At 41.0% G+C, this 251,434-nt stretch overlaps 3 protein-coding genes across 3 annotated transcripts; all 3 read right to left on the bottom strand.

Moving 5' to 3' along the window:
• Positions 1 to 15,045: 15,045 nt before the first annotated feature.
• On the bottom strand, positions 15,046 to 20,266 carry DDO (D-aspartate oxidase). The gene is made up of 4 exons (XM_082481332.1): positions 19,896 to 20,266; positions 19,593 to 19,701; positions 18,602 to 18,778; positions 15,046 to 16,062 (listed from the first exon to the last, which is right to left on the bottom strand). The coding sequence occupies exons 1-4, from the start codon at positions 20,104 to 20,106 to the stop codon at positions 15,495 to 15,497; spliced, it is 1,065 nt and encodes a 354-aa protein (XP_082337458.1). The 5' UTR covers positions 20,107 to 20,266; the 3' UTR covers positions 15,046 to 15,494.
• Positions 20,267 to 33,565: 13,299 nt separating this feature from the next.
• SLC22A16 (solute carrier family 22 member 16) lies at positions 33,566 to 67,486 on the bottom strand (the record flags this gene model as incomplete). Its single annotated transcript, XM_082480829.1, has 8 exons — positions 33,566 to 33,781; positions 38,779 to 38,878; positions 39,372 to 39,481; positions 39,873 to 40,000; positions 41,909 to 42,458; positions 44,201 to 44,318; positions 47,144 to 47,620; positions 67,437 to 67,486. The coding sequence occupies 8 exons, from the start codon at positions 67,484 to 67,486 to the stop codon at positions 33,569 to 33,571; spliced, it is 1,746 nt and encodes a 581-aa protein (XP_082336955.1). The 3' UTR covers positions 33,566 to 33,568.
• Positions 67,487 to 105,904: 38,418 nt separating this feature from the next.
• CDK19 (cyclin dependent kinase 19) lies at positions 105,905 to 236,617 on the bottom strand. Its single transcript, XM_082480431.1, has 13 exons — positions 236,427 to 236,617; positions 217,828 to 217,903; positions 185,805 to 185,915; positions 173,817 to 173,957; positions 142,983 to 143,040; positions 141,400 to 141,531; positions 125,426 to 125,569; positions 125,079 to 125,148; positions 123,805 to 123,877; positions 118,752 to 118,849; positions 117,136 to 117,214; positions 112,904 to 113,170; positions 105,905 to 109,343 (listed from the first exon to the last, which is right to left on the bottom strand). Exons 1-13 carry the CDS (start codon positions 236,552 to 236,554, stop codon positions 109,212 to 109,214), a joined length of 1,509 nt encoding a protein of 502 aa, XP_082336557.1. The 5' UTR covers positions 236,555 to 236,617; the 3' UTR covers positions 105,905 to 109,211.
• Between the last annotated feature and the right edge of the window lie 14,817 nt (positions 236,618 to 251,434).

Here is a 251,434-nt window from a genome sequence, read left to right as displayed (position 1 = left end):
CCCCATCTTTCCTGTAAGCCCCCTTTAGGTACTGGAAAGCTGCTATATATTTTCCGAACCGCAGGTGGGGAGACGCATCAGTGACAGTAGAGTAATGACTGTGTTCACAGGTGGGATGTGCAAGACATGAACACACACCTAATCCCCATTTCTTTCACTGAGCTGGGGGGGGGGGGGGAAGGGGGAGGAGGTTGTGAGTCTCGTCCCATCCCTGCAGTACTGTGCTTCCAGCGCCTCCTCTGCTGGCAAGGGAGAGGCTTTCTGTGCTAAGCTCCTTCTACCTTCTTTCCACTGTCCTCTCCCCAGCAGCAGACCGCACTGCTCCTCTCTGACCTCTCACAGAATCACAGAATAATGGTCAGGGTTGGAAGGGCCCTTCAGAGATCATCTAGTCCAACCCCCATGCCAAAGCAGGTTCACCTACAGCAGGTTGCACAGGAACGCATCCAGGCGGGTTTTGAATATCTCCAGAGAAAGAGACTTCACAGCCTCTCTGGGCAGCCTGTTCCAGTGCTCTGCTACCCTCCAAGTAAAGAAGTTTTTCCTCATCTTGAGATGGAATTTCCTGTGTTCCAGTTTGTGCCCATTGCCCCTTGGCACCACCGAAAAGAGTCTGGCCCCATCCTCTTGACGTCCACCCTTTAGATATTTATAAGCGTAGATAAGATCCCCTCTCAGTCTTCTCCAGGCTAAACAGACCCAGGGGTCTCAGCCTTTCCTCAAAAGAGAGGTGCTCCACTCCCTTGATCATCTTTGTAGCCCTCCACCGGACCCTCTCCAGTAGTTCCCTGTCCTTTTTGAACTGGGGGGCCCAGAACTAGACACAGTACTCCAGATGCATCCTCACCAGGGCAGAGTAGATGGGGAGGATGACCTCCCTCTCCTGTCTGCTCACAGCCTGGGGCAGAGCCAGAGCTGGCTGCTGCTAGGGGAGCAGGTCAGAGAGGAGCACTGGGAGAAGAAAAGCCCACCAGCAGCCAAGCAACCAGACCTGCTGGCAGCAGGACAGAGGAGCTGCACGCAGGAGGATAAGGGAGGGAGAAGTGATCCATCTGCAAAAGAAGGATTTCAAGCGTGGCTCCAAGCACAGATGCACTGGCAGGCCAGGTGCATGCTCCCTGCTATTGCTGTCCTCTTTTGTTAGGTAAACTATTTTTCTAAAATAGGTTAAAGCAGTTTCATGGTTGTTTTAGACTGCCCTAAGTGCAGGCTTCTCTCGGAAGGGGGTAGGTGGCAGTCCTGCCTGCTATTCTTATAGCAGGAGGGGGCCTCCTTTGTCCTAAGCTAAGCCAAACCAGGGCAATAACCCAGATGAAAACTAACTCAAGAAAACCTCTTATCTGGAGCAGTTTCCTAATAGACCTGGACACCCTTTTCAGTACCATCCTGTCTTTTGATCAGCCTACAGCCAATGTGGGACAGCTTCTGGGTGGTTTATGCCTCTGGGGAAATGCAGTGCAGATCAGGGGGTTTCTCCCCCTGCCCCTGCTCAGGGGTACCCGTCCTGCCCTTGGACACTCTCTGGTGTTTTCCACAGGGAAGCAAGTTGTCTCTAGCAGCTGACCTGTTTGACAACCACACACTTTTGCACCCTCCTTAGGTGGCTCACGAGTGGATCAGAGAAGCCCTGGTGCTAGTGCAAGGGAGGAAGACATTTATGAGGGCAGAGGGAGAGTGGGACTGCAACAACCACGACTGGTATCAGCTTAAAAGACAGGCACCTGGCTCCATCCATGAGCATCGCCTGGAGTTCATCAGCAGACGATCGCCTGGGCTGGCATGGGGGTGCCTGTGCATCACTCTGCTCCTCCGAGTGAAATGGCATCGTTCATCTGGAGGACAGAAGTAATGCTGCTGCTCAGGGAAGCGAGGTTTAGACATACATCGAATACACTAAATGCAGGGATAAATGTGACAAGACACAAGAGTTGTAGTACTGCTAGCCAAAATCACTATATCAGAAAATTCATCACATCAGGGTTGTTTTAGAGTATCAGTATCTGGTCAATACATCATAACGGCGTGTGAGGGTCCTATTAAAATAAAAGTTTGTGTTTGTATGGTTATGGAGAAAATCTTAAAGGCAGGAATATAAAGGTCAAGCCTCAAAAAGTATAAAGTTCCCAAATACATTTTAAAACTCTCCCTTGAAGTTTAAACCTTGAGAAATTGAAGCTTTTCGAAAAGCTTGAACAATGTATATTCAGATAAAGAGGTCTGACTGAGCAGAATAAAAAACCACAAGGTCTTTCTCAGTTTTAGCATCACAGGTTCATTTGTTGTTCTTCTCTCATTGTATAGCTTCAACAGAAAGCTCAAATACTTGAATCCAGCCACTTTTCTTGTCAGCACTGAGCTGTAACTGTAAATGTCGACCTTGTATGAGACATTCCCTTTCTCAGAAAGCTGATCAGCCCCCATTTGTGAGCATGCTAAGAGTGAACCTGATAAAGAACAGTGCATGAATTTAACTCAGTGTTTTCATTTTGCTTCTGTATTGTAACAAACGATTGAGTTTCTCATACTTCTCCCCCATCTCTTTTGAATGTAAGTTTGTCTGTTTGAAACAGAACAGAGGGTTGCTAAAGATAGAGGAAAAGGAAACATTGGTAGAGAAGGATCTCAGGAAGTTTCAGGAACAGTGAGAAATCTTATCTGGATTAGCATGAGAATCAATGGCAATTAAGATGGTACCTTAAACATTTTCACGTCTCCAGCATCCTCTCAACAAGTGAATTGTAAACCAATTTCTTCCCCAAGGAATCTGCTGCAAAGACACCTGCATGTGAGCAATGCCTGTTACGAAGAAAAGCAAATTAAAATTGCATTATAACCCATGCAGCTCCAGTTCAACTGGAGGATGGGCCTTTGTGAGGTGGTTGCTGGGAAATACAGCTTCTGCAAAGTTTCACAGCTTCTGCAAAACATGCTTACTCCTTGAGTCAGACAGCAAGTAACCTCCCCTTCCTGTTGCACCCAAACCAAGATGGATAGTATTAGAGGAAAATATATCATGCCAGATCCAATAAAGCACAAAGTACTGCCCACGTAATGCAAGGAGTAACTAAAACAGCAACTCTGCATGTAAGCATGCAATTTCTACTGAGGGCAGCAATCATTATGCCCCCATAACCAAAATCAGACATTTATCCCAGTTTATCTACTTTCTCTGTAGGTGCCACAGATTTCTACAGCTTCCTTAATTTCTCTGGGAAAAGTCTTCAAAAACCTACAATTCCTCCCGCATTTACAGGTTTGTCTATGGTGAGAGCACAGTGCTAAACCTCTGGAAGGAAAAAGTTTAACATTGGTGGAAGTTTGTTGCTTCCATGCTGTCTTTGCGGCTTATAAATTACATCTTGCCTGGCATGTTGTTGGTAGCAAAATCTCTCCTTTGCAACAGTTATTTAATGTTGATCTCTCTTATGGCCATTTTCAGTTTGAACATCTTGCCTACCACCATCCATCTTCTGCCTCCACCCACTGTCAAGGCTTCTGTTTATCTTCTGGCTAGTCAAAATGTCTGCACAGATCTCTGGGCAAAATTAAACCCCAGGCAGGAAAAACACCACTGGGAATTCCTTGGATTCGACAAGGGCTGTTAATGGAAGCCAAGCATTCCTCCTATAAAATGGGTAAGTGAATAAAAATGCTCCTTTCGGCTCTGCTTAACAAGCCCGCTGGATTTGGTGTAAGCCACTTGCCAAAATCTCCAGCCAGAGCGAAGGAAGGCTTTTTTCCCCTCTCCTCCCTCCTGCACTCCTGGCTAATGCTTTGAAATCCAGAATGACATGAAAACAGAGAGGTTTTGTGTAGAAACTTGCACAAGGTCATTTTAAAAGTGGCTGCGTGAAGAGAAGCACGGTGTGTCTTTCCCCACAGAAGATGCGTGTGCCTCTGATCCTGGGTCTGCAGGAGTCGGACCTTTGGTCCAGACCTGGTTTATTGCCTTGCACATTTATGTGCCAAAGCTCTGCCATAGCCCTGAGGAACATGGGGTGAAATGTTTGAAATGTTTATAGCTCGCCGGGTGACTTCTCTGTGATGGCTTTGGTGCAAGCCTGGTCTTACTTCTGTTCCTTAAAACCACAGCTGGAAATCCTGGAAGTATTTCCCTATGCACCAAGTGACAGACCTCCCTGGAGCCTGCATGCAGCCAGCAGCTCTGCAAGGGAGGTACAGCCCATACTCCTCTCCATGCCTTAAATCCCACTGAAAACTCAGAGAAAGAATCTCTTTCTGTTATCTTTTAGATGTTAGCAACGGAGAAGTAAATTGTCCGCATTGGTCTATTACCCACTTACTGCTGCTGAGAAATACGTGTCTGAACAGCTGTCAAGGCTAAGGCTCAGCTGTGTGGATCATTAAAACCACTTCTCAGCTCGCCACTGCTACGTTTGAAGATAACAGCTAAAGAAAAAAATATGTTCGTGCAGTCTCCCATTAGCTCTCCTCAGGCTCGTGGGCTATTTAGGCAGCTTAACGCAAGATTGATCTTGCTGTTCGGCAGCTCAGCGCAAGGCACGGGCAGAAGCTCTCTTTTCCCTCCAGCTACAGAGAGACTCAAACAGCACAGCCTAGCTGTGCGCTCCGATTTTGATGAAAGAGATAGTTGATAATTAATGGCCTGGAGAGGGGATTATAGATCAAAATTTACCTCTGAGTCTCACTCTTGTGCGTTCGCTCACAGACATACCCGTACCTGTGCGCGTACATTCGCTGCAGGAATGAGAAGAGGAATGAGATGGCCCTTCACGTAGAAGATGCTCTGCAGCCCTTTGCTATCCCTGAGCCTTATCTTTATATATTTAACTCTAATGTTTGTGGTATCTACAAATGCGACTGTTGCCTCCAGCAGCAGTGTTTCACTCCTGGAGAGGAACAACAGTGATTTTACGGTCTGCCTTTTACTAAATTGTCCAATCATTCTGAATGAGCAAAACTGCCTGCTTTTTAAGGTAATCACTGGCAATTTTGTTGAAGAGGTACTAGTGTAAAAATCGGAAACATGTATCGCCATTTTTTGAAAAAGCCATTCCAGTTTACAGGAATTAAGCAGTGATATCTCATATGCCATTCATGTGCTATTGCACAAAGATTTTTGCTATATTAGTTTGTTGTCTCTATTTCCACTGTATCTGTACTGTAATCCCAGACAGATGTCCAGCTTTGCTTAAAAATTACCCTGAGTTTCTATTACAAACTCCTATTTTCTGTATGTTTTAAAGATTAGCTTGGTGTTACTCTGGGCTCAGCTTTCTCCCTTTTTTTGGATGCAATCAATTTTACTGGCATTTTTACACTTCTAAGCTCAAGGATGAATATCTTTCATTAAAAAATGTAATTTGGCAAAGGGATTAATCTATAATGCTCAGAATTCTGTGAAAACATCACAGCTGGAGTAGTAATTATGGCTTTAAGAAGTTATATAAGCCTTTTTATTACATGTTTTTAATAGGTTTACATAGTACAGTACAAATGGCAATGTATTTATACAGGGGATGGCAAAGGCACTGGAGTAATCTAGCAGATGTCACAATGTGATCACTGAGAGCAACTTTCATCTACAAGTGCTTGGGGAAGAGTTGTCTCCAAGGGGAGAGGAGATGCAAGCCAGAGCACCCGCGCCGCTAAGGACAGGAACAGTAGCAACAAGTTCCAGATAGCAGTTTCACAAACAAACAAAGACCCACAATTAATGCTCTGTGCACCTTTTCTACAGTCTGTCTTGCAATGTTTGATACACCGGCATGTATCTATACAGTCTATGCCTCATTAAAGGCGATAGGTTAAAATAAAAGCTTGAAGGAGCTGGCAGCATCCTTGATGGACCTGATGGGCGAAAAAACAGCTTTCATAGGATAGAAGGTGTGCAAAAATGTCCTGGACCAGTATGCAGGCCAATTTAATAATATGCATCCACCTTTAATAAAGGTCTCACCCACGTGTCTGAAAAGCGTCCCATCTTTGCAGGATACTAAATTCAGTATCACTGCTTTTATCTGTAACAAAAAGCTTGCTTTTCTGAATTGTTACCATGTGGTCAGTCAATCCTCTCCTCCAACTGGTTGCATTTTAAATGTCTTAAACAAAATCCTAATGAGGAGGAAAGAAATAGATTCGCCCTCAGAGGAAAAGATGCCACGGCTCCTCCGCAGCTGAGCAGCCTGGCCAGCACCAGACGGTGAGGATAAAACTCTCTGCTCTTCCCACAGGCTCCTTTCAAGGCAGTTTGCCCTCAATGCCATGTAGAGCAGCATCAGTGATGCAGAGATATCGGCATCAATTCAAAGTGGAATAGCCTCCTTAGCCAAGAGTTTGTATATAGGTTAGGCGTTACCGCAGGGGTCATCCTTTTGGCACACGTCTTCCTCCATCCTCAGCTGTGGACATGGAAAGCAGAGGCCAGCCAGACTCTTTGAAGATGCGCTGGGAAGGACGAAGTGGGTTTGTGAAGATGCAGGCACCCCTGCAGACCTCCAGGCAATGAACACTCAGCCAGGCTAATGCTTGTGATTGTGCCCCAGCTCCTGTCTTGCTTGAAGGCTCCTTGTTAAGAGGTGATCCCTTTGCCAGAATGCCTTGAATTTCTTCAGGAATAAAGTCATTTCTCTGTACTCTGGCAGGAGTTAAAGTACGTGTTTCTGAAATTGCAAAGACTCTTTGCAGAGCCTGCGTGGTTTCTGCAACTCTCCTGGTGGCAAGGCTGGAGGCAGAGCTGGTGGTTACAGAGCAAAGCCTGTCCTGCTGTCTCCCTGTGGTCCTGTCAGTGTAGCAGAGGTGGCACAGAGTAGGCTGGGATGTCTCAGAGGGCACTTACCACCCCCACAAGGCACAGGAGAAGCAACTACGCTAAGCCGTAGCTGGGTCAATGCCTGAAGCTGGGAGAGCGCAGGAACCTCCTGGCTGGCTGGAGCCCAGGGTACCGGCACAGGCAGGGAGGGACCCCAGTGCTGGGACCCACAGAGCAGCGGCTAGAAGAGGTAAATGTTCTCACTAATTTCTTACTCCTCCCTCAGGCTAATTGCAAAGGAAAGAAGATGATCACTGATGTACAGCGACAGGAGCTTTTAGGAATCGACGGCTTTTCGCTCAATCTTTGTGCTGAAGTGCTCAGCCTTACACTACAAAGACAAACAGCGGCAAGATTGCTCTCAGCAACCCAGACAAGAACATTTTAGTGCATAATTATGGATGAGATGCAAGAGGACGAAAAAAGAGGGAAAACATCTGTTCGCATAGAGTTTATTGCCGTTCACTTAAGAGGCCCATTAGATGCCAGAAAAAGCTATTTATCCTTCTGTTTGAGGCAATTATCCCGCTGCAAATCTCTGTGGCAATTCGCCCCGTGATTATTCCTGGAGTGCTGACACTGTGCAGATACAGTCACCACACGGAAAAAAGGCGTGTGGTGCCCACCAAGGCTTACAGAGGGATTTTCAGAAGCAGGGTAGCCAGTGCTTCTCAAGGTCTTATAACTTATGCTTTGACTGTGCTCAAGTGCTCTGTAGCACTGAACTGCTACAGAATGAGATAACAGAACCACTATAGAGTCACCTACCTCTTTCAAAAACTCATTTGCAGTGAAATATTACATTATCATTAACTGCTGTGGAGAAGCGGGTTGTTTCTTGCAGTCTTATCCTGGACTTTGGGTGCCTCAGGCCCTTTCTCTCAAAAATCAAAAGGAGCTTTTTTATTCAAAGTGGGATTGCTCTTGGTGTAGCCACTGTCTCAGCGATATGGGATGTGAGAAGCCCGGTTACTTGCATTCTCAAAGGAGACCAGCTCTCCCACCAACCAGGAGGCCGCTCGGCTCACCAAGCTGAATGGTGTGTGTGGAGGACACCCTCCACCTCCTTGAAGCTCGACCCTGCGCTGCTTTGGTGAGGAGGAAAGCAAGCGCAAGGCTCCCTCCATGGCTCTAGTGCATTCCATGAGGGAAGGGTTGTGTTCCAGACCTTCACTTTAGCCAAAAAGCCGACTGGAGGTGCATATGCAGGTGCTTCAGAAACACCTGCAGCTGGTTCAGTTGCTTAATTCTCCAATGGTACAGAAAATAACCAAGCCTCTCCTCCCCTGTTGGCTCATAACTGTAAGTAAAGGCTAATGTGAGGCTTGGATATCAGCTGGTCAACTGACATGTTGTAGAAGGTAAATAAAAAGGCAGCAGAGGTGACAGTGAGAGGAGCACGGCGTATGATGTACATAGTGCGCATGGTGCACATGTCTTAGAATGTAAGAAATATATTGTCCCCGTGGTAGGTAGTGGACATGAACAGAAACAGAGGAAGCAATGTGGGACAGTGGTCTCCTAATGCTGGCTGCTGTCAGTGGTGTGAGACAGCCTCAAAGGAGGAAAAACAAAACACAGGAAAAAGATTCCCTTGAAACTTCTTTTACGTTTGGAAACACCATTTTTAGGAAGTCGTTCACTTTCAGAAAAGTTTCTTTCCCCTTTATTTTCTCCTCAGCTGCTCCCTTTCCTCATAAGGCTGAGTTTCTACTCATGTCCACTTTTCCTTCTCCAAAATATGTAACTTTGACTCCTTCATTGAGAAAAACAGATGTGGGGGGAAAATTCCCGGAAAGAAAACAGACCATTTCAGACCAGCCTTAAACTAGTGATAGTTTCTAATACCTGACCACCCAGAGTGGTGTGTGGGCTTGGCGGGAGCCAAGCCGGGCAGCGGGAGACCCTGGTCTAGTGGCAGGTGTACCTGCCTATGGCAGGGGGGGTGGAACTTGATGATCTTCAAGTTCCTTTCCAATCCAAGCCATCCTATGATTCTATGATTCTATGATTCTATGATTCTATGATTCTATGATTCTATGATGTCTAGCCCAGGCACAGCTCGAGGGGCTGGAGGACCCCAAGTCCCCGCAACACGAGGAACCAAGGACACGGCTACCCAAGACAGTGGTTTTCCCTCCAGCCTTTTGGTGGGGGAAAAAATCTGGGACATGCTGCTATAGCAACAGCTTTGTCTAGGATTATAATCCCTTATTTTTATTAACAACAGGTTCTGGTGTGCTGCTACCTTCACATTTCTATTTCCTCAACATACTTTTTTTTAAGCATTTTACGGCCCTAATTGCTTCACGATTATATCTTCAGCCCTACTGCAGCACCCAAGCCCTCCAAGCCTTATAGGTATGTGGGAGCCTGACAGGCACCCACATTTCCACTGAGCTCAGCATCACTGCATTTGTTCCTTGAGATGGAGTGTGTGGGTTTCTTTCAGTAACTGCTTGATCCAACATCTCCCTCTTGTGGAAAACAGGGAATGAAGCAGGATAAAATAAAGCCTCGTACAACATACATGTTGATTTAAGATAGTTGTGAAAACAGTACAAATCTCGGTCTAGGCTATGATTTTCTCTACTACATTTATTCCAAATTAATTTGAATGTATCACATTGAAGTTTATCTCAAATAGTATTCGACTAGAAAAGAATTGTAATGAATGGTGAATGCCAATTTTCCTGTATTTTTTTCAGAAATGTGGCAAATTTGTTTTAAATATAGGCAAAAGCCTATATCAAGGCAATACATCTTCATGGCTTTGTTTCTATGAAGAAAGTCAACAATATTACCTGTTGCAGAAAACTATTATTTTGTGCTCAAGCTCTAAAATCCATCATATAGCCCATCTGCTCCTGGCAATTGCAAGGATTGATAGAAGTGTCTCAAAATATAATCGTTCCCTTTCTATGCCCTAATTACACCTTTGAAGTTCCCTGTGAGCGTTGACAGATCGGTTGCCATCTGCCAGGAGTGCCTATTCAATGTAGATCAGAAAGTGTGGATAAGAAGGGAATGCTCAAGTATGGTCTGGTTAACTTTTGCCCTGACATGCATGGGCTTAAGAAATGGCACAGGGATAAAATGCTTTGCACAGGTGACAGCTAAGTCTTTCTTTTAGGGCACCTTTCATCAGCATGGAAAGTTGCGGAGGTGTAATGACCTTCCACTGTTAACCTTCTCTCACAGGCACATATTTCCCTGACCCTTGGTCTGTGTTTCTAGACGAAGACTCCAGAGCCAATGCAACAGCACGGACAGATTTAGGATCAAAATGGAGTTTTTCAAATTCCTCAGCTGCCAGATCAGCTTCAGCTGGAGCTGGAGAGTTAACATGGGCCACATCTTTGCTTCAGCTCCCGGCAAGGCTCTTGGGTGAGGAGCAGAAACTTGGGGATGGCTGGTGAGATATTGCCAGAGACTGACACCTGGGGGTGCTGGGGCAGCTGAAGCAAGAAAGGACTCATCTCAACAGACTTCAGCAGGCCAAAAGCTAAGCAGTCAGTGCCAGTGCTGCCGGCTTGCAGGCATCAAAATGTTGTGACTCCCCTTTGTAGGTAGGTGTATAGTTGGGACAGGGCAGTGTCACTATGTATCTATGGATATATTTTAGAATATTTTTCCATGCCGAGAGAGAAAAATGAGGGAGGGATGTGCAATTATTATCAAAACATTAGGACATATTCTTGACAAATTGAAGGTTTCTGGAATAAAAAGCTGAGGTTCCTGAGTGGGATGCTCAGCCTTTGTGTGGTGTGACCTTAGCGGGGAAGAAAACCTCTGCGAGAAAGAGTAAGAATTAAAAAGGAATTTCAAGCTAGAGACTGGGGGGAAGCGAGCAGGCAGAGAGGAGCTGGGGTTCATGATGGCGTGTCCTTAAAGGTGCTATTTTGACATCTTTGTAACCACAAGTAAGCAGGAAATGGTAAGGCGCAATCTGGACAAATAAAGCCCCTTTCAACAGGGCACAGGAGAGGGAGCAATCAGGCAGAATGTACGTTTGTTTCTATTTGCTATAAGTCTAAAAATAAGATATAGGACTAAAATGCTTGATTTTTGTATAAGGGTATTGAAATATCAGAGACTTTCCAGAAGAAAGGTCATTACCGGCTCATTGTAATAGCATGATAAAAATTACATGGGAAAGAACTGAAACAGATCCCGTCCAAACGAGGAAATGGAAAAGGACATGAACTCTGTTAAATTAAAAGCAGAAACAGAGAGGCAGACTAAAAATATTTTGAGGAAATAACTCACTAATAGACAAAAAGCTTCCTCTACCCCAGCAGGAGCAAGGAGCCTGTTGGAGGGTTTGCAGGTGACCTGGGCATGCAGTCAGCAGATGATCAGGGTGGCAAAGGAGTTTGAGAGAAAACAAGCCCTAACACAATAGATTGCTTGTGTTGGCCTTCAGCACAGAAAAGTTTAGTGAAATTCCCACGGCAGAGCCATTTGTTAAAGGGATAATGCAGAGAAGCTGCCGCAGATTGAAGGGCCATTAGATGGAGGGTTTAAAACAAATAGATGGAACGGGTAGTAACAAATTCATGAGAAGCAGATGTTACTCGTCTGTGGGTTTTTAAGGAACGCTAATGGGAAATTGTTGCACTGTTAGGGCTGGTGTATAACCCTTTACTTACAACGTAAGAAAAAAAGAGGATGGCACGTGACACTGTTCTGAGTGCTGTGAGGGATCTGGAGAAATGCAAACCACTAAAGCTGACACCCATAGCAGGCAAATGCTAAAAGCCATGATAATAGAATAGTTGCAAGGACAGATATGGACCAAGAAGGAAGAATCAGCAGGGCTTTGCAGTGAGGAGCTATGAAGCTGTGCTTCACCATCCTCTTATGGCTTCAGAGGGAACAGTGAGGCTGCAGACTAGAGCGATCTGCTCAGTATGATCTGCTCAGCTTCTGGAAAGCCTCTTACAACATCTGTCACCAAGGTCTCATAAAGAAGCTAATCTGGCATGGGATAAGAGGGAAGATCCTCTCATCAGTCAGCAAGTGCATATAGGATAGAGAGAGGAGGTAAGGATAAATCATCTGGTTTTCACAAGGGAGAGAAGTCACCAATGATATCCGAGAGGGATCTGTAGTAGGGCCAGTGCTAATCCATGTAGCCATCAGTCAGGCAGTAAATAGTGAAGTGGCTTGGACTGCTGGTGGTACCAGCTTATTCAAGGTTGTAAAACAGAAACTGCCTGCAAGGAGCTGCAAAAAACATCTCATGAGCCTGGGCAATGAAATGGCAGGTGAAATTCAGCGTGGATAACAGCAGAGAAAAACATATGGCTGAGTTGGGAATCATAGAATCACAGAATCATAGAATAGTTTGGGTTGGAAGTGAACTTTAAAAGGTCATCTAGTCCACCGTCCCCTGCAATGAGCAGGGTTATCTTCAACTAGATCAGGTTGCTCAGAGCCTCGTCCAACCTGATCTTGAATGTTTCCAGGGATGGGGCATCTACCACCTCTCTGGGCAACCTGTTCCCGTGTTTCACCACCCTGGAAGAAGACCCCTCACTACCCAGTCTCAGTAATGGCCTCTGAACCACCTAGTACTGTTCAGGACAAATATCTTGGAGTTAGGTAGTTCTATTCAAATGACAGTTAAAAGCTCATTAGTGACTATAAAACTATTGGATATTAGAAATTACTAGGAAGGGAAGTGAGATGTCATTCATTAAATACAGGATTCACCCCCTACCATGAGTACAGTGTGCAGGTCTGGTCCCTCCATCTCAAAAAGGGTACGGTAGAGTGAGAAAGGTCATAAAGATGGGCAACGAGAAAGACCAAAGAGATGGGATGACTTTAATGTGGGTAGCAGCTATGTAAACCAAGATTCCTCAAGGTGGAAAAGAAGAGTCTGAGAGGGAGAATGGTACAGCTCTATAAATTCAAGAAGGGTCATGGAGAATAACTAGTCACCACTTCTCATAAGATGCAAGAAAGGGGCATCATCCAAATTCAAGAAGAACATGAAGGCAATCAGCTCTGCGCCTGGGTGAAGAAGTGTCTCCCACTATGGAACCTGTCATCACGAGATGTCGGAGACAACAAAAGCGCTGTACATGATTTCAGAAGCAATTTGAAAATGTGTGGAAGATGAGGGCCATGAAACACTAAGCTATCCCTCAGCTGAAAGGGCCAGGGTATGCTCTAGAAGTGGCCCTCTCCGCTGCTGGCCATGGCCAGAGCTAGGATGCCAGGTTGATGGGCCTTGCAACTGAACTCATTTTGCCATTTTTGTCAAGCAGACAACTTTCAGAAGTAAATTAGAAGAATCCTCTCAACCCTGCAGAGCAGAAGTGCACAACCAGACCTCTGGTTTCTCATGGGACTATGAACACCCCATTAGCATTAGTAGTGTTTCTTGCTCCAGAATAAGCTACACTGTTTGTTACTTTTTAAGATTAAAATCAGTATCAAGAAAAAATAGCCCATTTTCATGACTTTTCCATGTATTTTTTCTGTTCTGTGTTAGCAGAGGACAAAGCTGCAGTTTGACAAGCCCTACGCCAACACTGCTGCCAAAAGCAGCAGCTCTGCCCTCTTGTACTGCTGGAAAGGGCAAATGATGGGAGGGGGAGTGCAAAATTAGCCTCCGGAGCTGAAGAGAAGGTGGCAAGACTGCTGAAGGCAGGGCTAGCTTAGGCTGATCCCAGGCACTAATTGACCTGTAATTTAATTTGGTGACATTTCTTTCGACAGCTGTCCCTTGCGAAGGATAACTGTCCTCATCCCCCCTGAGAACAGCAGGACTTGGCAGCCATGTCTGAATGTGGCCTTTCTTGCCCCTGTCAGGCCATCCCAAAACCTCCCTTGTTTATGAAAGAAAACACTACAGAAGTGACCTTTGCTCTGTTATTAGAACTTTATTTATGGGTTCATTTTAATCGTGTGAATTCTTGAAGGATTTTGACTTGTAAGGACAAAATAAAATAGTCAAAACTGGATGCTAACATACTTGAATGAGCCATTTAAGATCTAATGAGTGGTTTAATCACTAACGGTCAGACCTGTACTTTGACAGTAAGCTCCAGTTTTGGGGAGTGACTATCTTGAGCCGTATCACAGGGCTTGAATTGCTGAGGGGAGTGTAAAGTCCAGCTCAGCCTCTGCCATGGAGTGAACGTCTGGGCATTGGTGGCTCAGCTTCTTTATGGCAGGGGAGCTCGCTCACATCCAGGTACAGACAAATTTGGCTTCAGAGTGTTTATCAAGTCTTAATTGGCTTTTCTCTCCCTTATGAAACTGAAGCCGGTGTTAAGATCCTTGTTGGTTTGTCACCAATTTATTCCTATCAGCTGTTGCAAGAAAGCAGCCAGTGCTGCTGGAAAGTAGAAAGATCCTTGCACTCCTAAGCCCACGCTGAAAAATCCTCTTCTGTAGAACACAGGCCATTTCAATGCTGCTATTGGGGTGAAAAAATCATCTGTATCTCAGAACAAAATCTGAGGGGCTCGGAGGTAAAAAAAAAAAAGAGAGATTTGCAAACAAGTGTGAGAAAAGATGCACATACATACGGGGCAACCTCCTCTCACGGGAATTTTGTGCTAAGTTCCCTGAGGTGTAATATGCAGCGATCAGTGTCACAGATCTACTCTTAAAATCACACTTGCCTGGTCACTGTGCTCTTGTAAGAGCTGACCCGGAGCACTGAGTGGTGTCGCTGTCGGGATGGCCAGACTTCCCTCCCATGTCCCCAGTGGCTCACCTACTACAGGTGTCTTCTTAAATATGATCCGGATCCATCAACAGCTCTGCCCGCTGTCTTCAGCTTCATGGGGCTCCATCCCCATGACTATTTCCAATCGTCTTCTTCCTTAGCATCACGTCGGGGTCACCATTTGTGGAGACTGAAATGTACGGACTCCAATATGCAGGATCGAAATCCAAATCCAAATCCAAATCCGCTTTATTAAGCAAGCGTGCTCTTTACATACTTTTCTACCAAGGCCAGTAATTTTCTACTTTACTTGTTTACACCATCACGTGCTCTAGAAGATCACGTTCCCGCCAAAAAGGGAATCTCTCTTCCCTGTGAGCAGCACCTCCTTATCTAGGGAGTAGCTTCACACAACTTCATCCTCTGCCAGAACAGTGCTGCAGCTGCTTATTCCTCCCTATTAGTTCTACCACACTTAACCCTTTTATTGCCTCAGTCCCCACAGAGTGGGGTTTTCTTTTCCTTGTAAATCACGTGGAAAATGGTAAAGTTTGTTAGCAAGATGGCAGAAGCAAGGGTAATACTAGATTAGATTTGGTAAAAGAGGAGAGAACTAGTTTTTACTGAATCTGAACCTACTGCATCTGATACCCTTTAGATGCAAATGCAGAAATAGTAAATTGATGTTGTTGATATTATACTGCAGCAATCTGATCCCTGTTATGTAAAGAATATTTACATATCTTGCCTTTTCCTTAACATGAGGCTAGGAGAAATGCCCAGAGCAGAAACAATGCCAGATGGAGGAGGACAGCTGGATTAATAGTTGGATCAACCCGTCATGCCTTTCCAAGGTGGCAGCTGGAAGCCAGGTGAGATACCACTGAGCAGCTGCAATGGCACAAGCTGTTGTCTTAGGTTCCTTCTACCCAGTAATGGAATAAAAGTCCAAAGCTGCTACTAGGAGATGCAACACTAGCCTGTCGTAAATGGAAAAGGAACCTCTGGGATTCAAAGTTTGGCCCTCCATGAGGAGCCTTGCAGGGCAGCTATGCACTCTCCCACCAGGCGAGCAGTCTCTTTGGCTGTGCCCCTGTGCACTGAAAAGCCACCTGCCCCATGCCCATAGTTGTGGACCACCGGGAGCTTAACTCCTCCTTGGCTCAAGACCTCTTTCTGCAGTCTCACAGACTGCCTGGATGGCCTCAAGCCCACCTTCACCTTGATATCCTGAGCTCCCCGCAGTGAGGGCTCAAGGGAGCAGCATCTGTCGAGGATGTCTTTGGTAGTGTCAGGATCAGGGGAGAGACTCCAGCTGTCCCTTTCCCTGGTTCCCCCTAGGGTTACCCTGTGTATCCCCGGGTAGACGTAAGTTAAGCCATCCCCATCACGGATGAAGTTTTTCACCCAGGGAGCATGAACCTTGAGTACTTGTCCCCTGACAGGGAAGAGCTTCTTGTCCCCCACCAGCTGGTGGGCTCCAATGCCCGTGCAGTTGACAACGATGTTATATTCGCTGTGCAGCTCCCACAGGTCTGCAACTTTTCTGGTGTACATCTGGACGCCAGTTGCTTTCAACCTGCAAAAAGACTCCAGAAGTGAGGCACAAAAGAAACCCCTAAACCCTCATGTAATTATTAAGCACGTTAAGTAAATGAGATAGATTGCCCTTAGCCTGCCACTCAAAACCAAACAACAGATGGGACAAAAAGCAAAGAAAATGCCATGGGGTTTCTGTTTGTGATTTGTCTGATGTGGTCGCATCAAATCTATTTTTTACCTTGTTTGGGCTGGAAAAGGTACAGCAAGTTGATCAATATTAGAGAAGGGTCTGGCATAAGACCCTAGGCAGACAGAAAGGCCCTCATGGTCTCATTGATTCATTTCTATAACCGTACCAGGCTTTTTAACAGCTCAAGCAAGCTGAAAAATGCCGGTTTTATTCACCAATGTACTTCTGCTAGTGACATCGCCATCATCCTACACCCCTTTTAATGTGCCTATTACACACCGTTACATTCATTCCCAACTCACCCGTGATACCAGGAGCCACTTAGTCATCTCGTGCCACGTGCGAAGCCCTGGCGTACCCAGGATGTCCCCACAGGCTGGGCAGATGTGGCACGGGACCCCCCGGAGACCCACACCCTTCTAGAGCAGCATCCAGGAGTCACCCAGGGCACCTCAGAGCACTATACACCCATGTCTGCTCTTCATTAAAATTCACCCCTTCTTGAGGTTCATCTTTGAGCTCAGTTTCAAGCCAAATTCCACCCTAAACTTGCCTGAAGCTTGATACCCTTCCCTGTGGAAAAATGGTGGCATGAGGTGGAGTCACCACATGCTGTCATCTGGATCCAGTCGCTGGGGTGGTTTTAGCACGAACGAGTGGCTGGGAATTTTAGCGTGAGCAGGAGACAGATCTGCGATGATGATGCACAAAGTGGGAAGTCCTGTCCTCTGCAATACTCTGGCAGAGAAACCACAAAGGCAGTGGTTTCCCACAAAGCAGCGAGTGAGCGGAGGATCCAGGGCACGGCGGGTGCTCTGGGGGCTGGGGTTTGGGTGCAGCAGGAGGCTGAGGCTGGTTGGGAAGAACTGGGCAGGTCTCATGCAGCAGCTCTGGCTGGCAACTTGCTGGGAGAGCTCTTAAGTGTTGTAATTGGGACTCTGCCATTGCAGCATAAAAAATGCACCAATAAAAAAAAAATGCTGAAAACTCCTGAATTCAGGCAAGCAAGCAGGAAAAAATTCCTGAAGTGCATTTTTGGACCAGCAAGGTGGGCATAAAAACAATTTTCCTCATGGATTGCCAAGAGAATGGTCTATAAATACTGCTCAGGTCATTAGGGGTTTGAGAATTAGTTACATGTTTAATATGCTCTCAATTCTCATCACCAGAGAGAAGAGAAAGAAAAGGAGCTTGATCATCTTACTAGGCTACATCCATTGAGAAATAAGGCGGCTATAGCAGGAATAAGGAGAGAGCAGAAATCACGTGGCAGATACTAATTGTGTGGAACAACTTAGTTGTGCTTCAGCAGAAATTTCGGATTCGGTTAAGCGATGAAACATGACAGTGCATGTGTACCAAGGAGGCAGCACAGACCTCACGTGGCACTGGTGCCACTGGAGTAATCCCAGCCTGGCTGGCTGCTAGAACAACAAATGGTTTTTCACATTTTGCAGCGAGACGAAAGGCATCCATGCAACTGGCTGAGTTGGCAATTTGTACCACGGTGACAGTATGTGTCTCTTTACTTCACCTCAAATCAGCTTGCGGCCTGTCACTTTCTCTCAAGCAGAGACAGCTATTTGCTCATTTTAGAGGTTCTTAAGTGGATTAAAAGCACACCCCAGGTGTCAGAACCTTTTTAGAGCTGCATCCCGACTCTCCTATGGTTCTCTGAAATCCATATATTTTGGGGAAATTTGGAAATTGCCCAATTTTCTAACTTTCATGCCAATCCAGGCATGAATTCTGAAGCCACGACTCCTCGGAGTGAGTGCATCACCCATCTTGTGCAGGCAAACATTTCCCAAAGATTTGTTACAAGATGATGCTATGTGACCTTTTTTTTTTTTCACCTGATGGGATTAAGAGATTACTCCAGTTGTTGACCGAATTTGAGATGAATCAGTCCAGTGCAAAGTCTTCAAAAATAAGACAACTTCCCAGACATGCATATTCTCCCAGGGGTTGGATTTATCTTCACGAACAGAGGGATGCATTTGGGAAGTTTGGCAAATGAGGAGCACCCACACGTTTTCTTAGGACAGGGCAGGTTCCCGCCGTGCTTTCAAGGCCTGGCTGGCCAAGCACGGCCCCTGGGGCTATGTTGGTCCTGTGCCCAGAGGCGCTCCCACTCTAAGCCCCACTGTACAACCACAGTGGTAGAAAGTGGACATTGCATAGATGGGGCCTTTCACATTTTGGAAAGACTGGGTATTTATTTCTCGTGCTTCTCCCCAAGCAAGAGCTTGCTGCATTTTCCCCAGTGAGAAACAGCCCTTTTCCAGTTTTGCTCAAACCCGAGGCTCTCAAGGAGTCCCCGGCTGCCCCCAAGTCCCTCTGCCTGCATTTCTCTCCGTTGTGACCATCCTGCAGCAAAACCAACCTTTTCTCCAGCCACAGCAGGTAGGGTGGACAGTCACATTTCAGTGTTGTAAAGGCTTGACCAAACTGGTGCTGTGGAAACTTTTGGAGTTCTGCTTTGGACATTGGTCGAAATCCCAGGACGACATCTGACCAGAAAGGTAACTCTTCCTTGGGAGTGTTTTTAAAGACCTGCCACCTAAGAGGACACAGAGAGAAAGCTCTAAAACGTAGCCACTATTGCTCTGCCATGTTATGTGTCACGACAATCTTAGCACAAACCCAGGAACTCAGGAGCCTGTTCCCCCTCATCAGTGCAGCTCTGGAAGGTTAACAGCAATGGGCAAACATCGCTGCCTGCTGCTGCAACACTCATCTTGGCAAACAGGCAGAGAGGGCTGCCACAGCCGAGCTTGAGGGTGACACACCAGGGTAAATAAACTTAAATAAAATAGTTCTTCCAGCTGCACAAGTACAAAGTCCCCTCACACAGTGTCCACACCACAGCTGCGGCCACCCTGGCTGGACCTTCATGTAGGGCCACTTGCACACTTGGTGACATTTTTTGGGGTATGCATAAAGCTATGGAGTGCCCAGCCTCAACACTCCCAAGAGGCGAATTTCTGTGTACGTAATAGATAGCATAAAGCACCCCCAACACACACACAAACCAACTGCATCCCTGTACCTAGTTGCTGAAGCTGGGAGATACTGCCGTCCCATCCCTATGGAGACCACGTCTGCTGCAAGCAATTGGTAGATGACAGTATTGAAAACATCAGTTATTAGAAGACATTTGGTGCTGGCCAGTCTTGAGTGGTTTCTCTCTAAACACCTGTGCATGAGTTTTGCTTGAAAATACATCGTATCTGAGCAGCTGCAATGCAGTTTCTTGGGAATATGGCCATAAGAGCTACTCCATGAAGGGAAAACGCCTGAACTCCAGCAAGGAAAGCCTCCCTGCCTGCTCCAGCACAAACGTACCAGAGGCTGCCCTGGGGGGATGTTCTTACCCAGAGACGAGGGAAATGCCAGCCTCTGATGCCTCGGCTGAGTTGCTGATGGCAAAAAGGTAAGTGAAGGTCTCTTTGAACCACTGCTTCTGTGTGTGGATCGGTATGCCTGCATGTGAACAAAACCAAACATGTGGAGAGGAATAATGCAAAGAGAAGTGTGCAAGCCAGTGTCGAGGAGACAGGACAGACAGGGAACACAGGTCATGGCACTTTTCTTCCTGAACCTCTGTGCCTCGCCGCACAGCTGGGCACACAGCCGCACGCGGTGCCATAGGCAATGCCACGCCGGGTTGCACGCACCTGGGTAGGTGTGAGGGATGAGCATCCCGGCTGCGACGTCACTCGTTGTGTTGGGGCTGAACTGGTCTGAAAGGACCGTCACAGAGCAGCTGGGGCAAGTCTCTGCGATGCACAGCGCTGTGGACAGGCCGACGACTCCGGCGCCAACCACTGCAACCGCGGGTGCTGCCATCTCCAGGAAGCACAGGAGGAGAGAGGTACCAACCTGCATTTAGAAATAACACCCCCCATGTCACCAATATCCCTGCCAGACACTCTCGTCAGGCTATGAAATATCCACACAAGACATAACATAACCCCCTAATTGATATAAATATGTGTGTATATATATTGAATAAAAACATAAAACCCTAATTGTGCTAATGGAGGACTAACCAACCCAGACTAAGGTGAGGATTAAAAAAAAAATCATCAGCCTTCAGTATGACAACAAATTTTTTAAAAGTATTTCAACAGCCACTACCCCATCCTCAGCACAAGAGCAAAGGGCAAGAGAGTGATCTGTACGTACAGCACTGGTGTTTGGGCTGTAGCAATCTGGCACAAGGCTTTTCCAATAAAACCTGAGGGAGAGAGGCACCCGTCAAGTTTTCCGACATGTCAGGGGCAAAGCTGGAGCTCTGGGGAAACTGACTTTTAGGCACCATGAGTAAAAAAAGGTTGTTTGAACATCAGGATCTCTAGCAATGAGGTCTGTCGCTGCCTGGGCAATGGGAGCAAATTTCACAGGAGGCAAATTGGTTAGGCAAAGTGTCCAGTGCACGGTGGAAGGTGTTTTTCTTAATGTGCATCTTAGTTCCTCTGCTGTGCAGGGCTCCCCCTCTGACCCCGAGGACTGGGCTACCCACTTACCTCTGTCCTAGAAAACGTGAATTTTAGCTATTAAACTGTGTTGTACAGTTTCACAGGGCACAGCCTGGCTGTTTACACTCCCACATCCAAAAGTTGTTTGGGCCACAATGCGAAAAGCGTGGGAAGAGAAGCTACGTGTACCCCGGGGGGAATTTGTGCCCCTAGTGACCTGAGGTCTCCAACCCATCCTTGGCCCCTGTACCTGCCAGCATGACCCACTGCCTTGGACAGATTCATGGGCATCCAAGGCTGCTGCACTCTCCCAGCAGCACACGGTGGTCCCCTGGAGCCTCACTGCCCCACAGCCTGTATATTTGCCTCTCTCTGCCTTGCTTTGTAACCTGCCTTATACCCCAGAGCAGCTCCACTCAACTCCTCAGCATCTTCAGCTGCTGATTGCTACTCCAGGAGGTGCGGCGTCTCTATTTTCCCTTGTCCTGGCCAAGTTTCGGAGCTTGGCACCTGCCGTGGCGAGTGCTGCACAGCTCCTTGGCTGATAATCACCTGGCTGCCCGTCCCAGTGACGTGCCAGCCTTCGTGCCTGGCCGTGGCCAGCGAACAGGGTTCACACTGGCGGAGGCACACAAGCACAACTGAACTTTGCAAATCAGCGCACCCTTCAAACTCCCCGAAGCCAGGGACGAAATGAGCCCAGAAGAGACTGGGTAATCTCAGAGGTGATAAATCCTTCTGCAGCTTTGAAACAGGCGAGCTGGGGTGCTCCCGCTGGCTCAGGCACTCCTTCGAGGGGTTACTGCCAAAAGCTGAGCAGGGAGGCAGGGGGAGAATCTCCTTGGCTTATGGCTCTTATGCTTTCCTGGAGCATCTACCAATGTTCCCTCCTGGAAAGGATGCTGAGTGATATGGACCTCTGGTCTTGCTCCCTTACGGTCTTGCTTTCTCCTACAGGACTTGCTCTTCCTTGACTGTAGAAATCCAGCCTCACTAATTGCTTTCTGAGAACATTTTCTGGAAAGCAGTGCCTGCAGTTACAAGGACGGGCTGATTTCCCATCTTCTTGTGGTTTTTGGCATCTTTGATGTAAGTTTAGGCAAGACAGACTGTGTGGGATTATGATAGGCCAGGTTTATTTAAGAGATAAATCCTTGCTCATAATCCTTCACACAGCTTCTCACTTACCCCTGAGGTTTTACCACTTAAAATTTGATGTCCCTACTATGTAGGAAGGGAGAAAGGAGCAGGCACTGTTGCCCGTCATTGCACTCCTTCTGCATCGCAGCCAAGGGTTGTTACAACCCCTCTTCTTCCTCTCAGGGAGATGCTTACATTTCTTCTTGTTAATTATTACACCTCCTTTCACAAGCCGACTATAAAAGTGCCCACACAGCAGAGAAAGAGGGACGCAGCGCAGAAGTAAAGATGAACCCTGAGCCAGAACTGCCGGCCCACACCGCTGCCACCCACAAACCCAATCTGAAAAAAAAACGCGGATTTGAATGGGAGCTGCACCCCGCAGCTCTACCATCGCCCCAGGCTGCCTCAGCCACCTGTACCGGGAACACCTGCGGAGGGTCAGAGCATGGACAGCCTATGCTTTCCTACCACAGCCTCCAGAATATTTTGTACTGGTAATTGTTGATAAAAAAAAACAAACAACCACAAACCACAGAAAAGAAAAAAAAAAGCAATTGAAAAAAAAAAGCTATTTAAAAAAAAAGAGAAATTAGGGGAGTTCTAATAATGCTGAAATTACTTCTGTTACGAAAATTGGTTCTGAGAAAGGTCTCTAAACACATTTTTATTAACAAACCTTCCTGCTCAGCGCTTGCAGCTGTGGAAATGGTGTGTGGCTATCAGCATGCCCAGTGAGGCTCCCGTGGACGACCCCAGTCCTGCTGGAACATATGTGCCGAGTACGTTATGCATCTGCCAGAGATGTGCTCTCGGCTGCCCCTCACCCCTCTCCTTTGCTGAAGCCCTTTGGACTGTGATGGAGATTGAATTTCCCGACTGACCTCCCCACCGCTGGGTTGAGCGGAGCGTTCAAGTTTCACAAGTCTTCCCAATTCGGACGGGATTTTTGCAGATAAGCCAGTTCGGTATCAACTGATCCCAGTGATGCAAAAGGCAGTGAGGGGGAGAAGGGGCTGCCGGCAGCACTGGAGCCTGTGGGAACAGCTCAGAAGGCCGTACCGGCCACGCATCGAACACGCTGTTTTCACGGCACTCACGGCTGCAATCCAGAAGCGCATCAAGGCTGAATGTGCTAATGAGCCAAAAATTAACCGGGTGCAAAGCAGAGGCGACACGTGCTCGTATGAGCAAGCGCAGGGCAGGCTTTGCTGAACCGCTGACCAGGCTGGGAGCGGGAGCAGGACGGGGAATGGGAGCGGGATGCTCATCTGTGGCTCTGCCCTGCCAGCGCAGCCTGCCCCGGCAGGGAGCCCCGCACCTTGCTGACAGGGCACAGGAGGAGGAACTACTGTTAGCCCAGCTTAATGCCATCGAGGGGATGACACTTCTCACCTCCTCGGGCTGGTTTGTGCGGAGAGTTTTGCAAAAAATCAGCATTTAAAAGGCAAATCGGTTGCAGTAACTGTTGGGAAGGGACAGGAAGGGTGGCAGGTGCCGTTTAGCTCTCCATCCTTTCTTAGTGCCAGAAGAATGGGACAGAAGCCAGACACAGCCACCTGGAGTTGTAATTCTCCAGCAAAGAGGACACTGGCTGCCTGATGTGGGCTTCATGCCCCTGCCACTCTCCTGCTGCTCTCAGGCCAGAATATTTTTAAAAATATTGCAATTAGGACAAGAGGTAATGGGCACAAACTTGAGCATAGGAAGTTCCATCTAAACATGAGGAGGAACTTCTTTACTTTGAGGGTGGCAGAGCACTGGAACAGGCTGCCCAGAGAGGTGGTAGAGTCTCCCACTCTGGAGACATTCAAAACCCGCCTGGACGCCATCCTGAGCAACCTGCTGCAGGTGACCCTGCTCTGGCGGGGGGGTTGGATCTCCAGAGGTCCCTTCCAACCCTGACCATTCTGTGATTCTGTGAATGTTTTGTGATATGACTCAATCTTCCAGCTCCCACAGCTGAGGAGACAACGTCAGCCTCATGTGATGTAAGGGGGTCCTTATTCTTACTTGCCTCACATAGCTGTGTATCACCACCGTGGGCCACTAACCTTCAGCCTTAACATCGTTCTAGCAGTGGATAATGTGATCAATATGGATAAATATACTGGTCCCCAGCACACATACATGCACACACTCACAAAGAGGAACATGCATACCCACTGCCAGCTGCAGCTGTAGCTTCTTGGCCATAGTCCCTCCAGGCTGCCCCTCAGGCTGTGACGGCCCTGGGAATCTGGCATCCCTCAGCTAGAAGAGCTGCACGAACGCTATTGCTTTGGCATCTTTGCGTTACAGGCACGGCCCCTCTCCATACCCTTTTTCCCCTATGGCCCAACTCCATGTGCCTGCCTCACTGGCAGGCTGGCCCTTTGTGTCGCAACCCGGCTGCCCTACCAAACTAAGCATATTTACATGCCCAAATGAACATTGAAAAAGCTCAGCTGTTCTGTTGACCAGAAAATGGATCAATAGGAAGTAAAAGAAAACCAAAACCTGTTACATTTGAAGTCCTGTGGGTATTTTCAAACTATCTCACCATATCAAAGTGCCAAAATATTTTTTTTTGATTGCCCGAAGCCTGCGGTACTGGGAAGCAAAGGCTTCAGCCTTTCTGAACTGCCGGAGGAGCTCTTTGTCCACCGGAGCGGCTGCACCCGCCATCCCCGTCCGTGCCTGACGTGGACAACTTTCTCCCTTCCTTTTTTTTGGCAGATCACTCTTTCGTTTATTCACTTCCCCAGCACTCTCGGTGTTGCTTCCCTTCGCCTGACCCCAGAGAGGGGTTTTGCCAGGCTCTTTGCTAAAGGTAGTTACAGACGCTCATGAAGCTTGATCCACTCTTGGGGGTTTGCTGAGGAGGGGGCCCTGATTTTGGCCTTTTTTTGACTCTGCCCTGGTCCCTTTTCTGTCATTTGGGCCACTCTGTGAGAGGTACATTCGGGACCTGCCAGAGGAGGAAGGCAAGGATGCTCTCCCTTCATGGAACAAGGAACTCTGGAGGCTTCTTGGAATCCCCTCAGCCTTTCTGCACATACAGCACCACTGCCAGAGAGCAGGTATATCTCAGAGCCATCATCACAGGAGACCCCAAGGCTACCAGGGAGGCCTCAGCTCCTCTTTTAAACAGCTGATTGCATATGTATGCATGGAAAATCCCTCCTAAAGGATGCTAGGTTATACCCACGCTATATGCTACCAACAATAGTAACCTCCACCAGCAGCACGTACATGCCAGGCGATGCTCTTGCCTTTCTCCAAACCCAGAGAGGTCAGCGCTGCCCGTTCCCCGCAGGTGGAGGGTTGTTGAGCCCACTGCCTCTCGGTGCGGGGAGAAGGGGGAATCAGGGAGAAGCAGGGCCTGACCTCCCTTTCCCCCTCCCCCTCCGCCCCCCCCGCCCCCCCCGGCCCCGGGGGAAGGAGGGATCTCACCCCCCACCACACAACCCGCCGGGACAGCCACCCTGCTTGGACTGCGCGGTCGCCTCCCTGTGTCGCCGAACCCCCCCTCCCTTACCTGGGCTTAAGGAGAGGGTTTGTGCCCCGCGGAAAGTCCCCGGGGCAGCGCCCGGTCCCCACGCAGCCCCCGCCCACCCCACCCCACCCCGGCCGTGGGCGCCTGTCCCGGCCCTCGGCAGCAAAAGGGGCTCTGTCATCTTAACGTTTCCCTCTTGGACTGGAAGTACGGTCGTCGTCCCCCCCCCCCCAAAAAAAAAAAAAAGAAAAACAACAAGCAAAGCCCCCGCAAGCGGGGAGAGAAGGCAATACCTGGCGAGAAGAAGGCCCCCGGTCCCTCCGGGGAAGCGGAGCGGGAGAGGAGGGAGCGCGCTGCCGGGGTAGGTGCAGGGGCTGCCGGCAGCTCTCCCTGCCCCGAGGCCGCTGCCCGAGCTGCCGCCCCCGCGTCCCTCCGCTAATGAAGGAGCTGTTTGTGCCGGGGCAAAGGCCGTCTCCAGCGCTGGCACCTCTCCCGGGAGAGCCCGGCAGCCGCCTTGGCGCGGCCGGAGCTGTGCCCTTCACCGCCGGCCGACAACATTTTTCCCTCTCTGATCTCCCCAGAGGAAGCTCAAGAGGCCCCGCTGTCCTGCACAGAGGATATTGCCTTTTTTTCCCTCTCTTACAAGCAATTAATTATGTTTTGGATGTTTCTGAAGCTGCCTTAAGATTGCCACAGCGCGTGAGCGATTGTGCCAGCAGTCAGGGTGGCAGAAGCACAGCGTGTCCGTGGGGATGGTCATTTCAGTCATCGCAGGTTGATGAAGAATGAGTCCTGCTAAACTGCAAAGATCACAGCCAGGTGGGACTGATTAACCTTTTTCAGCAGAAAAACAGAAGTTTGTCAAATACAAACCCATCCACAGGACCACTAGGATGAAACTGTCTATCAGGGTTTGTTGGCTTCAGGGCGTTCGCCGTTGGCAGGACATTTTGGCTAATATTTGACAGCCTGAGCATTCGTCCCTGACCAGGCTCAGCAGGACAGTGTTTGCAGGGCGTTCCCCTCCAGCCCTGTCAAGCAGCCTTTGCCATGGATCTTCCAAGCAGGTGCCTTTTCTTCGTAGCCATTTAAATACAGCAGCCATCCAAGGGGCATCTGCACATACAGCAGCTGTGCGAACAACACGCCACCAGCTGTTCTCGCCTCCCAGTCTAGCTCTGTTCTTCAGTGGTAAAACTAAAGACATGATATGTTACACATACGTAATCGCTGACCTTTTTAGATGCATAATTTTTAGTGTTTTTTCCTTCAATGGTGAAAGGAACAAGGAATAATTCTGCCAAAATCATAGTATAGCTGGATTTTCTGAATGTCTTGAGAAGATATGAAAACAGGGTATTGAATGAGACAGGGAAGGAGGCAGCGGAATGATGAAGGCTTGCTTGTTTAGAAATTAAGTTGTTGATGGGCTTGGTGTATTGATTGTAAAACATACAGTTTTAAGTTACTTAAGGATACCTGCAATAGCTTTAGAGAGGAGCTTTTCAGATATGGAAATTTCTCCTCCTTCAAATATAAACAGGTCGCAGCATCAGCTAAGATTGAAATTACCTGCTATTTCTCCTCTTGAGATTCTACTTCTTATTGCTTATAACTTTGCCAAATTTGAATGATTTGGATTGAAATTTTATGCAATGGATGTTTGTGCCAGGCTGAATGTTTTAGGGAATTCCCAGTGTGTCTTTTCCTGAGAATGAGACTCAGGAGATGCAAGCTGGTTTGGGATACCAACTCTTACACTAATTTCATTAAGAAACTCTTACTCTTCCATGGGCTATCACAGAGTTTGTCAGGAGTATTCTCAAAATACAAATAGGTGAATGTTGTCTTTTTGAACTAGCAAATAATTGGCTAAATAGTATTCCAAGTGCAACATTCACCTATTTGTATTTTGAGAATACTCCTGACAAACTCTGTGATAGCGGCTATCGTATCCTTTGACTGAGTGCAAGTCGTGATTTGGTCACTCAGGAAGGGAGTGCCTGCCTTCTGGCACAGAACAAACACAGCCCTGATCACACTTGGAACTGTTTCTGAACAGTGACCAGCAGTGGAAACCCAGCACACCACCAACCCAGCTTGAGCAACCCTTAAGAAGTGTTTCCTTTTACCTTAGCATTCCCTTTGGTTTGTGTACTCTCTTGAATAAAGCAGGAATGATAAGCAGAAACAACCTCTGCAAACACAGCAGTGCTGACCTGTTTCTGATCTTGTGAATGGCATGGATCACTTCTCTGCCACTTTTTTAACCAGTTCAAGGATCAAGTCAAGCATCAGTGTCCATGGCAAGTTACCGTTTCAGCAAAGAGTTTAAGCTGCTCCTCATTTTGCTGTTTTCCCGTGTTTTTTACTTACTTCTGGGGGAATTCTCTCAATATGAGGAAGATACCAGCAGTACTGACATTCCTATTGAAAAGCTTTGGGAAAATATTTACGAGAGATTGCCCATTTATCCCTGGTTCTTTTGCTCTGTTCATGATCCTCTCAGTGAAACCCACTTTTCGTTCTTATCACTGGCGATGAGACTGTGGAGAGAATCTGCACAAGGATCACCTGGTGCTGTTTTTTTCTTATTCCTGTGCAAGTCAGTTCATCTCCACACAGAACACTATGAGACAAGGTTAATAACCAGGTGCCTGTGAACACTCCATGGCTGGATCCTACTCATCTGCAACAAACACCCAAGTGGTATCCAAGCCTGTGTATCAGACAGCAATGCAGAGATAGAGTGGGTTTGTTACTAAATGAGATATTCCTCATTACTTGTGATTATTCAGAAACTTAGGCTAGTAGTTTCTTTGAAAGAGCTGGTTTTGTGTACAGACCTCTCTGTAATCATTTTTATATAGCAGTCATATTTAAAAATGCCTATTTGAAGTTTACCTATTTGAGGTACATGCTTTTTAGGCTTGATTTTTCTCAGCTTGACTGAACTCAGTGCTCTTGAAATCAGTATATCAGGGATGATTCAAATTTCTCAACTTTAGCAAACAAATATTTGAACCATTCACCATGGTTACTTTCAGGGAGGAACCTAAATCACCTGGCAAGGACATATAAAGCCATTAAAACACAAATAATGAAGCCAAGTGCTGGGTGTAACTTGATCAGAAAACATAAGATTAATAAAATATGCATGGAAAATTGAGTAATTTGCACTAATTAGAGATGTAAGGGAAGTGGAAAATAAATGGGCTTATGAGCAGGGCTAAGGGGAGAAATCACAAAAAATAAGACTATAAATTGCAGCAATTCTCATTCTCCTTGTACTGCCTGTCCACTCCAGATCCTGCATGAGGAAGTTACAGTTAGTTTTCACATCCACTGTACAACAAGTGGTTACAAGTTATATGTTTTTGTCATTCCTATAGTCACCTACTGTCTTTTCTGATCAACTCATACCCACCTACAATATCTGCAGCTATTTTTGTCACTACGGAATTTGTCTGAGGGACTACTGCCTCAGCCAGCTGATATAAATAAAGGCAAAAAAAGAATCATATTCTTCCTGCAACGGAAATGCAAAACATGTCATGTTTTTAATGCACATTTTGTCATAGTCACCACCTAACACATTACCCAGACCTTGGTTTACACCTGCAAACACAAACAGGGAAAAAACACATACATGATACTTGCCAGCCTAAACCATGGGATCTCCATGGAATGCCAAAGCACCAGCCCAGCTCCTTCCTACAGCAGTTACCAAACCAAAAGCTGGTGATTGGAGTTCATTAAATTTTGTAAAGGTGTAAAGATTAAATAATGTGTGTTTGATTTTATTCTTGCACATAATTGCAGATAATAAATACTCATTAAAAATCATTAACATATATTGTATTAAATCTACACATTCTGGGCAAACAAACTCCTTCCTATGAGTACCTACTTCTCCCATGTTACCAAAATGCACACTCCACCTGGTACAGAATCTTGTACAAAATTAGTAGGTTACCAGTACATAGATGTGCTTTAATCTTTCTTCATGAGAGTTGTAACAATGCAGATACTGCTTGACTGCATTTACTAGAATTTTTCCTAATAGAATAAACTTGTTCTTTTGCCAACACTTTTTTTTTTTTAATCTTTGAGTTTAATTTCTCTGCTGTGAATCTGTTCTGGGATTCAATCAAGCATCTTTAAGATGTTTATAAAGGGGATAGGATGAATCCAGACCCTCCTTTTTGCAGCCACAAATGCCTTTCTGGCATCATGCCTTCATGACGCAAGTGACCTCACTTTTTTGATAAGCCCTTGTGAAAGGCACTCACGGGCCTTGCATGTTGCTGAGCCCAATGCCGTGGAGGCTTCCTAAGTGACTGCACCTGAGGAGTTGGTAAAAATAAGCTGTGAAAGATACAGGAGATGATTGCCAATGAGTCCTTCACTCCATCCCAGAGCTGGGATGTCAGACCAACTTCTGTTTCCACAAAGCCGTTACACAAAAGCCCTCAGCCTTCAGGCGGGATTCACCCCCTTGTTCAGACATTCAGGGTACAATCCAAAGTATTTGACCGACTGCACATAGTTTGCATAACTTTTTTTTTTACATACTTGTTTAAACTATAGAAATTTGCACAAAGACATTGAAGTAAGCTGTTAAAGTAGAAAATACATTTTTTCACAGACTTTAAAAATACAGATTCACAATATCAAACACATTTACTTACTATTTTTCCTCAGTTATCATTAAACTAATGATAATTGCTCTCGTTCCTATATTTAACTCAGAAAGTATGTCCTTAACAAACTCCAAGACTGTCTAATGAAATATGATATCACATTTGATGATATCAGGGTAGGTTAATGGTTGGACTTGATGATCTTAAAGGTCCCTTCCAACCTCACTGATTCTATGATTCTATGATTTAGGACAAAAACATCTGTCATTGTGCAGAAGTGACCAGCAATTAAGACAGGTAAGAATTCTAATCCAGTATCTCAAAAAAACATTATGTAACTCCAAAGACATTGATCAGCACAATAAATTTGCACTAAGATAGAGATGGCAAATAGACACATAAAAGAACTTAAGAACTTGGATAAGAAACTATGAAAAGGAATTCTTTTTATGAGCAACGAGAGGAAAATATGCCCCACAGGAACAGAAGCATTTGTTCTCAAACTCAGTGCACCCTTGTGAGAGGATTTATATAATCTATGAATATTTAACAAAAAGAAATCAACTCACCCTGTCTATGCTACATTTATAATGCACGACTAATGTTAAACATATTTTTGTTCATATGGAAAAAACCAAGCAAACAGAAATGCTAGAGACATATAGAGACATGCTATTTCTTTTTTTACAGTAATGTGCTTCCTCAGGTTAAAGAACAGGATACCCCAAGGCATCCTCTATGCTATTCATGCATAAAATCTCAAAAGGTGTACCTGTAGATCAGTAAATTTTTTATTTCCAGGGAAAAAGGTAACATCATTAGTTCAAGGAAATTCAGGTCTCACTTGAATCAAAGCCCAAATACCAACTGACTTCAGTGACAGAAGGAACTGTATTTCAGGATCAAAGGCCATCAAGCTACATTGTTTTTCAGAATCATCATTAAGTTTTAGCCTGTAAGGATTGCTCACTGTCATTGTGCATTTAAGTTTTTGCTTTCTTTTTTTTCCTTCTTTACCTTATGTATACCAATTACAGATGACCAGGTCCTGAATCTCTCAAGTCAAAGGAACACATAACATGTATTGACTGTTCTTAGCAGGGTAACCCCCAAATCAGTTATTCAGCAGGTAAGAAAGTAGAAAAAATAATTTCAATTGTTCTGTAGTATCTTGTTAGAAATAGACTGTACTGTACCCAGCACTCAAGACTAAGGAGTTTAAGATAGGACCTTCTACTAATAAAAGAGGGAGTATCAGTGTGAAAGAACCCCACAATAATGCAATTACTTGGAGCTTTGAGGGAGGGAGGGTGGTTGCATTGTCAGACAGTATCAGTTTAATTCCTTGTTGGGTCTATTGCATGTTTTCTTTTTTAGCATGGTGAAACCCCTGTTTAAGGCAGGGCATGCAGGGTTAGGCAACAGATCTTGCAGATAAGGAGAGTTGTTCTGCTCTGGGAGGTGGAGTGGGATCTGAAAGCAGTGGAAGAATACCAGGTCTAACCTTCAGCAAAATAAAAAGCCACAGCATGTGAGTCATCCTGTCTTCAGTCATCAAAGTATGTATTCAAGTCGTTCTCTGAATAATGATGGGATTACTCACACGGGTAAGGTTAAGCACATGCCCTTGATGAACCAATATATGTGGACAGAAGCCACAGTATTCTATGCAGTTCCCTTCAAAGGTCTTCTCTGTAAATACTGGAACACCTACAGAATTGAGGGGAGCATAAAGATCCCTTTCTGCTTTCCATGTAATTGTCACACAGAACCTCCCTGAACTTAAACTTACTGATTTTTGCTTGGCTTTGAAGCATGTTAGTCCTCATATAGGATATGATTTTGTCCTAATACCAGGACCAAAGATAGAGATGGCACTCTAATTGACACTCTAGGACAGTACAGTGAGGAAAAAAATCTTTTATAAGATTATAATGGTTATAAACCATTATTCTGGTTTCAGAAGTCATTGAGACTAATATGACTGTGCAGATATAATTGAAAAATGTGACCATTAAACTCTACAGTATATAGAATATTTATCTACAGTAATATAGATGTCTTATTTTGGGGTAGATGGCAAAGAAGTAAACAAGGGAAGACTTGTTTTGATGAGGTCATACCAGCCAGCATGACAGTAAGTGCCTAAGATGAGAATAACTCTTATTTCAAACCATGGGGTGACAGGGTTCATGTAGGCCAGGCAAAAGAGGGTTGTCTGAACCCCAACACACAGAAGGTTCATGTGCCACCACCCTCAAACCAAGGGTGGCCAAGAGAAGAGAATACAGATCCTCAGGCAAGGAAGAAACCCCCAGGTCTAGAGGTAGACTGAAAAAGGTGAGGTGGGACAAAAAGCCATAAAAATAGCAGCCAGTACGATGCATTCCTATCTATCAGTTTTATGTGGTCCACAGTCATAAGGCACGACGACGATCACTGCACCGGCAAGTAAATGTTCATTACACATGAGGTATAACAATATTGGAACATTTACAGACACTTTGACTAAAACGACTAGAGTAACTGGTAACTCTTCTATTGATCAGCATCCTCCAGCTACCATTTTTTAAATTACATTTTTTCTAGTTGATTTTGTGTGGTATAAGGAAAAAATGAGCTGCAGACAGCTGGTCTATGAGAAAAATGGTGTGTCGATACGATGTCTAGTAAGCATTCATTAATAACCAGGTCCACCTCTGTGCAGAGAGCCTGAATAAGACCCATTTGCCAGTTATTCTGCTCCACTGAGGCCTGAGATGGAGGCATTTGGCAAAGTTGCTGGTGTAGCTCTTGAAAGTTATAAATAATCTGATGCTAGATCTGAGCTGAAATAACTGAAAAGGGGAGCACTGAAATAATGATCTGGAATGAATATGACTTTCAAAGGCATCAGGCATTTTAGTTTTACCTACATTAAAAAGAACTTACTAAGAAAGCAGTAGATCCAGTGAACAACTTTTTCTAAACCACTACTAAAAATACAGTTGCCATTCAACAGAATGAGTAGTACACAAACTATTTGCACATTTTGCAAATTTAGTATCACTTTTTCAGTCAGAAGCGATTCCACAAAATACTTTCCTTTTTTAGCAATGGTACCTTTTCTAGTAGAAAATTGGAAAAAAGAAAAGAGAATAAATTAGTTAGACTTTGAAATTATTGATACAACTTGATGCCATGTTAGGGCTTATCTCTTGCATTACACCTATTTGATTTTACCATGTTTTGAAGTCTCAAGACTGTAACTGCCAGCTGCAACAGAACGAGAGCAGACAAGGCACTTTGTGGTGGGTTTACAAATGTGAAGCAAAGAATTGGCATATTTTTAAAATATGTGTAATCAGGTAGGTTCCAACATTTAGAGTAATCATTCCAACTGGTCACAGCAAGTCAGACAGGTTTTCTAAAGGATCTAGAAATCCTATCAAATTTTCTGCAGTACCTCAGTCACATGGAAAAAATGTTATATACTTGCTCTGTTGAAAAGGCAAGACTAGATACAAATTAAAAGGCACAGTTACTATAGAATGCTCACATTTCTCAAATAAAAATATCTTGTAAATTATATAATGATTAAAATCGAGAACAGCCATTTTGCTGTTGCTTTATTTTTCAGTGCTGACTGTTTCTTGACCAAACATCTCTATCTTTTCTAATGCTGCACCACTGTGTGCTGGAGGAGTCTTTCCTGAAGAGCTTTTCTTTTTTCTTCCCATTTCTGTAGCTTCCGCCAAAGTATTAGTCAATGGTTTTCCCAGTGTTTCTGGAAGCATTATTGTTAATATTCCACTCAGAAGAGCCATAATTCCAACAATCAACTAGAAGAAATAAACAGTAGCTGTAAAAGTAGAAATGTCTTTCAAGTTATGCATATCTTCGATCTTGCTAGACAGTACATTTAAAATAAAGCACAAGGAACTATAATGTAAAGCAAAGATTGTAAGTCTTAAACATTGACTGTATAAAAGATCTGCCTATTTTTGTTGTATAAATGAAAGATTATTCAGCAGAACTAATGAAGAGCAAGTGAAGTGTTTTGTTCCACAAGGGAGCAATACAGTGGAAGCAAGAATAATTCTGTTTGAGAAAGCAATACATGTATCTTCATTCAGTATTTCTACTATCAGGTATATATTTAAGAACTGATTCTGGAGTTGCATACATTTTTACCTGTATGTTCTTAGAGCTACAATTTCCCTGCCACCTGTAATCTCAGTTTGCACCCTAGCTCCTGAACCTATTCCCCCTGTCTGCCTGTTCCTCCTGCACACAGCCAGACCAGAATTTCTCAGTACGGATCGCTGTTGGCCTGGAGCCACAGAAGTGCACTTCCCTGCTCAGGAGAGCACCTCAGCAGATAATGAATCTAGCTCTCGACAGGAATACTTTGCTAAACTGCAGTTTCAAAGATCTGTTAGAGGTGCAGGCATCTCCTGACATTTGCACTGGGATCACATCTTGGGTTTGTCCATGGTGTCCATGGTTCTGTAACGACAGCTTACTTCAGCACAAGTGGTGCAAGGATCAGGATCATGCGTGGTAGATGCAAAAGCACACACACACTCCAGGAATATCTGTTCCTTCCCTTCATTTCTGTACCTTGTTCAATAAGAACAATTCACACTTTCTTCCTTTGAAGTACAGAACAGCATTAAAACCCCAACATTCTTCCAAAGCCAGGTTATAAATGATCCAAACCTCTCTTGATAGAAATGCTTCCACAGAGTACATCATGCTTGGCCTCAGTGTTTTTCCATTTTATGACTGTGCACTTTGATACTGTATTATCCTTATCTTGCCCTATGCTGATTCTCGTGTCTGTCCTGTTTGTTTAATACTCTCTTTCCAAGTGTGAGAGAGAGCATTTGGAATTACTATGCCCATGTATCTCACACAGAGCTTGAGACAAGAACTGTCCAGCTACCATCTGCAGCTAAGCCAGACTTTCTCCTTCAGTCAGAAAGGTGCTTTAAAATTAGAATTCTCCATTGTAACCTTGAACAGTGCTATTTTCATCCAAATGCACTGTGCTCCTGTTGTGCCTTCCCTCCCCCAAAGAAGAGGACATCTTGTCTCAAGCACTCTTTTGAGAAGCAGAATTCACACTGTTGCATATACTCCTCTTTTTGCACTTGCATTATAGAGGCTGACAAAATAAAAAATTAAGCAAAATACTGTTGAATACTACAAACTACTGTGAAAATAAAATAGTCATGCTCTTACCATGAAAAATTAAAAAAATCCTAGCAGTAACAGGACCACAGGAAAAGGCGCTGAGTGACAAACTGAGGGAAATCCTTGTAGACATATATATATGGCAGGAGTGATACTTAAAAATATATTCCAAAATATTAAAGTCTCACCTCTGAGTGTTAAAACTCTTCTCCACTATTAAAACATGATTTTCTGCCATGGTAAGACAGGATGAATTAGCACATGGCAGCTATTCCACAGTAACCTGTCTCGTGCACATCCTTCAGGCTGTCATAAGTTTGAGGATGCCCAACAGAACAGAAGGTTAAAGCAACACTGTGTGCTTTGAGTATGTGTGTCTCCTCCTTTTCAGTTAGTCTTTCAGACACTTTGCATTCTTCTCATGTTTTCCTTCCTCATAAGCCTACCTCTTATTCCCCTGCAGACTCTCACTATTCTGTAAGCGTACACACCACCATCTTTCCTGCCTTTTCATTTCAGCTCTCTTAACTCTATTCCATCACATGCTAGTGTTCATTTTTTCAACGTGAAAGCTGCTGCATGCTGACTAAGTCAGTGTTTCCCTTCTCCCTAACCCAACAAAGCATTTTCTGAAAGACAGAATATGAAACAATTAAGTCACTGTATATTAACAAAAGGACTTCTCAAATGTCATCTACCTTTTCAGGGCCAGTAGCCACACTTATCAATGACGTTACTCGCATTTAGTCAAAGCAAGTCTTTCGCAGTCTTACCTCGGCGTACTTCGTAATACTTCTGACATAACTTAGCCTTTCGCTTGCTCATAACAAATGTGTACATTTTGTATGGATGTACAATTTTACATATATAATTCAGCATCAGAAAATGTTTTTCAGATATAGTCAATGAGTTAAATGCTTATGGATTAAAGTGTACTATTGTACAAAGTATTTAAGTAAGTTTAAGCTCCATTAAAGTTAATTTGACAGGAGTACCAGCTTAAATTCATTGCTTGTTCAGGGTCTTAATTTGAAACCTGACTTTCTGCTTAGTCAAACTCTCAAAGTATTCCCAACAGTTCAGTACAGCCAGAAGCTTCTAACAGCTACCATAAATAACTTCAAAAAAAGATTTACCACCATTTTTCATACGTCTTCCTCCCTACCTGGAGCAACAATTTTAATTTCACAGTGGTCTAAGACAGGACTTAATGTGTTTAGTCTAGAACATAAGATAATTTGAATTAAACATCCCTACAAAATAATAATTTTACTTCTAAGAACAGATGATTATTCTAGTCTGCTATTTATATTTATATCCACCTCTCATGGCCCTGAACCAATCTACGATGTGATCTTATTTACAAAATTCCTACTTCAATAAAAAAAGGTTAAATTTTGCCCTGAAATCCACTAGTATTAGGCACAGGATTTATACAACAAAATACATTTTGTTGTATATATACATATAAATACTGACTTCAGTGGAGGGTTGTTTTTTTTTTTTAATTTATAATTTATGGTTTATCTGAGAGAAAAATAAATCTGTTAAAGGGCTACTGTAACATAATTCTTAACAGTTGAGGAACACAAATAGGTTCTACATGAAGTAGTTGCTTTAAGTTTTCTAGAAAGTTGTCACATGAAAAACATACTTGGCAAGTTATTCAAGATTTATAGGCATTCAAATGAGATGCATTACTCACAGATGGCATAACTGTACATGAGGCAGACTGTCAATTAGCAGTAGTAACTGCTTGACAATGTGTGGTATATACAATAGATCAACATGATGTATATCAGTTTACTTACAAATGTAATCCATTTCATTTCATTTCCATTCCAAAACACTTATATTACCTGAGACTTGACATGCTATGGTCCAAGTCAAGACAAGCCTATTTAATAAACTGACAATGTTTTATAAAAGGAGCTAATAATGAAAACATATTCACTGTGAACTACTACACAACTCTACAAATACTCTGGATACTTTTTGTACACTGAGAGTTGCTCATAGCTGAAATAATTCCTCTGTTTATACTGCCATTTGCACTCTCTCCGGCATGTTTGAGCATTCCCCCTCTGTGGTTTAACTGCAGCACTTCTGCACAGATAAAGCTTATCTCAGCCAGTAAAGGCAAAACACTGACAAGAGAAAAAGAATGTTCTCCCACGACCACTCTGTTGTGCAAATGTTGCCTTGTCTTTTCTGGGATGGTATCTTGGTTTGTTTGGAGCCATTATTAAGAAAGAAAACATTTTTTAGGAGCTTGAGGGAATAAATTAATTTGTGGTCTGCTTCATCCTCTTAACTTTCATTCAAAATAACTGAAAATAATTAATTTAAATAATGAAACAAGTTCCCAAGAATTCTCTGAAACCAATCCCTAGCATCTATAATTGAAGAATTTATAGCTGCAAAATCAAAAGGGCACAATGCCACTTTTTCAGGAAATTCCAGTGTAGTAGACAAAATTAGAGTAAGAAACTAGGTGAAAGGCACATTTTCACCTCCTGACGTGTAATCTACATGTAACGTTGGTGTGCTAGTCACAGTGAATTCTAAGGGTTTTTGAAGAACTTAAACTATTTTTAAATCATTGGTAAACTCTTCTCTACTTAAAGCTTTAATATAAACTTTGTAATTCCTCCTGTTGTCACATACATGGGCATAAATTATCCTTCAGGAGTAAAAAAGGGATTGAATAGATGCAGGATTTCTAAGCAGCAAATGCCTAATAACATAAATGTAATGAAGTAATGGGATTCATTTGTGAGCAGGAACTACATAAAATATTTGGCCAAAATGGATTTGAAGCTACATAATGCAGACAAAATGCCCAAAGTCCACAAAGGAATGGTCCCACCTTTGTTTTCTTGGGGCAGCTGGAGGCAGAAGACAAAACCTAATGGTAGCATGACGTGGAGTCACCTACAAGTAGGATGTGCTTAATGTATCCAAGGTCCTGTTGCTTGTCAAAGTCACTGTGAACCTCATCAATATACCGTTTGCTTCTCTTTTTCTAGCTTATTAATTGTTTTGTTCAGTTCTTGTTAATAAAAAATGCAACAAAGGAGCTTTGGGACAGCTGTGAAGACCAAGTATAGTAAGCATAAGCCATTCTTGATCTTTTGGAAGGCTCTTTGAAAGATGCAATGTCCTGTGGAAGCCATTGAAAAGACTAGGGATTAATATTAAGAAAAAAAAAAGCTAACCATGGTGAATTCCAAGAATGGAAGAACTATGCCTTTGAAAAATGGTAAGAGTAAATCATGAGCATGGTCAAGAACTGCTAGGCCTGCAGAGTAGAGAAGTTCCTAAATGTTACATGGTAGATAAAGTATATTTTTATGGAAAATATTTTTATCAATTTTATACTTGGATTCAGTGCATATGTATATTTATACCTTCCATCATAAAAACTTTTTAGAATATTTCAGTGACTCAGAGTCTCCCTTTTGCTTTAGCTGCATATTCTTAACAATATGAAGTTACTTTGAGACTTAAAGTTTAGAACAAGAATGGTTCATTCAATTTCCTTTTCAAAATAAAAGTTCAGCTTTTGGTCCCCGAGAAAAGAAGTGACACATAGGCCTCTTCAAAACCAGAAATGTTGACCATTGAAATAAATACTTACAAGTGGCATGAAAATCCAAACACTTCTCAGATATACACAGAAAGGAGCAACCACACTTCCTACACGACACATCATGCTTCCGCTTCCAACAGCAAGCGATCTACACATAAAACAAAGACTTTGATAAGAATTCTGGCAGATAAAGCAAACAATTAGAAATGCACAGAAACCCAAAACATGAGTGGGATAATATGTGTCTTTATGCAATGGTACTAGGAAGCTATTGCTACACCAGTGTAAATTTATATTGTATGAAATGCAGCTGCTTCTATAATTAAGATTAAAAATGGAACAATAATTCAGCAGAGACCACAGGATGAACAACCAGGAATTTTAAGTCCTGTTTAAGAAAGTATTGCGTTTTCTTCTAGTTCCTCAGTGAAACCAAAGAATGCACATGGAAATGAAAAATAAATAAAAATTTATTATACAACCAAATACTAGAGAACTCTGAAGAAGTGGAGAAACTCATCCCATCCCAAGACTTTCGGACCACCACCATAAGAGCTGCTGGATCTGGCCCAGGAGCATAACAAAGAAAAGGAAATAACAGAAAAAAAAAAGAAAAATGTATGAGTGGTGAAAGTTCTTACCTTACAATTGTTGGGTACAGTTCTGCCGTGTAGAGATATATAAGGCCAAATGCCACACCTATTGAAAATTTTCCAGCCATATTTGCTAAGATAATTAATATACTGAAATCCTATTGAAAGAGAGCACAAATAAATAAATTGCCAAAAAATAACACTGTTCCAAAGTCAATTTAAATCCTTCAAAAGTTGTGACCCTTCTATAAATATTAAGCAATACTTATTGCTTTTTTAAAAATCAGTCTCAATAAGTAAGTAGTGTCCATATAACTTTTTACCAGTCCTGGTTCACTGAAGCCCTAGGAACATTTTACATGTGACTCCAGCAATGAAACTGTGAAACCTGTGCTGAAAATACATAAATATATCTTAGACTGGCAGCTGCATTTTAAAAACAGCCTTTAATCAACTATATGATTTAGAAAGAGCAGCTGCATCTACAGACTTAAAAGCCTTTAAAATCAATTTCTACTACAGGAACACTTTCAATGATACGTGACTAACCTGAGGTATGAACATAATTAAAACACAGATCAGTGCACTTAAAATAAGGAACGGAATGAGTGTGTTTCTCCTTCCCAGTTTGTCCATCCCAATGCAAGCAATGATATAGCAAGGCAACTCCACAGCACCTGTCAGTATGAAATTATTTCGTTTTAAGTCATGATTACACATATTCATGTTATACCTCTAACTTCCCCTTTATGGGGATTCATTTAATCTAGGGGGTAATAAATAAGATAATCTAGAGATAACCAGTGTGTTGGGCTAGTTCATTTGGTAACAGAAATGGCAACAGAAGGCAGAAAACATGGCCTAAAATACAGTAGTGGGAGATGGAGGACAAGGGAAATGGGTTTCACAGTGCAGAGCAGCTCCAGTTCCCTTCGGGGTGGAAAACTACAGAAAACCGCAAGGTTGTGGTGCTGCTTTTATGACACTGGCACTTTTGACTGAAAGCTCGCCATTTGCTGCTCTTTTGCTTCAGGTATTTTCACATCAACAGCTTAAGCATGCCCACAAGGAATATTGCTGGTGTCACACCAACACACCTCTCAGGATTTGCCAGTTTCCACCTGGACACAGAACTGAAGCCACAGGCGGCTCCCCCAGCTTCAGCCCCACATCAGCCCAGTGTAAAAGGCAAGCAAGGTCTCTCCAGGCCTGGTTTTCTGAGTCAGCTCCCCACATACAGAGTGTGGTTCCAGCTTCCTCTCTTCTCCATTAAAAGGGGGCAGCTACTTACAATATCCCACTCTTACTCAGGTCGTCTCTTCCTAATGTCTCTGTCCAGAGAAAAACTGCAGCTCTAAAGGAACTGGCATTTGGCTAGGACTGTTCACAAACCCTGCATAAACATGATTTGCCCCTAGAGAAATTATACTGAGCCTAAGCCAGTTCGGACATGCTTTAAACCAATTTGCTCATGAAGAATGCTACGATGTCCAATGTAAAATCGAGGAAGAACATAAGATACAGACCTGAACAAATACACTGCATGCATTTACTAAGCATGTATAGTATCTCAACACACTTACAGTGTCAGGAAACAATCTTTTGGGCCTCTGTTGGTAAAAGCAGGCTGCAATTATTCAGTGTATGTTGCTCTGCTAAAATATTTTTGAAGGAGGTGGATACAGTGATTTATGCACTGTACTCCATCGTAACATTTTTGTTTCTGTGCAATACTAGCATCCACTCTTCAATACGTCAGTCTACTAATACACTATAATACGTGACAACACAAACTGAATTTATGACTGCCCCAGTCTTTCTGTGTGCTTATGTACATGAACAGACACATTCACTTTACTGAGAGCACTCAGTCGCATAAAGCAAAGCACATGACTTAATTCTCTGCTGGCTCAGAGCTACGTGCCTGATCTAGAGTCTTCTGAAGTCAATGGAATATTTCCACTGATCTTAACAAACTTTGGATCAGGCCTTGAATGCACTGAGCCACCTTTGTAAACAACCTACATACCAGAGGAAGATTACAGCCAGACCGACAAAATTAAAAGAATACTACAACTGAACTAAAAATACACTTTTGAGGAAACTAAAATTCCTCTTGCTTCTGAGAATTATGAATCTATTTTCTACACAGACTGACTCAATATATCATGACTGTAAGTGATTAAAGCAGTAATTTTTTTCTCTCATTTTCCTAGTTTGTGCCCTTAACAGAGCCCTGTGAATTTTGGTCTGTTTCCCTCGGTGTTTCTGTGGAACTGCGATGTGCTTGCAGGGCAAAGAGGAGACAAGCAGAATGCAGTTTTACAATCACAAAGACAGACAGAGAAGAATTTTGTACACCTACAAATTTTAAATTATCTTTTTTTTTTCCAGAAACGCTGATATTTGGAATGAGTGATACTCCTCCTGTGTTAGTCAGCTTTATGAAGAGTTAGCAAGAAACTTTTTGAACAAGGTTCATAATTGAATCAACAAAGTTTAAAAATTGGCTGTCAAATCTCTAGACATTTCAAATTTTATGTTCTAGTGCTGTCATAAACAGAATAAAGTGCAAAAATATTTACCTATGAGAAAGAGATTTAAATATTCATTGCCTCCTAGACTGACGGAACTGAGGGAAAAGACGTAGTACCCCAAGCTCCCAGTGAACCAGATCAGCCAGACTGTGATGGTCCTTCTTGCAATGTGCCAATTACAAAACAGGTCTAAGATGTTGTGCTTCTTTGTTGAGGACGTGTCACTGTCACCCATTCCGCCACTGACTAGATCATCTTGTTGCACTGAGCACAGTTCAGAAACTTTGCAGGGAGTGCTTACTTTATTCCGTCTTGCCATTATATTAATTACTTTTTGTGCATCTTCATATCTTTCCTCTGACAGGAGCCAAAAAGGTGTTTCTGGGAGCATCCAGCAGCACAAGACAAAGGGAAGAGTTGCTATGGAGAGAAATATCTGATAGACCCACCAGGTCCGAACCAAAAATCCCACGAGTGCCACAACCATAACTCCCACAGCAAAGAAAGCATGGACATGCATAGAAGCCCAGGTTCGTGCTTTAATGCCAACAAATTCAGTCACATAAACAAAAGCCACAACCAGATAGCCACTTGAAACCTGAGGGGGTGGGAGAGAGAAAAAAAAAAAGAGTGAGGTTTGTATCTACTCTGCTTGTGCAACAGCAGTAAAAACAAACAGCTAACAGACTTCCACGTGTGTGTATGCTTAATTGTCACTGCACTGGCATGTCCCACACTGACAGAAAAAAGGCAACCCTGAAAAAAAAGCAGCTAGAGAAAAATCTCACTCAAACCTTCAGACTACCCAGACACTGTATTTAAAAATGTGAAGCAATTTTGGATGCTTCTCTGTAGTGGGGGAGAGCCAGCAAGAGACACCTGAAAAAGAGCTTAATTTGCTGATGTCACTCAGCCCTTCATCTCTTTACACTCTTGTAAATTATCTCATAAAATAACATTTTTACAATGTTGGAAAAGAATCTCATTTATCAGTCCTTGTACGCGATCTAGCCATATTAATCAAATGCAATTATTGGCATGTTCTGTATTACAGTATTTCTCCATTGAATATATATATTATTGAATATATATATATTTTAATTTCTCAAGTAACAGTCAAACTCTTGGTATCTCAAAACATTTCAAAACACAGCTAGAAAATCTAGACTAGGAAATATTCCAGTATATTTTTTTGATTAAACAAATTTCTGGTTAAAAAATATTCCAGTTAATAAACTCTTATTCTGAACCCACTGAAACTGATAGGAAAGCTGCACTGATCTCAGTGGCATGGGGCTAGAGGTTTAGAGCTTCATCTCACAAAGCAGTCCCAGTGGGCAGTTAAAACCTACAGCATCAATCTGGTCAGAGGTTTTTGTTTTTCTAAACTACCACAGCCCCTAGCGTCAACAGCCAAGGGAATCAGTGGAGGGACTCCTGTTGATCAAGGCTGAAATGTCCATGCAGATTTTCCTGCTAGAAAATCCTTCTGAGCTCTAATCAGGCAAAGGGAGCTCCAGGTGCAAGGTCCTGTCTTGACTAATGCACAGTCAGCAGGAATAAACTAAATTATGTGATTTTTTTCAAATTTCTAACCTCCTTTAAATAACTTACATAATTTTTCTTGTGATAGCTTTCTAATTTCTTCATGCATTATACAGTGAAAGCCTACAAATATTATCATTTTGGATGTAAAATTGTAATTTAAAATTGTTTACTATATATATAAAAACTGAATCAACATTAGATATTAGATATATATCATATATATATTTATATATATAAGTATGTGTATAGATATGCATAAACACATATACTGGAATACCCTTAAGTACATATAAACATGTAGGTGTTAAAACATACCTGCCTATGTATTTAGTATTTCAGATGTAGTTTAAAAGACCAAAGAGATGCATGGAAGAGAAAATGCGCATCTCTCCTCCATCTCTCAAAAGGGTAGAGATAAAAATCATACTTATTAGAGATTTGTTATTTTAAGAAAATTATACTCCATTTCTAAAAATGAAAAGAAATGCAATGGCAGCTGCGATGCAGAAACCACAGTTTGCTGCTCACACTTGGTATTTAATTACCAGTCCAGCAGAGGTTGGGATGGAGGAAGTACCAAACACTGCTTCATACAGACGCTTTCTATTAATTCAAAGAGGAAAAGTGCTGTGGTCCAAGAACATTCAGACTCCCTGCTCTGCTGAAATAAGTGCAACAGAGGGGGCTTTAGAATCAGGAAGTAGGGGAGGAAAGAATAACAAAAGGGAGTTTTTCCTGAGAAGGGGTAGGAAATGTCACATAAAAAGAGCCGCGGTGAACGTCCTTTCTTACCATAGCAAGGAGAAAGCGCACAATCACGAAACTGTAGTAGTCAAATGTGAAGGCCACTGCGATGCCAAATACAAACTGACCAGCACTTGTGAACCATATAACACGCTGTCTTCCCAGTCTGCAAACCACAGCAGTAATAAAATTATGAATAACCACAAACATTCTATTAAAATACACCTCCAACTCCAGAGAGCTTATCTGGAAGTCAGTCTGGAAATACTGTACTTAATGCTCGCACTCACCACAGAAACTCTGTTTTAGTTACCTGTATTAATTTTTCAGTAATTCCAACTAAACTCCAGTAAAAGGAAGCTTCTATGGACAGAACTTCCATTCCATAATTCTTGGCTGGAAGCAACACGCAGAAGTGGGCACTACATATGCCCATCTCCAGTTTCAAGTTCAACTTCTACATAACTAATCTGCAAATTTACTCTGTCTTATTTATGAGGAGATAAAGACTCACTTTTTCAGATATTTTATATTAAGTAATGTCTAGTTAACAATTTCTAAAAAAAGTTAGCTGTGATACCATATGCTATCTCTTGCCAAAGTAACAACCAATTTGGATAATAATGAAAAGTTTCTGTAACATATCTTTGTCCAGTTATTTAAAGTTGAATTCTCTAATAAATGACAATTACTTAGTTCCCCTGAATTTTGTGATTGCATCACAGCACTCATGCACACATGTACAGACACAGAAATCCAGGAAGCTAGTATATTAACAGGAAAAAAAATAATCTCAAATACTAGCCGCCCATCAACACCATGGTAATTTTCAGTCTAGAAGGAGGACATTTAGTAAAAAGGAACTTCTATTTATCTTCTTCCCATATCTCAGGGAGAAAGAGTCAGTTGTCCCTAAACAAGTTAGCACATGTTATCAATAAGAAGCTTATCTGAGGCAAAAAGCTAGAAATCTGCAGTAGATATACAACACTCGAGAGGATTCATTGTATTCTGCCTACGGATGTTCCGCAATACAAAATGCACAGAATCATTTTTCTTTCCTGATAATATTGTCTTAGGCTCTTATTCCCTACTACACTGCAAACAGGTTTTAACAGATGTGGATATTACGTTTAGCCAGAGAGTTTTACGACTTTCATGGCTGTGGGCTCATTTCACATTTTTTCTCTGTATTTGGTACATTAAAACAACCTTGGAAAGTGATGTTGTAAATAGGAGGTGTAGTCCAAACAGCCACACAGCATAGTTCTTTCCAGTGCCCTCCTATTTTTCTCCAACCTTGACCTGGAGTCCTGCACATTTGGTCTCTGATCCCTGCCAGAATAGATCCCAGTGAGTTCCAGCTGTCAGAGCTCTTCTGTTGGGAAATCTGTTAATTGGGAATGGGAGGAACCCACAAACTTACTTCCCACCAGTTGGGATGTGTCAGAAAATAATAACTTACAGCTGTGAAATCTACAGTTGCAAATCTGCAACTCAGAATGTGTGCATTATCTTAACTGGCTGTCCATGGCTTGAATTAATGGAAATGAGAACAACATGATCATAACCTTATAAATCATGCCTGAGTATTAATTAATAAAGCTATGAATGATTTAAAGGGATGCAGAACAAATGTTGGCATTATATTCTGGTTTTGTGCTAAATACAGTTTTACAAAGCCTTGGATTGGGAGGCAGGATTGATTCCATGTGTTCTAAAAGCCAAATTAAAACAAGATCATCTATACTTTTGCATTCCCATGTTGTAAGTGTCACACCGTAGCGTTGTGCTATTGAAGGAAAATCAGAGAATAACATGCCTGGTCTCCTTTTTCTGCTTATACCATTAGTTGTGGGATAAAACATCACCCTCCACCTAACAGAGCTGTTGGTCAACAAGTGCCTTTATAGAAGGAGATAAGTAACACTAAATCAGCCTTCAAATCAAAATACAGGTACATAAACTGCCTGAGACAAAACCAAGTACAACATAGCTTAGGTGTTTGACTCTCATATAGATAGTGGAGCACGGCTAGGCATTCTTCTGAGGTAGGAATACTTATGTTTGTGTTGAGAGAGAAGACCAAGATAAGCAGGAGGATACAGACGTACATCCTGGATCTCACTATTGCTTCTCAGTCCAGCTCTGATGGTGGATCTCAGTGCATGATCTGAGATAACATTCAGGGAGGAAGTGTCGGAGGGGAGTGGGCTGAGGGACAGCCTTGGCACCATGAGCAGGGGACTGATGGAACCTCCGTGGACTGACTCTCCTCATGCTCAGACAGCACTTTGTACATGCTGGTAAATAAGTGAAACTACAACACAGCTCACTGACAACCATTTTTCCTCCCATCTGGGCTAACCTTCAAGAGACTGAAGTTTAAGCTAACCATTCAGGGATAGCAAGGAAAAATAGTGTATGGATGTTTATTTTAAGAACGTGGGGCCTGATCAAATCCTCAAAGCCTTTGCATCAGCCCCACAGGGTTGTATACATGGCAGATATTAGGAAATTTGTGTTTTTGAAACACAGTAGCCCTTCAGCTGTTTATCATATCCACAAACAAAAATCTGTGTTTCCATGAGGAATCTCTCCTTGTGGAAAATGAGGTGAAAATCTACCCCTAGGTTTTACTGTTGCTATTACTACTAACCATTGCTATTTCTGTAAAAATAAAAATAATTAATCTAAGGGCAAATACTAGTTGCACAAGGCAATTTGAGGGATCAAGGCCTAGAACAATGGGTGATATAAAGTAGGAAGAAAATTCTAAAAGTAAATGATTTGTGAATACATTCTAAAATCAGTACTTGCTATTGGAAAAAGAAATAGAGTTAAACACATCTGTGAATAAAGCAATATCCAAACCTCCTGAATTGTGAATACATAATTATGAATACACAATGAATGAAAACAACAAAACAGGTAGATACACGTGGAGTTACTGCAGTCTGAAGCTACAATTTTCAGAGGATGGCACTTTACCTGTCAGCAATGTCACCAAAAATCACTGCTCCAATCAAGACTCCAAGCATGAATGTAGGCTGGATTAATTTTGCAAGCCATTCTCGGTCACAGACCAGATCCCACTGCGTAACAACAGTGCTCTTCCATTTTGTATCGTCATAGAGAAATCCATCAGAACAAGAAAATATGGACTTGTTGCCTTTGTAGTCATATGCCAGATCCAAACTCACTTCTCGTTTGGACCTGCTGCATTGATTAAGTTCCCAAACTTCTCCATTTTCCAGCTGGACTACAATGTAATTTTCTGTTGATGTCCATAGTGTCCAGATGTCCTCTAGACTTGATTCAGAGGAGTTGTAGAAGAGAACACTACTCACATTTCCAGGGATCCCACATACAAAGTTAGGAGTAACAGCCATGAACACAGACGCTAAGTAATGGATACCACATGACACAGCTTGAAAGACAGATGCAAAATAAACAAATGCTTGAAATCTGTAAAAGGAAAGAAAAAAGTTTACTGAAGAAAAGCCTTTTATACATGGAAAAAAATCAATTATTTTGCTAGGATCAGTAAATGTAGACAACATTAAAGTGTGTAGTGGTTTGCTATATTGTGCTGCTTCAATATTGGCTAAGCCCTGCAAAAGACCAAAGATGAGAAAAGATCCACAGCAGAAGTAATCTACTGTCAGGAAATAAATGCTGCTCTTAATCATGTGTTTAGCCATACACAGAGAAGACCATTTAAAAGAAAAGAATTTAAAAGCAACAAATCTGAACTTAAGCAGTTAGTTTGAAGCAACCTTCCACCCTCCAATTCTGTGTAGTACATCCCCTCAAAAGAAGGCCTTAGATTACTGGAATGGTTAGAAAAAGCAAAATGTTGCCACCTCAGGTTTGGAGGTTGCATTACGCCCTTCATTTCACTCAGTTGTTCGTATATACCTCTATTCCATCTATCTTCTATCTCTTTTTATTGCCTCTGAAAGAAAGAATACATGTAGACACGTGTAGAGGAAGATAGAATCTGAAGAGTATGAACGTTTTGTACCAAAACATAGCTGTAAACTGGGTTGGGTTTTGGCTTAAACAGTGTGTGCAGTTATGCATTAAAGATTGTATCATAAAGCAAACATGGTAAAAGAATGTTTTATGCATAGCCCGACTTTTATCATTTTAACAGCTTTTAAAACATGCTTGAGATGCAAGTAAATCTTTGCATATAAAATACACGTGTATTCTGAATGTCAAAAGACTTGCAATGAACTTTAGTATCACTGCAAATTCTAGACAGTTTCTGATAATCTAAGCATAAGGAGACTTTTCCTCAATTAAATGTTAAAATTATGCATAGAATTAGTACAACATCTGTTCAGAAAAAACAACATAGCTTTGGTTTTTCTGCCACTTTTTAGTTCCTGAAGGCCAATCAATTGCACTAATTTGAAGAAGCATTCAGTGAGCTTCTACATACACATCTTTACTACAGTATGTGCTGGGCCTTGATAGTATGAAATGAAAAACAGGGTTTTATAAATATCAGAGGCTATCTCTGCTGAAGTTATAGGAAATAATGCCTAAAAAACAATTGCCTTGACATGTTTTGTGTGAAAAGTCAGAGCAATTCCAACCCCCATAACAAATGCAACCTCTAGATCACTCCTCTCCAAAACATATCTAATCTAGGCTTGAAGTCTGGTAATGGTTAAAACATCTATTATCACAATTTCTAATGAGCTTCTAAACTATCTATAACCAAAGTATTTAAATAGAATTTGCTGAATACATTGTATTAATGTCCAATTAACCTTTCCAATTAAACAGTTCTCTTGTATAACCTAACTCCATTCACCATTCTCATTCTCCTCTCCTTTTCTCTTGTGATTCTTATTTCTTTCCTTAGTAAAAGTAAACCCAGTTGCCTATCCTGTCTTTCCAACGGCATTTCTGCTGTTCAGATGGAGTGCTTTTTATCCCGCTTTCTCTTGACAACAGCTCTATTGGCTTTTCCACAGCAGTCTGAGGAGAGGGCTAAATTACGAAAACCACTGTGGCAGCTCAAAAGCTGGCTCCACTTCCCTCTTGAACATGCTGCAAGGCATGCTCACGCAGGCACCCTGCTGCTCTTTCCCAACAAACCTTGTGAGAGTTATGGTCAAGAGAGACTGAACATAAACCACAGCATCCCTTAAGCCTATCAGTGCCCTCTCAAAAGAACAGCTTCTTGAGGACTACGTAGCTAGCCATAAATCAAAGCAAGGCTAAACCTGCTCTGCAAAGCTTTCGGACTATCTTGGACAAAAAAAAAAAAAGCAAAAATTATTCTGAAATGTAACCTTAGTCCCCCTATTAATGCAGACAAATATGGTCAGCAACATTTTTCAGTTCCTTTTCTCTAGTTTCATTTTAACTGTTCCCATCAGAAGACACAAACTCATTTTAAAAATAGCAGTGCACGACCAAATTCAACAACTTGGGCTATTGTTGCAGGACGCAGGATGACTGAAATGAGGACTAGAAGACCTCTAGCAAATTACCAAATTTAATCCCTAGCAGCTGTGCAGTTACATCTTCCACTAGCTATCAAAAAGTAGTATACAGTATACCTGGAAACAGGATCCCCAGTATTTGCAATATCTGTCATTATGCATCAGAAAATTGCAGTGTCAGATAGCCCAATTGGTATTTTCCAGACAAAGGAAGAATTAAATAATTTCAAACTCCCATACATTCATCTTGAGTTTCCTAATTAGCTCTCACAGTACAAGAAATATCATGTTCATCATTTCTTTTCTATCCAGTAAGAGTGAGTAGGAAAAATACCTTTATGCCCTTTCTTGTTGGAGAGGCTTGAAAGAAGATGACAACTTGTAAGGATACAGACTGAGAAGATGGCATGAACCAATGCATTACATTATTTTTAAAAAACCCAAATCCCAAGAGCATCACCAGGGCTATGGTTTTGACCAGGTCTAGCTAATCTCTGCACTAACTGCTCCCTTGAGAGTCTTATCTCTTTCTGAACACATCTTGTGATTGTACTTCAATAACCATTTTGAAAGACTGCTCCACTGTCAAATCTTTCTGTTGGAAAGTTTCTCATTAAATCTAATCTCGATGTCCCCTTTTTCAGTGTAAGACTATTAGCAGCTTATAAAACATCCTTGTGCAACCTTGAATAAATCTTTCTTGTCTTTTATCACTTTGTTGTACAGAATTATCAGTTATTTCCCTCTCTAGTTACTTTCTAAAACTATATAAATTACCGTCCCTTACACTTTCATCATTTTTCCTTTGTGTTCTATAGAATAGTTTCCACCTCTATAAAAAGCTATAAAAGATTCATTTTAAAGAAATATGTGTTATGCCACATTTCACCCATCTTTCAGGAGTTTAACTTAGAACTAGATATAACTGATTCTTGTAAAAACATTCTTCCATTTTCTATACTATGAAAATCTTACTCAGTTCCAATGAAGAAATACACTCTGTGGTATCATTATTTTTCTGACCTAATTTGCAGCACCTATGCTAAGCAAACACAAAAAGTCAAATAGAATGCCAGATATACTTTAATAGAAATAATTTGTGCTGTTTATGACTTAATTAAGAACAGGAAGATGTATTTTTACAGCAAAATGGCCATGTTGTTGCAGAATCCTGCAGGATAGATTGCACTGCAGTTTTTAACCTCTAACTGCTCAATAAAAAAAAACAAGGAGCGGGCAGGGGAAGCAGGACTAGGGAAGAATAAGGCCTGATGTGAAGCTAGAAAAGTGTTTGGCAGCCCCAGTGGCTGAAGGAATCCCACAGCCCTCCCATCACACCAATGGGCTGCTCCCCTGCCTGTAAAAACTACCTGCTGCTCTCTCCAGTAAAATTCCGCAATAGGCTGGCTAAGCCTCTCTCTATATATAGATAAATATTTATATAAAACTCATACACACACAAAAAAAACCCCAACCTGAAAGCCCTCTTTTGCTGTGAAGGCAAAATTCATTGCTGACTACAGTAGTGTTGTAACAGCACCCTCACCGATGCTAGACTGAAAAGCCCAACCTTATGAGCTGCTGAGAATCTCCTGTGAGTAGGAAGGGCTTTTCTTCTAGAAAGACCAATTGCGTAGAGCTCAGGAAATTCATTAACTTGCATAGTTACCAAAAGGAGTTTAATTAGGCCATTAGTGACAACATATAGAAAGCATGAAAAGTATGTAGGGAGGATGGGAGAAGCCTATAGATGCATTAAACTTTGCTTGCCAGAACAGCTGAAGGAACAGATAAAGACACATGCCCAGCCTCACGGTAGACACGCGTGCTAGAACAGAGGTTGGAGCAGCAGACAGTGCTGAGCAAGGAGGAACATAAAGCTGCCGTCTGCTCTATTGCTAGCCTGGGATCCCTCCCTTTGGACCATTGGGTGCATGAGTTTTATCTCAGCCCTCTTGCTGTGGCCATGTCAATGCTCTTCCCCAGTCTTGAAACCCTGGGGCTGCTTCTTGGCCAATGCTCGTGCAACAGCTGAGCAGCTTCTCCTCTTTGTGGGAGGACTTGGTGCCGGGGGAGCACAGCTGCTCCCGTCTCCGGAGCCTGGAGCAGCCCCTGAGGAAGGCTGTGCTGGGCAGGAGGTCACAGTGGAATGTATACAGGTCATACACTTCACTGACCCTGAGGCACAGGTTAAAGTCTATACTGTCCTTGCTACCTACTGTAAATTATTAACTTTTTTTTTGAATTCTTAATTTAAGAACACTGGACTGATAAGAAACTCCTCCATTACTAAGCTTCAATCTCTCTATTGCAGGCAAATATGTCATATAATCTTTTTAGTAAACTCACCAAACTCCATTTTAACAGTTGAATTTCCCTGAATAAAGAAATACTGCTGTTCATGCATCAAAATGTTAAGAAAAAAAACATTGCAGTAGCAATAGAGACTATTGAAATTCACCAAAAGAAAGAGAGGCTTCTTTCAGCAAAGTCTGTGATCTGTTTTCCTGGACTGATCTCAAAAAAGGCATTTTTTGGCAAGGGTATTTTATATGCCAGTTATCTTTATATACACACATCAGATTATGTAATACATATTGTTGCAAGTAGTAGTTTTCAATACCTCTTTTACAGATTTTTTTTTATTTTTAAAAAAGCACACTTTTTGCAATTTTTAAGATCTGTGAACATGATGACTATCTTAAAAGGTATGATAATCTCTCGCAGTGTTTTTCCATCTCTTCGGTGACTTGCCATGGGAGATAATTATTTGGCAAGTACATTTTGTCACTCTTGCCAGGAGTGTCAAATATAGAAGTCAAGAAGACTTTGTAGGTTACTGCTCCAGTATAGAGATGCTTAATGAATGCCAGAAGTCAAATGAGCATAAAACTGTCTTCACAAAAGCTTGAGCAAGACACAACATGAAAATGTTCCTGTCTTAAAATATTTCTGTGAAATTTCTCCCCAGTTATTCTTTTTTCAGTTTACAGCTTATAGTAAAAAAGACTTACATTTTCTGACTCCTACGCAGAAGTTTTAAGATGTCACCAGTAAGAAAAGCAACTGGCAATGTCATAATGCCAGTACCTGAACTGAAGAAATATTCTTCTATAAAGACAATGAACTAGATTTCAGACCACTGTCACTATGGCTGTAGTCTCATGACACAACATACCCTGTGGCACTGTCACTGTAAAATATTTCCTCCCTTCTCCTTTCCCACTGTTTATTCATCCCTTGAGACATAGTGCACTCTACCCTCAGTTGCAGTGGTACTTTTTATGGACTGGCTGTGGATTTTATCTGGGAAACTGATCTAACTTGAAAGAAAAAGTCAAAATAGATGATGTTAAAAAACCAAACAAGTCAGATCAGTTGCTTGATCCAATTTATATTGCATGCATGCAACAATCTGCACCAGTCTGTTTGAAAGGTGGCACATCTGGCATGCAAAAATATCAAAAGTGGGCATTGTTGCATATATGTTAGAGAATAAATCCCCAGCCTTGGAGTACTTTTACCATTGTCAGTTATTACAGCGTATAGCTGGAACAAAACTTGTTGTTAGACGCTAATTTTATGTTAAATAAAATATATTTCTGATAATATTTGTTTCCTTGTCTTTCCACCAAAGAAAGGAGAGGGTGAATTAATAGATACTACTCAAAAGCTAATATAAAACTTGAAAAACCCGTTCAGTGTAGGATAGAGTCACAAGGCTGTTCTGTGATTAGCAAAAGATCTGTACTATTCCACAGGTTTTACAAGAACTATTTTTACTGTTTCTTTTTTCAATCACCTTCTTAGCATGATGCTTAGTCAGAAAACACAGTATGTTTTTGTTGTGCAGCGTACACTCAACGGGATGGCTTCAGTGGAAAGAAATTTCCAGATATTTACTATTTCTGAAAGAATTTGTGTTCAGTAACCACTTTCTCCTCTGTATTCCATCCTGGTTTTTTTGTTTTTTTTTTTAATGTGAGAAAAGCCATTCAGCATTCTTTCCACTCTAAACCAAAAAGCTGTAATGTACTTACATATTTATTTTTTGGGAGGAAAGGAGCTGAATGAGACTCAGGAGCAGTATTTTTGCTATGGTGTAGAGATGCAGATTTGGAAGCAGCCTTAAATATTTAACAGACATGGCCTTATTTGACTTAGAGTGCCAAGAGTAAACTTCCTTTCCTGCTACGGGTGGTTTAAACTACACTAAGACTTGGTCTCAGCCCACATCAGCAAGACAGTTATTTCCAGTATTTGTTTTCAGAGGAATAAGATGCCATGTTGGATATCCAGTTTAAACGTAGATGAAGAAAGTCACAACAATGTACAAATCTAGAATTAGTGCTACAGAATTAAGGGCCATACTTTTAATTTTTATTCTTTCAATTAATGCAACAGTTCTTTGGTTTTGACTATCTAAATCAGGCAGATTAGGTTTCTGGCCTCACCTGTGACAAAATAATCCAGTTGATAAATATTGCTGGGTTTCAACAGTTTAGTAGCATAGCTTTCATCTATGGACAGATAGGCACAGTGGAAAGGGCAGCTACCATCAAAGATCCCCCAGTGTTTCTTGCTGCCAAGGATTACTGCCCCCAGGGGAGAGCCAGCCAAAAGGATGGTGGGTTCACGCTTCAGCCACTTCAGCACAATGCCCAACCTTCTGGTTCAACTGACAGTGGAACTGGACTACGTGCAAAGGCTCTGGATTTGCACTCAAGCAACCAAGCTACACACACATGTTCCACTCTTAACTTTACTGTGAAAGCAACTTCTGGTTGAGGTGGAACGCATCAGTGGGAGTGGGAACTTTTTAATTGCTGGGGCTAGATACACTAGCTTTCCTGCATGCATAAACTACAAGGATTCTGGAGAAGTCTACAATGGACTTAAACCAGTTTGGCAACGTTGAGGTAAGCACAGCTCTTGCACCATACTCTAGGGTCCTTAGTTGAACGGAAAATAAATGCTACGTAACCTGCCATGGAGGGACCCATCTACAGATGGATTATCTACTGAAAAGAGAGACCTTATCACGCTCTACAACTACCTGAAAGGAGGCTGTAGCAAGGTGGGTGTTGGTCTCTTCTTCCAAGTAACGAGTGATAGGACAAGAGGAAATGGCCTCAAATTGCACCAGGGGAGGTTTAGGATGGATATTAGGAAAAATTTCTTCACAGAAAGGGTTATCAAACATTCGAACAGGGTAGCAGTTGAATCACTATCCCTGTAAGTATTTAAAAGACAGGTAGACGTAGTGCTGAGGGACACGGCTTAGTGGTGGTTTTGGCAGTGTTAGGTTGATGGTTGGACTCGATGATCTTAAAGGTCCCTTCCAACCTGGCCAATTCTATGACTCTATGATTCTATCTACAAGACCTGCCTGGTAACAAATTCCAACCAAACATCTTGCTTGTTGTGAGAAGCAACTGGTTTTCTCCTTCACATATTTATAGTATCTACCTTATAACTAGTAGAAATAAAGCACTAAAAGGGAGGAAAAATGTGGAAATTTAAAACTTTCACTGAAAACAATGGTCAAACATGAAATGGTGCACATTAATTTCTAACCTTCTTCAGTTCAGCCTGAATCAAAATCAGTATGAAATACATTTTTATAATTCTGGTACATTTGCACCCATACAGGTACCAGTAAATCAGTCCTCAAACTTGAGGTCAGGGCTCCAAGTGGGGCTACAGCAGTTACCAGTGGAGTAGCAATCACAATGGGAACAGGGCTGGCAAGCAGGAATGGACTGCAGTTGCAATAGCAATTCCAACAACTTTAAATGGCAGAGCTGCAGTCAATCTATTTCATTCTAGTTATCCACTTGTCCTTTCTGCTTTACATGTGTCAAGGGTATGTACTGGGTAATTTAATTAAAAAAGAACATGACCATGCCATTTTTAAGTTGTTGAGGTTTGTTTTGGAATTATTTGGATCAGTGATAAACACAGCAGAGTGGTTATGCTTGTACAGTAGTAACACTTCAGGGTCTATACTTGGGGATGTTTCCATTCCAGGAACAGCATTTTTATAAACATCTATCATGTAGAAAATTAGCATGTACTCTATCTGCATGATCTATTACTAGCATTGCTTCTTACAGAGAAAACTCAATCCCAGTATCTTTGGTAACACTGTTTTCTTTTGGTCAGACTCTTTTTTGGGGACAAATCCAAATTAGGTATTTAATTCTCTTCCATACTGTAGCACTTCCATCAGCTTCTGTAAGCAAAACATTTTACATCATAATCTGTAAAGTATCTAATAGAATTTAAATGCTTTTATTGGGCTTCCATCTAATTATAAACATAGGCAGTACTATACATATAAACTGTTATATTTCCCTCTTCCTTCCCCACTCAGGAAATCAGATGTTTTCTGCTGTTTACCTTGATGACACAGTGCACTAACTTTGATAAAACTATGGAAATTTACATTTCTCTTACTTGATTTTGTTCTGTCTATAATCCTGAAATAAAACTCATCGATTTTCATATGAATTATGTTCTTACTTAGTTGTTAGTCTACTTACGTATTTCTATCGCAAAACTCAGAACCTGGTATAGTTGAAGGTACAATTACATGGATTGAACACCTACTTCACGGTAGTGAAAACTGCCAATTCTGAAGCAACTAGCAATCTATTCATCAAAGACTGTTTTATGTACATAAAGAAGCCCACAGAAATAGACAAAATCATCTTAATCATATTCTATTTTGCAAAACAGTCTTTGATGAATAGATTGCTAGTTGCTTCAGATTCAACTGAAAGCACTGTATCACCTGGATAATGGGCCATTTTACTCTCCCTGGCTCCATTTGCAACTCTTACAATGCTCTTTTGTTAATTCTGACTTTCACCACAGTGACTCTTCATCAAGAGCAGAACAGAAGAACTAAAGCAGACACCTTTGTCTTATTAGCTTTTTAGGAATATTTCACACACACACAAAAAAAGAGTCACTTACCGAGATGTTACATTTAGGGAACTGAATGTCAGGTAATACTGTGTCTTCTAAAAATTGAGACAAAGTCAACATATAAATCAAGGCGTCACTTTAGGAAAGGCAACTCAATTTCAACCAGAGATTCTTTGTTGCCAAAGAGAATACAGAAAGTTGCAATTTTGTACCTATGTGGATGGAATTCTACACTTGTAATTCTACAGTTCTACAACTTGAAGAAAGGGATTCGATTTAATGCACACACTGGTATTCTATTAAACTTGGTTTTGCTTATGTATGAAAAATAGCCTCCACACCAACAGCTTTTCCCTCTTTGTGTAATAGAGTAGCTTGTATCTTCTACAGCCTTTGCTAAAGCTCGGTTAGGACACCAAAAAGGAGTAAGTCATAGCTCCCTTCTTCCTCTCTTTTCAGGAGTCTACACTGATGATCCACCAATAGTTCATTAGCTCTTTGCAAGGGCTATGCAGAGGCTCTTGCAAGGTCAGCCAATCTGTCCTATGTTCTTGCTTGGCCAGGTTAGTATCTCCGACAGGCTATCTTCTCCAAGGCAAGACAGGTTACCTCTAAACCCACATAAAAGAAGGTTACTGAGTGCAAGAGGGCTTTCAGCTTCTTTTGCAGCTTTGTAGATCACCTTTCCTCCAAACTGCCCCACTTCAGTGCAAATGTATAGCTCACTTGTTGTCTCTTCAGAAGTCATCAACCTCTTCTCCCCAAATGGTCATGGAAATCTGCCTCATAATAAGACCTTCTTAAATAATTAATTCTCACCGGAGAGATTTTCAGTTTGTTTGTTTGTTTGTTTGTTTGTTTTATTAGCAGCCTGGTCTGATTTTTGTTTACTCATATCCTCTTCCAGTTTCAGTGCTGGATATTGGTTTGGCTAGCCAGTGTCTTCACAGGACAAGAAAAATATTTCTCCTTTCTCTCCTCTAAGAGGTTTACACATTGTAGAGTATATAAAATAATATGAAATGCCAAGAGTTGATTTAATAGATCTTGGATATTTGACATACTGCCTTTGATTTTAATTAGACAAAGAGCTTTTCTACAACTTGCCTAAAGAAGGCAAGTCAAAATCTTAACAGCATTATTGATCTTTCCAAAGAAAATATATTTTCATTAGTTTTATTGGTCATTTATCTCTTCAATGGCCAACAGACTGAGTTATTCTATATTGCTCTTGTTTTCTTAAAGGAAAGCAGGCAACCTTTTCATTTCCTGTCATTCAAGGAAGATGATTCTACTACGTTTCCCTTTAAACTGTTAAAATCAGACATAATTGAAATTAGAAACAAATAAATGCAAATTACAGATTTGACTGTTTCCAAGGCTAAGAATGCATGTTGACCTCTTATTAAATATATTCTGTACTACTCTTTTACCCAGTAATGCTTCCACAGTACTGTCAGGTTCTTTCCTTGAGTCTCTCTCTTATTGTAGCTCATACAAGGGAATGATCTGGAATAATGCTGTTTTCTAACTTTACATAAATATTTACAAGCAATATACAGATCTCATTCTCCACAAGAAACCAATACAGAAGCTGGACTTTGCTCAGACCTACCAGGATTCTTCTGCATGAATATATTTTTGTACTAACTGCCCCCTTTATTCTCAATGGATAAGTGAGACAGAACTGAGTTCAACTACACTGATCTACAAAGGACAACAGTTCTCCAAAGAGTCTAAAACACAAATGTAACCAAGATGAAGTCCCCGTTGCTCTGACCCTGGGACTAACAAGAATTATCTCTATCAGAAGGGTGGAGCTGTAACAAGTTTATGGTATTTCCCAGTTCTGTTGATCTAAACCAGTTTCATACAGCAAAAAATCCAACCAATAATTTCTTCTGGAATATGAGCCATGCATATGTTATGTAAATGAAATGTGGTGTCATCAGTATCATTTCACCATATATCCAATGGCTTTGTGTCAGAGAATGCTTTTGGTTATTGCTTATCTATTATTGCTTATTTTTCACCTTTTGTATTTGACTTTCTAGCACTAGACAGGCATTAAAATTAAATACTACATCACAGATATGATAATATTTATTTATGGAAAAAGGGCTAAATCACGGAATCACGGAGTTTCAGAGTTGGAAGGGACCTCTAGAGATCATCTAGTCCAACTCCCCTGCTAAAGCAGGATTGCCCAGAGCACATTACTCAGGACTGCATCCAGGCGGGTCTTGAAAATCTCCAGGGAAGGGGACTCCACAACCTCCCTGGGCAGCCTGTGCCAGTGCTCTGTCACCCTCACCGTAAAGAAGTTTTTCCGTGTATTTGAACGAAACTTCCTGTGTTCTAACTTGTGCCCATTGCCCCTCGTCACTGCCATTGAAAAGAGCCTGGCTCCATCCTCCTTCAACCCACCCTTTAGATACTTGTACGCCATAATAAGGTCTCCCCTCAGCCTTCTCTTCTCCAGGCTAAAGAGTCCCAGCTCTCTCAGCCTTTCCTCATAAGGAAGATGCTCCAATCCTTTAATCATCTTAGTTGCCCTTCGCTGGACTCGCTCCAGCAGTTCCCTGTCCCTCTTGAACTGGGGAGCCCAAAACCGGACACAGTATTCCAGTTGTGACCTCACGAGTGCAGAGTAGAGGGGGAGAATGACCTCCCTCGACCTACTGGCCACACTCTTCCCTATGCAGCCCAGGATTCCATCGGCCTTTTTGGCAACAAGGGCACATTGCTGGGTCATGGATAATTTACTGTCTACTAGGACCCCCAGATCCTTCTCCTCTGAGCTACTTCCCAGCAGGTCCACCCCTAACCTATACTGGTGCTTTGCATTCTTCCTCCCCAGGTGCAGGACCTTGCACTTGCTTTTCTTGAACCTTATTAGGTTCTTCTCTGCCCAGCTCTCCAGCCTGTCCAGGTCACGCTGGATGGCAGCACGGCCCTCTGGGGTGTCAGCCACCCCACCCAGTTTGGTATCATCAGCGAACTTGCTGAGGATACACTTTGTCCCCTCATCCAGGTCATTAATATATTGAACAAAATTGGACCGAGTATTGACCCCTGGGGGACGCCACTGGTTACAGGAATTAATATTATTAGTAATATTTTCTAATTTTCCATCGACACAAAGATCTACGCCTGCAATTTAAAGGCTAAAAAAATGTATTTTCGCCTACTTTATAAGTTCTAAATGAATGCATTAATCTTCCTTTTTCCTTCTCAGAAAGTCAGCTGCAGTTTTATTCCCTCACTTTCCACACCATTGGAATTTCCGTGTTTTCAGAACAGGCTTGATCTTTTATTTCTCTGATCTTAATGCTCTCGATTCACTAGTTGGCCTAAATCAATCTTTCTGGGAATTACCTGTAACCAAGGCACTGATTGATTGCTGATGGAAAGCCAACAATGTTGCAAGCATTGCAACAGTAGTATTGTTGCATACCTGACGGTTTTTCTGATGCCTGACATACACAGAGCACTGCAAGGATCTGGGTACCTGCTTCACATTGTCTTGACAGAAAGATGTTGGCTGATGCTGTGACACAGAAAGCGTCCCGCCAGAAGCATTTCTCACATCTCAACCTTCTAGTTAAGCCTTGAATAGCTAATTTATGTTGAAAGTAAAGAATCTGGATGTATACTGTATACTTGGATGCAATACACTGCATACAGTGTATTGCATATATACATCTATATATACAGTGTGCAATATGTATCTATACTATTTCTCTAGATGCCCTTTTCACTCAATGAGGAACCACAGACATATCTAGGCACACCAATTATCTTGACCTAAACCACTCATTAAAATAAGACAGACCGATCATGCCCTTAAAGGATCTAATTCTCCCCCTTGACAAGGTGACTAATGCAGATGTCTGAAGTTTATACTATAGGCCTGTAAAGTTAGTGAGATGAGCTCGCTAGTGCCTTGATTTGGATAGCTGATTTCCCCACACAGCTAGCATAGACTTATACAGATGTATCAGGTAGGAACTTAGATCCTTCCACATCTCTTTCACAACTTAGAGAAGAGAAGGAAGTCACAATATGGCTGGAAAAGTCCAGGCCATCATGGATACACACATTTAAATGGCACTGAGCTCCAGCCAAAGTGTGATGCTGACTGCTCTTTATAGAGCAGCTAGTTATTCCCAGTTTTTTGAAGCCCCCTTTTGACACTTCTTTTCTACTTCCTGCTGCCTTATCAGCCTTTTCCATCTATTCGCCAGGGCTTGTCCTGTATTCCTGCCTCAGCACCACTGCTGAGGCTGCACCTCTGATGCTGCTACATAATAGCAATGCCTCCAAATAATAGGAAGAGGAAACCCAACTTCACCTCTTAATGAAAACTTTTGCTTGAGGAAAGGGTTCAGTCTGTGATCCAATGCATGATGCTTCTAGATTCCTTAAACCACATTTTCATTGCATGTGATTTTCAGAGAACATCTGCTCTGAGTGAGGTGAGCATTGTAGTTTGGCTGACAATGTATGATATTAAGGTATACATTAGCTCTCTAGGTAATTTAAGTATTTCACAAAGACAGCTGGGATTTCTGTCCAAGTACATGGACAATCTGACATCAAACGTCATTATTAGTAATTGCAAATCTCTGTCTTGTACGGTTTGTCATCATACTTTTTCCAGTCTTGGCCTTGCAACAGAGACATAACTCAGTTGATATTTTCTCTGTCTTGCTATTTTTTCTGTATTTCTAAGAAGTTGAGAATCTCATGTTCTTGCTCAGCTGCTATAGCTTCATACCTCAAGCTAACTCAAATAAAATGTCAAGTATGTACATATCTCAGTTCCATTCTTGTTGTGTATAGCAACATGGTAGCACAGAATTTTTCATGGCATGTGCTGAAGGCTTCTGGGGCCCTTTATAAAACATTTCCTTCCAACTTTGAGATATCTTAATGCTGCTGAAAATCATGACTATTATGAGAAAACTATTGACAGAGCTTTTGCAGAAGTGCTATCCCAGTCCCAGGCATTGTATTACAAGGAACACACTGTGCAGTGCCTTCTGTATTTCATTTTCATTCATACCATAATATTTGGGGATGAAACAGTGGATCATCAGCTTCTTGATGTGTGATAATTGCCTTATGCTGCCATAACTATGTCCATGCTATAACTCTGTCTAGAAGCCACCCTGGGGGATTGCCAACATTTCAGAGGTGCAGTCTGAATCTCAGCAGCTGGTTTACAAATCATAATTGGTTTACTAGCTTTAAGTCTGTTGCTTGCTTTGCAGGTTTTAGCCTTAGAGAAGTAATGGATAGTACAAGTGCAATGTCTTTCTGCTTTTATTTAGTTATTTTTCTATTATCGTGATCGACTTTTTAATTTGCTTCTACTATTATAATCGGCTTTTTCCATCCAGAAACAGGCAGAGTGAGATTGCCAGCACATTCTAATGCAGCACAGTTTTGTCTATGCAGATCCTGCACTAGACTGCCTCCAGTATGACCTGGATCCCAGCAAAGACTGTCAGTACGTCTTGCCGACCAAACTGCTAGTGTGTTGTCACCACCATTCAGGAGCAGTTGCCAGCATCCAGCTTCGGTTCTGAGTCTGGAGAGTATTTCTACTTTTGCCTGGTCAGGCATAGATAATAAGATCTTTGTTTAAGCTGCTAGAGTCTGCCCTGTGAAAACACATGGCTTGTCTAACTTCTCCAGCCTATTATGATGCAATTCAACCAACGGGATCAAGTACTCTTTGCAAAATACCCGTACACATCCCACACACACAAAAAGGAGGGAAAAAAATTAAAGCAGCCAAGTCCACTTGTTTTATCCTATGAACGCCTGAGATGAGCACAGGCTGATTCAGATGTTATAATATAGCATAGTTATAAAGCTGAAGAACATTTATCAAGCATTTCTGTCAAACACCACCCCTGACTAGGAGCCAAAGGAGGACTTAGATTTTAGATTCTTCTGTCTGTCACATTCCAGTAAACACAAACAGCTGTTGACTGATACATTTTGAAAATTGAATGACAGGTATGTTGCGATAAACTTTCCCACTGCATAAAAGTAGACAGTATATGGGGGGAAAAAGTTTTTTTTTAAAACAATCTCCAGCCCACGGTATTTTGTTCATCTTCAGGAAACCACTCAAAGCTTAAGCAGAAATTCACATTATATTGTTTACAAATATTTTGTGTAGGATGTACTAAACACTAAATGTATTAGTATTTCAGAAATAGCCTGTGATGTTTCCATTTTCTAAGTAAAAGCTAATCATCTGTTCAAATGCTGAATATGATTGCCTGTTTCTCCATACTAACTTGCAAAAGGAAAACCAATTTCTTTGCATGTCTAGCAAGTACACTTGTCCCTTTGAAAAATGTATTTTTTGTTAGGAAAGAACCTTTAAAGACATCTGTAAAACATTTGAGTTTGAAAAATCATTGCTTGAGAGTATTCTTATTTTCTTTTTATGAAAAGAAATGGTGAGCATGTTCTTTAAGATACTCGGGACTCTTTGTTATTTGATACAAACCCAAGAATTCCTGTAAGTATCATGTACACGGCACAATTTGCAGAAGACGTAATGTGATCGCAACAAGAGCTGTGAGCTATGAAACGAGAGAGGATAAGGGCATCAGTATGAAAATAGGAGCCTGGAAAAGTTCTGAGATGTGAAAAGAAGACAGACTGTTTGGTGTAGGAATTTAGAATTGAACCAAGAGCCCTACAAAGTAGGCAGAAGAGAAATGGTGTTGGCACTGAGTGTTCAAATATTGCTACTATGGCACTGACTAGCAGGGTCTGCACTGTAGAAATCCATTGAAAGAATCTCTACATACCTCAAGCCAGTTTCTTTATGAGCTAAGCATAGTCTCTGATCTATTTATGAACACTAGAAAAGTTCCAATGAAATTAACAAAAAAAAGGCTGAAACTGTTGATAGGAGTAGCAATCTCTACTAAATTCCATGTTTGGCTGCAGCAGGTGAGCATCCTATCCAACAGGCAGCCTGTCCTGCTTCTATCCTCCTACTAGCAGCCATTCCTAATCCTTATATTGATTGCCTCTGAAGTCCAAACTGTATCAACTCCATTGACCGGGCAATAGCTTCATATAAGGCAACAATGTAAAGATGTTAAAAACTGAATAAATACACAAACATTTAAGTAAAGGGCAGTTATTGTTAATTTATTGAATAGTCTCACTGCTAGTAAAATCTATCATTTATAAAACCAACATTTGAAAATCTGGATAACTTACTCAATTTTGTAAGAGACAGAATACTTTGAAAGACAATCTATTAAAAGATTCTGGAAATACTTCATTACAAAACCTGGAAAGAGTGTCAGTGACACTCTATCTTCCCCTCTCTCCCTGACAATTTTCACCACCTGCTTTTAGCTAAAGTATAAGCCAAGATTTGAAAACTGTAAATCACAGGGAAAACTCTACATACCATGTAAACTGCATCTCATAGCTACCAGACGTTCCAGCTGGGAAATCAAATCCTTACTCTCATCCACACTTACGATAAAATGTACCTTACCAGATTTCTCTCTAGACAGCTCTTCCTGATTAGATCATGTCTCTGTTCAGCACTCTGTCATGGTGTAGATCAGAGCTGCAAAATACATAGCCTGTTTCTCACCAGCAACCAGATAAGTAAGTTCTGTGTCCTGCTGGTAAATTAAAGCCACTAAAGTTATTAAAAGCCCTTTAGTTTACCTGGGAACTAGGTGTGCAGGCAGCGTGAGCCAGCCAGCCAGGTCCTAAGGCACACCTCCCCACCAGCATATAGCCACAGGCTGTGCTACCAACCTTACACCCATCAGTCAGGTCTCCCCTTTCCCACTATGGGGGGCTGCCAGTGAGGGCAAGTGGCTGACTACATCCTCTTTACCTGACAGGCCCCTGGGTGGGTTTCTGCAGTTGGAGTGGGTGGGCAGAAAGGGGCTGGGGAAGGGGCAAGGGGCAGAATGGGAAAGCCCAAAGGCACAGCCTGGCAAGAGCTGCCTGGCATGGGAGAAGGGTGCAATTCAATGCAGGTATATTGGGAGCTTTAAGGCCTGGCAGCTCATTAGATGTGAGGCCATTTGAGGCAGACAGGACTATTTTTTCTCATTCACCTCTGCAATAGTGAGCAGTGATCCCACGCTCCAGAGACAGACTCAAGAACAATGTTTAAAACAACCTTCTTGAATTTATAGGCCACAGATGCTACCCATGACTGAATTCAAAGACAGGTACACAGTATTCCTTTAATGGCAAAGGAGACGGAAACCGTTGTTTTTATGGTTGTTCATGCGTGTCTCAAGACCCCAGTAAGAATGATAGCATCACTGAGACTTCTGAAGGAGAGTCCAAACGGAAAGCAAAATGTTGTCAGCATCCATGTGGATGTCAATTCTGCAAAATTCACAATCTTAATCAAAATGAAAGGTGTATATATTATCTGTATATGAATAATTTTTTAGCTCTCTATATTATATATATTACAAACATATAATGCATGCATACTCTCTCCATGTATATATTTATATACACATAAACAGCTGACCATTCTTTACTGCATCTGTCAGAGTTTAAGAAAATCAACAGTCTCAAAATACTAACAGTCACGCTTGGATTGCTCAGAATCTGACTGTGGCAAATCTACAGAACCTATATGTACTGCATAGGTTATATGGGCCTTAAAAGAATTGCTTGAATTGCAGAAATGATCCATTATCTGTCAGTGTCATGATGACACATAAATACAAACTAATCAGAATTAACTTCACAGTTACAGTTAAGAACAACTTTTTATACGAACTGTGATCATTTATCTAGCAGTATCAAGGGATTTAAAAGATTTTTTTACATTTTTTTAAATAGGTGCATCCAACATAAGCTACTATTATACTTGCTTTTAGCATGTGGCCTTTGAAATCTCAAACATGAGTCTAACATGACTGTGCAAATTTTGGTAGTCTACTGTTCATCTCAAAGGTCCTAAAGCTATAGCAACCCCTATTGAACTGCATCTTAAATAATCTGGCCCCTAGAAGTGAGGTTATCACTGTAGAATTGTTCTCCCTTTAATTGCAAGAAGTAGTTGTGAGAACTTTATCTAAAGTATTGATAAATGTTCTCAAGTGGGAAAACTACTTCAGTAGTTAGGAATAACTACTTTTGTGTTATTTCAGTATTCAGTGTCAAGTGCTTGCTTTCCGCAAAGAGCATGCGAGACAGAAGAGCAAGAGCAACAGCAAAATAAACTGATTGCTAGGATTTCTCTCCTAGTTCACATAGAATAAGGTATTTTTGTTGCTGACCCAAAACTGATAATGAATGAGATACTGTTCATATAGACATACATGTAAGTCACAACTTAGACAAACATGCAATTTACACATAAGTCACAGTTAAGGAAAGTCTTTCCATCCTGATCATCTGTAGAGGCTATTGATACCCACCACTACTGTTTACACATGATATTAACAGCCTATTCTGCTGTAGAGCGCAGGTATGTGCTTCTACCATTAAAAGGAGCTCCCAGGCTTTGTTCAAAGTGCCGCTCCTGCCTGCCCCCGATAGAGGGGAGATCAACACTGTGGGTTAGGCTAGCCCACTGGTGACCAAGCTAGAAAGCGCAACACTGCAATTCAACAGCTTGAACTTGTAGCCAAATTGTGACACATGGGTCTATTCCAGACATCTGCTCCGAGGACTATGTGCCTGCAAAATCCACGCTGATCAGCACATCGTGAAAGTACAGGACAACAGAACCCACTGCGAGGATGCACACGTCTTATTCTTACAATTCATACCCTCTAAAATTTCATTTCCTTGCCAAACGTTTCTTTTCCGTTACCTGCTATAAGCAGAGTCTCATATACCGGCCCTGCATCCGCAGCTAGAGAAGCATACACATACACGCACACCACATCTGTGTATCCCATCTAACAAACACAGGCCTGCATACACAAACATCACACCCACAAACCACATTGAGCAACATTTGCCACAACTCATCATACCATTTACCACACAGATAATCCCTTGTCGATAAATATATACACACATACTCCACATCCATGCATATCTATCACTTGCAACAAGCCCAACCTCAATAAAAACACGCCATCTATCGCACACAACAAGCCTGTGTCCCTACGCAGAAACAGCCCCTCTCCGTGTCACGCAACACTCCTATATATGTACTGCTTGTACCCTCGGGCTGTCGCAGGGCCTGGAGCTGTGTGTGTGTGTGTGTGTGTGTGTGTGTGTGTGTGTGTGCATGCGTGCGCATGCTCACATGTGCAAGACGTGTGAACCTTAGGCATCTAAAAGTGCATGTATGTGACTGCATGCATAGCGTACATGAATGCACATGGTGCCTACAGGTGTGTGAGCCTATGCGTGAGTGAGTAGCATGAGGGTGTGTATGTGACCACGGCATACATATAGGCACACACACATAGTGTGTGTGAGCATGCACATGGGTTATGGCATGTGTATAGAAGACTATATATGGAATATATAAATATATTCAAGTGCTGCGAATACATGCATCAGTGCCTGTCTGTATAGCACGTCTGTGTAGACTGGGATGCAGCGTGTGCCAGCGCGTGTGTGTCACTTCCCCTGTGTGTGTGTGTGCGCGTGTGTGTGTCAGTGCGTCACCCTGTGCGTGTGCGTGTGTGTGAATCCCCCCGCAGCAGATGCAGCGCCGTGAGGCACACGCGGCACACAGCGCTGTCTCCCCCTGTCAGCCCCTGCGTGGGGATGTGCGACCGCCAGTGTGACAGTCCCTCTGCCCGCCCGCGCCTGCCGCGCAGCCCCCCGGGACGGGACGGGACGCGACGGGACGAGACGGGACGGTGCGTGAGGTGCCCCCCCGGTACCTGCCGAAGTGTCCCAGGGAGTCGAAGAGCCGCTCGGAGCTGGGAGCCATGGCGGGGCGGCAGCAAGCCGGGAGCCTCCCCGCGGCTGTCCCGGCGCTGCGGAGGAGAGGCACCCTCCCCTCCCCTCTCGGCCCGGCCCAGCCCGGCCCCCGGCGGGGTACGGCGCCCCGCCCCGCGGCAAGGACAGCGCGCGCCGCCCGGGCCGCCTGCCTAACGGTCGCCGCCCCAACGGTCGCCGCCAACCGCCCCCCGCGCGGAGCCGGTCGCCGGCGGGGCCCCATTTGCCTCGGGGCAGCGGGAAAGCCGCCCGCAGAGCAGGGGGAGCCGGGCGGGCTTAGCCCGGCGGCGGCGGTGGAGAGGGGCTGGGGGGTCCGGCGTCCCGGCCTTAGGGCGTTCTGTCCCGAGAGAGGGCTTCGGCCTCGGGCAGGCTTCCTCTGAAGGCTGGGTCTCCGCCTGTCCCGCCGGGCAGCATCTGCAGCAGGCTCGGGGCTTTTTTTTTTCCCCCATTAAAATAATTAAATTAAAGGAGGCAATTATATGCTTACATCCTCCTGTGACAAACATTTATAATCTAATATATTTAGGCTCTAGTGTATTTCATATAGATGTTTTCAATTAAAGGAGGGTAAAAACATTTTTTTTTTCCCCAGGAAAATAAGAATCTAAAAATAAGAATCATTTTTAGTAGCCTTATAACCTGCTCTGTCACTTGGATATATCACATGGGTTTTTTAAATAGTTTTAGCACACAGTGTAAAATAGTATTCTAATTTAAAAAAGGTAAAATATGTCATGTGCCCCATATCTGCATGGCTGTCATTAGTACTCCCAATTTGTAATGAAGCCCCTTATTATATTTGCACTTATGTTTCTGTCTTGCCCAGAGTAGGCCAAGATAATCAATTTGAAATTGTTTGAGGATTAGCAAAGCAAGTTACAATAGGAGACCTTTGTAATTAACTTAGCAGTGGGTTTTGTTGGAACAGTTATGCCCTAGCAGCCCAGCTGCTCTGGGCTCCGACCATTAGGCAAGATACAGGAAAAACTGTTGCAGGTCCAGCTCTTGTATTTAAGGTTTTTCCTCCCCAGAACACTTGATTTCCCTTCTCGGGTAGATCCAAGTTCAAAGTTGTCCCTGCTCTGAGTCAGGAGATGGACTGGATGCCCTCCAAAGTCTCCATCCAACCTAAATTATTTTATGATTCCGTGATGAAAGACACATTTCCAGCAGATTGCATGAGATCTATTGAAAAACACAGGAGAAAAAAAAACCCAACCAACCAACCAACCCAAAGAGCCAAGTCAGTTTAATCTTAGTATATGCATACTTAATTTTTCAGGAAGGACAGAAAAAGGTGAGAAGTAAAGCCCTGTTAAATCCCTGGAAGTCAACCTTCCCTTTCCAAAACCTGACCCAAATACTTCTGCCACCATGCGAGCTGTCAGGCTCCACTGTTGAACAGGGAAATGTGCCTTTAAGAGACTCTGGCACCAAGCAAGCGCCGCAACTGTTCCTCTGCGCAGAGCAGATGTTGGGGCTTCGGGGTGACAATCTGTTCCAGCGTAGACCTGGAAAAAACAGATGTTTGTCAGGCTCCTTGGCTCCCAGTGACTCCTGACCCAACCAGCAAACTGAGCAAATATCGCATTACACAACTAGGAATCGGCATAAAAAGTTCAGCAGAGGAGCTCCTCACAGCTAGTCTGTTGTTAGGCCCCTCACCTCACCCAACAGTTTTGAAGGCCTTCCTACGTGCGACAAAGGTCCCGATATGTCTCTCTGCATCTGCAAAGGACTTTTTAAACACCTAGTCTAGTGTTTGTTGCAGTTACTTTCTTAGGATATGTAAACTAGTAAGTCTCAGGACAGATTTGTTTGCTTTCGGTAAGAATTTTTGAATTGCTTGGGTTTTACCTTGTAAATATCAGCAATAAATTTAATCGTCCTGGTTTGGTTTTTTTTTTTCATTTTTTTCTGGGGAATGTTTTTCAGGTTTGAAATGGTATGTGCTTGAATTCAGCACTGGTACTTTAACAAAACATTTCTTTCTCCAGAGAGCCACACTAGTTAAATAGTTATTTGCAAAAACAAACATCAATGAATAGTAAACATTCCAGCTAAATATTGCATTGCTGCTCATGTGCCTGTTTTTAGTGTCTTGCCTCCTACAACAAGTAAGTTGACTGTTTTTCTACAGCATTATGGTACAGGGAATATTTTTGGTGTAAAAGTCAAACAGGAAAGAAATAGCTAAACCCCTTTCAGCACCATTTTTTAAACCAAAAAAGATCCATAAATAGTTTTCTCTTTGTGGAATCTCTCATAGGCGTTCTTGCACACATTTCTTTCTATGCTTGCTTCTTTGATAATATCATGGCTTTAGTGCCCGTATCAGAATAAAGAAAGGAAATTTGCACTCGCTCCTATTAAAGTTAATAACAAACTCCCACATGTCTGCATTTCCAAAGGCTATTAATGTAATGTCTGCAATGTCTGCTCTCTTAAACACGTGGTGGTCACAGATTTGCCTTGTTTCTTTCAAGCCTGAGAAGATGCACAACATGCTTTAAGCCTGCCTTCCTCCTATCCTGTTACACCAATGCTACGTGAAGTAATAACTGTGCTTTTAGCCACCATTATTCCTCACTGAGTTGTTTTTCACCTGAGTCCGCCTAGAGATAGTCGTAGTACTGTTCACATACAGTCCTCGGCTCTCTTTCCAGAGAACTGTGCTGGGTGCTAAACTCTTGGGCTACAGAAAACACAAGGAACATCTAAAGAAGAAATGAAAGAGATATAATTAAAACATGTCAAGATGAGACCATCCACATCCAAGCTCTACTTACTTCAGAATTTTAGGAATTTTATTAGCAGAAGGAACAGAAGGGAGGTTGTGATCCCTTTCCTATAACATCTTTGGAAACCACCAGGATGGGAAGACTGAGGGTGTTCACAACAGACAACACTCCAGGGTATTCCAGGGGTTTAAAGTGTTGGTCTTCTGATCCCTCAAGGGGAGTATGCAACGGCTCATCACAAAAAAACCTTCAGTTACAGATTTAACCTAATTTCTGGCACTCACAAGCAAGTTGTTCAACAGAGCCACTCAATATTGCACAGTCTTTGAGGAAGAAGTAATCTTAACAACTTGTAACAGGAGAGGAGATGGCTTACAAAATAATCTCCTTCAGTTTGTCATTCCCACTAGGAAAAATCTGGCATGTACTGGTACAGGCTGTTCCTGGTCTCCCCTTTTTTAAGTCAAATTAACAGTGTCACCAAAATATGAGAGGCATAGGAGGAACATGCCTGGGATGTGGTTCTGATACATTCATACATGCACGCTGAGCTTCAAATTACAGCTGAACCCCAAACACCAAAGTGGTGTGGATGGCAGATGACAGGTAGTGTTGCCAACACCTTTCCATGGACACAGATAACAACTTCCTAAATGGAGCCAATTTCTGACCCATCTGTTTCCCCACTCCTTTTGACCAGGCTTGTAACCCACAGGTGAGGAGCACTGTTACAGGAAGTGCAGGAACTGCACCTGTGTCAAGCAAGAAACACAGATGGTCTAAATAATGCCTCCTGATCTAACTAATGCCACCAGCCCCCAAGCCAAGCACGTGGGTAGAGTCCATCCCTGAGTGGTCTCCAATGTCTACTTTTATCACACTAGTGAAAAATATCTCACTGAAATCAACCACAACACAGCTTGAATGTAACCTTCTCTTACCTCCTGTTTTGAAGTTACCAATTTCTGTTCTCTTCCAGGGTAAACCTGCAGGACCATTGCAAATGCATTTATCAATGAAAACACAATGGAAGCTTCTAGAGGGTAAGCCTAAAATGGCTCTTTGCTTGCATAAATGTCTGTCAGCCATTGAATTACTGGTGTTGGAAAAAGCTTGCAGAAGACTTGTCTTTACAAAAAGTAGGGAAGTAATGCAGATGTTACTTTTGTCTGCTGGCAAGTAAAATAAGGCATTATATGAGTTTGGTGGTTTGGGGGTTTTGCAATTAGATTGCAATAGCTTGTATGTCATTATACATTTAACAGACTTAAAAACATGGTTAGTAGTGTAGCAAGTAGGTTGACAACGTGGATCAGCACGTGCACCCAGCTATGCAAAAATCTTTGGGATTCTCCTGAACTCCAAAGAACAAACCCTGCAATTCCCTGTTTTCTCATGACATTCCAAGCATTTTCTCATCACCCTTAAAGAACCAGAGCCATAGCAAGCTTGATGGGAGAGTAGTTTGTTGGTAGCCACTACAAGACAAATATGCTCAATGTATCTTCCTCCCCCCACCCCCCACGCCCCCCCCCACTAATCAACAGCAGGCCAGGAAGGCACAAGGAAGTTGTAGGTTGTAGCAGCCCAAAGTAATTTGTTATGGCTTTTGATATATTTTTTTCTTACACTGTATCCTGGATGGGACTCTGGAATAATCACAAAAGACTCCTATAGGGAACTCAGGATTTATATTCAGGCCAATAAAGGCCCAGAAAGGATTTTGGAAGCCTAGTGAGTATCTCCAAGTTGTGCTGTGGACATCTGCAAGGATACATCTGTCCATGTTCAGTATGGACTACTTCAGTTTCATGTTTTCAAGAGCTCTTCATCCATAGTATCCATTTATCTGGAGTTATTCCAGCCATACAGATGATGAATGCATCCTAACATAGTACTTCATCATGGAAACTTTATTTACTGGTCCAATATGAATGAAAACCCTTCTTGAATAAACTAAAAATAATTCAGAAATTCAGAAAAGCAAGTTGAATGTGCAGGAAAACAATGAGAGCTTTATAAGTTATTCCTCCATCTAAACTCTTTGGGGTAACAGAAGCCCATTAGTCCATAAGGAAGATGGCAATGAGAATTTATCTGAGTATTGTTTCAGTTTTAGACTACACCTACAGGGTGTACATTTAGACTTTGCCTTCTAGGGAAAGCAGAAGCTAAACTCTGTGATAACTTTCCAGTAGAGCTCTTCAGGGATGCCTTATAAAAGTTAGAGAAATCCGATAGACATCTTAAAAATACCTTTTAGCAAAAGTTTAATCTACAGAGAAATTCAAAAGAGAGAGCTCTAATTAAACATAACACGGTACACTCAAAATCTCAAGTCTTTAATTTTGTTTCAATTATCATTCTTTTAATATGTTTCCTCCCTTCCTGTATGATCAGTGATCATACACTAGCCAGGACACAACATCAGAAAGCCTGCCAGGGGACACAGGGCTCAGTGGCAAAGTCTGGGCAATATTCTCTCAAGCTCTCTCTGCTCCAAGTTTTCCCACCCAACTTCCTCACCATTAACGTGACCAGGAAAGTGTCAGCGTGGTCTTGTGCACTCCCCAGAGCCCTCCTAAACCTGCAGCATGTAAAAAAACCCAAACAAAAATGTCAAAGAGGGGAAGGGAGCTCACAGCTTAATTTTGTAATCTCATTAGAAATAAAATTAAGAAGTTACTAGAATTTATGCTGCATTAGAACCTGAAGAAGAAAAAATTTACAGTTACCAAGTGGCCATATACACTAGCAGAGACAGAGATAATATAAGCCAAAAGCTGAAAGTTAAAGCCAGATTCATTGAAATGAGAAACAAGGTCTATGTCCATGGCAGAAAGTGTAGATAATTATTGGAACCATCAACCAAAAGAACTGCTGGATTCTCCACCCCTTGAAATTTTCTAAACATCATCGAATTAGCTTTTTTTCTCTTAGGTAGATAGATAGACAGACAGACAGATAGATATTCTCTTATATATTCTCATATATATATTTATCAAATAGGTTAATAATAAAACAAGTTGAAAGTTGTTGTTTTTTTTTTTTTTTTTTTTTTTTTTGTTGCAGCTGGTTAGTTAAACCACACTGGCAATGACTGAATTCCTTTTGCTGCTGCCATGCTGGTGATATATGAAGCTGTCTCTGAAAACTGGAGTTTCTTTGGGACCCCACAGACAAGTGTTGTGGCTTCTTAACAGTGCAGAAAAAAGCTGTTTAGCATGAATAACCAAGGACGCAGTCAAGAGAGATCTGACAGATTTAGATGAAGTGACTGAAGATGATACCAATACCAGCTGTCTGCTCCATGGCCCTCTGCTTGATGCTTCAGCAAATATATGGTCTGTGAAACAGGCTGGCTGAGGTACAGATTTCATACTATTTGGCCCTGTTTATGCTGGCAGAAAGGTGGGTTGGACCTGAGTGCCAGCAGTGTCTTAAACCACTGCATTTTGGACTCCCAGATCCTGTCTGTTGGTGGTCTCAGCAATGAGGAAGTGGCAGCAGAGATTTCAGGGCAGGAAGGATGCCAAGCACAAGCACCTCAGGGATCTGGAATACATACTGCGTGTGCTGTATACTGCAAAATAGCACCCTGGCTAATAAAGCAGACAAGCAGAAATTATACTGCATACATCAGTAGGAGTTACTTATTTCATAATGTAAGATGACTTTAACACAGGATGAAGAGTAGTGAAACAGAACTGAAATTTTTGAGAAAAATATTTCCTTCTTGTAAGAAATGTACTAAAAATGAGAGGCGTATTTTGTGTGTGTTTGTCAAAAACCAGACAGAGATTATACACAGATATGCAGCCAAGTAATGTCAGGTACTCATTGAAAAGTCTCATTCAAAGGCAAAAAATTTAGGCAACTTTGCCAACATATTCAAAAGCTATTGCTACACAAAATTATAGAATCATTCCTATCCTGCATACCAGTTGGGGGTACAAACTACCACAGGTGAATTTGCATTCACTGGACTGATTGTAATGAAGAGCTATGAAGAGCAAAAGAAAAAGAGGCTTGTTTAGCTGAGTTTCCAGAGGCACATTCGAGCATCCCTCACTTACAAAAGCTAATCTCAGGCTGACATTGGCTACATAAACAATTTAAAACTTCAACGATTACTGCAAAACTGAGTCAGATGAAACCCACAAGTGGCTAGAAAGCAAACCCAAACTCATTCTACAACCTTGTCCAAGCGCAACTCCATAGAAATCCTTGTACTAAGCCCTATTGCCACATCCATCATTTCTTAAGAGGTATGGAGCAGCCACTCATCAAGCAGTACTCTAGATGGGTTTTTCACACGGTAGTGCAAGGGAAGCAGGAGTAGATCAAGATAATGCCAAAGCCAAGTGGCACAGACAGCAAACACTACAGCAAGGACCTCCCAGAAATCCTACCCAGCAACAGTCTCGTCTCTCTTTGCAGAAATACCACTCCTAGACAGCAGAGGCAAGAAATTACACATTTTGGCAAAATTTGCTAGCAATTTTGGGTATTATGCTCTTAACTGTAACTTTTTAGTTTCCTGCACGGGATTATCCACGTCTGTGTAGAGAGTCCCTCAACAGGTTCCATTTTACACTCTCTAACACACCCCCTGCATCAAAAAACCTATGCATTTCCACTGTCTCCCTTCACTTCACAACAACCACCACTAGTTTAACACAGTGCCAGCTGAAGCTGTCCCTCTTCACTTCTGAAATTGGTATATGTGATTCTTCAAAATTTGTAGAGTCCTGTTCTTCTTTGGACAAATGTTGCTGTGAAAGTACAACATGAACTTCGATGACATGCTAGCAAACCAATATCCTTACAGCATTTCTGCTTCTTTGCCTTCCCTTTGATACCTTGGCTCTTAAATCTTATGGTGGAAATGGCCTGGATTAAATAAATTTAGGTGGGTTTTTTTTTGCAGTTGCTTTTCTCCCAGTTGTCCTAGTTTATCTTTTACTGGATGTGCTGATGCCTGCTATATGCTAAAAGACCACAGTGAGGCAGGTATGCTGAGTGAGTTCCTGCCAAGCCTTTGGGATTAGCAGTTTATTTAGTATTCCTCCTACAGCCTGTCACACTGGCCTATGTGAGATTTCAAGCAGAAAGCAGCGATTACTCAGAATGCTGCTCCTGTTACTTTTAAATTTGCTTGGCTGACTCAAGAGGGACTGAACTAAGTCTGCACGGGCTCAAGGACTTCCAGTTCTCTCTAGACAATTATTTTAAGGTACTAAATATTGTTCTTGTTCAGAAAAAATAACACAGGATACACAGCTGAATTTTCTGAAGGATATCATTAAAACCCGCAAGGCTTAACCTAAGCACTTGATTGCAGAACCAAACCAAACCACTCAGTATTTTGACAACTGGAATATCAGCAACTCAGGAAACTAGAGAAGTGATTTTGTGCACTTACTGTACATCTCGTACTTGTCTGAGATTCCCCAACATACAAACACAAACCATCCTGGAACAGTTCTGACATCAACTTTGGTAAAGGGCAAAATCAGGTCCCCCTCCTCTGTCACTGCTTCAGTTCAGGTGGAGAAAATGAGCAGAGTGTTGTGAAATGAAAGAAGTAAAATAATGGGGCACTGGATTTTCTTCCATTTATTTGAGAAACATCAAACTATGATTGATTTCACTCACACATGAAAAAGACAGAGGGGACAAAAAAAGCAAATTTGTGGCTTTGGATGTGCTACCAAAATGATTCTTCCAACAAGTTGTATCCCTTCCCTGGTGAAGGACCTTTCCTTTTGTGTGTCCACATAATTTCCTGATTATGCAAATACACAGCAAAAACAGTTCATCTGAAGATTAAAATCAAGACAAAACTGAAAACAACACAAAACTGAACCAGTACGTGAGTTTTTCGTGTCATCTGTCATTGCACAAGGGAGAGTTTTCTAGTCTGAGTTGAGGATGCCAATGTTTGAGCATGAGGGTGAGCAGAAGCTTGCACGGCCAAAGCAGGTGAAGTTCCAGCTTTCTCCTGCAGCCTTTTTCAGCCTGACACACTCATGCTGCACAGCTGACGTTTCTGTGAGATTCTCTGTGGGTTTCCCATGTTATACCAGGTTTTGTTATTCTAAAATTCTGGATTAAGCTGTAAACCATCTCAGATTTTTTCATAGACTTAGGCTACCCATGCACCATCGGGAAAGATGGCAACTAACTGGCTAAGGGAAAGCTTCCAGATGACAGCACCACTTTCAGAGACATGCTCCTCATTCCCAATATGCTTTTGAGCGACTTCTTCAGCTCTTCCTTCACACAGAGCTGCACTGAGCCGAGGTGCTCACTCAGACACTTTTTGATTCATTTGGAATGAACAAAATAAAAAGTCTTCCGACTCCTGTGCCAATCCATGAGGCACTTCTGTCTTGCACATGCATAGTTTTGTCCTCCCATCCCAAAATAGATGTACTAGAACCAGAGGTAAAATGAAAGCCAAGAGGGAGGAGAAAGTAATTTCCATGCAATGGGAAACTACATAAAGTAATACTTGGATGGATCCTCAGCCAAGAGATGTGATATGACAGAGGCCCATAAAACCAGGAACAGCACAGAGAAGATGGACAGGCAACAATTATTCACAATTTTTCATCACACACAAGTAGGGACATGGAATAAAACTACCAGGTTTGAAAACAAATTTATGGAAATATTTATTCATCTAATTAATTGCATTTTTAAAGTAAGAATACATTCCGATAATGAAACACTCCTGCAGCTGAAAATATAGAAGGGTTCAAAAGAAGTCATAGAATCATAGAATGGTTTAGGTTGGAAAGGACCTTGAAGATCATCGAGCTCCAACCCCCCTGCCATAGGCAGGGACACCTCCCACTAGACCAGGTTGCCCAAGGCCACATCCAGCCTGGCCTTGAACACTTCCAGGGATGGGGCCTCAACAACCTCTCTGGGCAACCTGTAAGGGTGCCGTACCACCCTTAAAGTGAAAAATTTCTTCCTAATGTTTAATCTGAACCTGCCCTCTTCCAGTTTAAAGCCATTCCCCCTCGTCCTATTGCTACATGCCCTAGTAAAAAGTCCTTCCCCAGCTCTCCTGTAGGCCCCCTTTAGGTACTGGAAGGCCACAATAAGATCTCCTCGGAGCCTTCTCTTCTCCAGGCTGATCAGCCCCAACTCTTTCAGCCTCTCCTCATAGAAGAGGTGCTCCAGCCCTCAGATCATCCTCGAGGCTCTCCTCTGGACACGCTCCAGCAGGTCCATGTCCTTCTTCTGTTGAGGACTCCAGAGCTGGATGCAGTACTCCAGGTGGGGTCTCACGAGAGTGGAGTAGAGGGGCAGAATCACCTCCTTTGACCTGCTGGCCACACTTCTGATGCAGGACACAGTTGGCCTTATTAAAATGCTGACCTCAGGGCCTTATTTACCGTTGTTTTTTTTTTAAATATCAAAAGCAAACACATCATTTCAGCTCTGAGCTCTGCTCTTCGGAGGAATACTCTGTTTTTTTTACCATGTGCAAGGAAAATAACAGCAATAACAAATGGTGCCAGTCCTGGTCACTCTCCCTCAGGCAGGAGAGGTGCTTGAGCCTATGGGTGCTACACCGTACCCACCCACACCAAGGTTAGAAGAGTCCTTCGAGGCACAGGTCTATGACAGCAGCTGGAGGACACGATGCATTTGGAAGTCATGAAGCTGACAACTGGGGACAGATGCTGGCGGTGCCCCTGGGTCTGAAGTCTGTCTGCTCCCCGGTGGGGACCTTCATGCACTGTAAGAAGGAGGCACATGCTCCAGTCTGCACCAGCCTGGTATGGGAGGGAATTTCCAGGCTTGGGTAGAACAGTCTCCACAAGCCTGCCTGAAGGTTTGTGTTTCAGCAGCTAGCGGTACATGAGAAAGAGAACAGCCTAGGTGAGAAGGGAACAGATACATGAGCTGCTAACTGGTGGGAAACAGGCTCTATTTTGAACTCTTAGCCTTCAGCGCTGCTAAAATGTACAGGTCTGATTTTTTTATACTTATTAGAAAACAGAAACTCTGAAATAATTACTTGTCTAGTGGCTGCCTGCTCACTTTGGGACTCAGTGGCCATAAATGCAAATCTCCACTTTGCCCTGTTAAACAGAGTACCCGAGAGTCTAATAACCCCCACTGTAGATAAATATTGGACTGAAAATCAGTGAGTGAATGATTTTGGCACAGTCGTGAGGGCACAGGGAGCAGATTTGCACCCCAGTCTCGGATCTGAGGAACACCCATACTGCATACAACGTCTCCAAGAGGAGAAAGACCAACTCGAGGATAACCAGGTGCCAATGACAGCCACAGAGATGTGGGAGACCAAGGCCTTGGTCCCAGCACCACATCAAGGATGCGTCCATGGAGATGTGCTTCAGGCTGGCAGAACCACACCAGCCTCTGCAGCACTGCCAAGCTTGAGGATGGTTGTAGGGCCTAAAGAGTAGAGTAAAGGCATCTGTTAGCCTCTGCAGGCACCAAAGCACCTCAAGTGTTTGAGTCTGAGGGAGATGGTACCTCTCTGCCTGCATGACAGCACTCTTTCCCAGTTCGATATCTGTTTCTCTGAGCAGTTACTGTGCTGTTTCTGCAATTATCCTCAGAAGGACTCGAATTCTCAAACTACAGCGTAGGTGAACAGTGTCATTCAATTTGTGCACTCAAGGAAGGTGTCCAAAGGTTTAAAATAGGATGAGAAGCAAAAGGTTACTTCACTTCAAGTGGAAAAGAGACGTCATTAAAGGAACTCAGAAGTGCCCTGTTGATATTAAAGCAAACTGTTCAAGCAGGGTCAGTCAGGCACTGAGAGCCTCTGCTGAGCGTGGCTTCTCTGGCCAGACCAGGAGATGTGTCTAGAAAGGGGCTTTTCTCCTTCACTTTCATAGCATTTAAATGGAGTGGTAGAAAATGAGCTGGCCAGAAAAAAAAAAATAAATCTGTTTGGAAAGAAAGTCTAGTCAATTTTAATCACTACCAGGATTATTAATTGCATGTAATTTGTGGTGTTTATAGTGATTTACAAGCCACCAAGAAACAGCGTTCCCATACATGGCTTGAAACAAAATCCTCTTCAGAATTTGTTTACACATTTGAAGGATCTGTCAAAATAACAGACACAATATTTGCATTTGATGACAAGATGTACCTCTTATGAAGAAAGGGTTAATGTGCCTATACGCAATTCTTATCCATCTTTTCAAATGCATTCTCTTTGTAGGAAATGCTGAGGACATCTGATAGGAAACATATTTGGTGGCTGAGCTAACCAGTTTTCCCAGCTCCAGTGAAGATGGTAACAAGTAACTGTAGAGGCAGTGAGTGTTGAAACAGTTCAGTAAAGTATTTCCTCACTAAAACTGGGTAACACCATTTTTCCTCTCTGTAAGAAAGATAGTGACACTGTCTCCAAGTTCTTGAGCAAATCTCTGTAAATCACATAAAAGGAAGGCTGTTTCTACCAAGTATCTAAAAAATCTGCAAGGAAATGCTGTGTAAGATAGCTCAGATCTTCTTACTCTTCTTAATTACACTGTATGGAACTAGATCCCACTTCAGAAATCAAGTACATAATTAGAACCTAAACTGTAGGAGGCTCATTTTTAATCCTAGCTACTTGATATAATGATATCAATGCTACTTACATGGATTTTACTAGTACAGTAATACGGAATAATTCCTCTGCTAACAGGGAAATAGTTTGGGTTTCTAACAGTGCCGCTGAGAACAAATCAGAGCCTCATATTTATTGAAGTTATTCATATCTAGTGCAGTCATTGACATCAGGCTAGCCATAAAACCTGGTGCTGTTGTTAACTGAATAAGCAAGCTTTCATATGCATTTCTATTCATAAAATTACAGCTGTTTCAGCTTTCCTGTTTCAAATAGATAAATATTTATTTAAGGATTACTGTAGCAGGATTATAGCATGTCTGAAGGTTTTCTTGCAGATGTAAATTTATTTAAATATCACATGAAATCCTGAAATACTTCTGCCAGAGTGTGATTTGTAGTTCGAATCTGGATTTAACCACTGACACGGCAGAAACATACTCTACGGTAGCTTTTCCAAGAGAACTTCAGTGTTTGGAGAAACAGCGTTGCATCAACATTTAATGAACCTGTAGGTCCTGGTAGCCTGGGTTCTTACCTCACTGAAGAGCTACCAAAAAGAGGCTTTTCCTGGATTCCACTACATGCACCAAGTGCAGTGGCACCACGTCTCCAAAACACCCCAAATATTCTTAGGGCTTGAAAGCTTTCGCAGGTCTTGCAATTATCCTTGTGTTGGGGACATTGCTTTGCAGTGAAAATAATACTTTGGTTAAACATAACAAGTCACAGTAACACCAGCCAGAACTCAATGGATGAACCCATGCCAGAAGGACACTCACAGAGTTGACACGCACAGTGTTGGGATCTCAGGTGAGACATGCTCTTGTACTCTGAAAAAGACATCGCAACAGCACTCTCCAGAGTACTATTCCTCCTCCATTTTGAAATTTTAAGAAAACCAAACAGATCAAATTAGGAATAATAAGTCCTGCAGGGCAGATGGTACTCTTTTAAGGTTGTTTTCACTATTAAACTATCAGAAGCTTTGGCTAAAAGCCACAGATCATAGTTTCAAAGTAAATCTTAACCAAGTGGTCATGCTCAACATGGAAGTGTTGATCAACTCATTCCTCTGGAAAGAGAGCAGAGGCAGCAAGGCACTGCTGACACTTCCCTCATAAGTATATACTGAGTTGTTAAAAACTCTGTATCAAAATAATTTCTAGCCTGCAACTCTCCTTAGCTGGCTTCCCGAAAGACAACATTTTCAGAAATGAGGTAAAATTCCAGCCAGTCACTTCCAAGTTATCCAGATGTGACAAAATGATCCTGTTCCTGTATTACATTTTTAGTTTCTTCCTTACTGCAAAAATTCAAATACTATTGTATTATCTTGGTTCCATTCTTCCCCAAATTCCTTTTGAATGTATGTATTCAGTAAAGATGCAACAGGAACAAAGTCCTGTTGCACGGACCTGTTGGATCTTGAGTTTCTTCGCTCAGCTTGTTCCAAGGACCCCAGGGATGTTCAGGGCTGGATGTAAAGCACCAAGTGCTTTACTGCTGCTGGGCAGCTCTAGAACCAAGCAACCGCATGACCTTTACACAGCTGATACAAAACCCACAGAGTTTGCATAGTAAAATCAATGCTTTCTCTTGGATTAGCTTCAAAATATATTGGCATCTAGATGAAGGGCTTGATCGTGCAACCTGTCCTCTTATGAGTGATCCTATTCAATGCCATGGTACTATTTACCTGGTGATAGGCAGTAAAATGGGGCTGCTGTGTACAGACACAAATGTCACTGAGCAAAGGGTCTCTAATTTGCTGTAAAATTAGGGATGTACTATAAAAACATGTTGGAAAAAATCCACCCCACGTCCAATCCTCACTGACAGGAGAAGAAAAAAAGGGACAACTCTGATGTAAAGCCACAAAGAAACCCAGTCTCTCTTAGATAAGGTAGTTCCGATAGATTTTTGCAGAAGCTAAAAAAAGGGTGTGAGGAATGTGTGTCCTGCTCAGGAAGTAATAATAAAAGAGCACCTTCACTTGCATCAGCAAATCCAAAATTTATTGCCAAGGAAAGCCCAAGCTTTCTCCCCAGTGATAGAGAGGACTCAGTTCCAACAGGCATCAGAAACAAAAATACAAAACCAAGAATACCAGGGCTGCCGGCATCCTGATTTCAGGAAGCAACTCTTTGAAAAGAATACCAAAAAAAAAGTAGTTGTCTGTGTGGAGGTATCAATGAACTAATGAAACAACTGGGTTTGTAGTGCGCATGATTCAGGGGCATGGAATATTTTTTAAGTGGTTGCCTCCATAAAAAGGTCTTGTATTTTGCTTTTGTAAACAAGCAGAAAAAAAGTTTTATTAATAAGGTGGTTTGAGTGTTGATCTGCTTGGCACAATCAAATGGGCAAATCCAAAATCCAAAATAGTCACTGCAAAATCTATTTTGGAACATATTTTCCCTCTGATCCAACATCAGTTGTTGCCAACAAAACAGTGAAAAATGGCTGAGGAACAAATTTTGATATTAAAAACATATTTTATTTCAGTTGTGGGGTATTTTCATAATACCCTGCTTAGAAGTTTATTTATGTGGTAGAACTCTTCAGAGAAGCATAGGATAACCACAGTGCACAAAATAATGCCTGATTTGCTGATACGCTTGAAAGATTTCTTTTTTTTTTCTTTAAAGAATTAGCCAAAATAAACTGCCACAACACTAGTATTGGAAAAAATAACAAAGCAAATGATCCATGGACATATCTCAAAAGTCACACTAGTATTCACTGTGCAGTCACTGGCATATTGAAGGACATTTTCAATACATAAGGACCACAAAGCTGAATCTAATTCTGTCTTATATCTCATGGTGGTATAGGAAAAAAATAGTAAAGACATTTAGCTCAAGCCTCAAGATCAGACATTACTCATTTGCCGTTCTCAATGTCTTAATTTGGCTCCAATGAAAATAAGACAAAGCAAAATAATCTGAGAACAACAAAAATCGTAATGGTTATAACAGCAATGACCTAGGAAAATGAACCTCTGTCCTCCTCTGCTTTCTTGGGAGAGGCAGGCGGCTGCTGCAGCTGCATTTGCAGTGGGGTAGGAAATGTTTTTCTGTGCTTTCCAGCCTGGGGGACAACCCCATTGCATGATATTTCCTTCTCTGTTGTCCCAGAAAGATGATTGCTTTGTATGCTGGACTGTTGTCCTCTTTCACTAGCTCCAAGCCACATTGCTTTTGTGTTATTATGTATACTGGCATGTAAGACCACTAAATTAAAAAGGGACACTTTCTTTCTTTTGCAAAACTAAGAGCCAGAAAATTATGAGAAACTAGATTTACAGTTGCCCCTGCATCCTTAGTCCTACTCCTTTATAAGTTTGCCCTGGGAAATGATTGTATAGCAGAATCATATACTTAAATGCTGTATCATAATGCATAGTGTGTGCTTGCAGGGGTTGCCTTTTTAAAATTAAAAATGGGGTTTTATTTTAATTTTAACACCCTTTACTCTTTTATGATATGTTACCCACAAGAGAAGCATAGAGAAAAATCAGCTGAAATATTTTTTTCATCGCAATTTGCCAATTCAGTTATGTTAAACATTTTGGGGTTTTGTGACTTTAACAAAGTTCCAGCAGAGCCCTTACATGTCCTAAATAATCTCTCAGCACTCTTCACTCGTTGCCTGACAAGGAGTCGTGCACCCAGCAACACAAGTTGCTATACTTTCAACTACTCAGGAGGCCACAGTCCCATGATTTCCAGGATCTGAGGCTTGCTGCCTTCCCCAGAGCCAAGGTGGCAGACTCTTTCATAGAAAACCTGATATATAGAATCATAGAATGGTTTACGTTGGAAGTTCCAAGCCCCCTGCCATGGCCAGGGACACCTTCCACTAGACCAGGTTGCTCAAAGCCCCATCCAGCCTGGCCTTGAACACTTCCAGGGATGGGGCATCCACAACTTCCCTGTCCAACCTGTTCCAGTGTCTCACCACCCTCACAGTGGTGGGGTTTTGTGGCTAGGTGGAAGAAACCCAAAATATTAAACAAACAAACCCACAGGCCCTGTGCCTGTGTCAGAGGAGGGCCCCAGCGCAACCTGCTTCCCCCTAACTAAGCAGTTGCTCCACCAACTGTTGGGCATTTGCAACCTGGTGTGAGCAACAGGCAGGGATGCAGGCTGTGGTTACTGTGGCACATTGCAAATGCCCAGAACAGTAAACTGAAGAGAGAAAAACGGCAGTGATGGCTCATCCCGTATTTTCTTTGAAACCCAGAGGTGTTCCTCTTTGGTTTTCGATGGCCTTTTGCAAACAGAGGAGAGAAGATGGTGCTTAAAGAGAAGTCATAATGTCTTCAGTAAGAAAAAGCATAAAACACCGAAAAGATGGGTTGAGTCTTAGTCCCTCTTCCCGCTGATTGCCTTTTAATGGGCAATCAAAAGCAAAGTCAAGATTTAGTAGAATCTGGTGGTGTCTGTCCTAGAAGTCCCCATGACGTATTTGGTGGGTGCTGGGGTTCTTAGGAATCTCTCTTATGAGTATTCAATGCAACAGGTCCAAGTAACCTGGGAAGAAGAGACAAATCTCCTGTGTACCCTTATTGACTATTGACACAAACATATGTGCAGCCTGTTTCTATCCTGCTGTCTCAGCAGAGACTGCGTCCACACTAAAACCTGGATGCTGGCACCCGCAGCAACTTGAAGCTCAGCCCAGGCTTCAAAACCCATCCAGCAAACAGGGAAAATGACTGTGTAGGGAATAAAGCTGTGTGCCAACATTGTACTGTAATCTCCAGGGTGGCTGCCACCTTGACATGCTCTGCACATAAACCAAAGGCCAGATTTTATCAGAAGGCCAAGTCACACAAGTATCTTGGGGACGCAGAACAAGAGCTGCTTTACTGAAGCACCCCGCCACCACCATGAAGTCCTTGGCTGTTCTGCTCTGTCAGTTCCCCATCTGCTTTCTGACACCCCTTCGCTCCATTTACTTCTATCACGTCCCTTGCTCCTCCACTCCATTTCCCTCAGACCCTGCAGGTGCTGGTGACCACTGGTCAAGGATGGGCTAGGACCTGCCTGCAGCCCCTTGGGGAATTTGTCCCAGCTGGGTGTGGGTAGTCCATTTCCCACTGCTGGTGGTCAGCTCCATGGCCTCTGCTCTCTCAGCTCAACCAAAGCATGCCCACACCACAGGGCCACCTCAGTGACGTTGCCTATACACTTGTCTCTCACTGCCTTCAGCAGATAGGACGTGGTAGCTATGGGTGCCCTTGAGCAAAGACATCCCATCCCCAGCACTGTTACTTCCATCACTGTCTCTAGCCATGCTCACCCACACCTTCACCTGCTAAGGGCTCTGCATGAGCTGTGGGTCCCCACACCTCCGCTGGGGGGTTTCTGGAGAGTACAAGCCATGCCATGGCTGTGCTTTCCCCCACTCTTCAAGCAAGGACAGCAGGAAAGTCACGGCCTGTGGAGCACCCTGCCTGTCAACAGGAGATGACCCCACCTCCTCCCTGTCCTCCAGGTCACTGCAGCTTGTCACGTCTCTGTCTGATCTCAACAACCCATCAACACGTGTGAATCAGAGCAGCAAATAGCATCTTCCTATCTTCACACACCCCTGCTCTGGGTTCACTGGTCACTTTGCTGCAAAGGGCATAGCAGAAACAGGATCTTTTCTGCACTTGACACCTGGCTGTGACAGCCTGGAAGCCTCCCAGCTGGCCGGAGCCCTTTGTGGCCCAGAGCCCTGAGCCCAGCTCTCTGCGGGGAAGGACTGGCTGCTTCCTTGGGTAGCATGGCTCACGGGCACAGCTTTTGCTTCCCATTTCCAGGCAACCAAGCCACAACTGCGCCAGCCTATAAAAGCGTCACCCTATACAGCACACAAACAATAAGCGAACAGTGCCAGGAGCATCACCGTTTCCTGCACACAAGACCGAAGAGCAGGTGCAACCACAGCAAAGGCGAGTCAGAAATACCCTGCCAGGCTTGAGCTGCTCTAACCCAGCCAAGGAGCCTTCTGGAGGGGGGACCCGCAGGGTGAGGCGGTGCAAAGCAGCCCTGTGAGCCACCTTCCCCTCCCTTGGAACAGGGCTCTCTGCAGCATCTCACACGGGTACTTGGCAAAAGCACAGCCAATTCTTTGACTTCATTACCTTCTAACATATTCTGCCGTTATCCTTTCAGCTGCCAGTAGATGGTGATACTTTATCTCCATCCAAGGGGCATGTGTATGCTGGAGAGCCAGAGAGGCAGCCTGACAGCCTGTTTGAGAAGACATTGAAACATAAAAAACATATATAATTCCAAAAGTCAGGCTCCAGACTACCTCCTGCCTGCGCAGACGCTGATTTTGGAGGTCTAATATCCCCAGCCTCACTGTGGGGTCCTGGCAAGATTTCCAGCGCTGCAAAAACTGCAACTTAGACTATCCTTGGCTTTCTGGTGTGGTCCTTTGTGTGTTTGAGTGAGCGCATGAGAGGAGGCCTGAAGGCACAGCTCTTCATGGAAGCTGCACAGTCTGCACACCAGAAAGATGAAGAAAATTTATTCATTGCTGAGAATGCAAATAACATCCTCACCATCTCTAACAAAGCAAAATCCTGGGGGTGTGTTTGGTGATCACATTCTCCTGAAAAGCTCCCTTTATTTTACAGACTTGTCTTCCTGCAGCAAGTGAAAAACAGTGTAAATTGCCAATCTGCACAGCAGTGTAAATTGCTGATCTACGCAGGCCCCTGTGGAAAAGGTACTCTCACACTTCCAGCTCAGAAAAATTGCCTTCAGAGATGCTGCTCTTGTGCAAGAACTAACTTGATCATAAGAAAAATTAGGCCAGATCTGGCTAAATACTGCCTGAAATTGCACTGGCAACATTTGTCATTCCTGATTTATTCATATATCATTTACTTTGGGGCAAGACTGGTGTGGTCATGAATGATGTGGTCTTAAGCACAGGCATAGGGTGGCAGGATAAGAAAGCCCTGCCTAATGCTGAACCACACGGCCGACTGCTTTGCAGGCGTGCTAGGAGTGACTGAAAAAACATGGACCACAGCAGGTCTTTCCCCTGTTATTGCTCCAATTACAGGCCTGATCTTCTTCTCCCAGAAACTCTGTGGGTTACATGCATGATCATTTTGTCTGTCCTAAAACCATTGCTAACACAAGCTCTCACCCATTCAGCTGGGAGCCATTTTTGGCAGGTGCGTTTCTTAGATGTTCCCATCTCCATTGCCTGGAGAAATTACTTTACAGCCTCACCAATTCATCCTTGTTTTGCCACGATCCACCTCCACAGGTGCTCCAGGTTGTGCCTTTGGTGTCACTAGCCCATACAAGCATTTCGCAGCTTAAGGTTTGTCCAGCTCATGGCCTACAAAGGGCAACAGCAGATGCCAAACCTGTGGACACCTCGTGGTAGGAAGGGCAGGACGCAACACAAGAGGCTGGGCTCAATCCAGTAGTTTTCACGGGGCATTAATATACTACCAATATGAGTCCGTAACATAATTATGAAAACAGGGATCTAAAATTAGTTCTCCCTCTTACATAAACAGTACACGTAGCCCAGCAAAATGGGCGTCTGAGAAGGAAGTGGCCTCAGTTAAACCTCCCCAGCTAGAGGATGGAGCTATCACTTGTGTTTCAGCCTTACCTACTGCACAGTTAGTAGCAGTTAGCAGTATGGTTTTTCCCTCAAAGTACAATTTCCAGACAACTAATTTGGACTCAAAATATCTCTCTCTCCTTAGGGTTTGTAAAAGGCAGAAGCGCAAATTAGAGAGGAACCATTCGGATTTAGCAAGAGGCTGTAAACATTTCACCCAACAAAGCGAATACGCGTCAGCCGATAATTTTAGAATCCCATAAAAGAGGCAAAAGCCACCCAGGCAGACCTCAGAGAAAGACCTCCAAAATGCACATACAGAAATAGGAGATAAAACCCTGAAAACAGCCTCAGAAGCTCCCACCCAGAGCAGTTAAGGCTGAGATTATGCTGGGCAGGCCCAGGAGGGAGAAAAAAGAGCAGTCGGGGCTCCGAAAGCACCCTGGTGAGGGAGTGGTGCCCATCAGCATCCCCAGCCCGTGCCTTTCTCACCTTCTGCGAAATGAAGTCCCGCTTTGAGCCTCTCCTGCACGTGTGGGGAATAGCTGACTGTGGCAGCTGGCAAATGGCTCTGGTGAGAACAGTAAAAGCCATCATTAAAATTAAAAAAAAAAAAAAAAAGAAAAAAGAAGAGTGAGCGTAACAGATACATTTGACAGAAAAATCACATCAGAAGCAGGTTATGGGGAAAAGCCTGTGGTGAAATTGCAGCTTCGGGCTAAAGAGGCACCTGCTGTGCCCACTGTTAATTAATTGCCACGGCATCAGATGCCACCAGAAATGCCTCTCCGTGGCTATGCAACATATCGTAATGTTACGAGGTGTGCCTTGCCTGTGAAAAACTTTTGCTCTGTGCATCCCTCCAAGCAGCTTGCTGGGGAATAAAACCCCTCAAGCCGTCTGGCAGGACAAACGCTCCCAGTTAGTCTGGATCCTGCAGTTCCGGGACAGGACCGGGGCAGGTGGAAGTTAAACAGCTTGGGCCAGGGAGGCTTCAAACCACCGTCGTCTTAAATTGGTGGTCTCAGCTCAGGCACATGAGGAGCTGCTCGTGGGAGGTGTTCCCCATGCAAACTGCTCCACACTGTTTTGATAATTTCTGCACCCCTTCTGTACAGAATGCATCACACAATGCCACGAGGGATGGCAGAGCTGGGCCAACTGGGAGCTGAGGCAGCATCTCCTCCCAGCTCTGTGCAAGGCTGTGGAAGAGAAATGTGAGTCCCCAGACCAGGCACTCGGACCCAGACCAGCTGCATCTGCTTCCCTACAGGCACAAGGGGGTTCCCCCTGCCAGCCAGCGGCTCCTGCCTTCCCTTCACGCTGTCCCCAGCCTGCCATCAGTGGGAGCTCAGCCCACCCTTCTGCTGGGTGAAGCCTCAGAGCTGTCAGGCTCCATCCCCTCTGCCTTCTCCCTGTCCCCCCGAGTCACTCGTCATCCCTGAGCCGTAGAGACCCCACTGCCCCCTGCCTCCATCCTTGCTCATGCTGGTCCCTATCCCACAAGCCCCATGTCCCCGCTGTCTCTGCCTGGAGGGGACCAGCTGTTTGCAAGGGGTGGAAAGCCTGGGCCAGCACTGCCAAAGGATGCTTGGTCCCAGTGCAATGTCAGGATCAGCATCAGGCCTGTAATACCTTCGTCCTCACTTCTCTCAGCGCCAGTTTTTTCATGACTTCCATGTTGCTCAACTCTCTTACCAGCCATCCCTTTTATCGCTTAATTTTAGCCACGAGACTCCCATGCCTATTTGTAAAATACTCTCAGGAATGTATCTGTTGTGAGAGCAGCTCCCTCCCTGAAGCCTCGCTGCATGCCAGGGATGCAGACAGCCCCAACGCCGTGGCATTTCAGCATCAGATTTATTATTAATTATTGGTGTCATTATTACACAGCACCTATGAGCCCTGGCCGTCTAGCAAAGCCCCGCACAGAATATTAAAATGCTAATTTCCCTCTGAGATGAGAACTTGCTGGTGTCTTTCTGCTCATTTGTTTGCAAATGTCGTTTTCCTGTTGAGGCTGTATTCCCAGCAGGCACAGCAAGGAAACGCTTGCATAAACAGCCCCTGTTTAAGAAACCATGTATCTCACACATTCGTGCATTATAGCCCTAATCAGGATTACTGTGACACCATAAGAAAACCATTTCGTTTTGTCTGATGCATTTTTAAGATCTTATTGTGCCTTCAGAACGCCTCGATGCAGCGACAGCTTTAGGATATATGATGGAGGACAAAATTTTCTTCTGCAAAGCGCGGCTTAGCTGGCTGTAATAAGTTATATTAAGGTGCAGCTCATTTTTGTGCCCCTGTGTAAGTCTCCAAATGGCGTGCTGGTGTGTGACTGCTGCAGCTGTCCCGGGTTTTGCCCTGGTATCGGGTTCTCGCTTGGAGAGCAGGCGGCAGCACAGCTCTTGGCAGCCACGGCTGTCCTGGGCTGACAGCCAGCAAATGCCGGAGTCGATGGGATCCTTCGCACCACCACCAAAGGGCTCAGGGGCTGAACTCCCAGGCAGCGACTCCCTCTCTATCGGCACAGGAGAGAAACCCCTCTATTTTTAACGGCAGCGGTTAATAGGGTATGGTTTTTAATGCTAGTGATAAGTAGGTGGAGAGGTGGCTCAGGGAAAGCCTAGTAAAAGGCTGCAGCTCTGCAAGCAAAGAAGAGCTGCTACTCCCTTCCCTCCTGCACCGAGTTTCCTTGGAGAGTTGCGTGTGAGGTGCCAACCCCCTGAGCATCATCTTCCCTTTTCACTGCTGAAGTATCTCCTGAAAACGCTTGGATTCTTTTCTCCAGCAGTTTTCTCTTTTCCAGCAGTTGATGATGCACGGGAATTGTTTTAGGCTATATTTTAAGGTAACTAAACCAGCATTCAGTTATATGGCAGAGGGAGCAAAAGAATTTGGCATCAACAAATGCAAATACAGCAGTTCAGCTTAAAACAAACAAGCAAATTAAACCAGGATCTCTCCCCACAGGTGTTTTTTTTTTTTGTAAGAGCCTGCCATTATTATCCCTCTGCCATTGAGCAAGCCTGGCAGCGTTATCTCAAGTTGTGAAACACCCCTAATGCTTAGAACTATTTCAACAGCTCTGAATCACGGGGGGTACAGAAAGTAGCTCAGAGAGAAAGATAGACCTTTTTTACAGCTTTACAGCAAATGTCACACACATACATAGTACAGGCTGTCTTATTAAACAGGGTCTTCCTTCTTTTTGCAGTTGCAGTACCCATCGCACTTACAAATACCTGCCTTACATTAAGGCCATGTGTCTGCCTCCAGGTGCTGTTAGGGAGCAGTTGCAGTGAGGTTTGCTGCTACCAGATGGGAACTCTACATGACCGGTAATAATCCTCTCCCCAGGTTAGGGATGCAATCGTGTTTGCAAGTGTTTAAAAGTTTATTACAAAAGACACATAGCTAGCACACCTGAGCGAAACAAGGGAGTCAAACAGACTGGGACAATTTGTGGATAAAAAAAATCAAAGTTAAGACGTAACAAAAAGCATCCCAGGTACTGGCTCCTGTAACACTCAGGGCTAAAGAAGTCACTGTCGCAGCAGTCAGAGTTGATACCCAAGGATGCCTGTCTCCTGGTAACAGAACTATTCCCCGCTTCATTTCTGACCTGCTCATACATAGGTTGAATTCAGAGGTCGTTCAAAATGTACAGAAGGGCCAGAGCAGACACACTGACTGGTTTTGCATGGGCAGATGCGCTAGAATGTCACCAACTTCCAGAAAAACTCACCAAAATCTGTCTTCCACAACTGCCACTGCTCACAAGCAGGGTCTGTCACTACTCCAGACTGTCCAGCCACAAAACTCAGCCTAATCTAGTCCTAGTGGGAAAAAAAAGGAAAAGAACAATAATTAAAAATCAGAACCATGGCCATGGTGGCCAGTGCTGAGCGGTTTATTCCAGCCCGGCTTTTCACAGAGGGGGAAGAAATCGTGAGCAGAGAGAAGCAAGACTGAGCCAACAGCACAACCAGTAGTGCTTTCTAGGGCAGGGGCTGGTTCTTACTCTCCTGCTGAAGCCATCCCTCTCCCTGTGCTGCCTGGGGCTGCCTGGTGTCCTCGCTGCCAGCAGGATGCTCTGACAAGCCTCTGCAGCAGAGGAGGTGAGTGTGGCACCGGAGGAGGGAAAGCCCAGCCGTCAGTGGGGAGCATGGAGCATCCCAGCTCAGCTACACGAGACCTGTGGCATGTGGGAAAATCTACTGTGCCTGCTGATGGTGCTTGACCTGGCAGGCTGGGCTCTTGGGGTGCCTTTGCTCTGCGCATTAACTTAGTCTCTGGTGTTATCTGACAACTCAGACATGAAGAAGCCAAAATATGTGCCCAGTAATCTGGAAAACAGGTTCCCTGTGCAAGCAGCAAGACTCAGGCAAAACACAGCTTATCTCCACGGCAGAGGCAGGGGGAGGGAGGCACTTGCTGTAAATCACAGCGTTGTCCTTTCTGCACCGGGAACACATACAGACCCTCTCTGCCTGGTTGCCCGGGCCCCAGACCACAAGAGCACTCTGGTATGTAAACAGATTCAGGCACTGCTGCCCAGAGGAGCAAAACTGCCAAGCCGGCCAGTCTGAACTCACTGACTTTTGCCCCATCGCACTGCTGAAGTGTCCAGCTGCCTGCTCCCCCCTCCCCCAGACAGACCTCGCAGCTCTGCCTGCCCCAGCCAGGCGCCTCGGCAGCTCCTTCCCAGCCTGCAGGAGATCAATGTCGGCTCTGGTGTTGGTCCCAGTGTGAGCAGGTGAGGGGCTCATCCCAGAGGCTGCTTCCCTTCGTGGCCTTGCCCTGTTGGCCCCACAACCAATGCTTCGCTCTGGGATCATCCTCATCTCATCCTCCTCCAGCCCCAGAGAAAAGGCACTGAGGACGCCTGCTTTGGCAAGGTAGCCCTGAATCCAGCACAACTCGGGGCTACAAAACTCTGCTGAGAACAGGCTCACCCTAGGGTGGTGGTCACTGTGGGATCTGGTGGAGGTGGGCGAATGTTGGACACTGAGTTGAGATGTCGGTGTCAGGATGTACGTGGATGCCAAGTAATGGCAGATCAGGCGTTTCAGGGCTTGGCTTTGCCAAGGCCACAACCCTCTGCAGCCTGGCCAGAGCGATGGGGTTATGGAAACAGGTTGGATGGTAATGCAGCCTTCAGCCTCGCCAGCTGGAAGCATCACTCTGATGGGCCCCCAGCCTCTGGTCCTACCAGAAAAACATAGTATCATCTCTGGCCAGAGCGATACCACCAAACCACAACAGCTTTCCTTTTCCAGCTCCCTCCTGGGCTCCATTCATCCCGTGGGATTTGCCAGCAGATGGCAGGCAACCCCTGGTAGAGGTCCTCGCCAGCCCTAGAGGTCCTGGTCAGCCGCGCTTGGCTACTGAGCTCCTTGGTCCCATGCAAACAGCAGAAAGGTCTTCTGCCAACTCTCTTGCCCCTTCCCCGGTCAGCCCCACACCTTCGCCCACACCAGGCGCAGCACTGGGCCCTGAGCGGGTGCAGAAACACGGAATCACAGAAACACTCAGCGGGACTTTGCAGCACTGTAAGGAGGTGGAGAAAGAAGAGCCGGTGTCGAGCTAAGGCTGCACAGAGGTGTTTGGTTCCAATCCCAGCAGTGCGGAGAAAAGAGCTGCACTCAGCGACCTGATGGCCATGTAGCCCAGAGAAACGCTTTTACATTAACATTTAGAAGAAAGAAAGAGCAAGCCTCTGACCCTGTGCAGGGTTATCTGTTCAGATCAACCTTTGATATTGAATTATTTTTTTGCATTTAAGGAAAAAGAGGCCCATTATCAAAGACACTGTGTCAACACCAAGGCGCAAACAGATACTGTACTGCAGACTTCAGATTCAGGGGCCCTGTACCTACTCACCCTGGTTGGGCATTGCCCAGGACACAGGCAGACAAAACCCACATTTACAAACCCCATCATGACACCATGGAGGCTGCTGGCAGAGAGACTTGCCAAGCAGAAAACGGCAACAGCTAGGGACAGACAGCTCATTTTCAAGCCTCAAGAAGCTGTTTGCAAAAGCAAAGTCAGACTGCAAGAGCTTTGCTCTGAAGCCTCCCAGTGAAACCAGTGACAAGTCTGCTCCGAAAGGCTCTAGGACAGAAATTGGCTCAGACCTGCGCTAAAATTGCTTGAGGTTTACGTGACAGAGAGCACTTAGCCAAAACTCCTGCCGAGAAATGTGAATTTGAACATTTGTATGTAGCTGTCTATTAAGAGGGGAAAACCCACAAAACAACCCCCTTCTTAACTGATAAACAGCACCAGCTTCCTAAAGAGCAACTCCTCTGTCGGCAGGGCTGCAAACCCCAGCTCTCCCTGGGTGCTCTTGGGTGCATTGGGAACCATGGCCGGTACCAGTGGGATGGCTCTGGCTCCATGGCCTTTTCAGCTCAGCTGAGCTGTCCCAGTTGTGCAGGCTGCTGGGCTGCACACCATGGCTTCATGGCTCTTCTCCCTCCTCCAGGTTGCACATACTCTCACCAGCTGCCAAAGGGTGTTGTACGTAGCCGGTACGTTATTCATGCTCTGGCACCTTCGACATGCAGGGCCTGGGTGCTCACAGCCCGAGGTGTTTCTCACTATGGATCTCCCCTTGCAGATGCATACGTAGCAGCTCTGAGGAGTTAAACATCTCTCCCAGGCTGTGGTTAACCAGCATGACCAGTGGGTTTTCTCTCTCCCATTGCCAGTGCCAGTGGCCAGCTGGTATCTGGGGGGACTGCTGACCACAGCATCACACCAGCCTGGCCACATCTGCCCTGTCCGCACACACACAACATGCAGGCTGGTGTGCTCCCCACACAGATGTAGGGCTGCTGTCTTCTCCAAGCATGATGGGAGCTACAGCCCAGCCCTCGAGGGGCACCGGGTGCATGCTGCCCCATGCCTCTCATCTTCTACACGTGTTCCCCCAAGGACTACAATGGTTCCTCCAAGCCAGGACAGCCACCCCCCTTGCAGCAGTACCTGCTGGGCACTCCTCCTCCAAGCAGAGCTGGGGTTTGGGACAGTGACAGCTCTACTGTTCTGATGCCTGAACTTGCTGCAGCCCAGCCCTTGGCCACCCTACACTGTGTCTCCACAGGATGGGCCTATGCCTTCAGGTTAGCAGTGACTCAGAGAGATTTCAGGCCCTTTGCTCCCAGGCTCACGTTGCTTTCGGAGCTTTCAACAACCCTCCTGAGGGGGGAGGTTTGCACTTCGCGATGAGCAGCTTCACAGAGCAGCTTCTGGTGAACACTGTCATATTACTGCTGTGAGCCATACCACCATCATCTCTCTTGGCCTGGGTGTGCCCCCAGCTGAGGTTGTTGTCTCATAGTGGTGCTCCCACTGTGAGGGGCCAGTTGTCTTTAATATCTTTATCAATGATCTGGATGAGGGGATTGAATGCACCCTCACTAAATTCACAGATGACACTAAGCTAGGTGGGCATGTTGATCTGCTTGAGGGTAGGATGGCTCTGCAGAGGGATCTGGACAGGCTGGATTGATGGGCCAAGGCCAATGGTATGAGGTTCAACAAGGCCAAGGGCCGGGTCCTGCACGTGGGTCACAACAACCCCATGCAGCGCTACAGGATTGGGGCAGAGTGGCTGGAAAGCTGCCCTGCAGAAAAGGACCTGGGGGTGTTGGTGGATTGCCGGCTGAATATGAGCTGGCAGTGTGCCCAGGTGGCCAAAAAGACCAATAGCACCCTAGCCTGTATCAGGAATAGTGTGGTGAGCAGGACTAGGGAAGCAACCCTCCCCCTGTACTCGGCACTGGTACCTTTTTTACCAAGTACCAAAGGTACTCGGACCTTTTTTACAGCTTTACAGCACCTCGAGTACTGCATTCAGTTTTGGGCCCCTCACTACAAGGACATTGAGGTGTTGGAGTGTGTCCAGAGAAGGGCTACGAAGCTGGTGAGGGGTCTGGAGCACAAGTTTTATGAGAAATGATTGAGGGAACTGGGGTTGTTTAGTCTGGAGGAGAGGAGGCTGAGGGGAGACCTTATCACTCTCTACAACTACCTGGAAGGAGGTTGTAGAGAGGTGGGGGCTGACCTCTTCTCCCTGGTGACAAGTGATAGGACGAGAGGAAATGGGTTCAAGTTATGTCAGGGGAGGTTTAGATTGGATATTAGGAAAAAATTTTTCACTGAAAGGATTATTAAACATTGGAATAGGCTGCCCAGGGAGGTGGTGGATTCGCCATCCCTGGAGGTATTTAAAAAAAGGGTAGATGTGGTACTTGGGGACATGCTTTAGAAGTGGTTTTGTCAGGGTAGGTTAATGGTTGGACTTGATGATCTTAAAGGTCCCTTCCAACCTCAGCAATTCTATGATTCTATGATTCCCCTAAACACAGTGGTGTGAGACAATAAACCTGTCTTCTGACTCCAAATCCTCCTCCAAGAGGCTGCTGCCCAACACAGCCCTGCTTACATGTAGCTAGATTTAGTTATACTCTTTATATTAAACAGGTCAGAACTGACTTACTGCTTTAGGCTTCACAATACAACAGGCAAGAAAATTTTAGTCCACATGTCTCTGGACAGTGGGTGGGAACCACGGGTCTGTGACGATCCCACCACCACTGAGGTCCAACAGCAGTGAGTGCTGCAGGCTCACACTGCCCAGCTATGCAGCAAGGAGAACAAGCATGCTGGTGTTCCCAGAGCCCAGCAGAGCAGTCAAAAAGGGGGTCCTCACCCCTTGCTGGAGAACCTTGTTTAAAAAACAGAAGCCAGGAGAAACTCCTTGCTTATGGTTCTATCATAGAATCACAAATTCATTTAGGTTGGAAAAGTCCTTTAAGATCATTGAGTGCAACTGTAAACCTAACACTGCCAAGTCCACCAAGCTGAGACAAAGTCAACCTAGCCTGTTCCCACCAGGCTCGCTGAGTCTTGCACGCACACACACATGCACACGTGCACACAAACATGTGGCTGTTAAAACATGTTCTGGTGACAGAGAAATGTGGGGTGATTCAAAAGAAAATAATGGAGCCGCTCCCACCTGCCCGTGTGAACGTGAATCATATGGGCTCAAACCCCAGCCAGATGCAAATCAACAGATCATAAATGAAATATAAAAGAGCACCCCCAGAGGCCTGGCAGCCTTCCCCACCTCTCTCCCCCCTCCCAGGATATCAGTCCCTCTAATAGACTCTGGAAGGGTTTGTTCACATCCTCCACAAATAACCCTGTGCTCATTCCCTGTCAGCACCTGCAAAGGGAAGCAAAAGTGCTCATTTTCAAGGGCTTTCTCAGAAAGGTCCAGCTCTTGCCATCTTCTTCCAGAGTGGGAAAGTCATTCTAGTCAGTGTAGGTTTTTTGCTGGTAGTCTTCCCCCAAAGCAGCTGCCACCTGGGACTTTGGGGTGGGCAGGTGGGGCTACAGAGGGAGGAGGCCAAGAAGATGATGCCAGTGGGGTGCTAAGGGTTCCTCTCTGCAGAGCACGAGGGGGAGCCAGGCCCCTCCTTCCTCTTTAGCATTATAGAATAGTTTTGGTTGGAAGAGATACTTAAGATCATAGAGTCCAACCGTAAATGTAACACTGCCAAGTTACCACTAAACCATGTCCCTCAGCACTACATCTACACATTTTAAATACCTTCAGGAATGGTGACTCAACCACTTCCCTGGGCAGCCTGTTCCAATGCCTGATAACCTTTTCAGTGAAGAATTTTTTCCTAATATCCAATCTAAACCTCCCCTGGCACAACTTGAGGCTGTTACCTCTCGTCCTATCACTTGTCACCAGGGAGAAGAGACCAACCCCCACCTCGCTACAACCTCCTTTCAGGTAGTTGTAGAGAGCCATAAGGGCTCCTCCCCTCAGCCTCCTTTTCTCCAGGCTAAACAACCCCAGTTCCCTCAGCTGCTCCTCATAAGACTTGTGCTTCAGACCCCTCACCAGCTTTGTTGCCCTTCTCTGGACATGCTCCAACACCTTAACATCCTTCTTGTAGTGAGGGGCCCAAAACTGAACACAGTACTTGAGGTATGGCCTCACCATTACCAAATGAGGGAGACATTCACTTCCCTAGTCCTGCTGGCCACACTATTCCTGATACAGGCCAGGATGCTATTGGTCTTTTTGGCCACCTGGGCACACTGCCAGCTTATATTCAGCTGGCTGTCCACCAACACCCCCAGGTCCTTTTCTGCAGGGCAGCTTTCCAGCCAATCTGCCCCAATCCTGTAGCGCTGCATGGGGTTGTTGTGACCCACGTGCAGGACCCGGCCCTTGGCCTTGTTGAACCTCATACCATTGGCCTCGGCCCATCAATCCAGCCTGTCCAGATCCCTCTGAGGCAGCAAGTCATCCTGCAGCCCTGCAACACATTACCGGAGACTCCCTTCTTGCTTCAGCCCCTCTGCTGCCTTCCCTCCCTCCCTTGGTGAGACAAGGCTGCCCACCCAGCAGGTGATTTACAGAGGCAGCAGCTTCCTGCTGGTGGGGGGCTTGCACAAACCACGCCTCACCTAATCCAGAGGGGCTGGTAGGAGCCCCGCATGAGCACGGCATTTGCAGACTTTCTTTTGCCTGGCCAAGGAGTCTGAGTTTCCACCAGTCTTTCTATTGGACTTGCAAGTCAACAAGATGCATTTTCTCTGCAAGACTCATGTCCACCAAACAGAAGATCCAGCTTCACAGCAGACGATGTCTGCCATACTGCTGAACTGGCTGGCTCTCTCCCATGTAGGACTTTTCTTTCCTTTCTAGCTTCCTCAGTAGTCTCCCACGAGGCGCCTGATGCTTCCATCCACAACAGTATAATATGTAAGAGAGTTTGAAGACAATAATCCCAAGAGGGTTCAGGCTGTGCTCTGAAACATGTGCTGTAAAGTTATATGTCCTGATGGACACCAGAGCTGTCAGACAGGTCCCCAGAACTGCCAGGACCCGAGCAGTACTGGCAGCAGAATATCCTCCCCGGCAGTAAAAGCAAAGTGAAACAAACCACCTAAGGGCTATCTGAATATACTCCTTTTTTTTAATGCATCTACCATTAGCCATAAAATGGTATTCCCAGGTGGAGGCTGCCAGGCATCTGGAGAAGAGGGTTTGTTAGGACCGGGCAAAGCTGAGCCATGGTATGAAGAGGGGCATTTTAGCCAAAGCTTACAGCAGTCCTAGGAGGTGAGAACAGGGCAGGGAAGAAGAGATCAAGGGGGATCAGACCTCCTCCAAATCCAGTGAACTGCCAGTTACTGTGTGACCCTTTTGCAGGACAGACCTTAAATGCAGCAAAATGAGGTCTGGAGCTGGGGCACTGCAGAGAAGTAGGAGGACACGCTTCAAAACACTTCCAAAAGTCCTACCCTCACCCATGCGTGGGACTCATCAGATCCTCTAAGAAACGTCAGGGCCTGAAACATGTTGGAAGATGGGTTCCGCAGGCCCACTCCACGGAGCTGTGGCAACTCAGTGCGTCACCTTTCTGCAGTCAGGAGTGAGCTGGTCCGCACGTGGCACCTTCCACCTCTGCCTCTCCTGCCCGGAGGCCCTTGGGAGAGGTGTGCGTGGGGAGGAGAGGCGGCGTGCAACATGCCCATCGCTGCACTGGCTGGCACCTCGCTTCTGGCTCAAAGGCTTTTTCACGCTTTCAGCTGCTTGTGCTCTAATTTGCAAAGGCAGGAATTGCAACCAGGCTCCGTGGCGGACGTCCAGAGAGTTTTTCTGAAGCACCACTTGTTTTTAAAGCACCTGAGAAAGCAGACCACCACCACCAGAGCCTCTCTGTCCCAGATAGGAGAGCAGCCCAGCAGCACTGCTACCCCTCTCCCTGCCTGCCCCAGGCACTTCTGGGACTTTCCCAAGACGCCCACTGCCTGCAACGTGTGCCGACAGCTTGCGTAAGGTGGGCCCGTTGCTCCTGGGGGCTGGAAAAATCTCCCTTCGCATCTCCGCACGTGGGCCTTGCAGTCGGAGCCGCCCAGCGATGGCGCGTTGTGTTCACCACCGCAGCTGCAACCCAAGAGGGGGACCTCTGCGCCGACCCCACTGCTTCCAGACCCTCTCAGAGGACCAACTTGCTCAGTAGTTTGCAAACATCCACAGTAGCAAACCTCCACATGAGACGGGTGCCGGGGTCCGTGCAGGGGCTGAGAAACCTGCCCGTGGCACAGATCACTGCCTCTTGCAGGAAGGATGGTTCTGGCTGGGAGGAGGTGGGTCTGGGCCAGGTAACTGCGTTCCCCACCAGCAGCGACGGGGCTGGGAGCTGGTCCCACACCCAGCTGAAGGAAGCAATCCTGTTACACGGTGGGGACGTCTGGCCCCGAACATCCAAAGCTGCGGTACTGGGTGTAAACCTGAAACCTGCTCTGTGAATGCTCAGCGCTGTTATATTTAGGATGCATAGCTATTCTGGCTGCACAGGGTATCCTGTTGTGTCACTGCACTTTTGGGAAACAAATTATTCCTTAGGTCCACATTTGGATATGTGCGCGAGAGGCGCAAGGCACAGGAAACTTGGTTAGTCTTTTTTCTTTTTAAATTTAAGAGGCGACAGATGACTATCAATATCAATGTGGTTTTATTAGCCATGCTGGCCTAAACAAACTTAGGACATATCATAATTTAAATGAGCATACTGCTGGAGTTCATCTGTCTAGCAAGATCCTGAAACCCAAAAGCAAAAGTGCATTTTGCTTTGAGATCCACATGTATTGTATCCAGAGACCATCCCTGATCCCACAGAAGTAGGGATCCTTCCCACTCTCTTCCCACGTCTCTTCCACAAGTATGCCATGTCACATGCACTGGGGTCTCAGTCCACACAAGGGCAAGACTGAATACTGCTATGATGCTCTTTTGATTTCATTTTCAAGGTAGTGTAGAGACTATCCAGAGTCACAGACCAGTGAAGTGCTGGTCTCCCCACAGTCATATGCAAAACATCACGAAGGAACTAGGTAGAATACAACTGGATTACCTCAGCTCTGATACATGAGAAGCTGCCGTGGTAATGCAGTCTTGGAATAGCACCACCACTGTGTATTAATAAAAGCATGACGCACTACGACTGATATATGAGTTTGGCACGTTAGGTGGGAAAGAACATGCCTGCTTCTGATCTAGCTGGCAGGTCGTTTCTTATGTCCTCCAGCACACATGATCCACTGACAAGTATTTTATAAGATTTACATTAACAAGCCACAGTTGGGCATTTCTCCACCGACAATATATGCAAATGTTATCGTGCAAGATTGAGTTCTTGGAGATGAAAGTGTACAGCCACTGCGCAAATATGATACACGTCACAATCTCAGATGACTCAAATACATTTAAACAGCTCTAATATCACTCTGGACGATAACAGAAGTTACTTCATTCCTGCTTCCCAGAACCGACTGTCTCAAAGTCACAGAGGACTTCCAGCTTTCATCCAGCAGCAGCAGCACGATGTAGAAGCAACTCTTTATAATCTCCATTGGGACATAGCCACCAGGGTGCGTTAGTAGATATCCCCATTGTTTCTTAAATGGGTAGGGATTTATTTCTATGCTTGTGGGATACTGCAAGCTTCAAGAAACTTTTAAACGTTTAAACAAAACAGGGGGAATATTTTGAAACCATAAACCATGCAGATTTTTATGCATTTATGGGTTGGTGAGACCAACGTCTATAAACTTGACATGATTGAGTCAGTCTGCTTGCTATGTGCAGGGAATTTTGTAAAGGTAACTCACTCCTGTCAACTTCACTAGGTATACCTTCTACCGTTGTGATGCTACACTTACAAGATAAACATTTCTCTTTCAAACTCAAATGTTTCCCAAGAACTGCAGTTACTACACAACACCGTGACATGATCTGCCTGCTTGAATTTCCTCTGATGCAGCGAAAGGAGGACACCAGCAAGGGAGAAACCTCATCTCCTTTGGTGGTTCTTTGTTAGCAAGTTAACCTTCTGAGTTTTACTGCCAAAACCAAACTATTGGAAACTGTCCTCCTTTCTTCTGTACCACTGCAAGAACGAGTCACACAATTAAAATAGGTTGAAAACAGAAAATCATAATTTCACAAACTACTCATTCTACATCATATTAGGTAACGGCAAGACCAACAACAGATGTTTTTGAACTGCACAGCCTAGCAATAATAATATGATCTGACCATTTACAATCATCTCATAGCACTGTCAAACTGGAGGACTACGGGAGCCTTTTACGGAGAGACTTTAAGCCTTTAATTTTGCAGTTCTCTGGCTCACCTTTCAGCCAAGGAAGTATGTTTTCTTTAAAAGCTGATTGCTTTTCCATAGACCTGCGTGACCTAAGCTTACAGGTTAAAGTTCAGCGTCCACTTGTGTAAAATTGTCTGCAAGACTCTGAACTGACAACCCTGCCCCTGCCCAGGCCAGGCATGCAGAGTTAGAGGTCATCTTTCCAGAGCAGGGCTGTGCCACATTGCCCAGATAAGGGCAGAAAGTATTTTTAACAATATAAATGTTAAAAATACACATTTAAGTGTATTTAAAAGTTCATCATATTCTGGAGAACTTTGGACACCTAGACTTGATAGAATTAAAAGTTTGCTACAAAATCAAAAGGCTGCACACTTCCAGTCCCCTCCCCCACCTTGTTTTTTCTTAACATCCCAAGGAGTTCCTATTTGTGGATGTGGGGAAGAAACCTACCAATGTAGGCTCAAATGCAGACTGTGGAAAGGACGTCTGAGCATGCATCATTCGGTAGGATCTGGTCCATAATTAAAACTTTGTCTGATGATGATAGGTAAGAAGAATTCCTTTCTTCAATGCTTTGCTTATTGTTTTTTTTTTTATTATTTAAGACACATGATTAGTCTTGTGGGATGGCAACTGCATAAAATGTATTATTGCTGGCTACCACGGCACATCCGAAACTCAGTAACAGATACCTGATCTTTTTTGTTCCTTATTTTAAAAAGTTGTATTAAAAAAAATAATGCAGATTCTCCTTTACTAATATATTTACAGCATTTACTGCTAGTGTAAGCAAAGCAAAACTCTACTCTGCTAATGGACTGGTATCCTTTCCGCAACGACTTCAAACACCAGTTGGAGATTTCACATAACATCTCACTAAACATCATCAACAGACATTTTAGCTAAAGGAGTGTATTGCTGAATATTTAATCCAGCCATGTGTTCAATGTATGCAATGTACACGTACCAGTTACACACACTCAAATTTTCTGTCCTCTTCAAGACACTTCGAAGAACAAATTACAAAATAATCACAGAAATGGCCTGTTACAGTCCCTCCAATACACTTACCAGTATGCTGGTATACAAAGCTGGAAAAACCGATCCCATAGCAGTATTCCAAGGCAAGCACGTTATAAAAAATTATTAGGTAGGTTGGCATTACTTTCAGACTTCAAATAATAACAATCATTATTTTTCTAAACACCTACTGTGGATTATCTTGGATATCTGTTACATAACAACTATGGTACTCCCACAGCAATTCCAGCAGCTCAGCTATGACTGTACACACATCTTTCATAACCTTGGTGGTGGTTTTAAATCTACCTCGAACAATTATTGTTCTAATAAATGTTTCTTGCAAATGAAAAAAATCAGCGTAGCAATCATGCAATAATATTTTTCTACATTACTACAAAAATACCAAAATAAACCAAAGCTTCTGTTTTTTCTGTGATCATAAACAAGGGCATGAAGTTCTCTGGAATGTAAAAAAGCAGTACCTGCCTGTTCAAAGAAAAAAAAACCCAAACAAACAAAAAACCATTACAGGTAAACCATCATTAACCTTTGCTGGCTGTCGGAACAATGCTTGCTCAAGTTCCATGCTTAGCCCGATCAAATTGATACTTGGCACCAATATGATGCTTTTTGTGTTCAAACAGCACACAGAAATTACTCATCACGCTACTACTGCATGTTGTCCAGTAGTAAACCCCCATGATATTACAGTGATTATTATTTGCTTTAGAGAGTCCCTGCAAGCGCCAGTGATGAAGCTACTGTATCAGGACAAAATGACTGTTCCTGTGTCAGGGAGCTTACAATGGGTGTACAGGCAGGTGACGGATGCAGATAGACTGGACAGTGTAATGAAACACTGGGACAATTTTTTGTTAACACAATCAGTGCAACTTATAGCCCACCTGTAGCTTAAAATACTAAACTTCTGTAGACATCAAAGCCAAAGGGTTTTACAGAGGGATGCAGAAGACACCCAAGGGAGAATTTTTAAGAAATTTATGCAATAGGTCTTCTGGAACAATGGGCAATTGGAAACACAGTATAAAAATGCTTATTTGGAAATCTAAAAGGGGGGGGGGTGGGGGGTGGGGGGGGTGGTGTAGAGGTTGACCCGATGGGATAATTAGACCAGGAGATAACTTAGATAACTTCTTGATTTGAGTAAGAGGGATGGGGTAACAGCAGGCTTTAGCAACGATGTGCAAGTGAAGAGAGCAGCTCTACATGTAATGCAACAGAGATGGCAGAGCCAGGGCAGTAACGCAAAGCAGAAAGCAACAAGTCGAAGCAAGAGCCTAATAAACAACCCAACAACCCACTCTGCAACAGTAAAAGAGATGACACCATAAGTCAGATCAATATGATGAGGCTGGATTAGGCTGTAAATTGCATGACCAGGTAGGAAAGAGTGAGAGAGGCTGTAGAAGAACAAAGATTGAGACAGAGCCAACATCAGAGGCTTTAAGGACAACAAACAGGACAGCAGAAGCAGAAAGGAAACTATGAGGGGTATAGAGCTGGGGATGCTCAGCTGCAATGAGGCTGAAGCAACAGCTCTTTATCCATGAGGTGTCAGAGGCACAAACTAAGCTTCTGTGCAAAAGGCTACTTCTTATTCTCACCCTTGTGCAAAAGGCACATCAGAAAACAAAGCCTCTTTCTTAATGCGACTGGTAGCGTTAAGTGAATCCCAACCATTCTTATGCATGCAACTGTTATGGAGAAGGCAGGTGGGGTTTTTGGAAGAAGTTAACTATCCATCTGTGAAACAATGTTTACATGGAACAGAAGTACACGGACCAGCAAAGCACGCAAAACCCCACTTTGAAAACCCACCAATATGCTCTAAAGCGTGCTTTCCATGTTGTCACCTGAAATACTTGAAATCCTCCAAGGTCCAGCAGGAGGAAGAAGTAAGAGGGCATTCAGCTTTCAAATGCAGTAAACCAGCTTTTTTTTTTTTTTTCTCTTCAGAAGACACATCTATAGTATTGTCACACAAATAATAATGAAACTCAACAAGTGACATCGGTGTGGCATGCCAGAATACTTTTAAGAAAAAGGCAAAACCTAAGAGAACCACCCCATCCATTCTGTTTTCCATTCTATTTTATTTAACATATTCTATGTTTTCTTCATTCTATTTTGATAGACACATACCCATGAATATCCTTGTGGGCAGTTCAAAAGCTGTAATTTCAACTCTGAGGTTTTGCAAGCTTTGTTTTGTGTGGTGTATGATATCATAAACATCCTGAATGTAATTACAACTGCAATTTTGTGGGCTATATTCTCCCTCTTGGTAGCCCCAAGCCAATGTTTACAAAAACTTTTCAGCACGCTTATTTGATTTGAACTTTTTATTATTATTACAAATGTATATTATTTTATTAAAAAAATTCACACTGAAGCAAAGTCAATTCCATTTCATTACAACCAAGAATATAAAATAAATGCAATGAACCCATAGTTTAGTTTTAACAGTCATTTCAAGAGTGACATCAGGACAACTTAAAAGCAGTAAACTCTCAACTCTAGAACGAGAAACAAGTATTTTGCTTTGTGGTTTTGCTAGCCCATTGGCACAGGCACTGCCGAATGTGGCCACCACAGATCTAGAGCGGCAAAGTTTTGTGGCAGCATGAGGCGCATACACAGTAATTTCTAATGAAAACTACAAAAATGAAAGATGCGTGCATGAAATTATTAGAAAAAAAAATAATTGAATAGAGACAGGCACACTTCCACAAATAGTAAACATGGGAAAATACAACTAAAACAATTTGAAAAGTTCCTACCTTACATATATAAAAAGTTCTTTAAATTGCTGTTAAAAAGGACATGTTCTGTCCAGATTTTGTGTAATACTTTTTAGTGTCTACACAAGACAAATTTTTAAAAAAATTAAATAGTATTAATTTACTACTAAATATTTAGGAGATAACAGTGCATTAAGGACTTTTTTTTTCATATAGTAATAGACATCGCTCCTGTCTGGCGACATTTTTAGAAGATTACGTATGGCCTTATGTACAATACATTTATTTAATCCTAAAACAATTCTTTGCTTAATGGTGTTAAAGTACCATTCCTGAAGATTATGAAGGGGAACTAAGCTTATTATGTTTATATAAAATATTATACATATTTGAACACTTCTAGCTTCCCGCCACCCCTCCCGCTACGAATGCTCTTCCCTCCCCCTCCCCAGATACAGTGTCACAGATACAGTGCAGGACTCGCAGCTTTCCCTATATTTTTCCTTCATTGTGCAGTTTGCGCTACATAAACTTCACCGACACGGACTACCAGGCTGCTCATCCCATTCAGTCCCCACACATTTGTTTCCTCTGAGCCACGATGGCAAGAGCTGTACTCAGCGGCCCGCTCTCCCACCAGGAGACCGGGATGGAGAAGACAGCTCTGCCGGTGTCACCTGCCTCTCGGTACTGGTGTGAAACACTTCGGTGAGGGTGTAAAGATTATGGGCAGAGACAGAGCTATTAGTACTACTGAAACTGCAAAGGCAAAAAGTAACATAAAAATAACGTGGTCCTGGCTTCCCACGACACACTGCACGATTCACTGCTGAAAGCGGAACATTTTTACCTGATGGGATGACCCCTGGAAAGCAAGGCTTCTTCCACTATGACGGCCACCCACCCCAGAAACGCACGCCGAGCTCCCAAGAAAAGGCAAATTATTTCATGCCCAGGAAGGAACTAGAAAAGTGCGCACAGCCTACATTTTGCAGCAAATGCTTTTGCTTTTATTCACTCTCCTCCCAGTTGTGAGTTTGAAGGCAACGGAAGAAGACAACTCTGCTTCACATGTGCACACAAAAGCTAGAGAGGAGTAGTGTGGGGTTGTCTCTCAGACCTAACCAAGGCAGAAACACCGGTTCAGCTTAGAGAGGTTGTGGCAGTTGCTCTAGAAGCTGGAAGCTTGCTCAATTAAAGCTCCTCACATTGCTGTGAGGTTTCACACTCTACATACAGATTAATCTACACCATGATTTTGCCTTATTGGCACAAAAGCCCACCTTAATTAACCGTGCGCTAAAATGTCTCCTCGCCACCTCCTGATGCTATATGAATTTTGATGATCAGCTGCAGGCCACAGTAGGAAGAAGAAATGTTAGATAACTATAATGGAAAAGACAAAAGGATTTTGAGAGAACAGAAGGGTGAAAAGAACAGGAGCAGACAAAAATTACTCTGCCAAAGGTTAGTTTCCAGAAATGTGACACTCAAGTCACAAAAATACAAAATAAATGTTACTTTATGGCATTGGCCAAATATCCATTAGCTCAAAGGTACCTCATTCTAACATCAGTAAGAGGTGAGACGGTCCAGTTACGGAAAGAATGTAACCTCAGACTCTTTGAAATAAAATAAATGAACAAGTAAAATCTGTTCTTTCAATCAGGCTACTAGGGTACATATAATATATAGCGTTTCACGGTTTACACATCGAAAGTATCCTTTGGGAGATTCTTTTTTCCCAGAAATAATTTTTTCCTTCAAATTGCTTCATTTAATTTTCACCACCTTCTTACCCATTTGATGACAAAGGCAGGTTTTAGTTGCTTTTCCAGAGAAGCTGGGTATTGTCAAAACCACATGATGGCAGATATGGCCAAAGCAAGCCAGCCGTTCACAAAAGGTATGAAAACAACACGTGTTTGAGGAAGAAGAGCGCACTTAAGGTGATCGGGAGATCAAATCCAATAGAAACATGTATGTGCCCAGCTGTGATGAAAAGCATTCTCCTCAGAGCAAACAGATTTACTCATCTTGCTAGGTCTCCTCACAACATCAGTGTGAATGCGTAAGGGTATATACCATTTTTTTGTACGGACACAGGACAGAAGAGAACACACTGCGGTATAGAAGCCTGTAACAATAACCATTTACGTATGAACTCTTGTCACTTCACCTCTTCTCCGGACACCAGTTGTAGAGGCTTGCTGCTGTTACATTGCTAGTAGCTTTCTAAATGCATTTTTCCAGGTTTTCTGCAACAAGACCCAGCCTGATTTCTGAAGGCTGAAGGAAAAAAACGAAACTGTCCCAAATTACATGTTGTGTCTCTCCGAATAACTGTGGTTGCAGAAGTTGGACAATGATCCTCTGATTATGCTTCTGAACTCTCGCTTATTTACTGGGGATTTTCTGCCAGCTACCCATCCACTTACAGCCCTTAGGCACAATCAAAACATGTTTGCTCTAGGGAAAAAGAAACATTTCAGTGCAATCAAGCGCATCTGGTGTAACTAATCTGGGTTAATCACAGCAATGTGAGGGACACAGAATATGCATTATAAACATGAAAAAGGAACAATTTTCAACATGCTTTTCAAACTGCACAAGAATTTCTCTTAATTATTAATTCTAACATAAAATGATTAAATGCATTTGTTTTTGCAAGTCTTAGTATTTCTGTCACCTTTATATTTAGAACACTGACTCAGGAATGTGAAAGAAAGCTAAATTTATAGAACTCTCACATACATTAATCAGCTGCTTAACAGAAAAACAAGCCCGTCATCCACATTCCTACTGAGACTTGAGGGCAGTAAATACATTTTCCTGACTATTTTGGTGTCCAGCCTGGGAAGACATTCCATTCTTCTGTTCCAACAGATCCTGAAAGCATCTCCTTTTTATGTGACTGTCCTGGTTTCATTTAAAATAATGCTTAATTTAAAACTAGTCAGAGCACGATCACTGTGATTTCAAGAATTCAATGTGAATGAGTTAAGAAATATCAGCAATCTGTTTGGCGTTCAGTCCAGTAGCATGAAGCATATTTGTCGCTGCAGAGACTTGGGTGGGTTTTTTTCTTTTTTCCTTTTCCTTTTTTTATTTTATTTTATTTTTTAAACTTTTTATTTTTAAGACCTCGCCTGAAAACTAGACTAATAAAAACAGAATAGTAAAATACTCTGGAACAGTAAAATTTTGCTGTTCTTGACATCCATGAGCAAAACAGTAATATCCTGTGAAAATAACATAGTGCTTTAAAAAGGTGCAATATACCTGTATAGCTAAACTGGTTTGCCTAGTATAAAACTAACTATATACAAGCTTGAAAGCCTGGGAGTTCAAGATTTTAAAACTTTAAAATCCCATCAAAGAGATTGAAAAGAGAGATTTATGGCAATCACTACAGCATAAGGAAGGTGCACCAGGAATCCTTCAAAATTCCAAAGGTTAAAGAAGTTAAGTGCTGGGTTCAGATCAGAAGGGTTCATTAGAGTAACCACAATGGAGCACATGCAAGGGCAGGGAGGAAGGAAAACTTCGAGAATCTCCTTTATGGCAATAAAGGGACAGGGGACAGGGCAGGGGAGGGAAGTCTTCAGTGAGCGAAGTTTTCCTTTTGTCATGGTGAATTTTAATTCTGCATCATAGTTTGTATTTTTGGTTCTTCTCATCGTTACGAACTTCATATTGCTGGAGTCTTCTGGCTTTTAGTCCATTCCTTTCCGAGTGCAGTCTGTTAGCCCTCTCAGTACCTGTGGGACTGATGAGATTGGTGATACTGGGAGCTCTGCTGAGACGACGTGGAATAGCCCATTGTACTCTGGGACTGAGAAGATCCCTGAATGTTGCTTTGGTAACTCAGGCGTGAGCTGGAGTGCTGCAGGAAAAGAGAGTGGGATCAGGGGAATGAAAACCAGCCTGTTAGGACTATGCAGTTCGGGAAACTTTTAACCTCTATGAAGCTCATTAAAATATGACTGTCTCAGACGCTGACCAAACAGTGTTACTGTTTAAGGTCCCATAAAACAAGTAATCAATCTGATCTGCAGTTAGCCTTAACACAGCACACAAAATACCCAAGGTCACTGGCAGACACCTAGAAGTACAGCATGTACACACTCATTTTTTGAAGGAAAAATACACAAGACAAGACAGAACAGACTCCATTTCAAAATTCAGCTGTTTCTTAAACATGTCTATCAATATTTTAAGTGCTATTAATGCAAAAACAAACTAAGCCACTAACACCCTTTTTGAGATAGGTAACACTAAACGTTACAGAGAAACTATTTATTCTGTTTTTGAAAAAAAGACAACCATGACCTAAGAGTTACTTAATTTATCTAAATGAAAAAATGTCCAGTAGGATAAAACAATACAATTTTAGGTGAGTCTTTCAACCTGCTGCCTCATCTACTGGAAGCAAGGACAACTGCTTAAAGATGTGCATGTGTATGTGCAATAACCTAACAATCATTTTCCTGAATGTTTGGTTTTTTTCCCCCTCCATTGTTTGGGATGTTAGCTCAACAAGCCAAATTCATGGATCAGACCTCCAGCCTGCTGAATTTGCCCGTTTATTACCACATCCATTTCCTGTCCAGAATTAATAATGAGCTGCAAAACCACTTTCCATGAAAAGTACTGCTCAATGAATAGAAGATTCTCTAGCAAGGTAACCCCCACCCCAATCCGCAAGAAAGAAGAATCTACAAAAAACCCCAAAACTATTTGCAGTCAGCCAACAGTTTGTTTCCAGCCAAGTTAAGTTCGGGGTCAGGCAGCCATTCAATAGAGTTCTGTTCACTGTCTAGTGGATGGTTCTACTTGGCTACATCCAAGAGTCAACAGCAATCATACAGGAAAAGTGTTAAGAACCTACATTCTGATTAAATATCCAGATTACGAGTTACAGAAAGCCTCTGGAAAAGTTTGAGTTCTGACTGGAAATCCCATGGAGACAGTGGATCTGTAAGAATACCACATCCTCCACAGGCCACGCATCTGCTCAGTGAAGGCAATACCCTGATCGGTGGTCTCATCTAACCATCAGATCCCAACCAGGAAAGCTGTGAAAGCCTCCTGACAACTTTTCAGCTGGATGATGAACAGCAGGAACCTACTGTACACACAGTGTAAAACACTTCTGCCCTTTGTTTCTGCACATAGCTTTATACCTTTAATTTTACATAAATTGTAAAACATACTAAACCCTAAACATATCACATTACTTTTTCTGTGTTCTGTCTAATGTAGGAATATGAAGGTTGCTTTCCAGGTGAAGCACAGTGAGGCTAGACAGAGAGGTAACAGTCCAATCTTGCAGACCTCTGTATCTCAATATAATATCAATATAACTTCATTTGTTTGTCAGGGTCAGTTTGGGAGGTAACAGCATGCTGGCTTTGGAAGAGATGTCTCCCAGCAGGCACAGATGCTGTTAATAACCAGATGATGCATGGCCTGCATGGTTAGATCGTTAAGAGAGTGTCTGAAACCTGGAATTTGTCTCAAAATTCTGAAAGTTTTTGCAACTTCTAACAGAAAAGAAAAAGAACTGTGATAATTGCTATGGCTTTATAGGAACTCGTTCTGGATGAAAAACATCAGTTTATCATGTTAAGCAAAAAACCCAAGGTCACATAAGGAAGGCTCAGTAAAATTCAACAAGGAATTTGCACTGTCATTTGTAGAAGCAGCATGTGTCGGGGTTGGAGAACTACAAAAAAAAAATTTCAACACAGACTTTAGATCAAAAGCTAAATGAAACTCAAAGCAAAGAGAATCTTCTTCCTACTTCTGAATAAGATATAATGGAATAAAATTAATGCCATAACACTACAAGAATGCATTAACTTGCCCATGCTTATTTTTGTTCCACAGAAGAAAATTTGTTTTTAACAAAGTCAGACTTGGACAAATTGCAGACATTCCTTTCTGGAACAGAAAGGGCAGATAGCCAAATGCAAGTGTAAAAATGGATAATCAGACCATACAATTTAGCGAGTGACATAAAGGAAACATACAGATCATTTTGATGCCTGTGCTGTTAAAGTCTAGAAGGAAGGAGCCATAGGGGGTAAAAAAAAAAAAAATAATCTCACTATCTAAAAAAATCAGATTTAGACTGCTAGCAACTTGTAAGGGGGAAGTTTGCCAACAATTCAGAGAGCTGTTTAAGAATTCTATAATGGATATCATCAAATGCAGCACACCAGTCTTCAAAATACAGACCAAAACAGGCCAGCCATAAATACTGTGTAGTCAGACAGCTGTAGTGATCTGTCCAGACCTCAAGCCTGTCTGGAACTTTTCAAAAAAGAAACCTAGTTGTCTTTACCCTTAAATTGCCCTCAATGCCTTCATGATCATTTGTAATTAAAAGAGTAAAACAGAAATGAGAGAAAAATGTCTGGCACTGAGAAATCAATTGTCTGTGGAGAAGGTCTGGAGGGCTAAGACAAGGCAACTCTGGAGCTGGGTTTTTTAAAAGCTGCTGATTCTAAGTTTAAAGCAGCCTGAAAAGACCCTTCTCCAAGGTGGGATCCTCTTAAAGGCTAGTACCAGACAGAATCTTTAAATCTAACTTTAATATCTACCTTTCTTATTCTGCTTTCAACTCATTACTGTCCCAGAAAGTACAAACTCACAAGTATTGAAGATCCTGATAAGTTCAATACTTTCTATATTTAGTGTAAGTCACTTTTTCAGTGGAAAATACAATTCTAGTAAGCAAAGAGAAGTATGCAGATCCAAAAATAATTCAGTGATGCTGCTTATACTTATGAATGCTACTGTACTGGAAAACTTGAAATCTATTCAACTTCAGTCACATTAGAAACAACGCCTGTCTTTGTGCCTTGATTGAGCATGAATCATACTGATGAACCAAGACATCATTTCTGTGCTAATATGCATTTTTTCTTTAACATCAGAAGACGACTTAGCAAGACACTAGAATAAACTACAGAGCCACTCCATGCATGTGATGTTATGAGGTAGAATGAAGCAGGAACCAAATGACAGCGCCTAGTTCTCACTTTGCTTCTGCTTCTCACACAGGATTTAATACTGCTAAGAGCTGAGTATCCTGAACTGGATCTAATGCAGCATTTAGTTCCACTGGCTTCAGTAAGATTACTCTCAAACTTAAAGCTAAGCAGATATTTAAGTGCTTTCCTGGACTGGACTGGTCCTCAACACTTTACAGGGTGCAGCAGATAGGACTCATAGTGGTATTCTACTGAAAATTACTAACCACAGAACAAAACCATTTTACTATAAACCTTTAAACCCATGTTTTTATCTAATATAAAGAGCCACTAGCTCAGGTTACATGAGAAATTCATTAAAATGTGATCTGTTCCTGCAGTGGGAAAGGGAGAAAACGACATTTTGGCCCTACAGTATCCAAAGCAGCAAAAATTGCAGAGGTACCTGATAATCTGAAGGCATGACAGGCCCGCCTGAGTTAGCGCCTGAAGGCCCTATGCGTGGTTTCTTGTTGGGAGGCACCTGGTTGAGGCTGGAGTCCTGGCTGTGCTGTAGTCCCGTGCCCGCGCCCCCTCCTCCGGCGCCAGTGCCCCCAGCTGTCCCGTTGGTCTGGGTGCTGTTCTGCTGCTGCGGCTGCGGCTGCTGCGGCGCTGCCTGCGGCTGCTGCTGAGGTGCTGTTTGCTGCTGATGTTGATTCTGCTGCTGCTGATTCTAGGGGAAGGAGCGACACAACACAGTCATCACTTGTTCTGAACGAGTTTGTGAGCTTTATGGAGTGGAGTCACTGACCCCGGTGGCACCGTGCCCGTGGAGATAGAGGCAGGTCCGCCTGCTCGAGGGGACAACACAGCAAGGATGTGTGTCTGGAGAAATGCATCCTCGTTATGCTCTCGCACTTTTATTTTTTCTTGTAGTTGTTTTGTTTTTGTAACAAAGCAAGCTAGACTAAAACAGAATGAACAGTCTAGTGACTCCTACAGCTAGCCAAGCACTCAGCGAGGAGGATGGAAGGAACCATTTATAAAGCAGTAATGGCCTAATGAACTGAATCAACCCCCCCCAAATTTCACTAGTGCTCAGTGGCAGATGTGGTGAACCACAGTAAATTATTTTAAGTGCTTCAACAGCCTTGTTCACTCAGAATCAAAACCACTTTTCAAACTTTCACAAATGACATGTTACAATAACCCAGAGGAGGTTGGCAGCATTACTGCCAGAAAGGTAAGCAAATTGAGACCAGAGAAATGATATAATTTCTTCCAGGTTACAAGAAAATTCTGTGGCAGAACCAGAAACGGATTTCATTACCGTTTTGCTCTCCTGTGCAAGTACCTTGTAAAAAGTGGTATGCTGGGAATACATGGTGTGCTGCATAGAGGGTCAGAAAATCTTACTGAAATAGCAGAAAAGTGAAAATTGACCAGAGACAAATAGCTGAAGACAAAAGCAGAGGAAACAGCTGAGGGAAGAATCTGGCAAGGCAAAGAGAGGACTAGCAAAGGAGGAGAAGGCAGGCAATTAAGATGACAACAGGACCTGGCAGGAAGAGAGATAAAGATAAAGGTGCAACAAAAGGGAGGGAAAAAAAAGTTAAGATGGGCAACAGGAGAGCAAAAGACATTGTACTCTTCTGGCTTCAGAGGGCTACAGACTAAAAAGAGTATTAAGGAACCGGAGGGAACTTTAGAAAACCAGCAGAGTGCAACTCTGCCCTCTGTGGTTAGACAGTTACAAGGAAAGACCACCCATCTGCCTGCTTTCAAGCACTGGGGATGAGTCTTCCATCAGAGCACTGAAGCACGTTAAGGGAACTGCAAAGAAAAGCAATTTTGCTCCAAATGCAAGATGTCACTTATTCATCATGGAAAAAACCTACAATTGTCATGGCTTGAATTAAAAAGCTTTACTGCCCTCCCTCCAATATACTGTATGGAACATTTCAGGATAGTATTTTTTTCCTAGGATATCTGCTTATGTAATTATCAGAGCTCCGGTATGGCAGCCTTTTATAAAAAACTCACATTATTAGTTTCTCAGAAATCACGACAACCAGTTACCACTAGCAGAAAATTCTTGATGCCCCAATCACCAAAAGGCATTTAGTTACCTCAGATAAATGACATAAAATTCTGCATCTATGCTATTCATCACAACAGCTTCCCAAGATACATTCAGATGAAATTTGCAGTGATGTATTCATTTAAGATTACAAAGAAGCCTTGTATCTTCAAGGACTTAAGGGTGAATTGCATTTTCATTTCACATTTAGCAAAGCCAATAATGTATCCTCCTGCTTGTAGTTCTCAAATCCCATCTTAGATTGTGTTTCCCGGGAGATTTAAACTTTAATAATTTTAGAAGTTAATCAAGCTAATGTGTAGGAAAAAAACCCTGTTAAGCAGCAATTTACCTTTTAGTAATGGTTTGAGCTTCACTTATACAAACAAGCATCAATAACTAAGGCATTATTTGTGGCAGAATTCTGAAATTTGTGTTTTCATAGGGGTGTTTGGGTGCAAGTGAGGTGGTTGCTACTGCAAGAGCTGAAAACCTGCAATTTTGGTACATGTAAACATAGCAGGAACTCTCACAATTAAAGACAACAGTTTGTCGTAGGTCCCATGTTTCGCTCTTTGGATATTAGCACAAAATTTACCCGACTAGTCTGAGCTTGCTCTCCTGTGCAGCTCCTACTGCTACTGCCCGGATAGAGGCTGAGGTCTACTCTGTCAGACTCTGGCTGGGGTTTAGCTGCACCACCTTAGCACACAAAAAACAGCTTAGGCCAGCAAAAACATCATCCTCAGGTCAGTCTATTTCATGGTGGTTCCTAAGTGAATAAACTTATAAAAGTCTGAAGTTAGCAATACATTACCACATGTCACCTCTCAAGCACAAATTACCAAAATGAAATTCTGGTCCTGCCTAGAAACCAACCGAGCAGAAACTTGCCTAACAGAATTTGAATGAGAAGAGAATCTTTTCACTTTGTTTTACAAACACTCATTTTAGCTTGGTAACGGATGTTTATGTTAAAGGTTATTCAATTCAGCTGCAAGTTTCAAATAAACAAACACAGGGAACTCCTCTAAGTTTCCAAAAGACTATACAGACATCTATGGTTTTAAAAACAAACAAGAAACTAACACTATTTAAAAACAAAACAAAACAAAACCAACAACCTCATAAAGAAACAAAACATGGCACAGATCCAACTTTCAGAATACCCTTTACCTTCAAATTTTCTACACTGTGAGAACACATTCAATGGGTAATTCGTGACTTAAATTACCTAAATGGTCTGAAAAAAGTTTAATTTGGAATGTGTGTAAATACATGACTGTCACCAGCAATCTCAAAGGCCATTTATATTAATGGCTGTTTTGAATATAAACATGCCATTGTTTTCCCCCCCAACACTCCCAGGAAAAAGATAGATATTTACTCTTAAATAGACTGGCCTAACAAAAGCCAGAGTCATTTTAATTCCTAAGGTTTGTTCTTGTTTTTGAAGGTGTGAGAGTTGACGCAAAGCTAGTAACTAAATTGCAATCAAATCAGTATAATGACTTTCTTTGTATTTTTGCTTAGGTGTCTGTTTCCTCTTTTTGAAAAAACTATCTGGACACAAAAATCCAGGACGTTACCACTTGTTCTCAGTACAGAAGAATCTACAATATCTGTTCCAAACCCAAAATTTACTGTCTGAAATATATTGTGATAGACAAACTCAGCTAATTTCTCATGTTATGCAGAAAATCTGAGAACAGAAGATGCATGTAGTCAAATAGTTTCTCCAAAAGATTAACAGTCCGTCTCATGTAGTCCTCAGATAATTACAGTTTAAGACTGTTTTTTCACATTTTGCTAGCTGTACATTACTGTTGGTGTCTCACTGTACAGTTTTAAGGGAAAATAACAATCCGTTTCATACACTATTGCAGTATTGTCCAGCCTTCACAGCATGACAGGACAACCACTGCAGTCACGTAGCACAGCTGAGCTACATGCACAAAGCAGGTCAGATTGTGTTGCAGACACACCAAAATTTACTATGCACACAAACAAGTTCTTGCCCACGTTTATGGAGCTATGGGAAACGGAGTATTAAGAGCAGATTGTTGCTACCAGAACAGTTCATGGTCCTTATTACCCCTTTGTCTGAGGGCCCTTAAAACACGATCAGGAAACTGTGTGCAGATGGATGAAATGTTCTGATGTAGTGCCAGAAGCAGGCTGCCACTATTTATCTGAGACCCTGACAGCCATCTACTTTCAAATGGCTGGATGGATGCCAGTCATACAATGGAAATGCCATTCTTTTCATGTGAGGACAATGTATTTTCATCATGCAGTGCAGGAGGAGGTAGCAAGGTCCTCTTGGAATGATGGCAGCTGAAAACAGGCGACTGCTGACAGAATAACCCATCCAGCTCATTTCCCACAGGTCAGGGCAAACCATGCTGGTGATACCACCTGAGACACCCCAGTCATCTGATACTTCTAATCTGTCTGGGATGCAGTGCTAACAGAGCTTTGCCTGGAAAACACCTTGTTGGTTAACTATTCACGTTTCATTAGTTTTCATTTGGTAGCACCATTACTCGTTCATACCGCATGCGTAAAAGAAAAAAAAGAAAAAAGAAAAAAGAAAAAAGAAAAAGAGTTTATTATACCTTATCCCCTTTCTCTTCAGGTTCATCTTCATTGAGGAATTCTCTTTTAGGATATGGAATCTGACAGCCAGCAAATACACTGAAACACAGTAACCAGTAAACACTCCACAAATATGTACATAAGACATAGATTTACTTAATGCTATACTAAAAACAAATTAATATAACACAATTTAATTTTTTGTATTTCACAAGTCCTCTTTCCATAAGTGAGTGGCACTGTGGGCACCAAGACAGCAGCAGATACCAGCAGCTAGGTGCTGATCGTAACATCAGATCTCTCTGGTGTTGGCATGAGGCCATCATTTAGAAATCACGGCATGGTTGAGCATGCTGGAATGCCAGAAACCACTTGATGATCCAGATGGCAAAATGAACAAATATGCTGTCAGAGGTTCCACAACACCTAGTTGGAACATGCATGGCTCACTGAATAAAGGGCCTGATCCAAAGAGTATTAATGTCTAGAGTATTAATGTCTTATGGGTCTGCCTTGCTAACAGTGGGCTTAAATATATTTGTCAATCACAACTGCAGAGTTACTTTCAATTAGCTTCTCAGGTCTTGCTTAGATAGAAAAAATAGCTTTTAAATTCATCTGGCTAATGGGATTTGGAACATTCCTTAATGCTTATGGCAGAGACTTTATCATAATGTTATCCTGTAATCCGCGGGGAGCTATAGCTTACATAGGACAGTATCAGATAAACACTAAATAGAAAATTACTGCTAGATTTTGACCAGTATCAGTTTTTTATATTTCTGTGCCAGCATTCAGAATACAATCAACGTGACACGATTTTTTTTTAAAGTGTGTTAACAGCTCCTAATCTAGCTGCTGTGTAGTGTTTTGCTTATCCAAACAGAAAGAAAGACAAAAAAAAATCTCAGCTAGACTCCTTTTGCACTCCAGTGGCTGTTCCCTCCATTTAGTGTTGCCTGCTAGCTGAGGAAGCAGTGAAAGCAAAGGTGGAAGTCTCTCTGCAGCCAGCTCCTACGGATCATAATGCTACAAAGCACCGTGCTTATAAAAACTGGGAAGAGAAACTGGAAGAGGAAAGTCTACCAGTAGGAGCTGAATATAAAATTTGGATTTTTCATGACAATAAAATATATAAAGGCATAAAATCTGTACTCTCAAGCCTTCTGAACAAGGGACCTGTGGGATTTTAAGCAGTCATTGATCTCCTCACTTTTCTCTCCTCATACTCTTACCCTGTGCAAGAGGGCATTGGAAGGGGCTGTAGGTCAGAACTCCCCTAGTGCTAGGGAGAGGCACAATGAAACCGGGCAATGGAGAACTTGGCTCTGTGAGGCTGCGTAAGGCAGAACAAGGTGCAGATTAATTCTCCAAATATTGCAATAATATTGTCACATCAGCATTGGTAGTACATTCAGAATTCCAACACTAGTGTGTTATTATTGTCTACGACCCCTCAGTTCTGGCACCAGCACTTCAGCGCTACGCTAATAGTTTCTACTAAGCATGCATGAGCTACTACTTCTTGTGGATATAGGTAGGTATCCATGAATTTTTCAGCTGTCATCTCATATCAGGGCTTAGCATTTAGCAGGAAGAAGACACCCCTGAAGAGCACACAAGAGGGAATACATACTCTGATGTAGGCAGAGGATCCTCTTGAAAGTAGGGGTCCTGCAAAGCCTGCTCTGAGGTAATTCTCTTTGTAGGGTCCATAGTAAGAAGCTTCTGAAGCTGCAAAGTATAACATTAAAAACAGCAAAAAGCTTATCAAACTATCATTTTTCAAACAATGATTTATATGTCTTGGACTGTGGATTGTTAAATTATTTGTGGCTTATCCAGACAAGCCTAAGTTGGCATTGCTTTTTCAGTAAAGTTCCCAAGAACTGGAATGCATATCTATCAAAACACTATGGCTGTGAAGCGCTTCTCACGCAAGAAATACAGTTAAACGTATCAGGCTTATTAATTGCTAAGGCTGAACCACTGTGCTGTAACAACACTAAATTCAGCTATTACAGGTTCATAAAGCACCATTTCTAAATAATGTTGTTTTGTTGTGGCACATGTATAGCTTTTATACTGTTCTGTACTGCTGACACATCAGGAAAAAAAGTGTCAGAAGAAACTGAACATGACCAGGACTCTCCGTATTGCTTTAAGACAGAAACGATAAATCTTCATCTCCTGCACTGGCAACATTCCACAGCCAGAGCACTCTGCCGCTCATGCAGCTCCCAATCCCACTCTAATTGCTATTGAAATGAGAAAGAGAAGGAGCAGACCCTCCTTTATTAGCTAGAATGCTGTTGACTGCAGCAGGATATAAAAGAGGATTACAATATATTAGTAGTATGAAACAGGAATTACAGGGATAGCATACCATTTCTAGTTATTTATTTATCACATTCTGAAAAACTCAGTAGGAAATTTGGGTGCTCAAATTACGTCACACAGTATCCTGCTCTCACACAATACTCTCTTAATTCAAGTCAGCAGTGAAAATAAAACTCCTTCTGCAAAGGGCATTGTAGCTCAAACTGTATCTTCCAGGCCTCCAACAAAAATTCCCTGGATATTCAGTAAAAGAATGTGATTTTTGGCATGCATATTTGGGGCTTTTTGTTCCAATAAATCAAAAATCTGACACACAATTCTATATTCTATATATATGGTACAGTAACCAGCCTCAGTAAAAGCACTCATCCTCATCAAGAAAGATAGTTCTCTGTATTTCCTTTCTCAGTAGTTGTATTTAATCCTGCTTCGTAGATGAGGTCTTATCAAATTCTCTGTACTTTTACTGCTTCCTTCCCACATCTCCTTGTTGCCATACTTTATGTGCCATAGACCCCAACAGACTGACAACACTGGGCTGTCTCTCCACCCATCAGTTCACTTGAAACCAGCTCCTGAATTGATTCCTGCTGCTTGTCCAGAAATATATCTCAAGATGGTCCTGCATTGCACACACCTGGAGAGTTTGCATGGCATAATTACTTACTGTGTTTTGTATTGTCAGATAACCCTTAATCCTATGTTTCCTGCATATCTTAACAAATTCAACTTCTAATGTGCTGTTGGCTCTTTACACAGTGACATTGGCTCTCTACACAGTGACTTCACATGATACAATGAATACAGACAACAGTTTTGGTATTCAGTATCTTTATTTCAAATCACCATCTCTCCCTCTGTGTAAAATTTTTGTTAGCTTTAGTGGCTTGTGACACCTTTATAGGTGATGCAACTTTCTCCTTCCCAGTTCCTCCACAGTGACCACAAGGACAAACACTCATGTTTTGTATAAGGTGACTCCTGGTCTTCAATACCAGATGTGGTCATTGGCAGAAGAGTACAAAACATCAGCCTCTGGCCCGTGGACTCCTTTCTCAGAACTGGTTGCTGCAGTACTACTCAAGAGAAAGCTCCTCCAGTTTTCTGACATATAGCAGTCTCATCACAAAGCTGCCTCCAAACATGACCTGTATTCTTCGTCATTCAAAGATAATGCTGCTGTACCACAGCAGAAGACCTAAAGATATCTTCAACCTTTTAGTGATCTGCTCATTCCCCTAGTAATCCCCCTCCATCCCAGCAAACATAATAATTTTGCCCATTCCGGGTGATACCACACATAACATCACTCGAAGTGAGATATCTTGCCTATCAGTGATGCTACTGTGAACCAACTTTCTTTGACAAAGTCTGGTTTTCTGTAGCTTCTGTTGCTCCTAGGAAAGTGAATTAAAAATGTCTGGACACAATTTGTTTTCAGGGTAGCAGCTGCTAACACAATATAGAAAGCCTGTGAGACTGGACTTCATCAACAGTCTCATACTACTCAGCAGCTCTCAAGATTGCCTGCTGTCAGGCTCTACTGGCCTGACACGACAGCTATAAATACTATGCTTGTAACTTTTCCAGGCCAGCAAGAACAGATGCCTCTTCCTGGATGGAAAACATTCTGCCCTTCTCGTAGATATTAACATTCAATGTCAATCAGCAGAGTGGCACAATAGCCTCCTCTTTGTCAAGAGTCACTAGCTATCCTGCACTGGTCTGCTTGATGTCGTATTTTCTCCACGTGCCACACTTGTTGTACACATTAGCACAAAGTCTTGACCAGTGAAGGTTACAAAGGTAACCTTGCAAGATGGAGGTTACCTCAAAAAAAAAAACCACAACCCAACATAACTACTCTGGATATGGACAAGGACTTTTAGGGAGTCTGTTTCAGAGTACATATACCTCCAAGCTCATTAGCAGACACATTTCTAACCTCTTGATTTGGGAGTGCAATGCATACCTTTACTTCAAAATCTGTTGGGTTTTTTTTAGGATCTTTCACAAGATAAGGCAGGTACTGAGCCTCTTTGCTGTAGCATAGCTGTGGCAGTTTAGGTATATGGACCTCCTCAGTGCAGCATCAGAATCATAGAATCATTTAGGTTGGAAAAGATCTTTAGGATCATGGAGTCCAAGCGTAAACGTAACACTGCCAAGTTACCACTAAACCACGACCCTCAGCACTACATCTACACATGTTTTAAATACCTCCAGAAATGGTGTCTCCACCACTTCCTTGGGCAGCCTGTTCCAATGCCTGATAACCCTTTGGGTGAAGAAATTTTTCTGAATATCCTCCCCTGGCGCAATTTGAGGCTGTTTCCTCTCGTCCTATCACTTGTTATTTGGGAGAAAAGACCAAGCCCCACTTTGCTACAACCTCCTTTCAGGCAGCTGTAGAGAGCCATAAGGGCTCCCCTCAGCCTCCTTTTCTCTATGCTAAACAACCCCAGTTCCCTCACCCGCTCCACACAGGACTTGTGCTCCAGACCCCTCACCAGCTTCATTGCCCTTCTCTGGACATGCTCCAGCACCTCAATGTCTTTCTTGTAGTGAGGGGCCCAAAAACACAGTATTTGAGGTATGGCCTCAGCAGTGCCGAGTACAGGTGGACAATCACTTCCCTAGTCCTGCTGGCCACACTATGTCTGATAGAAGCCAGGATGCTATTGGCCTTCTTGGCCACTTGGGCACACTGCTGGCTCATATTCAGCTAGCTGTCGTCCAACACCCCCAGGTCCTTTTCTACCAGGCAGTTAGGAAAGTTGTCCATGTTCCTGGCCATTCTTATGCAGAGCACTAGGAGACTGACCTATTTGAGACCAGCCTCCATCTCTATGGTTGATCACTAAACCACCTTTATTCATCCAGATTATGGACAGGGAGAAAAAATTGACTAAGAGAACCGACTTTGCTAAGCAAACTGTCTTCTTTATGATGTTCAGAAAGAGCTCTTACACTTTTAGAAATCTCTGTTCTCATTCTCACAATTATGTAGGGGAATAAACAGGTAGACACCTGTATATTTGTTCAGTCACCCTGTAATAACCTTGTCTCACTACTTCTCCATCATGAAAAGTTCCTTTGTTTATATATATATAAAAACATATATAATATGCCATAGGGTCACAAAATGCGTACATATATTTTGCCACCCTATAGTTAGTTGTGTGTTCTTAGGGATCTGGTTAATACTTCCCCCTGAAAAAGTAGCCTACCCACCCAAGATGGCTCTCAACTTCGTGTTCATAGCCATATAAGCTGATGAATTAGCCATATAAGCTTACAGCAACCTATTTGCTTTTTTGCCTTTCCACCAGACTTTCTAGTGGCTTCCACCAATAGTAGGAAAATGGGGAAATTCAGGTACTAACTAACGATGTCTCTTATAATTGCTGTCTTTTCACTTAGAGTCTTCCTCCAGACCATTCCAATGTGTGCCCAGTAAGTTGAGTTTAAAAAATGTCAATTATTTTTTCTTGAAAACTCAACACTTCCTATGTGAATGCTTCCCTTCCACCCACTTGGGATCAACTTATTCTGTTTCTACAACTGTGTGTGTCATCATCTAGCAGCTATGAGTCAAAAAGCAAATCTTTGCCAGGACCTAGAGAGAAGACTGCTATGCTGAATCTCTAACTAGTGATGAAAACAGACCACTAGAACTCAATCTACACTAACAGCCTCATTACAGAGACTCCCTGTTCACAGTACTAGCAAAGTGACTTTGAACTTTATTCCTAAATTTAGACAGCACTAAGTCATCACAGAGGCATCCAGAAATAATGCTGCATTAGAGCAACCCTGTAGCCACCTACAATGAATGACTCAATAAGGTAGCCAGCAAATACATGTTTAGGGATATTGTTTGGAATCACTCACAGAACAGAGGTGGACTATCATTAGAGGGAAGAAAATGAAGGGAAAAAAAAGAAAACTACTACAGGAAATAACTAAATTTCTCCTTTCTTCTTCCCTTTCTTCACGAGACTTTTTAACTCTTGGGAGCTCTTTAGGTCTTGAAACAACATGGAAGCAAGGGATATATAATAGTCACTACACTATTTGCACGGAAGACCTAAGGGTAAGTCTGGGTATATGACTGCCTTGCAGATCTTAATTAGATAAAACATTCAGAACTTCAATACCAGCAGTTTAAGCACACCCTCCGCATGAATGTATATGAAGAAAACACATCTCAAAAATGGCTAGTCAGTGATAAATAGCTTTCTTTAACGTTGTTGTTCATTAAAATGAGATAGAAGAACAGACACAGGTATTACCATTAGAAATGCATTTCATTTGTATCATCACAGTAATTTTCAAGTTGTACTTACCAAAAGAAAAACTTTGCTGTCAGGCTTGACTTTGTGTTTCTCCATGTATTTTATGAGGCTACTATTGGCATATCTGAAAAATACAGTTAAGCAAAGACATTTCTGAAATAATACAGCTTTAAGAATATGGAACTTTACCAAGTAATCACAAAAACATTTACCAGCCCTTAATAAGTAAACTGTAAAAAGAACCACTATCAGAAAACTTGTCAGATATTTATCTAGCAGTTGACACTCTAAGCATGCTTTTCACTAATAGCAGTAGTATCAGCTGTGTACAGACTATTTCCATGGAACATGCAAATTCTATAGCGTATGGATAAGCTGTTGACATGGGTATATGACAGAAGAACTCATTTTGAAGTTTATAATCTGGTTTTCTAAAGCAACTCTGCCACAGGAAGTGTAGAGCAGTTTGTAAGAGCACAAAAGCTAAGCTATTAAGTTCTTTCCAGTTGCAATTTGATAGAATAGTTAACCATTCTGTCTCCGCAGCCTCAACCTGCATCAAACCATACAGTCCTTAGTAGTTCCCAAGCTCAAAAATGCCACAAATATGTATGACCTGTGGCTTGCTTTTAATCTACAAATCCAGAGGTTATCTATCACCATTTTCAAAAGAAATAAGCTTCATGCACAGATAAGCCTTATATCTCATCTAAAGCCAGTGTAATGAATCCCCATCAGAGCTGGAAACAGAATCCAAAACTCCTTAATACACGTCCTTTGCCTTACAACAGAGTCTGTGTTGCTCCTTACACCCTCTGATCTATCACCACCACTTCACCAATTTAGATTAATTTAGCCAAAGCACCAGGGAACACTAAAAGTGGAAAATTCTTAGATCCCAGATTGGCTTTGCATCACAACCTTCCACAGAAATTTCTGTCCACTACTTTACTGTCTCCACATAACTGATGGCCAAAAGAACCAGGGAGGTGCTTCCCTATTCCTTCTCACACAAAATGAAGTTATCTTGAACAGCTAATACAACTGGTTTAAGCAAGCTCATTTGTCTGTGCCTGCCATAGATTAAATGGCACTTATGATGACCCCTTCTAGAGAAATGAGGAGGCCACTCAGCTGATCCTTTTAACAAGCAGCTGAGGGAGAGAACACCATTCAAGCAAAACCAGCTAATTCAAAGAGGACAGCTGTCACAGCATTAGAACTCAAACACTCCCAAATCCCCTCCCCAAAGACTCAAAGGATAGGAGCCAATTTCTGCCTATCTGCTACATTTGCTGGACTGTTGTTGTGTTATAATCACTTACGTTGTTCTCCTAAAATCTTTCTGAAGAGTTGGATATTCTGGCATCTTCCTTATGTCTTCCCAATCTTTATCTTCGGTGGGGGGGAAAAGGAGAAGCATTTACAATTCTGAAAGTGTAGATTAAGTAACACATACGAAGAAATAACTACAGCAGTTGTTTGACTTCATTTGTTGGCCAGTGCTATTGTTCTATAACTGTCAGCATTTCCAAATCCATCAAACTGACAGCTTGTTCATACCTATACAAATAACTAGTCATTTCCTTTAGGAAAAAGAAAAAAAAAAAAAAAAAAAAAAAAAAATCAACTCAGTAGCATTATGCCTGATGCTTTAATGAAAAAAAATTACCTGCAGGGAATCCCATTACACTGAAAATGCGGTCTAGCTGATCGTGATGAAAAGGATTACTTGTTTTGATGTCCTCCTGACGACAGTGAAATATAGGTTCCGAAGTCAATAGTTCAGCAAATATGCAGCCAATTGCCCAAATATCTAAGAAAGAAGGAGGATAATTCATGCAAACTTACTGTACTTCATCACTCTGTTTTTTGTTTCTGCACAATTTCTCAACAACCTGTATAACCACAGATAAAATGCCTCACAGTATAATTACCTACAGTACTTTAAAAATAATGCATTAATAGAATAAAAAAGGGTAAAATATGGAGATATAGTTTTTTTTCCAATCAAAATTAGAGTCTCCAAATTCTGTTTCAAGTTGTTCAGTGGCAGTCCAGCACTTACCTTATTCACAGTTATGGCAGAAACCTACACAATAAGCTGTGTCATCAGCAAATAAAGGGCATTCAACTGACCGTCAAACCCAAACCATAAATCCCCCATAAGATACATTGAAATAAAAGTTCTATCACATATTTCAGAACAATTCCAAAAAGACAACTGATAACCAAATAAATAGTAAGAAGGAAAAGACTAACAACTCTCATGTTTAGCCAAATAGTGCAAGCTAGTTAAAACAGAGAAAAAAAAAATCCTAATTTTAATCAACAGTAGAAGAGTGATTACCAAACTTTAAGAAAAAAAAAAGTCCTACTTGACGACTGACTCCCACTGGAACAATAGTGGAGCTGTCTCATCTACATCTCATGTATATACAGAGGACAACAGCATGATATATTGATGTTTTAATGAAAGAAAATAACCTCTATTTCATAAATCTCTCATTAATATGCTTTTCAAAATTAAATCTATTGTGGAAAAAAATATGAATTTAATTTACAGAAGGAGAAATTTCTAGATTACACATATTCATTCTAGTTACTCCTATCACCACCCATCTTAGTGTTCTGTATGACCTGGATGCATTATTATTAGAAGAACCTAATGAGGTTCAACAAAAGCAAGTGCAAGGTCCTGTACCTGGGGAGGAAGAATGCTAGGTACCAGTACAGGTTAGGGGCGGACCTGCTGGGAAGTAGCTCGGAGGAGAAGGATCTGGGGGTTGTGGTAGACAGTAAATTATCCATGGTCCAGCAATGTGCCCTTGTTGCCAAAAAGGCCAATGGAATCCTGGGCTGCATAGGGAAGAGTGTGGCCAGTAGGTCGAGGGAGGTAATTCTCCCCCTCTACTCTGCACTGGTGAGGCCACAACTGGAATGCTGTGTCCAGTTTTGGGCTCCCCAGTTCAAGAGGGACAGGGAACTGCTGGAGCGAGTCCAGCAAAGGGCAACTAAGATGATTAAGGGATTGGAGCATCTCTCTTATGAGGAAAGGCTGAGAGAGCTGGGACTCTTTAGCCTGGAGAAGGCTGAGGGGAGACCTTATTATGGCGTACAAGTATCTAAAGGGTGGGTTGAAGGAGGATGGAGCCAGGCTCTTTTCAATGGTTCCAAGTAACAGGATGAGGGGTAACGAGCACAAGTTAGTACACAGGAAGTTCCGTTCAAATACACGGAAAAACTTTTTTACGGTGAGGGTGACGGAGCACTGGAACTGGCTGCCCAGGGAGGTTGTGGAGTCCCCTTCTCTGGAGCTTTTCAAGACCCGCCTGGATGCAGTCCTGAGTAATGTGCTCTAGGCAATCCTGCTTTAGCAGGGGAGTTGGACTAGATGATCTCTAGAGGTCCCTTCCAACTCTGAAAATTCTGTGATTCTGTGATTATGCATCTTAAAATGAAAGTGTGAATTTGTCAGCGAGAACGTTACTAGCAGAAAAGAAATGAGTTTGCTACATTGACAAATATGTGTCTGGACTATAACTCTGGGAAAAGATGGAGATCAGATGAATAAGGCATAGATTCAGCATAGATTGCTGAATACAAGCGTGGAAACTTGCTTAGCAGTTGAGGTTAAACTAGATGACCCTGAGAAAACTTCTGTATTTTATCAAATTTAATAGCATAAATATAGAAAACAAGTTATCCCTATTTTATAGGTCTGAGAGATAAAAAAATTACCCAACTGGAGTTTGATCAGTTAGATTCAGACTTAAGAGAACACCAAGAGAAGTCTCTTGTTTGCTGCAACTAACCTGAGACTCAAAACCCCACCTGCTGTCAATGGTGGTGTTCGGCCCATGCTGCATGTGAGATACATGGCCTCCTGAAGAAAGAAAAAAGCACTGCTCTCTTTATGTAGGGAATGAAAAAAGAGCCATCACACTCTGTTTGCCAAAACAGATCTGCTCCATTTACATCATGTTACAGGTGTGGAGCTTGGGGTGCCCCAATTTATAAGCCTTTCTCCCTACTTCCTTTACAGGAAAGTCTGATAACATTTCATTCAGACTTTACAGTTTCAACAGGGTATAACTTGCTCTGTGCATTACATCACTTTCTCAGGGTTTTATCTTCCTTTGATTTTCTTATTAGCCTTATCTGCATGAAAACAAGATCTTTAGCTCTTGAGATTTTATCTGCTCAAGCAGCTAATGCAGCATATTAATCACAATTCCTGCCTGGGTAGTAGGCATAAATTACCTACTCCAGAATGGAAATTACTTACTATTTGAAGAATAGCATCTTCATTTAACAGTACCTATTCACTAATTTTCCTACTAGATAGCAAATCCTTTTGGAGATGGTTTATCTAGAGGACAGAGGAGTTGCAGCCCTCTTGGTTTTCATGGCTTTCTGCAGTGCCCGTTGTCCATCACATAGTGAGGGAGAGGCTGGGCCACTGCTCATAATCCTGTTCATTACTGTTCTATCCAGACTGACCTTTTCCTTTTAAAGAAAAAAAAAAATCTAGTATTCTTGTTGCCAGCAAAGCTGAACTGGGAAATCTCCCTGATGTGACACAGCAAACTTCAAAACTCTGTTCCTCCTTCATCAGCTGAACTGTATGAGAGCAGAGCCACTGTGGCAACGCGTTCCCACTGCCTGACTCTGTGACTAATGCAGAGAGCACATTTTAAACCCTTTGAGAATTCAGAAGGCAGACATTGTACCAACTAGAAGTTACATCTGAATAAACACTGGTAACTCCCAAGCTGCTGTTGTTTTTTCTATGGGATGGCATAACTGGACAAGTCAAGCATGAGAATACTTCAGCTCTGACCGGTCATTATAGTCTCTAGTAGTTCATAGTGCTGGGGGTCCACTCTTCAGGTCTCTTGCCAGATACTCTTCAGCTTCAAAGAACTAATATAAAGTAACACAAAATACTTAGTACAGAAAACATGAAGCTTTAATTTCCGTAAGTGAAGATTAAACAGCTGGAAAAGGCCTCATAGCCATGCAGCTCAAACAGGTCAGGGTCTTCCCTTCATGAATCTAACTTTTATGTAACCTGATCTCAAACACATCCTTGGCACATATTGAAACCATTCTCACAGTTAATGATTTTCTGCCCAGTTTGGCTAGTCCCTTTTTTTTTAAAATAACATTCATAATTTACAGTAATTATTTGCCACATGTGGCATTTTTCTAGCAGGAACACCTCATTAAATTCTGGCAAGTTTAAAAAGCTTCATCAATACAAGCAGTCCTAATAGGTATTTTATCTCCTACATTGTTCATATTGGCCAACCAAATACAAACTTCAGCTCTTAACTATGGAAAAATGTGTCAATAATTAGCAATTTCCCTATCCAGTGCCATTTCATATGTTTTCAGTTTGTGGTCCCTAAAAAGATTAATCATTATTACATCTATTCCAAATCTATTCCAAATAAAAAGTATTACCCCTCAGAAGTAGGCATTTATGGGGGCAAAGCTTCAAACACATAAGTGTTTTTCAGCTACAGCGCATTATTAATCTAGTGCACATCTGCCTTTAGCACAAGAACTTCTTATAATGCTGCATAACAATTTCATTAAAAATAACATTTCTGTTTAAAAGCAATTGCCAAAAATAAGAGACAAACTACAGATAGTATCCATTTTAACTTGTTATGTCCCAGAATCACTGAAAACAGGGCCATTCTGTGATTCTGTGATATAGGTCCTACAAGGTTGTACTGGATACTAAATGTTTTCCCATCTGATGTCCCGGAAGGATCCTAATAAATATACCACAGTAATACAGCCGTTCCTATAAGGATGGTTCTGTTTCCTACACTTTCCAATCATTAGGTTTCAGGAATGATCCGTGGTAAAAAGTTTTTACTGTTGTTTGGTTTTTTGTGGGTTTTGTGGTTTCTGGCCCCCCCCCCCCGCAAGACTTCCAGACTCCCCACTCTCCCCAAGTTTACACTGAACCTGAAAGCAAGCCAGTTTTGCTCCCTGGCTCTGGAAAGAGGGGGGGCAGTAAAGGTCTTTCTTAGCCCTTTCCCTACACTCCTCATTGAACACCTTGCTCAGGTCCCATTTAAACCTATTCACCAGTGAAATATCCTTCCACCGTAACAATGTTTCTCAAGTACTACACAACAATTCTATAAAAGGAGCAAAGAGTCTTTTAAAGATGGTCAATTGTGGATGGCAAACAGACTTTCCATAGGTATGCCTGGGTGCACAGATTATTAGAATATTTATACGGCTGTCCATGTCCCAGTTTCAAAACCTGCGACTCTAACATTTTTATAGGTCAGCTACTAAAGCTGAGAAAATCCTGTGTGTCCTGCTCTACTTTAGCACTGTAGCCAAGGAGCAAATACAAAAGGATGCTGACATAGCTGTTTTAATGATAGGCCTGATTAAGCAGACAAATGCTCATGTATTCTTTCCTTTCTATGGCACAATAATCTCATTTTTGTATTTGTTCCAATATTTTGGAAACATTCTTTAAAATTATTAGGACAATTTAAGACAATTTATTAAGCAATAGCCTTGATTCTCAAAATGAATTATCTCTTCCCATGCATATTAACTACAACACTTAACTGAAGACAGGACATAGTCAAGACAAAATACTTTACGCTTCTTAACTATATCCAAGAAAAGAAATACATAAACAAGCTCTTAGCCTCCCAGTGTTCTTTAAGACAATTCTGTTAAAGAAAGCAAGTTAAGAATGGGGAAACATCTATTTAGCTGCAATCGATCTGTGGAATTCATCATTAGTGAGTTTGGTCTAGCAGCTTCAACCAACCTGCTTTGTTTTGTTTCATTTTGAACACAAATTCTAAACTCTAGGACTTGTCTGAATGCTGCTAAAGGAAGCAGACAGTGGATGGGCGCCAGAATACAGCTTCTCTATGCCTGCCAAGGACTAATGCAACAACCAGGGTAACCAAAAGCTAGTTAGCATGGCCTTAGCCCAAACAAGGCAACCCAGATATCCTATAAAGAGCTACCCTGCTTATATAATATTCACCAAACCTTTCAAATCATAGAATCATTTAGAGAGTCTAACCATAAACCTAACACTGCCAAGTCCCACTAAACCATGTCTCTTGGCACCACATCTACACATCTTTTAAATACCTCCAGGGGTGACTAAACTACTTCCCTGGGCAGCCTGTTCCCATACTTGATAACCCCTTCAGTGAAGAAATTTTCCCTAATATCCAATCTAAACCTCCCCTGCTGCAAATCAAGGCAAGGACAACAAATACGCCAACATATTCGAAACCCCAAAAGTGGCTGTGCAAGCAAACATGTGCCTAACTTTTTCAAATAAATATCAATTGGTCCAATGAAAAGGTACAACCTCTTTATAAGAAAATCTTGTCTCATGCTGAGTAGAGCAGCAGATTCTAAACTTGTCTGGAACCTTTACACACAGTGACCTAAGAACATAGAGATACTATAGAAAAAGAGTTTATTAATTTTTTACACTGGATTCAAATACCTAGAAATTAGATTTAAATAATAATAAACCGTTAAAGGGGAATTTCTCATTTCTTCGGTCCAATAAGGTGACTAGAACATACCTGTTGCTATCACACACAGACACGAGGGAAAGGTCTTCCCTTTCATACCTTAAGGTCTCAATTTTTATATGTTTCATTTAAACTTTAGTTGGCAAAACAGAGGTCAAGGAAGAAGTGGTTACTAGCCTTTTAAATTTGATGCTTTCTATGAAGAACTGAGAATGGGGTCAAATATTTACATGTGACAGGCTTTTCAAGGGGAAGCAAAACGTGGCGTCAGTGGGCTAAGGGTCAGAAACTTGCTATCACTCATTGGTAAGTTAGGCAATGTTTACCGATCTTTAACAAACAGCATCTCAACAGAACTTGACTGAAGAACAGAAGTTTATACTGTAGAGCCACAAAGATGAATGTTCTGCAGACAGAAAAAATACCTCTCAGTAATCTGAAAGATGCTCACAGTCAGCCAAACACACGTCTAAGAGCAATGTTTTATTTCAAGACCGCGTCATCTCCTGTGCCATGATGTAGAGTCAAGATAATTCAAAACTTTTAAAGGCAAAACCATATTAATTCAAATCAGTTGTGAAATCTATTATCCTCCCACTTTTTTTAACCCTGTATGCCTCCGTCCTAGCCTTTTAAGCTAAGCTGCCCTTTTCTCACGTTTGTACTGTTTAATTGTTTGTGCAATTAATTTCAACTACGACACCTTAAAAATTTTGAAGCATCTTGACTGAAATTCCAAGTTCACCGAAATAAAATTTAATTTTCTACAGGGCTTTATTGAGCCAAGATTTCTTCATTCTCTCTAAACAGAATTATTTTAGGTTCTCTAATTATTTTTCCCCGTTAAATCTCTATTCCTCAGTATATCAGCATTAAATGAAGACCCTAGATCATATGATTTCAGACTTCTGCTGTGGATTAGACACATTATGTAGCTTGGAACATTACACTTAAATTACTGTGGCAAGCTTGACAACATAGGTATGATAGATTTAATATAGGGAGTGGCAAGAGGACCAGAGGCCTTAAGCAGCCCTCTCACACAGCAAAAATATGATTGCAAGCAAAGAAACCCTGTTGAAGAACTTAAATCTTTAATTTACAGAACTTCGCATCCAAAATTTTGGAAATTCCAGGTTTATGGTTCTATATGCAACCTTGTATTTTCCTTGCACAGCCTATGTACTGAATAAGACAGGAAACCTCAAGGCAGTGAAAATGCAATCTTATCAACAATTGTACTATAGAGCACGAGAATTAAACTTTTATCAACATTATACCACTTTTGTAAGGGTTTTCAGTGTTTGTCTTCCCAAGTACTCCCATTCACCTCCCCAAATCCTATATACCATGTTTTCATCAGCAATTCTTCAATTCTTCAGTTGCATCTCCAAGACTACTACTGTATAAACTACAGATTAACTACATTAGCTAGCAGTAGAGCAGGCTAACATCCTTGAGAGACAGAATAGCGATGGTTGCATGAATGCAGAACAGAGTGATGGTTCCACCTTCTTTCGTCTCTCAGTTCTTTTTCCAGAAACTGGGGTGGGCTCCAGCCTCGGGTGACGTTGCTTCAGGGCAGGGAATTAGGTCACTGGGACAAGCACTGAGTTCTGGCAAGAAAAGTGTGTTACAGCCTTGTTTTCTCCCTAATCCTAAGCCTTCAGATGCGTCAGAGACGGCAGAGGGCTATTATTTTTATGCCAACTCCAGTATCTCCAAGATGTAGTAAAGAACATACTGTTACTTTTGTTCCAGCAACAGCAGTGCTTATACCTCAGAGGGTCCAAGAGGTACTCTGGTGGGCTGCCAAAGCTTTTCACGGAAACAAAAGTAAAAAGAAAAATGTTCTTTCAGTGACAACTCATCAAAAGCACAAGGAATGTAATGGGTGACACAAAAGGCAGCTTTGTAGCCTCAGGGCTACTTCCCCCCACCAAATATCAAACAACTGCAGCAAGTAAAGGAAGTATGAAAGCTTCTCATTGCAAAGATCACAAGTCACTTTTATACTGCAAAGTATTAGGCAGGTCTAATATAGAAATTGTTACCATTTCCTCCTGTAATGATGAAAGAATTACGAAAAGCCAAGATATGCCACTGTTTGATTAAATAGTATTTACAAAGCTTTTCAGGGAACATCCACAGCTTTGCATTTTCACTTTATCATATGAAAAAAATGATTGCCATTATCCTGTGATCATAGGACCAGGAACTCCTGATGACTAATTATGGTGCTTTATCATTAATTTTCCCCCTCCTCCTCCATTTATTCCATCACTGCAGGTACGCGTCCAATATTGTACAAACTATATTGCACAAATAGCACAGCACGTTAGAGAATTGTTGCCATTTTCTGTGTTCTGAATTGTAGCAAATGAGAAGTGCGCAGTATATATTCTCTGAAAGGGAAATACATGGGTTTTGTTTCTAATTAAATGCAGAATACTTTAACAAAACAGCTTTCCTGTACACAATGGAGCTCTTCGGAGGTTAACTCTATGCTAAATGAAGAGGGACAATGAGTTTATAATCTGTTGTGTGCTCTCACTTGCCTTGTGTCATTAACTATTACAACTTTTTACTAGGTCAAACGTGTCAACACCTTCAGAGCTAAGATCAGGTGGGCAAAAGGCCTGCTATCTGGTAGATTAAGTTATAACAAGGAACATGTGTGAAGAGTGCTTTCCTGGCCTGTTCCAATTCACAAGCCATGACAGTCTTTTCGGGGAATTATTAAAGCTTTTGATGTCTACCTTATTTCAGTCAACAGAGAGGAATGCACACAGAGAAACTTTGCATCTTAGGACAGAGAGGCTTATTTGTCCTTCTATACAGAGTGCTTTACAACAGCTTAACATTTCTGTTACAAAGGGGTTCAGCCATACAACTATTACTAGTAAGGCATTGAGAGTAATTCCTACATACTTTTAAGCAAATCTGTTGGATAGGCAATGAAATAAACTACTGTGAAATGTAATTCTGCTGTCAGTCACAGCTATTGCCAAGAAGTCTACTTGTGAAGCAATCCCACCTGTCTTGAGAAAAAAGTCATTCTACTGAATCAATGCTGTAGTGCTGAATGCTTCAGCTGATATTGCTGAAATAATTGTGCCTGAAGATCAAACTGATGGACTAGCTAAAAAAATTCCTCTGCACCAGAAGTATGAACCTTCTTATGATAGCAGGTACTTGGTTTTCAACCATCATCATTAACTGATTGCATCTTCAGGACAATACCAGTAAGTAGCATCTCCACTTTATATATAATGAAACAATACATAGGATGGATTAAATGACATGTGGTAAACTACATACACCACTTGGGACTGAATCAGTATTTAAATTTAAGTCTCCTGAGACCCAGCTTACTGTTCTAAGAAATAAAACTTTATTGTCTGCCCCGCACTAGAGTACCTCCATTGGTTTTACAATAGCAGAGACAGGTCTGACCCACTGCACTGTTCACATTCTCCTGGCTATTAAACTAGTACACACTCCAACACACCTCTCAGACTCTTCAGAGTTGACAATGGCCACCAGCTTCACTAGGTAATTTCCAGACGTCAATATATTTAAGCAGCAAGAGCAACAGAGCAGTTAGAAAAAGGCAGGAACTAGTATGCAAATCTCAAAACAGTTAATGTTTTAAAGTGTATACCAATCCTGCGGACAATATTCCTTGAGTTGCTGTCAGCATCTCAAGTTTCCCAAAATACTAATTAATGTAGCTGTAAAATGTTCTATTTAAGCGACCTAATAATCCTTTATAAAACTTTACATTTCTTAGGTGATTGCAGTGATAAGGTTGTGGAGCGTAGCAAATGTTTCTTCTTTCAAAAAAAGTGCATGTATAGTATTTTAGAGATGACTGTCAAGCAAGAGGAAAAAACAGCAGTAAATCATCCAGCACCTGCAATAACTAGATAAGAAAGCAACAATTAATCTTTGGTATTAAAATATTTTGCCTCTCAGAAAAAGCATGAGAACAACTGTGATAATCAACATGAAGAAAGTTTACCACATGCCAAAATAAGTTTACCACAAAATATCATCTGAATCCAATTACTTCCCATGTCGTATAACATTGCCCAGGGCATGAACAAGGCTCCCTTCCCGGTGTAGCCTGAATTTTTCTTTTCAGAGTGCATAAATGAATATTTTCCAAACTTCTCTGCTTTTCTTTTCTAGTTTTTCCACAACCCCTTCCCCTCAAATCCAAATCTCTAACAAACAGGAATGTGGATCCCTATGCAGCAAACAGAAGCTGACTGACTATAGATTTGCTTTTCTTAACTCTCTCTCATGAATGTTTGAAAGCAGTCCCCATACTCCCATGACTCCACAGACCACAGGTGGGGAACCTCCCCTGTGCATCCTTCCTAAGGACTTTTCAATCTTTTGGTTAGCCCCATTTGTAATGTCTGGTTTACCATATTTTCCAGATAGTTCTTAATTTTTCCTCCTTCCCCCCATCCCTCCCAGAACAAGAGACCAGAAGAGCTTTAGGCATCCGTCCAAGATTTCCAGAGGCCCCACAGCCCGGCCAGTGTGCCAACAATCTGTGCGCGCACAGTAAGGACATCTGATGTACTCGGAACGTGTGGGACTCACTGCATAGGCAATATGGAACACATATGCACATATTTCCATCCTAAATCCAACATAATACACCCCAGATACTTCCCCCTCTTTTTTTCCTGCATAAAGTTGAACGGAGTTGCTGAAACTCTGACGGATCCCAGCATTCGTTATAAATTCATTCCCTTTGATACACCTAATATTTTCCTGTGACATTTGCTTTCAAAGGCGTTTTGGTATCTGCTTATACCTTTCACACATTTCCAGCTTCCATAACCATATGTTAGTCTGGAAATACAATGAGGTGACAGTGCACTGCCCAAACTTTAAATTACATTTTCTCTATACCTAAATCTTGTTCGGGTTGGTAAATGCAGTTGGCCACATGGCTGTTTCTGACATTCCTACTGACTTACAATCTAGACAAGTGAGGAAAGGTAACTAAGCAATAGAGATTTCTCGGGTTCTCAGATTTATTTTTTCACAATAAATAATCCCATCCTTTTTCAGTGCAGGACAGCGTTTTAGCCTTACTTATGGGGTGGTTGAACGATCAACCTAAAGAACTCTTTCACCAACAGAATCCAAACCATCTAAGATACTATAAGCCATCTGATGCCATTTATCAAATATACTACTTCATTAATTAAGGCAAGTGGCAAATAGAGGCAAGATAATATGTTCTTATTTGATAGCACTGCTAACTATACAAGCTGCAACTTGATAAAAACCAAGTATTAATTATGCTATTTCCTTGATTAACATCATGCCACAAGATGCCCCAGAATGAATCATAGTAGAGACTGCCAGACACTTCCTTAAAAACCTATGATGAAAAAGAGTTCTTACTACTTACTTTACTTACTAAAACTTTCTTTTCTATTTTGATGTTCCCAGAGTGAAAAAATAATCTGATTAATGTCTCCTTTCAAGCTGAAAGTCATCTTACCTTTTCCTTCATTTTGCCATAGTAATTTCCTTTACTTTCCTTAAAATTATACTGCACTAGTCTTTGCCCATCAGTGAAAGGAGCACTGTACCTTGCCACTTACTTCAACCTTGTTTCTTTAGTACTTTGAGTATAAAAGCATTTTCTGTTGTGCTGGAGACTTTCTATAAGTTCAGTAATTTTATTAACGTTTGCACAACCGCAAGCATTTTACATTTTTGCAGTTACTTGGTTTCACCTGAAGCTTGTTCAAGTTACTTTTATTTGCATATTTCACTTCTTTGATAGAGTATTAGGATCAATGAACACATGGGAACAGATTCTGCTTTTAAATTAGGTGCTGGAAATGTAGACGAACTTCTGCAGGCTACAGTAAATTTAGTACAGATTTGTATTGTGGTAACAGAACCAAAACTGACCATTGGCTTCTACAACACCATTTTCCCAATTTGTATTCATCTGGTAAGGTAGTTGCTTGTAACTATGGTAAGCGGATTATATAGGAAACTTTACTAACAAATAGGGCTTAGCTTGTAAACAAAATATTACTCCCCACAAAACCCTAACACGGGCTTTTTACTATCCTTTTAACACGTAGAAAGTTAAAGCTATTTCCATTTTTCAGCAACAGTATTTTCCTGACTCCTGTATCTCCTTAAAACATGATGTTATATACGTGATGAACAACTATTTGTTCTGCAAGCAAGTAAATGAAAAGTAGAATATTTCATTACTATGAAGGAACAAATTAAATAAAGGGGAAAATGCCACTGAAAAACCACCTCTAAAATAATGAAATATGCTTATATACTTTTTGTGTAATACATAGTTCTTTCTAAACAGACTGTATTTAGTCCAATTTTTCCTCAAAGTTAAACCCACAAAATATAACTAAGATCAGATCCAGAAAACAAAGACAAAAATCCTAAGTGAGACAAAAGTCAAATTCTAATTGCATTCTTTGATCATGTAGAAGAATTATTTACATGCAAGCAAGCACACCTTGCTTTATTACAAGAACAAGAAAAGACACTATAGTACACTATAGTAGACAATGTCCAGGTTATTATGATTACACTGTAAATAATTACCATTATATGTGAAGCTAAGATAAGGAAAAAAGTATTAGATACAGAATACAGAAAATATATTAAAAATAAAAAATAAAAGCAAGACTAAGCCAGTAAAAACCTAAGCAAACATCTGAAATATGTAGCAACTGTTGGACAATGTTCAGTGTGTTGCAGTAGAAAACTGATGACAATGCATTCCTAGTAAATTCAAACACAAATATTTCTCACAATGACAAAATTGGAAGAGAATAGACTAAAGCTGGCATGACATTGCTTTTAGCCTGACTTTATTGATATTTACTAATTATAAAAAATTATATATTGTATAAAAGGCTTAAGAAAATAGCTACAGAAAATAAGCAGCTATACCAAATAGCCTGTCATGTCCTCCTTCATAAATTGCTACATCTAATCACCTTTCTTCTAAACGATTATTTCCAACTGAAAAGCAGTTAAATGAGAATCTTATATAATTCATGAGTTATTATTAAAAGCAATACATTAGGGCTCCTGAGAATTATGTAATATTAAGAGATGTGAAAATTCTATTTCTTACACAGAGATTTAAGAGAGAGCTTTAAGAGTTGCATCCTTTGCCAAGAACATTAGCATTCAAGTTAAACTCTCACTAGTGTGCTTAGCTCATTAAGATTGCCTTTTTTTAAGTGCACATAATGCTAGAAGCAAAACACAAGTCTGGACTCATAAACTGCATGAACATCACCGCTGTCATTTTGTTAGCCGCTTCTTCCCTTTGCCTTAATTAAAGCTGCACACGGATCACCTCCAGGTACCTTTATTCTTTTCTCTTCTGTCAGTCACATCCTTCACTCAGCCTACAAATCTCACCTTGCAACTTTCCTTGTTTTCATTTTCATATTTTTTACTCTGCTGCCCAAACCGTTTTGAGTGCCCTGGGCACTCACGCTGCACGCCAGGTACTACAGGACCCATTCACACCCCTCCTGGGGATTCACCAGTGCGGGTCTGATACAAGAAATAAAAGCCTCAGAAATAATAAACTACCAGCAAAACCAGATCTCTCTGAAGCAGCACCGTCCTCTAAACTTTCATCGGGACTCCTTGTCTATGTTTTAGTATACACTACAGATCCCTCAGGGCAACAGCCAAGTAATTTATGACATAATTAAAAAAAAAAAAACAACACAACAGCATTATACTAATTCATTCTTCAAAGAGATATCCTGAGATAATGGTACATATCACTCACATAAATCTGCAAACAATATGCTATCTATCAAAAATAGGTAACTGTCAGTTAAGGCAACTTCCCAGTACCACGGAGGCAGGTCACTCAGTAATCTGGTCCACTCACATCCATGTTTCACAAATCAACAGTCAGGGCAGTTTAAGCATCTAATTTACAAGCATTTAAGGTAATCCTGTTGGTATTTTCTTTAAACACTTTCAGTAACTGTTCTCACCCACTACAGGGTGCAGCAAACAGACTTTACTAGTCAGCATCCCAGTTGCATGGTGGCAGATACAATGCAGGCCCTAAGAGTGCTTCAGACAACACAGGATTGTGCCACAACCATGGGGGAGGCACTACAAGGCTCCATCCCCAGCACCCACGGGAGAAGACACCCTGGGAAATCAGAGGCCTCAACCAAGACAGAGTTCCTGAGGGAGGGTGCTGCCTCCCAGGACTCAGGCTGCAGGGTGACATTGGCCTCACAGCGGGAGATGCACTCCGGTTGGGGCACTGCGTCACCAGCAAAAGGAGCTGTGGGAGAAGGTGAACAGACTCCATAGCATCATGGAGAATAAACAGGACATGAACAGGGTCGCCTCAGGGACCTTGCAAATGTTTCTGGAGGATATTGGGGTAAATTTCTTCATACAGATACTACATGTGTCATCTTTCAGAGCTGCTATTCAGCAGTAAGGAAGAACTGTTTGGGGATATGATAAACAATGGCAGCCTTGGCTGTAACAACCGTGAAGCTCTGGAGTAGTGAAGGCAAGTAGAACACAGGCTGTGGGCTTCAGGAAAAACTGGCTGGATCATCATGGTCTGAGGATGGTGGTTAATGGTTTATACTCTAACCTGGAGGCTGATTACAAGTGAAGTAACACAGAGGCCTATGAGACCTATCCAACTTAGTACCTTTACCAATGCCAAGGAGGAGGAGCTGGAACCACTCCCCATCAAGTCATGGATGAGGGAAAACTGGGGTAAGAGTTGATACGCTTGAGGGTAGAACTGCAATTCATGCAGAACCAGACAGACAGGAGGAATGGCCCACAGGAAACTCATGAAATTCAACGAGGACAAAATGGGTTGAGCACCCATAGTGGACTAACAGCCCACAATGGTTCAGGTAGGGGACTGACTGGCTGGAGAATACCTCTGCAGAAAAGGATGTGGGGTTTCCAGTGGACATCAGGTGAAACATGAGCCAGCCTGGTTAGCCTGCTGTAGACTAACAGCATCAGTATGATGTATTGGCTGTATCAACAGGAGCACATCAGTAGTCCTGAGAGAAGTGATTACTCCCCTTTACTTAGCACTTGTTGGACCACATCTGGGCCACTCTGGGGACCTGAATACAAGACAGACGTTGATAACCTGGAGCAAGTTCAGTGGAGAGCCATCAGAATAGTCAGAGGTTGGAGAACCTGCTCTGGGAGAGGAGGCTGAGGGACACCAGCTTGTTCAGATTGAAGAGGAACCTATGAGCAGCCCCCCCGGTACCTACAGAGAGGTGACTGAGATGATGGAGCCAGGCTCTTTATGGTGGTATACAACAGGAGAATGAGAGATTACAGGCATAAACTGAAACAAGAATCTCTGACTAGGTATGAGGAAAAAAAATGTTCACTATGAGGATGATTTAGGACTGGAACAGATCATTCAGAGAGGGTGTGGAATCTCTGTTCTAAATGGTTTTCAAGACCTGTCTGGACAAACCCCTCAGCAGCCTGGTCTGAAGTCAGAGTGGACCCTGCTTTGAACAGGAGGATGGACAAAAGACCTCCTAAGATCCCCTTCAATCCAATTGAATCTATCTGCAATTAGTATTTTGCCTTGGACCAGGAGTTTGCTTTTGAAATGCATCAGATAGTCCACACCTATGACACTTCAGCAAGCAGTGCAGAGTACCCTAGGAGAATGTGACTTTAACAGCAATAGCTCCTTCCCTTTTGAAGGTTTACAAATCACAAGATTTCTGAGCCCATATCAGAAAACCATATAAAACAACGCAAAGAATATTTTCAGTTTAGAAACAAAACAAAACAAGCACCACCTTTAAGATGTCTAACATTAACATTAACTCATTTTGAAAAATAAAAGCACAGTCCTCAAAGTTTCAATTTGGATTAATCTTTTATGGATTGGATCATACACCATCTGCTGCTACTTCAGGAAGAAAAACTTAGCTGGTCAGTTGATCATCATATCTAGTATAACACTACCCTCCTTTACAACACTTAGAGGTAAACCTCCTTCTTACACAGAACTTACCAATGGCCTTTGTGTAATGTCTGGCTCCTAGTAACAGCTCTGGAGCTCTATACCAGAATGTTACCACAACTGGATCCAAGTCTGCCAATGGCTTCAAAGGTGAGTTGAACAATCTTGCAAAACCCATATCAGCTGGGGGAGAAGGAAGGAGAAAAGAAGGAAAAGAAAACATTTAAAATTTTAATACAAACAAATCAGAATTTAACAGTATTGCCAAAAAAAAATTATAACAAAAGCTCAAAAGCATTAAAACTTACAAACCAAAATTTCTAAGAAGGCAACAAGTTAGTCATAACAATACTGGGCCAAATTTATTTAAGGCTAAATTCCATGTACTTCATTTATAAAACAATGAATGATGATGTTTGACTTTTAAGTGTTTTCCTCATCATATTGCAAAACTTTACATAACACAGATGCCTGTTTTTTTAAAATAGAACTGTAACAGAAACCTGGTTAACTAAAGTCAATAGTAGTAGGTCTCTAATGTACATTTTCTCTTTTATTTTTATATATGTTTACAAAACTGTGAGCCCTTGTGACTGCTATATATTTACCCAAAATGCAAAACCAAAATGACTGCAGTGTAGATTGTTTTGCACTATTTTTCAAAGTATGTGTCCTATTTGACTTGGATGAACAAACTCCAGAATCAGGAAAAAGTTTTTGACTGGAAATTACTGCAATCAGTGAGTCTACACTGTTACAGAGGTATATTTTAAATGTAAGCATTCATTTTACATAACTCAAAAATTCTCTCTAGAAACAACCTTGTAAGTAAAATTAAGAAATGCTAGTTGGGAAAGTACAAAATTTGGGTGTATATTCAAAACGACACATTTTAATCCAAGTCTGACAGTTATCTTTTACGCAACCTCACGTAAATCTTTCTGCTTCCGAAGTTATGAAATGCCAAGTATAATTTTCTTGCAGTTGCCCATACTAATACAAGCATGTGAATAAAAAATGGTTAGCTGAACATTTTCAAATACAACAAAAGTCGATGAATAGAAAAGAGGTGCCAGTATATTACTACTTTCTTGATGATTGCCACATGCCTTATTTAAAAAGAAGTTTATATCCACATGACTAAGGCTTATGATCTCCAACTGTAATAAGATTTTGGATAAAGAGCATCACAGTTACATGTGTTTCCCACCTTGATGTCGGATTGCCTTTTGCATAGCAAATCTTTGGACCTCTACAAACAAGTGCATTGATGTTATTTATATAAAAATAACTAAGAACAAATACAATTTATAAGTAACAATGTTATACTAACTACTCATAGTAGAAGTCAAAAGAACCCTGGCCATAGTCATTGTTCTATGTGCTTATTACTTTCTTGTTTCTTACAGATGCTTTTATCTCACCAAATATCCTTGGCAAGCTTTATAAATGTCTAATAATATGTTTGGAATCTCTTAAGCTTGTAAACTCAGTGAATAAGATTTAAAATTGAACTAGATGTTCTGTATATATACACTCAAAGAATAATGAAGATTTGTTTCTCTCTTACACTGAAGATGCAATTTTTTAAGTAATGCCTTAGCTGTGCAATTAAATTTTCTCAAAACGTTTACCTATTTTGACTCTTCCTCTTTCAGGACCTTCACCCATTACCAGAATGTTTGCTGGTTTCTGCAAAACAAAAAGCAGAATATTTAGTTCACCAGCCTTTGATGATTATCTTCAAGAATAATAAAAATATGTACATTTATTTTATAATGAAAACATTTCTATAAATACGCTTAGAAATGTAAAATTACCATACCTATATGTTTTCCTGACATTTAAGTTTTTATCCCTAGTTACCAATTTCACAATTAGAAAAATTGCAAAGTACTCTGACATTTCACAGTAAGAAATGCAATCTTTAATTAAATTTGCATTTCCATTTTTACCAGAATGATCATGTTCATTGGCGAGACCGTCTTCTACAGGAAAATTTTAGACCAGGCTAACATTTATGTTACACATAAATAATCTGGCAAGAACTACTTTTGCTAGTGTAAGTCACTGAAAATAATGCCAAATCTTGGTATGCAAATGCATAGATGAGAGTTGTTTTTGTTATCATCATCATATATAACTACATTTTTAGAGCTATGCTTGTTTTCAGTGTATGAATGATTAAAAAACCACACACTGGCAAAAGCATTTAGCATTTTTTTCCACAAAGTAAGTTGATTTCATGCTATGAGAATTCACTTAAAACAGGAGTATACACAGACAGCTACATCCACAAGCTTTTAACAGTGTAGTCTGCAGCTATACAAGTAGAACAAAACCTTTACAGGCATTTTATGGAATCTGCAGTTGTTCGTAATCAACTGCTTGTGAACACCGTATAAAATCTGCACATGACATCATGGCAATTGTTCTGCAATTAGGATCTAGGTTCTCTCAGATATCAATAGTCATTCCTTGGAAGCTTTTCCCTATTGTGTTAACAGCTGTAAAGAAGTAAACAAGACATTAAGCGATTTGAATCAAGAGATGCATAACAAAGTTTCAAAGCAGAATTTTTGGAAGGTTCATCTGAACATTAGTAATTTAAAATCCCTAATGCCTGAAGAGGTCTGCTCAAGCAGGATTTGTTCAAGAATCTGAAAGAGATATCCAGAAAGCCAACATCAGGATCTCACTTAATTTCTCAGTTCCTAACACATGACACTATTTACCCGAAATGAGACGCTCAAACTAGGATTACTAATTTGGTTCAAAATTGCAAATCCTTAGCTTTTTTGAAAAACCAACCAACCAACAAAAAAGCATTATTTCACCTGTCTTTCTCCTTTCCCCCAAGAAGCCGTCCTCTCTTCCCACCTCACTCCCAGTGCTAGATACTGCTTTTTCCCTGGCTCCAGCCACAGCTGCTCTTTCCAACCCTGCTCCTGATGCCACTGCCTCTTTTACTCCTCCTTTTCTAATTTCAGGATAATTCTGACTTCTCATCCCTGACTTCTCATTCCCCAACATATTTTTGGAACCCTTCAAGAGGGAATATGCACTTCCTTCTTGGAGAATGCAATAACTATTTTAATTGATCTTGAGAAAACACTCACCAGCAGATCTAGGAAAGATAAAGTTGATGCTTGCTCTTCGCTAATATTTAATGGTAATGAAATCAACACTTCAAGGTAACTGGTCAAACTCTGGTTTTACACTTATGTATTGCCCTGAGTTGAATATTCTGGAGAACAGATCAATCCCACTCTGCATATTCAGAAATCAGGCAGCAAGTGAAGCATACACGTTCGCACCACACTTTACCTCTTCTAGAAATCACATAGCTAAAATTATCCCAACCAAGACAGCAAAATTCCATTTTCCTTGTCGGAATTCTTCCCTAAAATCCTGCCTAGCAACCTTGATTGAAAGTTGAGTATGAATCAAAAACACTTTAATAGACCTTTAGAATCAGGATTGGATTTTAGGCACTACAAAATGCATTTATTTGTCACGTGAACAGAGCTGATAAAGATGTAGTTACTGCACTGATTTCTAGGTTAGTTTTTTTCTACAGAAGAATTATGTTGCGAGAGAAACTGCATAACACCAGGAATTGTACCAAGATAAAATTTAAAATCTAAGCAGATACAACATGATGCTCAAAACAAAACATCCCATAAGATTCATATTTTACTTTTAATATTACAAGATTCTTCAAGCAGCAATTTCTTCATGGAAAAAAGTACTATTTTATCTGCTGACATAAACCATAATATTCATAGAATAGTTCAGGCTGGAGAGGACCCCTGGAGTACAACCCCCCTGCTCAAAGCAGGGTCAACTACGGCAGATTGCTCAGGCCTGAGTCCAGTTGGGTTTTAAACATCCCCAGAGACGGAGACTCCACAGCCTCTCTGTGAAACCTCTTCCGGTGTTTGACCACCATCACAGTAAAAAAAAAAGGCTTCTTCATATGTTTAATTTATGCCCATTGCCTCTTGTCCTGTCACTGAACAGCACTAAGAAGAGTTTGGCTCAGTTTTCTTTACTCCCGCCTATCAGATCCCCCCCTCAGCCTTCTCTTCTTGAGGCTGGACAGTCCCTGTCCCTCAGCCTCAGAAATACACCCCCGAATCCCTAAGCAACTTAGTGGCCCTATACGTACAGGGGATACACTAGGAATTTGTCCATTTATGTATTTTTAAGCCAGAATATTTTGAAGATAAGTTTTTCCATTTAAAATTTAAATCTGTACTAATATTTAATCCACTGAGAATCAGAACCCTGCTCAGGCAGCCAGCAGAGAAGCATGCTGATTTATAAATTTACCAGATTACATATCCATTAGCTCTTGTGAATCTCTCTGAGGGAGTCATGGGGGGGGAAGAGAGGGAAAACAGAGAAGGAATAAAGCACAAACACAGGCTGGGCAGAGAATGGGTTGAGAACAGCGCTGAGGAGGAGGACTTGGGGGTGTTGGTTGATGAGAAGCTCAACATGGGGCGGCAATGTGCACTCGCAGCCCAGAAAGCCAACCACATCCCAGGCTGCATCAAAAGAAGAGTGGCCAACAGGGTCAAGCGAGGTGATTCTGCCCCTCTACTCTACTCTGGTGAGACCCCACCTAGAATACTGCATCCAGCTTTGGAGTCCTCCCCAGACCCTTCAGGATACACAAGCCATGCTGAGCGCAACCCAACCCTCACAGACCAGGGGGGCTTCCTCAGGGCTTTGCCTAAACGAGCTGCACCAAGGCAGAGTAGCAGAACTTCACATGTTTGGGTATGGAGGAAACTCTTTGAGTTATTTCAGAGGGATTAATTTGGCATCAGAGATCCTCAGGAAAGTAGGTAATGAACATTTCCATCATGAGGTAAGGGAGAGGACTGCTAAAGTGAATGCAAACAACTTCTGCTTTTTGGAGAAGGGAGAACGTGTTAGTCTAATCTCTGGGTATGTAGGATTTTAAGTATCAAAACATTTTACTCTGAGGTAGTCAATAGTCTACTATAGAATTACAGTCTAGTATGATATAGTTACTGGACAGATGCAAAAATCAGGTTTAAAAGGAGGGAATCGGAGAAATTAGAAATCCCTGTACCTCATGTATGTTCAGGCTACATGCAAGTTATAAACACCTGCCTAGTTCCTGAAAGAAATTTTACTGCTGTCCACGTGATGAAGAAAATGGGGTTTTAGGTGGAAGAAAATATGAAGGCCCAAGCAGGTAAGAGATCAAAACCTGACACAGAGTAAATCATGTCTCTTCCTGAGAGGACAGAATTTTATTCAAGAAAGTTTGAGAAGCCCTGCTTAAAATTATTAACTAACTCCTTAGTAAAGGGTGAGGTAACTCAACAAGGACTACACTTCTGAGCCAGTTACATCCCAATTAATACCCTCTCTATTTTCCTCAAACTGTCCCCTTGCTGAGAACACAAAACACCAGCTGGGAAGCAAAGCGATGCTGCTGAGTCTCCACCTATCTAGTTGCTATAGAAACAACAGTAACAGTAAGAATTAGGAGTCTCACATTGAATATCAGCGATAAAAACGAACAGAGAAATCCCTGCTGAGAAATGTAGTTGAGGTTTGACTGTCTAAAGAATATTTGTAAAAAAGAGCAAGGTCAACAGCAACAAACAACTGGAGCAAAAACCTGAAATATCTGCAAAAAGGGATGTAGATGGCAATAATTTCATGGGTTCTTTACAAGTAATAAGCATAGATAATGTATTTACTTTTCTACATCAGTGGGAGAGTGGGGAAGAAAGCAATTAAGAGATCCTGGTGGGAGAGAAATGAAAACGTTAGGCTAACAAGTATGTTTTCAAAAATAACAGCAGTATCATGAATGAGACTCATATGGACATCCATGTTATCTTAATCAATATGCTTCCTATTTAAATATTTAGACAGTAGATTAGAATAAAGGTTGAAGGAAAATAAAACATCTATGGTTTTGAAAGAGCATAACGGGTCAAAACAGGAACAACAGCCTAACAATAGATGGCAATACTTTTATTTTTAATGGTTATTGTTGTTATCTCCTCAATTACAGTGGTGACACAATTCTTAAGAGATTTGGTGCAGAATTACATTCCTGTGAGAAAATGTCCATAGGGACATACCACTTTCCATACACCATTCTTTATTGTTTATATCCAAACAAACGTGTTTCCCTTTTGGAATGTATCACTGAACAAAGAATAATCTGAAATTAAGAGGCTTCTATTGTAAAAGCTATTGCAAGTCTTTTAGATAAAAGCTCTCCCCATAATTAAAGAAACTGGCTTGTGATGAGGTCAAGTCTCAATTATGTAAAAAAGCAACTGTAAACACCACAGTGTCGATACATAGATGCGCTTGCAATTCACAGGCCAAAAACAAGAGTGGTGGTGATTTCATCTTAGCTTTTAGCACACTGCTATACAAAAGACAAAGGTCCTAAATGAGATGACAGTGTTGCACTCTGCGGGCACTGCTCAAAAGACCACCGAGCCTTTAAGTTCAAGATTAAGAGGGAGCTGCAGATTGTTCACAGAAATTTGCAAACAAAGCTTTTGCTCTTCTCATCCACAAGGAAATGTAGGCACTTTCCTGCCTTAAGTCAATGCTGTTCAAACCCAGACATTGTTTTCAGATCAATATACAGGCACACTGGTATTAACGTTTTTGATGACAATTGATCTAATTAACGCAGGATTTAAAAAAGAAAGGGTTCTAAAAAGATTTTATTATGCACTGCAAACCTCCAAATCATTATCACTTCCATTCCCATTACTGCCATATATTGAAAACTGCATAAAAATTTGTTATCATAATATCCCTCTCCTTTTTTAGAAAACAGTTTGGTCAACATTTTTCCGATACTGAAGCACTAGACAAAAGTATAGCATATAGAGTAAAATATCTTCACATCTGCTTCTCTTTACAAGCCTTACATACTGTGAACTCATATTAGAGTCACTGCTCTGATTACACAGCATCACTTTCAACCTGGGTTTTTGGTTTTGTTTTTTCAGCTGTTATCCTTAACTTTACAAAAAACCTATCTGTTTTTTTTGTTGCCTAGATTTGTAAATTCATGCAATTTTCTTCTACTCATTCTCTACTCTGTTAAAATGATTGACCTTGCAAAGCAATACGATTAACAAACCCCTTCAATATATTTATCATTTAATTCAAATCAATAATGTTTCTACAGATATTATCAAATCGAGCAAGGCCAAAAATAAAGCTGATTACTACAGTCCATGATCTAAAAAGGCAGTAAACTCACAAGGAATACAAAATGCTTTGAAATAGTACATCATTCAAATGAAATAAAAACTTGTTTAAATCTAGAAAAAGGAGGGGGTTGGAACCCAGAGGCAGACACATTAAGTAAAATGTATGGCAACAGAGGAAGCAAAGAGTACCACAGAAGACTTTTACAGCTAAATTAAAAAAAAAAAAAAAAAAAAAAAAAGTCCAAAAGTTTTTGCAATAAAAAATGAAAACAAAAAAAATGTAGACACGTAAAATTTTACAGCTAAGTGTCACCAGATTGTTATCTTTAAATCCAAAAATGTACTTGATTATCACCAGAGGAATATCAACAAAAACATTTTCAATTGTATTCGTAGCATATAGGAAACTAAATTTAATGCATATAAACATATTTATTACTATGATAATAATACACACAGTAACAAATATTTTTATCTCCATCCTTGCTTCTTATTAAAATAATTCTAAAATGAAACATATACAGAACTGATAAAGATATGAAAGTGTGTGCCACTGTTTGAGAGGAGAAAAAAATCTTTTGCATAATTCTGAGAGAAGGAAACTGAATATTCCATCAAAAACCATGGTGTCAGATTATGTTAGAGACTTATGTATTTCATATCTGCTGAACTAATACGGTCAAAAGAATCATTACTTCCAGATACCAGAAATTCGAATAGCAACCAGAAAGTGGAATTTACCTCAAGCTCTGGAACTGATGGTAAGTAGCTAGAAGTAGGAACAAACTGTACAGAAGGTATCTGAAATATTTCTTTGGAATACCTTAGATAAAGATTTTGGTTAAGCACATTCCTTGCCTGTATCCGTCACATGTTCTCTATGCACAGAAAGCAAAAGAAAGCAGAAATACTAAAACTATACCTACAGTGCAACAACAGACCTGCACATATTAAAGAAAAAAAAAAGTCCCTGAAATAAACTTAAGATTATTTAGCCTACATCAGCAGCAAAGATGTGACTACACAGGCTTCACTACAGATGATTTAAACCAGCCCATGACTCTGGTTACTCTTTGGAGAATCAGACAAAATCATACAATGCTTTGGGCCAGATGGGACCTCTGGAGGTCGTCTGGAGCTCAAAACAGGGAGGTCACCCTGCTCAAAACAGTGCCAACTTCAAAGATAGAATTGACTTGGAAGCTGCATCAGGTTGCTAAGTGTCATAACTGAGGGAGCTACAATTCTCCAAGGGCAGAGGTTCCTCAGCCTTTCTGGTGGGCAACCCCTTGCACTGTCTGACCACTCTCATGATGAAATATTGTTTCCCATCACCTAATCAAAATGTGTCTTGGGAAATGTGTCCCTGTACCCCTTCCTCTGCATACCTCTTAAAATGGCATTTTCTCTACAACCTCTCATTAGGCAGTTGAAGTCCATGCTGGAAACACTGCATGCTGCTGAACGCAGTGGCAGCAAAGCTGACGCACGCAAAGCTATCTCTGTCACCCTGTTATACTCCCTAATGCACCTCTGGCTGCACAGTTACACAGCTATATATTTAACAACTGGAAACATGTATTTGAGATGACTGAGTCAGCCTAGAAGTCCATACTCTGGAATGCACTCACTACAAATGTATTTTACCATGGGAAAGAAAGACCTTATTTCCCTCCACTCCCCCATTTTTACCAAATCACATATACCAAATCAGCCCTATCCAGGCACTCCCCCAAAATGGCCAAAACATCCATGTTACTTGTAAGAATGCTCTGCTTCAAAATCAATTGAAACAATTGCTTCTTAGGCCACTGCCAGAAAAGATATTTAATTTATAAACTCAAGGTGTTTGATCGTTGTTGAAACAGGAAAAGATTGTTCAAACTCTATTCCATGGTTAATCAATGGATAATATAGTTGCAATTATGTCACTGGAAAATGGACTGCAAACACAAGGGGAATATGAAATAGGAGTAATCACAAGAGGACAATATAATTCCGGGCTACATAAAAGTTCAGAAATGAAACAATCTTCCTTTCACACACCATTTCTTTCAGGTTTCTTATGGCTGACAGAGCATTAAATTACTGCAAGACAAAAAAGAAAACTCCAGACGACTTTGTATGTCAGGCATTGCTTCTATTATAACAATCTTCACAATGTACTAGTGTACCAGTGGTTTCACCCCAATCAATGACAATGCACTTCAAGTGAAAAAGAAAAGAATGAGAAAACCCTCACATTAGGAGAATGCCAAAACATTTGACAGAAATTAAATTTTATGTTGCTATGCAACATTATCCAAAGCACTCTGCTGCAATAGCATATTTGAACTTAAAGTGTTACATGCAACCTTGGGAAGGACAAAGAAGGGGGAAGACAGAAACAAAGAGAAAAATACGATCATAAATTATCAATGAAAAATAAAATGTCATAAAGCAAATGTTTAAATAATACACTGCATTCTCATTGTCCCTGGGATTTTCAACACATTACAGTGCACGCTCCAGCAAAATTCCATGAAGCTACTCATCAATCATCTAGGGCCTTGCCTTTAGACCTTGTCCGAGCTCTTTGGGAGTGCCAAACAGAGCACGGGACAAGACAGATTGCTCAACCTCTGCTACCCCAGTTCTGAGTGGTGCAGATGTGCAGGCCCATCGTGCACGGGAACAGAAGACTCACCTCAGAAATAATTTGGAAGACTTTCCTTCGGGCGGAGTGGCTCGAAAGCTGCCTGGCAGAAAAGGACCTGGGGGTGTTGGTGGACAGCCGGCTGAGCATGAGCCAGCAGTGTGCCCAGGCAGCCAAGAAGGCCAACACCATCCTGGCCTGCATCAGGAATAGTGTGGTGAGCCGGACTAGGGAAGTAATCATCCCCCTGTACTCGGCACTGGTGAGGCCTCACCTCGAGTACTGTGTTCAGTTTTGGGCCCCTCACTACAAGAAGGACATTGAGGTGTTGGAGCGTGTCCAGAGAAGGGCTACAAAGCTGGTGAAGGGTCTGGAGGACAAACCTTATGAGGAACGACTGAGGGATCTGGGGTTGTTTAGCCTGGAGAAGAGGAGGCTGAGGGGAGACCTCATCACCCTCTACAACTACCTGAAAGGAGGTTTTAGAGAGATGGGAGCTGACCTCTTCTCCCTGGCGACAAGTGATAGGACAAGAGGAAACGGGTTCAAGTTATGTCAGGGCAGGTTTAGATTGGATATTAGGAAGCATTTTTTCACTGAAAGGGTTATTAAACATTGGAATAAGCTGCCCAGGGAGGTGGTGGATTCACCATCCCTGGAGGTGTTTAAGAAAAGGGTAGATGAGGTGCTTAGGGACATGGTTTAGGAGTGGTGGTGTTTTTATCAGGGTAGGTTAATGGTTGGACTTGATGATCTTAAAGATCCCTTCCAACCTCACTGATTCTATGATTCTATGATTCTTTTTAATATAATACAAAAAGGAAATGGAAAGATAAATTTTGCTTCATAAAAGCACAAACTCTTCCTCTGCTGAGGCTTTAAGAGACATCCTGAATCCCCCAAGATACTGCAGTCAAGCCAAGTCTATGCATCTCTGCTGTCAAGTCCTTATTAGATATTCTTCACGCATGATCTTTACTCAGAATAACTACCCAAAGGCAAATAAACTGAGAAGATATTTGCACGTGTGAAACATTACAAACACTACCGCTTTCTTCACCTTTTTAAAGGCAAAAAGCTATGAGACAGCAAGTCTGACAGAACACTAACAGGAGAGAGCCTACAACTGTACTAAGCCTGGAATTAGAATTTGAGAGGAGGGGGAAACGAGATGATGAGATTCTCACGTGTTCCTGCTGTTGGAACTCTTTGCTTATTCGCATTACTGTGTTTCTGTTACAGCAGCATGAGAATTAAACACCATAATTGCTGTATCTGGTAATTCTTTCAGTTGCAGCACTAAATTCCACCATCGCCAAATCCTAGCATTTGTTTTATATGATATTCTGACTACTCCTCCTGGTTTAGTAGGGTTATTAAGACAGGAGGATGAAGCCTCTATCCAATCACAGGACAAATGACTGAAACTGAGCCTGCTGACAGTGCCATAAAACATTTTGTTAATTGCCTTTCACAAAGTATCTTTGGCAGTAAAACTCCAATACCTCCATTCCCCAGAGAGTCTGCTAGAGTCAAAGAATTAACAAAGCTTTTCTGACTGCAATAAATAATATAGTACCAAACGAATAGTTATAAGTGTAACCCATTTTCATTACAAACCAGCTTCTGCTTGGATAGCTTAGATTGACTGAATTAGGTTGAAATAATAAAAGTGGATATATAATAAATAATATAATAAATATAAATAATAAAATAAATAAACAACATACGTATATTAAAATATATATATAAATAAATATAAACAATAAAATAAATAATAAAAAATAATAAAATGGAAATTTCAAAGGGGGAAAAGAATAAGAAAAAGGTAGCATGCTTACCTAGAGAGGTTACTTCCACATTGAGTGGGTCTTAAGAGTCCCTTTTTGTCTGCATATGGATGTGAGAATATAGCTTAAGGGACCCAGAACTATGGAATGCATTCCTTTCTTTGTTATTATAGGATATAAACTTTTGATAGGATTTAGAAAAGCAATACATACATTGATTTTTACAGGATTTTAACAATCAAAGGTTTATGTCTAGTAATATTTCATATTGTTTAATTAGATCCTGTCAGTTTATTACATACATTATTTTGTAGCATTCAGCTACATTATTTATCCACTTTTCATATATGCTCTTTTCCTATGCTTATAATCTCAAGGGAAAAAAAAAAAATATATGAGAACTCATCTCTCCTTCCCGCTTCTTTCATGCTGAGTCTAAAGATTAGAAAACCTAATCTTTATATGACCAAATTTAAATGTCTGTTATACTGTAGCATCAACTTCTCTTTTGTGTGGAAATAACTTACAATGTAACCCCAATCTTTCTATAATACTTCTCAGAGTATCTTCTTGAAGCAAGCTCTTGGTTTCCAATATATGCAGGGATAAGTCACATGTCCCGTTCTCACCATGGTTTGTCCAGCAGATCAGTGTTGAGGCTTCAAGGAGAAGTTTTATCACCCTAATACAAACCTTGATGCCTACAGCAATGCTAATTGGGATTTAACAGTCCAGCGGACCATAAGGACTCAGAATCACCATCCAGTTACCACGGTTCTAGACAACTTACTGATGTATGAGTTGAGGGAGCAGAGCCTCACATGGCTTGCAGTAGAAAAAAGCCACTATGGACCACAAAGTGAGCGGATGCACAAAGTACCCACTGCTCAGCTGACACATTCATTACAAAGGAAGTTAAGCAAAGCATACCCTTTAAAATCCACCCTAACAGAAACTCTTTCACTAGTTTATCACCATCACTCTGTTCACCCCAGGCCCCAGATAAAAATCTCTCTCCATCTCTCAGTCAGTTCATGCTGAAGATACTCCCTCACTCCTCAGTCTCCTGACTTTTGGGGGATCCTCAGGCCTAATCAGACTCTGATTTTTAAGGAGGTGAGCACCAGTGGCCAGGTTCTTTAGCAACAGTTATATTTCAAACCGAGTCTTGCATCATAAAGTTGGAGAAAACTGATTCTCCTAGTTTCCCCTTGGAGGTTGTTCCAAGGTATCTCCATCTGAACGATCAGCTATGGAGTTTTAAAAGTAACCAGTATACGTGATCTGCCTGGGACGTGCTGCAACTGCGGTAACAAATGCTCCATGTCTCATTTCCACCGCTATTCAGAAGCACAACTGTTTCACAACATTAACTGGGAGAGCAGAATGCCAACATCATCTCAAGAGCTGTGCAAGCCCACCGCTGCACAACTGTGCCCCTTAAAGCAGGTCTCCCGGCGTAGCTGGTGTGCTCAGCCCCCGCGCTGACAGCCTGCTCCTGTGCTCCAGCCACTCCGTCGTGGCCGGGGCTGCAACCCTTCCTTTACATCAAAAGGCGCTAATGAGATTTTATAAGGCAGTGAACCTAACAGGAGACACAGCAAAACTTTTTCTGATATACTGCCATACCAATATCCAGTGTCAGGCTTCAGTGAGTAAAAGATCAACGCAATACGATGATCCTCTTGAGTATGCTTGTATGAAAATAACCTAAAAAATCAGGCAGAGCTAACAAAGGATATGTTTAGAGATAGACGCGTAAGTTACAATATTTCTACTTGTTTTCTGAAGCCTGAGATTTATTCGTTACCTGCCAGTTTTAGATACTCCCACACACAAATGAGATTGAGATATTAAGTAGCACATCTGTGTGTTTACAATTAATGATGACTTTATAATGTTTCCCAATACAAAGTAGATTTCAATGTATGCACTCTCCATAAAATGCAGAAGAATACTGCATTCCCTTTCTGCTCATTTTATCAGTAAATGCTATAGAAAGGAGCCTAATGTTCAGCTGGCAGTCAAATTTTTATGGTATCCCTTCTGTAGTACAAGCACCAATCTTCATTACAGCAGAAGCCCAGTCTGACAATAAAGGTCTATAGAGTCTAGATCTGACCGAAGAATTGAAGGCCTAATGCTTAAATCAATAGTAAATCAGAACTATCAGCATCTCAAAATAATTTGAAACCTTCTCATCAAGACAATTCTTCAGATAAATTAAAGGTCATATATGCTTAAGCAGATTTTTCTACCGATTTAAAATAATTTTCTAACAGGCCAGGCAGGAAGAAGCATAAACCCTTTCAATCCAGAATGTACTTCTGTTAACAACCACAAACAACTGAAAGTTATAGATCTAGAATACTGCTATTCCAAACATGAGTGACCACTACCTACGCAACAACCCAATTCAAGTATTTTATTGTTTATTTATGCAACCCTTCTTGTACACAAAGGGCAGAATGGGTAATGGGTAAAGTACCAAACAAATGGCTGCTGCTTTGGAGAGCTGGAGAGGCCAATAGAGCACGAGAGCACAGGAGCAAAGGCAGAGCACCGCACGCCACGTAGGGAAGAAACTGCGACTGAACAGACAGGGCTCAGGGGCTTGGTGTCAGGGAGGGAGAGCACTTGAAGAATGAGAACCAGAGAGGTTCTTTCAAGCAAAGACCGACCCATAAAACACCAGCACTGGCAGGAGCAAGGGACAGAGACCGAGGAAAGTTTCTGCAGCCACAGGCATAGCTGTTGGAGGCTGGGAAAGGGATATGAGCAACAGGGCAAAAATTGGCTCGGGATACAGAGACTGAAAACTTGAATTTGTTTCGAGAAAAGAAAAACTATTTAAAGTTAAGATTTAATACACCAATTAAAAAGTTATGGAGACCACAAATTATCTTTTAAGAGTCTCAAGCATTTATCCCAGTTACTTAGCTGCTGTATGTATACTCCAAGATAGTTAAGTCTTCCTGTCTTGGAAAAGAGAAATATTTTCATTTCTCAGATACCACAGTATTTACACAGGTCGATAAATACTCATTTTCAATATTTATTTTTTTTTAAACATAAAACAGTTACACTTTCTAGAATGGCATTTGTAGTTTGTGTTTTACTATCAACAGTCACAGTCTAAGACAAGCTGGAAGCAAAGGCTGTAAGTACTGTTATGTACTTCTCATGCCCAAGATGGCAGGGTATTTTTCCCTACCCATAACTGCTTCTACCGTTTCCAGGTTTTCACTCAGAAAAACATCACTTCCTTATCCAGAAGAGTCCTCCTTTCTGCAGAATACTTTGCAGCCGTTCCTTTTCAAACCAGCACCTCCAAAATTTCAAAATAAAGATTCAGCAGATACTAAGGCAAAGTATGGTGGACGCAACTGAGGAAGATTCATAGCTTCATAACACTATCACTTCAAAGCTGTGAACACTGCTCCCTCCTTTCTATCTATGAATCTCTTACTAGCAACAAGATCGTGTTTGAGGGTAAAAATTTCACAATAGTTTAGGCATTCTTGAACCTAAAAACCCTGGCCACAAAGAGCTCACACAGCACTAGGTGCTAGTGGGAAATGCCTGGACCCCTCATACATTTGCTTGAATAACCAAATGCAGTAGGCTTAGCGCTTCTCAACAGCACTAATGTGTTGAGATCCCACTTAAAAAACGGTTCATACACACATCCATTAAACAGTCATGGTTACATTCTTAGTATTTTCTACAGGCATTTCCAAGTGTGGAGTAACACGTTTGGAGTAGCCTTAGAAATTTGTGCAGCTAGATGAACAAATTCATTAGGTTAAGTGAAAGTGTGAGTCGTCAGTGCCTCCGCTAACATGCGGGTAACTGCCATGGGCACACTCTTATCATGCAGTATCTTGCAGTAAGCACTAAGCAACTTGCTCCTTTTCATGAAGGAATAAATGTATCTTTTATTTACCACAGGATACCACTGGTAGAAGTGTGCCCGCAGGCAGGTAGAGCAGCCAAATGGTTTCGAGTTCATATTCTCACTTCCACTCACAAGAAAGTTGTCTCCATCAAGAAAACATGCTTATACTCTGACTTGCAAGTCTCAGATGAAGAGGTTGCTCAGTTTAGAGGCCATGCGAATGATAACTAAGCTGTAGCAGGGCAGTGGAGAAATCTCTTTAGACTAATAATGAGTTTATCCACCTGCCCCAACTTCTTACTGTGTTTACAAAGTCAACACAAGATTGAAGCAATGACTTGTTGTCAAATTAATGACTATTCCATTAAGGCTTCTATAATACTTATGGCAGCTTTCCAGCCCTCAAATTTAAAATAACCCAGGTAAGATAAAGAGTGTCTGTATTGAGCGTATTCGACAGTTACTTGAAGTGTTCATGGAAATCACTACAATTTATTAAAAGCGTCACAGGAGCTAGTAAAATGTTAATCTTCTGTCCTAGAACTGTCTTGATTTGTGAACATAAACAGAAGAAAAAAATATGTTGGAACAAACAATGAAGGCAACTAGACCAGAAAAATTTACACATAAAGCAAGTAATTTCTTCATTTCCTTTCTTCTGAAATGTACAAGAATCTTTGGGGAAAAAATAAAAATTAAAGCATTAAATATATTTATTTTACAATATTTAGTGTAAGGTAATGATACAACATGGCATTTCAGACTCTGAAAGTTTGTTTCTGTAGTATATTGCTAGTATCTTCATTTTTATTTTACTACCTAATAAAAATGTATCAAAAGATAATTATGTTAACAGATGCTTTCATGAACAAATGCATTAGGTATTAGTATTACTTGTCCTCGTTAATGCAAACAAAAAGCAGTTCTTGGCAGGTTATAAACAGGTGGTGCTTAAATATTTTAGGTAGCCAACTTAAGACAAGGTGTGGGAGTCTGATTGTTAACTGCTTTTGAAGATTAGGGTCTTTCCAAATGACATATGCAGCACAAAACCAAAAAAAATAATCATGAAGTCATCTTAGAAAAATATAACCTAACACACTACCATTTATTTATTTATTTATTAACTTGTTCATGTCTCTGGAATTATTTGCAACACTTTTATAGTAGTTCTACACTAGGCATCAAGACTTCTCTTATAATCTGAATTGATATTGCTGTACAATATCTAATACCATGTGGAAGAGCTAATTAGTTATTGACTTGGAATGCCTACAGCCAGTTTCAGTTTTAAAAGGTTTTTCAATCAATCACCAATCAAGACAGACTCTGGACTGAAGTCTGTGGTTGAAGATTTTCCAACACATTTACAAACTTGCCGTGCAAAATAACAGCAAGTTAACTAACCATGATATGGGATCAGCTTGACACCTCAAAAAAACCTGTAGTGTGTAATACATATACTTCCAGTAATATAAATAACAAACATTTCTGGAAAGTTTATTTTTTTTCTTTCAGTTTTTTTTTTTTTATTATTTTTAAAGTACAAGGACAAGAAGTAATCTGCTGTTAAAAAAAAAAAAAAGCCTGCCAAACCCAAAATAGATAAACCCCCTCTTTTTATTTCATAAAGGATTTTCCCAATAATGTCCAAATGCCTTACAAGAATTATATATAAACTAAGACATGTGAGAACTATAGAGCGTAATAGCTTAAACATACACAACCACGATCACACTATTCATTCTTAAAGCTACTAATGAAAGTTAAAATCTAGAAGGCATAGGGAAAGAAGATTTGGTACATCTAATTTTGGGTGGGGAGACACAGAAAGGCTGTTTTGGGAGGCAAAGCCTTAAGAAAGCCAGTTTCAAAATCTTTTCTGAGGCAGAACCACCACAGCAGGGACCATTACCAAATTCAGAATCTAGAGACCCTTAGGTTTTAATGAGTCTATGAAGTTTTTGAATGAGTATGGTACTTTTAACGAGACACTAAAATAAAGGAGGGTCACTTCATCTGGAATGAGTGAGCTTTTCCCTGTGTTGGTCCAGGTATGAGACGTAGAATTCTACCTGTGCCAGCCACTGCAGAGCTCAAACTTGCGAAGGCCAAAGGGAGGAGCAATAATTACGGTTGTGAAGATGAAGAAAAAGGAGTATTTCAGAAAAGTCAAAGCTGAGTCAAGGTTATATGAGTAACATTAAAGAGGTGGCAAAAGGCAGATCAACAGATATGGGAACGTGGGCAGAGGAGCAGGAAGTTGGAAGCAAATGAAAGATTTGCGTCAAGAAAGAAAACAGAGAAGAGTTGTGAAGATGGCTCTACGTGCAGAAAACAGAATCTGAAATAGTTCAGAACTAATTATAATATTTTTCCATTCAACAATTATACCCTTTTAAAAAATGAAAAACAACCTGCACAGGCATGCAGTGGCTCTGAGATACTGCCAATTCCTGAGAAAACATTCTGTGATTCATGCCAAAAACATGGGCATGTTAGAGTGTTGCAGGTCAAGCTGTCCTATTTTTTTTGTGTTTTTTTTTAAATTAAACAACTCCAAACACATAGTTCCCTTTCAAAGAAAGACATGATTGTCCTTGCTATAGCAAATTTGCCCCAATTTACTAGGAACAATGTCTAGGTTTTTAGTGCTTGAGGTTTATGATTTACCTCACTGTTGATGTTGCCAGTAAGTCCTTGGACATTTTCACAAAACATCAAGTGCTTAAAATTCAAATAAACCCCCTGTGGGAATTTTTATTTTTCTTTTTTCAAACTGTATAAATAGGCTAGGCACTCAACTCCTGTTCCTCAAAGCCAGATTATGACTTTTGAAAAGCCTACTGTGCAACCTTTCAGAAAACCCCTAGCTTTCAAAAATATATTGGAGCACTTTCTACTCCCTGTTACTGTGTCCCATATTTTGTATATGCTATGCCTATCAGCTGAAATTCTTCTCTATAGTTGCAACATCCATTTTGAAAATAGTCACATTACAAACTTAGGACCGGGTGAAAGTCTAGGGAAGCTTTATTAGAGGCAATAATAGCTTTAATCCAGATTTAATGGCTGTAATGTCCCTACTATTAAAATTCCAAAAGCTATCAACTGATTTGACAACTTGAAATCTGATACACAATTCTGAACACAATTTTTTGTAAGACTGCAGTGGTTCTAGCATACTAAAGACACGCGCTATACCCAAAAGGTTGAATTGTTATACAAGCTCAACTTTTGCGTAAGAGTCACAGAATGGTCAGGGTTGGAAGGGACTTCTGGAGATCACCTAGTCCAACCCCCCTGCCAGAGCAGGGTCACGTACAGCAGGTTGCACAGGACGGCATCCAGGCGGGTTTTGAATGTCTCCAGAGAGGGAGACTCCACAACCTCTCTGGGAAGCCTGTTCCAGTGCTCTGCCACCCTCAAAGTAAAGAAATTCCTCCTCCTGTTTAGATGGAACTTTAGATGGAAGTTCCCCGTCTGTCTTGAACTGGGGGGGCCAGAACTGGACACAGTACTCCAGGTGCGCCCTCACCAGGGCAGAGTAGAGGGGGAGGATGACCTCCCTCGACCTGCTGGCCACACTCTTCTTGATGCGCCCCAGGATGCGATTGGCCTTCTTGGCCACCAGGGCACATTGCTGGCTCATGGTCATCCTGTTGTCCACCAGGACTCCCAGGTCCCTTTCCACAGAGCTGCTCTCCAGTCAGAAAAAAAACCCCACACCATACAGTCATTATTATATTGACACTTTAGTTACCAGCACTTTAATGAAATCATCCTCAGGAACAATGTAAGGCACTTGGAAATTAACACAGTAGCTGTTCAGTTTTAATGATGGCAATTTTACTCAGTCTCATTAAGGAGTGAGATATCAAAGGACTGCGCATTTTCTGCAGGATAAAAACATGCAGGTGAGCAGTCACTACAGAGCAACTAATGCAGAGTAAATCCACACCCTAGACTGCCTTGCTGTAACTTGTTCATGTAGCCATACCCTCTGCTTTAGTTTAAGTTTTTCAACTAAATTAAATTAAAACTACTTAAATACAGAAGAAGGGTTCCAACTCATGGGCACCAAGAAAAAGAGCTGTACAGTTTCAAACGTTACTGCCTCTAGCAGTCCACGCTGTCTCTCTGCTGGAGATAGTCACCCAGACAGCAGGCTGTTGCAGTGAACAGGCTCCTCTGTCGTGGCCCTCCAGCCCACTTTAGCACCTCGGCAGGAATAAATATACCTTTGTCAAGGCAAAAGTTAGCACCGGGACCGCAGATTGGAACAGCGGCAGCAGAGAAGCACACTTGCATCACTGTCTGCCTGGTACCCATCATCGCCTCTGGTGCAGCGGAGGGCTGGGCAGTCTGAGGCAGCACCACTTTGCAGTGGCACAGCTAAATTGAGCACTACTCAGGTCCCAGACATTCAGAATAGCCACAAAGAAGTTTAACACAATTAAGTTAATCTGTTTCAACAGTTAATGCAGACTTTCCTGGGTGTTCCCATGTACACCACCCCGGAGAGAGAGAAAGGGAGAGATTAGCATCTAGTATTTTTCCAGTGAAGCAAAAAGAAAAGTCATAAGTGAGCAGAACTGTGCGGATGAGCATTTCGGTAAACTACAGGTTATAAAGGGATATATATCCCTATAGACAGGGATAAGCATCAAAACTTCCACACTGCAGGAAGAGAAATAGCTTGAAAATGAGATAAACTAGAAAACAGCTTGATTTGTTTATCATTTTTTCAATCTTAACACATCACTTGCAATATACACTCGGGTATTTTTACGTTACATAGAAAAGACGACTTTTAAGTCCCCCAAAAGGTCCACTGCTACTGCAAGCCCTTCCCATCCCACTACTTAAGCTGGCATCAAAGAACAGCAGCTCCACAGCAAGGAGACACACACAGAGAAATAAGATTCCAAGTAAATCTTGCATCCTAGCAAACAGCAGCAGTCAACCAGCCACAGCATATGTATTTGCCGACAAATTATTTGCAAAATTATTATACTATCCAGACAATCAGAATTTCAAGCACACACATTACCCAAAACCTAAATGGGTCTGCAATTCTCTTCGTTTTAACTTTCAAATTCAAGAATTTGAATTAATGTTTACTTGATAAGCAATCAGTTTTAGGGCTGAGATTGGAATTCACATCCTGAATTTTAAGAAGTAAAACCAACTTTAACATCCCATTTAAGAGACTTAATTTCAGCTGAGCTGGCAAACAGCTAATCATACTCGCAGTACAGCAGTTCATACTCGCATTAGAAGTCAATATCAGCTCATTAAAATGTAAACTACTGGAGTTTGCACTTAATTCATACGTCTAACAATCATCATCCACAACTGTTACATCAAAAGTAACTATATGAAAGGCAAATCAAAGTAAAAATGTGCAAGCATGTTTCATGGATTAAAGAAATATGTAGAACAGTAGACAGATTTGTGAACAACCCACTCTGGCAACAATTACAGCATAAGACAAAACGGCTCGAGTAGCTGAAATCCCTCATTCCAAGAGGAATTTCAGGAATGCAAAATATTGTCTACATAATTATTTTCTTAGACATGAGTTATATTTGAGAACACCAGCTACACAGAACATTATCACGCTAAGTTTTGGGATTTGGGCTCAATATTAAAACTAGTAGAATAAGCAAGCTTAAACTCTTAGTACCACATTACTTCATTTTTATTACTATTTTGATTATCACGGAATCACGGAGTTTTCAGAGTTGGAAGGGACCTCTAGAGATCATCTAGTCCAACTCCCCTGCTAAAGCAGGATTGCCCAGAGCACATTACTCAGGACTGCATCCAGGCGGGTCTTCAAAATCTCCAGAGAAGGGGACTCCACAACCTCCCTGGGCAGCCTGTGCCAGTGCTCTGTCACCCTCACCGTAAAGAAGTTTTTCCGTGTATTTGAACGGAACTTCCTATGTTTTAACTTGTGCCCATTACCCCTCATCCTGTCACTGGGAACCATTGAAAAGAGCCTGGCTCCAATTAATTTAGGGTGGGTTTTTTTTGTTTTGTTTTGTTTTTTAGGTAAAACTCTTCAACAATATCCCCCTCCCCAGAAGTGGTTAAATAGATATAAAGTAAACTAATACAAAACCAACCAAAATTTATATTCAGAGTTTATTATACCAGTAGGAACCAAAGCATCACAGAGGAGTGGGAGGGAGGGGTTGTTTGAGAATGCAAAACCATAATCCCAATATAAAAAACATTTTTCAGATGCCATCAGCTTACTTAAACAGAATAAATGAGTTTTTACACTATTTTTTACTACCTTACAAAGTAGCACAGGAAGGTTACTGAACTGCTGGGGAAGTGCTTCTACAATCCACTGAAAGGAAACCAGAAGGTCACAGCAAGTTGTGCTCTAATACCACTGAGGTGCTGAACAAAGTGCAACGGGGGTCTGTCAAAATGTCTGTCATATATTCACAGGGGCAGGAAAACAACATAGAAGAGAAAGAACAGTTAAAAAAAAAAATCCTTTTAGTACAGAGATCTGGTATACAGAGAACTGAAGGTGTTCAAGACCAACTACTTACACTATGAGAAGCCTTTCTTGTCTGGAAATCTTCACTGCTTCACTATTTATAATATTCTTTACTGAAAGAACATTATAAATACATTTACCAGTGGTCCAGACATGTTGAAGGTTTGTTCATGTATTTATTAAAATGGCTTGAAAATTTAATGCCAAGGTGTTTTTACATGAAATTCAGAAAAACGAGTACAAGACTACCATAATCCTCCCTAAAGATGTATCCGAAGACCTAATGCCCTGTTTCTGAGAGGACCACCTCACATGGCCACCTTACAAACTGTATAAAGGATTTCCTTGGTTTTCTTTAACTGACACAACTGTGGTATTTGGTCTTACACCTACAGTAAGGCTGATGATTTCTGAAACATTAGCCAGCAAGCAGAAAGGATGGAGGTTGGAGAAGACAAAGAGGCCCTGAGATCAGCCATCAGCGAAACACCAGCTGATCAGTCCTTTTCTGCAGCGGAGCCAGCTTCTTTGACACTGTTCACATGCAAGAAAAGTGAGGAATAAACTAACATCCTTTGTTTGTCACTGCAGCTTCCTGGATTGCTGATCAAAGATGCTTCATTTAAATGCAAGACAATCTGCAACGTTATTGCAACACCTTAGTAGAGCAGTAATAACTACAGTATGCCTGCAAACGAAGAGACATGCACAAGAGAAAGTGCAAGATGGCAAGCAACATGAAGAACAAATGCAATGTTTTCATTTTTTTTCTTGATTATATGCTGTTCTCTTGGTTGTCTCCATTGATTTTAACATAATTCTTTTAAGCTTCATAAATTTCTACTACTATAAATATGAAGAACATGTCAACAACGTGGTGCCAACCCATGTAGCCTTATACAGAAGGGGCAAGGAGTCCAAACAACAATCTGATAGACGCACTTGTAGCCATTCCCATTACCCCACAGGTACTTTCTCCAACAGAAAGAAACAAAAAAGCGGCAAGTCTTTTGTAAAAGAAAGCTTTTAAAAGCTTCTTCTAAACTTTGTCTTTTTTATTTAGAACGCAAAACTCAGTTTGCTCACTCCAAATGGTCAGCTGCACCAGTAAGCCAAATACATTATGTATTTGCTAGAAACCTTCATACAGCAGATGGTATCTATTGAGGATATTAGAAAAGATGACATTTTCCTTCTGTTTTTTCTGTATCAGAAAAAAAAAACCAACAAATAAATTCTAGAATTACTTTAATACTTTTGCTTCCTTCTCGCCCTTTTTCCACCTCAGGAAAGAGATACGAAGCTCACAGCAGCCATATGTCATCTGTTGACTTTAGCAGCAAAATGCAGCCAAAAGAACATTAAATCAGTCCCTTTGTTTCTTCTGACTCATCTGAATTTATATCCAGTCAGGGGTTTATGGGCATAAGCTTGTTTCAGAACCTGAGGTAAAACATTTTTCTTCAACTGTAATTATTTTTATTAGTAAAAATTAATCTACAAACATCTTCTTAATACTCTTGCCACAAACCAAAAGGTATACATTAGTCAGTCTTGGAAAAATTGCTGTTTCCACATACTCAACAGAGGTAATACTCTGCACGTCTTCATAAACCTTTCTAAATCACGTGAAGATTAGTTTTTACAACTGAAGGAGAAAAAGCAAAGTTCTGACTAAGGAGAAATGCACTATTTTTGAGTAGGTGCCCCTCAATATATGCCTATCATTTAAAAAGAAAAAGAGAAAATCATATGCTGATAAAACTCAGTTTGCTATTCAGCGTATAAAATTTCTAGTTCATTTATCTATCTAGAAGCATGTATCCGTGTGAACACACATACAAGCACACATATACTGTCGTTCCTCAGCAGTAAATAAAAAAGTGTACAGTCTCTCTAACCAGATATAAAAGAGGAAAAATGTGTTTACCTTTCAGATAATACATTCAAACCACTACCTAAAGTTATCATGGAGTCTAATCTCTTGAAATATGTAAGTTTAGCTTGCATTTCCTTTCTTTGGGGAAATCTGCAAGCTGAGTATCATCATTAATAAGGTTCTTTGACACTGTAGAAAGTCCCCTTCACCCCAAAGAGATCATGCAGATGGAATAATAAAGGATTAAGAGGCTCGAACCCACACACAGGTAGGGAATAACATGAGTTGGGAGTGCGTGTCCATACACATTTGTGCACCCTTCTCATACATACACACACAGTGACACAGAATGGTGGGGATTACAATTACTGTGTTTTTAAAAAAGTTTAAAGGAACTGGCAGACAGGTTGACTTGTTATTTATTTATAGGAGGCGTGTGCGCACCCAAATGGGTGAACAGGGCCAAGAAGCTTTTCAACCCAGTGCAAAATTACTGGCAGAAGGCAGGACCCAACAGTTCTGCATTCCTACACAGCAGCTGCTTGTCAAGAGAGGGATGCATGAACCTACGTCTAAATTTACTTTTGATATCAGCACATAAAAATCCTTTTTTAGAATTGCTGGTGAAAGGGGAGTTTCCCACACTGGTAATTTTACATTTTATCTTTCAAACCCACAGTTGGCTTGCTTTGCAAAATGCAAGTGGAGCATTTAAAAATCACTTCAGTTCTGCTGCTTTTTAGGTAGCTTTCCTAATTATTTTTTGGCCTGGAAAATCTTCTTGGAAGGGCACAGGGAAGAAAAAGAGAGAGCAGTTAAATGTTATAAACCAGTAATAATAAGGGCTGACTTTTTTCTCAAAGGCTTTGACATGAAAGCAGAAGTAAAAAGTCAGTATCCGCTTAACAAAATTTTAAGAATTTTTCTGGTGCCTTCATACACCATGCAATTTATTTTAATTCTTAGTCTTTGATAATACTTCGAGCTCATTAGAAGAAGAGTATTAAACAAAAAGAAAAATAGTTAACTACATAAACCACACATATTATACTACTTTCACTCAAAGACTTCATAGCGCATAAAGCAGTAAACTACAAATTAGACCCATAAATAGCTAACAGATTGGGAAACAGAGGCAAAGACAGGTTAAGTGAGTTGTGTAAGGTGGCAGCAAAGTTCCAGAGCAGAGTCCAGGTATAGGTCCACAGTAAGAGATGGCAGATTTACGTATTGGCTAGAGGAGGATTACTCTGAGAGAATGACTGTCTTTTTTAATTGATCCCTAAACTAAAAGTCAATCAGTCAACTAAAAATATGAAAACTGTTGGAGCTTTATTGAATTGAATATAATTGAGTTACTGAAAATTTACTAAAATGTTGGTATTCTATACACATATCATGACAGATAATTTAAAATACTGATGCTGAATAAATTAATAATGAATTTTTTTTTAAAATCAAAAATTATCAGAGTTAAGAGGATGAAACACTAATTAGTTCCATCATTTCTGAATGGGCTGTGCCTTTGAGGGAGACAGAAGTTGCTGATTCCCACAGAAAGTCATCTCTCTGACCCCTTCAATTTGGGTTTTTCCTTTCTCCTTTACTCCTAACAGAAGAAAACCCACAGTCTCCAGACAGCAATGGTTTCCAGACAGCCCTCAGAGTGGACAAGTACTGCATTGTCCTCTATTGCTCCACAAGAGATGTGGAGCTGGAAAACCAGAGAAGACAGCTTGCCCTGAGCGTAATCATGGCCAGCCAGAGCCAGCACCCATCACCACATGGGCATCTCGTGGCTCTGCTAAAGATTTACCCTTAGAAAGATACTGGGTTTACTGCTACTGCAGCGGCTGGATATTCAGGGAACTTGTTAAGAAGCCTGAATCTGGGAGCTCACATGTCTGATCATCCTAAAGGCTGTCTATAGACATTCGCTATATAAACAGACATGCAGAGTCAAAATTGTATCAAACCTCAGCTGTCTGCTATGTCCTTCGACAAAAAATGTCCAGATTAGCACTCCATAAATTCTGCAGGTGGCAGAAGTGCACGGACACTTCATAATCCACTCTGGGAAGAAACACAAACTGATTATCTTAAGCACACAATGAAAATAGTTTCTGCTAGTACAGATAACATAGTGGAGCAAACTACAGGACACATACATGATCTCCTCCCACATTAAGAGACAAGGGAATGGTAATAAAAATGCTGGAGATGGGAAAACTGGCAAAATCTTCACCACAGCTCGATTCCTCCTCCCTCCCCCTCTTAGTGACATTAGAGTGAGAAGGTTGGTTTGGAGAGAACGGGTTACACCGAGAAAACCACACATGGACATGGAAGCATCACCAGTTTAGCCCACTCAGCAGCTGAAGTGACAAGGAAAAGCCAGCTCAAGTAAGATTTGGGCCTGACTGTTACAATGGGGTAGGACATCACAAAAATCCTGAGAAAAGTGAGTCTTTGCTACCAGCGGGGAAAATGATGCACGGTTTTGTAGCTCACAGGGCACTGTACACAGAGATTGCTGAAAGAGAGAATGGCAGGAAAAGGAAGATTTTTGTTGAGACTCCTTCTTCCTCTGTTAGCTGTGTCTTCAAAAAAAAAAAAAAATAATCAAAATCCATCCTTGCTTCAGTGTCCCACTGAGATTCCTTTTACCTGTTTTTCTTCCCCGTTGTCTACCCCTATCTAGTATCTCTTAGCAATATAAGCCACAAACTCAGATATACCAATGGGGCGGAGACAGGAATTATCAGCTTCAAAACTCTAAAATGTTTGCTGTCTAAGCGACAAAAACAACCCTTAAGCTACAAACACTACTACAAACACTTTTCTTCACTGAACAACACTACCTTAAGAGCTGTTCTGCAGTACATAAGGACCTTACATCCAGAATTTGCTTCAGGATTTAGCCACTTGGTTGCAGAAGTCTGCCACGTTACCATCCATTCTCTTCCACGGCAAAAGCAAGAAAAGTACCCTTTCCTTGCAACCGCTGTTCATGTTTGCTTTAAATGCCAAAGAAGGTGTATTTATACTGACAAGATAGACTGTAAACTGGAGGACCTGAGATACAAGCTCACTCTGCTTTCTGTCACTGGCAAAAATACTATTTCAAACAACTGTAACTAGATTCTTCAAAAACCACAACTGAAAACACCAAGCCTTAGATCTCTTATGTTGAGAAATTTCAGGTGCTCGTTTTATTCTTCCTGGCCAAAAGCTAGGCACCAACAAAATCAGAGGAGGATTACAGATCATGCATTTAACACTGCCAGCAGAATAGGACAATGCCACTGACAAATGGAAGTCTACCCAGCCCTTACGTCCCCATCCCTGTCCACTTGACTCCCACACATACATCCATCTTGTCCATACATCCACCTTATGTAAGTACTTGTGTAATTGCATGCTGAACCAGATCAGGGAATAAACTCACATACAGATCAACCTCTTCTTCATGAGTCTAATTTTAACTCATGTTAGTTTTCCAATCCCCAGCTTGAAGGGGGAGGAGGGACACAGTGGAGCAGAGGAGTAGAGGCAGCATGGCCTCCTTATGCATCAACAGTAAGTCCAAGCCTGCTCAGGGAACCACCTCGTCCAGAATCCACCCTCTGTCTCACTTACATTTTAAACACCCAAATCTTTTTCTAAACAGAATAATGCAAATCAATTACTAGAGTGAAAAGGAATTTGTTTGAAATCTCTGCGATGTTAAGACTCATGGACACCTTTTGTTCCATCAGAACATGTTAACTCTGCCCTCTGTACGTAAATCAGTGAGTCCACAGGTGTGTCAAATGCTGTCTTTTCACCTATGTCACTATTGTTCCATCTAAGAGACTTTTGCTGTAAGTTAATCTCTTTACTTTGTAAAACGGCACATACAGTCAATTTAGACATTCTAAAGCTGTAGGGGTGTAAAACCAGAGAAACTGGGAAATTCAAAGTCAACAAGTATTTAAAATTCTGAAAAAAAAAAAAACACTTTAGGAATTTGGGTCGTTTTACAAAATTAGTTTATACAACTATTGCAATGAGCAAGTTTCCAATTTCAGAATGCTGAAAGCAACCGTTTAACACAATCCTAGAGGAAGGAGGGGAAAAAAAAAAAAATAAAATCTTAATTTCTCTGGTGAGTTTGATTTCCAACATTCATTTTTCAACCAGTAGTTTTAATAACATTAAGCAGAATTCTAAAGAAATGCTCAAGGATATAAGTGGAATCTTAAATGAATTCCTCAATATGGTTTCTGTGCAGTTAAAACATCTCATAGATAATACCTCCCTCCAGGAAAATACATCCTATTACAAATAGAAATTGCTTTTATCAATGGACACCTTTTGTTCTAAAGGAAATGGTGTCTGCCTGCTTTTGTCCTTAAGCAACTAACATCAACTACAGAAGGGTTATTAGCACAAGAAAAAGTGCCAAAATCCTTTCTGTTCCCAACATGAACACACGCTGTGAACAGTGTATGGAAGATACCCATTTTCAGATGTCCCTGCAAAGTAAGGTCTTTGCTGAACATTCCTACAGAACCTAAATAACTCATGTTTGGGGGAGGAGGGGACAAAGATAATACCCTGAAATACTGTACTCCACATGGTGCACCTTCTAACTTGCTATTGACTCAAGGTATGGAGCACAATTTAGATCTCCTTCAAGTGGCCAGCCCACAGTGTACACAGAGCACTTTAAAAACAAAAGCTTCATACCAAAAGGTTCTTTCTCTAATATTTATCTATATTAACCTCTTGTTCATAATGGAATGCTCAGCAGCTAGCAGAGCCAGCAAAGCCTCCCTCTTCTCATGTGTGGCTTTCAGGAGTGCTGCTATGTTGAATAGGCGAAACTGTCACTACCCAACAATGTGTAATCCAACAACAAAATACCATTCCAAATGGCTTCATTGGAGAACAAATGTATGGCTTTTCATAGACATATCAACTCTAAGGTATATAAACTGGCTCAATACTATTCAAAGAAATCAAAATTCTAACGCTCCTGTCTCATATTCTGTATTGGTGTGAATCTTGCCATAAAGAAAGTTACTGCTGAATATTTTTTAAATTAGCCAAAAAAATTACATCTTAGCCACTTAGCACCTTTCGGCTACCTTCAGGGTAAGAAACCCAGAAACAAAATAACCCCAGCACTCCAAGATATTAAAGGATATGCTAAATTATTTTCATGTTTCTAAAAGTACTAGTGAGAGCGTATTTGATGTTGTAATTTGCTTCATCATGGGCACTTTCCTAAATTTGGACTTGTGTTGGAAGAGTTTAAACTGAGGTAAATCTTACATCAGAAGAGATTCAAGGTAAACACAAAAGTCACACTGATTTAGAAACACAATTGAATTTAATCTTTTAAAAACACTTGCACTTTTATCTAAGAATTAAAAAGATGCATTTTAACAAAAAAAAATAATCTGATCTAACGGCAAATGATGCTAGAACGACCTGTTGAGCTTTCTGCCACCACCTCCAGCCTCATGCTTCTTCTGCACCAGCTACCGCACACGTTATCTCCCAGTGAGATCCTGCAGGGAGCTAATCCTGCAGAAAACTTTCTGCGGGTTCAACTCCCTGAATGAGCTCACCATGAGCCTGGTGAGTATCACCTGCCAGGCCATTAAAATGGGTGGCAGTGCCTAGCAGTAGTGAAGAGGGAACGAGACTGTCTCCTTGTGGTAGAAACTATCCATTAGCTCAGCTCAAGGACAGGATATGTATCGCATGTCTGCAAGTTCACATTGTTCACCAGTTTTATTACTGTGCCATGCTTTTGCTGGTTACTGCTGTTCTTAAACTTGTTACTCTTAAGTTTATTTTTAAGGTATCTAAAAATACGGATCCATTGAGAACCAAGGTTTTTGAAAAGCACATTTGGTATTCTAGCTTCTTTAAAACTCTTTAAGACAGTACCAAATTAAGGTTCGAACAATGTTGTTCGAATACCTTCAAGCAAGTACTCTTGCAAATACCTAACCTCCCATGTTTCTGCTTTTTCATTGCAACATTTGTTAAATAAAGTCTAAAGGTCATATCCACAGCTCAGGAGAATTTGACTAATATTATGATAAATACTCTTAGAGAATCTGATTTTAAAAAAAAAAAAAAAAGCAATTAAATAAGCATAACATGACTTTTATGGATGTCACCATCTTTGGTCTACATCCAAATGCATGCTAAAAATAGTAAGAACAGAGTTATAGTAAACCAGGAAAGTACAAGGTGTCTTGATGAAAAATATTGGCTTACATGAAACAGAAAAATATTTTTCCAGCAGATGTAAATTAAAACAGCTAAGAGAAAAACACCAGACAAACTGCTTCTCATCTTAAGACAACACTAAAGATTTAGTATTGATACATTATGCAAGAAATTTATGCCAACAAAATTGCTCCTCAGGTACTGTTCTTAGAAGCAAAAGTCACAGGTATGAGCATATGCATAAAAATTAGAGATACATAAAAATTTTTGTTAACTGAGAATTTACATTTGTTACTACGTGATTACATTAACTCCTAATTTCAAGAGCAGACGGGACACATCCAAAATAACATCAGTTTTTTCTTACCGTGTTCAAGATATAAAATACTATTTTGAAATACCTGAATTCTTCAGAAATCCACAATGACTTTTAAAGGCAAAAGATTCTGAATACAGCTTTAAATCACCAGTGTAGCAAAGCAATTTTTTAAATGGTTTCCTTTCTCTCACTGAGGTATCCCAGAATCCATTATCTTAAATTTATTCACATACCAAGAACACATTAAGATTTCACAAATTTCTGTTCTTCTCCCTTCTCAATTATGCCGACATCAATCAAGTGCTATCATTCCAGTGCCATGAAAAATAGTTGTCTTTTTTTGTAACAGCAACCATCACCTCCCAAAATTCCAAGAGAAAAAGACAGAGACATCAGGCACCAGCTTTGCTGCAACACATTGACAGATAAGACCTGTAAAGTAGCAGCCCTAGTCACACAAAACACCTGGTGCTGCAGGCTGGAAACAGCAACACCAGCAAGAAAATTCTCTAAGGTATTTGTTATTATTATTATTATCCTGGATACCGTCTTGTATTTCCTGTCAAGATATCAAGTTCATGTATGGCATTTGAGTGTATATATATTTAATAGTTCCATGAACACATATGCTTCCCTTAAACATAGCTGAATATGGACTTTTCAGGTGTTCCTTCACAAGCTCTATCTAATTACATCTCAGCACTCTGCCAAAGTAACAGCTGTCTCCTTAGGAAAGTAATAATTGTAGCATGAAAATCATGGTTGTACTTGCTTCCTGCTTTCGCTCATGACTACTATTCCAAAGGCTGAGGGGTGGGGGGAAAACACCCACAAACATACTAACATCTAGAATTTAACAGAAAAACTGACAATAAGTACCACAGAACGAGGTAAAAAAAAAAATTCTTACTAGAACCTGAAACCCCACTTCTGGCCACTGTTATTACATTTATTTCAGAAGATATCTGTGACTTCTATTCCAGGCCTGCCTTACGTTTATTCACATCTTTCCAGAAAAGATGGAAAAATTAGCCCAAGCCCCTATTTACTATTAAAGACTCAAGAACAATCCGTGTCTCACAAAACTTAATTAGCGATTATAAGTTTCTGGACATGCATGCCAATTTTGACCTACTGGGGCAACTACAAAAAATAACCAAATAAAAGCAGTGGCTTTATACACAGATTACACTACATTTCCTACCATACCTACTACTGATGTTACAAGAGCATAACTATTAGATTTGGTATATTAACCATCACATTGTTTATCTCATGCCAAAAATTCTAGTTATAATGCAAGTGGCAGCAAGCACTATACTCATATTAGTATTCTTCTTTTTGCAGCTCTTGGTAGCACTTCACTTAAATTTGAGGAGTGGTGGGAAACTTTAAGGGGAAAAGGGTAACTAAGACAAGGCAACTGGCTGCCCTTGTAATCTGCAGTCAACTTAAAGAGCCACTTCAGGTCATGAGAAATTTCAAGATGACAACTCTTTCATAGTTCTCTTCCCACGGTCAGAAAAAATACCACATGGAAAAGAAATACTCCATGAAAAAACTACTCTTTCACTAGCTTTTATGGTAACTTGCACGTAAGCCAAACAACGTACAAGGGTATCAATCGCTTTCCTACTTAAATGCCTTTTCAAAGTCATGCACAAACTTATAAGAATGTTCAACCAACATACATCAGCTGGCTCATGTACTGTTTTCGGATATTGATATCTGAGTCCTTTTACCGGATCTAGCATCATTGTCTGAGCTCAGATGACTCAGATAAAAACAATGTGAAAACATAGTTTGTTTTCATGTTTAAAGTCTCCATTGGTCTCCTGCAACAATAACAGGAAGAGCTGTATGGATCGATACGCAAGATTACTAATAGGGACTTTTCTTCTCCTACTCAACAACACGCACATGAAACTTTCTTAACCAGGTAATACAACACTTACCAGATCCCTGTGAAGCACCCAGTTTGCATGGAGGTAATGGATTCCATCGAGGATCTGGTAGAGTAGGGATTTAACCATAGATCTTGGCAACTGCATGGGCTTTTTATTTGCTTTTGAGGCACGGTGAAACTTGATAATATGCTAGAAATAAAACAAGTAGAAACATGAAGCATGTTAGATAAGTAGAAAGGTTTTCTGTTGTGTTGTTTTTTTAAGCTATTAACACTAAATAATGGAATGAAATACAAAGTCTGTTGACCTTTGCAATCAAAAGTAGTAGTGATGTGCTCACAATTTTCTTAAATTGTTTTTATTCTCCGAGTTGCTTTAAAAAAGCTGTCAAGCTTTCGTTAACATCTAAAGACTGGCTACTTACCTCCAGTAAAGTGTCTTAGATGTTCTCCTCCCTCCCTCCTCCCCATTTGGGATCCTCTCATCCTCAGCTGCCAAAGCAGAAGCTTTCAAACCAGCAGTATCTACTAGAAAGAGGACCACACTGTGCTTTCACACCTTCCCTCCTCCTCTTCAAAAATACACAGGACAGAGTGCTTGCGACTACTGCTCCCCCTCTGAATCAAAATCCCAGGTAAAGAGCGATTAAATATTTATATAAATATTTATATCTGGTGTGGCAGAGGGAACTCAAAAAACCTCACACCACAGCATTAGGGTGAGATCATGTGCAAACATCTAAAAATGCTTATATTCTTGCTTCCAAATTCTGACTGCGTACTTCATTGATGATGACAAGCTAGTGGTTCTTGGATTACAGAATACCCACTAGAGGACAAATACTGCTTGAAAACATGGAATGCAAACAGGGACTCCAGCATTCGTCAGTTGAAGGAATGAAAAAAAGATCATGAAAAGATTGTTGAGAGATCATGAAATATTCATAAACTAATTAATATTTATTGTCAGATCAACGTGGAGATGATGGGTTAGGTTTGGTTTTGCTACCCCGTACAAGAAATAAAGCGGGGCGAGGCCCTTCTACCTTTTCAATCTTCAGACAAGGTGCAGCTATACAAGGCATGAACCCAATCTTAACATATTGCCATTCAGCAAACAACTAAATCCATTCATTCAAATGTAAAAAAAAAAAAAAAAATAAAAACCTCCCTTTTGAAGGCGATTCAAAGAAGCATCTCAAATAACAAAAGTTTTCAATTATGTGCTTTTTGAAAGACAGAAATAATAAAGGCAGTTTGCATTTTTACTGAAAGCGATTCAAAATGCTAATCTGTAGAGTGACAAGACTACTAATTACCCAATTCTTTAAACAGGATTTGTCTAGTTCAAGATCATCCCCCTCCCCAGGTTAAAGAGGTAGCCAATGGCTGTGCTTTCATTAGACCTCTGCTCCCTCCACCACCACCCCCCCCCGCCAAGTTTGTCGCTATTGTTCCCAATGAAAATGGTAATGGTTTAATGTTTCTTTATGGTAAATGTTACTTCTGGCTGTCACCAGTACTTTAGCCACTGTCAAATTGTGCTTAGCAAAGGTGTAGACAATATTGTTTAAAGAGAAATTTAAAAAAAAGCAAAAAACCCTCAAATGAATAAGAACAAGAGCCTGCTTACTCCCTATCAACAGCAATGTTCCCACTGAGCCTTCCACTACTATACATACAACAGTAATGGCTGTATATTAAAAAACAGTATAAAAGAAATCTACAGGATTATCAGTTTTTAATATACAAATGAGGATCAGTAAACAAAACGAGGTCTTAGTACCTGACCCTTTAATTGTGCAATCATTCTGAAAACTATAATGGAAAGCTTTCAGGAATCATCTTAGAAAGGCTTTTTCTTGTCATGTCACAAGAAGATTCTGTGTCAAAACTTCAACTGAGAGTCCCTACCTTCCAGTACTGCACAGTGCTCACTGGATAATGACCTTCATGTGTAATTACAATATGATTTATAAAGCAGTAACGATACCATAAACCTCCAAATGAGTATCATAAAGATATTAATAAATAATGCATAGTATGAAAAAAAAATACAGGAGCATCAACAGGCAAAGCCCACGAGACAGAGACCCATAAACAGTGCCCAGCCTTTTTTCAAGGTGTAAGCACTATGTAAGCACTAAAAAGGATTTCTACACCCATTTAAAAACTGACTAGTGTCTACACAAAACATTATTCGTTATAATAAAGGCACATAGAAAATGAAACTGAAAAAGGGTTTCATGGAACACAATTAGCCACAGATGCGTAGAGGAGGAACCTCTACACCTCTGGCACCTCTCAAGGAAGGGAGCATGATGGCACCAGGCTGGTGCCCTCTGGTTTCCACCCCTGCCCTCCCCCGTGGCTCCCCAGTTCCTTCCAACAGATCAGGAACCCTGCTAAATGCTTTGTCCCATGGGAAACTACAGGATCGAACAGACATTTAAAGCAATGCGAGAATCTGTTCAGGAAGACGACACTATTAATCTAGATCGGCAAAGAAATCTTATACAAGGGTAGAGGAGGGGAAGCTTTCCTGCAGCAACTCAAAGCAGCAGCATCCCTCTTTCATCCTCTCATTCCACAGGAGCACCTAGGTGAACTTTTGAGGCAGATAATCTGCCCTTACGCTGAGCTTTAGGTATGCAAGTTACCTCTAAACCAGAGCTAACATAGCTTAGCGGTGCGCTGATTTAGCTAAGTTATCCAGCCAGAGCTGCCAGCTGAGGCTCACCACCACACCTACCAAAGCTGGCTCACACTCCAGAAGACGGCAGAGTTTGCTCTTATCTGCCTCCAAAATACCACTGAGACACATTCTAAATCACCTTGCTCTGATGCCTGCTTGTCCCAGTCAAAAAGGCTAAGAAAGCAAGCTCCCTTCTTGAAGGAGTTACTGAATTGCAGAAGTGAATTAAACCTGACAGTTTTGCTTTAAGCAAGCAATATCACCCTTAGATAAAATTCAATTTCCTACAAAAGCAAATAAAAATTACTGTTGCCAACTTACTCTACAGAACTTTATATTCGTTAAATTGCAAACTTCACCCCATCACAATTTAGATTAGAGAACTGAACAAAAATTAAACTAAAAACATACTGCAGGGCCAAACGATACAGGGAACTGAAAAGCTGAATTTGCCCCATGCCATTGGAATGAATCCATAGTGCTTGTGACCAAGTCCTACTCTCAAGAGTTTTGTAAAAAAAAAGCAGGTCATCCAATTTCTTGTACGCAACTAGCTATATGAAGAAAGACCAACACACATAACCAACACTAAGTAGCAATTTTAATGGCAGTGTCAATCTAAGAAGAGCAAAGAGGTGTCATTGCTGAACAGCATCTCTTCTACTGGAGGCCGCAAGCCCAAGTTTTTTCTTATTTCTTTATATTTTTAGAAATATAGCTATATGGCCTTACCACTGTTGTAGGGAAACGTCCCTCAAATTAAAAAAAAAAAAAACAAAAACCAACAAAACACAATAGTAATAATAAAAGAGAGCATCAAAACAGAAATAAATGAATAGTCATAAAAATTTGACAAAAGTTTTGGAGATCAGGCAGATCAGGTGTACAGCAAGCTCCAAAGCAAAGGATGCCATACCAGCACAAGTATGCTAATGAAATTTTTTTTAACTTGAGCAATTCTGCTGACTCCAGCTATGGCAGGAAGATATGCTCTCTCCATGTCAAAACATTTAAGATTTAACAGTTTAAATCCAAGACTGCAGGTGTAGAAGTGGGTGCAGGTACCAGCACAAACTAGGATGTTCTTTACATGTAACTGCACTATGCAAGTGGGTAAGGCATTCTCCACTAGCTTCACTTCCTCAGTTGTCCCAAAGTGCAGCCTCGTGTACAACACAGAATAGCCATAATCTTAGACCTAATAAAGATATGGAATAATTTACAGGAATTATAGGAATTGTAACCTGAATTCCCCATTCCCCAGATGGCTGCCCTAACTGCTAGGCTTCAAAACCATACTCCTCCTTTCTCTCATTCAATAAATCTTTTTGCAGAATAGCATAGCATCAAGACTGTCCCATGAGCTGGGAGTATAGATTTGAATCCTGAGAAGTACGAAGGACATTCAGCATCTCTCTTTGGGAACCAGGAGGTGTGCTTGGACATTGTAGCTTCTAACCTTTAGGTATGCTCAAGTTCTTCGCTGAATCTTACCCCTAATGGATAACCAGTAAGAACAGAACATGAGGACTTCCACTATCCAGTCAAGTCAGAGAGGCATGTTTGTAGCAAGACGACAAGCAGACAGAGTCAAACAGCTTCAGCATTCTATATTTTTTCACTGTCACTCCCTAAATATTACTTAATTTCTGTATTCTGACAGACCACCTCACCACAAAAGCTGGAAAATACCCACACACATTCAGCAAAAGTTTAGGGAAGCCTTAATTGTCAGTGGGCACTACCCCAGTTGCATGCTGCAGAACAGAAACGCATCCACAATGTCATCCAGCCATAGTTTCATTTTAATTAGTTCATTAGAACACTGTAGATGCAAGCTCCCCTTCTGATATATCTAAAATGCTTAGTCTGTATTCTAAATTAAATTAATACTTCATTGACCAACACTAAAGTATAAATTTATTAACATTTAGAAAAGGAATGAAGCTTCCAGAGGTTTGCTATAATTTGCTGCTTTCAATCTCTGGAACTATTGGTTTTATTTACTAACTGCATAGTCACAATTTTCAACTTCAAAAAAACACAGTAAAATTGAGGGGATGAACTGGTTTATTTCAGCAAGACCATTTTAAAGCAAAGCCAGGACCATATAAATCATAACAAATAAAGAAGTGAAACAGAGCTAAGCATTCCAAAAGAAAACACAGTGATGACTCATGAAAACAGTATACAATCTAGTAGTTCAACTGCCTTCTATGTTACCCAGTGCGTTGAAATTGGTTTGAAAATGGGCTGATGAGGAACTATGTAGATTTTAGAAAATCCTCCACCATAAACAAAGTAAACACAATGCATGACAATATGGAGGAAACTCATTTAGGTTTTTTCCATGAAAACCCCTAATATTTACCCAGCAGCTAAATGAGCATTCAAAAAGATCCTAATTTTAGTCTGCTTCCAAGGAAGTCAAGCCAATGCAAACATACTCTCTCTGTGTTTGTGTCATCCCATTCCTGATTCCAAGAACTGCTGTTCAGAATGACAGAGTTAAAATTTGAAAAATTGTTAATTAGTCAATTTGTTTGTTGTTAAAACAAACAAATAAGTCAGACTTGGAAAGTTTTCATGGAAGTAAGAAGCCAGCTAAAGAAGAGATTTTATGCATGTAGACTAAGTGAAGTTACAATGTGAGCTCTCACCTCAACAGAGGTGAGATGATCCATAGACCTCAAGACATAACCCCCTAGAAAACTTGAGTTCTTGAGTTCTACTGCTTAAGGCAATGCTCATTTCAAAATTACATGCATCTCTATCAAACTGAAATGCAATCATGTCAACACAGATGCCTCTTCCTGCTCAAGTAAATTGTCTGTTGGCTCCCACACTTTAGCAAAACCCCTTCTTTCTATCCAATCCCTGATCCAGCCTTTGAGAATTAAACAGAATTATGTCAATGTGCCAATAAAAAGTACAATTACATTTTAATGTTAAAGAAAAGGAAGCTTGGATACACATTAAATCTGTACCACGGTCAAGAGGAAGATTCAAATTATATGGCTTCAAGTCTCATTTTAAACATAAAATTATTTCTACCTTAGTTCTTCAGCAATCAATACCCAAACAAAGGTGACAAAAAAATGAATGATAAATGTAAAGCACTTAAAAGGCTATGGAAAAATAAATCGAAATCTAAAAGGTAGTATAAGAACTAAACATGCAGTGCTTGCACAATTTTCAAAAAGAGGAAGCAAAGACAGACCCAGCTAACCTGAGTAACATTTGTTTGCTGTTCCAAAAATAACTAACAGCTTCATAAGCCTTCACTTCGGACCCATTTCAGAGACCAAAGTTTTAGACACTAAAAAAATTTTGTCAAGCTTATATCACAAGTAAAATAAAATAAAATTAAAACAAAAATGGGTAAAAGTACTTCTACAGTGATCACTTAAGTTTCCAATTTTGGAAGCATTACAGCAATCAATAGGTAACAGTCTTTCAAAAGAGGAAGGGAGAAAAAATATGCCTTAATAGCCTCCCTCTAAATGATGCCAGTACACTGCTATTATCAAGTATCTTCTTTAGAATGTCATTATCCAAACTGCCATTTCCAAGTGACAAGAGGTCAACGTTTTAAGCAACAGTGAAAGGAGCCTTAATACTAACTTTTGCTAATGTCAACTTGCTTTAAATACCTATGCTTTGAAGCACAGAGAAGACAAACAGATTCAGTATCATTTTCCCAGGTTTTGCTGAGGTCTTTCTAGGTCTTCTACATCTTTCAGACCTAAATATATCAAAATAACTCTATACAATGATAATAAAAAACACCAGGTTTCAGATACCCTTTCAGTATATATCTCAAACACTCAGTATTCATGCCACTCTATTCACATTAATTATTTGCACACTTTATGCTTTTGCACCCTTGCCTCTGTCTTTGACATCTGTTCCTACCCGTTGTCTCCTCCAATTCTCACGTTTTGTGGCACAGAAAATGAACCCACAAACTACCCTCAAATCCCTACAATTTGGCAGAAAATGCAAGTTTTGTGACGAGACAAGCACATTGTCAGAACAGACAGCTATTGACAAGGAATAGCGCTGCTGTCCACAAGAAACCCAACCACCACTTTACTGTCAAAAAGATTGGAAGCAATAAAACATGCCGTAAAGACTCGCCATAACAACGGCTGATGATAAAAATTGTAACTTTAAAGCAATCAAAAGCTATGCAAGCCCACTCCTTTCTGCCCCAACAAATCTTATATTTGAATATTTCTGCCAGCTAGTAAAAATCTTACTTTGGTAAATATGTACACAACAGGAAAGGCTGCATGAATAATCATCTGATTTAAATCACTGAATTAGAACAAAAAGATACACATGACTATAGAAAACAGAGAGAGGAAAAAAAAAAAAAAAAAAACACCTCATACACTGAGAAAGGTATTTTCATGTATATAAAAATCCTTGTGATCAACTAGCACCTCATGACTAAAAGCTAAAATGAAGCTTAGTGGAAGTAAGAATTACAACTGATTACACCAGATATGAAGAGCGCTTTAAAACTCAGATCTATTAGAAAACATTTATGTGATTAATCAAATGTGCAAGTTTATTGCACAAATATGCAACACCCTCACAGTTTCATTTATTGGATAAGAACATTATTCAAAATGTTGTTAGCTGAAATGAAGTATATTTATTTATTGAGAGAGTCAGCTAGTGTTACAAAATTCACATGTAGGAAAATTATTTCCTCCTGCCCATTACTTGATGATTATTTTTAGGTACACACAACTATGCTTATAATCTCTATCCTACATTAAAAAAAAACCAAACCAACAAACAGAATATATACGTAACAAGTATTTCATATAATACAAAGCTAGTCTGTCCATACATTTCTATTATTATCAAAGATAGTTTCAAGATTTTTTTTTTTTTTGCAAGTTTCTCAGTAGTATTTGCTGCTAAGCTGTTAGTTGTTAGAGATCACTGGATCACTGAATCATAAGAGAAAAAACACTCAATCAAACCTAAAAAATATCCAGATCATGGTTTAGCTGGTCTTAGACGGTGACTGTATCATCACATTCAATATTTTCAAATCATATTTAATAATCTATTTAATCACTTATTAAGAACCAACAATGTTTTTATGGCTAGAAACCAGATTGAACACATTTTACTGGGATAAAAAGGTCACTTTTTCAGAATGAGATAAGAAAAAATTTTGGAAGCTTCTGATTTAAGTTACAACATAGCTTTCCAGAATAGGTGATCTGAAAGCTTTTTAGTTATACACGCATATTAAATAAGTCCGAGAATTAACTCTGTACCATAGATAGAAAAGTAGATACCTTATCAACTCAGAACATAAAAAAAGTTACAAAAATATTGCTTAGAATCAAAAATCCTATTTAAAAATATAGAGACTGTGGAATTGAAGACTGCTTAGCTGCAGTAGGAAAACCAAAACCGTGCGCTTTAAAAAAATGTTTCCAATACTAAGAAGTTGATGCTGTGAAAGTACAGGAGACTAGATCGGAACAAAAGAAAAACTCTAGTACTACAACCTCTCCAATAGCTAAAAGTAACTACACTGACAACATGTAGAATTCACTTCCCGAGCATATCTCATTGTATCAAACCTCAAGAAAACTCCAATTAAGTAACCACCGTGCATTTAATGAATTTAATATACATTTGAACAATGTCTTAAAATGCATGGAGCTTTACACAGGAAGTTCTGGAAAGCAGTATACAACTTAAGACTAAGGTAAAATAAGAACATACATGAATGTTGAATAGGAAAGTAAGTTATTCCTTAGTGGTAAACCAGCAAAAAATCATGCATTTAAAACAACCTTTTTTTTTTTTTTAAAGAAAAATAATGAACACAGCAGAAAAATACACTTATCAGTTGAAGGAATTACACTTTCTTGGAAAGATTTAATCAGTGCATAGTCTGTAAGACTATGAAGTTTTAACTGTGTACTGGAAAACATAACTTAAAAACAGTACCGGTTCCTCTTGTGGACTTAAGATTAACTCAGCTATGTTTTAACTGAATTACATTTTTTTATCTCAAGATAAGTTAATCAAGGCACAAACACTAGACACAATTTGGATTGAAAGCATCCAAGAGCTTAGGAGTAGACACTGAAAAAGAAATGTCCCTCATAAGAGAAGGAACAGGAGATGGTTGGTTCTGTGGCTATGAACATCTGAAGCTGAGAGTTTCAGACAATTGGAATATAAAGGTGTGAGACTGAAGCAAGTTACCAGGAATTAAGAAAGGATATGGCCTATAATGTAGGAGATATTCCATGGCATCTGTGGACATACACAATTTTATCTTTGCACCAAGTGCTCCTTTTACACTGAGGTACAACTAAAGAAACTTGTGTTTATTTCATAGCATGAACTTATATAGACAACACACTGGAAATTAACACATGTGGCACATCCAACAGCCTAAGAACTTTACCAGTTGACAGAGACTAATAGGCAAGAAAAATCATAAGGAAACAATTTGTGGATTACCCTAAGAATTTTGGTAACTAAAGCAAACAAGAGTTATAAATTAATTGGTCAAAAGAATTCTCATATTCTTAGACATTCTTTATTATACTCTCACAAATGGCTTTGCATTGTTTTATGTGATGTAACTTGAGAGGTGATGAAGAAAAAAATCTTTGATACACTTAGATATTGAATGGTGAATATGTTTGTAGGCAAGGACAACATAGTAAGTCTTTACCAACACATGTCAAAAAGTTCAAATTAGCATAGCTTTCTTCATGCCTTGGTAATGGTATCCACATAAGTTATAGCAAATTATAAAGTATGCTGCTATCTATACTCAAATTTCAGATTTGAGCAGTCTAGTCCTTACGAATGAAATGCAAAGTGGAAAAAAAAGTTCTTGTTCGCCATAAAAGAACTTTTTAATAAGCTTAATTGGCACCATCACTTCTCCTCATTGGGACGGGACAATTTTTTTTTCAGTATTACAAAATGAACAGAATAAGATAGTATCTCATACAGTTTATTCATCTCTTGCCAAGTGTTTCCAGTATAGAAGCTGAAAATGCAATGACTTTAATTAATCTGATGTTTGTAAGTGATGAGCATTTTCTCTCCTCCTTGTAGCCAACAGGAGTTACTAAAGCTGGGCAGCTTTAAACAGAAAGACGATTCCCACGCTTACAGACAAATTTTGTTAAGTAGCTCTTGAGCTACCTGCATCTGGAACTGCTGGTCTCCGAGAATCTACATCTCTCTAGTGACAACATATCTACAATTCCAAAACTTAAATTCTTCTAAACTGACAGACACAATGAATAGACTTATTTTAGTTTTATGTAGTGCTGGGGAAGCACATGGTGCTAAGCAATAACAAAATGTGCTGGTCCCCTACTACTACTTCTACCCCAAAGAGCTGAAAGGGCCCAAGCTGTAAAGCACAGGAAATGCAAAACACAACACAACACAGACAGAATGACAAGTGGTTGTTATTACTGAAATGCGTTACAAAATAAGTGGATTTTCAGGAGTTTTTTGAAGGAGGATAGTGAAGGATCTTTACGTACGTTAATTGGGAGGCTGTTCCATGTGTAGGAGGGCAGCGTGGAAAAAGACACAAAGTTGGGAGTGAGCAAAAGAGACAAAAGGGGAATTAAGAGCGATGCTTGGGAAGTGCTGACAGTAAAGGAAATGAGGACTAAGCTTAAACCAGAACCAAGACTGCCTTGAACATGGCTAACTTTATGCAAGGGAGGAAAAAGAATTCCTGGCAAAGGCTTAAGAAGCAAGGAAACATGGGCAATTATACAGGAAAGGAGAAATGATTTGTGTAGCATGTCCCATAGAAAAAAAGATAAGAGTTAGGAAGCGGGAGACCAGTTTACATCAAATAACTAGGGTAACAAACATTTCAGTCTCAAACAATAGAAAAGAATGAACTTCACTGAGATTATTACCAATACCCAGCCAGATGTGGAGTGGTAAAAACATTAGACTGCAGTGATTATCTAAAGCTGTTAAATCCTGTGAAAAATCACCATGTAGTGTAAAAACCACATGTCTAAAATAAATTCAAATGGAAAAGCTTAGAAAAAAGGTGTTTTAAACACACCATTCAATGTAGCAGTAAAATGTGTTTGTTGTGGTTGTTCTATAAAATGAGTAAACTCAACTGATGCACAAATTTTGTCCATACAGGGTTTTAGCTGCTGCATTCCTATTCATCATCACTGCAACCACTTGTGAGAAATACATGAACTCTCAGTGTATACTGAACTTGGATGAAGAAAACTTTTAAAATATAAAGCTGCTACCCCATAAGCGAAATCAAATTCAGTATTTTTTAAAACATATGAAGGGGAATGAAATACCATGACCTTACTTGTTCTGAGCCAGAAGTATCTTTGCGCATGGTCTAAGTTTACTTTCCTTCCAGGTTACAATTTTGTGTCATTTACAAAAACATATTCATTAGCTCTTGAGAGCTAAGTACAAAAAAAATGAGCAATTTGTCAGTAACATCAGTTATAGCAACTTCTATATTAGTGAAGCCCTAAAAAGTAATATTGGAATTAATTTTAGCACTTCCTCTGCTTGCCTGTATTTTCAAAGGAATTATAAACAGACTGATTACTCTTAGTAAGTGCTTGATACCTTTTGGGTTTGAACACAAATCCAGGTCCAAGCAACCCACATCTCATCAATAGGTGTGGACCTTGAATATTTGTATCTGAGTTCTAATCGTGATGTCACTGATGTCCACCTCTACAATAGATTAAATCAAATCATATAATATTTTGCTGGAAAACAGACATCTAAGTCTCTACTCCTCTTCCATGTAGTGATGGGCCTACCGATGGACTAATTAGCAGTGCTTACTTTTTTTTTTTCTCCTTATTCTCTTTCCACTCATACCACCACAAATACACTGTTTAGAATTAGCTGATTGAATGCTGGTCACTTCCATTATATCTTAGCGAGAGGAATTAGTAAAGCAGGCTCACCCCTTTTTTCTTTTATGTGTGCGTGTGTATAAAATTGCAGGAAAAGGAAATTATTAAATACATTTCCAACCTCTGTTTTAGAAGATCTCAATTTAGGAATGCTTTAAGTCCAATTAAAGCTTGTAGGAAAATTCTTCTAGCTTCAAAATGAAATCTGACTTTAAAAAATTCTACATAGCCTTTTGCAGGTTCTAAAGCGTACAAAGAACAGGATGTCAGTTAGATCCTTAATTACAGAGCAAGAAATTTATGCATCTCTGCGCTGCATGAAGGTACGCCACACACACTTCAGTTTGAACAAGCTCATATTACGCTACCTCAAACACTCAGGGAGACCTGTACTTACCCACAAATCATGTTCAGCATAATCAAAGAGCAGCCAAACCTTTCTGTCACTGTGAGAAAGGAAAACCTTCTGCAATGCAATCACATTAGGGTGCTTCAACTCTCGTAAAAGCTGCAGAGAAACAGAGAAGCTCTTGTTACTTCTGTGCTTGTTAAGAAAAGCAAACACAACAACAAAAAAAAAAAACAAAACAGGTCTTAGCATAAACAGCAAACAAGTAATCCTAAAACAGGCCCTAGAAGAAAAGATGCGACTGATTCAGCACATTATCTTCAAAATGTCAAAATCAGGACATACACAGCCTCCATGGCATGGGTTGCTGTTCTGCAAGCACAGCTGACCATCACTAGCTCCCTTTTTCTCTGTCCCGGAACCAGCACCAGCTGCCCATCCCACCTATTCACCCCTCTCCTCCTCAGCTTCTAGCTTAAAGCATGATATTACACACAAACACAACTGTGCTCTTATCAAAGGTGAACACTGGGATTTAAGGACACCAGAATGAAGCTTGTGCAGCTGGTCCAATTCTTTGTGTGGACAACACAGTTCTTGATCACCACATAATTACTGTATTATCAATAACTTCATTTTGCATGGGATCCCTGCCTCGCTTGCCTGGAAGCCTATAGGGTAGGTCTTCTCAGAACATATGGGTGTTTTCAGAGAAAAGTTTACCAAACCCCTTTTTCTAATAGTTGTTTCAACTACTGTCCTGTAATCCAGAAATAAACCCAAGCTTACTTACTGCTTGCCAGAAAAAAAACTAGGTCTCATGACTAATTAGGCAGCACATCAAAGCAGGCACTGCTGCTAAAGTCACCCTTCTGCCAGATTAAATCAGTCCTCAGGAGGAGTTGGGAAGTGGTACTCCCAAAAATATCATTTCCATGGAATCACTTTTTTTTTTCCCCTCCATACTGAAGCCACAAGAATGATTGATTGCTTCTGTTTTATCTGAAAATTGCTTGCATCTGCAGCAGTAGTATATAAATTGCCAAGAATCAATTTATAACTGCGAAACAGTAAGTGGAGCAGGTTCCAAGGCACATTTGAGAGAAATTAATCTTCCTTATTTTCACCTTACAGACAGAGACTCAAATGTTTATTTCAGGGGAAAAAAAAATAAGGAACAGGATTAATTTTAAATTATATTATCCTTCAGCTATACAGATATCTGTCAAGACAAGAAATCTTCTAAAGAACATTACAACCGCTTCAATCTATTCCAGTTTTCCAGCAAATGAAGTAATTTAAATGCTTTTTCTACCACGCAGGAAATGTTTTCCTTGTTTCTTCCTCTCCTTAACACCAAGCATTTCTAGCCGTAAAAAAAGAGAATTTCCTCCCTAATGAATTGATCAATAGTCATGCCCAGGTATCACTTATGAGACACAGTAAAAATAATTTTGTCACTTAACAAATAGTAAAAACGTGCAGAATTATAAACTAACAAAACCCTAGAGATTAAAATTGTCACTCTTTGACATGCATCAAGAGATGTTGCTGTATACCTTGTCTACAGTAACATTAAAAACTATTTTCCAGTAGGGAAATGTGATGCCTCTGGCTTTTTTCTTTTCTTTTTTAATAAACAGTTCTTTTAATTTTAGGATAATTTTTAAACTGGGGGGTGGGGGGGACATTATAGTGGGCACATTATTTTTTTTAATTGCTATTAGATGGTTCTTAAAGACACTGTTGGCATCAACAGCAATACAAAATAATTCCAACTTAAAAAAAAGTGAAATAAAGCATTCTTTCAAAATAAGTACAACTTTGCAGTAAGAAACAGCCAAAGAAAATATAGTTCCATATTGCATACTACCATATAATAAACAAGTTAACAGAAATAGTATGTAGAACATGAGAACAGAAAGAATAAAGTGTTGTGCATTAACTGAAAGGTGCTATATGAAAACGAGACAGGAATATGTATATTCTGCAGCCCTCAAACACTGCCACTCACGCCAGTCGACATAGAGAAACTGTACGTAGCAGTGGCCACCATCGATGAGAACAGCCTGATTAATAAATGAAACCTCTCCTTTTCACACAAGTCATGAAAAAGGACACTTTCATATTAAGGAAAGTGGTAAATTTCTTAACCAAAACAACCATGACACACTCATTTACAATGAGTAAGGTAATCCTAATGCATCGTTCTCCTCTTTTTGATTCAACTTAGATGAAACAAGCAGCATCCATATCCAAATCCAACATTTTTCACATGACGGAATTAAAATCTTACTGGTATAAACTTAAACACCAATTCTTGTAAAAAACACGAGAACACGAGGAAGGAATCATTATGTTAGTGTTATACTTCAGGTGTTGCGTTTCTAGCAAAGAATGTCTGTATCTGATCTGAAGCTGAAGAATACAGCAGTCTAAGGCCAACAATCAGTCTCTGTAATACAGTCCTGATGATGTATTTTTCAGCTACTGGATGACTGGTCATAGTTGCAGATGCAAGAGGTCCCACCAAAATAAAAGTCTGTTTACACGGGTTACAGACACCCTCTACCCGCCTGCTTCTCAAGTCTGCTCTGCATAGAAAACCTAGCAATTTTTCTAAACCATATTGTAAATGAACATATTAAAAGCAATAAGGTTATTTTTAAAGTTGCAATCTAGAAGATGCTGACACGTTCCTGATACCTTAATCACAGGGGCTACACCAGCCTTATAAATAACAATATATTTTTTTTTCTCTCAAGAGAAGCAGTTACAACATTTCAGAGACATGAATGCTTACCAAAACACATCTTATCTAATAGTTATATTTAAGAGGACATTCACAATTTATACAGGACATTTAAGGACTTGATTCCCTGACTTAAAATCATTCTGTAGTTGCATTAGACACCGACCAATATCAAACACAAGACTGAAAACTTGTCAAATTATCTCGTTCCATCTAACAGTGTCTAGTAGAAAATATTGATAAGTTATAATTAAGAAATTTAAATAAGCTTTTGTGTTATCTATTCTGTGCTCCAACAGATGAACAAATTTGTTAATTAAGGAGGACGACAAGTCAATTTTTGTGTTAATGCTCATTTGTCTGTCTTAGGCAAATGCTTTGCAATTACCACGGATAATAATTTTGAAAGTGCTTTCGTAGTTTTAACAAGTAATGGACCTTTATACCTTCCTATTCTACTGAGCCACAACCTTAATATAAGAGGAGACTGGAAGAAATTTCATGTAAAATAAAAGCCTTCATGTGGAAAGAAGTGGTACACAATCCAAACCAGAACAGGTTTAAAGGCTTTGTGGTATTCTGGCCCTCAAGACTACCAGCACCGCAGCAGCCGGTGCTTCAGCAGCGGGAGCCAGACCAAGGCAACACAGGCTGCAGAGTCCAATGCACTGGGTCAAGAACCGGAGCTCTGCTCTAGCTACGCTGGGCTTGCAACGCTGCTAGGCACCAACTAGACGAGATCAGAAACCATAGCTTAGGGCACAAGAGACTGGCATGAGTCAGAAACAGAAACGTTGGTCAGATTTATATCTAAAAATAATCTCCTCTAGACATGGACTACAGCAGAAGAGAGGGTGACCACAGGGACCGAACCGACGTTACGCACAGGTACACAAGCAGAGATGAGGAGAGTCATTCAAAAAGCACTGGAAGGATGTGATCGGAAAAGTATATAGGGCAGAACCAAATACACAGCTACGGAAGTCAAGAGACAGCAAATTTGACACAAGTCTTTCAAAGACAAGTATTGATCTAAGATTTAGCTAAAAAGAAATCGGAGACTTCAGATACAATATTTTCAGACAGGTGGAAGTCAATATATGTGAAAACACGGGGACATATTTAAAGCTACTTGCATCATGGTTGCATCAACCACCTACCCTAATGACTTTCATGTTTGACGAGAAATTTGTCAATATTTAACTTCTACACCAACAACCTAACTATGTCATCATTAATTTTTGTCTAAATGGCTTCAAAATCATGTATTGCTTTAAAGGATGCCAGGTATCACGTAGTTCTTCAGCTAGCCCTAATCTTGAAAACAAAGACCTAACTCATCTCATATTAGATTTGCCACTTCTGCCAGCTTCTGCTATGAAGAGCTCAGGGTTCCTATTGCCTTTGTGCAGACTGAGAACGAACCCACCTTCAAATTCTTCAAATAAGGGAGCAGAAGAACTCATTTTTAAATACACTGCCCAAATAGGAGATATAGGGCAGAAGGGAAAAAGAGGAAGTCATAATACTACATTTAGGTAAGACTTTAGCCTAGTCTAATGGCTCACTTTGCGGTTTTGCTCTTCCACTACTGACTTTATTAGCTGTCACATGCCACATACATCTAACAGTTAAGTCATGCACCTTTTTCTGAAACGGTTGTTATATCCATTCATCAGCATAAACACACCTCACAAACGTGCACTTTAGCCATACCTAGAATCCCAAGGACAACTTCAGAAACATGGTAAATAATTGTCTACAGCTTTTCTGTTTTGCCATACAAACTTTAAACATACAAAACGGATGAATGAAACATAATACCAATACTATTTTTCTTAGGTCTTGTGCAGAAGTAAATCCGTTTGGAGACTAGGTTTATTCAAGTCTAAAGTTAGAAAGAAGAAATTAATATACTGCCCTAGTAATTTAAAGATCCAGTGTATGTGACAACATTTTCTTACAAGATAACAACCTGAACATAAAAAGGATTTGCAACCACTAGAATTTATTATGAAGTTAACACAGCATCATATTTTAATAGTACTCTAGCTTATTGTTCCTCTAAAATTTAAGTTTCATCATACCCTACTTGCAGTAAAATGCTAATGAAAACTTGTCTCTCGGGTGAGTTACATTATATTTCTTTCTTGGTAACAGCATACAAAGCAGGTTAGGCAGAAAGTCATTGAGAAGAACATCATTCTGAATTGTCAACATCTGTGCAACTTTGACTGTCCTGTACAATGGCTTTCTTGTAAACAGATTTTTTTTTTTTTTTTTAATTATTCTTCTGGTCAACAGAATCATAAAAGCATCTTTGCTTGTTACAGCTCTTGGTTGATGTCTCAAATTTTGAAGTGCTGCATTTGGATAGCCCAAATAGCATGAAACAGCTTGAAGGATTACAGGTAGCTAGCTACACAGTAGATGGAGAATTGCTAGTAATTTCTTCTACTGTCTGATGAGTAAGTTCTCTCACATGGGACACTGAGCATTCCCCTCCCAAGTGAATGCCTCTTATAGCAGGGGAGGGGTGGGAATCACGACAGGAAAGTCTCTGATGCCTGAGAAGAAGTTAAGTTGGTAACAGAATTGGTATAGAAGCTTGAAGCGTTGGAAATGTGAAGTGTCAGCAGTCAAGCTGAGTTAGACTTTGCATGGAAAGTCAAAATAAACAGACAAGATTGTCTAGCCAGAGAAGGAGCACAAGAGAGTGCGCAAGCACAAGAATAAGAAAGTAAAAGTGGGATATCATATAGTTTAAAGAAAAAAATAAAGACCTAAAATATTTTACCTCAGGTAAGGGGACAGGGAAAGGAAACATGATATTTGCAGACCTGTTAATCCAAAGCATGCAAAAAAAAAAAAAAAAAACAACAAAACCCACAACATTTTTGAACAATTGTTTTTAACACATTTTTCTTTATATTAAACTACCCTGATTTTCTTCTCTGATGACTGATCTTTTACATAGGCAAAAGATCTGTGGTCAAATTTCATCTTTATCAGAGCATTAAGTACTTTGTCAGATGGGAAAGTTGACAACTGGAAGAAGTTTGAGGTGAGCAAGAAACTACTTAAAAAGGCAGCTGCTGACAGAAAACATTCCAAGCTAAAGTAGTTCTATATATTCACTATTTGGAGAATTACCAAAGAATAGGTATTGTGATTATTAATACAACCCATCTTAACTTCATTCACACTCATGATTTTGATGCTATCTGATTAAATATAGGTGGCATTTCCAATAAAGAAAAGGAGTGTGATAACACATCATCTTTATTCCATGACTGAATAAACAAGGGTTAACAGAAATGGCATAAAATTAACAGCAAAAATCTGAATTCATGCACTTAGAACTAACCAAGAATTTCTACTACAGACAAGAAGTCGCCAGGTGCAAGTGACAAAAAGGCACAACTGGATTACTATAAAATAAAGAAAATTAAGAGGGCAAATCTGATATTAGATACACTAGTTGAGGTATTTACAGAAAAGAAAGGGATGTATTGCTATCAACCCCTAAAAGGCTTCTATAATCTATTAAAAAAAAAAAAAAAATAGCCTTTACCTATGCTCAAACACCTCCCCCTCACGCACACACACACACACACAGAGGAACTCAACCTGAAAGAGGCAAAGGGTGATCAAAGGAACACACAATCCATCCCTCAACAGGGAAGAAAAAGCTTGCTCAATTACTGTAATAAATCGAATATTGAAAGGAAATAAGATTGATATCCACTAAAATACAAAGGTGTGAGCACCAAAGATGAAAGACATAATTACACTAAATGGCAATGATGGTTCAAGAACAAACAGATACAACTGGTAACAGATAAATTTACCCTGCAAGATGGCATCTTGTGAACAGGAAGGTTTGGGAATAGCTTTTCAATAGCAGGGAAAACAGCATATCTCATTTGCAGCTTGATCACAATTGGGAAAAAAAAAAAAAAAAAAAAAGATCAATTTAACAGTCAGCCACTAGATTCAGTGATGTAATGTCTATGGAGTATGTACTTTTATAGAAACTTTCATGAAAGGTGGGTTTGGTGAGGTTTTATTGATCATTTCCAGCAGATGAAAAAGATTGTGTACTGATTGATAGCCAGCTCCTACAGTAATTGGGTTTAAATTCTTTGAACTTAGCCTACAAATTGTCTGTCACCATATAATGCAAGTGACTTTTACATGAAGTAGACTAGCACCTAGGAAGTCTCTTGCTCTTCTGAGGTATAGAAAGTTCTACCTTCCCCCTGCCAAAGAAAAAGACAAAAATACAACTACAGTGAGACAGAAAAGTTACCCTGTTCCTAATGTAAACAACATGATCAATTATGAAGGCGTTTAGCACATTTAAAAATAGTCAGACAGTACATTCCTCAAGGAAATAACTCTTGCACAGAAGCAGTTTTTCACCATAGGATGAATAATGCTTTCTAGCTACCACCTACAAAAGCAGGGTGAGGACAGACACTTTCATCTCGCTGTGAAGGAAACCTAAGAAAAATTAGAGAAAACAGAAAGACAAACACTGCTCTCACTACTTAGACTAGTAAATCTTGCAGTAAACACGTATTTCTGTTTCAGAGACAAAACACATAATCATCCTCAGAAATTTATTCTGACGCCAATCTCATGTAAGAGGTGTTCCTATCTTTCATGCAGTTTACTCTGGTCTTTTGATCTATGTAGTTAAACTGATCTGGAATAATCCTGGTAGTTTCTTTGATGGAAACGCGCTTTGCAATGCATTTAACCATTTTCAAGGTTAGACCCTTTAACTAGCAGAGAGGTGGAGCACAAGAAGTCATAGGAGAGACCAAAGCACGAGCCTGATTGCTCATAAAAGCAATTGTATGCTGCAGAATTTTAAAGCCACCTCTTGTGTAATGACTATATTCAATGCCTCTAGGGTCACTGAAGTTGGTTTTAAATTGAAGCTGGGGTTTTCAAAGGAACGTAAAGATCATTACTTTACTCCTTCAGAAGCTCTTTAAAAATTCCAGCTTATTTAGATGTTATTTATCAAGACTAGATCCTCTCCTCCGTCTTATTAATATTATCCTTTCCACATAGACCCTCTGATGCCTATTACCATACTGAGCTCATGCTGCAGCTTTTCCCTTCGGGAGGTATATATGGGCCTCTCAAAAATCAAAAATAAAACCAGGCAGCTATTAATTTTATTAAACTTGTAAGAACAGTCCTTTGTTAACTGTGCTACAGGTCCCAAAGTTATCAGGAAAAAGAGAAAGAGGGGAACTCTGCATACCACATTAAAAAAACTACTCAAAATTCAGCTTTGTTTAGTGACCCAATTGATTCTCAAGTTTGGGATTTCCCAATTTGGATTCCCTTTTCTAACTGAAGAAATTCCACTCACAGAGTTGCTGCATAACTGAAGTAAAAAATCAAAAAATTAATTTTAAGAAGTCTTTACTTAGCTTCAAACCGAACAGGTATAGTTGGTTCATTAGTCAGCCCTTCCAGCTACAAGCTGTCTGTGGCAGGCACGTGTCTAAGAGATCTCACAAAAAGATGTCGGCAACATATAAAGATGGATATGGACACACCCCACACACTCCCCAACAAACAACTGTCCAAAGAACTTAGGAAAAAAGCTAAAAGTTTAAGTGGCAGCTTAAGTTGTGTTTCAGAGAGGACACAGTCTTTGCATCCTGGTCTGGCCGAGCCTTGTCCTTGGACTGCCTTTGGCACGCAAACCCAAGGTGGGGAGGCAGACTGAAACGCCTGAAATACAAACGGGCATAACTTACACAAACCACTAGGAGTGCTGCCTCAATTTACAGGGCACTCTCCAAAACCAAATTAAAAAGCTAAAATATTGTAAAGCATGAGGTTAAGCAGACTCTCTTCCCTCTAATTTTCCTACACGAGCACCTAATTTTCATCAGTTTTATTCCAAGCAGTCCTTCACATTGAAACATCCCTTCAAGTCTGCTCTACATTTCCTTTACCCTTATCTTTTCTTCACACTTCCATCTCTCTGATGCACGCCGTCCCCGAAATGTGAGGGCTCCAAACTCCCACAAGATAAAAAACAGTTTTAAAAAATAAGTAAGTAAAGAGACGCTGAACAGAATCTAGTCAGCAAATTGCCAAATGTCAGGACAGGAAGAGGACAAAAACCTGCCCCACCCTCCTCCTATGACAAGGATTAAAAAACTATTTATTCTATAAATATTTTCATTTCGGGAGCTGAAATTGGTCTGGCATTGCTAAATAACATTATTATTCTGAAACAAAAGCTTGGCAAAAGACTTTTCAAAAATATTACATTTTAACTAAAATAAAGGAATAGAAACTAGAGTAACTGCATTTTTAATTCTTGAGGTTCCCAGCAAAAGAAAATTCAGTAACTTTAGCATTTTTCTTGAAGAACATAGGCAGAAATACAAGTACAATGATTCTTCCCCTCTCATTGTTACCAATACAGTATATCATACCATGGACTTTTAAAGAGAAAGAAAGATCTATTGTAAAATTACTTCCAAAACAAGAAAATTGTTAATTTGTAATACAGCTATATAAGGAAGTGCCAACATTAACATTACACAGTATCAACTTAGCTCTAGTGCACATATGAAATATTTAATTTATTTTCGTATCTTTTCTATATAATACATCTGAATTATTATTGAATTTCTGCATCTTCCTACAGGAAACCTTGTTCTCTTAAAGGCAGCTCTGTAGTCAAACTTTTTGTCTTGCAGATTTAACAATAATCATTTTCCTCCCAATTGAAAGGTATAGAGAAGTTTAAGCGCTCTCTCTCGACAGCAGTTTTGCTCCTTATTTAGCCTACAATAAAATAAAAGAACATTCACCCACTCAGACAACACCAACAACTAAATTGAAAACACCTATAGAAAGTAACTTGCTAAAAAGCTATATGGAATGTTTGTCATTTCTGAAGATTTTAAGGCACCCTGAATTCATTTTTTGATTGACTAGAGAAGACATTTATTCTGTTACTGAGAAGACAAAGAAATTTCTCATTAAACTAACAAAGACTCTTAAACCTAAAGCTATACTAGGACAGTCTTTACAATGGAGGAGGGAGGAGGAGACACAACACACCACTTCGCTTATAAATTTTAAAATTCAGAAGTAGCATCACGTAATTCCACAAACCTTCAGTCTAGGTCTTTAAACTGCAACTAGTTTTTCTTTGCAGCGCTTATTCTAACATTTCTGCACTTTTCTGATTTGCCGGCAACAAGTTACCACCTTGTTCTTGCACTGTATCTCACAGAGAATAAACAGCGACATCAACTGAGGTTTTCCAAAACCCTTGTAGAAGGACAAATAACAAGACTAGACATCAATTTGGATCAATCATCCATCTTTCAAAGCAGGTTTTCCTCTCAAAAAGACTTCAGAAAGGTAAAGGTTATATGAACCAGAGTAAGAGCAACAGAATTTTAGCAAGAGAATGACCAAAAGTATGTTTTCCAACCTCAACATAATTCGTTATGGCACCATAGTGATGCATCTCCCAAGAGGTAATAAATTTCTAATCTATGCAAAGGACTGGGCAATTGCAATGCTATCCTGAAATGAATCCCCATAGAACATATTTTTACAACCTGTTTTTTTCCCTTTATTCCCAAAGTTCATTTATTATCTCCTCTACCTGACTTTTTGATTGTTTTTATTATGAAATTGAATTTTCATTTTTGAGATACTTAATTTTCCACAGTTTATACATTACAAACTACACAACACAAATTATAATACACGTTATTTGACAGTTACCATGAAAATAAAATCTAGAACTTGAAAAAACTTCCATCCAACAACTTCTTGTATCCTACTAGTAATAATCACCAGACTCCCAACTTCTTAAATACATCTGTTGGACTCAGAGAAAAGTGCAGCTCTGTGATTCTGCTTTTAATCCTGACATTGACTATCATATCATATGAAACTTTCCTGGGTTTGCTTCTATACAGATCCAGAGCACATCAAGCCTGACAATGCTGAGCTGCTCAACACCCCTCTCACACCTATACCCAAGATCCAAAATCTCTGCCAAAACCACCTGTAAAATTCAATTCATGAGGGATTCTCTCAGATGACATGTTCAGCTCTAACAAATTGGCTGGGAGACCACCAGCATCTCCTCTGAATTTGACAGCTCAATAAACCAAAGCACTCCCACCAAGTGGCAAACCTGGCTTCAGTCTTCTTCTCTACTGCTCTGACCTGCTGAGTGGAAGGGGCACAGTGCCTGAAGGGACACAGCTCAAACACGTAAGACTTCGTGACAATATTCCAAGTAAATAGAGGTGACTCCCTGCAGCTTGAAGGAAGGTATCCCAGCCCTGGAAAGAGCCAAGAAATGTTGCATACATCATGTAACTTAAACCCTACACAGCTTCTTGAGCGTGTATGCTGAATGTTACGAATCCAACTCCAGAATTTAATCCTACTCCTGCTTTGGAAAGGACTCAGTTCTTCAAGGTTGAAGAATATGCTGCTGCTGAGTACTGTCACATCCAAGACCTAAACTTGCATTCAATTATTTCTCAGATACAAAAATGCATAGACATACAAATCAAGTGTTATAATTAGGCAGCTGTCTAACAATAATTTAGAATTTCCAATAGCATACTAAAAAGGCACTCATCTCATAATACAAAGTATTAACGCAACAGTCTCCTGTGATTCAAAACTGTCTGGGGAAAAAAAAAAAAAAAAAAAAAAAAAAAAAAAAAAAAAGAGTATGACGGCTTAACTTTGCACCTACTGGTTTTGCAATAGATCAGTTATCAGCTGACCTGCAGTCAGCATAAGCCAATGCTCTAAGAAACTGAAAAGAAATTAAATCAAGTGCCTATGACCCAATCTGATGGATGATTCACAACACAAGAGCAACCTCGAGTCAGGATACAGTTCTTTTAGGTCCTGTCTGCATGATGCTGAATCACAAAACCAGTAGATTTTCCAGGAATGAGTAATACAATCTTGTACATCGCAGTAAGTTTTCAGTGACAGTACTATGTGGCATAAATTGTATGTATTTTCATATTTCAGAATTAAAAGAAAAAATTACCTTCTTACAGCTAAAGAGAAAAAAAAAAAACAACTAATGATTATTCTTCATATGTACTCATTACTCATTCCACTTACTCCAGACTGTGAGGCAGGAGTTTAGATATATAATTTATAGTTCAAGTCTTCTTTAAATGGAAAATTAAATCAAATCAGAGGTATGAATTCAAAACATATTAAGCACATTAAACCTCTGTTCCTTACGGGAATCAAGTTAAAGCTGCTTTAGTTCTGAATGACAGCATCCATTAAAGTTTGATGTACTTCAACTGATCTGCTTTAATGTCTTACCTCCAGTTAAACAAGCTAATAGACAAGCCTAAAGTTGCAAGTATATATTGAGTCTAATACCACGCTCCATGTGAGGAATGTGTCTGCAGACTGGAGGAGAGAATGTAAGTATTTTGTGGTTCTTAACTTCCTCTCATTACTTGGGTCTGTTTAAAACAGCAAAAATTTTGCACAGTTTTACAATCAGGTTTCTTGTATACTGTTTCAGGGTAAGATTCATTTAAGAATATTACCCTTTCAGAGCTTTTACTCAAGAATTACAGAGGTAATTAGCCTATTGACAGTTATTTAATGTAAGGTCTTGCAGCTGGGAAGACATAATCCAGTAGTGCAGCATAGGCTGGGGTCTACCCAGCGGGGCACCAGCTCTGTGGAAAGGGACCTGGGGGTCCTGGTAGACAAGCTCAATATGAGTTAACAGTGTGCTGCTGCAGCAAAGAAAGCCAACAGGATGCTGGGTTGCATCAACATGGGCATCACCACCAGAGATAAAGAAGTCATTATCCCATTCTACTCAGTGCTTGTCAGGCCACACCTGGAATACTGTGCCCAGTTTTGGTCCCTGCTATATAAAAAAAGATGTGGACAGGCTGGAGAGGGTCCAGAGAAGGTCCACAAAGATTATCAAAGGGAGGCCTGCCATATGAGGAAAAGCAGAGAGAACTGGGTTTCTTCAGCCTTGAGAAAAGAAGGCTTAGGAGAGACCTTATCACCATGTTCCAGTATTTAAAGGGTGGGTACAAAGATGATAGTGATTCCTTTTTTACAAGGAGTAACGTGGAAAAGACAAGGGGTAATGGGTACAAATTAATCCTGGGGAGATTCTGACTGGACACAAAAGGAAAACTTTTCACAATGAGAACAGTCAGCCATTGGAATAATACCCCCAGGGAAGTGGTGGATTCCCCAACGTTGGGCACTTTTAAGATTCATATAGACAGGGTGCTGGGGCATCTTCTCCAGACTGTGCTTTTGCCAAGAAAGGCTGGACCAGATAATCCTTGAGGTCCCTTCCAACCTGGTATTCTATGATCTACAACAAATTCAGCATTTCACTCTTGGAAACACAAAGTTAGATCGCTCTTAGTGTTTATTAACACAATCGCCCATTACATTTGTTCTGCTTTTGCTCGTAGGTTTTCACTTTTTACCCAAATTTTCTGCGATCTTTTTAGCCACATGTTAGACAAATCTCATGTGTGAAGCAAGCTAAAACAAGATGTTCATTGGCAGTCTCCCAAGTCATTAAACGCCTACCACAAGATTCCTCTCATACTCTCAGGATCAGACTGCAATTGGATAAAAAAAGTCAGTTTGTAATCTAAAGCCTGCTATTTCCCCATTCTTCAATTAAGTATGAAAAATTCTTCAATAAGGCAATGAATGCAGCAAAATCAGTATTTCCCCCAGTTAGGACTGATGCAGTTTGGGAAGGCTCAAAAGGTGGCTTAATGTAATTCACAAAATTTGGTGAGCAAAGAGAAGCAAATATAAGCAAGGTATAGCAAATATGCTCTTATGGCAACCCATAAGGACTCAAAACAACATCAGTTTTCTAAGAGGTTTTGAAACAACAGGAGGTAATAAGATGAATAAACTAGTAACTGGTTAATATTTACCACCACGAGAAGTTAGGGATGTGACATTCTGCATTTAAGCTTCCCCTGAATACAATCTTTCTCTAAAGTAACTTGTACTGCAAGAAAATGGGTGCTGAACTGACTTTTTGCCCAAGGCAGCAAAAGTCACGTGGCCCTGAAAACAAGATACCATGAACACTCTCGTTAGACTTTATTCCCGAGAAATGAGTGCAGATACTGTCCCAGATATTATGCAGAAATGAGAACTGGAAGTCACTTTCAAGACCTACAGCAGAACTCTTCCAGACCTGGTGTATCTCATTTAGCAGTGGCAAATAACATTTTTATAACCAAACCAAAATGACAGAGTTCATTTATGTGCCTCTTCCTTCCAATAACAAATTCAAACTGCCCGGAGAAAAAGAAATACACCCTTCATAAGTTAGGAAAATTTCTTACACAATTATTCCCTTACCCACTACTAAGAATCCCCAAGACTACAGCAAGCCTCCTGCATGTTTGTAGCTACTAACTTTGCCAACATAATTGTTTGGGCAGAGGTTTTCCAGTTTGAGTACTAATGAACATCTGATTGCTCAAATAAACCATGTAGCCATTTACAAGAACACCACTGAGGACAAAACATGTAATACATGTATGTTCCTACTCAAAGGAGTAAGAGCTGCTGTACTTGATTCAGACTCAAGAATCATTTTAAGACTGCTTACTACCCTGCCCGTGATGCAGCTGAGGCAAATGCCAAGAAAAAGAGCACATAAAGCAGCAAGGACAGCACGACCCTTTCATGGCATGAGAATTTTGCTTCCAGCAAGTCACCAGATCAGGGACTTGAGAACCAGTTTAAATCAAGGCCCTTCACTGGTTTTGTGTATTTGCTCGACTAGCCCCCAACTGCATGCCTCCTCCCTAACTTAGTCCTGTCCTTGGTCTCTACAAGTTGAGGAGCTGTTTTTCAAAATTAAGTTGTATTGCGGAAAGATTGACCATCTTCTTTCAGTTGCCATAGTTGTTCTGTTCCAAAAAATACTAAATAACAGTTCCCCAATTAACTTTTCCATATAAGTCTGTGATTTTAGACCTCCTGCATCTTCATTCATCTCCCTCCGCATCCAACTCACAGATTCCTAGCCTATATCTGTTTTCATTCACAGGGAAGTAGTTTTGTATCACCGACTTTATTGACTTGCCTTCTCTTTACCTTTTCTAGTGTTACTGTATCCTTTTGGAGGTGGGAAGGGATCAGGACGGCACGTAGACACTTAACATCTGAATGCACCAGGGATTTATGAGATTGACTGAGTCTGGTTTGTTCTCAGATCTTGACTTCAGTAATTCTCTTTAAAGTCATTCCAGTGACTTCGAACTTGCCTTTTTGACTGCTCTTGAACTTGGAGCTCTTTCCAGAAGAATGGTGATAAAGATTCAAAGATTCTCCCTATAACCTCAGCCTGCACCAGAGTAATGATCATTCAAGAAGCCATCGCTGTCTGTAAATGGCTAGGGTCGTCTCCCATTTCCACTACATTAGAATTCAATGCTGATAGACATAAACATAATTTTATCATACAAGCTACTCAGTATTGTGAGATATTTTGCACTTCTGCACAGGTTAGCAAAGGAACAAAACCAGGCTAAGCAATTTTGTACCATCAAACTGCCATCTGATGCTTCACCTTCCATTGGGGGGAAAAAAAAAAAAAAAAAAAATGTTATTTGCACATACTCTGTAGAAACGGATTTACAAGACTTTTAGAGCTATTAAATGACACATGTCAGAGACAGCTCTGACACTAAAACAAAGGAGAAAGTTTCCCCCATTTTCTCCTGCTTAATTCAGTCCCTGAGGAGAAGTCTGACTTCTTCTGGGGCAAGGGACATGAAGCTCATTTCAGAAAGAGGAGAGGGAGGAAGAAGGTGAAGGAAGGGTCGGTCAGGGGAACCAGCCCAGGGAGAAGGAAACCAGGGTGGCAGCCAGAAGGAGGAGAGGGACACACGCTGCAGCTTACTGGGGGCTCTACTCAGCAGCACTGGGAGCAGGAGGAACAGTGGAGCTGGAATCAGCAGTGAGGAGACACAGGAGACCTTGGAGAAGGACACTAGAGAAGAGACTGGACCAAGGGAGAAGGATGCATGGATTGCAGTAGTGAATCAGTGGTGAGGAATACGACTGGCTGGGGAAACAGAAGGGAAGAGAAAATAAAGCAGGAGGCACTAGCAAAGCTGAAGAGGCAAAAAATGGTGTTGGTGAGGCAAGGAGTGGGAAATGGGACAAATAGTAGAAAAAAGGAATGAGCTAGGTAAGAAAAACAGGACTGAGGCAAAAAGCCTAGTGGAGGGGAAAGTAAAGGGCAAATATAGAAAATGTCAAGGGGGAAGAGACACACAGAAAAGTGTCTAACCCAGCAAACACCCCTCCTAACCTTGGCACAAAGTCCAGAGTCCCACCAATCCTCTGGCAAATGTGCCCTCCTCTTCTCCTCTGTTAAGCATTAGATCCCATGAAAGTGAGGTTTATTAAGATGGCAGGCTAATGTCTGTGTGATGGGTGGAAGATCGGAAAGAAGAAGCGAAAACAAGGCATAAGAGAATGGAGCCATTGCAGAGAAAAGGGGCATAAGGAAGTAGCTTGTATATTCAGGATAGAAAATGGAAAAATATATAGTACCTGTCAAATTCTTTTTCTCTTTCAGCATAGCCTTCAAGAATAAAATCAGTCAGACGTGTATGAAAAGGGAAGGCAGAAAAAGAGAGCTCAGAGTATGTCAAGGGTGGTGAAAGGAACCTGGGACTGACAATATGTGATCCAACTAAACTGTAAAAACAGAAAACGCTCATGAAAGCAGGTAAAAAATCTGCAGAAGCTGCTTGTAAGATTTTATTATAAGCACTCTAGCATACAAAAGAAGCAGCAAAAGTATTAAATATTGCTGCTGACAGACTCTCTGATAGAAATGGGAAACACAAGGAGAATCAAAAAGTGTATCAACAGAAGAAAAGCAAGCAGGAACAAAAGCACAAGTCATGAATACTTACACACCAGATATCATAAGGAAGTCTAAGCAATAGAATATGAAGGACAGTATACAAAGAAGAAACTATACCTCAAAGAAAAGGTTTATAATTAGAATTTGAGAGACAACAGCATTTGACACGGACAACAAAAAAGCAGCTCTGCTAGTGAACACGGAACATTTAACTAGGGTTGCCCCTGACTGAAGAGGCAAACACAAGCTAATACATACAGCTATGCAACCAGATGCATCATCTGCATTAAATTACAGAGGATGAACACAGAAGAGTTCACAGAAAGAATCAGGAGCCAGAGTCAGAGGAAGGATGACAAGCAAAAGATTAGCAGTTACATGTGAGTAGCCTGGTAAAGAGGATTAAAAAAATCCAACAAATGATATTTTTTTCCTACTCAGACCGCTAATGTTTTATAATGCTTATTGAAATAACTGAACGTAGTAAAACATTTTGTCCCAATCAACATGTCACTACTATACAATAGAATAACTCAGCCAAATAATCTAAGAAGTGCAACATGCACTTTGTTTCCACTCATTATGACATTTTCCACAGTTAGATAAAAGTCAAAACAGCACGTCCCTTATTGGAGCCGATAAAAAGAGAGTAGGTCAAGGATTCTTCCTTTATGCTGTTATTGCCAACACAGAAAACATGTTTTTGCAATGCCCTACCTAAAAAACATAGAATAGACCTTTTATATTTGGCAAGAAGCATGGAAAAGTTCAGGCAAGTGGCCAGATGTTTTGTTAAAATGCATAATGGTACAGCTTAGCTTTGCTGAGTACCCACAGACAGTGTCCTGAGAATCTGGTCCCAATGCCCTCTTTTTACTTAATACCCAGCATCACATTTTACCCCAAAGGTATAAAAACGTATTTACATATACCCACCCCAGCCCCCACACGCAAATCTCTTATAAAAGACAAGAGCATATCCTATGCTGTAAAGACTACAATAAACTCCCAGGAAGACAAAGCTATATCCATAAGCACAGTAAATACTATAATTCATACATGAAGTTACTTTAGCACAACCTTTCAGATTTTTAGGTATTTTAAATGAACAAAATAAATTAATGTGATATGACACAGATTTGATGGAGCAATGGGACTCAATGATCATGAAAGAGATGTTACAAATACCAAATAAAAAGACCGAATGATATTGAAGAAAATACAATGATAAATGGAAGTGTGAAAATACACACTGATGAGTGCTATTTTATAAACTGCAAATATTTTTCAAAAACCTCATTCAGGAAAAACCATGCAAGGAAGATTTCTTCCTTTAAATTTTCTTTACTATTCATAGCATATGAATTGGACTGTATGCAACAACAGAGCAATTAGTTTAAATACTGCCAGTATTCTCACTGGTGATAATTGGTCGCTTCTTGCAAGAACATCTGTTCCATCTTTCTTAAGAAATGAAGTACAGACCCTGTTACCTAGACAACAGAATCCTTCTGAGCATCACACACTACAAAAGGGCAATATCAACCTAAGTCACACTTCATATTCGTTCTCCCCACCACTCCCTTATTGCCGTTAATGCAACCGAATGCCATGGCTTTTTAACATTAAGCCCGTATTTATCAGATCATATAAACTCAGGCCTGCTTTTGCATGCATTAAAAGTAACAGCTGTGTTACTGTCCTTTGGCCAAGCAACAGTCACTTTAGGGCTTTGTATCTGGCCAGTTTCCATCACCATGGCCGCCAAATTGTCAAGGTGAAAATGCTGCGGCTTATGAGTACTCTGAGAGCAAGTCCTATCAAATCTAGAAACCTCAGCTCCGTTCCCTTGAATGCGGTCCAGAAGTAGTCACCTTCACCACCAAGACCCTGGATTACCGGGAGATATTCACGTGCTACAGGGACTCACCCCATACCAGCACTCACTAGTGCCCTCCAGCCAAATTAAGGAAAGTAGCAGCAGATTAACCTTTGGAAGATGTCTTTTGTTGCCTTAGCAAACTCATCACAATTTTATAAATATTGATGAAATATTAACAACAATGAAGTGCACCAGATGACAAACTCTTCTGTGTGCTTTAGTTAGATGGATGGATTTTTTTTCCCCCCTCTGTGTGCATGTGATGGAGGACCAATGAACATGGAAGCTCAAATGATGTGTGAAACCTAAGGATTAAGCACTGAGAAAGGAAAAGAGCTCACTGGGGCAGAACAAGCTGCAAAACAATCACCACCACTCAGCTATCACCCTAACTTCACCTCACTTCATCTTCCTTCTGACAACACTCTAAACTACTTTCCCTCCTCCTCCACTTTCTTCCCTTCTTGGCTGAGAGAAGAAAAGCAGCACTGTCTATCCTCAAATGCATATGCTGTAGCTGGCCCTGTTGGGGGCGGAAACTTCTGTACAAGAACCCCTATAGCTCTTATGCATTTCATTTCGCACATGCAATAGCAATCATGCCCTGGGTATGTACTTAGAGCTTCAAGTTAGTGAGTCAGTACAAGCCAACAGCATCAGAAAAATGCAAAGCAAGAAAAGGAGAAAAGGCTATTAAACCAAAATATAAGTAACCAACTCACCACAGACCACACAAGAGAACTGAACACTTTAGGACTTCACTAATGCAAAAATGACTGGTACTTTTAAGGGAATGCTCTGACAAGTTATATTTCCATGTATTTCCACTAGTATGCAGAACAACACAGAAATAATTATATGAATATCTGATAAGCAAGTAGATGGCATTTAGAGCATTAACTAGAGTAACCAGGAGTATTAACTTTAACTATAGAAGAGATGTACAGGGGTTTTATTTGTTCTGCAGATTCTGCATTTTTAGAGGGGACTTCAAGGCCACATAATTTTTGCAGATTCTGCATTTTTAGAGGGGACTTCAAGGCCACGTAATTTGGTAAGACAGAAATGGAATGGTTTAAATGAAGGCTTCTATAGCAGCACCTTATACAGCAGCATTCATAGGAGAAAGATAACATTTAAAATAATCCCAGTGGGACAGGAGTATAGATCTGTTTTTCAGGCCCATCTGTGTTGAAAATAAAACAAAGACATGAGTTCTGGAAGAACCGAAGAAAGAAAATAAAAGCCCGAAAATGGTCTGGATTTGAGATGCCCAGAAGAAGGAAAAAATGAAATAATCCATCTGGCCTCAGACTGAAAATCTGAACAATGGAGATAACTGAAAAGGATTAAAACTTAAAATCACAGTAGAATTCCTTATTTAGACTACAAGGCTTTGAGCAACTTCAGTGGATTTCAGATGTGGAACAGTGCAAAATAAAATTTAATAGTGGTAAAATATTTTTTACACCACAAGTATAATAGATAGACTGTAAATCTGCAAGGATCACCCATCCTCAGAAAAATAAAACAGACTAGATAAAACCTAAGCAAGAACATAATCACTAATACATAAAAAATAACATGTCCAAAAAAAAGGAACAATTATTAGTCTGAAGAGCAAAGATACTAAGGCAGATGGGGATACTGAACAAACCTTGGAGTTTGGTCAGAGAGAGATCATTAATCACAGTAGTAAGAAGCTTTTTTAGAGTAGAAGCTTAGAGAAGTCAAACCAAAACGGATCCAAGACAGGGCTAGTGGACAGGAAACCACTGTATTGCTTGTAAATATTAAAGGCACCTGGAGATAAAGGGAGAAGAAAGCAAAGAAAATAGTGCAAAAGGCAAATGAGGTAAAAAAGAAACCAGAGTAATCTAATAAGCAAGTGAAAATATGGAAGGACAATGAGAGCTGAGAAACAAACTCTGCAGGGGCCGTGGGATGGGGTAAGTTCATTAACACAGAAACAAAAGCCAGAGGCTTCCTCAAATATCTTCAAGAACTGGCATCAGATCTTATATTTCATAACTGCCTATAATTTTTACTGATAGCTTCTTTCAATATGCTGTTCACATATTAAAAAAAACCTGATGACTTTTTCCAACAGAACAGCCTGTCTGGACTACCCTAACTTCTGTATCCTCAGGTGGCTGCATATGAAAAAGCTCAAGGTCAAGTATACTGAGCATACACATATACCCATTATTTAGTACATGTGCTACATGCAGGGACTAGGCAGGTTTAAGGAAGCATGCTAACAGTGCTAATGAGATAGGAAAGATGAGCATGATGCTCTGCCTAGAAGGCAGGACCATTTTGCCAGTCAGATGGCCCAATGGAGCAAAGAATAAAACCGTGATGTTCACACCTTTCTTCTCAAAATGCAAACTAATCAAAGTCTACATAGTAACAACCTCACACTGTAAGCCAGCATACAAGATGCATCACAGAATCAAAGACAGCCAGGCTACCCATTTAATGACTATTGTACTGTTAACTACAGTTTGGAAACAGGAAAGCCTTCCCTGTGTCTCAAAATCCCCATACAATAAAGTATCAAGTCATCATAAAGACACGAAAAATCTCAGCAAGATACAACGGAAGCGGTATTTAAACAGAGCTATTTTTCAGCTTACTGCAAAAATCGACACAGAAGTTCACAAGAAAACAAAGACCACACTGAAACTTTGAACATAATGAAATTCAATGAAGTCAATAAAGTTTTAGTAGACGGTAACATGACATTTTGCCTTCAATAACAAAGCTGATTACAACTTACATACAAAAACCTGCAGAGCAAAATATGACTGTAGACTAAATAGGCTATCCACTTAGCCGTACATAGGGATGAAACCAATGCCAAACAATGTATTGAAAAAAAAAGGAACTTTTAAATTAACATTTGATCAAGGCCTAAAGATTTTTTCCACTGATGTTATATTTTCAATCCAGCCACAAAACATCGCAGCTGAAGCTTTAGAACATACAAGTGTATGTTCATGTGTGCACACACACACACAATCTTGCAGGGGGTATTTAAGTTTGGCAAAAAAGTATTTTAAAATGTCTTTCCTTCATTATCTGCAACTCTGTTGTTCTTTACCTGAGTGATAAAGCAGCTATTTGCTTTCAGTGCATTGCTGCCTACAGTTTAACCTGAAGAAGCTTGGCTTTGCTTTTTTGTTCATCTCTGTTGAAGGTACCGTCAGTTAGTTTTGCATTTGTGTGTTCTGAGAATACTCAGTATCTGGAGTGAACAGCAAATTCAAATAACTGAGCACTGAACACCTACTTTCCCTAGTCAGCTGCACTAGGAATTTGGATCATACCCTAACCGATGTCAAGTACCAGATTTGTAGAGAAGCTTCTTCGTCTCACACTGTGTTAGAATGGGGTAAAAACTTGCTTTTTCTCCTTCTTTTTAACATACTTGCCATATATTTGTTGATACTGCTCTCTTGCTTTGAGCAGAGACACAAGTTCAAGAAAAGGAAAGTAACCTCTGTATGAAAAAAAATAAAGATTCAAATTTTGTATTTAGAAACCAATGGTGTGCTAAACACAGTACTTCCCTTTTCCTTTCTCCTCTGCATGCTCTTTTTTGTTGCTGTTAAATTGCTGAAGGAGGTGGCTGTAGTTAGACAATGGAGCTGACTAGCTGCTTCAGATGATGCTCTGCTTTTGTAACAATTACTCGACAAAAAAAGCTATACTTCAAGCTGTGAAACTTTTCATAAACATTACAGTGTATTTATGGGCTGATAAGAAAAAAGTAAATTTAATTGATTAAAACAAAAATCTTTTATTCCACAGATTTACTACGTGTTACTACTTTTTTATTTAATGAAGTTCATTGTTCTTTCAGATACAATAAAATAAAATAAGACAAAAAATGTCCACAGAACCATTTTGAAGAATAACCAAAGCAAGAATTCAAGTACTTCCTTACACAAAAAGAACTTAAATTACACAGATCATACAAGATTAGGCCATGTAACGCAGAGAGCTCTTATTCTTCCTATGGCATGCAAAACATGAGTTATCATGTAGTGGAACCAAAAACCTCCTTCCAGCTGATTTATACTTATAAAATCACAATGCACAGACACTTCTAGCCAACACATGCCTTAACTCTCTAATAAAAATCCCTTAAAAATTTTTTTTTTTTTTTTAAAAACTTACACTTATTTCACTACCTCCAGCTATTGAAAGAGGGAGTGGAGCTTCAAAGTTTCCACAAACAAATCAAACAATCTTTTCTAATTAGGTAGTAGAGAATTTATGAGGAGATTTTACACTGCCAAATATTCTACACATTTATATTATTTTGGCAAGGGAAAAGAAGTTCTGACATTCAAAAGGAATCTCCTACAGCAAATGTACTCACGGACACAGACCTTTTTAAAGCCATGTTTTACCTAACCTCACCTTAAACAAAGCCAGAGACCAAGGTTAGAAACCTATTTTTCTACATGACAATAAATATTGCAAGCTGCTGCAATAGTCAAGGTCAATGAAAAGGTCAATACAGTCAAAGCAGAGGACTGGTACCTGTTATGAAATTCTATGTAACTGTACTTGAAAAGAGCCAATGGCACTACAAATCTTCGAAGTGTTTTATTAATACTGAAAAGTTACCATCATTATTGCTGTACAGCTGATCTTTTCTGCATTCTTAAGAGATGCAGAGACAGGTCAAACAGGTTAAAAGGCCAGCCTAGTCCGCAGTCTCAAATTAAGTAGCTTCACATTTAGTTCACTTGACTAAGCGGTTTCCAACCAGGGAGGTGAGAGCAGCTTGTGAGTGACCTGCAGCACCTGACAGAGGTAAAAGCAAAGAAGCTTTACTAGGTCTACCAGCAAGGCACGACGCATCCCCTTGAATGTCCCTGCACCATGCTGCCAGCAGCACTGCTGAGAAGCACACAGCAAAGGCACAAAGTGCTTCAAGACAGAGACAGTGAGTCCAGCTGGACCTCCCTGCCTCAGCTTCAGCACCACACCACCACAGACCCCTGAAGCCGAGAGGAGGGAGACGCAGCCCCAGAAGAGCTGCCTACATGCAAAGGAAGGCCACTGACAACAGGGAGGCAGAAAAGAACATAAATACACTGAGACAGAGCCTTGCTCAAGAGAGCTGAGAAACACAAAAAGGTTACAAAAACCTATTGTTTAATCTATAAGGCTTCTAAAACTCTGCCCACCCTCAGAAACTGAGGATGCCAAAATACATGTACCCTCTAGCACTTTGTAATGTACATTGCCATCAATAGGCAAAAGGCCTGAGAAGAATCTGTGCATGCTAAATTGCCCGAATGAGCTTTCAGTAACTCATTTAACACTATTTTAGCCTGGACCCATAAATGCAAGTATAAACACAAAGGCCAACTAACGCTCCCACTAGAGCCCCACAGTGTACTGGCACCATTTCAAGGTCTCCCAGAAGGAGCGGCCTCCAGCAGCTTCACTAACAACCAGCACACACAGGCACAGGATGTGGCAACTAAAATGGTTATGTTATGTGTCCCAGACCCAGCATTCACACAGGGCAAAGCTGCAGCAACTCAGGGCACTCTTAAGCAAGGCTGGGAGAGAAATGCTGCTGGACTGTGGCTCTACTTCTCACATTTAAATCATCTATAATAGCCTAGTCTAATTTCCACACACACACAGAAAAAAGGCTACTGAGCTATAAAAAGAAAATCCTGATATAGAAAAAAATCCAATGAAGTTCAGAATCAAGATCACTATTTACAGAGAAGATGGCTAGAGTTGGTAATTTATCCTTGGAAGAGGGGGAAGTTCTTGGTGTTGCAGATGGGGAGAAAAGCTGGAAGGACGGAGGAGTTGACAAAGAGCCTCCTAGGACCTAACTCAAGTCACTGGTTCACATGAAACCTTTAGTAGTAGTCATCTTTGTCCACAGGCTGTGCTTTAGGGGGAAAAAATTGTCTTACAAAAAGACATTCTTGAACTATTCTCTTTAGGGTTAAGAAGAACTTCAGAGCAAGACTGTATTCACCACAGTACGAGTAACTGTTACAAATACTTTGTTGGTTCCAGGAAATTTTTACTACTGTATTTAATATACTTACGTGGAACTGTCTCAGTAAGAGAACAGCCAGAATACAATAAAGACACTCACTGTTTTTCAGAGGAAAACTGAACTTATTTTTCATTTGTCACTGATTATTTTTTTTTAAATATGAGCAACTCATACTAGGAAACTGTTGTAAGTACTAGATTAAATGTGTGTTTTGGTGACAAACAGACCCAAAAAATAAATCTGGGAATAAAGCTCAGACCCTTCAAAAGTTTTCCAAGAACGTTGCATAAGATACCCAATTTCAGTGACCAGTCAGGAACCTCAGAAGAGCAACTCAGGATACAAGAGGGACTTCCATCTTTTATTGGAACTTATCAAGCCAATGTTTCTTCACTGTATTTCACCGTCAAATAGTGTATAATCATGCTATTTTATTAGTACAAAATGCTTATCTGCTTATGAGGAATACATCTTCAAGGCATGGCTCTATTTCTACTAAATGGACAGAAATACTAGAAGATTGTATTATAGAATCACAGAATCTTTCAGGTTGGAAGGAACTTCTTGACATCTAGCCCAACCTCCCTGCTCAAGCAAGGTCAGATACAGCAGGCTGCCCGTGACTGTGTCTAGTCGAGCTTTAAGCATTTCCCCAGATGAAGACTTCACAACCTCTGGATAACCTGTTCCAGTGCTCGGACACCCTCACAGTAAAGTAGTCCCTTTTCATATTCAGATGGAATTTCATGTATTTTAATGCGTGCCCATTGCCTCTCGTCCTGTCACTGGGCACCACTGAGAACAGTCTGGTTCCCAGTTCTTCATTCCCTCCCATTAGGTGTTTACATACCTTGATAAGAACCCCCAAGCCTTCTCTTTTCCAGGCTAAACAGTGCCAGCTCTTTCAGGCCCTCCTTACATGTCAGACACTCCAGTCCCTTCTTCATTTTTATGGCCCTGCACTGGGCTCACTGCAGTTACTCCACATCTCTCTCATACTGGGGAGCCCAGGACTGGACATAAAACCTCAAGTGTGGCCTCAGCAGTGCTGAATTATAGGGGAAAGATCACCTCCCTTCACTTGCTAGCAATGCTCTGCCCAATGCAGCCAAGGATGCTGTTGACTGTCTTGGCCCCGAGAGTGCATTGCTGCCTTGTGGTCAGCTTGCTGTCCACCAGGGCCCCTCTGCAGAGCGCCCAGCATGTACTGGTGTGTGGAGTTATTCCACCCCAGATGCGTGACTTTGCATTTGCCTTCACTGAACTTCACAAAACTCCTCTCAGCTCATAACTCCAGCCTCTTGAGGGCCCTTCTAAATGGCAGCACAACCATTTGGTGAATCAGCCTCTTCTCAGAGTTTTTTGTCAACTGCAAAATTACTGAGGATCGCCTCTGTCCCAGTGTCCAGTTCATCAATGAAGATATTGAATGGTATCAGCCCCAGTATGAACCCCTGGGGTACACTGCTAATGACGTGTCTCCAACTGGACTTAGTGCCACTGATCACAATCTTCTGGGCCCAACTGTTCAGCCAGTTTTCAATCCACCTCATGTTCCACTTACCTAATCTGTACTTTGTTAGCTTGTCTATGAAGATGTCATGGGAGACAGTATCAAAAGCCTTACTTAAGTCACAATAAACAGCATCCACAGCGTTTATCTGACTCGCCAAGGCAGTCATCTCATTGTAGAAGGCTATCAGGTTGGTTAAGGACAATTTCACCTTTGTAAATCCATGTTGACTACTCCCAATCACCTTCTTGTTCTTCATGTGTTAAAAAATGGTTTCCTAGGAGGATTTTATCCATTGCTCTGCCAGAGACTGAGGTGAGGCTGTAGTTCCCCTAATCCTTCTTCTTGCACTTCTTGGAGACAGGAGTGCATTTGCTCTCTTCCATTCCTCAGGAACCTCTCCCAGTCTCCATGATCTTTCAAAGATAATTAAGAGTGGCCTCATAATGACATCAGGCAGCTCCCTCAGCACCTGTGCATGCAACCCATCAGGGGCCATGGGCCCATGTATGTCCCGTTTGTTTAAGTGCTCCCTAACCTGGTCCTCCTCCACCAAAGGTAAGTCTTCCTTGCTCGACCTTGTTTCTGGTCTCAGGAGCATGGGATTCCTGAATGCTGGTCTTCCCAGTGAAGACTGAGGCAAAAAAGTTATTGAATACCTCGGCCTTTTCCATATCCTTTGTTCCCATTCACCAACAGGTTCATGTTTTCCTTAGCCTTCCCTTCTGCTGTGTAAATCCTTTCTTGTTGCCCGTCAGGTCCCTTGCCAGACTTAACTCCAGGTCAGCCTCGGCTTTCCTAGCCCCTATCCTTGCAAGATCAGACAACTCCATATTCCTCTTACTGTGTTACCGATCCCTGCTTCCACCTCATATGCTTCCTTTTTATGCCTGAGTTCAATAAGGAGCTCCTTGTTCATCCATGCAGGCCTCCTACTGCATTTGTTTGCATTCCTACTTGTTGGGATGGAACTTTCTTGAGCTTGGACAAGGTGATCCTTGAATATCAACAAGCTCTCTTGCATCCCTCTTCTCTCCAGGGCTGTGTCTCATAGGATTCTTCCAAGCAGATATGTGAAAAGGTTGAAGTCTCCTCTCCTGAAGCCCAGAGTTGTGATACTGCTTTTTGACATGCTCCCTCCACTTAGGATCCTAAACTCCACCATCTCAGCCAAATAAGCCAATAACAATAATCACACCATAGCTCCTTAAGGTGTTCAAGCCTGAAAAGTTTCTGAGGATTTCCAGATTAACCTCTACTACCACTCAGCCTTTGGTTTCTGCAATTCCTCATGTGAAAAGCAACAGATAACCACACTTTTGAAAGTGACTTAGCTGCTACAATAAGTTCCAATGGAGATAGTTGTGAACAGTTTGGAGTCCAGCACCATAAGCCTAAAACCCACTGTCCAAATCAGTCACCAAATTAATCTCCTTTTCTAAATAAAAAAAATGAAATTCATGGAAAGACAATCTACCGCTTTCTCCCACACTCCTTTTACTAATACTCATAATGAGATTGTACTTTTCTTACACTGTTAGCAAATCTTAGAGATCACAAAAGTTCTTTCACACTCAGGTACAGGATACACGTCCAGGTATTTTGAAAGCAGCCATTGAATGGCACTGATTAAGAAAAGGCTTACATTTTTCTTTTCTCTGAATTAGTTTTTCCAAAAATCCACAATTAGAAGTTTATAGTCTCTTCACTATGGAAAGCAAAGTACTTGAAGTAACCAGCACAATCCTTTCACAGGAAGTAAAGCTTTTGGGACAAGGTATCACAGATAAAGCTCTATTACCCTGGTGCTTTTTTGATGAATAAATACAAAATTCCATTACTGTTAGCTGTTTGCAGACTTTTAAAGTTATAGGTATTGGTTCTTAACAGATGATGGCGGAGATACTTCACAGGAAAAAAACAGCCCTAACAAATAATACCCCTCTGGTCTGTTTCTTCTGTTTCCACCTGCCATTCTAAGAATGCTACTTAGATAATCTAAGTAAGGAGCAAAAAGTAAAACACAAAGGCAGAATTGAATAAAAGTCTTCCTTTCCCCAAAGAAGTAGCTAAGTTACCTTTTCAGCAGAATGAAGAAAAACTTTTCCCAAAACACACGTCAGATTATTTACAAATCCAGTTTATTATCCTTGTCTATCTCCACACTTAGAATCATAGGGTTGGAAGCGACCTCTGGAGATCATCTAGGCCAAACCCCCTGCCAGAGCAAGGCCACCTTAGAGCAGGTTGCACAGGAACGCGTCCAGGCGGGTTTTGAATGTCTCCAGAGGTGGAGACTCCACCACCTCCCTGGGCAGCCTGTTCCAGTGCTCTACCACCCTCAAGGTAAAGAAGTTCCTCCTCATGTTTAGGTGGGACTTCCTATACTCAAGTTTGTGCCCGTTACCTCCTGTCCTGTCACTGGGCACCACCGAAAAGAGCCTGGCCCCATCCTCCTGGCACCCACCCTATAAGTATTTATAAGCATTGATCAGGTTCCCCCTCAACCGTCTTTTTTCCAGACTAAAGAGACCCAATTCCCTCAGTCTTTCTTCATAAGAGAGGTGTTCCAGTCCCCTAATCATCTTGGTAGCCCTATGCTGCACACTCTCCAGCAGTTCCCTGTCCTTGAGCTGGGGAGCCCAGAACTGGGACACAGTACTCCAGGTGCGGCCTCACCAAGGCAGAGTAGAGGGGGAGGATGACCTCCCTCAACCTGCTGGCCACACTCTTCTTGATGCACCCCAGGATGCCATTGGCCTTCTTGGCCACAAGGGCACATTGCTGGCTCATGGTCATCCTGTTGTCCACCAGGACTCACTTGATTACATTCAACTCTTTAGTTTCCTTCTTTCAAATCAAAAGATATAATAAAGTTCTTTCTGCATCAAGAAATCTATATCCTCACCCTAATATCCAGTAGCATAATCACATGCTCTTTTGTTATGCAGGCTTCCACTGTATCTTTAATCTACTTTGCAATGAATATGCTCTGATATCCGACCTCCGTATGGAAAGGAACAGAGTTTTCTTAAAGCCTTAATGTCTAAAAATGTATTTTATTTCTCTTCCATCTTCTACAATGCAAACTGAATTAAAAATTTCCTAGAGCCATTTTGTCTATAAATAGGTCTAGCAATTCAGGAATTTTTTTTGCCCACATTACAAAAAGAATTAGAAACCCCACCCTGATGTTCAAGCAATAAGGAAAACATTTCATCCATCACTGGTTCTAAAATAAGCTAATACAAGTCTTGAGCTGAAAGAGGCATCACATTCGTTTACTAAATCATGTAAATTGAGAACTCTGTATTTCGTAACTCTCATTCATATTTTCCAGCTCTACTTTTCAAAAATGCTGTTGCTTAACCCCAGCAATAGCCTGCCCTGTAACAAGAACACAGAAATAATTGGCATTTCAGTTACCTTCAGAATAGACCTGAGTTACAGGAAAGAAATGAGCTTTTTTTTCCCCTCTCTCCACAATTCTTTATCATATAAGAATCCCCTCCAGTATTTTCATATTCAAGACAACAGAATTGGCTGAAATATGGATTCCTTCAGCAGGTATTGCCCTACAGTTGAAAGAAAGTAATCATCACTTGCCGGAGGAACCACTGCCTATATGACGTTTTCACTGACATAAGCCTTCTCCCATGAAGAGCTCATATATGTTTTTCAAAGTCCTAAGCAACGACAGACCAACTTGATCTGTAACGTCAGAAGAGACGTCTGCTTTTTCTCCTAGGGAAAGTTAGCCAGTAGATGTTGTTCTGAGTGTCCAGGCAATATTACACACAAAATGGTGTTGGACTGCAAAACTGAATGCCTTTTCATTCCGCAATGTATTTCTTGAGCACATCATCAAGTGTCTTCAGGTTATAGAATTATTAAAGTATTCTGAACGTACACACAGAGAACCATGTATACCAGTGCTTCTTTCAGTTTCTCAGCTTCCACAGAATATGGGTGGGGGTTTGGTTTGGAGTTTTTTTGGATTGGGGAGGGTGGGGGTTGTGGGGGTGGGGGGGTTAAATGTCAAAAGAACTACTCAGGGCATTTAAACGTGGCCTCTTTTTAGGCCCATAATCTTTATTTAATCAGTAAACATTACGTTCTTTGTTACCTAAGCCTTTAAATACAAGATTAACTATTAATGCATTAATTATAAGTCTGCTTCTCTTTATGGAAAATGCACTTGATTCTGCTTGTTTCTGTATGACAAAGTTCATATTTCTTTTTCAACTATTTCACCTTTACCTTTTTGACACTTCTAATATTTGACCAACCTGAAATTTCACTGAGGCAAACAGTGATTTACTACATTATCTCAGGTTATAGACTTTCACAATAAAGTTTGAAGAGTAAAATATAATTTGAGGAAGAATTACAGGAAGAACCATTGAGAGGATTCAAGCAACTTACACAGTAGTTGTGAAATTTCCCAGGCTGTACTGAGCTTTGCACAAAGCTTCATCAATTAACAAAAAGTTTAAAAAAAAAAATAATCAAGACTGAATGGTGATGTATCATCAGGGGAAAAAAATAATTTGACACTATATTTCCTTGCAATATCGTGTCCAGGTATGACAGAACCAGCTCCATACCACAGTGCTGTTATGACAACAGGAAAGCCTCCTCCAGACTATTCCACATATCATCTCCATAATAGTACAATTTAAAAGAGACAAAGGACAAGAATCAAAGAAAAAAAAAAAACCCTCAATGCTGCTAAAACCGACTTCATAGTAACAAGAATATAGTCTAGCACTGATATTAAAAGAGGCTTTCTTATTTCTTCCAAAGGCAGAAATATTAGCAAAAAGGTCACTGGCTAGATTCTGTGTAAAGTGACTGACAGCAATGCAGCCACCTCTCAAATCCACGAGTGACCTTGACCTTACAGTGACACTTTAAAAGGATAGTAGTTTTATCTGCTAAGTCTCTTCATCCAGAATTACCATGGGCACTACACTAAACACAATACAGTAGTTTGTTCAGTTCACGGACATCATGAGTTTCTAATGCCTCACGTTGCATTGCACACCTGATTGCTGTATTTCAATGTAACGCCACAAGATTATAAAAAGCTTTACACACAATCCTAACACACATTTCAACAGCCCTCAGCATAGTTACATCATTAAAACAAAGTAAATATTTAATCAAGCAAGCACAGTTCTTTTGCAATGCAAGAAATTCTTGCATTACAAAATTTTACTTGCTATCCAGCACTTGGACAGTAATGCACATTTTCAGTCATAAAATAAACATTTAACAATTAAATTCTACCTTCATATAAAAACACCTAACTTTTACCACCTTTGAAGGAATGATAGAGTACTACTATGCTCAAAAGCATGCAATTTCTGAATCCATTTTTTCCTCTTAAGACACACATAATAAAAATACAATTAAAGCTGGGGTTTATTTTGCTATGAAATTTCTCTGTACTTAACAAAACAAATAATGAATGAGGAGAACAAAGTGTTCTCAGATACTAAAGAAAAGTAAGCTACCATTAGGCTGAAATAAAATGTTATTAGCAAGCTGACTTGTAATGGCAGTTGTAATCTTTCAGAACCTTTTTCCTTCATTTTAAAAACATCCCTTTTAAAATAAATCATTAAAAGGTTCACATGTATTTCCCTCTCAACACATAGAAGCAGATAAAACAAAACTATACCAGAAAGAGGCATTACTATTACCCAGCAAGAACACCTCTTTTCAATGAAAAAAAGAATAAAATGTACTATTTAGAAAGCATTTTAAGAAAAGCTCATGTTTGAATAACTTTCATGCTTGCACACTTTAAAGAAAGCATTTAGATAATCTTTATGTTAATTCAGAGAAAATAAAATGTCTGTTGAATAACAATGTCAGTAAAAATACTTTCATTTATGTACACTTACTGCAATCTCTCTACAGGCCGACATGGATATCCCTGTACCTTCAATTTGCTTCAGTGCATACTCCTTTTCATCTTTTCTGTACACAAAAAAAAAAAAGAGAGGAATATTTTTAGCTCTGACTTATGTTACATCAATCAATACAAGTGCAATGATTTATTTTAACTTGGTCTGGATCAAGAAGCTGAAAAGTCAATCTGTTTTTATGCAAAAATTATATTTAAATATTAGAAGCAAGTTTCCTTTTAACAAAGACTTCAAAAATTCCAAACAAAAATTCCTGCATAAAGAAACTTTGTTAACCTACATCCATTTCTCTCTGAAACCATACAGATGACTGCAAGTATGTCTACAGAGAACTTTGGAGGACGCTTCTCCTGAAATTTTAGGATACTGTCTACCACCATGAAAAAGTCACACAGTTGTATCCCATGCCTGGAAAACTCTCCTAGAAATACTTAGAAACCACACTGTTATTACTTGATTTTACGAGCCACTGTCAATCCACTTTTACTTCTGAAATACTATTATTTTAAACTAATTATACTTATATAATAAGTGCTGCCTACTGACAGAGCCCTACATTGCCCATGAAACTGCGTGCTCTGAAGTAAAAGCCAGAGAATGTGAAAGTGTTCAGCCTGAACACAGTGGTATCCAATAAAAAATAAAAAATAAAAAATAAAAAATAAAAAATAAAAAATAAAAAATAAAAAATAAAAAATAAAAAATAAAAAATAAAAAATAAAAAATAAAAAATAAAAAATAAAAAATAAAAAATAAAAAATAAAAAATAAAAAATAAAAAATAAAAAATAAAAAATAAAAAATAAAAAATAAAAAATAAAAAATAAAAAATAAAAAATAAAAAATAAAAAATAAAAAATAAAAAATAAAAAATAAAAAATAAAAAATAAAAAATAAAAAATAAAAAATAAAAAATAAAAAATAAAAAATAAAAAATAAAAAATAAAAAATAATCACAGCTTGAAGAAGTGATTTAGAGGGAAGACCAACAGAACAAGACAGTGAAGCAGTATCTCAAAGCCCTCGCAATACAACATAACCAGCTTACTGCCTACGGTAAGGTTTGGCAGGATTCAGCTGTCATCAATAGATGTTGATAAGCACCAATAAGCACAGTGCTGACGCACTTCTGCAGACTCACCAGTTACAATTCAAGAACCCACAAGCCCCCATGCAAATTCCCTCTGGCCTTTCTGATAAACAAAATGGTTTGGGACTGGAAACTGAAGTTTTGCTACGCTGAAAAATTAACTTGAATTTGTTTCAGCCCCTCTGGCTTTTAACTCCACCAGGCATGTGTCCTGCCCAACTCCAGCCTCCTTCCCACCCTCCATGTCTGAAATTCATGGGATGAGAAGTGGTTGAGTGGAGGAATGTGGGGAGGGGATGAGATTGACCAGAAATTGTAACTGCCTACACAGATTAGTAACTACAGGTGATCATTTTTCTTCGTAATTTTCAGTAGCAGCTAAACCCACAATGCCTATCTATTGTTAAATTTGTGCTTGGCTTCCATTTTGCACTACGTTTTGTGAAGCAAAAATGAGACAAGAAAAATTCCAGATGTATTCTGACTACACATGATAACTTAGAGGGCTGCAAGTTTTGCAGACAGTAACTCCACCTCTGAAGCAGGAGTCACTCAGCAGCTGTTCCAGCTGGGAAATCTGAGTTCTGGTGCTGCACCTTAACTCAGAAATACTTGATATTCATTCCTCTCTCAAACAAGCACTTACATGAAATCTTTGGAAATCTTTTAAAAGATATTCCTTCCAAAATTTTAAAAAAACCAAACAAACAAACAAAAAAAAAAACCAGAAATTTGGCTGTAATCTGTTTTATTTGAAGTAGGGTGTTTCAATGTGTTTGGGATTTGGTGCAACACTGATCTTTAAGGAAGCACAACTGAGCATGTTCAGCTACAGGCTTGAAGGGCCTCCTTCTCCAGATAGGTTTGGAGTAATAGAAGATCCTTCTGGAGCTGAAACTGAAGGAATGGGTTACTTTGAGGTGACCTAAGTGATTCTGGAACTGCTGAAGAGAGAAATACATTCTCGTTCTACACAGATTCTCCATGGAGAAATGAGAAGGACAGCAATTTACAACACGCCTTGCAACTACCCCCAAAACATTCACCCATACAGATATTTAGATGCAAATCTTAACCACCAACACACGTGACAAACAAACATAGCAAGACTAAACCCTTCTCTTCTAAAACAAACTTTTATGCCTCTATGCTAATTAAAATGCAATAGCCTCATATCACATTATTTTAAACATGTAACTTCTGAGTCTGTACTTTGTGGGGGAGGGGTAAGAATGCCCAAAACTTTTCAAGGGCAAAAGAAAGCCTAAGTTACCTACTACACGTAGGCCAAATACTGCATTAACAGCTCATAAGACCTGTTCACCAAGTACAGTTTCAGAAGCAACTTCAGAAGTGGACATGTCTGCTTCCTAAGCAGAGGGATTCACCAGGTTCTACTAACGCAGTAATTCAGATTCCTTCTTTGCTCCCCACTGAGCAGTCCTTTGAATTAGTCATTTAAAAGAACCTGTCTCAAGATGTAGAAACAAGAAATGTGTAACTTTACAAGTAATAAGCTCATACCTTACCTCACAGACATTGCTTTTGATTTCATTAAATAATCCAAATTTTCAAGAATAAATACTAAATGCCCATCCCCTCACATACACGGTTCTGCTATCTATGCAGAAGATTTATGCAAACTGAAAAGTATTAACTCTACAGTCTCAGAAAGCTATCTGAGTTAGGAAGACAAAATTATATTGTCCGTAGAACCAAAACCAACTCTGGATATTTAAAACTGGTCATAGCTTTTGAACTATGGTCATGTTTAAACTACACAGTACAAAACAATCCCATGCAGACGTATCAGCTTGAATCCGAAAACACTACAGCACTGCAGTATACCCTTCTTTTGGCACGTCTACTTAACCAGGCATAGCACCCCACTGATACTGCTACCCTTGAACTAGTTACACAGATGCAGGCACTGCATTGAGTTACTTAGACCTTCACAGACTGAAGGTCACTGCGCAGACCGGGTATGCCGTTTGGCACACTCCAAGTCTGTCATCGCTTAACAGCCAGCCACTCGACGTGGGATTTTGAGATACAAATGAGAAATTAGGAAAGATGTTTAAAAGAAAAATAAACACCCCAACAGCTTAAGGTATTATAGCACATGGGAAAAGAAGGCAATCTTACTGAGCTGCAAACAACATACTTCTAGGACACTGGGTTTTGTGCACATTGAGCAAAAACAGGGATAATGAAATACTTACCTAAAATAAATGGGTATCAAGGATAAAGAACTCCAAAGATACCACATTCAAGATCTCACAAAATGTTTTTTTACCAACAGCTACAGAATCATAAACACAGCCTCCTTTAAATATATAAATATCACTTACTTGCTTTGGCAGAAATGCAAAGTCTACATGAATACTTTTCCAAAGTTAACTGTTCTTATTATGGAAACATAATAGCTGTTTAAAGCACTTTCCAAAAGATCTCCACCAACCGGTATTTTAACTAGTAATATTTCCTATTTAATAGTAATCTCAAGACAATTTGAGAAAGAAATAAATATATTTAAAATGTCAGTACAAGTCAGCCAATGCACTCTGATGAAATACACAATTCTGGTTACTCAATAATACAGTATTAAATGGCCAAAGAAAGAAAAAAAAGGTACTTTATTAGCTATTTCCCCATTTGTAAGAATTCAATAATGTCAAATGGTGTGTGTGATAGGTGAGTATACTGTTCAACTCGCTAAAGACCTATGCTCTTACAAAACACTTGAGGCAGGGGGAAGTATTTCTACTTCATGTTGAATATACAGAAAAACTCTAGTGAACTTTGAACACATTTCAAGAACTTGTACAGAATTATACAGCAGGAAAGTTTTCATAAATCTTTTTCTGACAGATCCTGTATCAGTACATTTCTCACTAAAGAGCAGAGCAAAGCGTGATGAAGTTTAAAAACCAAACCCGAACAACAACAAACTACACAGCTCTGGTATGATGCAAAAGGCACCTATGCTAGGGACAGCCAAACAGAAGCAAGGTCTTCATTCGTAATCATTTTCATCTGGTCCACAGATATACTGGCTTGGGAGAAGGCCAGGAGACTTGAAGGTCCCACTCTGTGGGGCTTTGTCTGAGGGCAGGGAGCAAGTGGCATAGACTAAGGTTTAATCAAATAGGTTCCATTAAACAGCCGCCCCAACCTAAAGGTGGTAATATGCTCACTGAATCTGAGCAAAAAAAAGCAAAACAGAACTAAAAGGGAAGTCTATTCCTTAAGAGGCTGTGACTTAATTTTTATTAAAGCTTTTCAAAATCGATGCAGAAGAATTTGCCTGATAAAACAGATAGAACATCACACCACGACCAGACTTCTCCACGCTTCAAGCTCCCTTATCCAAAACTAGCGGTAAAGATTCAAATCAATATTGTTTCTAGTTCCAGAAGCATTACAACTCCTGCTATTTTAAGAAGGATTAACTTTTTACAAAAATGAAACTGCTGATATGAGATAACCCCATCCTGAAAACTTACTGACTCTGTATTTCAGACTGCCGTAGGCAGCATCCAAATGAAAGGGTCCTCACACCTACCAGCAATAACTGAGAACATCTTTCTGTTATAAAAATCCATACCAGTGTAAGGCTGTAACTTGTCTTTGAGATTAAGCTTCTCTCCTTCACCAGTAAATATCTCATCTTGCAATCCTTAAGGTTAATCTTAACATTTTAATTTGTACAGTGTGAAAGAAAACTCAGTCCTCTTGCCCCCCAAAAATTTACTCAGCTGGCTTATGTCCAATTGCAGTATTCAATGCAGAAAATGGAAACATGTTTACTACTTCCTCTGGGTAACCCTTTCGGTTTCCATTTTCCAAATGCTTTGAAAAGAATAAAAAGTAACAAATCCACTTTAAATGGGAGCAGTTCAGAAGACTTAGAATAATTAAAACATTTCAAAGGAGTTAAACTGTCTTAACTATTGCAATTGTACTTCAGAGTGCTCCCATCATATGAGAAGGTACTTTACAAACAAGCTAATGGAAAACTAGAAAAACTTGCCCAAGACCATAAGAAAAATAGGAGGATTTGAAAATAGTGCATGGTTCAAACTATTGTTTTATCCCTAATATTCAGATTTTTAAACTTTTAATGATAGTCCCTCTTGAATTCACAGATAATTTAACATACATCCCAACTTCAGAATTAATTATCCACATCAAGGAACTGGCTTGAAAGACTGCAATCACACTGAAGCTACAATTGTGACACTGTTAACACAGATATTAACCTTACAGTACATACTAATAATAACTTTCTTAAATTAAGTGCACAATATCATAAATAAATAATAACAAAAGTGCACATTTTCTTAAACAAATGAAGTGCACCATAAAAACATTCCAAGACCTTGCTAGAAAAAACAACAATTCACCCTTGTATGCAACACTAATGGAATTTAACCATTTGTGACTTTGCAGGACAAAGCCTGGGTACACTACGGAGTTCAGTGTCCTTCAAACACAGCACTGCCTGGAACACAACATTCATACAGATATCTTGTTACGCTCTAATCACTTTGTTTAATTGCTGCCATACAGCACAAAGTTAATCACTCAGCAGGAAATCACCAACAAGAGTTACAAATTCCCCCCCCCCCCCCCCGAGATAAGGCAAAACTATGACACTGAAGTGCACCTAGAAGTTAAATGAAAAACCCTCCGTTGGGTCTGGAACATGGCAGCAAAGCCACTAAATCAATCACATTCAGCACCGGTTACCTTATGCAAGCTGCTCACAGATTTAATTCTATTCATAGAATTGTCAGGCCACAGCCCTGTACAAAGGTAATAGTACCAGTAAAAGTGTTTATGATTGACTGGAAAAAGGGACCTAATCCTTCCCACAAAGCAATGAGTTCTTATGCTTTAGTGTTTTTTATACATAGAGAAATAGCCACAAAACCAAAAGAATTACAAGACGAAAAAAATCCACACATGGCATCACTGGGGTACATGTTATTCAACAGACTAGGAAAGTAATTTTCTTTTATCATTATCCTCAAACCATATCAAGCCTTATCCAGTCAGCAGCTCAACCAGCTCCTTTTCATCCATGCAGCAATCAGCCGCAAATGACAGAAGCTGGGAATCTACAGGTAGATCTTAATTCAGTCCTAGAGAACAGTATACATGCTGAATTTCAATGCACATATTAGTTCATTTTGAGAGCTACATGAGAAACTCTGAATGTGAAACAGTAACGATAGTAAGCAGAAATTTAAAAGAAATCTATAACATCAGTCCTTTTAAAGTTTTGTCTTCACCTTCAAGGGCAGCTGTCTGCTGCTCTGCCAAAAAACTTCACAGCAGCTACAGGTTGTTCCTACAGCCCCATCCCAGGCAAGTCCAATACAACACGAACACCCAAGTTACATTCGGCTGGTTTTGGCCATCAAAAGAATGGATGAAACCAGCAGACTTTTACCTCATTCCACTATGGTGAAAAGTTTACCATTTCAGTAATGTCTGTGGACTGTGTAGCTCACCTGCCTGCTGATGCAACCCTCAGAGGTTTGGTGGGAACCTTCTTGGTGTTGCAAACAGAAGAGCACATACGTGTACGGCACAGGAAAGGACTTCTTATACAGAAAGAGAAGACATGTATGTCACCTCATCTGCTCTAACCTGAGCCTGGACTTTCCTCTTAATGGCAGGGTGGGAAGCCAACCTCCCCAGCAGGCAACGACTACACAATCTTTAAAAGCTGAGCTTGCATCTTGTCTGGAACATCATCTAAAAGTAAAGTTGGGGAGTGGGAGCAAGGCAACAAACCTACACCAAACAGGACAATCTTTACTAAGCAATATAGAAGGCACTATAGTGAAAAGAGAATCTCCAAGGCTGATCTGGGTAAACACAAGTAAAACACGTTTCGGAATGGAAACACTATGCTACACATCATACTACATTTCTGAATCTTTTGTTTCAAAGTCCTTATAATCTCAATTGTCAAAAAGGGGCCTGAATGCTACACAGCTCATTGGTGTCACTGCCTGACGATACCCACTAAACTCTGCTTGGTGCCCCTCCAAACATCCCAGGTGACACCAGCTACCTCAGCATATACATACAATAACACCAGAAGGCAGCACTTCTCTTTATCTTCTGCCACCTCCAAGACTTGAAGTCCATAAATGAAGCCCTTCTGGAATTTATGAATATAGCAGAAATAAAGGGCTGAATTTTGTGGTATTTTAGATGTTACTCTTCTCAAAATGCAGTAACACCAAATTCCTGAACACTAAGCATAACTTCCTCCTCCATTTTCCAATAATTTTGTGGACTTGCATAAATGCATGCCCAAAAGAAGGCTAACTCAGGACTTACAATACAATCTGAGAATTGTTAAAACAATGATACTGTTTGGTTTAAAAAAAAAAAAATTAAAAAATGAGAACTTTTAAAATTTTGTTTGATGAAATTAGCATTCTAAAATTAAGTACTATAAACATTTATAAATCAGCAGAGACATTCTAATATAGAACAACTGATTGCAACAATTAGCCTTTTTTAAAAAATATCTGACTTTCATTACATACATTATGAGAAACATGCAGGAGAACAGCTACACAGAGCTTAGCCTGCTGGAAAATCTGGCCTGTTGCACCCATATAAGAGAGATCATATTAAAAGCACCATCGGCATCAGTTTATGAATAGACACTCAGTGTTATCACAGCACCCTATTAGAAGTTGCACTATACCCAGATTTTGTTCTATCATCTATAGAATATCCCCAGGCATACCTCTAAAACCAGCTGTTGATATGGCTACCCTTCTATTTGTTTATTCCTCTGTAAACCAGTTTATGAACTCCAGAGGAAATGTGCATATTAAAGAACAAGGCAAGTTCTTAAAGCGATGCTAAGCTACTTGCCACTAAACACAACACCCCTATATTGTGTGCTTCCACAGAGTCTCACAAAAGATGCTAAATACCTATTAAAAAAAAAAAAAAAAACAAAAAAAAAACAAAACAAACCAACCTACCATAGGTGGTGTGTTCTTTATGTATGTTAGGACAGCGCATTAAAAAGACAAAACAGTGAATCTGAGCACTGATAGGACTTTTTTTTTTTTATGTTATTAAAAGAAATTCCTTTACCCAGCTATAATTTCATTAGACTGGGAGTAGAGGTCTCTTTAATATCAACATGAGAAGACTGGAACTATTCCAGCACCATTACACATAACCTAACCATATCCTCTTCTTTTTTTTCCAGTAGTTTCTAATTCAGAAAATATAGCCTTTACGCTGTAATAATAAACTTTGTATTTGTAAGGAAAGAGAGCACAACTTCAGTCCCTGCCACCCTCACTCCAAATCTACTGATGAAGATTTGGAGACCTCAACCAGCTACAGGGTTGTTGCCATTGCTAAAATTAGACTGGCTCCAAAATATCTGGAGTGACCGAGAGCTGTGAATTTCATACAAGTAGGTTTACTTTATAACAGATCAGCATAAGCAGACTTGACAGCCTGTTTATAAAGGTAAAAACTGAAGTGCTCACATTAACCTTGAAAGCTGCAAAATTATTCTGCTGCTCCAGGTAATTTCTCCCAGCATTTGCTACAGTAAAGCAGGGGACAGAGGTGTACCTGATCTTATTTCTTTATAGACAGGCTTGATTACAGATAATGAACAGATGCAGGAAATACCTCCCTTCCAGAAAGGATACTGCATGTCAGGATTTGTTACCTTAATATCAGTGAACCGCAGCAGCAAGGAGAAAAATACCTCTGCAATAAAGAGGAAACGAGCTTTTATTTATCTGTGAATTATTTACCAAGGCCACAGACACAGGGTCCTTTAGAATTTTCTAAAATAGAATCTACCTTTTGTTTCACCAAATCACTTATAAGAATGTTTGTGACTAACTATAAATGTCAAGAACACTAGCTGTCTGGCTTTCAGTAATTTTATAAGTATAGGTCCTAAAGCCACAATGTAAAAACATACTGTAACTACACAGTCCAGCTTAATGTGCATCATGTCTCTCTGTAGTGCTAAATCTTGCTAAATACTACAACTTTGATAGGTGGAAAATTACTATTAAAACACCAAATATTAGGAAGCCTGTATTTCTTCTGGATGTTTGGCAAGAACTTCAGCTTATAACACCAAATGCAGATTTTTTTTCTAAACCATTATAATGCCTTAGGTTCACCTATAGCAGAAGAAAAAATATTGCCTCAGTGTAAGACCTATCAGAAGGACAATGGCCTAAAACCTGCAGTTATTTAGTTTTTCTTTTCCAGCTCATTACACAATCAAATACTTCTTCTCAAGCATATATAAAGCCTGGATTTATCAGAAATATTTTCCACACAAGTGAGCACAATTATTAAAGTTGGAAAGTTGCTGAGTAGAAAAAACACCCTCACAAACAGGTATAAGGACCAGAACAAAATTCTACAAAGTCACCATATGATTCAATTTCATCCAGTCAGAAATGGAAAAAAAGAAAAATTTTTGCTAACGGAGCATCTACATTGTTCCTCTCACTTCAACATCAGGCAATTAGGATTTCACAAAGTTACAGATGTCTTTATTCCAACCACCAAGAGGGTCTTGCTGCTTCCCAAGAAGGAACAAGGTCTTTAGTCACCCAGTTTCTGCCTCCAAGTCAATTGCCTATAGCATTTATTACCCCTTGACTGTAGAATGAAATCAGCAGCATCTTCTACTTAAGTCAGCAGGCGATGAACACAAAAATAATCATATCATACACAAGGTCCAGTTTATAGAAACATGTGTTTAAAGCCATCCTCTCTGAGACTGCCCCCAGTTTGTATCTGGGCTCTTTTTTAGCTCAGAACCCTTATCCTTACATGAGCGATCCAATGCTCCCAGCACGCACAGGAAGCTTTGCCTATTGGAAAGGTTGATCCCAGTGTGGTTTCATCTATAAGACAAATGACCCTAAAACTTTTCAAGATCATGAACTTTGTAGAAAACAGATGACAACTGAAGTAGAACCATGCAGTTATGTAGTAGCCTCATCTGAAAGTACTTATTTAAAAAATGTTAAACCTAGAAAGGACAGAAGCAAATACCAATAATGCCCTTCAGCGATCCATTATTCCAGTAATCTCAGTTCCTCCAATCCTTCTCACAAGAGAAGTCAGTTCTGCTTTCCAATTTAAAAAAAAAAAAAACCAACACAACACAAATAACCCCCCCTCCCCCCAAAAAACTAAAACATACTTATAGACACCAATTTTGCAGAGATCAGTTAACACTATCTCTACATTTCTTTCAGTCTTATAAGATACACTAATATTTCATAAATTCTCAAAAAAATACTGCTAAACCAAAGAATTGTGCTACCACAGAAAAGTCTAAGAACATACTAAGAAATTCAGATACAGAAGTTAAGTATCGGTTGATTTAAAGACCATAACAGGATTCTCTTAATAACAACTCATTTTGATTTAAAACATTTCTGTGCTTTTTTTCTTCCTGAATCTGTTGAGACAGCTGAAGTTCAAAAGAGGTATAATAATTTCTAAAATCATCACAACTAGCATTCTTATCTGTCAATCATCTAACTTATAGTCAAGTGATCCATGTAAACCAAGTCCCCTGAGCTGGGAGGTCTTTTATAAACCTAAGTGACTTAGATACATCACACTCATAAGTCAAGTCAAAACAGTAAAGTTTTTGTATTTGCTATACAAGTAGAAATTGTTTTCCATTTCCTAAAGTCACATGCCGAGTTAGCCAATTTATTCTAAAAGCAGTTGTCCTGGACCCGTCTCAGCATTGCTTCAGGCAAACATGCTGTTATTGAAACAAATAAATCAAATAAATCTTTTTAAGTTCTAATACTTTGTTTCAGTAAGGGAGACTAAAAAAAAGAATTAAAAAAAAAAAAAATCGCAGCCTGTGTCAGTTCTCAAATGTCAGCAAGGAAGCTCAAGAAACAACACATCTTTGGAAGCAGAATGTAAGAGCTGCCAATCACTTCCACTAGCAATCCCTTGATCATACACATGGACTGTATCATCCTCTGAACTGTACATTAAGCAGCAGTGAGCACATGCAAATAGAATCTTATTTTACAATGTAGAACTTAGCAGTTAAAAATAGAGGAGAAAGACTTGGGTCAGAAGGCATCTATGCAAATCAGGAGCTAGCTTAAGGCCACAGAAGAGGCAAACACCTTTTCAGCAGGTATTTTCAAAAGACATGGCAAAATTTAATGTTACTAGCAAATCTCTAGTAAAATTTGGTTAGAACATTCCGCAGAAATTCTGGTTGCTTGTGCAAACACATCTGTAGTGTTCTGAATCACGGCAATTTCTGGGGCTTGGGGTTTTTTGGTGGTTTTTTATTTTTTTTTGTTTTTAAATCATGCATGATACGAAAACACTCATCTTGAAAGTAAATTTATGAACAAAGTTTTCCAATGCTTCTAGCTACAATACATCAGATTAGATTGGATGACCCATAAATACACCAACATACTAAATTTCTATGTCAAGTAGTTCACACGGGAAGTATTCAGCTTCTGACCCAGCCCCTGTTCTACCTTGCTTTGCATCCTCTTACCAAGTGGGGGGCAGAAAGGGATCTCTTCTTCCCCCTCAAACTCTTACCTCCTTTTCCTGTAGCATTATTGGAAAACTCTTAACCCTCTCACTCTGTAACAGGAAACTTCTTATCCTCTCCTTTTCTTTAAAAAACCACCAGTAAATCTTGAGAGCTTTCCCTTCACAGCTTATTATGGACTAATTTAAGCGCAAGTCTCCCTCTGCAACCTTGTCAAGAATTCTTGATCTGTTTTTCTCTCAAACACAACCTCTTCTACATCTCATCACCCGGACTCACCTCCTTTCCTCCTCAAGCTCCTACCACCACCACACCACCTTTGTGCTCACCATTAACAGGAAACAAAACACCAGCTAAATGCCGCTTGCTTTCTAGGGACTGAAGAGATTCCTACACTTGGTTTCAGTAAGAGTACCAGAAAAAAGGACAATATAGCCATGGGAGCAACCATATGCAAGAGCCTGTAGGAAACACTAAAAATTACTCATGACCGCTTGCACTATCCTCTTGAGCAGGAAAGCAGGAAGCAAAGCCACAGTACAGTTACACTCACAGCTCTCAGTAAGGCACAGTTATGAAATACTAATGATCTCTTCCTAGATTTTTTTTTTTATTAGAATGCATTGCAGGCAACTAGTTATACAGGTTTGGTTTAGTTCTGCTGCTCCTCCTCCCGCATATGAAGAGCGGTCAGCGCTAACAAGTGTTTTCAGGATTCACAGGTAAACCTAGTATTTAGGTTTACTTAGCTATTGAGAGATTACATCAAGGCATGAACACCTTCAGCGATTCAGGACGAGGGGCAATGGGCACAAGTTAGAACACAGGAAGTTCCGTTCAAATACACGGAAACAGTTCTTTACGGTGAGGGTGACAGAGCACTGGAACAGGCTGCCCAGGGAGGTTGTGGAGTCCCCTTCCCTGGAGATTTTCAAGACCCGCCTGGATGCAGTCCTGAGTAATGTGCTCTGGGCAATCCTGCTTTAGCAGGGGAGTTGGACTAGATGATCTCTAGAGGTCCCTTCCAACTCTGATGATTCTGTGATTCTGTGATTCTACCTTCCTCAAGATAATTTTTTTTTCTTGATGAAACTTATTATGAAAGTGAGGAGCAAAACACAGCTTTTCAGATACCATGATTGGCAGAGATTTTGCTGCAGAGAAAAGTAATTGTTCAGGATCAAATAAACTGCATTCTGACTTGGGTCAATATTTCTGTGCTTTAGCCTGTCACAGGACTAGATTAGTAAACAGCAACTACAGCTGAAAACTCAAATTACTTACATTCAAGACAATGTCAAATAGAGGAAATAAGATGTAAATACATACACTATTACAGAGTCTCAAGTGTCTTACAAGTATGAACTTGCATGGGTACATAACACTCCAGTTTCACACTTGAGAGTATAATCCTTGCCACATCAATGAGTTGCCTCTCTCTTGACAGTAAACACAACTGCAGTACACATGTACCCATTCCCCTGTGATTTTACTGCCAACACTGTTCACTTGTAGCATTTAGTCAACTTGACTGCAAGTTTCATTTCCTGACACACTCGTGCTATATGACTTCAGTAATTTAAGTTCTGCAGAATACCCATATGGGAGAACAGTACACAAATTATTGCTATATAAACACTGATTTAAAAGACTAAGCCGCTTACCTTTGTCTCTTCTACACTTAAAAGTTTTCTATCACCACAGTGATCTCAGTCATAATGTGACCAAGTGCCACAACATAACCATAGTAGCAGAAATCCCAACCACAGCAAATCACCCCAGCAGAAAGCCCATTTTTTCAATAAAGCCATGCCTCACAGCACACTATTTTTTTTTTCTCTCTTAATCAATATTTTTCCACTTCTGCTTCAAACAAATAAGATTCATCCAATAAAAAAAAAAAAAAAAAGGTTACATGGCCAGGACCACACCCAGCATTCCTAGGCTAGGTGATACACTTGCCTTGGCTACACACTTTGTCCTCCCTTCTCATCCTACGCCCTAACTTCCACTCAACTCTTGCGTGGATTTGGATGCTGTAGCACTTCAGATCTGTGTTAAGAACTTTACATTAATGCTTCTGCACGCCTGTATCAATCCAAGGAGGAAAACAGACACTCGTCTTTATTTAGAAGCTTACAGTACTCAAAAAATAAAGGGGGGGGGGGGGGGGGGGGGAGAGAAGGTTAATTTGTCTCCCCCTCCTCCCCCTCCTATGCCTGTACTTTACACTGATGTTTTTGGACTTGCATCTGTTGCCCAATTTCCAAGAGGAAATTCCGTATTTGGCAGCTAAGGTGAAGCCTGTTTTATACCAATTATTTTGTTTGAAGTTAACGATACATTAACAACAAAACAATCTGACAAGTTACAAATAGTGACTTGTTTGTTTGTTTGTTTGTTTTTAAGTGTATTACTATATTAGCATATAAATCTACACACTTCACCATGTACTGATACATCATACAGTACAGGGCAGTGTGAAACCTTTTATATTTGCTAAAGAGTAATACGGCAGGAGGGTCTGAAGAGGCAGCACCCACTAGTGAGTGGGTGGTGAGCCTGGCAGCTGCCCAGGGTCCAACTCCTGGCCCTTCTGCTGCCATCCTCTTGGAAGCTGATCGCTCTGTCTTTCTGTCATTCCCTCCATAACAAGATTAAGAAGCACATACCTGCTTTTTAAAAGGTGTTTTGAAACATATAGATTAAAAACATTACCTACATAGTTACTTGGAAAGAAAAAAAAGAAGGCCTGTTATTTTATTTTAATAACCTCTGTTGCCCAAACCCAGGTAGTGAGTCAAAGAAAAATAACACAGCCATAGCGTGAGAGAAAGCAGCCAGCTCAATTGTTTGCTTAAAGGTAAGCAGAAGCAGCAGTAACTAGAAAGGTTTTATTCACATGAAGATTTTAGCTTTTGCAAGTGTTACATCTGCTGTGACGGCTACAGAACGAGGAACAGAGTGGCCTATTTTCTGCTTGACTCGTGCATCCCATTATTCCTCACACACTCCTAACGAACCAACAGTGGCATCTTTTCAGCTCACTGACTCGTCCAAACATCATCCTGCAGGTGAGCTGACATCCTGATGAAGGAACAGAAATGCTTTGTAGTGGCCTGGACTGATAGATGATCTTTCCCAAAGAGTAAAGAGAAATAATTCAGGCATATACAACAAAGAAACAGAATTTCCAACCCTTGCTTCATCCTAAAAATTGTCTCCCATGTGATAAGGAGATACATGAAGTGAAACAACTAAGCACAACATCGTGGCTTAAGCTGTGATCAAAGAAGCGGCAAGGAACATAACGAGGACAGGTAAAGCATGAAGCTACATCACACTTTCCTAACCATGACTGGAAAAATGGCATTCTTTGTTTTACTGGACAAATATGAACAAGTGTCCAAAAAAAAAAAAAAAAACATGTTAGCGAAACTCAACATAACAGTTTGAGGTAGTACACACACACACACAAAAATCGTAACAGATTTTCCAGCTACATAGAGCCAAAAACTTAACATTGACAACTGAATTGCAATCACGAGGCTTATATCACTATTTCCCCCTCTCAAAGCTACCGATCCAGTTTTTGTGTACACTGAAATAAACCACTAGAAAGCTTATGTAAAGACCTATTTTCTAGCCCTTCTGGACTATAAGATATTAATGAAAGTTTTGTAAACCCAGGTGCTAAATGCAGGTAATACCTCTAGACCTCATCAGAGCACACAAACACTACTGAAATAAATGGAAGCTGCAGGTGCTCAACATCTTTAAAAAGATGCTGATGCAGTGCATGCAAATGTCACACCAACGCTATTCAAATCTGACTGCCTATTTAAAAAAAATAAAAAATCTTTTAACTTGCATAGAAATTAATCAGCTCACTAGAAACATGCCCAAATGATACTCTACTCTAGGCTGAAAAAGCCAAACTAAGCTGTTACTTTATTGAAAAACTGCTTTTATGCCCAAGTCATTCACGGAGATCTAAGCAATGCAACCACTTTTTTTACAAGCATTTTATCGAACAGCTTGCCAAGCTCCATATAAACACATTTTACTATTTCATAAAGTTTATACGCCAAGTTTTTGACACGCGAAGTGACAGGCTCTCAGTGGAATTTCTGCAGAGCTACAAGGTTCTCATTGCCCTCAGCCTCCTGAGACTGCAAATTGACTATAAGAAGCAAGTAGCCAGAATCTTTTTTCTATTATACAGGAATGCCTTGCAAATTTGAAGTACTGAAACAGTCTCTATGATCAGCCAAAGAAGAATTCCTTTACATGAGGCTCAAAATCCCCCAGTGATCAGCACACTACAAATACGCATCACTGCTGGGTTCCTGTTGACAGCACTGGAAAAAGTTTCTCTCCGTCATTAAGGACCCCTTAAAGTTAAGAACTAGTGCTAAATACCCTCCACCCCACAGAGATATTTTAGCTAGATATTTTCATAAGGAAATCCTAATGATTTAGGTTGTTTTCTAATTTTTTTTCCCAACTTGTTCACATCTTACTTTCACCCAAGGTCCTAAAGTTACAAAAAAGCAACTGAGAGTGTAGTCACCAATGTCATAAAAAGGAAAGCCACAAAAAAAGGGAGAATAACCCAGTTTCAAGCTTCAACGAAGTAAAACCTTTGACTGTATAGTACAGCTACTTTTGTGCCATATTATATTGCATTTCAATCTATCTGACTGCCTACTGACACTTTGCACTTCCTTTTACCAGTTAAGTTTTCTTATGGCTCAAGGTCTCCCTTTGATTATTCCCAGCTCTGACACATTAGGTATCTTTTTATCATGTTTACTTTTGCTTTACTACCCATTTGCATTTATAATACTATTATTATTGTAAGGATTTTGAAGATGTCCTTTATGGTGCTTTATAGGATCAAAGTAATTCTTGCAATGGCCTTCCATGGCCAATGACGGAAATGAAACAGATAAATTAGAAATAAATATCAAATTTCATTTTTTCATAAAACAGAAAACCCAAAGCTCTGCCTCTTTTATGCAGTTCTTACAAGCAGTAATTTTAGGATTACTATATCAAAGAACAGCAAAAAGCATTTTACCAGGATTTTGGGTGTTTTTATTACCATGTCCTCTCATATACATATATATAAAATATAAATAAATTAAAACTTTAAGAAAAGCACAACTACTAAACCCACAAATATTAAAGAGCTCAGTGGCAGCTGTAATACCCAGAAAAGCTTTAACATTTCCTTTTCAAGTTAGCTATGCTCTTATATTCTTAAGGTTGCAGAGCAAGCTAGTCAGAATCAGAGCTCATTTCCCAGCATTTAATCCTCCACCTGAATTAGTGTGCTACCTTTCAGTTATTAATCACTTTGTTATTATATCCTCTTAACTCAGAGTTTAAATTTTTCAAGATACACATGAATGCAATTTATTCCTACAGAAAAATCTCTGGACTTCTCTATTAATCCAAAGCAGCAGTAGTCTATTAACCACTTCCAGAACTTTATTTAAAAAATAGCCATTTTTCCATATTCAGTCTTTTTCAAAGTTTTGGTTGCCTATAATGGAAGACTCTTACCCTTTGGCTTTATTTTGTTAGAAAGGTATCACCTGCGATTTGCAAGTATGTTTTAATCAAACTTTACAGTGTGCTTAGAACACTTCCATAAATGCAGTCCATGTTTGTTGCACTATTCACATGCCACAGTGAAAAAGCACTTAATGGCTCTTCTGGAAGGGAAGGGTTGCATTCGGAACCTGCACCTGCATGAGAGCCTTACCCAGGCCTCAGGACTGCTCCTCCTCAATGCCTGCCCACCAGCCAAGCAATCCCAAATTGCAATCCAAGTTCCCCATTGCTCTCTCAACCACAGTGCACAGCGAAAATGGCATCCGCTGGACACCTATGCCATGGTGCCGGCTGTCTTCTCCCCAGGGAAAAGAAGGGAGCCCTGCTCAGCCAACATACACGGACCTCGCTGGATCTAGCCAGCAGCCAGGTATTTGGGGACAGGGACAGGTATGGTGCTCTCGCACGGGAAACAGGGGAGATGGAGGCACACCTCTGCCCAGGTACCGACAGAAGCTGCCTGCAAGGAGCCTCCCAGACCCAAGCCAAGCCTGCCTGGCTGTGGGCTCAGCCAGGGGGCTGGGGCCGGACCAGGGACCCACCGACACCCTCCCCGGGGGTTTCCCGGGCCGCTCGGGTGCATCGGCCCGGCCGGGAGAACCCGACCCGGGGAGCTGGGCGGTGGGTAGCCCAGTGCTCCCTCGCATCAAACTTCGCTCGTTTCCCAAAACCCCCCTCTCGCAACTTCTGGGAGCGGGATGTCAGAGCGCGAACGCCGTGACACAAAAGATGAAAGCGATGACGTGAAACCCGGTATGGAAACCACGGGCGATCCCAACAGCACAGCCCGCTGACATGGCACCCCCCTATATCCCCTCCCCCCCCCCCCCCCCCGCCCGCTGGCGGGGGCAGAGCGGGACGCGCCACCGGGGCCTCGGCCGTCACCGCCGCTGGCGGTGGAGCGCTGCCGCGTCCCACGGCCCGCCCGGACGGCGGGCACAGGCGGGGGGAACCGCGACAGCAGGGCGGCGGGGCAGAGGCGGGCGGGCTGGTCTTCCCCTTCCGCGACGCCAAGCAGGGCTCCACGGGCGGCCGGGCACCGACCGGCGGCTGCAAAGGGCACCGCGCCACAGGGCCGCGGGTCGCCTCCGCCTCAGGGCCGGAGCACCGGGGCCCGCTACCGGGGCGGGGCGGGGGCTGCCCGGGCGGGCTCGGCGGCCAGAAACTTTCCGGGGAAGGGCACCGGCGGGGGAAAGGAGGGGGGGACGGGGGCGGAGGGGGGTGGGGAGCCGGCGGCCGTTGGCGGCGCGGCCCGTCGGCGCGGCGCGGCCCTTACCCGTCCTTGCGGCGGGCCTTGTAGACGTGCCCGTAGGTGCCTCTGCCCACTTTGCAGCCCTCGTACTCGAACAGGTCCTCCACCCGCTCGCGCTCGGCCGCCAGCTTCGACTTGAACTCGTAGTCCATGTCTCGCCCATGGGCGGGGAGGGGACGCGGCGGCCGGATTCAGCACCCCCGGCTGGCGGAGTCCCCTCCCGGCGCCGCCATTTCCGGGGCTCGGTGGGGGCGACGGGCGGGCGGGCGGACCAGGAGGGAGGAGGGGGGGGGGCGTTTTGTTTTTGTTTTGGTTCGGGGCTTTTTGGCGGGGGGGAGGGGGTGCGCTCCGCCGCCACCCGCTTCAACTGGGCTGCTCGCGGCGCGGCGCGGGGGATGCCGGGAGTCGTAGTGCGGCTGCGGGCGCCGGCCCCGGCGGCGCGGGCGGGACACTACGTGGTGACAGGACTACAACTCCCGGCATGCCCCCGGCTGCCCCTGCCAGCCGGCGTCGGCGCACTTCGTTCCCCGGAGACACCGAGCGCTTCAGCGGCCGCTGGGAACTTGCTGACTCTTCACATTGCGGGGAAGAGGCGGGAGCGGCGAGTGCGGCCGGGCTCGGCGCCTCTCGCTGGGACGAACGTGTTTTTCACACACACCCCCTTCCCCGCCGCCCCCATCGCCGCGGGTTGCGGGGCGCTGAACAGTGCGACAACTTGTTTATCTCCCGAGCTGCCACTCAATACCCAGCCCCGCCCCCCTACAGGATGCTGCCCTCTCATTGGCTAGTCTCGCCCCGCCCCCGCTGTGGATCGGGCGCGGGTAGGACTTGGCAGCCGCCCCGCCTGGCGGCGGAGGGGGCGCGGACTGGGCTGAACCGAGCCCGGCGCGGCGGCTGGTTTCGAGGCAGCGGCCCGAGCCCAGTGAGGTTGTGGCTATGGGGAAGAGCAGCTGCTCGCCTGAAGGGCGGGGGCGTGGCCGCCGGAGCAGCAGTTGCCGCTGCTGGGCCCGGTGGCAAGAGGCGCGCGGGAGCGGCCGTTGGGCCGCATGCGGTGCCGGCAGCGCTCGCGCCTTGGCCCGCCTCAAGCGAACAGCTCGTTGGTGGAGAGGAGGCCTCGTCCGCGTCCCTGTCCCGGGTGTGCCCGTCCGGCGGGGCCGCGCTGGGGACCCGCGCCCGGTGGGGCCTGGACGGGGGGCAGGTGGAGGAGCATAAGGCTGGAGGCGGTGGAGGCGACCTCCCTGGTGTTCCCTTTCATAGAGTCATAGAATGCTTTAGGTTGAAAGGGACCTCGAAGATCATCGAGTTCCAACCCCTCTGCCATGGGCAGGGACACCTCCCACTAGACCAGGTTGCTCAAAGCCCCATCCAGCCTGGCCTTAAGCACCTCCAGGGACGGGGCATCCACAACTTCCCTGAGCGTCACCCTCACAGTAAACAATTTCTTCCCAATACCTAATCTAAATCTACCTTCTTTCAGTTAAAAACCGTTACCCCTCATCCTATTACTACACTCCCTGATAAAGAGTCCTTCCCCACCTTTCCTGTAGGCCCCCTTTAGGTACTGGAAGGCCGCAATAAGATCTCCTCGGAGCCTTCTCTTCTCCAGGCTGAACAGCCCCAACTCTCTCAGCCTGTCTTCATAGGAGAGGGGCTCCAGCCCTCGGATCATCTTTATGGCCCTCCTCTGGACACGTTCCAGCAGGTCCATGTCCTTCTTATGATGAGGGCTCCAGAGCTGGATGCAGTCCTCCAGGTGGGGTCTCACGAGAGTGGAGCAGAGGAGCAGAATCACCTCCCTCAACCTGCTGGCCACACTTCTGATGTTGCTGCAGTTCTGTGTTGGAAACACAAATTCTCAGAAAGTGGCTAGATGTAGCCAGATGCTGATAAATAAACTAATTTTTCATACTAAGGGTCACAAGGGCAGATTACAGCATTTGCATTCAAATACTAACCCACTCTTATTGCTGAGGCTTTCTGATTCGATAAAGCATATAAATTTTTAGACAAACACGAGGCTACCTACTTTCAGGTTCAGATTTCATGCTGAGTATTTTGAGATCATAGAAATATTTAGGCCTCTTAGAATTATGTCTCGGTCTCTTTTATTCAGGGATTTCTTGGTGAAAAACATCACTCTGCAAGCATATTTGCGTTACAGAAGCACCACACAGAGCTAACCAAATAGCAAGGTTATATCCTGTCATACAAGCAAGTAATAATCCTCGCCTTGTGTACTCAACCTTAGTATAAACTAAGCAGTCAGCAGAGAGTGAATGAAACTGAATGAAATTAGAGAAGGGAAGAGTAAAAACGGAGGCTGTCTGTATACAGAAACCATCTGGGTTCATCACCTGCCCAGCCAGCATTAGTTATCTAAATGGTAAGTTTTTCCGCTGCCTGCCCCATGCCGGGTGGGAGGGGTAGGCGAGCTGATGAGGAGCTGTCGCTGCTGACAAAGCAAAGGGAGGGGTCAGCTGCACTATAAGGTAAGGTACTATATGTGATTACTAGTGCATAGCTAAGTCATGAGGTTCTAACCAGAAGTTTGTTTCTCAAGCAATGGCAGAAGGAGTGTAACCATTTTGAAACGATTATTTCTTCCAGAAGGCAATAGATGATTCAGAATTTCCCTTGTGCCAGGTAGCTAACAGCCAAAATTCTCAGAAAACTTCAGCACTCCTTTACCAAAGTAATATTTTCCAGCGAACTAGGAGTGCTTTTCTCTGCAGTTACAGACATGGATCTTTCTGAACAAGGCCCCATCATGAGCTGGCAAATTTCCTAAACACAGGAGAAAGAGGACCATTGATCTTTCAGTGTCAACGCTAAAGACATTTGCTAAAATTAGAGCTAACCATTTAAATTTTGCAAAGCTTTCACATCTTTGGTCACGTAGTAATCAAATCCAACACTGAGAAGAACGGGACACAGACTTAAAAAGGCAAGCATGTAGCTGTAGAAGGTGTAGAAGGTTATGCTACCCAGATGCATTCATCCTGTCTTAAAGTCACCAGGAATAAGGACTACCTTGCTGTTGGTAATAATAAACTCTACAAGTAGTTACGGTTGCCCTCTTTGACCAAAGAAACAGCTGCTACTGCGCATTTTCATTGCTAAGACTTTTGGTTCCTACTCTTTCCACCATGTAATGATAAGACTGTATTTTACTATAATTCATCGTATGTCTGCAGCCCCAATGAGAGAGGGCTGACGGCACCCCCCATTACAGAAGTCTGGCTGGTCTGGCATTTGTAAGCCAACACAGCTTAATTCCCCTCTGCCCTATACTCTACCCAGCTCCCTCCTGTTGCAAGCAGCCATTTTATCCTTTCTTCGGTAAAATGATTGTGCTTTGCCAGTAAACATTTTGGCCCTCGCTGTTGCTACTGGGAGGCTGTCCGAGAGAAACCTCTCTAACAGCTGGAAGTCTTTTTAAAATTTCAAACCTACATTTCCCTGTGATCAGTCCACATCCATCTTTTCTTCCTGTGCAAATACTGTCCTGAAGTAGCCTTTCCCGCTCTCCTGTGTGTATCCCCTGCCAAAAGTATTTATAGACAGCAATCTCATCCACACACAGCCTTTATTTTGCTGGACTAAACAAGCCATGCTCTTCTCATCCCCCTTGTGAGCCTCCCCAGTGGAAGCTGGACTGGTACTGTGCTGGTTATGGGAAATGTGGAATGGGATCTGTGCCCTGGTTCCTTCTCTTGTGACACAGCACTGCTTCCAGTTTCTGAATCCATACGTTGGCCACATAAAAGCCATTTAAAGTGTAGAATCAACTAAGCAGCTCCAAGTGTAGGCCAGCTCAAAGGCAGGTATGAATGAGGCTACCTTCTCATGTGATGCAAAAGTTTTATCGATTCATGGTTAAAAGATGGAAATGGGCACATTCATGTCTTCTTGAGGTTGGAGCGCATGACAGGATTCCACTTCAAGTTCATAAAGATGGAGAAAATTGTTTCTGTGGGCACCCGCTGTCAGGCCTGCTGGAGAACAGCTGCCTGGCATCTCCTCTCTGGGTGGTGCCCAGAGGAGGAGCAGCGGTGGACAGCCATTGACACAGCAGAGATGAATCTTGAGCGGTGGCAAACAGGTCGAGAGAGAGAGGCAGAACAGTACTGTGACGTTTCCATGGCTCTTCCATGTTAGTAAAATGGTTGTGATACTGGTAATACATATTTAATAGCATTCACTTTTTTAAAAAGTGTTTGAGTGTTCTTTTAAAAGTTGTATTATTCACTTCTAGTCAGAAGAGAAATGACTAACATTTTTAATATGTAATGCCCTATCATTTGTTAATTGTGCTGATGCAGAAAGTTTGAGTAGCCCCACCAAAGAAAATAGAAAACGACAGGCTTGCAGATTGTAACCATGATTTTCTTCAGCCTGCCAGCCTAACTGAAGATGCTGGGTTGTTGCTCGTTAGAATCACCATTTCTTCCAAATCTCAAGTCACTGCAGTTAAATAGTGCCCAGACTGTTGAAGAGGAAAGGTGTTTCAAGAAAGACTGAAAGTTGAAGAACTTAATATTCTCACCAGTTCTCTAACCAGTTTTCCAAGACAGATAAGACATGAATTTCTAATGTAAAATGAAGGATTTTGTCTTTATCACTTCAATGTCAAGAAAGTGAGGCATGCAGACCATTTTTCTTCTTTGCAAATTGCCTTGCACATAAAATACACCATTTTATTTTTTCCAGCTTGTCTTAACATCATTCCTTGGCTTGGAAAGTTGTATTTTCTGTCGTAGGCCATCTCTTACAGTTTTCTCTTCATGTATTAGTGAGAACAAAAAATATGTGGTGGTTTGGTTTTTTTTTTAATTTTTCTAGGCCACATCTGGAAGTAGTTGCAACTTTTCTCAGCTTACTCTCATTGTAAGCTTTTACTTGTTAATCCAGTGGGAAATTTTGGATTCTCAGGGATCAAGATGGCATTTTTCCAGTTGATTTTGAGTGGGGCATTAATAAGCATATACAAACCGTGTTTATTTATGTCAGTCACATTTAAGCTGATGTTGCTTCATTTAAGAGTGGAAGGATGCATTTCAGAAGTCTGAGGAAGAAGAGGAGAGAAAATTCAGAAGGAATTGAGGTCTCACATGAACTGTATCATCATCTCTACAGAAACAGAGAAAAACTAACAGTTCTATTCCAAAAAAATATGGAAATATACTTGGGATTTTTAAACATATTAGTGTGAGAGTGTGAAGAGCCTAATGAAAGTGGGACAGCATGCCAGAGGATTTCTAATAGGGATAGAATAGAAAGTCTTCAACCGGCTTTAAGTTCATACGTTATCATTCCCAGTAAAACTCTGAATTTTGGAATCTTTTATGTCAATTGACGTCTAAACACCTGTAATAAAAGTATTAACCTTATTTTATAGGTTTAGAAAATAAAGTACAAAGCTAAGGAGCTCTATCAAGATTTTACAGTAAATCTAGAGAGTATGCTAGGAATGGAAGATGGGAGTCCTGACTTCTGCTCTCATAATTATTTGGTTAGCTCCGGGTTTTCTTTAATTCATTTTTATAGTACCATAATCCCAACAGTACTGAAATAGAAACCTGTGCTGCTTTTCTTGAGTATAATCCAAGAACCTGGTCTCAAAATAGACTGTACTGCTTTTCACCATGTTTTTTTCTTGAGAAAAAGAAAACCCTCACAAAATCACAAAAGCTACTCCCTACCTTCTCTTTAGAGACTGGCAAGATTGAACAGTTACTTGACAAAAACAATGGAATCCAGCGCTCAGCAAGTAAAAAACAGTGGGAAACAGCAAAGTAAAAGTGAAATAATTCTGCATTGCACGTTATGCCGTGGATCATCATTACGCAACTACGACTCAACCTTATCGCTGATCAACTAGTGTAGCCACCGGTATATCTTCTTAGCACATCCGCTTACTTCCTGTGAATTGCGAAGCAAGATGCATGCACTTATTTCATTTGGGGTACAGCATGCAGTATAGCATGCTTGCTTCAGTTTGTCAGAAAAACAAACAAACAAACAAACAAAAAAAAAGCCAGAGGATACTATTAACTACTGTCATTGCATCCGTATTTGAGAATCAGCGTGACAGCTGGTTCAGAGGGCCAGCCAATACCTCCAAAGCACAGATTTGGAGAAAGCCTTGAATTCTAAAAACGTAGGAGTTGCCCATAATTATGGAGAAAGCATACAGTCTAATTCTGAATATAGCAGCCTAAAATGTCATACTTCGGAGCTGCACAGTCAGTGTGACTGAGTTTCCTTGGCTTTGTTGGTATACATGGTTTCAGTCTACCTGCATTGTAGGCATCTTCATTCCAGTGCCACCATATTCCACCTACTCTATTTCCTTGCTGGGTCATTAAAGTTTTCAGAAGCTAAAATAATTCTAAACTTCCCTGCAGAATCCACTGATCCTTTTCCATGAAGTAGAAAAGACAGTAGCATGTAATGAAAAAGGAAAGATGTTTCTTTAATTATCCCTGAAATATATAAAGGAGAATACAGCAAAACTGCACTGTCTGCTAGCTTTCTGAAGTTAAATCCATTCCCACAGAAGAAACAGAACTGTGCTAAACAGGTAACCCACACCATATCAAGTCCTACTGTTATGTTTTCAACTTTTTTCCATTGGATGTAATAAGTTTTCTAGCACTGTACTGGCAGAATCCATCCTCAGGACAAGCTATGGCTACAGAACAGTATTTCATGACAAGTCTATAGAACATATATAATTTATATGTATAGAACTATAGTACTTTAGTGTTGCTTCTAGCCAAATACATTGTGGTGGTCTATTACAAGTATTTTCAATAGCAAATGTTCAAAAGGGCTTTAATAAATCATTTTTTGAATAGGAGACATAGGACAAGAAATAATAAACTTCAGTTGTACAAAGCAAGATTTATATATAGAAAAACCTTTGAGTGATAAACACAGTTACACACAGAATTTGTCTGGAGATACTGTTAATCAATAGACTAAAATTAAAATAATTAGATATTTTTAAGAAAAGGTTAGATAAATCTCTGTCATAAATTTTGTAGGTAAGGTAGCATTAACATGATGAGGAGAGTGGCCAGAAATTATATTTCTTGGTTTTCTTTCCAGCCCTATTTTTCTATGACTCTGACATTCTATATGATGTAAGAAGGAGCCTCATCTCATAGACTAATCAGTTAAAAGACAAAAACAAAGAACAGAAGTAAACCATGAGTTTTCATGGCAGAAGGGTTATCCCACAAGCATTTGTACTTAAAGTTGAGCTGTTCACAGTTCATAAGTGAACTGGGAAAAGGAATGAGTGATGATGTGACAGCATTTGAAGGACATATCTAATAATTTAGATCTAAAGATGATTGAAAAGTACTGCAGGAGGCTCCCAGGACACTGTGTGAGTAGCGGTAGTTGAAAAGCAGTGTTCCAAAGTGAAGCGTAACGCACATGGGGGAAAAACGTACAGACATGATGACAGACTTTGAAAGCTATTATCAGCCAGGAAATGTCTTGAAGTCACTGTGAGTAGTTCTCTGAACAAAAGTTTAGTGTTCAGAAGTAGTTAATAGGACAAGAAAGGTAAACTTTTTTAGGAAAAGGATAAGAAAACCAAACCTAAATGACATTTATAGTACTGTATATAACTGTGGTGCACTACTTGCGTATTGCTTTCAGTTCTAGTTACTCTGTCTCAAAATCTATGTAGTAGGATTACGATAACATTCAGGCTGGGATAACCAAACCTCAGAAATATGAAATGGCAAAATGATGGGATACAAATAAATTTGCAGCTATTAAACACAAAATGCTGCCTTTGCCTTAGCAAGTCTACAGGACTGAGGTTACTGGAAGCTGGGAAGGCATACAGAAGGAATTATTGCAATCTGCCTGTGCTTTTCTTACGTTCTTTCATCGTGTGCTAGATGAGCCTCTGGTCTGATCTACTACAGCCATTCTTATGATCCTATGAGGACAGGCTAAATAAATTTGGACTTGTTAGCTGGGAAAATAAATGGGGGGGGGGGGGGCGGTGGTGATAAATGATAAAAAATAAATTGATTCAAAACCCAAGCTTTATTAATACTGTGTCATTTGTGGCTATTACATAGCATGGTCCAGAGGAAACTTCCAGCTCAGGAATTCACTGCAACACAGTTTGTTAGAAGCTGAGATGAACAAAAGAAATGAGTGATCCAAGAGCTGAATCCCTCCTGCCTGTGAATGATTTTGAGGTTCGTGAAACTGTGGTGGAATTAGATTTAGGAAAACCTAAGAAGAACTCATATGCTGAGAGCCTCAATATGTTACTGAAGTTCTGGTTTTCTTATTTCCACTCTAATTTTATTATTTCCTAACTCCATCCATGCCTCAGTGGCAAAATCCTAAATTATCTAGATTCCAGAACTGTATTTACAGCCAAATAGGAAATGACAGCATCAGCTGCTGGCTCACTATGCTGAAGAAGTTGAGCAACTCTGAATTTTAAAAGAAAGCCAGATGGTCTAAAGAGAGCAGGAACCAGGACTTCCATTGTCCTGTGTGGTTTGATTTCTTTAGGGACCAGGTTTTCTGTCTGTAATGCAAGGCAGAATATTTCCCCATCTTTAGGAAAACTTTTGGATTAAAGTATTTCTAAACATCAATTGGCTTTACTACCTATGTCCATCGACCAGTAAAGAATTTGCACTCAGCAAAATTTCAGTCAGCCTGAAAAAAAGAACTGATCAAAATCTTTTTATACTTCAGGCTATGATATTGCCACTACAACTCAAAAGAAGATTATCCTGAGACAAATGCCTATTGTTAATGCCATATGCAGAAGACTAAGCACTGGCTGTTGAAGCAAAGATACTTTTTAAACCCTTGCCAGCAGACCTCAAAAATTTTATTGTCAAACCCCTACAGTGCTTCTGGCTGGATAAAGTGTCAAGGAGAAGCTGACTATGGCTTCAGCTTCACAGAAGATGCAGAAACAAGAGTTGATGCAAGGGAAGTGTGGGGATGATGCATCTGTAGACAATCACTGGCTGCTCTTACTACTGAACGTGAATGCCTTTGCTGCTGAGTGAGTCTTCTTATCACTAGTTTCTGTGTTATACTCGCTCCGATTTTATACATACACATTCAGCAAAATCAAGGGAATCAAAAGTATTAAATTAATGCACCTATGCTGAAGTACTTTGAGCGCCATATTAATGTTTCTTTGTAGGATAAAGTAGCCTTGGTTCCCTGTAGCCTCTGATAGTGTATTGTGTCTGGTTGGGATGGGGTTTATTTTCTTCATAGCAGCCTGTATGGTATTGCGTTTTAGATTTGTGACCAAAATAGTGTTGATAACACACCAGTGTTTTAGCTATTGCTGAGCCATGCTTGCACAGTATCAAGGCCTTCTCTGTTTCTCACTCTGCCCCCACAGCGAGTAGGCTGACACAAGCTGACCAAAGAGATACTGCATGCTGTGTAACGTCATGCTCAGCGATAAAATTTGGGGGGCGTTTTTGAAAAGTTGCCATTGCTTGCAGACTGGCTGGGCATCAGTCTGCCGGTGGGAGGTGGTGAGTGAGTGCCTTTCCATCACTTGTTTCTTTTTCTTTCTGTTTTTTCTTTCCTTGACTTATGAAACTGTCTTTATCCTGGCCCACATGTTTTTCTCGCTTTTGCCCTTTCGATTCTCTCCCCCATCCCACTTCGGGAGGAGTAAGTGAGCAGCTGGGTGGGTGTTTAGCCGCTGGCCAGGGCCAACCCACCACCCATAGGAAAGCTCTGAGGAAAGAATGAGAAAGAAGTGGGATGTATCTTACTAGGCTAATTGCTTTGCCATGGCTCTCATCTTCTACTCCCTATGTGGAAACTACCAAATCCCTGTTGTGAGGACTGGGTGGAAGGAGTCATAGGTCATTTTCTCTTCCTCATCTACTGGTGTCAGCAAGAAGGCAGTATGGATCTCAAAAGGATTAACAAACTGATAACAGTTCCTGTTATGTGAACGAACTAAAAAAATGTGCTGCTTCTTCGAACCTCTAATGCAGCCATAGGCAACCTAGAGCTCTTAAACCACATGGAGGTTGTGCATGGCTTCTGCAAGAGCTACACCATATGACAGACAGCAGGCAGTGCAAGTACGGACATTCCTGCACATTCTGTATGTCCAGCTGTCAGAAAAAGCAAACAAACTGAAGCCACTGAAGCCAGAATTACCCTGGCAGCTTGGACCCAGCTCTACTCTCCAGCAGAATGTTTCACCAACAGTCTATAATGTCATTTTACAGAGTTTGCCCTCTCCTTAGCATGATGAGATGTCACATGAACTTGAGCTTTCACCTCTCATCTTCCTCAATCTGAAACTGTTTTGTTTGATTGTGCACAGCCACAGGCTGATATCATGACAGCCAAACCAAAATCTTCCTCTGACTGAAGTTTTCTTACCATTGGGTAAACCTGTGGCAAAACAGGCTCTTCCGCTAACCCTGTGACTTCTGAGGAATTGTAGGAATTTGAATTCTACAGGTGCATGATCTTTTCAGGACTGTCTGAAAGCAAAAAACGTGGAAAGGTAGGGGTTTATTGTTATATCTCAGAGTAAGGAGATTTAAATTTCAGGGAGTAAAATTCATGCACTCTTTAAATCAAATGGAGCTTCAATAGTAACTTAATGGAGCCATGTTTACCCCAGAGTCTGTTCCAAATCTCATTGTTGCCACTGGAAAAACTACATTATATGTATTTCAGTTCTTGTGTCTATAAAGTAGATACAATAATATTTAGACATCTTTAGTAGGACTATCTCAAATCTAATTGGTAATTTTGGACACTGAGTATTAACAATTATTTTATTGCTATTACTTTATTATTGCAAAATGATAGTTGTTAGTGCAAACAAAACTTTCTTCTGAGTCCACCATTTGCAATGGATTCTTTGGTATGACACACACAAGGAGCTGTAACGTTAGCATGCTTGCTTTAGGAGCAAGCATACTTGAAATAGAAATAATTGTGATATCAATGGTAACAGAAACAATAGCAGTAGACCAGCATCGGATTACCAAATTGTTCTCAGTAATGAAATCCTGAACACTGTATGCAGTGAACTGGATGCTTATGGAAAAGAAGATAAACTAATAGAAAGAAAAATTGTTTAAATGCTGAGCATTGTGCTGATTACACTAAGAATCCATTTTGGGTGCCGAGCCTACTTCAGTCTGTTTAATTTTGATGTGTTGCTTTTGACTCAAGTCATTCCCAGGCAGAGATCAAGTTGTGGTGTCAAGAAGCGGCAGAAACGAAGCCCTGGCTTCTTTGGATCTGCATCCCATTCTTCGTCCTTTCCCAGTGTCCACAGCTCGGGCTCCCTGCCCATCATCAATCTTCCCTTCCCCCAGTGTCTGCAGCTCCCTCCTCCTGCCTCCCAGCTACCAGCTGGGTGAGAACCAAGGGGATGTGGCTGCTTTTGAGCGAGGCATGTGCTGGCTGCCAGCAAACTAAACATAATAAATAACCTTTGAGCTCGGGCAACAGCCTTTCAGTCACAGTAATAATTTGAAGGAAGTGGTCTTTCCTTTACTGAGCTGTTATGTTTCGTGAAACTTGGAGGAATTTCATAGCCTGAAGTTTTCTATTTCTGCCTGAAATGTAACCGAAATGAGCTCATGGGCTCAAAAGTTGTTAGAGAGGGTCTGACAAGATGGGCAGGCAAACAGCGTATCACCTAAGCTCTGTTTCCCGAGGCTTTACAGTGGCAGAGAAATACCCTTTGACAATATAATAGATACAATTCCCAGTAGTTTATAAATAAAGTTTGAGGAGAGAAGGTCTGGGCAATATGCAAAATGTTGGTCTAAGGAGTTTCCATGCCATTTACAGCATTCAAGGGAAATCTCCAAAGCCATTTAGATGCATCACAGCAGAAAAACTACAGTTGTTTTGATTTATCAGGATTAATACAGAAATTAGTAGAGACCGGGATAGCATTTCAGGAACCAGAACATGAGTCTGTTAAATGCCTCTGCTCCAGCAGTTAGGCATCATTTCCCAAACATAAAATTGTAGTTTGTTGTCAGAACCTAAGGAGGTTTATTTGTAAATTAAAAAGAAAAGAAAAAAAAAAGAAAAAAAGTATTCATAAGTCCATATTATACAACCCTACTGAATGAAAGATTTACACTGTCTTTAGGACTTCCTGCATATGAAAGATCTACTTGAATATCCACAGATGAGAATCATATGCTTTGTATGTACAAATGTATTTTCTGCCTTTATTAAGTGCATTCTTTTTTCACATTTCCAACATCCTAGACTGTATCCGACTTAAATTCAGAAATTAAAAAGAACTGAGTTTGGCACGATGTGAGTAATATGATACCTGTTCTAAAGTCTGATAAAATTGCATGCTTTCTTTTGTGTGTAATCTCTTTCCCTTGATATCACTTAAGTATTGATACCACATGTCATCCTCGTCCCTCCCAGAACACATTAAAAGTGGGGGGACAGGGAGAAAGCCAAACGTCAAATTCACCTTGAAATGATTTTGATGGAAAAAAGACAAAGACATGAGCTGGACTCAGTGGCATTACAAATTAATTTATTTCTGTTTGTCAATAATTCAGATTTCATTGAAAGTATGTCAGGTCACTGAAATGGTAGAAAAAGCCATTGAGCGTTAAAAAGATGTTTAAGAAGAACTTAATGGCTGAAAGCAATTTGGTGGTTCTGCCAGTTCTGGATGAATTGAAAACAGAGTAGTAAATTTGGTAAATTTCTGATGAGCAAACAATATTCAGTGATTATAGCTGAATTATTTATATTTTATATATTATATTATTTAATATATATTTATTTATATATTTATAATATATAATTTATATATTTATAATATATAATTATATATATTATATTGGTCAGGCAGCAGGGCACATAATACACTTTCAAAGAGAAAGGAAGTAATGGAGAAGTTCTGCACATCTATATGAGAAACAACATTGAAAATAAAGATAAAAGATGGAGGAAAGCCCCAGAATGTAGGGAATCTGATTTCCCAGCTCAGTCTGGTCATGCATAAAAAACAGATCTAAGTGCTGTGCTGTGGACTTAATTCAAGCCATATTAACTGAACAAGTTCAATTTTTGTGTGCAGTTTCTCTCATATTGACTTACAACTATTTTTATCTGTTTGTTTTATGACTATACATTTCGACCATAAGCACAAATTAAGGTTGCAAACAGTTGCTCCATTCAGAGTCGATATTACTCCCCAACCCTTTGCCACTGACCTTTTGCAAAAGGCCATTCCCACCCACAGCTCTGCCAATCTGCTCCAAAATGGGTCTGTTGGTGCCAGCAAGGCTGGGAAACAACCTCCAGTGAAGTGTCCAAGAGGAGAGCCAAGAAGCACCTACACAAATTCTGCCTGGGTGCAGTGACCTGCTGCTGGATGGCGACAAGCAACGAGATGTTCTGTCTTCACCTGTTCCACTTACGCTGGGAAGGGAACGGCAGTCTGCTGCCTTGTTGATGGCTAAACCGGTGTAAACAGATCTAAGCCATGCTAAAACCTTGCTGCACACAGCCTTGGGTACTATACGTGCTATGTTGATTTGGAAATCAATACTGCTAGCTTGGTAACCCCCTTGTGCAAACATACTTATAGCATTCTAAAGTTTTGGGGTTTTTTTCACTGATGTGATATTCTTATAAGTTTATCTCTAATGCAGTAAATTATTTTATCATAATCTACAGCAGGAAGTTGTGTTGCATCCTGAGCCAATACGTAAGCACAAAAGAAGATGAGTATCTTCTCTTATTTTTATCTACATCTTTTCTTTATCTATCATCTCACAAGACCATTTTAATTTAATCTTATCTAATTATACTGTAGTGTAAAAAAAGTGCCATTTTTAAGTAGCTCTAGGAAGCCTTTATTAGCCTAATGCAGCAAAAGGAACACAAAAAAACCTACTGAGCAGTGCCGAATGAAGCTGCAACATAGTTGGGAGGGATGGGCTGTTAAGTTATTATGTTGTTCCCGTGCTATGTGGCATGGAGTGTGCCACACCGAGGGGTGCTAATGGTCCCCAACTGCAGCCAGGTCTCCTGAATGCCCTTTTGTGGCATTTGAAAGGATACAACTTGAAACCAAGTAAACCAGCAGAATAAAAGGATTACTTCTGATATTAAAATCCTCCAGTCCCAACATTGTGTTTATTACACAGTATATTTCTAAATGATGCTCCTTATTTAAAAAAAATCTTCCTTGAGAAACCTACCTAAAAACATTACTATATGCAAATATATACTGAATGCATAAATACATAACATATAAACCCATTATATTTTTCTAGTCGTAATATTGCATTAACAGGGGTAAGGCTGCTTACCTGCTTTGATTGTTCTATCTGTACTTTGTGGGTGTGCTTTATAGCAGTATTGTATGTTATCAGTTTTATAACTGGTGAATTCTTGCCTGAAGTGTAACCTTCAGGTGCAGTTTAGAACCATGCCTTTTGTGAGTTTACATACAGTCATAAGGGTCTGCTCTTCCCTTTCAATTCTCCCGAATCACGAAGTCCTCAGAATTTACCGTCCTGCTGGGGGGAGTGAGTTGTAAAGATATATACATGCACAACAGACCTGGAAAAACAATACTTGCAGGCAGGTAATGCATATTCGAGCACCATGTGCCTGTTGCCGCATGGTGGGCAAGTAATCCCATAGCGTGGCTGCCAGCCACCCAAGTCCCTAATAGAGCAAGAACTGAACGACCGTCTTCCCAAAGGCAGCGTCAGAGTTACAGACTTCAGAAGTGGCTTCATACTTGGTAAAAGCTCCACCTAGGCACTCTGCACGTCTTAGGAATGCAAATATTTTGCAGCACTCTGATCCTGGTAGGAGGTTCCTTCTTTGTAATCTTATAACAAATCCAAATCCAATCATTTCATCCTGTGGGACAAGTTCTGCATGAAAATAGCAAACTCAGATATCTTTTTTAGTCAGAGGATTTGAAGCTTAAGTCATTCTGAAAGCTTCGCTGTAATTAATAT

Source organism: Vanellus vanellus (assembly GCF_965231255.1).
Source record: "Vanellus vanellus genome assembly, chromosome: 3".
Taxonomy (NCBI): Eukaryota; Metazoa; Chordata; class Aves; order Charadriiformes; family Charadriidae; genus Vanellus; species Vanellus vanellus.
Note: the sequence above shows the minus strand (reverse complement) of the source record. Positions and strands in the feature narration are given on the sequence as shown.

Bases quoted from the DNA above. Each gene is read 5' to 3' on its own strand.
- DDO (XM_082481332.1), bottom strand. From the start codon at position 20,106: ATGCAGGTTGGTACCTCTCTCCTCCTGTGCTTCCTGGAGATGGCAGCA. The intron at 19,702-19,895 runs GTGCGTGCAACC...GTTCACATGCAG, and splicing joins CATCCCTCACACCTACCCAG to GCATACCGATCCACACACAG. The intron at 18,779-19,592 runs GTAAGAACATCC...GTGTCCTCTTAG, and splicing joins GGCATTTCCCTCGTCTCTGG to GTGGCAGGTCTTTAAAAACA.
- CDK19 (XM_082480431.1), bottom strand. From the start codon at position 236,554: ATGGACTACGAGTTCAAGTCGAAGCTGGCGGCCGAGCGCGAGCGGGTG. The intron at 143,041-173,816 runs GTAAGTGTTGTA...TTTGTTTTGCAG, and splicing joins GGGTGCTTCACAGGGATCTG to AAACCAGCAAACATTCTGGT. The intron at 117,215-118,751 runs GTATGTATTCCC...ACTGTGTTTCAG, and splicing joins GATCCTCTGCCTACATCAGA to TGTATTTGCTGGCTGTCAGA.